Source organism: Mirounga angustirostris, unplaced genomic scaffold (genome assembly GCF_029215605.1).
Source record: "Mirounga angustirostris isolate CCGP_5_RB_7025 unplaced genomic scaffold, mMirAng1.0.hap1 SCAF_17, whole genome shotgun sequence".
In the NCBI taxonomy this organism is placed as follows: Eukaryota; Metazoa; Chordata; class Mammalia; order Carnivora; family Phocidae; genus Mirounga; species Mirounga angustirostris.
In genome coordinates this window covers 39,483,070-39,693,552 of record NW_026991725.1, presented here as the reverse complement: position 1 = coordinate 39,693,552, position 210,483 = coordinate 39,483,070, and the positions used below count along the sequence as shown (strand labels likewise).

The 210,483-nt window shown below is 52.3% G+C and overlaps 11 protein-coding genes and 1 long non-coding RNA gene across 48 annotated transcripts; 8 read left to right on the top strand and 4 right to left on the bottom strand.

Annotated features, from left to right (window-relative positions):
- Positions 1 to 18,639: 18,639 nt before the first annotated feature.
- On the top strand, positions 18,640 to 33,644 carry EXOC7 (exocyst complex component 7). 9 transcript variants are annotated; one of them, XM_045888416.3, is made up of 21 exons: positions 18,640 to 18,795; positions 18,989 to 19,054; positions 20,607 to 20,791; positions 20,985 to 21,090; positions 21,934 to 22,156; positions 23,354 to 23,521; positions 25,978 to 26,070; positions 26,988 to 27,056; positions 27,984 to 28,129; positions 28,410 to 28,562; positions 28,790 to 28,888; positions 29,228 to 29,290; positions 29,547 to 29,613; positions 30,313 to 30,351; positions 31,100 to 31,165; positions 31,458 to 31,578; positions 31,822 to 31,917; positions 32,662 to 32,725; positions 32,948 to 32,989; positions 33,099 to 33,232; positions 33,470 to 33,644. In XM_045888416.3, exons 1-21 carry the CDS (start codon positions 18,736 to 18,738, stop codon positions 33,570 to 33,572), a joined length of 2,163 nt encoding a protein of 720 aa, XP_045744372.1. In that variant the 5' UTR covers positions 18,640 to 18,735; the 3' UTR covers positions 33,573 to 33,644. The 9 variants fall into 9 exon arrangements, with proteins under 9 accessions (XP_045744372.1, XP_064439558.1, XP_045744375.1 ...); XM_064583488.1 differs by lacking the exon at positions 25,978 to 26,070; XM_045888419.3 differs by lacking the exon at positions 26,988 to 27,056.
- A 979-nt stretch (positions 33,645 to 34,623) lies between these two features.
- Positions 34,624 to 37,867, bottom strand: ZACN (zinc activated ion channel). The gene is made up of 9 exons (XM_045888006.3): positions 37,756 to 37,867; positions 37,547 to 37,671; positions 37,359 to 37,403; positions 37,108 to 37,214; positions 36,713 to 36,882; positions 35,845 to 35,969; positions 35,508 to 35,718; positions 35,255 to 35,419; positions 34,624 to 34,811 (listed from the first exon to the last, which is right to left on the bottom strand). Exons 1-9 carry the CDS (start codon positions 37,865 to 37,867, stop codon positions 34,624 to 34,626), a joined length of 1,248 nt encoding a protein of 415 aa, XP_045743962.2.
- Positions 37,868 to 38,928: 1,061 nt separating this feature from the next.
- Positions 38,929 to 41,731, bottom strand: GALR2 (galanin receptor 2). The gene is made up of 2 exons (XM_045890174.3): positions 41,228 to 41,731; positions 38,929 to 39,940 (listed from the first exon to the last, which is right to left on the bottom strand). The coding sequence occupies exons 1-2, from the start codon at positions 41,593 to 41,595 to the stop codon at positions 39,145 to 39,147; spliced, it is 1,164 nt and encodes a 387-aa protein (XP_045746130.1). The 5' UTR covers positions 41,596 to 41,731; the 3' UTR covers positions 38,929 to 39,144.
- Positions 41,732 to 46,945: 5,214 nt separating this feature from the next.
- On the top strand, positions 46,946 to 77,320 carry SRP68 (signal recognition particle 68). Of its 3 annotated transcripts, XM_064582299.1 has the most exons (16): positions 46,946 to 47,145; positions 48,687 to 48,753; positions 50,862 to 50,975; positions 53,165 to 53,360; positions 55,154 to 55,236; positions 55,732 to 55,841; positions 56,202 to 56,284; positions 58,188 to 58,328; positions 67,425 to 67,523; positions 69,581 to 69,645; positions 71,322 to 71,475; positions 72,112 to 72,206; positions 73,216 to 73,345; positions 75,074 to 75,149; positions 75,984 to 76,036; positions 76,507 to 77,320. In XM_064582299.1, exons 1-16 carry the CDS (start codon positions 46,968 to 46,970, stop codon positions 76,732 to 76,734), a joined length of 1,872 nt encoding a protein of 623 aa, XP_064438369.1. In that variant the 5' UTR covers positions 46,946 to 46,967; the 3' UTR covers positions 76,735 to 77,320. The 3 variants fall into 3 exon arrangements, with proteins under 3 accessions (XP_064438369.1, XP_064438370.1, XP_054362648.1); XM_064582300.1 differs by lacking the exons at positions 46,946 to 47,145; positions 48,687 to 48,753; positions 50,862 to 50,975 and having other exon boundaries at positions 53,222 to 53,360; positions 55,077 to 55,236; XM_054506673.2 differs by lacking the exons at positions 46,946 to 47,145; positions 48,687 to 48,753; positions 50,862 to 50,975; ... (3 more) ...; positions 56,202 to 56,284; positions 58,188 to 58,328 and adding an exon at positions 66,759 to 66,886.
- Positions 77,321 to 77,462: 142 nt separating this feature from the next.
- EVPL (envoplakin) lies at positions 77,463 to 102,845 on the top strand. 3 transcript variants are annotated; one of them, XM_064582294.1, is made up of 24 exons: positions 77,463 to 80,521; positions 82,877 to 82,953; positions 84,478 to 85,722; positions 87,966 to 88,065; positions 88,434 to 88,588; positions 88,688 to 88,814; positions 89,602 to 89,727; positions 89,934 to 89,972; positions 90,134 to 90,295; positions 90,384 to 90,491; positions 90,671 to 90,766; positions 92,450 to 92,575; positions 92,858 to 93,004; positions 93,168 to 93,322; positions 93,495 to 93,592; positions 93,877 to 94,049; positions 95,385 to 95,563; positions 95,657 to 95,795; positions 95,917 to 96,110; positions 96,469 to 96,619; positions 97,903 to 97,986; positions 98,095 to 98,205; positions 98,314 to 98,406; positions 99,162 to 102,845. In XM_064582294.1, the coding sequence occupies exons 3-24, from the start codon at positions 85,625 to 85,627 to the stop codon at positions 102,591 to 102,593; spliced, it is 6,093 nt and encodes a 2,030-aa protein (XP_064438364.1). In that variant the 5' UTR covers positions 77,463 to 80,521; positions 82,877 to 82,953; positions 84,478 to 85,624; the 3' UTR covers positions 102,594 to 102,845. The 3 variants fall into 3 exon arrangements, with proteins under 3 accessions (XP_064438364.1, XP_064438363.1, XP_064438365.1); XM_064582293.1 differs by having other exon boundaries at positions 77,463 to 82,953; XM_064582295.1 differs by lacking the exons at positions 95,657 to 95,795; positions 95,917 to 96,110 and having other exon boundaries at positions 77,463 to 85,722.
- Positions 102,846 to 103,198: 353 nt separating this feature from the next.
- On the bottom strand, positions 103,199 to 124,501 carry LOC123853748 (cyclin-dependent kinase 3). Of its 7 annotated transcripts, none has more exons than XM_054510681.2 (12): positions 124,092 to 124,470; positions 121,730 to 121,821; positions 116,221 to 116,341; positions 114,298 to 114,452; positions 107,757 to 107,847; positions 106,715 to 106,840; positions 106,357 to 106,434; positions 106,153 to 106,273; positions 105,660 to 105,830; positions 105,467 to 105,568; positions 105,010 to 105,213; positions 103,199 to 103,864 (listed from the first exon to the last, which is right to left on the bottom strand). In XM_054510681.2, the coding sequence occupies exons 3-12, from the start codon at positions 116,307 to 116,309 to the stop codon at positions 103,739 to 103,741; spliced, it is 1,263 nt and encodes a 420-aa protein (XP_054366656.1). In that variant the 5' UTR covers positions 116,310 to 116,341; positions 121,730 to 121,821; positions 124,092 to 124,470; the 3' UTR covers positions 103,199 to 103,738. The 7 variants fall into 7 exon arrangements, with proteins under 7 accessions (XP_054366656.1, XP_054366657.1, XP_045744381.1 ...); XM_054510682.2 differs by lacking the exon at positions 124,092 to 124,470 and adding an exon at positions 123,138 to 123,949; XM_045888425.3 differs by lacking the exon at positions 121,730 to 121,821 and having other exon boundaries at positions 124,201 to 124,501.
- Positions 124,502 to 124,527: 26 nt separating this feature from the next.
- On the top strand, positions 124,528 to 150,272 carry ACOX1 (acyl-CoA oxidase 1). Of its 5 annotated transcripts, none has more exons than XM_045888427.3 (14): positions 124,528 to 124,788; positions 125,067 to 125,226; positions 137,300 to 137,460; positions 139,426 to 139,533; positions 140,345 to 140,464; positions 140,611 to 140,726; positions 141,112 to 141,281; positions 142,588 to 142,750; positions 143,182 to 143,372; positions 143,835 to 144,014; positions 144,115 to 144,220; positions 144,380 to 144,523; positions 144,622 to 144,828; positions 145,641 to 150,272. In XM_045888427.3, the coding sequence occupies exons 1-14, from the start codon at positions 124,680 to 124,682 to the stop codon at positions 145,689 to 145,691; spliced, it is 1,986 nt and encodes a 661-aa protein (XP_045744383.1). In that variant the 5' UTR covers positions 124,528 to 124,679; the 3' UTR covers positions 145,692 to 150,272. The 5 variants fall into 5 exon arrangements, with proteins under 5 accessions (XP_045744383.1, XP_064438366.1, XP_045744384.1 ...); XM_064582296.1 differs by having other exon boundaries at positions 143,164 to 143,372; XM_045888428.3 differs by lacking the exon at positions 137,300 to 137,460 and adding an exon at positions 129,926 to 130,086.
- A 665-nt stretch (positions 150,273 to 150,937) lies between these two features.
- FBF1 (Fas binding factor 1) lies at positions 150,938 to 173,138 on the top strand. 14 transcript variants are annotated; one of them, XR_010408617.1, is made up of 31 exons: positions 150,938 to 151,068; positions 152,074 to 152,158; positions 152,715 to 152,742; positions 153,519 to 153,560; positions 155,471 to 155,564; positions 156,739 to 156,799; positions 157,563 to 157,613; positions 158,935 to 159,076; positions 159,520 to 159,597; positions 160,147 to 160,266; positions 160,583 to 160,721; positions 160,858 to 160,991; positions 161,589 to 161,688; positions 162,742 to 163,218; positions 164,318 to 164,416; positions 165,004 to 165,092; positions 165,263 to 165,321; positions 166,021 to 166,176; positions 166,295 to 166,395; positions 166,522 to 166,728; positions 167,443 to 167,550; positions 167,634 to 167,773; positions 167,858 to 167,976; positions 169,007 to 169,129; positions 169,216 to 169,401; positions 169,837 to 170,013; positions 170,105 to 170,242; positions 170,331 to 170,448; positions 171,160 to 171,269; positions 171,902 to 172,107; positions 172,886 to 173,138. XR_010408617.1 is itself a non-coding variant. In XM_064582992.1 (30 exons), the coding sequence occupies exons 2-30, from the start codon at positions 152,156 to 152,158 to the stop codon at positions 171,983 to 171,985; spliced, it is 3,480 nt and encodes a 1,159-aa protein (XP_064439062.1). In that variant the 5' UTR covers positions 150,938 to 151,068; positions 152,074 to 152,155; the 3' UTR covers positions 171,986 to 173,138. The 14 variants fall into 14 exon arrangements, 11 of the variants coding, with proteins under 11 accessions (XP_064439062.1, XP_064439064.1, XP_064439060.1 ...); XR_010408616.1 differs by having other exon boundaries at positions 172,858 to 173,138; XM_064582992.1 differs by having other exon boundaries at positions 162,745 to 163,218; positions 171,902 to 173,138.
- On the bottom strand, positions 168,924 to 182,763 carry LOC129046230 (uncharacterized). Its single transcript, XR_008507140.2, has 3 exons — positions 182,628 to 182,763; positions 170,337 to 170,596; positions 168,924 to 169,060 (listed from the first exon to the last, which is right to left on the bottom strand). It is a non-coding gene; the product is annotated as an uncharacterized LOC129046230 (long non-coding RNA).
- On the top strand, positions 174,819 to 180,626 carry MRPL38 (mitochondrial ribosomal protein L38). Its single transcript, XM_045888434.3, has 9 exons — positions 174,819 to 174,978; positions 175,085 to 175,264; positions 177,411 to 177,545; positions 177,624 to 177,832; positions 178,369 to 178,441; positions 178,571 to 178,616; positions 179,573 to 179,731; positions 179,979 to 180,115; positions 180,314 to 180,626. Exons 1-9 carry the CDS (start codon positions 174,912 to 174,914, stop codon positions 180,448 to 180,450), a joined length of 1,143 nt encoding a protein of 380 aa, XP_045744390.2. The 5' UTR covers positions 174,819 to 174,911; the 3' UTR covers positions 180,451 to 180,626.
- Positions 181,969 to 193,065, top strand: TRIM65 (tripartite motif containing 65). Of its 2 annotated transcripts, XM_064582998.1 has the most exons (7): positions 181,969 to 183,015; positions 184,332 to 184,427; positions 184,666 to 184,899; positions 184,986 to 185,160; positions 185,260 to 185,325; positions 185,822 to 185,892; positions 188,650 to 193,065. In XM_064582998.1, the coding sequence occupies exons 1-7, from the start codon at positions 182,086 to 182,088 to the stop codon at positions 188,761 to 188,763; spliced, it is 1,686 nt and encodes a 561-aa protein (XP_064439068.1). In that variant the 5' UTR covers positions 181,969 to 182,085; the 3' UTR covers positions 188,764 to 193,065. The 2 variants fall into 2 exon arrangements, with proteins under 2 accessions (XP_064439068.1, XP_045744389.2); XM_045888433.3 differs by lacking the exon at positions 188,650 to 193,065 and having other exon boundaries at positions 181,977 to 183,015; positions 185,822 to 188,490.
- A 1,257-nt stretch (positions 193,066 to 194,322) lies between these two features.
- On the top strand, positions 194,323 to 198,962 carry TRIM47 (tripartite motif containing 47). Its single transcript, XM_045888435.3, has 6 exons — positions 194,323 to 195,122; positions 196,208 to 196,303; positions 196,604 to 196,834; positions 197,009 to 197,210; positions 197,661 to 197,735; positions 197,997 to 198,962. The coding sequence occupies exons 1-6, from the start codon at positions 194,430 to 194,432 to the stop codon at positions 198,635 to 198,637; spliced, it is 1,938 nt and encodes a 645-aa protein (XP_045744391.2). The 5' UTR covers positions 194,323 to 194,429; the 3' UTR covers positions 198,638 to 198,962.
- The last annotated feature ends 11,521 nt before the right edge of the window (positions 198,963 to 210,483 follow it).

Below are 210,483 nucleotides of genomic sequence, written 5' to 3'. Positions count from 1 at the left end.
CCATCTTCCAGTAAGTTGCAGACCTGCCGCCTGTTAGCACTAAATACTTTAGCGCCTATTTCCGTAGAACAAGGACACTCCCCCGTAAGCCTAGCACCACCGCGGAGCGGGGACACTGACGCAGATGCGTGTGATCCCTCTAACCGCAGATCCCTGTTCAGGTTTTGCAGACTGCCGCACCCCCAGCCTCCCACGTTGTACTCAGTGGTCCGTTCTCTTTGTGGCTTTGCGCCCGGGACCCAAGCTCTCCAAGCAGGCTCCTCGTGTCCTCTGATCCCCACCTTTGAGGTGAGAAGCCCCCGAAACCACTTCATGCTTGAGTGTGGGGACAGCGCCTTCCCAAAGAGCCAGCCTTCTGTCTTCTGACATGCCACCTTTTCCGCCCTCCTCCCCTAAGGTATCCCCCAGCAGGGACTGTGATGGGGGATGGGCAGGAGCTCAGACCTTGGGAGCCCTCCACTCCCTGCCTCCGCACAACCTGTCCCACAGGACAGGCCCCCCCCCCACACGCACTCCAGTGACTCTCAGTGTCTGGAGAACCCTGGGATTCCCCGAGCCCCACTCCCTGCCGCTGACCTGAAGCAAACAGGCCAGGCCCCCTGCAGAGCTGAGGGCGGGGCTGGCTCTCCACCCCACCCCCACCCCAGCACCCACACTTGCAGCAAGGGGGTGAGCTCTGGAGGGCTGGCAGGAAGGAAGATGAGGGTTGGGGGAGAGGTGGGCAGGAGTCAGGTGCACTTCCATCCGGGGCTGAGGCCCAAAGGTAAACAGGTGTATTTGGACTCCTGGCAGGGGGCAGAGGGCTGGCCACATGGGGCAGGCCTGGGCCTGTCGGGGGTGGTGATGTGGCAGGGAGGGCTGCATTAACAATGGGGTGGCCGAGTGGCCCCAGGTCCTGCTGACACAGTCTTGTGCGATGAGGAGGAAAACACAGGTAACAACGGAGCGGAGGACCCTGGGGTAAGGGAGAGGACACTGTGAGGCCATTCATGCTGCGGGTGCCCGAACATTTGTATGGCTGCCCTGGGGGAGGAGTCACCTTCCTCCTGAGGCCCAGGTGTCTGTCTCAGTCTGTGGCTCCCAAGTCAGGTCGGACACCATAGGGTCAGAGCCACCATAGAGGTGCTGGGGCCTGGACTTGCCCTGTGTGTCAGGAGCAGGCAGGGACCAGCTGGAGGGCACTTCCCCCCAGAAGCCAACCAGCCCGAGTGGCAGGGCGGGGTGAGGCCGGTGCACATTAACCAGGGGGAGCGACAGGGCCTGAGGTCTCACTGCTGCCCCCACCTCCTCACCCGACTCCTAGCCCAGCCCATCACCCTGCCTGAGGCTGTTGAGTCCAGACCCTCTTTCCCTTTGAAGGAAGCTGAGCTCCCCCAAAAGCAAGAGCTCCAGGAAGTAGGGAGGGCAGGCTTCATGCCTACACCCTCACCCCACCCAGGCCCCCTGGGGGCCTCTGAAGGACTGCCCAGGCCCTCCCAGCCGCTGTTTGCCCAGGGAATGGAGCTGAGGCCCAGAGGCTGCCCAGTCTTCTCTGCTCCTGGCCCAGCCACCACCGCTCTGTCAGCTGCCCTGTTCCCACCCAGGCCACCCTGCCCCCCTTCATGCCTCACTCTGGGCACTGAGCCCCTGTCTTCACCCCAGAGGGCATCCCGGTTCCCTTGAACTTGCTTACGGTGAGCTCTTGCCCAGCGATGAGGGGGTCGGCAGGTGGGACGGAGTAGCACCCAGGCCCTGCCTCAGGGTGCTCACAGCCTCCATTAGACCCCGAGTCACCAGCTCCAGGGGCATCAGGCTCAGCGGCCCCAGGGCCCCATCCTGGTGCCCAGAGTTCAGCCTCTGACACCCTCAAGTCTAGACCCCTGGGGGCAGATAAACTGCGTGTCTTGCTCATCCCTACATTCACAGGATCAAAGGGAGTGGCCCGCTTCTTTTTTTTTTTTAATTTTTTTTTAAAAGATTTTATTTATTTATTTGAGAGAGAGAATGAGACAGAGAGCATGAGAGGGGGGAGGGTCAGAGGGAGAAGCAGACTCCCCACTGAGCAGGGAGCCCGATGCGGGACTCGATCCAGGGACTCCAAGATCATGACCTGAGCCGAAGGCAGCCGCTTAACAGACTGAGCCACCCAGGCGCCCAGTGGCCCGCTTCTTAAGTATTGAATGAATGAATGCACGAATGCATGAACAAGCCGATTAGGTGGGTGGATAGGAAGTAGAAAAACATCCAAGTAGCCTTGGCAAGATGCTGCCGTGGACAGTGAACACGAAGGGGCTCTCCGGTGGCGGCGGGGCGGTGGCTGGGGTTGAGAAGATTCTGGAAGCCCCCGGGGGGGGAGTGAAAACACTCCAGCCAAGGGGATCTTTGAGAAAAGCCCCAGGCCACCCTGTTCTGGAAACTGAGGTCCCTTTGCTGACCCTGTGGGTTGGACTAGGGTAATAAAAGGGGCAATGGGGTCCTGAGTGCCAAGGAGGCGGAGTGGGACGTGTAGCAGCTGTGAGCCGGGGGGTGGGGGGGGCGCGGGAGAGGGCACCCTTGCAGGAGGAAGGAGTGGAGGGAAGTAGAAGAGGCCCAGCCTTCCTCCTTCTCATCCGCCTCAACCCCTCCTCCACCAGGAGGCCTGAGAGACAGGGCTGGTGTAGACAAACTGGTGTGGCACTCAGGGCTCTTCCACATCTTTCCTTACCCCACCCAAACCCACAGTGTGGGCAAACGGGCCAGCTACGAGGTCACCCGGACGGAGCAGGGCCCAGCTCCGCTATCCCAGCTGTCCCTGTGCCCCAGGATGGGGCCGTGGGGCCGCTGAGCCTGATGCCCCTGGAGCCGGGCTCCTCGGGGTCTAATGGAGGCCAGGAGCTCTGTGAGGAGACTGCGAGCCCCCAGAGCCCAGTGTTTGGCTAAAGATTAACCCTGGCCTGCTGGGAACTGCCTGGGAGGCTGGTCCAGGAGCAGGCACTGTCCCACAAGGCCAGGCAAGGCCGGTTTCGGAGAGAGGGGCTGGGGGTGTCAGAGGTGCAAGAGGGTGGACCTCACAGAGGGCCAGGACTCAGCCCCCATCCACGTTCGTTCCCTGGGTCTCTCTAGGCTCCCTACTTCCTGTGTGGGTTTACTGGGAGGGAAGGACACTGAGGGTCTCCCAGGCCCGGAAGGGATCCTGCAGGCGGGTAGGGGGATCACCAACTAGGTCCGACAACCTCCACACAGAAAGAAAGGGGCCACGAAGAGAGAGCAATCTCCACCCTGACCCCCTCCCCAAACTTCAGCTCCTCTGGCCCTGGAAGCTTTTGTCTGAAGGAAGAGTCTGGGAGGAAATCAGATTGGGGCGCTGGGAGCGGGGGGGGGCAGGTGCAGGAGGCAGGAGTTCTGAGTTTACTCCCAGAAGCAAGATAGAGATTTCCTCAGGGCTTGAGGCATCTGTCAGGGGAGGAATTTTGTTCTCAGAGCTTTGCTCATACAGTATGGTTCCTCTTCTCAGCTGACGCTCCTGACACCCTCCTGCCTCACCCAGGAGCCTCTCGAGCGCCCCTTACCTGTGCCCTAGGCTCCTCAAACTCTCCACACCCCAAGCCTGACGGCCCACCTTCCCTGACAGCTTCCTTCCTGCGGCATTCCTCACTCAGCCACCTCACCTCTCACCGGAACTCCTGGCGTGGTCTTTTCATCCTCATATGCTCTCCATCTGGTAGCCAGTGGATCTTTCTTTTTAAATAAATTTCAGTTTTTTTTTTTTACCATAATGATATATGTACTTGTATTTAAAAAATCAGTTTTATTTATTTTTTTAAAGATTTAATTTTAAGTAATCTCTACACCCAACACGGAGCTCAGACTCACAACCCTGAGATCAAGAGCTGCATGCTCTATGGACTGAGCCAGCCAGGCACCCCTTAAAAAATCAGACTTATTATGGGGGTGCCTGGCTGGCTCAGTCAGAAGAACATGCAACTCTCGATCTCAGGGTTGTGAGTTCAAGCCCCACAGTAGGCATGGAGCCAATACTTTAAAAAGTATTTTTAGGGGCACCTGGGTGGCTCAGTCGTTAAGCATCTGCCTTCGGTTCGGGTCATGGTCCCAGGGTCCTAGGATCGAGCCCCTCATCGGGCTCCCTGCTCCGCGAGAAGCGTGCTTCTCCCTCTCCCACTCCCCCTGCTTGTGTTCCCTCTCTCGCTGTGTCTCTCTCTGTCAAATAAATAAAATCTTAAAAAAAAAAAGTATTTTTAAAGATTTGGAGATGTCAATTATATCTCAATAAAATTGAAAAAATAAAGACTTATTATGTAAAAACAACAAAATTCTCCTGTCCTTCAGGCAAATCCCCAGAAGTAACCATGACCACTTTTTTTTTTTTTAAAGATTGTATTTATTTATTTGAGAGAGAGCACGAGAGGTGGGGAGGGGCAGAGGGAGAAGCAGACTCCCTGCTAAGCAGGGAGCCCAATGTGGGACTCCATCCCAGGACGCCGGGGTCATGATCTGAGGCAGATGCTTAATCAACTGAGCCAGCCAAGCGCACCTACCGTGACCACTTTCAACTCTTTCAGTTGTTCAGATATTCCTTGACGTATTTCCAATTACTACTGCCAGCGCTGGATTTTCAGTTTATCTGCACTTCATGCTCTGGCTTCCTGCCATAGAAGATGAAGATGGAGTTGTCTCCATCCTCCTGCTGGGTGAGGTTTTTGGTTAAACAGACAGGGATCTGATGTGACCATGTCCCACATACTGCTCACTGCTGAGCTGGCAAGTGTCCTGTGAATATGTGTCCTTTTCATGTAGGACGCAGGAGGTCACACGTGCCCTGTTTCTTGTCATTTACCTGGTTTTCTGCGTACTTATGGCTAATTCCTCACAAATGTTCCAGAAGGGCTTACAAATCCTTATCAATCCTATTCTCTGCAAATACCTTTTAAAATAATCCATGAATACCCATGTTAGAAAATTGAAAAAGATACAGAAGGATCTTCAGGGAAACATGAAAAGCAAATGTCCCTTCTGTCCTGACCCCAAGTCACCCGGCTCTCCTAGGAGGCAATCACACTTATTAGTTTCCTGTGTGCCTTCCAGGGCTATTTTACACACATACAAGCATAAAATATCAATATTGAATTCCAAGTGCAACAGAGAATGTGTTATAGTCTTTTTTTTTTTAAGATTTTATTTATTTATTTGACAGAGAGAGAGAGAGAGTGAGAGCAGGAACACAAGCAGGGGAGTGGGAGAGGGAGAAGCAGGCTTTCTGCTGAGCAGGGAGCCCTATGTGGCTGGATCCCAGGACCCTGGAATCATGACTGAGCCAAAGGCAGACGCTTAATGACTGAGCCACCCAGGCGCTCCTCTCTCTCTCTTTTTTTTAAGATTTTATTTACTTATTTGGCAGAGAGAGACACAGTGAGAGGGAACACAAGCAGGGGGAGTGGGAGAGGGAGAAGCAGGCTTCCCCCGGAGCAGGGAGCCTGATGAAGGGCTTGATCCCAGGACCCTGGGATCATGACCCAAGCCGAAGGCAGACGCTTAACAACTGAGCCACCCAGGCGCCCCCCTTTTTTTTTTTGCAGGCATTCCTCCCAGAAACTGTCTCCCCACTCAGCTGTAATCAAGCTTATCCTAGGACTTCTTTGCTCCTCTCTCATGCTGGATTCTCTGTTTCTACTTCTACCCTTTGTTTGATGTATTTCCAGAAACTTCTGGAAAGGGTGCACAGGAGGTGCACTTTTTGAGGTCTTGAATGTCTAAGTGTATCTTTAGCCAATTCTCCTATCTGATCGCCAGTTGGGCTAGCTATAAAGTCACCCTCAGAAACAGGAAGCCAAGGTCATTGCTGCTGCTGGGAAATCTGCTTCCCCCCTCCCACCCTGGGATCTTATACTTTGGCATTTGATTTATTTTCCTCTTTAGGAAGTGTTTAAGGTCTCTGCTTTATCCCTGATATGCTGAAAGTTCGTGATGGTGGGCCCTTGGTGAGGGCCTTTTCTTCATTCCCTGCGATGCGCCACGCAGTGGGACCTTTTAATCTGGGACAAAGTCCAGAGTCTTTATGTGATCCTTTCTTTCCCTTCATTTTTTCTGAGATGACTGTTTTCAGATTTTAAACATTAAATTGTACTGTCCGTTCTCTCCTACTTTCTATGGCTTTATCTTTTTGTTTTACTTTCCGGGAAATTGCCTCATGCCCTTTTTTGAGTCAACCCCTACTGGCTCCTTCACCCTCCAAGCAACAACCACTAATTCCATTTCTATCGCCCTGCGTCAGTTTTGCCTATTTTAGAATTTCATATAAACGATATCAAACAGTTTGTACTTTGTGTTTGTCTTCTTTCACTCAGCATATTATTATTATTATTTTTAAAGATTGTATTTATTTGACAGAGAGAGCAAGAGAGAGCACAAGCAGGGGGAGAGGCAGAGGGAGAGGGAGAAGCAGACTCCCCCCTGAGCAGGGAGCCTGATGCGGGGCTTGATCTGAGGACCCTGGGATCATGCCCTGAGCCGAAGGCAGCCGCTTAACCACCTGAACAACCACCCAGGTGCCCGTCAGCGTATTATTTTTGAAATTTACGTTGTTGCATGCATCAGTGGTTTGTTCCTTTTTATGGCAGAGTAGTATTCCATCAGATGGCTCCCGCAGTTTGTTTATCAGTATGGGGCCTTGTGAATACAGCTGCTATGAACATTCTTGGACAAGGCTTTTGTGGTATAGCTTTTTTTTTTTAATCTCCTTTCACTTGGATGGGGCTCAGGAAGAGAAGACAAACACACATGGTCCACCTGCCTGCCATGCTTGACTGGTTTATCCTGAGTTGATTTTTTTTTTAAGATTTATTTATTTATTTTGGAGAGAAAGAGAGAGAGAGAGAGAGAGAGAGAGCATGAGCAGGAGGAGGGGCAGAGGGAAGAGGGAGAGAATCTCAAGCCGACACCCCACTGAGAATGGAGCCTGACACAAGGCTGGATCTCACAACCTTGAGATCACGACCTGAGACCTGAGCAGAAACCAAGAGTTGGATGCTTAACCGACTGGGCCACCTAGGTGCCCCTATCCTGAGTTGATTCTTAAGAGTAGACCTGGGTAGGGGTGCCTGAGTGGCAGACCTAGGCTTCAAGACTGGTCTGAGGGATCTGTAGGCCCAGAATCCTGGGGTGGGGGGTGGGGGCTGGAGGGCGAGGCTGCTCTGTTTGCCCGCTCTGTGGGAGGCTGGGGGCAGCTGGAATGGTCCTCAGTCATAGAGGCATGCGCCTTTAGTCTTAGGAGCCTTCTAGTGCCTACAGGTGAGGAAACTGAGGCACACAGAGAGGAACAGGTCTGAGGACATCAGCACAGATAAGGTTGGCTTTTCTTGGGCTAGGGGACCCAATCGGACATTTGCCACCTGTCCATTCACTGCGCCCCTAGCATGCCCCTTTATTTCAGCACTTTATTTCAGTGGGCAGTGTGCGTGCCTCTCCTGCTGGATGGGGAGCCCCAGGAGCACAGAGGCCATGCCAGGTTCTCCATATAGTGTAGCTGAATGGGTGGAGGGGGCGGGCAGGGCGCGCCCCAACTTATCAGCAGAGCTAGATCCAGCAGCCAGGGCTCTGAGCTGGGAAGACAGTGGGGAACCAGGAGAAGAGAGCCCAGGTCTGTCCTCCCTGCCCTCAGGAACTCCAGGCCTCAACTCCCGGCCGAGCCCTCCTCCTCGGCCTTATTAACAAGCCCGTGCTGCACATGTGTGGTGTCTGGGAGCTCACGTGCACCGAGAAACAGGTCCACCATTCACTGGCTTCTCTCTGCTCATTCATTCATGCACGCGCTCATTCATTCATGCACGCACTCATTCAACGGATCCAGACAGAGGGGAAGATCTTTCCATCCGTGTGGGCGACATGCACAAACAGAAGACCAAATGCTCAGAGCAAGAACAAGTGGGCCCCAAAAGTGCCTTTAGGACCCCCGAGACAGGATCATCTCATTCAGTCCCCTGCCTCAGGGCAGCTACCGTGTCAGGGAAGGAGACCTCCTGGTTTCCCACCAAAGAGGCAGGATCCATCAGTCCTCAGCATCAGGGATTGACCTGGCCCTCAGCCAGCTCCCGGTAGGAATCCCCGTGTCCCCTCCACCCTGGCTAACAGCTGCAGAGTCCCCTCTGTGCTCCACCACCTGAACCAGGCCACTTTCTCTCAGTGCTGTCTCCTGAATCCACTCCAGTTTTTGTCCAGATCAGTGCGCTGGCCTGCTCACTTGTGTCCCTGCCTCAGGCCACCCTGTAGAAGCTCCTCACCAAATACAATCCACCCTTAGGTGATTTGGTCCCCAAGGCCACCCTCCTTCCCCTCCCAACCAAACTCAGCTCTCCTCTCTGGACATCCCTTCCCAGCTTCCCAGCTGCTGTAAGGCTAGCCCCTCTTCCGGGGGTCCCTCTTCCCCACTTCAAACTCCGGGCCACACACCTGTGTCTCCCCAGGCCTCCCTGATCTGCCTGATCTCCCTGATCTGGTGGCCGTGATGCTGCTTCCCCGGCCTGTATCCCACAGGCTTGCAGTGCACCCTAAATTCCCAAATGTTTCCAAGAGGGCAATCTTCTTATCTACGAACTTAGCCAGCAGGAGGGGTCGGCCCCCTGAGGCAGGCCTTCCTCTCTTCTGCTGCCTATAGTTATGTTCTCGGTCAGCGCAGTTAATGCACAAGTAACTGAACCTGCCCTCTCAGTCCAGAAAGATCCACCCTGCTTGGAGGGAGGGCACGTGTGGGCGCACTTCCGGGCCCCTGCCCCAGGTAGAGAGAGCCCGCGGACCTTCACTCCACTGCAGTCTCTGCTCTGCAGAGCCCGTGGGTGTCCGGGGAGGCGCCGGAAATTGCTGAGTCACGTTCGGGGCACGGGGCCCCGGGGGAGCCCGGCTTTCCGGGAGCGGGGCTGCGGGAGCGCGCGGGCCCTGCGGGGATTTGGGGCTGCGAGGACGCGCCCCGGGGTGGGTGGGTGCAGGGGGCGCAGCCGCATCCGGGGTGGGGGGGGGTACAGGGAGCGGGGAGCGCGCGCAACGGGCCGCCCGGGGAAGGTAGAGGTGCAGGAGGAGGGGGGCGCGCCCGGGGGGTCGCCCAGCACCCCCGCCGAGGCCAGCCCGGCCGCCGGCGTCCTCGGTTGCCAGGAGCCGCGGGGCCGAAATGCGGCGGGTGCCGGCGGCTGACATGACCGCGCCCGCTGGCCCGGACCCCCCTCCGCGATCCCCACCCCCGCCCCCAGCGGCCGCCCTGGCCACCCTGCCCCCACCCCCATGCCCTCCCGCGCGTTCCTCATTTGCTGGCTTCGTCTCCACGTTGCTCTCTTCAGGGGCCCCCTCGCCCCCACCCCTCTCCCACCCATCCACCTGCCCTTGGCCGCTCTCTTCCTTTCCTTGCACCCCCTGGACATTCCCGCAGGGTCCAGTCCCCGGGCGCCGCGGAGAGGTCCGTGGGTGTCGGGCGCCCCCTCGCGGCCCCCTGCGCCCGGCCTCGGGCGTGGGAGGAGATCGGGCCCTCGCCCCGCAGCCCCCCTACCCGCCGGGCGCTGGGGTGCAACTCCTGGGTGGGCGGGGGTCGTGCGCCCCCCAGCGGGCCCCGCTCGCTGGGTTCTGGAAGGCTGAAGGCCGCGTCCTCAAAAAGGGACCCTGAGACTGAAGATGCCCCAGGGAGAGCAGGCTGGAGAAGGGGCAGATGTTGCTCCCAAGCAGAGAGAGAGGGAAGGCCTGTCTCTTCCATTTCTTCACGCGCTTTTCTGTGGAGCCTGCTGGGAAGTCTGTGGTCTGACATGAAGGGGAGGGAAAAGGGGTGTGAGAAAGAGTCGTGGCCGGGGCAGAAATGGGGAACTGAGTCAGGAGTAAAGGGACAGGGAGTGGACCGCTGACCCTGGAGGCTCTGGAGCCATGAGGAATCATCTGGCCTTTAGGGACTGGCCTCCCGAGCTGGCTTCCTGCCAGGCCTTAACCCTGGGATCAGAAGCCAACCCGTGCCTTCTCCAAGCCGGGCTGACTGGGAGCTAGAGTTTGAAAAGCTAAGAGGAAATTTCCCTCAAGTGTTTGTTGTCCGGATCCACACAGTGGAGAGCCTCTTGCCTGGTGGCCAGTGTCAGAGCCAGTGGCCGGTGACCAGGGCTCTCCGGTGTGTCCTGGAGGCAAAAGTTCCCCAGGCCGAGGGACAACACAGGGGCTGTGGCATGTGTAGGGCTGGCAGCAGGGGAATAGCTGGGAGCCTCTTTGACCCACTCTCCCACTTTGGGATCTAAAAGGCCCCTGGCCAAACGGGCTTCTTCAGGGTCTCGCCAGTAACCCTGGCGGTTAGGGCCTCCAGGCGTATCATCTAGCCAGGATGTGGGACTGTGGTCGTGGCCCTGGGGTGTCCAGCTGGTCCCAGGAAGGTCATTCCCGTTCCTGTGTGAGCCAGCCTGTCTCTCCCTGAGAGACAAAATGGAGGGTCTGCTTTCCAGGCCCGGGTCTGGCACCTTCTAGACACTTCTGGCCCTTCTAGACACTCGGTTTCCCCTTCCCTAAGGGCAGTGACACCACTTCTTGCTCATACACACGCAGGTGGTTGGGAGGACTCCAGGAGTAACCATTATGAAGGCTCAGCATGGTGCTAGGTACTCAGGGCACTCATACCACAGGCCTACTTCCTGGCCTGTAAATGTGGGAAATGTCACTCACATGTCTCCTTGGCCCACACCTTGCCGCTCCTGCTCCTTAACCCATCCAACGTTTGGCACTCACTCAGTCACTACCTGGTTGACTTCATCAACCTTTCTTTGATCTTATTTTTTTTTAAAGGTTTTATTTATTTACTTGAGAGAGAGAGAGAGAGCACGAGTGAGAGAGCAGAAGCAGGGGGAGCAGCAGAGGGAGAGGGAGAAGCAGACGCCCCGCTGAGCAGGGAGCCCGACGCGGGGCTCGATCCCAGGACCCTGAGATCACGACCCGAGCTGAAGGCAGACGCTCAACCGACCGAGCCACCCAGGCGCCCCTAGGACACATTTCCAAGCAATGGTAGCTGCAGACACCAAATAGTTCCCAATAGACCCCATTTACAGCCAGAAAGGCCAGTGAAGATCTGGGGTGGGCACTGCTGAACATTGCTTGAGCACCTGCTGTATGCCGGGCCCTTTATATATGCTGTGTCACCTAATTCTCACGGCGTGTTAGACAGCAGGGCCTTCCCTCAGCTGATGCAGCCCAGCTAGTGGCTGGCAGGGCGGGGAGCGGGCCAGGCCTGGCTCCCCTCACAGCCCGGCTCTCACGTCCCACTCTGTGCCATCGTAGCACCAGCTGGGATTTCAACAGGAGCTGGCTACCTCACGGAACATACTCCTTTGAGATGTGTCCAAGGCCAGACTCCCACCTGCTCCACAGACCTCTCCGAGGACCCGCTCTGGGTAAGGTGACAAGGCGGGTGGGTGGAAAGCTGGGGTGGGGGGGGCGTCTAAAGAAGGGCGGGAGAGGGTACCGATTCTTCTCAGCCACGTCTGTGCTGGTGTTTCTGTTCCTTGTGAGTATGTTGCTGTGATTCTCAGGGTAGAGAGTTTCACAGTTGCCTCAAAAGACGCCCCCCTCTTTCCCCTCGACTCCCCACTCTGAGACATGTACCCACGAGCTTAGCTCACGGCTTTGGTGCTCTCTCCGGGCTCCTGCTCCTCCCTTGTCCTCCTGCCTTGAGCCGTCATGCACTTTTCATTGGCTCCTCAGAGATTTGTCTCTGTGTCGGACCAAGGCTGGGTGCTGGGGAGGCAGCCCGTTAGAAGGCCAGCGGAGGCCTTCCTGTCACCTGCATGACACCATCAGCCCTGGAGGCTGAGTTTCCCTCTGGCTTTTGTCACTCAACTGTGAGGACCAGTTGCTTTTGCCTGCCTTTGATCTGCCCTCAGCGGGGCTCCCTGGGGCCTGGCCACTCCTCAGCTCTAGCTCTTGCCTGTGAGGCTCTTCCTGGCAGCAAATCCGCGCTCTCTGCTGGTCACTTCACAGGGTCCACCAAGAAAACTCTGGCCCAACTTTCCAGACCCCCTTTTCGAAGTCACGCTTTGCCTCCATCCCTCAAGGGGGCAAGGTCCCAGCCTCTTTGAAGACCTGAATTCAAACCAGTTTACTCAGGGGACTTTCAATATGCAATTGTGACAATGATTTTAAACTTCACCTAAAAATAAATAAATAAACAAAATGGAGAATATCTAGAAAGTTTCTTTGAGAAGACAAAAAAAGACCAAGAAGGAAATATGCAACATTACATGTATTAAACAGTAAAAGTTACGTTCCTTTAACTGGTCTCATGCTAGTACTCAAATAGGGAAAAGTAGTTCAGTGGAACAGAATATATTCCCCCAAAATAGGTTCAAATATATACGGAACTTATTTTTTATATAGGTGCCATTTCAAACTAGTGGCCGAATCATGAATTATTGAAGAAATGGTATTGGGACCATTGGCTATCCATCTGGGAAAAATTCAGATGGCTCAATGATATAAACATAAATATATATATATATATATATATATATATATATTAGAAAAAAGCAAAAATGGTTTAAGGAAAAAAAGAAAGAAAGAAAAGGAGAGCTTACCTGCGGTGAACCTTTCCATGAAAGACACAAAACCCAAAAGCTATAAAATAAAAAGTTTGGTCAATATAAATAAATAAAATTCTAGGAGAAAAAAATCAGCAGCAACAGAATTAAGCCACACATAAACGATAAAGGCGAATTTCTTTAATATACAAAGGATTTCGCAAAACTAGTATGGCCACTAACCAAAAAGATAGTCAAACTTACTTTTTTAAGTCACATGTAACTGACATGCAATGTTCTATTAGTTTCAGGTGTAGGAGGTAGTGATGGGACAATTAGGTACATTAGCTCACCTCTAGGAGTGTAGTTACCATGTGTCACCACACAAAGTTATTATATTATTAACTATCTTCTCTAAGCTGTGCTTTTTATCTCCCTGACTTATTTATTTGATAACCAGAAGTTTATATCTCTTAATTTCCTCAAACTTACTTTTTTTTTTTAAGAGAGGGAAAGAGGGGGAGGAAGGGGCAGAGGGAGGAAGGGCCAGAGGGAGAGAGAGAATCGTAAGCAGGCTCCATCCACCACGCTCAGCGCAGAGCCCAACGTGGGGCTCGATCTCATGACCCTGAGATCATGACCTGAGCCAAAATCAAGAGTCAGACGCTTAACTGACTGAGCCACCCAGGAGCCCCTCAAACTTACTTTTAATTGAAGGAAAAAATTAAACATGAGATGCCATTTAAACTTTTTTTATAAATAGTTTTTATTTTTTAGTAGAATTCTAGGTTTACAGGAAAAATTGTGCAGAAAGTGCAGAGTTCCCACATGCCTCCCCTGTCTCTTTGCAAGAGTTAGGATTTCTAGCACGATGTTGAATAGCAGTGGTGAGAGCGGACAGCCTTGCCCTCCTCCCCATCTTAGGGTGAAAGTATCTAGTTTCTCACTACTAAGTAATGATTTTAGCTATAAGTTTATTGTAGATGTTTTTATCAAGTTGAAGAAGTTACTCTTTATTGCTGGTTTTTTAGTGAAAATTGTTATCACGAATGGATGTTGGATTTTGTCAAATGCTTTTTTTTTTTGCATCTATTGATATGATAATATAGGTTTTCCTCTTTAGCTTATTGATGTGATGGATTACTTTGACTTTCAAATGTTGCATCAGCCTTTCATACTTGGGAATAAATCCTACTTGTATAATAATCCCACGGTGTATAATTCTTTTTAGACATTGTTGGATATGGTTTGATAACATTTTGAGTATTTTTACATCTGTATTCATGAGAGAGATTGGTCTGTAGTTTTTCCTTCATGTAATGTCTTTAGCTGGCTTTAGTTTTAGGGTGATGCTGACCTCATAGAATAGGTTTGGAAATATCTCCTCTGCTTCCATTTCTGAAAGGGGGTGTAGAAAATTGGTATCATTTCTGCCTTAAATCTTTGGTAGAATTCATCAGTGAAATCATCTGGACTTCGTGCTTTCTGTTTTGGAAGTTTATTAATTATTGATTAAATTTCTTTAATAGATATACTCCTACTCAGATTATTTACTCCTCTTTGTGTGAGTTTTGGTAGATTGTGTCTTTCAGTCAATTGGTCTGTTTCACCTAAGTTATCAAATTTCAAACCATAGAGTTGTTCATAATATTCCTTATTATTCTCTTAATGTCCATGGGATCAGTAATGATGACCCCTGTTTCATTTCTGATATTAGTAATTTGTGTCTTCTCTTTTTTTCTTGATGAGTCTGAGTAGAAGTTATCAATTTTATTGACCTTTTTAAAGAACCAACTCTTGATTTCCTTGATTTTCTTTGTTAATGTCCTGTTTTCAATTTCACTGATTTCTAATGCCTATTATCGCTAATATTCTGCTTATTTTGGATTTCATGTTTTTTTTTCTAATTTCCTAAGGTGGAAGCTTAGATTTACTGATTTTGGATTTTTTTTCTCTAATGTATCCATTCAATGTTATAAATTTTCCTTCAAGTACTGTTTTCACTGCATCCCACAACTTTTTTTTTTTATTAACATATAATGTATTACTTGTTTCAGGGGTACAGGTATGTGATTCATCAGTCTTAGACAATTCACAGTGCTCACCATAGCACATACCCTCCCCAATGTCCATCACCCAGCCACCCCATCCCTCCCACCCCCCTCCACTCCAGCAGCCCTCAGTTTGTTTCCTGAGATTAAGAGTCTCTTATGGTTTGTCTCCCTCTCTGGTTTTGTCCTGTTTCATTTTCCCGTCCCTTTCCCTGTCCCACAACTTTTTTTAAGGATTTTATTTATTGAGAGAGCGCGCATGCACACATGAGCCAGGGGGAGGGGCAAAGGGCAAAGGAGAGGGAGAAGCTGACTTCCCGCTGAGCAGGGAGCCCAACGTGGGGCTCAATTCCAGAACCCCAAGATCATGACCCGAGCTGAAGGCAGACGCTTAACTGACGCTTAACCGCCACACAAGTGCCCCTGCATCCCACAACTTTTGATAAATTCTTTTTTCCTTTTCATTTAGTTCAAAATTAAACCTGAGATGCCATTTCTCATCTCTCATCTCTCAGATTGGCAAAAATGTTAGATTGATAATACTTAGTGTGGGTTTAGGTGTGGGGAAAGAGGCACATTGTACATTGGTACTGGAAGTATAGACTAGTTCAGCAAATCGGATGGCAATTTGTACATCTCTATACAGATTTTAAAAGTATATGTTTTAGGGGCACCTGGGTGGCTCAGTTGGTTAACCGTCTGCCTTCAGCTCAGGTCATGATCCCAGGGTCCTGGGATTGAGCCCCACATCAGGCTCTCTGCTCAGCGGGGAGCCTGCTTCTCCCTCTCCCTCTACTGCTCCCCCTGCTTGTGCTCTCTGTCTCTCTCTCTCTCTGTCAAATAAATAAATAAAATCTTAAAAAAAAAAAAAAAGTATGTGTTTTAATTTAGGGAATGTATAGATGTCCGTCCAGGGGCGGTCTGTGCAGGATGTACCAGTCATCTATGCATAGGGGTGGAGTTTCCAATAGCAAAAACCTGGAAACAACCCAAGTGTCCATTAATGGAGGACAGCGTTTCTATATTGTATCTCTTCTATGAAACACTGTGCTAAGGAGGAGGAGATCTCTGATACTGATATTGAAAGAAGATCAAGATACTGGGGGCACCTGGGTGGCTCAGTTGGTTAAGCGTCTGCCTTCGGCTCAGGTCATGATCTCAGGGTCCTGGGATAGAGCCCTGCACCGGTCTCTCTGCTCAGCAGCGAGTTGGCTTCTCTTTCTCCCTCTGTGATCTCTCTCGCTTTCGCTCTCTCTCAAATAAATAAATAAAATCTTAAAAAAAAAATAATAATAAATAAATAAAGAGAGATGATCAAGGTATACTGTTAGGGGGACACCTGGGTGGCTCAGACGGTTAAGCGTCTGTCTTCAGCTCTGGTCATGATCCCAGGAACCGCCCCCCCCCGCCCCCCCGCATTGGACTCCTTGCGGGAAGCCTGCTTCTCCCACTGCCTGCTGCTCCCCCTGCTTGTGCTCTCTCTCTCTGATAAATAAATGAATAAAGTCTTAAGAAAAATGGTATACTGTTAGGATGCAGGCCACAGGAAAGGATGTTTACTGTGATGACATTTGTATTAAAAACAAAACAAAACAAGAGCTTATTCTGTGTAGAATGTGTTTGGATTTGTCCAAATGCATTAGGAAAGTGGTCATTCTGGTTACATCCGGGACAAAGGGGTTTGGGGCTCAGCGGGGAAGAGGGCTGAAAACCTTCTGTTTTTCACCTTCCACCCTCTTTCCAGTTTGAATTTTTTAACCTTGAATAAGAATTACATTGAAAAATAGTTTTAAAATCAAACTGCAGGAGCGCCTGTGTGGCTCAGTCGTTGGGCGTCTGCCTTCAGCTCGGGTCGTGATCCCAGGGTCCTGGGATCGAGCCCCCCATCGGGCTCCCTGCTCCGCTGGAAGCCTGCTTCTCCCTCTCCCACTCCCCCTGCTTGTGTTCCCGCTCTCGCTGTGTCTCTGTCAAATAAATAAGTAAATAAAATCTTTTTAAAAAAGATTTTATTTATTTGAGAGAGAGGAGAATACTTTGAACTTTCTTTCTGAAAGTTTACGTTTTACTAGATATGGTTGTCATAAATATAACCTGCTTTTTACAATGGATTTTCTTGAAAATCAGATTGGTGGTTTTGCGTAGCAACAAATAACACTCCTGAGCCACCCAGCATGGGGAGGTGGGGAGCAGCCTCTGGTGTATCCTCTCCCAGGCAGCTGTGTTGACTTAGCGCACCTGACCTCTCTGAGCCTGAGCTTCTTCATCTGCAGAAGGGAGACAACAGCTGTGCCTGACTTGTACGTTTATTGTGAGGATTAGACAAGAGGACGAGTAAGGATGGTGTTTGTAACAGAGATGGACAAACAGAAAGCTCTCCATACAGGATAGCTGGCTACCAAATTACACTTAGTGAAAGAGATTTGAGAAAACACACAAAAGCACACAGATATGTAGTTTATTTGCAAAAATACAATGATACTGTGCCAAGTTCAAAGTATTTGTTCATGAGCATAGGGATCCTAAGACTTATAGAACAAGATGATATCGCTGTTTTTCTTGAGCATCTACCCTGGGCTAGGTGCCGTTCAGAGAGGCAGGTGCTGAAGGGGGCTCTCTGGGCTGCTCTACCGAGTCCAGAGTCCTTTCCACCGTAGTGCTCCAGGCCCTCGTTCTGTACTGTGGCACTGAACTTTCCCCTTTACTTAGTTCTCAGGACTGCACAAGGACTGCCTCAGTGAAATCATCCCAGGTGCCCTCCCACGATGACTCTGCCTTTTTATCTCCCCCATCTCCAACAGGGCTGCACTTGGAGATTTCCTTCAATCCCACTTTCCTGGCTACCCACCAGATCTGAAATTGTCCTCATGCCCCATCAGAAGAGCTCCTCAATCTCTCTCCAAGCTCCAGGTCCCATTTCTTCCTCCTCTTGGATGTGGTGGGTCCTGCGGAGGGGGGGGGGGGGGGGGGGCGGCGGTGCTTGGGAACACTAGGACTTGGTATCCCAAAATATTCTCACCCACCAGCACATGCCTTGTTGTCTATCCCTTTCTGCCTGGATGCTGGATCCACAGAACTGAGCAAAGCCACACAGCTATTTACCTCCCCAAGGACTAGGGCCAGAGGCAGGGTTGGCAGGGAAGGGATGGAGGAAGGAGTGACATTAGGTTTTGCAGGAGCTGAGTCTTGTGGTGAAAGCTGAACATCCAGCCCCGCAGGAACCTCGATCCAGGAATGTCCCTGCTGGAGGCTCTGGGCAGAGGAGTTAGAATGTTTTGGAACTCTGGAGAAGGGGCCCTGACCGCCCTCCAAGCCTTTCTGATCTCCCCAAAGCCTCTATGAGAAATAGTTAAGGGGCTGGGCCCAATCCCTCAGACAGGTTTGACATCTTTCAGCCTTCCCCTTGCACCTTTTCCAGACGAGGTGAGCTCCCAGCAGAAGACACTTCAGCAGCAGACAAGTTCTCACCCCCAACAGATAAAACCGCAGAGCTCTCTCCAAAACAGACGCTCCAGGGTGAGGCTTGGACAGCACGCTCCAAGCAAGCCCCCCGCTCCCCCGGAATGGATGCTCCGAGGACTCCGCCAGCCCCGGGAATTTGACTGGGCTCTACACAAGCCAGATTTATGGTTACGGATGCCACCGGGGCCGTGGGCGACCCCTCTGTCCCCAGCCCTCCCCCGTTCGGGGTTTGCACACAAGGTCCGCTGCATACTTTTGCGTAATGCAGGGCCGAAAGAAGGAGCGACTACACAAGCCCCGGCTCATCAAATGGCCACACGTTCCGGGCCTACTGCGTGACACGCTCTGTGCTGTGGTCTGCGGGGAAGGCGACATCCGTGCCTGGCCATAAAATGCGAACTAGGGAAACAAACTCGTGGCCTTCCCCAGCGGCCTCTGTCAAAAAGGTCGGCCTTCACACGAAGACCGCAAGTGAGCTCCAGCCGTCCGGTCAGCGGAGCGATCCAACGCTGCTTGCGAACCTTTTCTGGCAAGTCTGGGAACCCCGCACTCGCCACACCCAAGATGGCCACCTCCCCAGGCCTGTTACTCAGTTCCGCTTGCCATTCCCAATATGGCACCACGAGCGCGCCATGGGGGCGGGGCCAAGGGCGGAAGTGGGTGTGGCAGAGACGGGAGCCGAGGGGGCCCGCAGAGTCTAGGCACCGGGCAGCGGGAGCCGCTGGGCCGAGGCGATGATTCCTCCGCAGGAGGCGTCCGCCCGGCGGCGGGAGATCGAGGACAAGCTGAAGCAGGTGAGGCTGGGGATGGGGAGCAGGAGAGGGAAGGGGCCGAGATCCGGGCCGGGGCATCTCCTCAGGGAGGAGGCAGGGCTGGGAGGGAGCTCTCCCTGCGAGGAGACAGGGTTGGGGGCGAGGCCGTGGGGCTGGGACGCGGTGTTAGTTAGCCTCCAGCTTCTTGTGATATGCTCCGCTCCGCTTCCCCCAGGAGGAGGAGACGCTGTCCTTCATCCGAGACAGCCTGGAGAAGAGCGACCAGCTCACCAAAAACATGGTGAGTAACCCCTCAGGTGGGAGGGGCAGACAGGCCTCCAGACTGGAGGAGAGCCCTTTTTACAAAAAGCCAGGGGTTCGGGCCTGGGTCATGATGGTGGTAATGTGTGGGTTTCTCCAGCAGCAGTGTGGGGTGTCTCTTACCTAGCTCCCCCGTTTTCTGCTCCTTCACATACGATGCCGCAGCCCCTGCTGGCGCAGACTTTCAGCTTTCTCTCCAAGGTCTCCATTCTTCGTTCTCTCCTTCTGCAAACATTTAGCGAGACTGATGTATGTGAGCTGGGTAGTGGTCGTGTGTCATCCTCAATTCAGGTGATGATCAGAGGGCAAGGGTGGCCTGAGATTTTGAGATTACTGAGGGCAGAGAGAACTCAGCCTTCACCTCAGAGGGCTTTAGGGGTAGAAGGAGCTTTGAAAGCAGAGCTGGGATCTGGTTCTCGCCCCTCCACTTCTTTTTTTTTTTTTTTTTTTTAAGATTTTATTTATTTATTTGAGAGAAAGAGAGTCAGAGAGAGCGGGGTGACGGGCAGAGGGAGAAGCAAGCTCCCTGCTGAGCAGGGAGCCTGATTCGGGACTCGATCCAGGGACTCCAGGATCATGGCCCGACCCAAAGGCAGATGCCCAACGAACTGAGCCACCCAGGCACCCCCTCCACTTATTTCTATGTGGCTTCTGACAGGTAACACTGAGCTTCAGTCAACTCATCTACTAAAAGAGGCAATGCCAACCTCCCAGCGTGGCTGTGAAGGTCGTAGGAGACAATGCATGGGAATGCATCTTGCATAGTAGCTGGTCTACAACAGGTGCTCAGCAAATAGGAGTTTCCTTCCTTATTTCTAGAGGAGACTGGAAAAGCTCATATTGAGTAGATACAAATTTTGGGTATGTGTTTAGGAACACAATCATAAAGTCCTCATCCTTATTAAATTATTAAATAGAGATTCACCCTTAGAGAGAGAGGTTTTGAAGTACTAGCAATGCATTTGAGGCTACTCTGTATGAAACTACTTCCTCTTCAGTCTAGGAAAGCTTCAGAGAGAAGTGAAATTGAGATTTGGCTTCAGAGGGTGGAAGGGAGTCCCTCCTGGGGTGATTATCTTAGAAGGAGTTCATTTAATGCATGGGTTGCCTCCTGCAAGGCAAACTTCATCCAGTTTATTTGGACCACCTCCTGTGTGCTCTGCACATGGTAGGTGCTGGGGATACGGTGGTGAACACGTACACCCTATCCCTTCCCTCTATTATCTAGAGAATCAGAGGAGGGGTGCCTGGGTGGCTCAGTCAGTGAAGCATCTGCCTTCGGCTCAGGTCATGATCCCAGGGTCCTGGGATCGAGTCCTGCGTTGGGCTCCCTGCTCAGCAGGGAGCCTGCTACTCCCTCTCACACTCCCCCTGCTTATGCTCTCTTTCTCTCTCTGTCAAAATAAATACAATCTTTTTTTTTATAAAAGAAAGAAAACCAGAGGAAAGGCAGCAAATGCCAAAGACCTGGTGGGTGGGTAGAAGCAGTCCTGGGACAAGACTCAGTCCTGAGACTGGGCTGTCCCCCACAGGTGTCTATCCTGTCATCCTTTGAGAGCCGCCTTATGAAGCTGGAGAACTCCATCATCCCTGTGCACAAGCAGACAGAGAATCTGCAGCGACTGCAGGAGAATGTTGAGAAGACTCTCTCCTGCCTGGACCATGTCATCAGCTACTACCATGTGGCCAGTGACACTGAGAAAATCATCAGGGAGGGGTGAGCTAGGGCCAGAGGCTCACATTGCTAATACCTCTTGGGCCAGCAACGCTAAGCTTTAGAAGAGAGGGTTTGAATATACTTGAGCCCGGAGTCCCCTGTATTAATTCTCTTCTCTTCCAAATACCATTCTCTTGGTCCTTCCTCTTCTTCTTCCATCTGCCCAGGCTGATGCAGCTCTTTTCCTTCACAGCCCCACAGGCAGGCTGGAGGAGTACCTGGGGAGCATGGCCAAGATTCAGAAGGCTGTGGAGTACTTCCAGGACAATAGCCCAGACAGCCCAGAGCTCAACAAAGTGGTGAGGGGCCAGTGGGCTACTGTGGGAGGTTTGGGAGACACCAGTCCCTGCCCTGGTCTCATGAGGGACACTGGACCGTTGACAGCCACTCCCCTCTGCTCCTCTCCCCAACCACGCAGCTTCTGCTAGTCACTTGTCTCTACTCTGTTTCTCCAGATCTGTCTATTCCGGGCTTCTCATATGAATGGAATCGTATAATATGTGACCTTTTGTGTCTGCCTTCTTTTACTTCATGTAATGTTTTGAAGGTTCGGGCACATGGTGGTGTGTGTCAGTTCTTCATTCGTGGTATGGCTGAGGAACGTTGAATTGTGTGGATGGACCACATTCGCCACTTGATGGATGCCTCACTTTTTGGCAGTTACAAATAATGTTGCTATGAACCCTCACGTATACTTTTGTGTGTGGACGGATGTTTTCTGTTCTCTTGTATGTTCTGGCTATCTGTTTCTTATTGGGTATATAATTTGCGAATGTTCTCTTTCATCCTGTGGGTTGTCCTTTCACTGTTTTGATGGTGTCATTTGTAGGACAAAAGTTTTTCATTTGACGTAGTTCCATTTATCTATTTTTTTTCTCTTGCAAACCCTTTTCTAACAAGAAGACAGGGTAATGGCCCATTGGGAAAATCATCGGCCAATATTTGTGAAGCATCTGTGTCTTGTAAAACTTTGAGTTTCACCTGTGAACATACAATTTGAGGGAACATGAGGCAAAGACATAAGCAGAGAGGGCTTCCTGGTGTTTCTTCTCTGGGTTAAAGGAAGTGAAGGCAGAGGAGGGGCCAGCTGGATGCTGAAGCAGCCGAACCCTCTCCCTTCCTTCCTCCTGTTGTCCCCGTAGAAGCTGCTGTTCGAGCGCGGAAAGGAGTCGCTGGAGTCCGAGTTCCGCAGCCTGATGACCAGGCACAGCAAGGTCGTGTCCCCTGTGCTCATCCTGGATCTGATCAGCGGTGAGGATGAGCTGGAGGTCCAGGAGGAGGTGCCGCTGGAGCACCTGCCCGAGGGAGTGCTCCAGGACGTGATCCGTATCTCCCGCTGGCTGGTGGAATATGGCCGCAACCAAGGTGAGAGGACCCAGGTGGCAGGGCCACACGGAGTGGGGTCTTCTCCCCGCTTTATTTCTTTAATCCACCTGGATTTTTTTTTTTTTTCATAAAAAGAAGTTTAATAGGAAATGATATACAAGCAATAAATCTATAGCTTATGTGACTGTGCGAACATGTCCACAGCTCCTAAGCTGCACTTTAGGCGGGCCTTGGGCTCAGCAGGAGATTTTTAGGGAGAAAAGAGAGGCCAGTGGACAGCCTCCAGACCCCTGTGCTTCGGCCCATTTTTTACACTGGGGCTCCTTGCAACACCTTGGTTGGGAACTGCTGAAGTGTAGTGTTTCCTTGCCCATTTCATTTTTGGATTCTCCAGTTTTCCAGTATTGATAGAAAGTGCTGCAGGGAGCATACTTGTGTGGATTGCTTTCCTTATATAGGGAGTTCTTTGGGTGTTTTCTCAGAGATGCAGCTATCAGGTAGAAGTGTCCAAACAGATTTGTACCTTTCTGCCATTGGAAGCTCATCTCCAGGTAGGTGGGGCCAGTCCAAAGAGCCATCAACGGTCCTATGGCTCTTTTTTCTTCATTAATTTTATTTATCTTAGCCAGGGCTGTCATGGTCCTTTTAAAAAAAATTTGCATATCATGAATGGCTAAAGATATAGTGTGTTTTCATTCACTGACATTTGTTATCTCTTTGCCTCCTATAAATTGTTCACATCCTTTGACCCCTCACCAAGGTGAATCTCGATGTTAATTTTATTTATTTATTTATTTCTAAAAAGATGTTATTTATTTATTTGAGAGAGAGAGGGTGTGCGCACGGTGGGGAGGGGCAGAGGGAGAGTCTTAAGTAGATTCCCTGCTGAGTGTGGAACCCGACGCGGGGCTTGATCTCACAGCCCATGAGATCATGACCTGAGCTGAAACCAAGAGTTGGACGCTCAAGCAACTGAGCCACCCAGGTGCTTCCTAATTTTATATTTTTTATCTAAAAGAATTTTACTTTCAAAACTTAATTAGCAGTTCTATTGGGGGATATTTTCCCTTTTAAGATGGCTTAATTTGGGACCAGGCTATGTGGGTGGCTGGGAGCCATAGCAGATGCTAGGAACTAGTTAGCAAACTGAAATAGGCTCTACCACTGCTCGGCCCGCTGCATCTAGAGGGGAAAGAGAGGCAGGGACCCAGCTGCCACCACCCCCTCTCTCCTCAGATTTCATGAATGTCTACTATCAGATTCGCTCCAGCCAGCTAGACCGCTCCATCAAGGGCCTGAAGGAACATTTCCGGAAGAGCAGTTCTTCCTCTGGGGTTCCCTACTCCCCTGCTATCCCCAACAAGAGGAAAGACACACCCACCAAGAAGCCCATCAAGAGGCCAGGTGAGCCCCCACTCATGCCCATTAAGCCCCACCCAGAAGGCTGTGTGGGACCTGCATGGCCTTTGGCCGTCCTGGGGTTAGCAGCGTCGGCCCCTTCAGAGCTTATCCTCCCAGTGGCCCCTGACTGTGGGTACAGAGGACAGAAAGCAGGTGTCTCCCCACCTAGCAAGTCCCCATCTATTGAAGCTCCATGCTCCGGGTGAAATGTCCTTGTGTGTCAGCCGCACCCTGGTAAGCCGCTGTCTCGAGCTGCCGAGAGATGCTGTCCTCAGCTGAAGGAGAGGCTAGGATGTTGCAGGGCAAGGGGCTGCCGGGAGCAGCACCTGGGAGAGAAAGCTCAAGAGCCAGGGGCTGCTTCCACCTTAGCCCACACTGCCGAGCTGTGGCTGCAGGGACGTGCCCGGTGTGGCCCATGGGACCCACCCCTCGTGACAGCAGGCTGTGTGTAGAGTGTTTCTCGCCCTTGCCCCTCAGAGAGCACCTGCTCCTGCTCAGGCCTTTAATTGGGGTTTGGAGAAAGGGCAGCATAGAGGCTCCCCTCAGTGGCCCAAGCGAGCAGAGGACTGGTGGCCCCAGCAGGAGGTGTACCGCCTTCTCCCGTCCAGTGCAGATCTCCTGGCCGTCATCTAAAAACCTGCTCCTAACAGAGACTGTGCTGAGCCAGCCTGCTGGGCTGCAGCTGCCGGCACTCGGTCGGTCCGTCCCTGTGCCTCTGTGCGTTGGGCAGGGGCCGTCTCCCTCAGTGAGGCTGTGAGGCTGCCTGCCTTGGCTTGTCTGGGCTCTCTTCTCCATCTCTTCTCTGACAGGCCCACGGCGGGGTGGGCAGACCTGGTCTGCACTGCCCCCAGAGTGTTGGCTGGCCGTGGTGGGGCTCACAGTGGGCCTAGTCTGTTCTTGGCTTATGGGCCCTGGAGGAAGACTCAGGCTGCGAGGATCCCTGTGGTTGCTGCAGAGTTTCAAGATTGTCAGCAGCCAGGGGGTCGGGACTGATGTGGAAAACGAGGGAGCCAGGCCCCTGGGACATCCGCTCCTGGCTTGGAGGAGAGGAGCAGGGAGGCCTCAGTCGGTCAGTAATTTAATACCAATCTCGGCATCTCTGTGGTCACTGGGCACATGATGGGCTTGGCGGCTGCCCGATCGGTGTCCTCGGTCTCCATCCATGCCAGCGTGCCGGCGAGGCTCCTCAAGGCCTGTGTGCGGGTCCATCTGCTGCGGGTTTGCTGTGGGGCAGGAATCTGATTTGCTCATTAGCAGGACCGCTCACTGAATGGGGAGAACACAGGGAGACAGATGCTGTGCCGGGGCCATGAACTTGGTCATTAGTAGCTGATTGTCACGTGGTCCAAACAGAAAGAAAGGAGGCACTCCAGATCTTGTCCCTTCTCCCCCAGCTTTTTTGGGGGGGGCTGCCAGAACCCAGGCAGCCTCACTGTGTTCAGAGACACGGCTGGGGGTAGGGGACACAGGAGTCTCCAGAGAAGATGGACCAGAGTTACGTGTGGGGGCCTCTTTCCCGCTCCTAGTGCATCTTATTAACAAGGCAGCTGGCCTCGTCTGTTTTAAATGCTATTGTATTTCCCACATTTTCTGCCCCGAGGTGTCTCATTCCTACAGAGGTGGCTGACCCCGGAAGCTGTAGGCACTGCGGTTTTGTTTTTGTTGATTTCACTTTTGATACTAACTGTTGTTTTTTTCCTCCATGCCGCGAGCATGCCGCCCCCCCCATCCCGCCACCATCTACCATCCTGCTTCCGTTAACCCCCAACCAAGCTTCTGAGTTTTCTCCGATTGCTTTGGGGGTTCAGGTGACTTTGGTGCACGGGGCCAGGTTGCCTCAGGGTCTCCAAGCCTTCTGTCTTGGGCACCGCTCTCCCAGGAAGCTCAGTCCTATCTCACCAACTCCCGGGCTCTGCTTTCCATCGACCTCCGTGTGTCCACGTCCCAGCACTGAGCATGCCCGGGAGCTCGGCCTCCTAGTGTTTCGGGCCGGGCCATGGGCCTCTCAGCCTCGGGTCCCCAGACTCCGCCAACCTGGCTGTGCCCTCTGGGTGTGAGAGCTTCGTCGCCGGCTCCTCCATCCTGAGCCTGGTCTATGCCGACTTAAATGCCACTCAGTAGTGTTTTTTATTTTTGGCTTCTCCTGATGGCTCTTTGCCCATCTCATCTCCTTCACCCACTGCATTTCCTAAAGAGAACTCAAATCCAGAACCATGAGGGTCAGGAGCAGAATCGGGAGCTCTGTGTGGGGCATGCCCCGTGCCTGTTCCTTCCTGCCCATCTGTAGCGCCTCCGGGGGTCCTGGAAGGGGCCTGCTGGAGAGATGGCATGTGGGCATGCTCACTGTTGGGGGGCTGGGTATGGGGCTCGGGGAGGGGGGCAGGTGGAGGCCTGCTGCTGTTTTCTCTCACTCATTTCCTAGGTCTTCTTGTCTCCTCTCTGTGTGGTTCTGGTGACAGGCACGATCCGTAAGGCTCAGAACCTTCTGAAACAATATTCCCAGCATGGTCTAGATGGGAAAAAGGGGGGCTCTAACCTCATTCCTCTGGAAGGTAATCACCCTGTGTTCTTCTCCTGTTCCCTCCTCCGCCACCATGTGTGCACTCTCGTGGCAGGGCAGAGCCTCCAAGCCCCCAGGAGGGCCACGGGAGAGTCCCTGGGAGGGGGCAGGGGTGGGGACAGCAGGTGCCTGGTGCCGCTCACTCCAGCTGGCACAGGGCAGGTGCCGTGGCCTCGGCCTGGTCCTGTCTGGCTGACGGCAGCTCTGCCCTCCCTGAGGCTTCCTACTCCCTCCCTGTCTCTGTCCTTGTCTCCTATTTGAACTCAGAGAAAGTTCTTTGTTATGGGCAGCCCTTTCACGCTCAGACCAGCAGTGGCAGGACCAAGCTGGCCTAGGCCTCCGGGCCACCCCCACCTCCCCCAGCTTTAGAAAGGGGAGTGTGTGCCACGAGGGGGATGGGCAGCCTGTAGGCCATGTCCCTCCTTGCCTCCTGTCGGAGGAAGGACAGCCCTGCCCTGGTGGACCTGACCTTCCTTTCAAAGAATAACCCTGGGGAACCAAAGGAGGCTGTCTCGTTCACTCAGCAGTGACATTTCTCTAACTGCGAGTCTCCCCAAACATGGTGAGGTGGGTAAAGCCCCTGGGGCCGAGCATGAGACCCTCCGCAGCTGCCAGAAGCTCTCCAGAGCCTTCCTTGGTCGTCCCACAGGCTTTCTCTTGGCCTCGGGCTCAGAGAACCAGCTCTCAAGGACGGTCTTGGGCACTGCAAGTCAGGCTTGAAATGGCTGTTCCCAAGGTGGTCCGTGGCAGAGGAGGGGCTCAGAGCCCTCTCCGGTGCCCCTTCCCCTGCCTACCCCCCATCTCACATCCCCTCCTGGAGATCGAGGGCTTCTTCCCTGTCCCCGAGGGGCAGCCCGCCCAGCCCCTGGATAAACGCTGCTTGTGTCTGTACGGCCGACGTCTCGCTAGGTCACGAGCATGATTTCCGAGTTAAGCACCTGTCCGAGGCCCTGAACGACAAGCACGGGCCGCTGGCTGGTGAGTACCGCAGCCCAGCCCGAGGGCAGCCACCGCTGCCTTGGCCGCCGTCCCCGGAGGGCTCTGCTCTGAGGATGAGCCAGGCCTGTTTGCCTCTCTCTCTCAAGTCTCTCTTTTGGGCACTAGGTCTCCTTGCCTCTCTCCAGATGGGAGTGTATGCCTGGCTCTCGGGGCCTGGGCCAAGGGGAGGAGCTGCCGCTACTTGGAAGGTGGCTCCCTGGAGGGCAGGGAGCCCTGACATCTGACTCCAACAACAGCTCCGAAGCTCTGACTCAGAGCCCGTTCCTTTGCATGTGGGACCAGGTTGCCTATGGGCACTCCCTGCCCCAGCCTCCGCTAGTGGGACCCGGGTCTCCTGGGGCAGCTGACCAGCAGAAGCCCTCCCTTTCTGGGACTCATCGCCCCTTCTCAAAGTTTGACCCCATGCCAGCTAGCCTCCTAGCCACAGCCCACTGCCTTCTTAGACATTCCACGTCTGGCGGGGCTGAGAACTGCCTTCAGTGGCCTGGCATTTTCTCAGATGGGTGACCATGGTGCCTGCCTCTTTGAGGTGGGCACCCACCCGTGGCTGCCCTCTTTCTAGTACAATTCAGAATCCTCAGTCCTGGGGACAGGTACATCATAGCCAGGAAGCCGATTTAGGGCTCTTCCCTCTTCATCCCTTCATCCATCTCCCCACCACCTCTAGTACCTGATGCTCTGGGACATAAACACTGTCTGGCAGAGCTGAAAATGAAGCCAGGACAAAGGCTGGATTCAGCCCTGTTTTTTCTCTTCGAAGCAGTCGGGCCTGCTGGAATGCTCTCAGCTTTCTGCCAGAACAGTCCGCCTGGGCTACAGGCCAGGAGCTGGGGAGACCCATGCCCCCCCAGCAGGGAGAGCGGCTGTCCCCAGACCAGCAGCTCAGGGGCACCACTGTCCCCCCAGGGAGAGACGACACGCTGGACGTGGAGACCGACGCCTACATTCACTGCGTCAGTGCCTTCGTCAGGCTGGCCCAGAGCGAGTACCAGCTGCTGATGGACGTCATCCCTGAGCACCATCAGAAAAAGACCTTTGACTCCCTGATCCAGGTCCTGCCCCGCCCCACCCTGCTCCTGGGCCCCAACCAGATGCCCCCGCAAAAGCTGCGGCTGCAGAAGCTGGAGTTTGGGCCAGACCTCTTGGCCTGTAGCCTTCAACTGTAGCCACTCACCATCTCCACCATGTGTGTGCGGGGGGAGTGGGGGGTGCCGTCCGCTGCTGGGGCATGCTGGCTTCCCCCAGCCCCTCCAGCGGCCCTGACCGTCCCTGGGAGGTAGGTCTCACCGCTCTGCCCCCTCTGTGAGCCGCGTCCTTGCTCTGCTCTCTCAGGACGCGCTGGACGGGCTGATGCTCGAAGGGGAGAACATCGTGTCTGCTGCCCGGAAGGCCATCATCAGGCACGACTTCTCTGCCGTGCTCACCGTCTTCCCCATTCTGCGGCACCTCAAGCAGACCAAGCCTGAGTTTGACCAGGTGCTCCAGGTATGTGGGCGGGAAGGCCCTTGGGGACACGGAGGGGGGTACCGTGCTGCCTGGCCTGGCTTCTCCGCCCTCACACGTCTGCTCCGAAGCTGGATGGAAGCAGCTTCTGCAGGGCCCTGGGTGAGAGGACTCCCTCCCGGGGTGACAGAACAGGAGGGGAGGCAGTGAGGGGCAGGGGAGCGGCTGGTAGGGAGCGGGGTCCGCTCTGCAGCCGTGCGCTTCCTCAGGGGACGGCTGCCAACACCAAGAACAAGCTGCCCAGCCTCATCACCTCCATGGAGACCGTTGGAGCCAAGGCCCTGGAGGACTTTGCCGACAACATCAAGGTACTCTCCCTCTCTCCGGGGCCACCTGCGGCCCTAGGAGCTGTGGGCAGGGCCACCAGGCACCTGCCTGGGGAGCTCCTGCGGAGGGCGGGCCGCCCAGAGGGGCTGCTAGTCTCTTGTCCGTACCCACTTGCCTCCCTTTCTTGCCCAGGGAGCTCCTGAGCCCCTAAGGGGTGACGCTCCTGCCCCATTTTCCTGTCCTGTCTCACTGGCCTGCATGCCTGAGGGGTGCCCTGGCCCCTGTCGCCAGGAGGTGGCACCAGAGCAGACCGCCTGGGGCCCGGGCTGGGGCCAAGGCCTTGGGAGCAGGTTCAGGAACCTGCGCTGTTCTTTCCACAGAATGATCCGGACAAGGAATACAACATGCCCAAGGATGGCACCGTGCATGAGCTCACAAGCAACGTAGGTGCTGCCCCAGGTCGCCTGGGGAGGGGGAGAGGGCCTGGCCTGGCCCAGAGCCGGCATGCTGGTGGCAGGATGGGGGGCAAAGGACTTAGTGTCTCCAGTAGGGCAGGAAGCTTACAACCACTCTTTTCACGGGGCAGACCCCTGGCCCTGCACCCGCCTGGAATGGTCCAAGGGGGTGCATTTGGGAGGAGATGTGACCTTGAGGTCCTGCCCTTGACCTTCTTCCTGGACCTGTTTTTTCCCCACACAGGCCATCCTCTTCCTCCAGCAGCTCCTGGACTTCCAGGAGACGGCAGGGGCCATGCTGGCCTCCCAAGGTACTCGGCACCTGCCAGTGGGGCCCCCTACCCATCCCCCACTCCTCCCACTTGTCTGGAGACATGGGGCGACTGGCCACCTCTGGGAGAGATCCCCTCCTGCCCTGTGGAGTGGGGTTTGACTGTGCCTTTCCTGACCCGACCTCCCTCCCTTCTCGCTCCTTCTACTGTCCTCGCTCTGGAGAGTGGCACTCCCTGGTTCGAAGACGCCCTGCCTGCCTCGCCCCTCCTTCCGCATTTCTCCACCTGCTCTTGTGTCCGCCCGTCCTCCCGATTAGTCTCACACAGCTGACCGTCCCGTGGGCTGGCGTCTCAGGGCCAGCCTGGTGTCTCCCCGCTGACCGCTGCCCTGGCACTGGAGCTGGGGAGGTTGGCGTGGAAGGAGGTTGGCATTTCTGAGCACCGAGACCCAACCCAACTTGTTGGGGCCCCCGGGCCCTCCCCTCCCTCCAGTTTGGGGGCGAGGGAGCGACGAGCAGCCTCTGGCCTGCAGTTCTCCAGATCCCCACTTGGCTGCATGCTCCCTCACCTTCAGGGGTCCAGCCAGGGTGTGGCCTGCCATCTGTGTTCTGGCTGTCGCGGGGAGGGGTCTGCTTGACTCGGGGGACACGGTTTCTAACCTGTGTTTGCACTTTGCGTCTTTCTCCCTTCTTTGTCTCTCCCCCTTTCCCTCTGAGTGCACTGCCTTTCACTCCGTAGTTCTTGGGGACACATACAATATTCCTTTAGACCCCCGAGGTAAGCAGCAGGGCTCTGCAGCCCCATCCTACCCCTCTGAAACCCCATGGGTGAGGTTCCTTGGGGACGGAGGCATCTGGACAGACTCAGGACCTACTGGGGAGTGGGGGTCAGGGGGGACATGGGTCTTTGGGGTGCTCCCAACTCTCTCAGCTCCCTGCAGGGCCACTTTCTGTCCCTGAGCTTATCCAGGCGGCACCCTGAGTGCACCCTCCAGGCTAGCCCAGCACCTGCCTGCCCCCTCCTTCCCCATCCACCGCCGCCGCCTGGCTGCCTGCTTGTTCAGGGGAGCCCGGTAGAGGAGGTTGTGGGAAGTAGGGGAGAAGGGGGAGAGGCCATGGGGAGCCTACTCTAAGACCCTGCTGTTCACAAATGGGATAAGTGGGCCTCGTAGTAGTAGACAGCACCCAGCATGAGTCAGGGCTGGGGGGCAGGGGGTGTCCCACTCCTGTCCCGCCAGCCTTCCTGCTGATCACAGGCCAGCTCATTAACCTTGCCACCCATCACCATAGAGGGGCTTGCCCCGGGTTCCGGGAAGAGGCTGAGGGAGTGCTCCCTGCAGCAGGCAAGGAGCCCAGCAGCCCAGCAGCCCCCACCCCCTGCCCTGAGCGCCTCTGCATCCAGTCCACCTGAGGAGGGCTCAGGGGCCCCTCCCAGGGTTTCCAGAGCTGCTCCCGGGGCTGAGGGGAGGCCACAGGGGGTTCTGGCTGCTGCCACGGCTGCAGTAACAGGCCTTCTCTCCTCCCAGAGACCAGCTCTACTGCCACCAGCTACAGCTCCGAGTTCAGCAAGCGCCTGCTGAGCACGTATATCTGTGAGTGCTGTCTAGCTGGCAGCTCCTGGCGCCCACCTCCCCTGCCTTTTCCTTTCCTCCCTTTGTGCCCTCCTGCTAGTCTTGGTCCAGTCCCGAGCCCCCTCCACGACCTTTGAAATTGTAACCTAACTTCCGGTTTAGGGGCTGAGCGGGGCTGGGCAGAGGGCTCCTGAGGCTTGTGGAGTCTGAAGTTAGGAGGGACAAGGACAAGGGTTGGAGTTGGTTCGAGGGCCATTGACTGGGTCGTTTTGGTCAGACTGCCCGTGCATGTAGCCACACCCTCCCTGTGCAGGTAAGGTCCTGGGCAACCTGCAGCTGAACCTCCTGAGCAAGTCCAAGGTGTATGAGGACCCGGCTCTGAGCGCCATCTTCCTGCACAACAACTACAACTACATCCTCAAGGCCTTGGAGAAGTGAGTGGCTCAGGTGTCTGCGTGCGCGCGGCTCCCACCTGCCCCGGTCCGCCCGCCCACCCTTCCGGGGCCGCCTGTGCCCTCTGCCTGGCCAGGCGGGGAGAGCAGCGCTTTACCCCTTGGAGTCCCAGGACCTGGGGCAGTTTAGGGCAGGCCCCAAGGGTGCTGCTGCGGAGACCAGCAACCTTTGGGCCCCAAGAGCCAGTTCGATCCTCTGCTCCCTCCCTACCCCCCCCTCCCCAGGTCTGAGCTGATCCAGCTGGTGGCCGTGACCCAGAAGACTGCTGAGCGCTCCTACCGGGAGCACATTGAGCAGCAGATCCAGACCTACCAGCGCAGGTGGGCCCCGCCACGCCCTCCCCTCACCCCCAGGCTGTATCCTTCACTCACTCCTCCTGTCTGAGCTGCAGAGTGGGGTCAGTAATGGGGAAGTGCTCCCCTGTGGACCTGGCCCTCCACTTGCTGTTTAACCACACCCACAGGGTGGAGAGGGACCACCCGCCCCTAGCACCACCTGCTCCCTGGGGGCTGCTCTGGCCAGCATTTCCAGAGGGTGCGGTGCCTAGGGTGCGGGCGAAGAAGAATGGGAAGGCTGCCTGACAGAGGTGTGGGGACGTGAGGCCAAGCGAAGAGCAAGGTTGCAAGAGTACTTGAACTTGCTGAACCTCACTCTGCCGTGCTCCCACTGCTCCTCATCCTCGTTTCTCCTTGGTTTGTGTGTCTCCCTTTGTGTATGTCTCCTGGGAGTGGTCTCCCTCCTCCTTGCTTTGTCTGTCCTCTGCTCCCTCCTTTCTTTCTCATCTGCTTCTTGGTATTTACTCTCCAGGAGATCGATGTGAAGTGTAGCTGCTAGTATTTGTTCAATTTATTGAATTCTGTTTCCTGTTCTTAATTTTAAAAGCCAGCAGCTTGAACATTTTATTTTCCCAAGGAAAAATCTCAGCTATGCTCTGCTTAGTTGTGACCCAAATCCATTGCCGACCTCCCCCTCCCCTAGTAGATCAAGAGATTTAAAAAACAAAACAAACCAGCCCCTGGGAAGCAGTCCCTCCTCTACCTTCTGCCTCTCTCCCCACCTGGCAGCTGGTTAAAGGTGACTGACTACATCGCTGAGAAGAATCTACCTGTATTCCAACCAGGAGTCAAGGTGGGTGAAAGGCCTGGTCTGGGAAGGGTGTCTAGCAGATGTGATACTTTTTGTCACATTTCTGGGGGAAAATGGACAAGCATCCCACTGGGATGAGCGAAGGATGCCTGTGGCCACAGGGCAGCAGGAGAAAGGGCTGGGCTCAGGTGTTTGGGGAGGAGCCAGTGGCCGGGCAGTTCTGCTCTGAGGAACACTTTCTCGGCCTTCTCCCACCACCCCCAGCTCAGGGACAAGGAGCGGCAGATGATCAAGGAGCGGTTCAAGGTGAGTTGGGGTCCCCTCTCCTCCACTGCTCCTTGCTGCTGTTACAGGGACATGGGCCCAGAGTCTTTGTCTTTGGGTCACTTCTTTTTCCACCTTTTTTGGCGGCCAGGGTTTCAATGATGGCCTTGAAGAATTGTGCAAGATCCAGAAGGCCTGGGCTATTCCTGACATGGAACAGAGAGACAAGATTCGCCAAGCTCAGAAGAACATTGTCAGGGAGACCTACGGGGCCTTTCTGCACAGGTGAGCACTCTGTCTCCACCTCCCCAGCCCTGTGCCCCCCACTTCCCCTGCTGGGTCTCTGCTCTGCTCTTCAAGAAAACCCAGAGGGTCGTGTACATGTGGGTGGCAGACCTGTGCCCTGGGCTCTGCTGTGGGGCCGGACCGGGACATGACTCAGGGGCACCCTGTCAGGAGTGTCTGAGGCTGAGGTGGAGCTGGGGGGCCGCCAGCCTGCCCCTGACCTCAGCACCTGGTCAGGTATGGCAGCGTACCCTTCACCAAGAACCCGGAGAAGTACATCAAGTACCGCGTGGAACAGGTGGGCGACATGATCGATCGCCTCTTTGACACGTCTGCCTGAGCCTGCTGCTGTCCCTGCCTGGTTCTGCCAGATCAGCCATATTATTGGACAGATAAATCAGTGTTAACTTGCCTCTGGGCCTGGTGAGTTTGACATCCTTTGGGACAGGGACCTTTTTCCACCCCTTCTCCCAGAGCCCAGAGCCCTGTCCCCGAGCCCTTGAGTCCTGGTCTGCATTTCTTCCTGGAGCTCCCCCAGACCCGCACTGTACCAGAATACCGGGGTTCCTTCCCACCTTAGGTCTCATGAGCCTGAGCCTGCTTGGGCCACGTAATGGGTTCCAGACAGGAAAGGACAGAGAGGAAAGACAAAGGGCTTGTGCCCTCAGCTCCCTCATGTGTACAAGAGCGGGAGGGTAAACAGCCCACCTCCGGCCCGGTTCAGAGCTGGGGGTGGAGAAAGCCCCCTCTAGCCCAGAAACGTGGGCAGGGCCCAGAGGGGCAGGCCACAGTACAGCCAGAGGGCATGGAGAAAAAGCAAGCAGGATTGACCCGCTCATGGATAGTGTGGAAAATGTATTCCCTATCACCCACGGTCCTGAAAATCGGGGGTGTTCTACCTCCCAGGCATCCCCTACATGGCTGGAGCAGGAGTGCCCTCTCCCCGCGCCCTCTGGGGTCCAGCACTCTGCAAAAGGAGTTCTGAGAAGCTCTGGCCACCCTGTGTGGCCTGACCCAGGCTTCTGTCTCCTGGGGCCCAGTGCTCCCGGGCCTGAGGCCGAGCAGCAGTAGTCGCAGAAATGGGGACCAGATGACTGGTGCACAGTGGTGGTGACAAGTTCAGGAGCACAGTGGGGGTTGGGTGCAAAGTGGCAGCCCCACCTACTTAGGACAAGAACGAATAGCTGAGCTCAGCGAAGACAGACCCTTGAGGCGCAGGCGCAAGGCACCAGGGTGATGGGTTTATTTCATGCTCTGCTTGCCTGCTATAAGAAGGGAGAACTCAGAGTGGCCTAGGATTCTCTGGGCTTAGGGAAGAGAGTCGTCCTCCCTCCTCCTCTCTGCAGAGACCCTGTCATGGCCCTCCCTCTGCAGCCCCGGGCCCGGCCCTGTCACAGCCTGGGCTGCCCGCCGTGGGGTTTGGCCTTGCCAGGGCCTGGGTCAGACTTGCATGTTGCCCACATCCAGAGTCCAATGAAGAAGAATTGGCTACACACTACCCCCACCACATACACCAGGAAGAAAATGTGGTCAGCAGCCTCAGCCCAGCTCCTTCTTGACCCCTTCACTCCGGGAGCTTCTGGTGGGGGAGGAGGCAGGCAGTGTTTCAGGGCTCACCCAGCATGTTGGCCCAGAGTGGCAGGGGGGGCGAGCCCCGGGGGCTGTGAGCCTGTATCTCTCCTTCCCTTAGATTTACAACCCGTGAATGTTGGGGTCTGGCCCACTCCAGGCCATCTTGAGCGAAGAACCACCCTTATATAGAGGCTCTGAGAGGCATAGTGTTATCTCGGGGAGTTTGAAGTCACCTGGGCCCTTAGGGAAGCTACCCTTGCTCTCTGCTCCATACCTGCGTCTTCCAAGGACAGACATGGTGGAGCCCAGGGGCAGTGGAGCCGGCCGACGGAATGCATGGAGCCCCTAACCAGCCTGGTGACCCTCAGCCCTACATGGGCAGCCCTATCAGACCTGCTCCTGGCCTTATTCCTCCCTCTACCCCGGCTCCAGGAAGGGGCCCCTGCCCACCTTCAGGATGTGGCCCTGGGTCCCCAGGATCCTGCTCCTCCCCTCTCGGGGCTGGGCTGGGGCTGCTCTCGGCGCTGAGGTTGCCCCAGGCCGGCAGCGCGGCCAGCAGCACGGTCTCCATGGTGCTGACGGACAGCAAGAGCAGCAGCCCCGTGAAGTAGTAAACTGGGGGCGGGAGGGGGTGGGGAGGTCAGGGCCAGGTCTGAGCAGAGCACCCCCCCCCCGGGGGCCAGGTGAGGGGCGCAGGACTTACTGAGCAGCGGGTTGCAGGAGGAGGAGCTGGGCAGGGCCTGCACCAGGGAAGAGTGGAAGACAAAGTAGCCCAGCAGCAGGGTCACCTTGTAGGCCATGCGTTCGGTGGCCCTGAGGGGCAGCAGCCCCCCGCACATGTCAGCCAGCAGCAGCGCCTCCCCAGGTACCAGCAGAGCTATGATGGCCTTCAGCGCTGTGTTCTGCAGGCGCAACTGGAAAGAAAGTCGGGGCTTTGTGGGGGGGTGCGTGGGGGGCTGGGCAGCTGAAAGGTGGCACCATGGCCTCTGACCACAAGTTTCACGCCCCCATCAGCCCTTGTCAGCCACGTTCCAACTCACCGTCACCTGGAAGCAGGGCACCAGCTGCTGGGGTGGGACTTGGGTCTTCAAATCCCGAACTACGTATTCCCTCTTGACACTCACGATCTCGTTCACTGCGCGGGCCCGGAACTCCAGCTCTAGCACTGGAAGGGGGGCAGGGGAGAGTGGGGAAGTAGGAAGGAGGTGCCCCTGGCCCTGACTCTCTCAGGAGTATGCGGCAGGGACAAGCCGGCATCCAGGGCTGATGGAGACTTCTGATGGTGGCTGGGGGCAGACTGGGAGGTGAATGCGCTCCGTGCACGGGCTGGGCAACACCCCATGTTCTCTCCAGCCAGGGGAAGGGCCTTCTCAGATTCAGAGGTGAATTTTCATTGTAAAACTAAATGCACTTGGCCCCACTTCTTGGAGGGGGACGTGGTCTGGATTCATCACCCAGGATATCCTCTCACACCTGCAATATTAGCCTCAGGGCGGGCAGCAGCTTTAGTATTTCCCAGGGGGGAGGGGTGTGAGGCAAGGGTGGGGGTTCTGGGGCAAGCTGGACATCACCCGTGGGTCTGTGGGGTATTTACTGGGTGGCTGCAGCAACTTTGGCCTCTAGGCTTGACAAAAGCAGCCCAGACACTGCAGTTTGGACCTGGCTGTTGAGGGCAGCTGCAGGGGGCGGGGGGGGGGGGGGAGGGCGGAGCGGCACGGAGTGGGGGATATTTAGGAGGTGCACATGAGAAGCAGGCTCTGCTCTAGGATCTCTTCAGCTCCCCTAAGCCTGGGGTGGACTGGTGTGAACAGACTGGCTGCCCCCGTGTCAGATGTCCGCTGACATGGCTCCAGAGGCTCCCCCTCCCCGACCCCACCCCCCACCCCCCAGCTCCTGTCCAGTCAGCACCAGTGTTGCTGAGAGCATAGAAGCTGAGGCTGCAGTCGCTCTGGTCCCTGGGGAAGTGGAGGAGCTCAAAGTCACAGTTGGTCTCCGTGGTGAGGGCCAGGTACAGGTCGACGTGGCCGTCGGGGTCCACTCGGGCCCGCGGGCTCTGGTCCTGCCAGTCCACCCAGAGCCTGTTGGTGGAGGAAGACAGCACAGCAGGAGGCTCGGCCGCTTCTCAGAAGGGGGAGGTGGGGGAGACCCCAGCCTAGCCCGGCTGCCCTCTCCTGCCATCCCGGTTCCAGAAGGGTGAGGGGGACACGAGGCAGTAGGATGTGCCTGTGGTCTGGCAGGGCCACCGGGGAGGGGGACAGTCACTAAGGAGGGCCTCCTGGCACAAGAACTCTCGCCTCACTTACGCCTCCTGAATAGTGAGTCCCGGAGTCCAGAGTGAGTCCCAGGGCAGTGTGACTGCATGCTGCGGGTGGACACTTGTGTTCCAGGCCAGACGAGTGTCCAGCCAGGACTGGCAACAAAAAGAAGCCACTAAGCCTACCGCTCCCATATATATGCAAGCCACTTGGCTTGGCAGTTTCACGAAGACCGGTACTTCTGAGCTGGATGAAGAGAAGTTTCTCCCATCCCCCCTTTCCCGCCCCCGGGCTCTCACCAGCTGAAGCAGCAGCATGGAGGACAGTGTGTACCGCAGGATGTCCTGAGGAAGGGGGCAGTGTGTCACCCGGGGGTGGGCGCTACGGGACAAAAGGCAGGAGCCCCCACCACTGGCTGGGGCTGTCTTGGCCCATCCCCGGCTCAGCACCTGGGCCCTATTCCCTCCGTGGCTGGAGAACACTTAACCACGTTAAATACATTGGACACAAACACCTGGACATCCACGAGCAGGGGTGCGCTCCCATTGTTCGGAATCTGGATGGTTTCCTGAACCACCTGGGGCCAGTTGAAGTCCAAGAAGGATGGCCAGGCTGAAGGATGGAGGTCAAGGTCATTTGGGTGGGTGCCCTGGGGTCCAAATCCTAAAGCCTAACGACTTTACACTCTCCACCTACCAACTGTTGGCAAGCGAAATCCACGCCCCTGGACCAAGGGCCCGGTGGTGCCGAGCCTGAGGAAGGCCAAATGGAGCAGCAGGGGCTGCAGGGCCATCATCAGGGGCTGCATGGAAGGCTGGATGGAGCAGCAGAGCCTAAACTGCAACCTCAGTTTCAGTTGCTTCTCTGGGGGACTGGGCAGTTAGAGGCAGGTGCTCTGTGCAAGGGCTCTGGGGCCTTAGAGCTGGCATCCCACCCCAGGGTTCTGCAAACACCTGAAGACAAAGCACAGGACCCAGCCCCGCCCACCCTGCACCTGTCTAGGCTTCCCTGTCCCGCTCCATTTCCACCACCTGGAAGTTGCCCCATTCAAAGACTGCCAAGCGGACCAGGTAAGCACACGTCCCCTCCCCCCCCCGCCCCAATACACACACCTTTCCCCAACTCCATCCTTCCGATCTGGGCAGATGCCATAGGCCTTCCTGTGTTTCTGCAGCGGGTGCTTGCCCGGTTAAGTACTCAAGCCCTTGCCAAAGTGCTCTGCACTCAACATCGTGAGATCCATAAGCCCTTGAGAGTTTTCCTGCATCTCTTCAAACACTGAACTGATTCCATGTAAAAAGCCTGGAAAGGGTCAAGAACTCCAGGAGTTGGGCAAACCCGGGGCAGGGTAGAGGCTAGCTCATGAGCAGAGCTGTAGCATTCCTGCTCCAATACCAGATTCTCAGCCTGCTCCAGCCCAGCGGTGCCTTAGAGCTGCTCCTGGGTGCCCTGGAGGAGGACTGGTGGGGGTGAGGGGCGCCTTTCCTAGCCCAGCAGAAATGGAGACCTGACCCCAGACAGCTGTAGTGAGGGAAGGAAACCCCAAGGCTAAAAGTGGGTGGGCACGGATTGGTCTGCAGACACTTAGAAGGGGCCCCAGAGAGCTGGGAGCGGGGAGGGACCCGCCACTCGCTGGCGCGCGAACGTTACTAGGAACACACGTGGTGTCTGCGCCTGGCCATCGACCCACTTATCGAGTGGGCTTAAACGCTCCGCCTGCCTTTGTCGCAGGGATAGGTGGCTACTGGTTTGCTGATCTATATATACCCGGTGCCTCTGGATGGCCACCTGCAGGGAACCTTGGTCGTCCTGCTCTTCCCCATCTCAGGGATTTCCAGGGGAACTTTAACTTGGCTGCCTTCGGTGTGGGCCACCCTCTTTCCCTGTGGATCAGCAAAGCACCTTGCACCCATCCACCCAGAGGCTTCAGACCACGGAACTTCCTAACCATGAGATATGCCGAGACACAGCGCGTGATTGCGCGTGAAAAGGTTTGGTATTTTATTAACAGATGAAATTCCCTCCCCGATCCCCCGACCTCTGACTCCAATCCTTTAACACCAAAAGCATACTCGCTAAGTGTCCTCAGGTCGCATTAACTGTCGGGATGCCACTGGGGGCATTTTGGTCCCGCCAGGACGGGCCGGGTACCAGGCTCAAGGCCGGGCTGCCGAGTGTCGCCAGCACAGGAGCAGAGGTCCCGGCCGCCTCGCTCACGTGCGTCACGTCGGTGGACTCGCGCTCCAGCACGCTGCTGCCGCGGGTGCCCGGCGCCGAGATGCACACGCGGCCTGAGGCTCTACGTGGGGCACGGCGTAGCAGACCCGCGCAGATCTTGCGGAAGCCCTTGCGGAAGTGCTTAGAGACCAGCGCGTAGACGATGGGGTTGACACAGGAGTTGGCGTAGGAGACCAGGTGCGAGAGGATGCGCAGCGCGTAGGTGGCGGGCGTCAGCGGGAAGCGGCCGAACCACACGCAGAGGATAAGCGCGTGGTGAGGCATCCAACAGAGGCAGAAGAGCGCAGCCACGATGATGATCATGCGCGTCACCTTGCGCTTGGCGCGCCGGGCGCTGGAGCCGGCGGCCACCGGGTCAACGGTGCGCCAGAGGTGGAGCAGGGTGCGCGCGTAGGTCAGGCCGAGCACCAGCATGGGCAGCAGGTAGCTGAAGACAAAGGTGCAGAGGTCCATGGCGCGGCGACGAGGCGCGCTCCACGCCGGGTGGCACACAGTCAGGTTGGCCAACTGCGACTGGCGGTAGTAACTCAGGTAGGGTCCGGAGAAGAGCAGCGACAGCCCCCAGATGAGCCCGATGGCAGCCAGCGCGTTGCGAGGCGTGCGCAGCTCGCGGGAGCGCAGCGGGTAGCGGATGGCCAGGTACCTGTGGGTCAGGCCAGGAAGGGAGACGGGTGAACAGGTGGATTCGCGGGGGTAGGGCCAGACCCTTACACCTCGAACCCCTCACCCTCTCTCGAGGAAGGTCCCTAGCACACGGTGGCACCGCACTCGCCGGGAGCAGCCCAGACATTCTCAGCTGCTTTGAGATGTGGGGCGGGACCGCAGCAGGAAAGGCGCGCGTGCAGGCCACTCATCTGCTCTTCCCGGGACTATGGCCACAGTCACACTCCACCCGGGAAGGCACCCCAAGGCTGAACCGGCTTTGGGGCTCCGGGAGGCTGTGATTACCCACCAGTGACGGTGCCGGAGAGGTAGGACCCAGGCGCCTTGAGGCCCTAGCAGACAGCCTAGAGACACCGGAAGGTCCCGCGAGGGAATTCCTTAGAGAAGCCGACGCTCTATGGGTCTCACCAGCGCTCTTGGACACCAAACACTCCCGGCTCAGTGGAACTGGGAGGTACATGGGGGAGGTGGCCTCATCTCGCTGCCTGTCCAGGGAAGGTCAGGAGGATGTGGGGGTAGAGGGGGCAGGGGAGATACTGGAGTCGGACCCAGATTTCCTGCCCAGGAATCATCCAGGTGTCCTTCCAAGCTCCAGCGGGGAGGATAGAGGAGACCCTCCGGCGTTCTCCTCTCTCTGGGCCTGGAGGTGGGGGGTGAGGGGCGGGGGTTGGGTCTAGGGACCCTCGGGCGTGTTCGCTTGAACTCTGGCCTGGGCCCTTGCTTAGGACCCAAATTCCGCAGTCCGGGCCGGAGTCGACTGCGCCGAGCAAACCGTGGCTTCGAGGCTAGCGAGGTGGAGGCGCCTACGTTTGACGCCAGGAGACAGACCGTTGGCTCCACGCACACGATTACTGGATGGGGAGACTCTGAACAAGTCACTTCCGAACTCAATCTCATCTGTAAATTGGGCACAGTATTCCCTCCCGTCCCAGCTTCACAGAAGCACTGAGCTCAAGCGAGAGGAAGCACGCAAAAACGCAGCGGGCTCGGAAACGCCGCGCTTCGCCAGGCGCCGGCGGCGCTGGAGAGCCGAGGTCTGTAGCGTGGAGCCGCGAGGACGCACCTAACGGAGGGACACCGCTCTCCCCTCTTCTTATTCCCCCGTCCTTCTCCACTCCAGCTTGCCTTTCACTCTCTCCCGGTCCCTTTGCCTTCTTAGTGTCCTTTTCTACTCTCCGCGCGCCCCTCCTCGAGCCTGGCGTCCCGCTCTCTTCTTCAGCCCCCACCTGGGTGCCTGACCCCCGGGGCCGCCGGCGCTCTCCCTCACCTGTCCAGGGAGACGGCGGCCAGCGTGAAGCTGCTGGCGTACATGGTGAGGAAGATGAGGAAGTGCACGGCCTTGCAGAGCAGCGAGCCGAACACCCAGCCGTCCAGGGTGTAGATGGTGGCCTGGAAGGGCACGCAGCACACGATGAAACACAGGTCGGCCACGCCCAGGTTGAGGATGAACAAATTGGTGGTGCTGACCGCCTGGCCGCCGCGCAGCAGCACGGCCAGCACCAGCGCGTTGCCCACGGTGCCCACCAAGAAGATGAGCGCGAACAGCATGGGCACGATAACGGCCTCGGGCTGCCAGCTGTCCCCGCCGCCCGCCTCACTCGCGTCCTCGGCCCCGGGGCCACCCGAGCCATTCATGGCGCCCCCCGAACCCGAGGCTGCCCGGGCTCCCGCCGCCGTCTGGGTTCTGGCGAGCGCGCAGCTCCCGCGGCTCCAGCCGCGGCAGCGCCCAGCGCGAGTCGCGGGAGCTGCGGGCGGAGCGAGTCTCGCCTGGCTGGGGCGGGAGGTGGGGGTGCGCCGGGGTCAGGGGGAGGAGCGAGCAGCCGGAGGGGTGGGGTGGGCCCCGCGGCCGGCGGCCGCGCGGGGGGCAGGGCTGTGGGGTGGCCCACCCCGGGGACAGGGGCCGCGCCTGGTGCCCGCTCCCCCGCCCGCCGGCGTCGTCGACGCGCTCCAGCACCCGGAGCTGGTCTGTGCCGCGCTGTGCGGCGAACGCGGGAGTGGTGGAGGGACCGACCCCTGGGGCCTGAGTGTGCGCCGCCGAGCCCGGAGCGCCCGCCTGGGACCACGCACACCTCTCCCGCAGCCTGGCCGGCGCGCCGGGCCTCCCGGAGCTGGCTTGGGGGGCGTCCTCGGAAGATTCCCGCGCGGCCCCTAAGGGGTGGCGGGGAGGTGACAAGGGGTGGAGGTGGACGGAGGGGCCGCGGCTTTCCTCATCTGGCGAGGTGGACGGCACTGCCGCGTGCTGCGCGCCTCTTCTGTGTGCCAGTCGCTGTCCTTGGCGTTGGGCCTCCGTTCCTTCAGTACTGTGGGATCATAGTACTTTCGGGGGGGGGGGGGGCTCTAGTGAGCATGGAATGAGATGTGTGGCCTGAAGCCAGTTAATTGAATCTCAGTGATTCAGATTCCTGTCTCCTCGCCCTAGTCCGATATCCAAAAAGGGAAAACATTAAGGAAATAGCAGAGTCCCAGGAGCATTTTCCTGCATGGCCAGGAGGGTGTCTAGGTTGCAATAAAACTTAAATAATTGTTTCTAATTTTGACAAATTAAGCATCAAGCGCCTGTAACTCGGAATCGTTGCTGTTTCTATAGAATGACCCACATCCCCGCTCCCGGTTCACTGGTTCTGAAAATCACCACCTTCTGCCACTGTAGCTTGATCTCTGCTTCACCTTTCCCTGCCCTGTTCATTGGGTCCCAGTGTGGAACATTCTTGTTCCTCTCCACTCCCCACCCCCCATCCCAGGATTTCAGCCCTGCAGCCCTACTCTTATTCCTTTGGTCAGGGAAACCTTATCCACACCCCTGCCCTGCCTGCCTGCCTATTCACCGAATAGAAAGATAACAGCAGTTCATATTTATGAGATGCTTGCCATTCATTTGTTCAGTAAGCATTCATTAAGCACCCACCCCTTTCCAGACATTGTTCTGGGTCCTTAGGATATACCAGTGAGCTCTAGAAAGATCAACGCTCTCCGTGAACTTCCCTTTAGCAGAGGAGACAGACAATAAACATAACTCAAGTAAGTAATTAACCTATTACAAATTGATAAATACTTGCAGGAAAAATATATCAGGGTAAGGGAACTGGGAGTACCGTGGTAGTGGTGATGGTGCAATTTATTTTTTTTAAGATTTTATTTATTTATTAGAGAGAGAGACAGAGAGAGCACAAGCAGGGGAAGCTGCAGGCAGAGTAGGCAGAGGGAGAAGCAGGCTCCCCGCTGAGCAGGGAGCCTGATGCAGGACTCAATCCCAGGACCCTGGGATCATGACCTGAACCGAAAGCAGACATTTAACCGACTGAGCCACCCAGGCACCCGTGATGGTGCAATTTAAAATACGGTGGCCAGAGGCACTGGGGTAGCTCAGTCGGTTGAGCATCTGACACTTGATTTCAGCTTAGGCCTTGATATAAGGGTGGTGAGTTCAAACCCACACTGGGCTCCATACTGGCCATTGAGCCTACTTTAAAATAAAATTAAATTAATAAAATAATAAATAAAATAAAATAAATAAAATAATAAAATAAAATAAATAAAATAAACAAAATAAAAAAGGGTGGCCAGGCAGATCTCATTAGGAAGGCGATATTTGAACAAAGACTTGAAGGAGATGAGGGACCTAGAGTAGAAGATATTTAGGGGAAGAGCAATCCAGAGAGAGCAGTCAGTGCAAAGATCCCAAAGCAGGAGTGTGCCTGTGTCCCTAAATAAGGAAGCTCCTATGGCTTGAGTTGATGAATAAGGAAATTGGCAGGAGAAGAGGTGACAGGCATGATATGTACAGATTTTTCCATTGCAAGGAATGTGGCTTCTAGTCTGAGTGAAATGAAGAGCCACTGCAGAGTTTTGACTAGAGGACTAACACCATCTGACTTGCTTTCTAAAAAAAAAAAAAATCTTTAGTGAAATATAATTCCCATATCATACAATTTACCCAATGAAAGGGTGCATTTGGTTTTTAATATATTCACAGAGTTATGCAGCCATCACCATAACCAATTTTATTTTATTTTTTAAATATTTTATTTATTCATTTGACACATATATAGAGAGAGAGATAGTGAGAGAGCACAAGCAGGGGGAGCTGCAGGCAGAGGGAGAAGCAGGCTCCCTGCTGAGCAGGGAGCCTGATGCAGGACTGGATCCCAGGACCCTGGGATCATGACCTGAGCCGAAGGCAGATGCTAATGACCGAGCACCCCAGGCGCCCCAGTACTTCATTGCTTTTTATGGCCAAATAATATTCCATTTTATGGTTATACCAATTCTGTTTATCCATTCATTTGTTGATGAACATTTGGGAGACTTTTTTTTTTAAGATTTTATTTACTTTTTTTTTTTTTTTTTTTTACAGATTTTATTTGTCAGAGAGCACAAGCAGGGGGAGCAGCCGGCAGAGGGAGAAACAGGCTCCCCGGGGAGCAAAGAGCTATTTTATTTTTTTTAGTTGTCTCTACACCCAACATGGGGCTTGAACCCACAGCTCCAAGATCAAGAGTCTCACACTCCACTGACTGAGCCAGCCAGGTGCCCTGAGCCTTATTTCAGATTTATTTTTAATTGTGCTAAAATACACAAAATATACAACTTACCATCTCGGACATTTTAAAGTCTACGACCCAGTAATATTAAGTATATGCAAAGGCGCCTGTGGGGCTCAGTCGGTTGAGTGTCCAACTCTTGGTTTTGGCTCAGGTCATGATCTCGGGGTCGTGGGACTGAGCCTCCTGTCCGGCTCCACACTCTGCAGGGAATCTGCTGGAGATCTTCTCTCTCTCCCTCTGCCCTCCCCCTGCTTGCACTCTCTCTCTCTATAAATAAATAAATAAATAAATAAATAAATAAATAAATAAAATAAAGTATATTCACATTGTTGTTCAACCAATCTCCAGGACTCTTTAATCCTGCAAAATTGAAACTCTGTATCCATTAAACAATAATGAATATTCCCCATTTCTCCTGCCTCCAGCTCCTGGCAACCACCATCATACTTTCTATAAATCTGACTACAGTCGATACCTCATACAAATGGAATCATACCATACTAGTCTTTTTGTGACGGGCTTACTTAATGTAGCACAATATTTTCAAGCTTCAGCCATGTTGGAGCTTGTGTCAGAATTTCCTTCCTTTTTAAGGCTTAATATTCCGGGGCGCCTGGGTGGCACAGTCGGTTAAGCAGCTGCCTTCGGCTCAGGTCATGATCCCAGGGTCCTGGGATCGAGCCCTGCGTCAGGCTCCCTGCTCAGCAGAGAGCCTGCTTCTCCCTTTCCCTCTGCCTGCCACTCTGCCTACTTGTGCTCTCTCTCTGTCAAATAAATAAATTAAAAAAAAATCTTTAAGGCTTAATATTATTCCACTGTATGGATATGCCACTTTCTGTTTATCCCTTGAGGGCCACTGGGTTGCTTCTATCTGTTGGTTACTGGGAATAATGCTTCTATGAATGTGAATGTACAAATACCTCTTGGAGACCCTGCTTTCAGTTCTTGTGGATATAAACCCAGAAATGGAATTGGCAGATCAAATCATAATTCTTCAATTTTCCAAAGAACAGTCATATTGTTTTTCACAGTGCTGCGCCATTTTACATTTGCACCAAAAGCACACCAAGGTTCCGATTTCTCCATATCCTCACCAATACATGTTATTATTTTTTTAAACAATAAAATTACTTTCTTTTTTTCTATTCTGTTCTTATTCTTTTTCTTCTCCCTCTCCCTCTGCCCCTCCCCCTACTTGTGGGCTCTCTCTCTCCCAAATAAATAAAATTTTTTAAAAAAATAGTAACCATCCAAAAAAAAAAATAGTAACCATCCAAAAATAAATAAAAAATAAATATAGTAGTCATCCTAATGGGTGTGAAAGTTCATTGTGGCTTTGATGTGCATTTCCCTAATGATTAGTGATACTGAGTAGAGACTTTCAATTGCCTCATTTCTTTTTTTTTTTTTTTTAAGATTTTATTTATTTGAGAGAGAAAGGGGGCCTGCACAGGCGTGAACACATGAGCGGGGGGGGGGGGGGGGGGGAGGGGCAGAGGGAGAGGGAGAAGCTGACTTCCTGCTGAGTGAGGACTCCATCTCTGACCCTGGCAGATCCCAGGACACTGAGATCGTGGCCTGAGCTTAAGGCAGACACTTAACCGACTGAGCCACCAGGTGCCCTTAAATTGCTTCATTTCATCTTCATAAAAACCGTCTTAATTGGTTATCCCCATTTCACAGAGAAGGGAAAGGGTTTAGAGCGAGACTAAGTTCTTCGCCCAACTTCTCCCAACCAGTAAGAGGGGAGCCAGGATTGGAGAAACAGGACTCAGACTCCAGAGCCCACGGTGCCGTATTGCAGAGGAAATCTTCAGCCTCCCTCGCCTCAGCACTTCTCCCTCCTGAACTGCTGGACTGCTCGCTCCAAAGTCCAGAGACATACGTCCCCAGCAGTCCCAGAAGTTCCTACACCGGCTCTCAGCTTGCTGGCCCCCGACCCCGCCAGCGATTCCTCTGGCCATGGCTTTCTCAGGGTGGGCCCCAGAGGACGGCGCAGAGGCGACTCCCTCACAGGTGGAGTGCTTCATGAGGGTGGCGTGGGTACCGCATCTCCCGAGTATCCAGGGAGGTAGACACCCCGAAACCCAAAGTCCTTAGCCAACCACCCCGCCCTCTGTGCTTGGGACGTGAGCCGGATCCCCCGTGCAAGGATGCAGGAGGTGGGGGGGGGGGGCATCTCCGAGTCCTGCGCCCTCGGTGGACCAGAGGAGGGGTTGCCCCGGAAAGACCTCACTAGCTCCGGTCTCCCCGCGTGAACAAGCCCTCAGCCCCGCCCGCCCCGACTCAAGAACCCGAGCCCACGCGCAGGCGCGCTCCAACAAGTGGCTCCTGGGGGCTGGCGGCGCCGTCGGCCCTGAAGTCCGCCACTATCCCGTCAGGCCGTCGGGGCAGGCCTCGCTCTCTTCCGCCTCCGTCGTCCCGCCTCCTCTATCCCGTCTGGCTCTGCGGCGCTGGGGCAAGATGGCTGCTGAGAAACAGGTTCCCGGTGGCGGCGGCGGCGGCGGCGGCGGCAGCGGCGGCGGCAGTGGCGGTAGCGGTGGTGGACGCGGTGGCGGAGGAGAGGAAAATAAGGAAAACGAACGGCCTTCAGCCGGATCGAAGGCAAACAAAGAATTCGGGGATAGCCTGAGTTTGGAGAGTATCCTAGAGTAATCAGGCCTAACTCGCAATGACTACGTGTCGATATGCAGGGCCGGGGGCGGGAGAGGCGGCGAGTCCCGGCAGGTCCCGGGCAGGAGAGGCCGAGGGTTGCAGTTTCTCTCGCCCTTCCTTTCTGGCACTCAGAGTTACAGGGTCTGTTTTTCGCTCGGTCTTTTATGGCTTCTCATTCGCTTTCCAGGCTGGGGAACGTTCTTTTCTTTCAAGCGGCACCGGGATATTGGGCAGATTCCTGCAGCTCCTCGCAGCTGCCCGTTTGGAGGGCTGGTGACGGGGGTGACACTGTGGCCACCCCAGTGAGCTGGGCTGTCTTAGCATCTTGAGTCACTGCACTGAAGAGGGGAAACTGCAGTATTGACGTTTTAGCTTAATACTTTTGTCTGACAGCTGTTGGGGAACGGATAGTAAAAATTAAAGTGTGATGCTTTGGTAGTGGAGGCAAAGATTGAGTGCTCTGAGGAAGAGCTTGTTGCCCGTTTTGAATATAAACGTAGCTTCACATCACTTGTATTGCTTTCTTAATAGCCCTGTAGGCATTTTATCTTGTTGAGAGTCTCGTTTAGTTGATCCGGTGGAATGGATCTGTAGTTTTCATCAGAGTGTATCACAGCTGAGTGCCTGAGACACTAGTTTGTGGCTTTTTGAAATGAATGACAAACGGAGAAGATGTAGGTGAATTTCTGAAATAACACATTTAGCTTGACATCTTAATGTCGTTTTCAGAGGATTGGAGTTTCACTTTTGAACTGGTGATCTAGTTCTAAATGGATATTAGAATGCCTTGATTCTTTACAAACCTTACAGCTTCTTACTCCTTTTAGTTGTTGAAATAGTGCTTTTAGCGTTCGATATCTTAAGTCTGTAGAAGAGCATTGAGGAAACTTTAAAAGAGAACTAAAATTGTAGATAAAGGTCACTGGGCTTCCTAAAGTTTGGTACAAAATCTTAAAATATTTTATGATTCTTAATATGGAGAGTTTGGTCAGAGCTTTTTTTTTGAAAGAACTAATATTTTTATGCAAGCTGTGGCCTAGTTTGGTTGGCATGTGCTAACCATAGGCTCATGCAGCATCACAGCTGTTAAGGAAAATTAGATTTGGCAGATGTAGGAAGTTACGCAAATAGAGGAGTAGTACACGTCATTTATAACCTGAATCTGCTTGAATGAGTAAAATCCTGGGTCCAGGTGTAAATCAGTGAGAACCATCCCAGTTATAATCAGTAGTTAGAATCCAGCAACTTTATTTAAGCTGTTGGATTTCAGTAATCCTCAATGGCTAATACCCTGCTTTTTTAGTTTGAAAGTAACAGTTCAGGCAATCAGTTTTTCTGCTTGCTTTGCCCTGTCCTATGACAAGACAGCTACTGAAAATGATTACGAGAGATTTCAGTAATTAGTGTACTAAGCATTTCAGAAATGTTTAACATGCTGTGGTTTGATACAAATATAGACTAATGGGAATATGTTTTGATTTATTTGGATTCTTACCATTGTAAGCTTTTCCTTAATCTTGGCTCTAGTTCTTCAGATTATTAAGGAATCCCAGCAGCAGCATGGTTTACGGCATGGAGATTTTCAGAGGTATAGGTTAGTATCATGTGTAAGATATATGGAAATTATTGTGGAATTTTCAAGCTTGGTTTGCTTTTGTTAATATCCTACTTATTTTGCTGTGTCAAAGTATACTTAGAAAGTCTGACTCTGAGCTTATATTGAGTCCTCAAAATGTACTTTTCAAATTTAAAATTTCACAGTGAATAAAAGGAGCCAACGTTTTTATCCATTTTGCCTCACAATATTGCAGATACATTGGAGGTTTCTGCTGAAAATAGCAAGCAGTTACGTTAATAATTTTTTTAAAAACTTAACCATATTGTCAGAGTCTTGGTTAAATGTGAAGTTTTCCAGTTATTTATTTATTTATTTAAAGTAAGCTGTGTGTCCATTGTGGGACTTGAACTCACAACCCCAAGATCAAAAGCCGCATACTCCACTGACTGAGCCAACCAGGCACCCCATATAAGGGGAGTTTCTATAATATCATTATAATTTATTGGTAAACTTTGTAACAGCCTTCAAGTTGGAAAACAAATTTAATATGACTCTTAAAAATAGAATAGATGCCTAATGTATAATATAGTTCAGTACTTTGGAGGCAGAAATATCCAAACTTCTAAAAATTTTTTTTAATTATTTTATTTGACACAGAGCAAGAGAGAGACAGAGCAAGCACAAGCAGGGGGAATAGCAGGCAGGGGAGAAGCAGGTTCCCGGCTGAGCAAGGATCCTGATGTGGGACTCGATCCCAGGACCCTGGGATCATGACCTCAGCCGAAGGCAGCCGCTTAACCGACTGAGCCACCCAGGCGCCCCCCAACCATTTTATATTGAAGATACAGGCTTTGGGGGGGAGGGGCAGAGGGAGAGGGAGAAGCAGATTCCCAGCTGAGCATGGAGCCCAATGTGGAGCTGGATCCCAGGAGCCCGGGATCATGACCTGAGCTGAAGGCAGCTCAACTGACTGAGCTACCCAGGTGCCCCTGGCTACGGACTTTTAAAAGTGCTACTGAACAAAACACTCTACAGATTCTAAAGGAGTGAGCCATGTCATAAATGGTCCACAACACTGGGTGACGTGAGCAAGGTGGGGAGTGGTAGAAGATAAAGTGGGAGAAATAAGCGGGGCCAGAATGGGTAGGGTCCTATAAGCCAGGGTGACTTGTTCAGGTTAATGTAGGCACGATGAAGCAATGAAAAAGTTTTAATTGGAGACTTCTAATTGGAGGGTTTTTTTTTAATTATTAAGGAAATTTTCAAAAACAGATGTAGAGATACTGTAGTGAATCTATCACTCAGTTATTACAGAGATCAGCTTTCTGCCCTTTTATCTGTTCCCTGTCTCTCTTTTTTTTTTTTAAGTTAGGCTCCATGCGGAGCATAGAGCCCAGTGTGGGGCTCGAACTCACAAGACCTAGCTGAGATCAGGAGTTGGAGAGTTAACTGCCTGAGCCACCTAGGTGCCTCTGTTCCCTCTCCTTTTTTAAAAAATGCTTTTTTATTGAAGGATTTTTTTTTTTTTTACCGTTCTATTGCAGTATAATTTATATACAGAAAAGTATACAGAAAGAGATGAATTTTTCACAATCTGTAGCCAGCAGACATTATCAGACGACATTACCAGCATCCCAGAAGTCTCCCTTTTGCTCCTTCTAATCACAAACCCTTCCTCCCAGAAGGTCACCACAGTCATGACGTCTGACACCTTAGATTAGGTTTGAAATGTGTTTCCAGTGACACCAGTCGTACCGCCCTGCAGGTTTTAGTTAACTAAATCTTTGCAAGATGATGTGTGGTGTCTGTGGTAACCATAAGTAGAACATCTCAAACCTTTGACCTTACTTTATTGTAGAATGTGCTATTGAAAGTACTGTTGGGGGCACCTGGGTGGCTCAGATGGTTAAGCGTCTGCCTTCGGCTCACGTCAGGATCCCAGAGTCCTGGGATCGAGCCCCGCATCGGGCTCCCTGCTCAGCGGGGGGCCTGCTTCTCCCCTTCCCTCTACTTCTCCCCTGCTCATATTCTCTCTTTCTCTCTCTGTATCTCTGTATCTCGAATGAATAAATTTGAAAAAACTTAAAAAAAAAAAAAAAAGAAAGTACTATTGGGTTGCCTGAATTGTTGTTTTTTTATTTCAGGGGCTACTGTTCCCGTAGACAAAGACGTCTTCGGAAAACACTCAACTTCAAGATGGGGAACAGACACAAATTTACAGGGAAAAAAATAACTGAAGATCTTCTGACTGATAACAGGTATTGACTGCTCTGTGCTAGTTGTTAAATGCTTCTCGCTAATGCGTTTATTGAACAATTGTGTGTTAGACCCTTTAATTACCTCAGGTGATTCTTCTAGGAGCTCTCTGGAATAGACATGTATACTATTCTTAAGTTATAGGATGAGGAGACTGAGGCTCAGAGAGGTTTGGTAACGTTTTCAGGAGGTGTGGCGGAGTGCTAAACGCTAAAGTCTGTGATTAGAACCTGATGGGGTATTGGGTAAGGTTCTGGAATGCAAGGTTCAGTGTATAAGTGCTTACTTAAATCCATATATCTTCAATGAAATTTGCTGTGTGTGAATTTTCCAGAAGAGTTTTATGTTTCGGTGCTGAATGCAGCCATTCTTAAATTTGCAGAAGGATCAGTCTGTCAAGCAGCATGTATTAAAGGTCTCTAGGCCAGTTCCTCAAATTTCAGCCCGTGGGCCAAATTGGTCCTTTTGCCACCTGTTTTTGTAAAGTGTTTTGTTTTGTCTTTTTTTTTTTGAGAGAGAGCGAGGCGCTCGAGCAGGGGCACAAGCACGCACAAGAGGGGGGAGGGACGGGGAGAGGGAGAAGCAGACTCCCCACTGAGCACGAAGCCCGATGGATGCCAGGTTCAAACCCAGGACCCCGGGATCATGACCTGAGCCGAAGGCAGATGCTTAACTGACTGAGCCACCCAGGTGCCCCTTGTTTTGTTTTGTTTTGTTTTGTTTAGGTAATCTCTACACCCAACATGGGGCTTGAACTCACAACCCAGAGATCAAGAGTTGCATGCTCTAGTGACTGAGCCAGCCAGGCGCCCCAGGGGGGTTTTGATAGGGAAACTGGGAAGCCTGCATTGAGGAGGCTGGACCTTGAGGGGTTTCTGAGAGGAAAGAACATTCTGTGTGAGGGGAAACAGCTTGCCTTGGTGTCTGAATGTACTTTAGGAATTACAATGCTCTGGACAGTTAGCTGCTGCTCAGGCAGCAGAGAGGCTGGGAGCTTGGTATATGGAGACACAGAGAACTAGAGCATGGAGCCCATGATGGGCTTCAGCAGGAGGTATTGGTTAAATCTGATGAGAACAGGTTAGGAAGGGTCTCTGATAATGAGATCCTTTATTTTGAAGAGACAAGATTAAGCTCACGTTTAAGGAAGATTTTTTTTTTTTAAAGATTTTATTTATTTATTTGACAGAGACAGAGACAGCGAGAGCAGGAACACAAGCAGAGGGAGTGGGAGAGGGAGAAGCAGGCTTCCTGCTGAGCCGGGAGCCCGATGTGGGACTCGATCCTAGAACCCTGGGATCATGACCTGAGCTGAAGGCAGTCGCTTAACCAACTGAGCCACCCAGGCGCCCCACGTTTAAGGAAGATTAATCAAGGCAGTAGCTTAAAAGATTTTCCAGTATCATAATAAAGTGGCTAATTTATTCAGTCTTTATTAGTAAGTGCCAGACTCTGGTGTAAGTGTGTTACATGTTATTACTACACGGGAGACTGAGGCACAGAAAGATTAGTACTTTGTCCAGTGTCACATAGTTAGTGACAGATGGTCCTGACATTCCAACCCTGACTCTAGAGCCTTTTTCTTAACCATTTCAATATGGTGCCTCTTAAGGACTTGGTTTTCAGCTGGGTTGGGATGGAGGAGGTGTTGATTCAAAGATGAGGCCAGATTGTGTGCCTGGGCTCCCCCTTTGCTAAAACTGGGGAGGAGTAAGTCTGCGTTTGCCCAGTCTGAGGTGGTAGCAGGTGTTTTTAGTGAGCTGTGTCTGGTGGGTGGTTAGAAATTTGAGGTGGAGCCTGATCGGAGATGCTGGTTGGGCGCCATGATTGATACTGGGAGAAGAGTAGTGCTTTTTCTTTTTCTTTTTTTTAATATTTTTTAAGTTTTAGAGCTTGAGTGAGAGGGGCAGTGACAGAGGGAGAAAGAATCTCAGGTAGACTCCACGCTGAACGCAGAGCCCAATGTGTGTGGGGCTCGATCTCACAAGTCTGAGATTATGACCTGAGCCAAAACCAAGAGTCAGACACTTAACCAATTGCGCCTCCCAGGCCCTGAGAAGGGTAGTTCTGAGGAGGAAAGCCAGGGAGGGTGTCGGGAGAAGTTGAGAGGCTGAAGATCGTGCCTTGGGGAATATCAAAGTCTGATGCTCTTGGCGTTCATTGTTCAGGTTGCCCGTTTTCTCTTGCTTAGGTATTTGCTTCTGGTTCTGATGGATGCTGAACGAGCCTGGAGCTATGCCATGCAGCTGAAACAGGAAGCCAACACTGAACCCCGAAAACGGTTCCACTTGTTGTCTCGCCTGCGCAAAGCCGTGAAGCACGCAGAGGAATTGGAACGCTTGTGTGAGAGCAATCGCGTGGATGCCAAGACCAAGTTAGAGGCTCAGGTTAGTGTCTTTTTTTTTTTTTTTTTTAAAAGATTTAATTTATTTGACAGAGAGAGACACAGCAAGACAGGGAACACAAGCAGGGGGAGGGGGAGAGGGAGAAGCAGGCTTCCCACTGAGCAGGGAGCCCGATGCGGGGCTCCATCCCAGGACCCTGGGATCCTAACCTGAGTCGAAGGCAGACGCTTAACGACTGAGCCACCCAGGCACCCCGGTCTTGCTTTTTCAAGGCGAAGTTGGCATCTCTTACTTTTGTTTTTGAGCTCTTGGCTTGTTTTTGTTTTCTTCCCCCCTAACTTTATGTATGTATGTATGTATGTTTATAATCTCTGCACCCAGTGTGGGCCTTGAACTCATGACCCCAAAATCAAGAGTCATATGCTCCACCAGCTGAGCCTGCCCTTGAAATGGAGATAGAAAGCTTGACTCTTAGATCTGGGAAGTTCACAAAATAATTTTTTTTTCAGGGCTCTCTGCATTTTTTTTTTTTTTAAGATTTTATTTATTTATTTTAGAGAGAGAATGAGATAGAGAGAGTATGAGAGGGGGGAGGGTCAGAGGGAGAAGCAGACTCCCTGCCGCGCAGGGAGCCCGATGTGGGACTCGATCCCGGGACTCCAGGATCATGACCTGAGCCGAAGGCAGTCGCTTAACCAACTGAGCCACCCAGGCGCCCTGCATTTTTAAATTTTATTTAAGTTCAGAAAAAAAAATGCAGTTACCATATAGTGTATTAGTTTCAGAGAAATGAGATTTTTTTTTTTTTTAAAGATTTTATTTATTTGACAGAGACACAGCAAGAGCAGGAACACAAGCAGGGGGAGTGGGAGAGGGAGAAGCAGGCTTCCCGCTGAGCAGGAAGCCCAATGTGGGGCTCAATCCCAGGACCCTGAGAGCATGACCTGAGCCGAACTCAGACGCTTAATGACTGAGCCACCCAGGCACCTCTGAAATGAATTTTTAAAAAGAGATAGATACTGCAAATTTACGTTCAGCTTCTGATACTGAATGTTATATCCTGGAAGCTAATTGTTAAGTCACATGAAGAAAACAGACTTTTTTTTTTTTTTTAATTCTAGTCAGTGAATGAATCATGGTGAATTATTTGTGTTTCACATTTTATTTTTTTTAAGATTTTTATTTATTTATTTGACAGAGAGAGACACAGCAAGAGGGAATACAAGCAGGGGGAGTGGGAGAGGGAGAAGCAGGCTTCCCGCTGAGCAGGGAGCCCGATGTGGGGCTCAATCCCAGGACCCTGGGATCATGACCTGAGCCAAAGGCAGACTCTTAACAACTGAGCTACCCAGGCTTTCTCTCTCTTTTTTAAGAAAAGATTTATTTATTTAAAGAGAGAGCAAGTGTGCCGCAGGGAGGGTCAGAGAAAGTCTTCAGCAGACTCTGCTGTCTGAGCGCAGAGCCCGATGTGGGGCTTGATCCCATGACCCTGAGATCATGACCTGAGCTGAAACCAAGAGCTGGTCGCTCAGCTGACTACACCACCCAGGCGCCCCAATAAATTTTCTCTGTTAAAATCACTCTGAATGGGGTGCCTGGGTGGTGCAGTTGGTCGAGTGACTTTTGATCTCAGTTCGGGTCTTGATCTTAGTGTTGGGTTCAAGCCCCATGTTAGGCTCCAGGCTTGAAGCCTTCTTAAAAATAAATAAATAAAATAAAATCACCCTGATGAATATCTCTGTATTCCTGATGTCAAAGCTGAAAGCAGGTGGAGGAGATTGAGCGGTGGCCTTGGCTCTTGGGTGTTGAAGCAGCTCCCTTCTTCCCCTTTCCAGGCTTACACGGCTTACCTCTCAGGAATGCTGCGTTTTGAACATCAGGAATGGAAAGCTGCGATTGAGGCTTTTAATAAATGCAAGTAAGTCCTCTGGTTCAAAAGCCATGGCCAATTTCGATTGTACATAGTCCCTTTCAAGCTGCAGATCACCTAATGATTGTTTCTACAGAAGTACAGTTACTCATTTATTTAGTTTAAGATTTATTTATGTTAGAGTGTGCATGTGGGAGAGAGCACTCGGTGGGGAGGGGCAGAGGGAGAGGGAGAATCTCGAGCAGACTCCCTGCTGAGTGCGGAGCCTGACATGGGGCTCAGTCTCACGACCCCAGGATCATGGCCTGAGCCGAAATCAAGAGTTGGACACCCGGTCGACTGAGCAAGCCCCAGTTACTTATTTTTTTTTCCTTCCCTTCCCTTTTAGGAATATTGATTGTTCTCATTCATCCTTAGAACCGTGCCAGTTCTCATAGTTGGTAGAAGTGTCTCAAAGTGCCATGTTTTGTTTTTAGCCATTGTGTTCTTTTTTATTTTCCTGGAGTAAGGCTGCTGTGAAAGCTGGTGTTTCTTTCCCCGCAGAACTATCTACGAGAAACTAGCCAGTGCTTTCACAGAAGAGCAGGCTGTGCTCTACAACCAGCGTGTGGAAGAGATCTCACCCAACATCCGCTACTGTGCATATAACATTGGTGAGCAGGGGCTGAGTGGAGCACAGACGGGTGGGCTGGTGGTGGTTCATCTCGGAGAGCCTAGAGGATTTGTTTAACTTTCGTGCTTTCCTTGTCCCTGCATCCGTCCTTGGCACGGGTTTTGGCTGATGAGAAGGGTAGAGCTGTCGACATCAGCCCAGCTTAAAGTCACAGAAGGCAGTTCCTGTGCTTTGTTTCCATCCTGCCAACTTCTGTACTCCTCAAGAGCTTTGTGAACGGACTTGAGGTTCACTGGACTATGTCTGTGCAAGAGGAAGAGCTTGGAGTTGAATCTAGTGGTTCTTGAGAGATCAGACCAGACCCTTGAGGATTGCTACTCAACAGCTCTCTCTTTCTCAGGGGACCAGTCCGCTATCAATGAACTCATGCAGATGAGATTGAGGTCTGGGGGCACTGAGGGTCTTCTGGCTGAAAAATTGGAGGTAATCTAGTCTGTACGTTTTTGTGAAGTCTTTGGTTGGAAAAAGTCTAGAAAAAGAAGTAATTCATAATCTCAGTACTCAGTGTAATTGCTATTAATATATGCATATTTATATCCATGTATTTTTAACAAACTTTTTTCATTTAATATTTTAAAGTATTCATTTTTTTATCTCATTTATTTTCTAGGCAAGTAATGTAGGAAAATAGAGAAAGTAGGAAATACAAAAGACGGGGGAAAACTAAAATCAGATGGTAAAATCAGAGGTAACCACTACTACTAAGGTGATGAATAGCTTACAGATTTTTGTATATGTAGGAAAGAAAGGTATATGTACATATATTTTTTAAGATTTTATTTAGAGCGAGAAAGAGCACAGGATGGGGGGGAGAGAGAGAGAATCCCAAGCAGACTCCCTGCTGAGTGCAGAGCCCAACACAGGGCTCAATCCCATGACCCCGAGACTACAACCCAAGCTGAAACCAAGAGTTGGATGGACGCCCAACTGACTGAACCACCCAGCTGCCCCAAAAAGGCGCACGCGCGCATATACGTATATGTTTGTTTTTAAAGACTTTATTTGTCAGAGAGAGAGAGGGAGGGCACAAGCAGGGGGAGTGGCAGCAGAGGGAGAAACAGGTTCCCTGCTGAGCAAGGAGCCTGATGTGGGACTCAATCCCAGGACCTTGGGATCATGACCTGAGCCGAAGGCAGATGCTTAACCAACTGAGCCACCCAGGGGTCCCAAGGCATATATTTTTTAAATGGGATCTCGGGGCGCCTGGGTGGCTCAGTTCTTAAGCGTCTGCCTTTGGCTCAGGTGATGATCCCAGGGTCCTGGGATCAAGCCCTGCATCCAGCTCCCTGCTCGGCGGGAAGCCTGCTTCTCTCTCTCCCACTCCCCCTGCTTGTGTTCCCTCTCTTGCTGTGTCTCTCTCTGTCGAATAAATAAATCTTAAAAAAAAAGGGATCTCAGTATACACTGTTCAGTAACGTGCTTTTTATTTTTTTAATTTTTAAAGATTTTATTTATTTTGAGAGAGAGAGAGCATGAACGGGGGGGGAGGGGTGGACGGAGAGGGAGAAGCAGAGTCCCTGCTGAGCAGGGAGCCCAATGTGGGGCTCGATCCTAGGACCCCAGGATCATGACCTAAGCCAAAGGCACATGCTTAACCAACTGAGCCACCCAGGCACCCCAGTAACGTGGTTTTTAAATATAACATCTCGAGTGGTTTTTTTTTCCACTTCAGTAAATATTCCTACACTGTCATGTTTTGATAGCCACGTAGTACTCTTTTGTACTGAAGTCTGCTTCATTTGAACACTTTACTGTTGTTGATTAAGTGATAAAGAGTGTTACCATGAATATCAGTGTTTTTGTACACATTCTTAGTTATTTCCTTAAGATACATTCCTAAGCATGGGGTTGAATATTTTGGAAGCTTTTGATTCATATTGACAAATATCTTTAAGGAAGTTTCTATTAAATTACATTTCTGTTTATAGAATATACAGGTAGTTTCTCTCCTATACCCTTACTGAACCTTAGTGTTGCTCTTTTTAATTTTTTTAAGTTTTCAAAAATTTTTTGTCATTATTATTCTTTTAAGTAGGCTCCACATCCAGCATGGGGCTTGAACTCACTACCTCCAGGCCAAGAGTCACATGATCTACTGACTGAGCCAGCCAGGCGCCCCAGTGTTGCTCTTTTTTAACTTTCTGTTACGTCCTTTTAATGTTTGAGTTTCTATAAGCTAAGATAGATGATACCATGGAGGAATTTAAATACAATTTGTATACTACTCTGTAAGGCCTAATATGTTAGTTATAGAAAGAAACAACTAACAGTTCTTTCTACCTTTCACCACCAGCAATTAAAGCTTTGACTTTTGAAAACTTTCCAGGCATTGATCACTCAGACTCGGGCCAAACAGGCAGCCACCATGAGTGAAGTGGAATGGAGAGGGAGAACGGTTCCAGTGAAGATCGACAAAGTGAGGATCTTTTTATTGGGATTGGCTGATAACGAAGCAGCCATTGCCCAGGTGAGGGGCAGCTGCCCATTCCTTCTTCCGTGTGTGTCTGAAGTTGTCCTTGCGTGTTTACAATGTAGATGGGTGTTCATTTCTCACAAAGCAAAAATTTGTCTTAATGCTATTTGAGATTTGGTCACCAAATTATTGTAAAAGTTGAACTCATAGGAGAGTTCTTGCATTGAGAGGGCAAAGATAATTGGCAGCGGCAGTCCTCGACGTGGACGTGGAAATGAGAGCGGTGAGAGGCTGGCTTAATGCGAGGGGTCCCGTCCGGCCCAGCAGGTGGTGCAGCAGCCTAACTGTTGTGTCTCTCTGACCTCTTGTCCTAGCCTTCTGTCCCTAAAGGGGCCCCTCTCATTCCTGAGCCTCTCCAGGAGAGTCTGGCTAAGCCAGAATATCTTGTTCTACATGTGGCGTTTACGCCATGTTCATGCAAAGTGGTACTGCTCGATGTTGCTTATGGACATAATTGTTACCTGTTCGTGGGTATGAACAACTGAATAAGTTCCAAGAGATGAGAGATCCTAGTGATCTTGCTTTGTACAAAGTAGACAGTGATGAAGACACTTTCTGGATCTCTTCCTCCATGGGGTAAAGAGCATCTTAAAAAAACACCCAGCTGCTGAGCAGGTCTGCAGCCTGCCCCAGGGGCGTTTCCTGCCCCTTCACAGTAAGTCATTGCACCCTGAATAATTTGTACGTGGGAGTGCTTTGTTGGTTGTGCTCATCAGTTGTTTTAAGCGTCCAGACTTTTCAGTGACTTGTTCCGAAGTAGCTACTCTGGGTTGAGGACAGCTTTCAACAGTGGGAGAACTTCTTTGTGCCTCTGTCTAGGTTGTGTATTGCTTCTCTCGTTCCTCTTCGATTTGCGTAAAGGGCAGAAGACGAGAGCAATACTAGTAAGTTGATTTGTCCTTTAAAAGACTTTCTGGAGAGCATTTCATTGGCACTGCTGTATGGTAGTGTCTCTTCTGGACTTCGATTCTCATAGCAGCTCTTGAGCTTATGTGGTTGGGTTAATTCTTTTGTTCACTGTGGTATATTCTGGAAGAGAAGAGCTGCCGTCAGTGACAATGGGGGAGGAGTTCTGGCTGTGGTCGGGGTTGGGGGGTGGCCATGGGGCAGATTAAATGGGGGGTCTCTTGAGGAATGGGCCACACGTATATTAAAGGACAAGGAAAGCTAACATTTACTAATTTTAAAAAGTATTTAGCGGGCGCCTGGGTGGCTCAGTTGGTTAAGCGACTGCCCTCGGCTCAGGTCATGATCCTGGAGTCCCGGGATCGAGTCCCGCATCGGGCTCCCTGCTCGGCGGGGAGTCTGCTTCTCCCTCTCCCACTCCCCATTTGTGTTCCCTCTCTCGCTGTGTCTTTCTCTGTCAAATAAATAAATAAAATCTTTAAAAAAAAAAAAAAGTTATTTAGCTTAAAGTTTAGAAAAGGTAAATGTTTTAAAGTCCCATTTCCCATATACCTTCATTGATGTTGCATTTGCTCATAAAAAGGACAACGCTGGATTTCCTTTTAGCATTTTTCATGTTCACAAGTGATGTTATGCATTTTTTTACTTGTAGAAATCATACTGCAATCTCATTTTGAATCCTGTTTTTCTTAGCATGTTATAACGATTTTCCATGGTCTTATGTATCAGTTCACAAAATTTAAAAATACACGGTGGTCACTTGGTCAGAGACACCACAGAGATGAGCAAAGGAGGGTAATAGTCCTCCTTAATGTCCCAGATACACTGTTTAAAGCTTTCAAGTTTTTACTTTTTTAATCTTACGGGGTGGGTGATACTCTCATTGTACAGATGGGAAAACAGGTCTGAGAGAGACCATATAACTTGAGCCATACTCATCTGATAGAAGGGAGTGCTTGCCTATGAACCATGCCCTTTTGACTCCAAAGCTCGTGTTCCTTGAACTTTTCCATGTATCAGGAAGGCTAGTAACAGGATCATTTTACTTGGCTTTGGTGAATAGCTAATGTAATCTTACTTAATATGGTACATGGTACAAAAGCAGAGTCCTGGGTCCCTGGATTAGATGGAATGAGCAGAACGTTAATTGAAGCAAATAGTCCTCTCCAATTTAGTAGATTAGTGGGGGCAGGGGAGTTTCCCATGTGGAAAGAGAAGGAATAGTGGGGTTTTATTTGAATTTATCTTTCTCCTGCTTTGTATGCATAATTAAAAAATAAAAACCCACACGGTGGAGATCTTTTGTCTTATTCATAAAATCAGCTTGAGCTATAATTAGATGAAGTAAAAGCATTTTACAACTGCACTTGAAGCTTTTGCTTTTAAAATTGAAGATCATTTCAATCGTGGTGACTAGTTGAGCTTTGTGTACATTTTTAAAAGGATTACTCTCAGATTTGAGTGTTAGCATATTTGAAGGGTTGACTTCTGGGTCTTCAGGTCACTGTTGCTCCTTTTTTTTTTTTTTTTAAGATTCATTTATTAGAGTGTGCTCTCTGGGGGAAGGGGCGGGAGGAGAAGGAGAGAGACTCTCAAGCAGACTCCCCACTGAGTGAGGAGCCCGACAATGGGGCTCAGTCTTATGACCCTGGACCCTGAGATCACGACCTGAGCTGAAACCAGGAGTTGGACGCCCAACCGAGCCACCCAGGTGCCCTGTAGCTGTTCCCTCTAAAGCAGTTCAAGATTGGCCAAAAATTTGGTAGTAATGGCAAGAAAAAAAGAGCAATGTTGGGGTACCTGGCTGTCTCAGTCGGTGGTGTGTGCAACTCTTGATCTTAGGGTCGTAAATTCAAGCCCCATGTTGGAGCCTACTTGACAAAACAGCAATGTTACTCCAACATTGAATAGATTAAAAAAAAATACAGTTGATTCTTGAACAACATAGGTTTGAACTGTGTAGGTCCACTTATAGGTGGACTTTCTTTTGATAAATATAATACAATGCTGTGAATGTATTTTCCATATGATTTTCTAAATGTTTTCTCTCCCCTAGCATATTTTAAGAATATAGTATATAACATAGATTATAATGTATAGAATCTAGGATATACCAGAGAGGAGGTGGTTGGGCGGGATGGGGAAAGGGTACACTGATGAAAAAAGTTATAAAATCATTAAAAAAAAAAAAATACTCAAGGCCCCACCCGCCAGAGATTTTGATTTAGTAAGTCTGCATTGGGGCCCAAGAATTTGCTTCTAAGTTCCCAAACGATGCTAATTCTGCTGGTCCCAGGACCATGCTTTGACTAGCTCTACGTATTTTAATTATTTATTAGATATTTGTGAAGAGATGAAAGAAAATTAAAAGGCTTTGGCAAGGGGCGCCTGGATGGCTCAGTCCTTGAGTGTCTGTCTTCGGCTCAGGTCATGATCCCAGGGTCCTTGGGGCTCCTTGCTCTGCGGGAAGCCTGCTTCTTCCTCTCCCACTCCCCCTGCTTGTGTTCCTGCTCTCACTGTCTCTCTCTCTGTAAAATGATTAGATAAAATCTTAAAAAAAAAAAAAAAAAGGCTTTGGCAAGCAGGAATGGTATATGCGTGTTTAATTGCTGTTCCATGGGCTATGGTGGAGTGTGTGAAGGCTGTAAGAAAGCAGAGGCTTAGAAGGAGCCGTACTGAGGACAGTTTCACATCTTTCAATTTGAGAGTAAAGGCTGAAGAGGGAGGAATATTTGAAGGCTATTAAATTAATTTTCAGTGTCAAATCAATCTTGTATATCTGAGGTAACCCCAGTTGGTTATGGTATATTATTGTACTTTTTATACATTGCTGGATTTCATTTGCTACTATTTAAGAATTTTGCATCTATTTACATGAGGAAGTGGCTTATAATTTCCTTAGAATGTCTTTTTTCAGGGTTTGGTATCAGGATTGTACACACCTCATAAAACAGTCGTTAAGCGTCTGCCTTTGGCTCAGGTCATGATCCCAGGGTCCTGGGATCGAGCCCCACATCGGGCTCTCTGCTCGGCCGGGAGCCTGCTTCTCCCTCTCCCACTCCCCCTGCTTGTGTTCCCTCTCTAGCTGACTCTCTCTCTCTCTGTCAAATAAATAAAATCTTTAAAAAAAAAAAAAACAAGTTTGATGATTTTCCTTCCTTATTTCTGAAAGAATTTATGTAATACCAGTATTTTTCTTTTTCAAATGTTTGTTGTAATTCACCAGTGAAACTATTGGGCTTAGAGTTTTCTTTGTTTTTAGATTTTTTTTAAAGATTTTATTTATTTATTTGAGACAGAATGAGAGAGAGAGAGAGAGCACATGAGAGGGGGGAGGGTCAGAGAGAGAAGCAGGCTCCCCGCCGAGCAGGGAGCCCGATGCGGGACTCGATCCAGGGACTCCGGGATCATGACCTGAGCCGAAGGCAGTCGCTTAACCAACTGAGCCACCCAGGCGCCCTTAGAGTTTTCTTTGTAGGAAGGGTTTATTTTTCCTTTTTTGGGATGGGATATAATTGACATAAAACATGAGTTCCACATGTACAGCATAATGATTTGATATTTATGGGAAAGTTTTTAAATTTTGTTGCTTGTTTTAAATTTAATTTGTCTTGTTTTTAAAAGGCATTTATTAATTTCGTGTACATTGTTGAATTTATTGACATAAAGTTTATATTTCCTTATCATTTCAGTGTTTGTAGGTTGTGTAGTGTTACTCCTATTAAGTGCCTAGTTAATGTGCTAATTGCAGTGAATACAGTTCTCCGGTTGTTAAAGATCATACAGTGCATTAGGGTCCCTTCTGAGTATCAGAGGTCTTTAAATAATGTGGCAGATGTGGAAGATGTAGATCAGACAAAATGTGTGTCAATCCCAGGGAATCCTGGTAAGGTTTTAACATTAAAACAGTTCAGTGCCTACTGTCCTATACGCACATATATATCAAATCTCGCCGTTAAGTAAAATAATTCAAGTACAGTATGAAATAAAGTTCAGTTAAATCCTTAGATGTCGGGTCTAGCACTGTAGCTGATTAAATATCTATTGAATTGAATCAGTCATGGGTTATTAACTAGGGAAAATGCCCTTTGGCCATTTGAGGTTAATCCCAGGAAGAACCATGTGCCCCTTGGTGCCTCTACCAGATTATTTGGCTGGATGTCACACAGGTCTTCTCCACCTTCCCCATTCTCATTGTGTGGGTTGTTCCCTGCCTTGGGGACCAAGAGCTGTGCCTTGGAGATGCAGGGCTCTTGGTTTCAATGTTTCTTTTTTTTTCTTCGTAAAGATTTACTTTTCAGTAATCTCCACACCCAACATGGGGTTTGAACCCACAACCGAGAGATCAAGAGTCGCACGTTCCACCGACTGAGCCGGCCAGGCGCCTCTTCATGTTTCTTCGCCTGGCTAGTGTTGGTATTGCCCCCCGTAGGGACTGGAATGCAAGCATTTGGTAGGCCGTTTATGCTTGCTTGTAGAGGTTTTGAGACATTTAAATACTAGAACAGCAGTTTACTGAAAAGCATAGAAGGAAGAAATAATTCAGGGAGATAAAGTGTTAGACTGAAAAGACTAGAGCAGGGAATTAATCTGCCAAAATCCAGTTGCAAAATTCTTGGTCTCCTGAGCCAGGCTTTCTGTCTTCTTGGGCTGAATAATTGTGTTACTTTATAATTTGTTTCTGTTTTGTTTTATTAATCCTTGATTGTACCTGACTTGTCACTGGTGGTTGCATTGTGAGGATGTTGTCAGCTCTTTTGGAGAGATGGCCGGTTTGATGAGTTTTATCCTTGGGTTATGGTTAATAATTTAATGTGTGGGTGAAAGGGAGACCATTTGTCCTTCTCTTAAAAAAAAAAAAAAAAAAAAAAAGCTGTTCCTAAGTGAGGTTTGTATTCTCCTTTACCAGATTTCCATGTGTTGTTTCCTGGACCTTAGTGGCCTGGGGAAGGCTTGGTTCCCATTCCCTTGGTTCTCCTGCGGGTGTGGTGGAGAATGTGGTCATACTTGCCTTGTCTGTCTCTTAGTCACACCGCCACCTTCCAGCAGTCTTTGTAGACAAGTGAAAACAACCTGGAAACTCTCTTGAATAGCAGGGGGTCTCTACCTCAGGACACACAGCAGCTGCATTCCCTCTTCAGGTCCTTGAGACACGTCTTGAGGCTTTCAGCACATCTTGGGGTGTTCCAAGTTTTATAAAAATTGATCTAGAATTTGTTTTTATTTATTAGGTCCAAGTAACACATTACTTCTGGGTTGAAGATTTCTTTGTCTCAGAGGCATGCCTGGAAAAAGGTGCAGGCAGACCATAAAGTCTCATGCAGGGAGTTTGCTGCCTGGGTTTAGGAGCCCATTCTTGTTGGTTCCATGACTGACTTGGGTCTGCATGTAGATGCTGAGGAATCCTGCCTCTGCATGTAGAGAGGTGTTTCTTGTTCGTTGTCTTTTCAGGATGATTTTAGCCTCCAAGATAGGTATGTAAATATGAGGGAAGTAGCAAAGTACAGTTCAGGCTTCCTATTTGGAGACATTTTGTTCAGCCCAGGGAGAACCCTGAGAACCTCTGCTGCAGAGGTTAGTGATCTCTGAGTCACCGTGCAGTGTGGGTGGCAGAAAACCCAAGTGACTGAAGCTCTCGCCTTCCGATGGGCTTTTTCCTGCAGGTGGTTTCAGTCTTCGGTGAAGTTCCCAGTGGAACTTAGACTTCTGTGGAAGCAGTGGAAAGTTTGCTTACGTTCAGCACCTTGATGTAGAGGTGTCCTTATTCCGAGGGAACAAGAGTAATACGTGGCAGTAAAGAGGTTTATATTTTGCATCATTTTAGTTTTTTTTGAGCTGCACTCTTCTCTACAGTAAAGCAGACAAATCCTGTGTAGCTGGTGAAATGAAGTTTACTCTTCTCTTACTTTATATGCCCATTGCCCCAAATGTCGAACTTCTTAAAATAGTGTGGGTGGCATATCTGCCAGATTGTGAGACATCAGAACTGATGCATGAGCTCATCCTGCCTGCTAACAGTGTGGCTCCGTGTGTGTGTGTGTGTGTACAGTGTGTGTGTGTGCACAGCGTGTGTGTGCGTGTGTACGTACGTGTATCGTACACACGCACACACGGCACCTGCTGCCAAGTCTTCACAGACCCGAGTCCGGTCGTTAACTGTTAACCTGGCTGCCTCCGTCCACAGGATTTGTACTTCAGAACACGGGGCCAGCAAGCAAGACTGTTATACGAAGAGTCTTGCTAACTTGAGTTGCTGCGCAACGGTGTTTTATGTGAAGTGCTTCTCTGCGCCGTTGCGTACACGAGACGCTTGAACACCTGTGGCTGTTTACGCTTAAATCACTGAGGATTTCAGGTGCTCCGTAGCCACATGTGGCTGATGACTGCTAGACTGGACAGGGCGGCTGAGGGGGTTTCCATCATCACAGAAAGTTGTTTTTTTTTTTTAAATAAAGATTTTATGTTATTTTTTTTAAAGATTTTACTTATTTATTTGAGAGAGACAACGAGTGGTGGGGAGGGGCAGAGGCAGAGGGAGAAAGAGAAGCAGACTCCCTGCTGAGCAGGGAGCCCGGTGCGGGGCTCCATTCCAGGACCTGAGCCGAAGGCAGATGCTTAACTCACTGAGCCACCCGGGCATCCCAAAGATTTTATTTTATTTTATTTTTTTAAAGATTTTATTTATTTGAGAGAGAATGAGAGACCACGAGCACGAGAGGGAAGAGGGCAGAGGGAGAAGCAGACCCCCTGCCGAGCAGGGAGCCCGATGTGGGACTCGATCCCGGGACTCCAGGATCATGACCTGAGCTGAAGGCAGTCGCTTAACCAACTAGCCACCCAGGCGCCCCAAAGATTTTATTTTTAAGTAATGTGTACATCCAGTGTGGGGCTCGAATTCACATCCTGGAGATGGAGAGTCTCCTGTTTCCCCGGATTGAGCCATCCAGGTGCCCCATCACAGAAAGTTCTGCTGGACAATGCTGTTTAGGTTTCAGTACATTAATAGTGGCTATGTTTGCCTTTAGAGATTTATAGAATGACTGTGCCCCTGATTTTTTCCTAAGTTAGTGAGCAACAGAAAAGTCAATATAAGTAGAAAAGTATGTTTGATTTATATTGGGTAATTTACAAGGAAGTTTTTCCCCCCCCCACACACTGGAAACTAGGAAAAACATAAGAGTTCTTAAGGGAAGGAAAGGTTTTTCTTTAAGCCCCTACCAACCTCTTAAAGGAGTTGGGCAGTAATGGGTTTTCTTTTGGGCTATCTTAGAGGTCAGTTGAATGTCAAGAGATCTGATTGGATGTTTCTGTGGAAAGTCAAATATAATAATGGAGTGTTGATGTTTTAATGTCACAGTGGGTCTGCCGGCAACACAAGTTCATCTCCTTTCTGCCTCTCATCCACTCCTACCAGCTCAGTCAGATTCTTTAGAATGGTAATGTGGTTTGGCAGGTACTCTGTTAATGAATCACTTTTCCCTTTTCCCAGCTGGCTAATAGAGGGGTGACGCCCTTGAACCTTGTGCAGACTGTCGTGGAGTGCTTGTCAACCTCAGCATACCCACAGGGAATATCTAAGGGCACAATTTCTGTGGTGAAAGGAGCTTCGTGTGATCCTTAGGAGAAATATTTTTGACTTGGTATTGGTTAGTAACGTTACTCACTTGGACCTAAAAGAAATCTAGGATAGGCAAGTCTTTGGGGTACGTTTGTAAGGGTAACTCTGCTGGCACACAGTAGGCCTGAGACCATTTGTTCTCGTGTGCTGTGTTTCAGGGATGTCGGGGGCAGGTCCTGAGCAGAGGCGGAAATGGCGGAGGAAAGTAGTAGAAAGTTCTAGGATAGGAAAAAATTTAAAGCATCTGTTGTTTGACAGATCGTTTCAGATCAGTTATACAGATCCTTTTTCAGTGTGCTCACTTCATATTTATACATACATGTGTATATCTATATATATATATCATTCCGTTTCCGTATGAATAATGAATAAGCCTGTTAGAAAAATCTTAGCTGGTGGAGACTAGTGACAATTGAAACGATCTCTGATTTGGGGTGTTTCTGGCTGGATGTGTGTGTTTGTGTATAAATGGGGGGGGAATCAAGGCATGGTTGTTCCCTCCTCGCATTAGAATACTGTGGCTTACTCAGAGGAGAATTTTTTTACTGCATTCTGCCCTTGTTTAGGCTGAAAGTGAAGAAACCAAGGAGCGTCTGTTTGAATCCATGCTCAGTGAGTGTCGGGACGCCATCCAGGCCGTGCGGGAAGAGCTCAAGCCCGATCAGGTAGGACTGTCAGCTGGGCCACCGGCTCTTGCTCCTGGCTGAGCTCCTTCTCAGTCTGTGTGTCTTGTTCTTGGGGTGGGGTGGGGGTGGGGTGGGCCCAGTGGTCTGAGTGCACAGACTCTTAGCCAAGGTATTTTTAGATCTAGTGATGGGCTGACAAACGACAGAAGCCTCTGAACTCCCATCAGGTTGAGAAATTTCCTCTCCATCCTGTTCTTCCTAATGGATTCATTTATTACCTGTGAAGCCTTTGGTTGCAAATTCATGGCTCCAGGTGGACTTTTCCAGTGCTCCCTTTTTCTAATGTCACTATGATTTCATTTGGGCATCTAGGCTGAAAACCTTGGGACTGTCTTTGTCTCTTTCTTCCCTATCACCAGAAATCCTACTAGCTCTCCCTTTGACTTCTCTCTCCACTTTTCCATCCCTCGCCCCTGCGCTGTTTCTGATTTTGTCCTATGCCTGGACTGCTATGGAAGTCTGATGGCTTTTCCCATCTTGGTCTGGGTTCAGTTCTCCAGGTCTTTCCTGCCAGCAGCAAACATGGGATCTTTCTAGATCCCATCTCCCAGGTCTAGAGCAGTGGGCTGCAAACTTTCATGATAATGCAACCCATAAGTAGAATTCAGCATGTACCTCTGATACATTTATTTATAAATTATATACTTTATTCAGTAGAAATGAGAAAAATAGAAGTTCTGATTTTCTTCTTATACCCCACTCTTCGGGTCGTGTGCACCCTGCTTGAGAGCCCATTGGTTTAACAAGTGCAGTTCCAACTCCATGAGCAGGGAGCCCGACGCGGGGCTCGATCCCAGGACCCTGGGATCATGACCTGAGCCAAAGGCAGATGCCTAACAACTGAGCCACCCAGGCGCCCCTGGGTGGTTGTTAATCTAAAAAAGGTTCATAGCGGGGCCCCTGGGTGGCTTAGCCATTAGGTGTCTGCCTTTGGCTCAGGTCGTCCCACTTCCGGCTCCTTGCTCAGCAGGAAGCCTGTTTCTCCCTCTCCCATTCCCCCTACTTGTGTTCCCTCTCGCTGTGTCTCTCTCTGTCAGATAAATAAATAAAATCTTAAAAAAAAAAAAAAAAGTTCATAGGACTGCATTCCTTTGCAAGGGTTTTTTTATTTTTTTTAATTTTATTTATTTTAGAGGGGGAGAGAGAGAACTCGAGCAGGGCGAGGGGCTGAGGGAGAGAGGGAAAGAATCTTAAGCAGACTCCGCGCTAAGCCTGGAGCCCGACGCAGGGCTCGATCCCACGACCCTAAGATCACGACCTGAGCCAAAGCCAAGAGTTGGACATTTAACCGACTGAACCACCCAGGCACCCCTCCTTTGGAAGTTCTAAGGGAGGAATCCATTTCTAGCATTCCAGAGAATGCATTTTCCGACTTCTAGAGGCCACCTACACTTCTTGTCTTGTGGCCCCTTCCTCCATGTTCAGAGCCAGCAGCTTAGCACCTTCACTTCTCTCTGACTTCTGCTTCAGTCCCAATACCTTCTGTCTGTCACCGGCCCTCCTGCCTCCCTCTTAGAAGGAACCTATAATTATACTGGTCCCACCTGGATAATCCAAGCTAATTAAGAGATCCTTAACTTCATCCCATCTTGAACCATGTGAGGTAACACCTTCACAAGTCCTGGAATTAGGACGTATGCATCTTTAGGAGCCATTGTTCAACCAACCACAAAAGGCTGAGCTGACAGCCTAAGGGGTTAGATCTCAGAATGTGGGTCGAAGGCACAAACCCGAAAATGGTGCCATGGGCTGTGGACTGTCTGCTGTTCATGCTTTGGGTCTGGACACGGGAGCAGTGGACAGGAAACCTGACTGGCCATTCTCTGAACTCTCCTACTTAAGTCCAGTTTTTAGATGCTGGTGACAACTGTGTGGCCTTGTTCTAGAATATGCCCAGGGGGTCTTTGATATTTCAGGACCCCTGATTTACTAGAGCCTGTGTTCCCAGGCACTTTGGAGACCACACCATGGAATGAGGTGGTCAGAGCTAAGGGCGGGATCAGCTGTTTTATCTTTTCCTTTATTGCTTTCCACAGAAACAGAGAGATTATACCCTTGAAGGGGAGTCGGGGAAGGTCTCTAATCTTCAATACCTGCATAGGTAAGGGCTATAGTTTTTTTTTACTGTTTAGCACTGTAGTAAAATATATCCTTGGAATGAAAGAGTATATATAATGTTTACGTGCATTTTATTTTCTGATTTATTATATAGCGAATAATACTAACGTACATATGCAGGTTTTATCACATAGGAGTCTATATATTGCGTTTGTATGTTATCCTATTATACATATAACTTTAAATTTTATACATTAAGAATAAGAATACAACTAGTAACTTTGAAACTCCCTTTGGCCCCACGCTGGTTATTCCTCTTTCTCTTCCGGAGGTAACTGCTTTCCTTTTGCCAGGCTCCGAAAATTACTCTCCTCTGTGTTCTGAATGTTTTCTGTCATCCCCTTTACATTTAAGTTCAGTTTCAACTCCAGTTTGATTCTCTCTGGAGTTTATTTTTGAGTGTGGTGTAAGGATCTCCTTCACCTTTTTGCGTGAGGATGATGGATTGTTCGGGTGCAGTTTATGGACTGCACCGTCCTTTCCCCACTCACCTGCGGTGCCAGCTCCGTCCGGCATGCAGCCCGTTTTCCCCTCTCATGCTCTTTTCTGATGCTCTTCTGCTCTGCTGATTTATTTTCTGTACTTGCACCAGCACAGTGAATGCCTATGACTTGAGTCTTGGTGTCTGGTGGAGCAAGCCCCCCAGCAGGTTTTTTCTCAGACACAGGTGGACTCTTTCTGTCTCTTTGCTCTTTCATATACATTTTTAAATCACCTGGTTAAGTTTAATTTTGTTTTAAAGGTGTGGATCATTCTGTTCACCCTGAAGAGGGGTGGAAGGAAGAGTGACAGTTTTGGAACTTTGTGGGGAGAAGTAAAATGACTTGGGAAAAAGTGCACTTCTCACTAGATTCTCTACCCCATGTGACCTTGAAATCTTCATTCCTTAGTTACTGCTTGTAACTTTTTTCATGAACCTGGTAATTTTCAGCCATTCCCCAACCCCTCCTTTTTTGTAAAAACACCTCCCTGTACCTTAATCTACATGAGGGAATTAGATATTATGTGAATGTCGAGCAAGAATGACCATTTAATGTCTTGTATTCAGCAGTCCTGTGAGAAAGCCGAGGCCCAGGAGGTTAAGGCACATGTTTGTAGTTAACAGCCACAGAGAGTCAGAATCAGGAGTTGATCCAACTTCCTAACCTTGAAAAGACTCTGAGAGCTTTAACAGGGCTCAGAAAACCTTCAAACTGTGATGCCCCGATGCCCCCGGATCCATCCGCGTAACCGTCCAAAGAGAGCGTCCCTTAGTATCTTCTGAGAAGAGAAGGTCATCAGATGAGTAGGAGCTCAGGATCCTTGTCATGTGGGCCAGGCAGTTAACTGATCCTTGTTCCAGGAACGGGTTTGCCATCCATGGATCATCTCAAGGACTAACAGTGACCTCTGAAGTCAGTAGCTTTGGGGTTCTTTAAGACAGAAACAGAGGATATAATTCAAACTAAAATCAGATTTGTCATAAGGTCTCATACCAGCCCCCTGCAGATCTACCACCGAATAGCAGCCAGAGTTGAGGCCCAGGTCAAATGGCCCTGCTGTGTGACGCCCTCGCCCCCACGCCCTTCCCCTAGGTCAGTCCCAACTTGTGGTCCAGTGCTCTTCTCAGAACGCCAGCTTCCCTGAGCATAACCTGAGCTGACGTGTGGTACATTCCAGCTACCTGACTTACATCAAGTTGTCGACGGCTGTCAGGCGGAATGAGAACATGGCCAAGGGGCTGCAGAAGGCGCTACAGCAGCAGCCGGAAGATGACAGCAAGCGCTCCCCGCGGCCCCAGGACCTCATCCGGCTCTATGACATCATTCTGCAGGTGACCCTCGAGGACTGGGGAAGCAGGGCCTGTCCTTCGCAGACACAGAATGACTTAGCTTTGCGTAGCGAAGGGGCTGGGACCAGCAGCAGCTGTTAGTGGCTCAGGAAGAGAGGCCTTGTTCTCAGCCATGAGCCGCGATGCTCGACGTGTTGGTGCAGAGAGGCCAGCAAGCCCTCGGGTGTTCCCTGAGCGCCTCGCCTGTGCAAGATCCTCTCCCACGTGCTGTGGGCCTTCTGAGACCTGAGGCCACACTGTCTTGGCGCACTGGGGGTTGGTCTGTAAGAATGAGAGACACATGCATACCATCCAGGCATCTATGGGAGCTGCCAAACGGAGGGCCACTCTGAAATGAAAGATCAGACCAAGAGATTCCCTCTAGTTGACTTGGTCTGAGAAGTCTCGGAAGGAGGTGAGGTGTGAATGGAGTCATAAAGGACAAACAGGCTTTCGGTAGCAGAGAGGGGGTGGTGGTGACACTAGGTGGGGCTGCTGCCAGGCCACTCCTCACAGACCTTCCCGTTATTGCTGGCCTGGGCTCTCCTTTTGCCTGTGTGTGTTTTTACAAGGTCTCCTGTCAAAAACCCAGTCTGAAGCCTGCTCTTCGTGAGTTCTCTTGTTGTATCTCTCATGCAGAATCTGGTGGAATTGCTTCAGCTTCCTGGGTTAGAGGAGGACCGAGCCTTCCAGAAAGAGATAGGCCTCAAGACACTGGTGTTTAAGGCTTATAGGTAAGGTCCCATGAGGCGGATGGAGTTCTCCTATGCTGCCCGCTGGCTCTGTAAGTCTTGGGAGCATGGACCGGACTCCAGAAGATTGGGTCGTTGGCTGTATGGTTACCTTTCCGATGGTCAGAACGGTCAGCCCAGCATGTTCAAGGGAAGCCTTTGCTAAAGGTACTGGCTGGGAGTTTCCAGTGTACCTCATTTGCTCTTTGGATAGGGTGGAGGAGGTGGGGGGGTACACGTTAAGGTCTTTTCCCTCCTCTTCCCTCCTTCCTCCTGGTGGAAAAGGAACAAGTGTAGGAAAAGGTGTTAGTTAACAGAACCAGAGTGGAATCTGAACTGAATTAGGAGAAAGCTAAGGCTCCGTTTTTTGTTTTTGTTTTTAAATGAATCGTGTTATTTGTAACTTGAAGGTGGGCTGTGTGGAGCAGGAGAGGGGTGAGGACAGAATGGCAAAATAGAGCCGGGTGTGTAATTGCCCACCCCACCCCCCATCCCCCCGGCCGTCACACCCCAGCACTCTCTTACTCTCTGGCATGCCACATCTTCGCTCTTGTTAGCCCTCTTCCTGGCCCGTGTTCTGTCAGGGACCAGCAGCCCTCAGGCTCTTTTGACCCCAGTGGAATAGTTTGCATTAGCAAGAGGATTCTTGGGTTTGGTTTTTGAAAAAGAGGTGAGCAAGGATGAGCGAGCTGGCTGGATGTGTGGGTGGTGGGTGGGACTCATATTTGGGCAGCATTCCTCCTCGGGGCCTGTCCCGGCTTCCACCATGTGCCTTTGGGAGCCGCAGAGTCAGACAGTAAGTAGAAGACGGTGGGTCTGTTACAGTGTGGGACGTGCACAGCGCAGGGAAGAGTGGAGGGTAGCCTGGCAAGCCGGGGCATGGAGAATGTCGGGGTCTTCCCTGCACTGATCCTGAGGTTAAGAAGCCTGTTTCCAAATCTAAAATTGAGCCTAAACTTCAAGGAAAGCCTTGATCTTCTAGAATATTCTGGTTCTTTCCTTTCCCCGCCAGGTGTTTTTTCATTGCTCAGTCCTATGTGTTGGTGAAGAAGTGGAGCGAAGCCCTTGTCCTGTATGACCGAGTCCTGAAGTACGCAAACGAAGTAAATTCTGACGCCAGGGCCTTCAGGAACAGCTTAAAGGTGTGGCACTGCTCCTTGCCCCCACGCCCAGGGAAGCTATGCAGTGAGACGACCTCAGGCCCATCCTCCCTGGCCAGCTGCGGGTGTGGTGCGGCCCTGAGCGCTTCCAGGCCTGAGATGGACTCGGGTACTAAGAAGGAAAGCCATTCCTCTGGTTAAAATAAACTTGAAGTACTGTTCTCAGATTTGGCTACATGTTACAGTCACCTGGAAAGATTTTTAAAAGATGGCTGTCTGAGTCCCATCCCCCCAGATTCCCAGATTCTGGTTCTGATCCCTGTAGGGTCTGGGGTGCGCATTGGGATTTTGTAAAGCCCCTCACTGATTGTGATATGCAGCCGAGTTGAGAGCCAGTGATGAAGCCTTTCCCCACAAAGCGTGCCTGCACCAGCAGCAGCATTTGGAACTTGTTAGAAACGCAGACTCCCAGGCCCTGCTCCAGGCCTACTGAGTCAAAATCTGCCTTTTAGCAACCCCCCCAGGCAATCTGGGTATACCTCAAAGCTTACCTGCTGATGGAAAGTACTTGGTGGTTTGGTTCGTTTTGCTGCTTGTTGAATGACAGCTGGCTTTTTAAGCTGTGGACTGCTGTAATGATGTGGGGATCGAAGCACCAACTGGCCCAGGGAACCCAGGCGCGTTTGTTTACTAGTGGAGACCGTTCGGGAAGGCCAGCCGGGGTTGCCCTGGGCAGGCTGGCGCGGGAGCCACTGCTCTGTGGGCGTTCACCTGTTCCCTCAGAACAGCACTGGGTTCCGGGATAACATACACACCAGGCTTCTGCCTTCAGAGCCACACAGACTTGCCTGCGGGAAGGAGGAGGTCCTCGAGGGAAGGTGGGGATGGGAAGGAGGAGGTCCTCGAGGGAAGGTGGGGATGGGAAGGAGTCGGTGAGGGGGTATGTGACCAGCATGGTGGCAGCGTAATGATGGGGTGACCTTGGCCCCGGGATGTAGAGGCGGACTGTGTGGACGATTATCCCAGGAGGCAGGAAGAGGCGTTTACAAATCCCTGTCTGACCTAAGTCTGAGAATAGAGGCGGGAGGGGTTCAGATCTTTTCGGATTTTGCCAGGTGGGAGACTGCAGCCTGCCACGGGGCCCCTTTGTGCTTCAGTCTCCTCCTCTAAAGTGGAGTACAGATGAATTCAGGATTATTACGAAAATGGAATTAGCAATTGTGTGAACTGCTCAGAAGGCACCTGGCCCATCATGCATGTAGCATGTGATATGCTTATTCATAATATTATCCTTGCTACTGTCTCCAGGCATTATTACTTAAGCTAAGGCATCACTTTTTCTGTCTGAAACAAGTTAGTGCCTTTTTTTTTTTTTTAAGATTTTATTTATTTGATAGAGCGAGTGAGAGAGAGAGGAGCAGGAGGAGGGGCAGAGGGAGAAGCGGGTCCCCGCTGAGCAGGGAGCCCGATCTGAACCGAAGGCAGACGCCTAACTGAGCCACCCAGGTGCCCATTTTGTTTTTTTAAGTAGGCTCCACGCCCACTGTGGGGCTTGACCTCACGACCCTGAGATTAAGAGTCACATGCTCTATCATCGGAGCTAGCAGGCTAGCGTTTTTTGTTTTGTTTTGTTTTTTAAATACAGTAAACTGTTTATAAAGTCTAAAATCCTGTGGAAATAGTGGTGGGATCACTTAGCTCAGCTTAGTTTGGCACACTTGTCTGGCCCGGCTCTGGCTCATGAGTACATGTTTTTCTGAATCATTACAGGACCTGCCCGACGTGCAAGAGCTCATCACGCAAGTGAGGTCAGAGAAGTGTTCTCTGCAGGCAGCCGCCATCCTTGGTGAGCCACTTGCCTCTTCTTGTGACATGTTCCCAAATTTCCTTTGCTGGTATACCTCCCCTCTCCTGCCCCCTACCCTCCTGTTCTAGTTAATCTGTAAGATTTTTTTTTTTTTCTGCCATTATTTCTGCCACATGAAGGCATCAAACTGTGTGGAAGAATTTACTTACTTTTTTTTAAGATTTTATTTATTTATTTGACAGAGACACAGCGAGAGAGGGAACAAGCAGGGGGAGTAGAAGAGGGAGAAGCAGGCTCCCCACAGAGCAGGGAGCCCGATGCGGGGCCCAATCCCAGGACCCTGGGACCATGACCCGAGCCGAAGGCAGACGCTTAACAACGGAGCCACCCAGGCGCCCCTACTTATTTATTTTTTAAGATTTTATTTATTTGAGGGAGAGCAAGAGAGTGAGCACAAGCAGGGAGAGGGGTAGAGAGAGAAGCAGGCTCCCCACTGAGCAGGGAGCCCCATGTGGGGCTCGATCCTGGGACTCCAGGATCATGATCTGAGCAGAAAGCAGATGCTTGACCCAGTGAGCCCCCTGGGCGCTCCTGTGTGGAAGAATTTAGAGAACCAGTTCCGAGGTTCCTCCTCCCTAATAGTATTTTTCGTACAACCGTCGGGGCTCCACTGGCCTGACAATGTTGCTTCTGGGGTTTATCGTCTGTTTGTCGGCGCTGCTTAGACCTCGGCCCAGGAAGGAAAGGGCTATAACTTCCCCACGTGTTGCTGCCTTTGCTCTTGGGATTTAGAACCCATACATGTGATAGGTGTCATTTGTGACTATATCGTGTTAAGTTCCTGTTCTTACTGAATCCCTGTGCAACTTTCAGATGCAAGTGACTCCCACCAAACGGAGACTTCCTCCCAAGTCAAGGACAACAAGGTATGTCTGGGATGCAGCTTTTGAGGAATAAAGAGTAGAATTCATAACTCACTAGAAATGTGTGCTCAGTTGTAGAACAGACAACGCTTCATCTCTAAGCAAACCCCCTGTTTGCCTCCCTTCTGCTCAGAGACGTCACAGCTGCTTGTATAAGGTTTGCTCATGTCAGCTAGCTGGCCCCAGATAAGGAGCTTAGGAACTTGGGCTGTGAGGCGCGGCTGGCTAGGAGCTTGGCCTGGGACGCCCAGTACGCCTGTGCCCCTGGCCTGGCCCATGCCGCTCTCCACCTCTCTAGGTTTCGGTGACTTTCAGCTATGAGGTGGGGACGTGATGACACCCTTGTAGGAGATTGGTGGGGATCAAGCGAGGAAGCCCATGTAGGCTCTGAACTGGGTGCTCAGCACATAGTGCGTGTTCCACGGGTGGTCAGTGATTAACTCCTGGGTTCCTCCCTTTGGTTTGACTCCCAGCCTCTGGTCGAACGGTTTGAGACATTCTGCCTGGACCCCTCCCTCGTCACCAAGCAAGCCAACCTCGTGCACTTCCCGCCGGGATTCCAGCCCATCCCTTGCAAGCCTTTGTTCTTTGACCTGGCCCTCAACCATGTGGCTTTCCCACCTCTTGAGGACAAGTTGGAGCAGAAGACCAAGAGTGGCCTCACTGGATACATCAAGGGCATCTTTGGATTCAGGAGCTAACCAGGCTCTTCTTGGGGGCAAGGGGAGATTCTCACTCTTCATCTGTGTTGTGAGAAAACCCCAGCAAGTTCCATGATATTAAATCCAGGTCTGCATTGGCCCCGGGCAGGAGTGTAACGTCCTCAGCCCTGCGTCCCTATGTCTTGTGTGTTTGTGCACTTGCCGTTCTTAACCGGTGTGCTAGAAGGGGGACCCTGCCGTCTTCTGGTGGATGTGTGCGGGATCCCTCTGTCCGCACCTCCTGGGGGAAGGGCCGCTGCCATCTGGCCCCGTGGCCTGTGGGAGCCGTGCTCGGGTGGGTCCACGCCAGGCATGGATGGGAGCTCGGAACTTTCTGTCGTGTTTCTTCAGTACCGCGGATTTGCAGTGGACTCCTCCTCGCCGTGAGCACCCCGAGTCCCGTGAAGAGTCTGTGGCCAGGGACTGCTGGCAGCGCCGCCCCACAGCTACGGTCAGCCTTACGCCCTGTCACCTCCAAGTGGGAGTGAAGTTTCAGAACAAGCAAAGAGCTCTATTTTTAGAAGAAATGTGTTACACTCAGAAATGATGAAAACAAATCTTATATTAAAAAGGCAAAGATGCTGGAGACTGTGCCCATTTTTTTACATGCTCTCACTCACATCTGGTCCCAGCGCCCTCCTAGGGACCTTGTTGCTCCATCCTGTCCTGTCGGGTGTCCCCTGACATCTGGCAGCTTGGGTGTGTCTCAGGCCAGTTAAGGGAGTATTAGAGGCACTTTCTAAATCTGAAATTTTTAGATGCCATAGATTATATTTAAATCAATTTCCTTTTTTTTAAAGTAAGCTCTACGCCTAATGTGGGGCTCACACTCATGACCCCGAGATCAAGAGTCACGTGCTCTACAGACTGAGCCAGCCAGGTGCCCCCAATTTCCTTTTTTTGTTTTTAAGATTTTATTCATTTGAGAGAGCACACAAGCACGGGGAGAGGAAAAAGCAGACTTCCTGCTGAGCAGGGAGCCCGATGAGGGGCTCGATCCCAGGACCTGGAGATCTTGACCTGAGCCAAAAGCAGATGCTTAACCATCTGAGCCACCCAGGCGCCCCTCCCCAGATTTCGTTTTTAAGTTTTTCCTTTAGTGACCCTTTTTCTATCATAGCATCAATAATAGAAGTCCCAAAAGCAGTGAAAGAAAGCGAGCAATAAAAGTGATTTAGACATGAGATGTATCTGAAACCTCTGAATCCCTTTGGAGGTGGAAACTCACTTGCCCCGTAGGAAAGCGAAGCCACAGAGGGAAATGTTGGCTTCAGTGTGGCGTAAACCTGGAGCTGATTAGAGCAGCTTGAAGGGAAGCCTGGGTGGTTAAAGACCTGAGAACATTATTTCAAGCTGGACCCACTGTGGGCACGGACATGCCTCTTGTTTTCCCAGGGAACTGCAGAGGGGGGAGTTGCCAGAAGTTAGAAGACAGGAAGACAAATCAGACTTCTTCGTTAGAATTGAATGTTGTCAAGGACTCCAGATGCTCAGATTGTGATCTCTCCTCCCCCCAGGATTTGCTTTGGGTCAAAGAGCCTTAGGAAGCTGATTTTGTTTTTATTTTATTTATTTATTTTTAAAGGTTTTTTATTTATTTGAGAGAGAGAGAGGGAGAAGCAGACTCTCCACTGAGCAGGGACCCGACTTGGGGCTCGATCCCAGGACTCTAGGATCATGACCTGAGCCAAAGGCAGACGTTTAACCGACTGAGCCACCCAGGCGCCCCCTGATTTTGTTTCTAAATAGAAAGTTTTAACATCTGTGCCATACAAGTCAGTGGTTATCCTCCCTCCCTCTGAAGATACAGCACAGATGACCTGAGCATGAGGTCCTGGAATTTGGTCCCGAAGGCTTAAGACTGTGTCCCTGATGGGCTGAGGGAGCCCTGGGGGTCTTTATCCTTTTCCTTGCCCTCTTCCTGGCTCCCCAGCTTGGCAACAGCAGGCTGTGGACTAGGTTCTGCGCTTCCCTTGCCCCATTCTCTGTGCCCACCGGCTGCAGCCACAGCTGGGTCAGGCCCCCAGCGGCAGGCCCCCATGCAGGCAGCCCTCTAGCCTGTCTGAGCCGGTGGCTCCTTCTGCCCTCATATGTCTTGCTCATGGCCCTTCCTACCCCTCCTCTTTTAGAGTGCCGGCATCAGTGGGGAGGTGGAATCCAGAGTCAGTCATTCTGATTGACCTTTCCTAAGCTTTTCCTTTCTGTGGCCACACTAGAAATTCCCTTCCTCCTGGTGTCCCTGGGAGCTGCTGTGCATGGTAGTGGCTGTGGTCAGCCAGTGAGGCTGTTAACAAGGCATGTTTAGTATTAAGAGCATGTGTTTACACAAGAAGACAGCCCTGGCAGGGCCAAGGTCTCTGGTTAGCTTGCACATCCCTTCACATAGGATCCCTGGACATTAAACAGGCTGTCATGGGAGACTGCGCCAAAAGCAGGACCCCATCATGTCCTCAGGCCAGGGAGCAGTGCTCACGACCATGGGTTCAGAGTCGAGCCCTGGGCCGCTCCTCGGGCCAGCACGTTTTGCTGGGTAGATGGACAGAACAAAGTGCCAGTAGCCACACAGTGGAACAAGAGTGCGGTCTTGAGGTGTAAGTGATGGATGCGGGTACTCACTTTGCTTCACGTGCTCATTCCTGCAGTTGGGGCTCCCATCCCTCCCCGGGATGAGCTACGCTTGCTCAGCAGGCTTGGACCCTACAAGAGGCTTCTGTCTCCCCAATCCAGGGAGGAGGAGAAGCTTACTTCGGGCTCTGCCTTACAGCTGCCGTGCTAAGGGCTTTTATTTTCCTGTCTGTTGAGTGGTGGTGGTCTTGACTTGCAGAAACATGAGTGGTGAAAATTACCAGGAGATAATGCTGAACATCAGATTGAAAGACATAATGTGGCCAAGTTTGTGGCCTCTAACCCTGTTGGTTCTGTTTGGAAAAACGGAGCGTTGAGGCAGCTGGGGCCAGAGGGGCTCTGACCACTCCATTTCCTGGGTGTTTTCTCCTTTCCATGTGCGTTGTTTCGAGGTACTGTCTCTGGTTTTACTTTACGCTGAGAATTCTTGGATTCCCCTGTTGGAAATGAAACACTGACAGGCTTCGTTCCATCTCCTTCCTCTGGTGGCAGCCTGAGCTTTTCACTGGCCGGGAGGTGACGGCCTGTGGTGGTCGCGCGCCCTGCCCCTGCCACGGCTGGAGACCATCCCGATCTCTCCTCCCACTGAGGTGATGGCCTCACCCCCTCGTTGGGGGATGCTTGACCCTGGGGACTGCCGAGGTAGGGGCTGCACGGATTTTGCACACTTGGCATCATTAATCCCCAAAGCTAGCCAATCATGGAATTCTAAACACGTTGCTGTGCAGCCTTCACAAGCTTGGACCCTTCAGAGGTCTAGGAAAACACCCAAAGATAGCAAAAATATGTGTTGGGTCTAATTTTATTTCTAAGACAGTTGTTGCTACAGAAGAGACGGAAACCAGGTTTAGCTGTAAAATTTATCGATGTTCCGAAGCAGAGAGAGAGATTGGATGCTGCCTGCATCCTGACAGCAGCGGCTGGAAGAATCGAGCCTGTCGGTCCGCTGGCTGTGAGAGGCGGGGCGCGGGCGGGGCTGCGCGAGGGGCGAGCACGGCCCCCCACCCCCGCCGCAGGCCGGCTCTGCGGTGTTCACCGTGTTACTAGCCAGTATAGGGTGGATGAAGTGTGATCTCAGATGACGAATACGGATGGAGTACTCATGAGAACCTTTTGTCTGAACTTTCCGAGCTCTTACGGGACTGTGAGCTCAGCATCTAAGGTTTGGTTTTTATTTTTGTTTTGGGGCAGGATTGTGACAGCCCATCGGTCCGATGAGCTGCTCCCTGCTGGTGCTAAGACCCGCAGGAAATGCCGAGCAGGCGGGGCCCTGCCTTCCCCTTGGCCGTGCCCTCTGTGGGGATTTTCACAGTGTTGGAAGGGGGAGCCTGGCTTCACGGTAGTCCCCATTTTCGGCAGATGGTTTCTTCACGTCCACTAACTGCAGCATGTGTCCTCATGCTCAGTCTGTGGACTGAGGAGTCACTGGACTCCTCACACTTGGAAAAGAACCACAGCCCTTCTATTCGGCTGAGCTTTTCCCAGGGGTCTTCTGGCAAGAGGCAGGGCAGGTACGACAGGCAGGTGACCGGTCCCCGAAAGCTGTGATGTCCGTTAGCTCTGGCTTGTCTGTGGAATGGAGAGGGCGTGGGGGTCCTCACCCAGAAAAGGGGCATCTGCTTCTCTGTGAGAAGGAAAATGTGCAAAGGGTTTACTTAGTACCTAAGAGGCACCTGACTGACAAATAGGAATTTCCCTCCCTTCACTGCCCCCCCTCCCCGCCTCTGGGTCGGTGCTGGCATTAGAACACGTGCTTCTCCGCCCAGTGCCGCCTGTGGCGGGCGCGACATCCTGGCTGGGACCTGGGGCCTCGCGGGGGCAGCTCCTGCCTGGCCAGGACTGAACTAGGGAAGTCTCTCTTCCAGCCGTAGCCCCACAGTGAGCAGCTCTCCCCGGGGACAGGGGGACAGCGGGAGCCCAGTGTCCAGGAGGCGGGGCTGCTGTGCGGGGAGTTGGTGGGGCCCGTTCCGCTGACACCCAGCGCCCTCCCTTCCCTCAGCGCGCCCCCACCGCCTTTCTCTGCCGCCCTCCCCAGGCCAGGCCCTGCAGGGTCTAAACAGCATCACCAGGACAACAAGCCGAGTCCACTGAGCTGCCCACGTGCTTCCAATTTCCTGGCTGTAAAGACTGATTAGGAAGCGTTGCTCCTCAGCCACGAAGACTGTTATTAGTTCTTTGGGTTTTTTTTGTTTTTTTAAAGATTTTATTTATTTATTTGAGAGAGAGAATGAGAGAGAGAGCACATGAGAGGGGGGAGGATCAGAGGGAGAAGCAGACCCCCTGCTAAGCAAGGAGTCTGATATGGGACTCGATCCCGGGACTCCAGGATCATGACCTGAGCCGAAGGCAGTCGCTTAACCAATTGAGCCACCCAGGTGCCCAGTTCTTTGTTTTATAAGCCTTTTCCTTCCTCAGACCGGTGACCGGGGCTCAGTGCAGGTCAGCCCCTGCCGCTTCTGTACGACCCGGGTGACTCCCTCCCGCGGCTGAGCTCGCGAGTGCCGCGATGGCCTGGCCGCCGCCCGCAGACCTGAACTTCACAGGAGGGCCCAGAGCCCTTGGGCGACCGGGAGACCGGAAGGCCCAGCAGCTCCTGAGGCTGTGTGGTGGCCCAGAGACGCGGCTGTCCCGGCTCTGGTCCCGCAGCGGGACTGGGCCAGCCGCTGTGCCCCAAGGCTAGGGAAAGGGAGTCACTCCTAGAGGGGAACAGCCTTGACCTTGTCCTCTCAGGCAGACTTGGGACTTGAGGACTCCTGAGGTCACCCCGTAATCCTCTGTCTTACCGTCTAGTGTGGGGGACCCTGATCTCCTGACAGTAGGGTGGGTTGGTTGGTTGGTTGGTTTGAATTGCTTCCTCTATACTCTCCCTGTAAAAGCCCCAAAAGGAATAACCAGCTCCTTTTCCTGCCTTTTGTGCTCTAGATAGGCAAGCCGTGGTAGCTTAAGCCCTGGTGTGCTATGCAAGCTGCCACCCTTCGCCTAGCTGCACACGTGCATGGCGGCCTTGGGGCCGGCAGCTCGGCGGCTTTCAGTCCCGATCACTCGCCTGCTCTGGCCCCCCACCCCATGAGCTGTGAGTGGCCCGCATCGGCCTGGCTACCAGCTCCAGGCTAGGGGGTGTGAGAAGCTGCTACTTGGAGTCCTAGCTGGCATGGTGCCGGCGGGGGACCCTGGACCAGTGGCCTCAACCTCCCACTCCACAGAGGAGGAAGCCAGTGTCGGGCGAGGGGAGGCCCCAGGGGCAGGACAGGGAGCCAGGCCTGGGCTTCCTGCCTGGTTCAAAAGGAGGAGATGTGGCAGGGCGAGGCCTGGGAAGGATGAAAGTTGCTGCACGCTGTCCAGCTTCTAGGCCAGGGCTGTTTGGTGCAGTTGTCCAGTTAACCCTTGAAAAGCATGGGTCCACTTATATGGGGCTTGCTTTTTTTTTTTTTTTTTATAAATTTTTTGTAAATACAGTCCAATGCTGTAAATATATTTTTTCTTCCTTACGATTTTCTTAATGACATCTTTTCTCTAGCTTTCTTCATTGTGGGAATACAGTTTATAATACGTATCGCACACAGAAGATGTATTGAGCAACCATTTCTGTTACTGGTAAGGCTTCTGGTCAACAGTAGGCTGTTAGTAGTTAAGTTTGGGGAGAGTCAAAAGTTATACAGAGATTTTCAACTGCATGGGGAGGTCGGCGCCCCAACCCCCACATTGTTCAAGGGTCAACTTAGTGTGAGCCACAAATGCAAGCCCAAGCCACATGTGTAATTTTAAGTTTTCGAGTAGCCACATTTTAAAAAAAGTAAAAAGCAGATGAAATTGATTTTTAAAAGTATATTTCATTTAACACAGTGTATCCAAAATATTGTGGCTTTAATCAAGATAAAAAAAAAATCACTGATGAGGTATTTCACATCTTTTTTTCCACACTGAGTCTTTGAGTTCCAACGACTGAAATCTTGTGGCTGCCGTGTGGGACCGTGCAGGTCTCCACGGAGGCTCTGTCCCATCCTGGCCACCTAAATGACCCTTGTCTTTCTCACATATTTCTTTGTCCCTCTCCCTTCTCCTGTGCTTTGGTCTTGGGGGTCAGAGTCACTGCCATGTGACTAGGAGCATCTCCCAGACGAGGCTGTTCCTGCCGGCTGCATGTCAGCCCCTATCTGGGGCACTGGGGCCTGATTTGATTCGGCATTAGACAGTCACGCCAGGAATTCAACTCTTGTTTTTCTTGCCATGAATCAGTTAGCCCTAATCTCGGGCGTGTGAGAGCCTCCTGTGCCGCTTATTTATTTCCAGGAGAGCCTCTGCAGACAGGAGACAGAGCTCAACCGTTCCAAATCTCAGTCTGGTTGCCTTTTGCCTCCTGCCATCAGCAGCCGGGGTCTGCATCCCTCTACCCTGTCCAGCTTCGAGGGGGTGGGGGGGCTCCCCTTGCTGCTCCTCTCCCGGGGCTGGAGTCTAGACATCTTTTTCCCCTGGGCCCCCTACCTCCAATGACCACCACCTCCCAGGAAGGAGCCCTGAGTTCTCAGGGAGGCAGGCCAGGGGGCTGAGGGCTGCAGTCTCCTGCCTCCCGTCTTGGCTCTCCTGGGCTCGTCCAATCTCAAAGATAAGGAAGTGAGCTCTGTGGTTGGAGATGAGAGGCTGGCGCATTCAGGGCTGGCTCCTGGATCCTGCAGTCATTTAAACAATGGCCCCTTTCTGAGGACAGTTGATTGCAGGCCTGCTAGTAGTGGTTCAAAGAAAATTGTCACCCAGCAATAACATGGAGGAGAGGCTGGGGTGGGGGTGCATGGCCTCTAGGCCTGGCCTTCCATCTCTGGCTCCAGCTCACACTCAACCGGGAGCGGAGCTTTGGATACCCTCAGCTTCCTTGTTGCTACTTGTCAAGGCCCCCTGGTGCCCTCCTCACCCCCGCTGTCCCCCTAGCCCCTCCCCTGCCAGGATGGGTGACTCCTGTGTCCCCTTTCCAGGACCAGGTTCAGTGGCTTGTCCATGAGACGCAGCCAAAAGGGACTCCAACCTCTTCTGTCCCACTTGGGCATGTGACCAGTCTCAGTTGTCCCCCTGTCCTCTCTAGTTGGAGGGATCCATCTCTACGTCTTCTCTGTTTTCTGCCCTCAGCTAGGCTTTACCAGAATGTCCCCCATGCCCCGAAGCAAGCATGGCCGCATCCCTCCTCTTTGCTACTCGTCCAGCCCGCCCTCCACCAACGCTGTCATGGTTCCAGGGAGTGGCGCTCTGGCTGTAGAAGGATTCTTCGACTTGGGCAGTGAAAGGAGGGCCTGCAAATAGGGGAGCACCGCAGGAGAAGGCAGCTAGCAAGATGGCCTGCCTGGCACTCGATGCAAGGAAGAGGCCAATAAACTGGCACCATGTCCACCCCATCTGACTCCAGAAAAGCCACGAGGGGCCCCTTCTGGGGGACCGAGTGAGGAGAGGCCGGCAGCAAAACCCAAGTACAGTGGGTTCCCAGGGGGCTCAGCCAGACCCTAGGCTCAGCAGCACCTGGAGGCTAATGCTGGGGGTCCTGGGGCAAGGGGCGCAGGGGGCATCCCAGCCCCTCCGGAGCTGGTCTGAGACTCTTCGGAGGATCCCAGAGCCACAGACAGGATGACACTGAGCCAGCCAGGAAGGTCAGGCAGTGGGACTGTGGGGTTGTCGTCTGGGGAGGCGACTGGGTGGTGGCCGCTTTTAAAATGTACCTTGTGCCAGTTGTCTGGGGTGAATGCCCCCTGTGGCTGCCCCATAGTGGTGATGGGGAGCAGCGCCCCCTCTGCCGGGGGTGGGGTGAGAGCTGTGGGTGGGGGCATGCCTGATCGCCTGATGGCCAGGTGCCCTGTGCTGCCTGAGCTCTGAGGCCGGGCCTCTGTCCATCTGCAGCCCTGTCCCTCCGGGGCCCGGCTCTTTTCCCGTCTGGGTGTGATCTCTGCCGGTTCCCTCTGGGTGTGTGGGTGTAACAAGTCCGAACCTTCTCTGGGAGTCGGGCAGGCTCGGGCGCCCCGCCCTCTGGGCTGTGCCCTTTCCTCCCCGAACTGGTTGTGCAGGAGCAGCCGAGTGTGGGCAGTGTGGGTGCGTGGGTGGCAGCCCGGCCCACGCTCGCTCGCTGCCTCAGCTGCGGGGAGGGGCCTCCCAGAAACCGCCTTCCCGGTGCCCGGCCACCCCACCTCACCAGAGCCCAGCCAAGCAGCCAGCAAGGACACACGCCTGCTGCCCGCCACCTGCCTGCACCGGCCGAGCCCAGCCTGCTCCGGCACCTGCCTTTACGACCATGTTCAAGGGTCTGAGCAAAGGCTCCCACGGGAAGGGGTCCCCCAAGGGCTCCCCGGCCAAGGGCTCTCCCAAGGGCTCCCCCAGCAAGCACAGCCGGTGAGTGGGGCCTGGGGCAGCAGGCTGGGGCGGGAGGGGGTGGTGCCAGGCCCAGGTGCCCTAGCCTCCTGGAGATGGCAGCCTGGCATTCAGGACCAGCCCAGTGCTGGCATTTAGTGTCCCCAGGCCAAAAGTCTGGGGGTGGTGGTGGGGTGGACTCTCTCCCAAGCCCAAACGGGGGCCTGGGGCTCCCACATTGTCCAGGGGGCCTGAGGGCCGCAGGCAGGGGTGCTCTGCTGGATGCACACTGCGTGGGGAGGGGCCGGGGGGCCGGGAGACCAGAGTGCTTGGCTCCGTGTCTGTGGCTCTGCCCTCAAAGCTCTGCTTGGGCTGGGCTCACCCTTGGAACCTGGGCCCAGGGTGGGCAGAAGGACTGAGGCCAAGAGGTGGAGGTGGGGTGCCTGGTGCAGGGGGGCGGGGCTGTGCTGCGGTGCCTAAGCTGCAGCTTTCCTCACAAGGCTCTCCCCTCGGGCCTTGAGTTTTGTTACAGTGTCGGGGTGATTCTTGCACCACGTGGGTATGAGGAGAGGGTGCTGTGGGGAAAGGGGAGGGCCCGCGGGCCAGGACATCGCCAGAGCCTCCCTCTGCTCCCCCCGCTCCCCGCCGGACGCAGCCTGGCTCTCGGCAGCCACATGGGCCGCAGACAGACTTGGCTGCTTCCCTCCGTTTCTTCCCTCACCCGCCCCTGCGGGGCGGAGGTGGCAGATGGGAGCAGAGATGAAGGGCTCATTACCCTGATAGGGATCGGACCGGGGCGATGACGCGGAGGCTGGGATTCTGGGCGGACAGGAAGGACAGCAGTTAAGACTCTCACTGTCGTCCCTGGCGCTCCTGGGCCGTGCCCAGGGTGGAGTGTGCCACCCCCGGTGGGAGCAGCCCTCCTAGGAGGCCAGGCCTGAGGACAGGTCGCCCAGGGGTCAGGGGTCAGGACCCACAGCTCCCTGTCCCCAGGTAGGCTCCTAGCCTGGGGCAGCTGGGGGCTCTGTCCACACAGCCAGGTCGGCTCTGGCTGCCGTCCCCCAAACTGGGTTCACTGGTCCCCTGCTGTGCAGTCCATTCAACATATATTTATTGAGCACCTACTGTGTGCCAGGACTGTTGTGGGCACTGAGGTGCCGCCTGACACAGAACCAACAGGTCCTTGCCTTCATGGTGCTTACATCCTAGTGGAATAAACACCAGCACGTATGGCTGCTTCAGAATGCGCTCATTCTCCTAACACAGTAGCACTGTGATGTAGATATTATTAAAGCCCCACTTTACAAGTGAGGGCACAGAGAGTTTAAGTAACTTGCCCAGGGCCACACAGCAGTAGTGCTAGAGAATGATCAGACCCAGGCTGTTTGGCCACAGAGTTCTTTCAGACTGGGTCTTCACTGGCACTGCCCCTCTGCCGGGGCAGGGACGTGGGGGCGGGGTGGGCTCATCCTTCAACCCCTAGTTCAAGGCGCAGCTCAGTGAAGCCTTCCCTTCCCCAGGACTGTAACTTCATAGGGTGCTGTGCTTTTGAACCTTGGACCACTCTACTTTTATTAGGTCTGCTTGGGCCTCTAGGCCCCAGAGAGTGAGCTCAAGCACACAGCAGGCGCCCCATGGAAAGGACCTTGGGGGGCCAGATCAGGCGCATACTCTGCTCCTTGCTGTGTGACCTGGAGCATGTCAGGTCCTAATCTGGTCTTAATCCTCAAATCTGGGCACTGTCAGCGTGCCCCAACAGTCTCTTGGCCTCCCCCGCCCCAGGGCTGTGCAGCTCCTCCAAATGGTTGTTAGCCTGGGCATAGGCAAAGCCTGGGGTGGTGAGGGGGAGACAGGGCTGGGTGGGAGGAGGTTGGGGTGGGGGACAGCCGGTCCAACTGGCCCTCCCCAAAGCCCAGCCGTGCTGAGCCATGATTCACTCCCAAGGAAGTGGCAGGGAGCTGGGTGAGGTTGGGAGCTCACTGCCAGGACAGTTATGTTGGCTTGCTGCATGGTGCCAGGCACACCAGAGACCCCCACTTTCTGAACCCCCAGGTGAGGACAGTGCTCCCCCTGAAGGTTGAGCTGGCTGCCGATCCCCGAGGCCACCCAGCTGGCCCGTCCACCCTCTGCCCACCCCCAGGTCCTAGACGCCTCCCTCCCGGGCAGTGAGCCCAGCTGGAGGACAGGACAGGGCAGAGGAAGACAAGGGACCCCACGCAGGTGGGACAGAGGGGTCTTTTCCAACCATGCTGGCTCTGTCTTCCCCACCCCCCACCGCACCCCAGGGCTGCCACCCAGGAGTTGGCCCTGCTCATCTCCCGCATGCAAGCCAATGCTGACCAGGTGGAGAGGCACATCCTGGAGACCCAGAAGAGACTGCAGCAGGTAAGGCCTCAGCGGCAAGCGGCGGGGAGCAGGGGGGGTGGGGCTTGGGAGGCTCCCTAAAGCCCCAGAGTGCCCACCAGGGACGGCTAAAGTGGGACAGACAACCCTTGTCACTCACCGGTCTTTCCCCAGACACAGTGGGAGAGAGGGTTCAGCTCTCCTTTTCTGTTGGACTCCCAACCTGGTGGGTCAGAGGGGCTTGGGGCGGGGGCGGGTCTCCCCTGTGTCCCTGCACCTGCCCCACAGATGCCCTGGGCTGGGCCCTCTGCCAGCGTGGACACCAAGGTTGGCCGTGCAGCCTGGGGAACTCAGGGTGGGCTCAGGCGGCAATGAGGGGCCGCCGCAGGGATGTCGTCCCCCACCTACAGGACCAGCTGCACAGTGAGCAGAGCCAGGCCCTGCAGCACCAGCAGGAGGTGGGCCGCAGCCTGAAGGAGGCCGAGGTGCTGCTGAAGGACCTCTTCCTGGATGTGGACAAGGCCCGGCGGCTCCAGCACCCGCAGGCCAAGGAGATTGAGAAGGAGTACGTGGGGTGGCAGCCAGGGCCAGGGCTCCAGGACGGAGGCGCGGGGGTTCCAGGGGAGCCCCAGGCCCAGCCCTGACCCGCTGGCCTCCTTGGCAGCATCAAGCAGCTGCACGAGCGGGTGACCCAGGAGTGTGCCCAGTACCGTGTCCTGTATGAGAAGATAGTGCTGCCGCCGGACGTGGGGCCCAGGGTCGACTGGACGCGTGTGCTGGAGCAGAAACAGGTCAGGGCTGTCCTCCATGTCGGAGCCACCTCCAGGAGCTCAAAATCACACCTGGCACAATCAGAGAGCAAAACTGGGCTGTGTGCCATCCGGGGCCTGTTGGTGCACTTGCACCTGGGGAGGGTCTGGGACGGGAGAGAGAAGGGGACACAGTGCAGTCAGGGAAGGCTTCCTGAAGGAAGCGGCATATGAAGAGGCCTCAGAGAGGTGGGAGGGCTTAGTTAGGCTGGGGTGAAATGCTGAGGAGAGGACATTGCAGAAAGAAGAAATAGAGGCTCCAGCCTGGGGTGTGGTGGGAAGTGCGGTTTTCTGGGCAGGCAGGCAAAGCCAGGGCCCCCTGAACATCGGGTGAGGAACTGTGCTTTGATGCCACAACAGAAGGTGCCGTGATGACAGTGAAGGGACAGTTGGGGGGAGGGCATGAGCAGAGGAGGGTGTCACAGGGTCCCAGAGCCAGCGAGAGGTTTCTAGGCAGGAGGTGCCGAGGCCAGGGAGGTAAGGAGGCAGGGAAGAGTAGGAGGATGTTTTAGAGGCTGAGCCCTGCGTTCTGGGGACCAGTAGGAGTCAGGGGCTGCAGTCATGAAGATGCTCAGGCCTCGGCCTGGGCCACTGGAGAATAGTTGTCCCCCAGGGTGAGCTGGCTGCCGATCCCCGAGGCCACCCAGCTGACCCGTCCACCCTCTGCCCAAACGACCAGTTCCACTCCTCCATATGGGGACTCGGGGAGGACGAGGGAGGGCCGCCGCCCCAGCCCTGCGGCTGTGCTGAGCGGCCAGCTCTCCTGCAGAAGCAGGTCTGCGAGGGCCGGTTCGGGCCGGGCATGCCAGAGCTGGAGGAACAGGTCGCCGAGCACAACATCCTGCAGAAGGAGATCGAGGCCTACGGGCAGCAGCTCCGGAACCTCATCGGGCCGGTGGGTGACGTACCTCCAGGCCTGGCCCTCCAGCCCTACCCCCACTGTCTCCCATCTGAGCCTGTGTGGCCCAGCAGGCCCTCTGGGGCAAGGGATGCGGGTGGGGGCACAGTCGGCCCAGGGTGTGGGCGGCCATCTCCCCTGCACCCCGCCTCTCACTGAGCCTGCTTTGTCCCCCACCCCCGCCCCCCCATTGGTCGAGGCAGGACGCAGACACCATCAGGAGCCAGTACCGGGACCTCCTGGTGAGCAAGGGAAGGGCTGGGCTGGGGGGCTGGGCTGGGAGTGGGGCAGGGCCCAGCTGCCTGCACCCTTGGTGTGGGGGGGGGGGGGGGCAGCATTTCTGGGGCAGGCTGACGTGGCCCCCTGCTACTCCTCCTCCCGCTCCATGTCTCGCCGAGCACAGAAGGCGGCCTCGTGGCGCGGGCAGAGCCTGGGCAGCCTGTACACGCACCTGCAGGGCTGCACGCGCCAGCTAAGTGCCCTGGCCCAGCAGCAGCAGAGCATCCTGCAGCAGGACTGGAGCGACCTCCTGGCGGACCCCGAGGGCGTGCGGCGGGAGTACGAGGTGGGTGGGGGAGACTGGGCTTGGGAGGAGGGACAGGGGCATCCTCAGCCTGTCCCCTCCTTGCCCATGCTCCCGACTCTGCCCCCAGCACTTCAAGCAGCACGAGCTGCTGAGCCAGGAGCAGAGCGTGAACCAGTTGGAGGATGATGGGGAGCACATGATGGAGCTGGGGCACCCGGCTGTGGGGCCCATCCAGGTGCGAAGGACAGATCCCGCCCATTGTTGCAGGGACACCTGCTCCCTCAGCTGGTGGAGGTGGGGAGGGGGGCTTCCCAGGGAGGCTGGGGAGAGGGAGACCCGGCCCAGGTCTGGGCAGCAGATGGGGGCACAGGTCTGGGCGAGCATGGCCCAAGGGCTCGGTGCTGCTGTCCGCAGACCCACCAGGAGGCCCTGAAGATGGAGTGGCAGAACTTCCTAAATCTCTGCATCTGCCAGGAGAGCCAGCTGCAGCACGTGGAGGCCTACCGCCGGGTGAGCCTGGGGGCGGGGGCGCAGGGCCAGGCAGGGGAGACCCCCCGGGCCGGGCCATCGAGGGGCCTGGAGAACGCCACAGGATGCGTTCACATGGAGGGAGACAGGGTGCCTCCTAAAAATGGCAGAGCTGTGTCGTTGTGAATAGGTCCCCGAGGGAAAATGATGTCATGTGAGCGTTCGCCACAGGGTGATATAGCTCCCAGGGAGGGTTGGTTCTTAAGGGGGAAAAAAAACCCTTCCTCTTTTTAAGCATTAATCACCAGTATACATCCCTGAAGGATATGTGGCATATCTGTAGTATTACAATTTTATAGAGATGGTAGCAAGATTAAGGAAAAGACGTCCAAAACTCTCCTTAGAAGGGATGATAATGAAAAGAGGGTTGAGAAAAACGGACAAAACACACAACAGGAACTTTTTTTTGGTAATTTCTATCCAAAATGTTTCATATGCTTTGAGAGGGACAAAATCCAAAGAGTTTTATTCTTCCTTTTTAAAAAAATATTTTCGGGGCACCTGGGTGGCTCAGTTGGTTAAGCGACTGCCTTCGGCTCAGGTCATGATCCCGGAGTCCTGGGATCGAGTCCCGCATTGGGCTCCCTGCTCAGCTGGGGGTCTGCTTCTCCCTCTGACCCTATCCCCTCTCATGCTGTTTCTCTCTCTCTCTCTCAAATAAATAAATAAATAAAATCTTTAAAAAAAAATTTTTTTTCGGGGTGCCAGGTGGCTCAGTCGTTAAGCGTCTGCCTTCGGCTCAGGTCGTGATCCCAGGGTCCTGGGATTGAGCCCCGCATCGGGGTCCGTGCTCTGCAGGGAGCCTGCTTCTCCCTCTGCCACTCCCCCTGCTTGTGTTCCCTCTCTCACTGTGTCTCTGTCAAATAAATAAATAAAATCTTTAAAAATATATATATATATTTTCCTACGTCACCACCCTACCATTATCACGCCTGTGGACAGGAATTCCGTAGCATCACGGAGCTGCGCGATGTTTATTTTTTTTTTTTATGTTATGTTAATCTCCATACACTACATCATTAGTTTTTGATGTAGTGTTCCATGATTCATTGTTGGCATATAACACCCAGTGCTCCATGCAGAACGTGCCCTCTTTAATACCCATCACCAGGCTAACCTATCCTCCCACACCCCTCCCCTCTAGAACCCTCAGTTTGTTTTTCAGAGTCCATCATCTCTCATGGTTTGTCTCCCCCTCCGATTTCCCCCCCTTCATTCTTCCCCTCCTGCTATCTTCTTTTTTTTTCCTGGCTGGGATCGGGGGTGGGTGCCTAGGTGTCGGGATCTGAAGCAGATCTGAGGCAAATAATACATTATATGTGGGATGTTTCTTTAGAGCGTGCTCCCAGCTTCCACTCCAGCCCCGACGCCCTGGCACCCACCCCCGATCCCAGCCAGGACGACTGCAGGTGCTGGAGTGAGCCCGAGAGCCCCGCCTCCACCTGGGCGGGAAGGACAGAAGCCAAGCTGTTTTATAACACTAAACACTAAAACAAGCTCAGTGGGCCCAAAATGCACCATTTGCAGAGCACTCCAGCGGAAAAGGCCCCACGGCCTGGAGAGCCGACAGTGCCAGGGCCTGTGACAATTTGCGTTTAGCTGGCTTGCAGGGTTGGTGGGCAGTGGGCTGCCACGGGCGCTGCCCCTGACTGCCCACGACCTCAGTTCCAGGAAGAGGCCGACTCGGTCAGCCAAACCCTGGCAAAGCTGAACTCCAGCCTGGACGCCCAGTACAGCCCAGCCTCAGGGGCGCCCCCTGGTGCCCCCACAGAGCTGCTGCAGCAGCTGGAGGTGAGCGCGCCCCCCGGGCCCCCCCACCCCAGGCCACCTGCATCCTACTCCGGGGATTGGGGCTGGCCCCTGTGTCTGGGCCTCACCCTTCCCAGGGGCTTAGTCCTGCCCTGAGCAGCCCCTCCAGCCCAACCAGCAGATTTCAGAATCCTGGGCCTCCTGGAGGGGCTTCTTTTACTTTCCTGACTTAGAGACCCTGTCTCCATGTAGACCAGACCCCTGGCTCTCATGGGGGGAGGGGAGGTGTGGGGCAGGCGTCAAGGGCAGCCTGGGACCCCACAGGCAGAGAAGAAGCAGCTGGCTGTCGCTGAGAAGACCATTAGGGACCTGCAGTGGCGTAGCCAACAGGTGGCCCCTCTGCAGCAGCGCAGGAACCCGCCCCAGCAGCCCCTGCATGTGGACAGCATCTGCGACTGGGACTCAGGAGAAGTATGGGCTCGGCCCGCACATCCCCACCCTGCCCCAGCCCTACCCCTCTCCAAGCCCTGCCCCGCCTCTGGCCCGTCCCTGCCCCTACCCCATCTGGGCCTTCATTCCTTCCCTATTCCCTGCCCTGAGCCTCCACGACACCCCCCGCACCCCCGTCCCCCAGGTGCAGCTGCAGCGGGGTGAGCGGTATTTGCTGTTGGACAACACTGACCAGCACACCTGGGTCGTTCAAGGCCCAGGTGGGGAGACCAAACGTGCGCCAGCCGCCTGCTTCTGCATCCCAGCTCCGGACCCTGAAGCCGTGGCCATGGCCTCCAAGTGGGTCTGCCGGGGGATCCTCAGGGGCAGGAGGCAGGCTGTGGGCCCAGACCAGGTCCTGTGGTGTTTGAGGCCATGGCCTGGCCTTCTCCTGGACCCATGACTCCTGGGGTGGGTGCGGGGTTTGGAGAGAGAGGAGAGACATCCTTGTCTGATCTCCTCCTCGTTCTAGGCTGGCCTCGGAGCTGCAGGGCCTGAAGCAGAAATTGGGCACAGTCCAGAGCCACCTGACGGCCAGTGCTGAGCGGCCCTTAAAGACTGGCCAGCAGGGTACTGAGGGTTGGCCGGGGACTTGGGGGGTTTGTTGGCCACCATTGGGGGGGTTGCGATGGGCAGGGGGTGGCTCTGGATTAGGGACTTCTGCTAGGGGATTCCATCTCTTGGGTCGGCAAGCACCGAGCTTTGTCTCTCCCCTGGTTAGGCCCTGCCCGCCGTCCCCCTCCCTTCCTATCCCACACAGGATGCTCTGGGGGCCCCCAGGGAAGAGCTGCTCCTCAGGCAGATGGGCAGATGGGAGGTAGGCCCTGGACCCTCACGGCACCCTATGCCCCCAGCTCCCACTGGCTCAGCCCCAGGAGACCCACAGGCCCAGAAGCTCCTGACACAGATGACTCGGCTGGATGGAGACCTGAAGCAGATAGAGAAGCAGGTGCTGGCCTGGGCCCGGGCCCCGCTGAGCCGCACGACACCACTGGAGGACCTGGAGGGCCGCATCCAAAGCCACAAGGTGGGTGGGTGAGCGAGGACAGCAGGGATAAGAAACGGGCCTGCGCATGAACTAAGGATGAAGCAAGTGTGGGAGCAGCCGCAAGGACCCAAGGCAGAGGAAGGGAGTGGACAGTCTGGGACTCAAGCAAGCTGCTTCCCATCCTGGCTCCTCCCCTGACCAGCTCTGTGATCTTGGGAAGTCACTTAACCTCTCATCACTGAAAACAGACACAATAATACCCAACTCGTCTGGATGAAGTCTACTAAGGCCCGGGAAGGTTCTAGAGGGGCAGGGCCCAGAATAAGAGCCCTGTATGCCACACTGGGGAGGCGTTCTGACCAGGGTCCCGAGAGCAGCAAGGAAGCCTGAGCGTCTTCGGGGTGATTTCTCCTGGAGGCAGGTGGGGGCGCCTCCCTGGCCAGGTTGCAGTATGTGAACACCATCACAAAGAACTCATCCTCCGTCCCTCCCCACACCTGGGGGGGTGCAGTTTGGGTTATGTCCTTCCCAACCAGTTTCTAGTCAAATGTATCCTTTGGGTTTGGTTTTTAAATGTCTTGAGTCATGTCCTTACACATCATCGTGCAGCTTGTTGTCTGCTCCATCTTGTCCCGTAGGGATGAGGACATAGCGTTTCCCGGGTCAGGGGCCCGGGGCGGGATGAGTGGGAGCTGTTGCAGGTTGGGTCTGCTCTGAGCCGGTGTGCTGGGCGTTTCTGAGGAAGTGTCATGGGGAGAAGAGCAGGGGGAGGAGGCAGGGGCAGGAGGAGGACGAGGGCTATAATGCCACCTCAGGGGACACCACCTCCACCCGGAGGCTCTGCGGCCGACAGGAGGCTGGGCCATACAGCCATGTGGGCAGGTCACTGGTTAGGACGGCACGGGGACCTGGCAGCCCCCAGTGCATCCTTGAGTCTTGAAGTCACCGCTTTTCCGACATCAGGCTGGGGCCACAGGAAGCCCAGTGAGACCGGAGGCAGGCAGTGCGCCGTCCATAGTCCAGCACCGACGGCTTGCAGGACGGATGAGGGAATGAGGAGGAGCAGAATAACCCCACGTGGACAGAGCTAGGGCTCTGCCACCCGACCTGGGGCGATGGGGCAGGGAACTGACGTTTTGTGCAGGGCACAGAGACACAGGGTCACGCTGCCTCCTCCCATCGTTCTTCAGAGGAGGAGACTGGGGCTCAGCCAGGCTGCCCAGGGTCCTCCACATGCGGACTCTCGGGGCCAGGACTGTCCCCGGTCTCTAGCCTGTGCCCAGGCTCATACCCACCACACACTGAGGCCAGGTGGGCAGGGTCTGGTTGACCTGGCAGGAAGGAGACCTCTGACCCTGCCCCTCCCTACCCCAGGGGACAGCCCAGCAGCTGCAGGTCCTAGGAGCAGAGAAGGAGGCGGCCCAGCAGGAGTGTGAGGCGTTTCTGTCCACCCGGCCTGGGGGCCCCACTGCCCTGCACCTGCCCCTGGCTCTCAACAGTGTCAAGAACAAGTACAGCGACGTGCTGGTTCTCTGCAACCTCTACGGGGAGAAGTGAGTGCTCTGGGGACTGGGGAAGGGGGCAGCTGGGTGGCATCGCTGGGGTGTGGCTGAGGGAGGGCCTGACCTTGGGCCGCCTCGAGACAGAGCCCGAGCTGCCCTGGGCCTGGAGCGCCAGATCCAGGACACGGACAGGGTCATCCGAGGCTTCGAGTCCGCCGTGGCGCAGGAGGCCCCCATCCCCGCTGGCCCGGGGGCGCTGCAGGACAGGGTCAGCGAGCTGCAGGTGAGGGGCCGGGCGGCCTCCTGGTGGGAGGGGGCATGGCACCACGCATTCACGGGCGGGTGGGTCTCATGGTGACTCGTGGAACCATGAGGGTGCATGGCGCCGTGTCCCCTCCTCCCAGCGCCTGCGGAAGGAGCTGCTGGAACAGCAGGCCTGTGTGCTGGGGCTGCTTCGGGAGCTGAAGGCCACCGAGCATGCGTGCAGCACCCTGCAGAACAACTTGCAGGAGTTCTGCCAAGACCTGCCTCGCCAGCAGCGCCAGGCGCGGGCCCTCACCGACCGCTACCATGCTGTGGGGGACCAGCTGGACCTACGGTGAGTGGCTGGGCCACTGGGGCTTGAGGCACGCCCCCACGTGCCCAGCAGCTAAGCCGTGTGACCTCAGACTGGTGACTTGGCCTCTCTGAGGCTAGTTTCCTCGCCTCTAAAACGGGATGATAACAGTAGCCGTCTCCCAGGGTGAGCCTACCTACCTCCCTGGCCGAGACGGTCTGGCCCATCCCTGAATGCCCAGCTCCAGCACAGGGCCAGAGTGAGGGGGATCAGCCTGGTGGGTCACTCGGGCCTTCTGACTCGTCCCGGGGAGGGAGGCACTCACCAGCCTCCTCCGTGCACCCCTCACCTGCCGCAGAGGGCAGAGCTCACCTCTGCTCCGGGCCTGCTCCTCCCGCAGGGAGAAGATGTTGCAAGATGTCGGCCTCACCTACCAGCAGTTCAAGAACTGTACGGACAACTTGAGCTTCTGGCTGGAGCACCTGCCCCGCAACCAGGTGCGGCCCAGCGATGGGCCCAGCCAGATCGCCTACAAGCTGCAGGTGCAGAAGGTGAGGAGCTGGGGCTGCAGGTGACCTGGGGACAGGTCAGGCCCTTGACCTCCCCACGGGTACAGCTGCCTGGGCACATGTGGCCCCTTAGTGGCCAGTGTTCTAAGAGACCTCAAAGCTCAGAACTCAGGCCTTCTGGAGGACCATCAACCACCCCCCCACACCCTCAATGCTCCACCTGGCCCACAGAAACAGCAAGGCCGTCTCCATCTGGGGGTTCCAACTCCTACCGCATCCTTTTCCTCATCCTTGCCAATCCCTGGCTATGCACTGGCAATGAACCAGAGGCTGCGGGTACAGCCTGCTCTCAGGCACCCCACAGTCTGGTGCCTCGCAGGCCATGACGCTGGTAACTGGTCTGGTGGAGAGCCCACAGCAGGACACGTGGCAGCAGGACAAGTGGTCTGGAAGGCAAGGGCCTGGGGCTGCAGGAGGATGACAGTGTCTAGGGTGAGAGTAAGGGAGTAATGCCAGGAAGGTGGCTTGGGACAGACATTCTTAGAGCTGCCTGCAGATTAGAATCATCCAGGGGGCTTTTAAAACATCCCTGTAGAGGCGCCTGGGTGACTCAGTCAGTTGGGCATCTGCCTTCAGCTCAGGTCATGATCCCGGGTCCTGGGATCGAGCCTGCATGGGGCTCCCTGCTCAGTGGAGAGCCAACTTCTCCCTCCGCCTCTGCCCCTTCCCCTGCTTGTGCTCTCTCTCAAATAAATAAGATCTTTTTTAAAAAATTAAAAAAAAAAAAAAAGAAAACCAGCATCCCTGTACCAGAACCCCACTCCAGACTGATTAAATTGGAATTGCTGGGACCAGAACATCAGTACTCTTTTTTAAAGTTCCCACAAGTGAATAAAGGGGCAGCCAGGCTTAAGAACAGTTGGGACAGAGCAGTGGTTCTCAGGGGGTGGTCCCTGGACCAGCAGCCCCAGCATCAGGGAGACACTTAGACGTGCAAATTCTCAGGCCCCAACCCGGATCTGCCCAGAGGCTCTGGGGGTGGGGCCTCAAATCTGTTTTAAGGAGCTCTCTAGATGGTTGTGAAGCACAGCACTGGGTGAGAACCTCCCTGCTAGAACAGGAGTCTGAGGGTCACTAGGCAGAAGGAAGGGACTGTGCCAAAGAGAGGAAGGAAGATTTCCTGGAGAGAATCCTGCCTGGAAAGGCAGTTTCCCAGGCGACCTCCCGCCCCTGTGGGGTGCTGGTGGCGCCCCAAGGCCCCTGCGGGGGAGACTGGGTGAGTGGCATTTGCTGACCTCCCCTGACTCTCACTTCCTTCCTGGCAGAGGCTGCAGCAGGAGGTCCAGGGCCGAGAGCAGGACAGGGCCATGGTGTCCCGCCTCTCCCAGGACCTGCAGGCAGCTCTCCAGGTGAGCACTTTCCCTCCTCTCCCCTCCCTCCTTCTGCCAGTCCCCTGCTCTCCCAGCCCCAGAGGTCCCCACTGACCGAGAGCCTGTTGTCCTTCCCTCCCTGCTCAGGACTACGAGCTGCAGGCGGCCACCTACCACTGCTCCCTGGAGACCACCCAGGCAGGCTCAGCCCCCAAGAGACCCCGCGTGGCTCCCCTGCAGGAGAGCATCCAGGCGCAGGTGAGATGGGACAGACCCGGCGGGGCTCGGCATCCCCCAGCACCAGCTCTGCAGGTGCCACGCCGGAGCTGACCCTGCCGTCGCTCTGCCTCCCTTCGGCCTCTCTAGGAGAAGAGGCTGACAAAGGCCTACACCGAGCTCACAGCTGCACACCAGTGGCAGCTGCACCAGCTGGAATTTGCCAGAAGGATGCTGGAGAAGGTGTGGCGACAACACCATTCTGTCCCTGTGCCAGGCGGCCTGGGCTGCTCCTTGACCCGAACCCTCTTCCCTTCCTCCTCGCCCTGCAGCCTGCGGCCCCAGGGCAGGCTCCACGGCCCGAGGGGGGCAGCTCCTCGCCTCCCACTCCACCCCCTCACCCCCCCAGCAGCTCTTCCAGGCTGGTATCCATCTCAGAGTCAGGCCCCGGAGACATCATTCAGGGCAGGCACAGCTTCACCACTGGGCGGTCTGCTGGTGGGGACAGGAGAAAATCCCCATGTCTTCAGCCCTCAGACCAGCCACAACGGGCGAGAGGCCACCCAGATCTCCATGCCTGGGGCGCCAGGAGACAGAAGCCCTCTATGACGCTTGGTGTCCGGCTGAGGGACTTGCCAGCTTTCTCCTACCCAGAGGAGTACCCCAGAGGAGCGTGGGCCCATATCCGGGAGCCTGGATGGAAGGGGAGGGGGAGGGAGAAAGGTTTGGAAAGGAGACCTGTCCTGTTTGCACGTTCTAGTGCAAACCCCGCCTGAACGCTGCCTTGCATCCTAACATCGTGGGGCTGAGGGGTCCTCTCAAAATCCTGCATCCAAGCACCTCAGGTCTGTAGCTCCCACTCCTGGGACCTACCAGAAGTCTCAGGAAGCAGGGAGGGGTCTCTGATCTCAGGGTGGGGTGGGGCTGGTGGAAATGGGGCTCATCCCTTTCCTCGCCCTCTGCTCCAGTACTCTTCCCTTCTTCCTCTCCCTCTGCAGAAGGAGCTCAGTGAGGATATCCAGGTGACCCATGACACATGGCAGGGGTCTGAGGGCCCGGCCAGAGCAGGGAGGGAGTCCGAGGCCCTGAAGTCCCAGCTGGAGGAGGAGAGGAAGCGGGTCGCACAGGTGCAACAGGAGCTGGAGGAGCACAGGAACCAGCTGCTGCAGCTGAGGACACAGCGGCCCTTGGAGAGGCTGGAAGAGAAGGAAGTGGTGGAGTTCTACCGGGACCCCCAGCTGGAGAGCAGCCTGTCCAAGGTGAAGTCCCAGGTGGAGGATGAAGGCAAGAAGCGGGCCGGCCTGCAGGCAGACCTGGAGGCGGTGGCCCAGAAGGTCGTCCAGCTGGAGAGCAAGAGGAGGGCCATGCAGCCTCACCTGCTGACCAAGGAGGTCACCCAGATCGAGAGGGACCCCGGCCTGAGGAGCGAGGCGGCCCAGCTCAGCGGCGAGATCCAGCATCTGCGGGGGGAGAACGCCACCGCCTCGGCCCGGCTAGAGGTGCTAAAGAAGGAGCTGCTGGCCCTGGAGCAGAAGGCGCCGAACGTGAAGGAGAAGGTCGTGGTGAAAGAAGTGGTCAAGGTGGAGAAGGACCTGGAAATGCTGAAGGCAGCCCAGGCCCTGAGGCGGCAGTTGGAGGAGGACACGGGGCGGAGGAAGGCGGCGGCCGAGGCTGTGGCCAAGCTGCAGTCTCGCATTGAAGACCTAGAGCGCGCGATCAGCGCCGTGGAGCCCAAGGTGATCGTGAAGGAGGTGAAGAAGGTGGAGCAGGACCCAGGCCTTCTCGAAGAGGCGTCCAGGCTGAGGAGCCTCCTGGCAGAGGCCAGGAGCAAGAACGTGACACTGACATGGGAGCTGGAGGACCTGCGTGGCAAGTACAGCGTGGTGGAGAAGCAGAAGCCCAAGGTAGAGCTCCAGGAGCGTGTCCACGAGACCTTCCAGGTGGCTCCCGAGACGCAGCAGGAGATGACGCGGCTCCGGGCCCAGCTGCAGGAGACGGCCAGCAAGAGGAGCCGCGTGGAGCAGGAGGTGGAGGGGCTGCTGCCCGACCTGGCTGCCCTCCGGGCCCAGAAGCCAGCAGTGGAGTACAAGGAGGTGACGCAGGAGGTGGTGAAGCACGAGAGGAGCCCCGAGGTGCTGCGGGAGATCGACCGCCTGAAGGCCCAGCTCAACGAGCTGGTCAACGGCAGCGGGCGGGCCCAGCAGCAGCTCATCCGGCTGCGGGGGGAGCGCGATGAGTGGAAGCGGGAGCGGTCCAAGGTGGAGACCAAGACGGTGAACAAGGAGGTGGTGCGCCACGCGAAGGACCCGGTCCTGGAGAAGGAGGCCGAGCGGCTGCGCCAGGAGGTGCGAGAAGCCGCCCAGAAGAGGCGGGCCGCCGAGGACGTGGTCCACGAGCTGCAGAACAGGTACCTGCTGCTGGAGAGGAGGCGGCCCGAGGAGAAGGTGGTGGTGCAGGAGGTGGTGGTCACTCAGAAGGACCCGAAGCTCCGCGAGGACCACAGCCGGCTGAGCCGGAGCCTGGACGAGGAGGCGGGCCGCCGGCGGCAGCTGGAGCGGGAGGTGCAGCAGCTCCGGGCCGGCGTGCAGGAGCAGGAGAGCCTGCTTAGCTTCCAGGAGGACCGGAGCAAAAAGCTGGCCGTGGAGAGGGAGCTGCGGCAGCTGACCTTGAGGATCCAGGAGCTCGAGAAGCGGCCTCCCGTGGTGCAAGAGAAGATCATCATGGAGGAGGTGGTCAAGCTGGAGAAGGACCCGGCTCTGGAGAAGTCCACGGAAGCCCTGCGGCAGGACCTGGACCAGGAGAAGACCCAGGTAACAGAGTTGCATCGGGAGTGCAAGAACCTGCAGGTCCAGATCGATGTCCTCCAGACCACCAAGTCGCAAGAGAAGACCATCTACAAGGAAGTGATCAGGGTGGAGAAGGACCGGGTGCTGGAGGGCGAGCGGTCCCGGGCGTGGGAGGTGCTTAACAGGGAGCGCTCGGCCCGGCAGAGCCGGGAGGAGGAGGTGCGTCACCTCCGGGAGCGGCTGGACAGGGCCGAGGCGCTGGGGAGGACCTGGGCCCGGGAGGAGGCTGAGCTCCAGAGGGCCCGGGACCAGGCGGACCAGGAGCGCAGGCAGCTGCAGCAGGAGCTGCGGGAGCTGGGGAGGCAGAAGCAACGGAAAGTGCTGCAGCTGCAAGAGGAGGCGCAGCTGCTCACCCAGAAGACAGAGAGCGAGCGGCAGAAGGCCGCTCAGCAGGGCCAGGAGCTCTCGCAGCTCGAGGCGGCCATCCTCCGCGAGAAGGACCAGATCTACGAGAAGGAGAGGACCCTCCGGGACCTCCACGCCAAGGTGAGCAGGGAGGAGCTCAACCAGGAGACCCAGACGCGAGAGACCAACCTTTCCACCAAGATCTCCATCCTCGAACCTGAGACAGGGAAGGACATGTCCCCGTACGAGGCCTACAAGAGGGGCATCATCGATCGAGGCCAGTACCTCCAGCTCCAGGAGCTCGAGTGCGACTGGGAGGAGGTCACCACCTCGGGCCCCTGTGGCGAGGAGTCTGTGCTCCTGGACCGCAAGAGCGGGAAGCAGTACTCCATCGAGGCCGCCCTGCGCTGCCGGCGCATCTCCAAGGAGGAGTACCATCTCTACAAGGACGGCCACCTCCCCATCTCCGAGTTCGCGCTGCTCGTGGCCGGGGAGACCAAGCCCTGCTCCTCGCTCTCCATTGGCTCCATCATCTCCAAGTCCCCGCTCGCCTCCCCAGCCCCCCAGGGCCCCGGCTGCTTCTCTCCCAGCGTCTCCTTCGGGCTCAGCGATGACAGCTTCCCCATTGCTGGCATCTACGACACAACCACAGACAACAAATGCACCATCAAGACGGCCGTGGCCAAGAACATGCTGGACCCCATCACGGGGCAGAAGCTGCTGGAGGCCCAGGCGGCCACAGGGGGCATCGTGGACCTCCTCAGCCGGGAGCGCTACTCCGTGCACAAGGCTGTGGAGAGGGGGCTGATCGAGAACACTTCGACGCAGAGGCTGCTCAACGCCCAGAAGGCCTTCACTGGCATTGAGGATCCCGTCACCAAGAAGAGGCTGTCGGTGGGCGAGGCCATCCAGAAGGGCTGGATGCCGCAGGAGAGCGTGCTCCCCCACATGCAGGTGCAGCACCTGACCGGGGGGCTCATCCACCCCAAGAGGACCGGCCGCATCCCTGTCCCTCAGGCCGTGCTCTCCGGAATGATCAGCGAAGAGCTGGCCCAGCTCCTGCAGGATGAGTCCAGCTACGAGAAGGATCTGACAGACCCCATCTCCAAGGAACGGATGAGCTACAAGGAGGCCATGGGGCGCTGCCGGAGAGACCCCCTGAGCGGCCTGCTCCTGCTCCCGGCCGCGCTGGAGGGGTACCGCTGCTGCCGCCCTGGCTCCCCCCGGGTGCTGCGCTGACGCGGCCAAGCGGTCATGGGGAGCGCGTGTGGGGGGCGGGCGGACGGCAGGCACCCTCACCCCCAGAGCAGCCTAATCCGAGGGGCGGGTCTTCCCTCTGTCTGATCGCGGTGCTATTACTCCAAAGTTTGCGATGGTGGACCCCCTCCCCTAACTCTGCTGCCCAGTCCTTCCCCCGACCCCGAGATCAGCACATCTGTTTTTCCTCCCCGCTCCCCCACCCGGTGCTTCCAATAAACGAATTCTCCCAGCGTCTAGTTTGAGTTTGGGAACACAGAATTGATTTGTCTGAGCCCTGAGCACAAGGGGCAGCGTGGCTGGGGGTCCTTCCCAGGTGGGAAGTGGACACGCCCGACCGGCCCTGCCGAGGGAACAGGTGCTTCCAGGGGCTTCGGCTCCCTTGACTCTGGGAGGGGTGTGTTGGCAGGTCACGGAAAGATCATGAACAGCCCCTCCCCACCACCTCTGTTCTGGGTCTCTCGGTTTGGGCCAGGAACTGTCTCCAGCCCTCTGTCCACCTCCCCCTTGTCAGCAAGTCCCTGGTAACCCCTTGAGGAGAAAAACACTGGCAAACTCAGGAATACATCACTTTTATTTCCTGTTCTTAAAACCAGGGGTGAACGAACATAAGCATTTCCTAAGTACGAGGCAACAACTCAGAACCACCACACACACCCTCACCCACCCTGGGATCAGGAAAATGTCCTCTCTCTCCCTTGCCCCCGCTTCCTGTTTAACTTGGACTCTTCGCCGGAATGCAACTCTTCCCCAAAAAACATTTTAAAGCCATAAAGACCAGCAGGGGGCACCCTTTCCGGAGGGGGGGTGTCTGGCTCCGCCTTGCGGCCAGGTGGGGCCGGCTTCGAGCTCTCCCCGGCGACTTGTTCCAGAGCAGGGGATGCAGTCTCTAACATACCCCCTTCCAACCCTGGAGCATGGAGCTTCCATGCCCCCATCTCGAAACGGCATCGTCAAACCCAACCAACAACACGAGAACTTGCTAACGTGGGGGCAGAACTAACCCAAACTCAGCCCCCTTGGCTGCTGAGGCCAGATTCCTCAGAGCTTTGCTCTCTCCCAGATACGCTCTCTTTCTTGGGAAGTGGGTGGGGAGGCTGGAGAGAGGCTGGGAAGCCCCGGCCTTCTCAGCGGCAGAACCGCTCCAGCACGCACTGGTGGGGGGCCGGGGAGGTCTCCGTGGACGAGAAGTATGGATGCACAAGGGCAGCCTTGGCTGAGATCCGCCGGCTGGGGTCGTACTGCAAGAGTTGCTGTGGAGGAAGGAGGAGGAAAGAGACTGAGCCTTGGTGTGGCCAGGCCCGAAGAGGAGTTACCCTCCAGGCCCCAGGGGGCGGGCCCCAAGCTCCGGAGCATCTGTCTTCAAACCAGAACCGTGTGTAACCACTATCTCCCGGCTCTCGGGCCAGTTCTGGCCGCTCCTGGAATCTGGGGACAAAGAACTAGTTCTAGGCCGGCCTGGGAAGTCATCCCCATCTCCTGCAGCCTAGAGGCTGAGTCCGTCTGTCCTCTTCCTACCTGAGGTTCCCAGGCCTCTGCCTACTTCTGGCTGAGACAGACGTCTCTCCGTGCATCAGGAAGGAGAGGGCCAAACCTGTCTCGGGAGCCTACTTGAGGGTGGGGCAGGAACTCAGAGTCCCTAAGCCCCAGCTAGGCTGTGGGAGGACCCTTTGCCCGGGAGTAGCCAGGATGGAGAGCTAAGAGCCTTGGCTGGAGGCACACGCCATCCTGCTGGCCTTGGGTTGGTAGACATTCACGGGTGTCTGGGAAGATGAAAATACTGCCCTGCCTTCTTCTGGCCCAACACCAGATTAGAGACAGATGTGGCTCCGAGTCTTTGTGGGCAATGGGTGGCCTGTCTGAGGCCTTCTGGGCAGTCTGGCCTGGGCCAGCCCAACGGGTCAGGATGGTGCAACCAGAGAGGTGAGCTCAGACTATGGCAGGGGCCCAGACAGCAGGGAACAGCCTCATGTGAAGAGCAACTGTTGTGGAGGGAGGCATGCTCCCTGCCTGCGAAAGCTTACAGAAAAACGGTAAGTGGGGCACCTGGGTGACTCAGTTAAGCGTCTGCCTTCGGCTCAGGCCATGATCCCAGGGTCCTGGGATCGAGCCTTGTGTCGGGCTCCCTGCTCTTCGTCACAGCATAAAAACAGAGCTAACCAGAAGAAAGTAGTTTTAAAAGGAAACATGAATGCTGGACTTAACAGGGGAGGGGCCTCCAGGTTGAATGATCAGGATGCACAGGGACAGAGACAAACTAGTTGTGTTCAGGGGTCAGAAAAGAGACCAGCTGGACTTAGGAGGAGCTAGGGTGACACAAGGGGCTGGCTGACGAGGAGGCACTTCCGGTGGCCGCGGCAGCACGTCTTGCCCTCTGCTGCCTCCCACCTGTACCTACCATGAGCAGGTCCTTGCCCTCTGGTTCCAGACTGGGCACGATCTCCTCCAGCCCCTTCCTGGTCCACTTGGGGAAACTGCCCTTATAGTCAGGCAGCTGGGTGACCCCTGGCCACGTGGCTTCACTGGGTGTCCCCAGGGTCCGAAAGATTCGGAAGAGCTGGTCAATCTCAGAGTCGCCAGGAAACAGGGCCCTGCGGGTCACCTGAAATGAGGAAGAGGAGGTGTGGGATCCACGCCCTTGTCCTCCAGAATCCAATCCCAGATAAGCTATCCTTCCCAGGGCTGTGCTAAGAATCCCGGCCTTTTCTGGAATAAGGTTCGCTTCCTTAGTCCCGTAGCCCATCCCAAACACCCCCGAATCCACCTCCAACAGGAGAATCAGAGTCCCACTTGCACCCCAGCAGGACCCTGCCCGCGGCCCTGGCCTCCGTGGCCATGTTTGTCCCTCCCTCTACCATCTCGGCAAAGATGCAACCAATGCTCCAGACATCCACAGCTGTGGAATAGAACTTGCTGCCCAAGAGGATCTCAGGGGCACGATACCAGAGTGTCACCACCTGCGGGGGCAAGAAAACCGTCATTCCGGGTGGCTGAGTGCTCAGGGCCTAGCCCTTTAGCGGTCTCCTCCTCCCCTTTGTGCTGCAGTACCTCGTGGGTGTAGGTGCGTAGGGGCACCCCAAAGGCTCGAGCCAGCCCGAAGTCAGCCAGCTTGATGGCACCCAACTCGTTGATGAGCAGATTCTGGGGCTTCAGGTCGCGGTGGATGACCCGATGAGAGTGGCAGAAATTCACCCCCTGCAGCAGCTGGTAGAGGTAGCTCTGCCGAGGCGAAGCGCAAGAAGGAGCTGGTTGAGCGGAAGCCGCGCTGGCCGAGCGGGGCCTTCCCGTCCTTCCCCGTCCTTCCTTCCCCGTCCTTCCCATCCTTCCTCGTCCTTCCCCGTCCTTCCTTCCCCGTCCTTCCCTGCCTTCCCTGTCCTTCCTTCCCCGCCTTCCCCGTCCTTCCCCGTCCTTCCTTCCCCGTCCTTCCCATCCTTCCCCATCCTTCCCCGTCCTTCCTTCCCCGTCCTTCCCCGTCCTTCCCATCCTTCCTCATCCTTCCCCGTCCTTCCTTCCCCATCCTTCCCCGTCCTTCCCGCGCTACCTTGACCAGGCTCAGGGGCAGCTCGGAGGCTGCGGCCGAGTCCATGTACTTCTTCAGGTCCTGGCTGAGGAACTCAAACACCAGGTAAAGCTTCCTCTCACTATGCACCACGTCCAGCAGCCTGGCCGGGGGGACACCAGTCAGCACGCGGCTCCCAGCGGGACCGCGACAGGCCCCGCTTCCCCACGTCCTTCCCCAGCTCACCTGACGATGTTGGGGTGCTTAAGCTCTTTGAGCAGGGAGATCTCCCTGATGGCCGTGCTTGGGACTCCCTCGGTTTCCCTGCAGGGCAGGAGCGGACAGCAGTGGCGGCGGCGACCCGGGAGGGGTGCGTCTGCCCCGGGGCAGGCACCCGTGAGGTCCGTGTTCCTAAGAACGGCCTGGCCCCCCAGAGACGGGGCACTGTGCTCCCCAGCCCCTCCTGACACCACCCAGGGCCCTGGGCAAAGCGTGGCCGGAATGCGGACGGGAGGGCCGCCCGGGCGCCCGCCCTCAGACGTGGAGGTGAGGGGCAGGGGCCGCCCCCGGGGCGGGGGGTCTCGGGGGCTGCGGCGGCACTCACAGATCCAGCCTGATCTTCTTGAGGGCCACGAGCTGCCCTGTCTCCTTGTTCTTGGCCTTATACACCACCCCATAGGTGCCCTCTCCGATCTTCTCCACCTTCTGGAACACATCCATAGCCGCAGAGCTGCCCAGGAAACAGAGGGCGCCTGGGGCATTCACCGCCACACCCAGCACCCCCGCCGCCCCTCCGGCCCCCACAGAACACCCTGCTCAGCCGCCCCCCGGGCCCAGGCCCGCCTCTGCGCCCCCCCAGCCCCAGGAGCCCGCCCGGCCCAGGCAGGAAGGTGCCCCAGCTACGGGGCGCAGGAGGGCCCAAACTTCTCAGCAGAGCCCCTGCCTCGGCCCAGGCTCTGGGGGGTGAAGGCTACCCGGAAGGGCAGCCTGGGGGGCTGGAGTCAGCCCCAGGGCAGAAGTCAGGGGTTGGGAAGGGTTTCTGGGGCCACCCTCCTGCCCTAGGCCGCACGGCCAGGATGAGGGGCTGGGCCCCAACTGTCTGGGACGCTCGGCCTCCTCTGAGGGCAGAACTTCGGTGGGGGCGGCCCCCCTGCATCCTGAGCCCACCACCCCGGCCCTGGGGGCCCCTAACACCCCTCCCACAAACCCCAGCCCAGAATTCACCAGAAACCCTGCGCTCCTAGGGCCTCACTGCCGGCAGGCTGCCTGCTCCGCGGCTCCCCCTCCTGGCCCCCTCCGGCGCTGCACCACGTGCACACAACGCAAGGTCTCCCCCACTGGGGCCTTTATTCATGAGGACCTTCCAGAACCCTCCATATTCCCCCTCGAGGCTCAGGTCCCAGCACCCCACAGCTCAGCCTCCAGCAGGCTCCTAGCGGGGGGGGGGGGGAGGTGTCCAGAACAATCCAAATTAGCAACCCCTCCGCTTCGGTCCAGCTCCAGAAAAAGGCTGTCACTCTGGGGAAGGTCCTGCATCTTCTCTGCTCAGGCATCTCCAGTGGGCTTGGCCTCAGGAGCAGGCTGGGGGGGGACGGTTGCCAGGAACTGCCATTTGCTCCTGGCCGTTGTCCCTCTCTTGCTGGTACCTCCTCTGCTCCCGGACGGCTTGTTCCAACAAGGGGAGATTCATTCCTTCCACACAGGTCAGCACCCGGGCCTTCACCACGGAGCCTCCATCTGAAAGACACAAGCACGAGGCACTAGCAGTGACTGACCCCGTGTCAGCAACACACCCCACGGACGCATTCCAGCTGTTTCCCCCGGACTCACTCTCAGGATGAGTTTGAAGGATGGCATTCGGACACTGGTAACCTTTCTCTACTTGGGCTTCAGAACGGTGGGCCTGCCGCACACTATCCCCACACGTGTCTGGAGCTTAGGGGAGAGCCTGAAAATCCCACTTCTCCATGGAGGAAGGGCCAGATAGATGTCCCCTCTAACGTCCGTCTTTTGTCATCTTAATTCCCGCCACCTTCCCTGCCCCAAGTGCCCAGGGTTGAGGAGGGGTCGCAATCACCATCCCAGTTCTCCATTTGTACTAAGGGAAGGGCCTCCTTAGCATACTGGGCCCCACTGACATTGAAAATTGGGGCAAAGAGAACCCCATAATTAGTAAATCCAAGGGGGGAGTTTGGCCTTGTAGAGGTAAGTCATCCCACCCTGGACAAGGGGCTGGGAGGTGCTTCTAACACACTGCTGTGTTGACCTGATGGAAAGATCTGTCAACGTGCAGGTGACCTCAAGAAGGAGAGACATCTGGGCCTGCCCTAACAGGTTTTTTTTTTAAGTAGGCTCCATGTGAGTTGAGAGAACAACCCCGAGATCAAGTAGTCAGATGCTCGACCAACTGAGCCATCCAGGAGCCCCGTTTTTTAAATTTTTTTCATCCATGTTCTTTATGCTCTCTGGTCACGTCAACAAACATAATCAGTGTTCTAGGACATCCTGTTTCCTTTGATGCGGTTTTGAGATACAGCCTCTCTGGTTAGATAGGTCATGCCTTGCCTTCCTCCTAGTCTAGACCACTTTCTTTCTTCTCTTCCTTGTTTCTTTCCTTCCTTTCTTTTCCTTCCTTCCTTCCTTTTCTTCCTACCACCCTCCCTCCCTCCTACTCTCTCTCTCTTTCTTTTTTTAAGTAGGCTCTACACCCAATGTGGGGCTTGACCCTGGCATGGGGCTCAATTTCATGACCTGAGCCGAAACCAAGAGGCAGATGCTTAACTGACTAAGCCACCCAGGCACCCTGCACAGAACTTTCCTTACATGATGCCTATCAGCTCTTTCCTCCCATCAGCCTGGGGAAACCCGCCCTCCTAGATTTATATTGAGGAACATGTTGTTTCTCCCTGTGAATGAAAAATATTATTAAACATGGAAGTGACCTTAAGAAATATGATTATCACAAGGGACAAACTGGGCAATTCTTTTTTTTTTTTAAAAGATTTTATTTATTTATTTGAGAGAGAGAATGAGATAGAGAGAGCATGAGAGGGGGGAGGGTCAGAGGGAGAAGCAGACTCCCTGCCGAGCAGGGAGCCCGATGCGGGACTCGATCCCGGGACTCCAGGATCATGACCTGAGCCGAAGGCAGTCGCTTAACCAACTGAGCCAACCAGGTGCCCAAACTGGGCAATTCTGTCAGTCCATCTGCAGGGAGGTCCTTGTAACTGGGATACAAGAACAGCGTTTGAAGAAATAACTGCAGGGAGGGGAGAAGAGAGTCTACAGACAAGATGGCTAGAGAGTCCTTTAGGGGAATTTTTTTCAAGCTTAACGAATTCAGAGCAACAGAGGGACTGAATGCCAAGGGCAGTGGGAATGCGGTGGGTGGAGGCATGGGTAGGAGAGAGGGAAGGGGTGATGGAAAGAACAGACCTTTTAGGATGTCTGTCCGAGCAGGGAAGGAGGGTCATAGCGAGGTAGGGATACAGAGCAGAAAATGATGACACTTATTATTTTAATATAGAAGAAGCTTGAGTGATTTATACGCTGAGAGGGAAGAGGCAGTGCTAACAGGTTAAGGACTCAGTTGAGAGGGCAAAGTCCCCATGGGAGGACAGCCATGAGTCACGCTGCAGGGAAGATGGGCCCTTCCTCCTCCCAGACGGGAAGAAAGGGGACACTGGCGCGTGTGGACACGGGTAATTTTAGGAGGGGCTCTTGCTGCGGCCTCTGTTGGACCTGGGACTTAGGAGGTGAGGCAGTCTACCGAAAGGGGCGAGGAGGTGATGAAGTAGGGGTCTCCTGTGACAGGCGAGTGACGCATGGTGGGAGGGGGTGGACCGGGATGCGCATAAGGCCCTAGTGCAGGCAGTGGTGATGGAAGGCAAGGGCCGGAAACTTCCACCAGGAAAGGGGTTGCCATGGCAGCGAGGCCAGGCTGGAACAGAGGAAAGTGAACAGGAGAGAAGGCAGGAGAAAAAGGAGCCCGAAGTGCACAGGTCCTGCGGGGCTGAAGAGCAGGGAGGTACCAGGAATCAGGGCTGCAGTCCCAGGTGGCAGAGGCGTGGCCGTGGCTGTGGGAGGCAGAAGTGGGACAGAACCGGTTGGCCGCAGAGAAGAACAAAGGTGTGAACGGCAAACCCGAGCAGCTAGCAGGCTGCTGGCCCCACCTCTGGGCCCTGCGGCGTGTGTGACCGGGAAGGCTGACCAGGCTCTACATGGGGATGGGAGGGGAGCTGTGGTCCTGGGAAAGAGCCAGGTTTCAGGCAGACGAGGGCGTAAAAAGCCTTTCAGGGAGGAGCGAAGGTTCCAGAAGACACAACAGGAAGGCTTGTAAGGGCAGGGACCAGCGAGAAGAAAACCAGACGGGTAGGATTTATGGCGAGGGCTCAAGGGCAGCCTCGCGCTGTAGGCAAGGTCACCTACAGCCTGGGAATTCTCCTAGGAACTCCTAGGAAAGGCTGGGTCCCAACACCCCCACCCTGGGAGGGAGCCCTCAGGCTCTTGCTTGGTACTCCAAGAACCTGTCAGAGCCAGTGGGTTTCTGGCAGGCATTTCTTCACCTTTTTGGTCTCCTCGGCTCGCTGTGTGCACAAATTTCGGGAAGGTGACTTTATTTTTCTTTTTAAGTTTTACTTATTTAATCTCTACACCCAACGTGGGGCTCAAATGCACGACCCCGAGATCAAGAATCACGTGCTCTTACGACTGAGCCGGCCAGGTGTCCCAGAAAGGTGACTTTAGGAGGCCTCTTGTCTGTCCTTAGAGTTGCTAACCTTGCCACCTGACAGATCCGTGTCTAGTTGATGCTTGTGCCCCCCTGGACTTAGGACCTGACCGGGACCAGACACACAGAGGTTTGGAAGCAGCCAGGCAGGAACGTTGCAGACCAGGGATCAGCAGCCACCTCCACACTCAGCCCACACTCTGGCCCTTCCTCCTCATGGCTCTTTACTTCCGTGTGTCAGTTTCAAAGGATGAGCACGTCTTACTGAGAAATTAGAAATTTAGGGGGAAGTTTTTTCTTAAGAAAAAAAAAACCACACAGATTGTGATGAAAATAATGCGAAGCAGTCAAGTAGCCAGAGCCCAGGGAGAATGCTGCCTGACCCGAGGCTTGATCATTCGGGTTCAGGTTTGGGGGGCGGGGGCAAGGACACTTGAGAGTGTTGCTTGCTGCCTGTGCCTTCCAGGTGCATCGGGGCTGATCCATCTGCTTCTACAGAGGGGCCTTTGGGGGAGGCCCAGGTGTTGGCTGATCCCTGCTGTACGGCGTTCCTGCCGTGCTTTTGTGGACCTTTCGTGGACCGATGGGAGCAGCCAGTGGTAATGATCCTTGCCTGGATTCATTATTTTATCAGGACTTTTAAAGAAGTGCCTTTCGGGCGCCTGGGTGGCTCAGTTGGTTAAGCGACTGCCTTCGGCTCAGGTCATGATCCTGGAGTCCCGGGATCGAGTCCCGCATCGGGCTCCCTGCTCGGCGGGGAGTCTGCTTCTCCCTCTGACCCTCCCCCCTCTCATGTGCTCTCTCTCATTCTCTCTCTCAAATAAATAAATAAAATCTTTAAAAAAAAAAAAAAGATGAACTTTTATTAAATCAAAGATAAAAGTAAGCACCATCTAATAACATTTTTTCTAGCACATTTCATCCAGAGTTAAAAACCACCATGACTTTTAGGAAGGAAGTTGGTGTTATAAGGTAAGAAATAAATGTTTGCATCCTTCAATAGAGCAATTCTACTTTTAGGAAACTATCCTGAAGAAATAATCTGAAAATGGGGTGCCTGGGTGGCTCAGTCGTTAAGCATCTGCCTTCAGCTCAGGTCATGATTGCAGGGTCCTGGGATCGAGCCCCACATCGGGCTCCCTGCTCCGTGGGAAGCCTGCTTCTCCCTCTCCCACTCCCCCTGCTTGTGTTCCCTCTCTCGCTATGTCTCTCTCTGTCAAATAAATAAATAAAATCTTAAAAAAAAAAAAATCAGAAAATGGACAAAGACAGTGCATGAGGATATTAACTGTAGCATTTTTAATATATATCGAGGTATACAGGTTTTTTTTATTTTTTATTTTTATTTTTTTAAATCTTGATCTCGACCTGAGATCAAGACCTGAGTTGAGATCAAGAGTCAGACACTTAACCAACTGAGCCACCCAGGTGCCCCAAAAGATACAATTTTTTTTTTAAGGTTTTATTTATTTGACAGAGAGAGACACAGCGAGAGAGGGAACACAAGCAGGGGGAGTGGGAGAGGGAAAGGGAGAAGCAGGCTTCCTGCTGAGCAGGGAGCCCAGTGAGGGACTCGATCCCAGGACCCTGAGACCATAACCTGAGCCGAAGGCAGACGCTTAACAACTGAGCCACCCAGGCGCCCCAAAAGATACATTTTTTAAAACGTTTTTCCCCCTCTGGCTATAAAAGCAATATATCTTCACTGTAAAATGCTAACACAAATACAAAAAAATTCCACAGTCCCACCACCCAGAAATAACTGCTATTAACATTTTGGTGAATAATCTTTCAAACTTCTATGTATATAAAAAAAAGTATATTAGGTATGCCTGGCTAGCTCAGTCCACAGAGCATGTGACTCTTCATCTTGGGGTTTTAAGCTCAAGCCACACTTTGGGTGTAGAGATTACTTAAAAATAAAATCTTTAAAAAAAAATGGGATCATACGATACATATTGTATTGTAAACTGCTTTTTCTTAGTAAGATATTGTGAACATCAGGGCACCTGGGTGGCTCAGCTGGTTGAGCATCCGACTCTTGATTCGGCTCAGGTCATGATGTCAGAGTCATGGGATTGAGCCCTGCACTGGGCTCTGCGCTAGGCATGGAGACTGGTTGGGATTCTCCTCTCCTTCTGCCTCTCCCTGCTTCCCCTCTCCCTGCTTTACCCCTGGTCACGCTCTCACGCGCTCTCTCTCAAAAAAAAAAAGAAAATATTGTGCACATCTCTTCATGTCAACTGATAAAAATTTACAGCACCATTTTTAATGGCTGCACAATATCCTACTAACTGAATATACCATAATTCCTTTAACCAGTAAGTGCACAGTATATTTATAAGAGCAAAAAATGGAAACAATATAAATGTGCAATGGTCTTGTGAATTAATACACATCTAATCTATAAAATAGTATATAGCCATAAAACACTACATCTACAAAAATTTTAAAAACATGGGGAAATGTTTATGATACAATATGAAGTCTAAATAACCAGATACAACATTACATATGATATCAACCATGTAAAGGAAGACGACACAGGGATAGCCAGCAGAGAGAGGCAAAGAATTCATTCAAGTACCTAGGTTTTAAAAAGCAACCTTCAACTCTTTTTTTTAAGATCTTATTCATCTATTTGAGATAGACAGTGAGAGAGAGAGAGCACAAGTGGGGTGGGGGGAGCAGTGGGAGAGGGAGAAGAAGACTCCCCGCTGAGCAGGGAGCCCGATGCAGGAACTTGATCTCAGGACCCCGGGATCATGACCTGAGCCGAAGGCAGACGCTTCACCGACTGAGCCACCCAGGCGCCCTGCAACCTTCAACTCTTGATGCCGGAGAGATTCTGCCAGGTTGATGGGATTCCTTTCCTTCTATTTCTCTTACCCTGACTTCCTGGCCTGTTATTCCAGCCCCATCCTCGCCTTGCCTTAGTTTTCTAATCTATGGAACAGCAACAATAAGACTCAGTTTAAAGACCTGGTGGGCAGGGGAGGGGGGAGTGGGGATGGGTTAGCCCGGTGATGGGTATTGAGGAGGGCACGTACTGCAGGGAGCGAAAACAATGAATCGTGGATCACCACATCAAAAACCAATGATGTATTGTATGGTGACTAACATAACGTAATAAAATTTAAAAAAATAAAAAAATAAAAAATAAAAAATAAAGACCTGGTGGGCAAATTCAAAAAGATGGAAGCAAACCGTGTAGTACCAGGCCTGGCATGTGGTGGGCCTTCAGAAATTAGTGATTTCTCTCTTCTCTCACTTCCCTAGAGCAGGTCCACTGAGCCGATCATGTGTGTTTCCCATGAGTCCTTGAACTTGTGGGCTGATTTGGAAGGGAAGCTAGTCCTGTGGGAGACTCCTGTTGGGTCAGAAGCCAGGCCCAGTCCTAACCGAAGACTGCCCCACCAGGACCCGGTGTGAAAAGGGAATGTGAAGCATTGGCTTACCCTGGTGCTCCAGCTCTCCGAGGACAAGGTACAGGGAGTCCTTCTGGGCTTGGAACGGCTCCACCAACTTGGTGCAGACCAGAATCTGGTGCTCATCAGATCCATGCTGAGCTCTCAGCGTCACTCGGGATTGGGTCATATCATAGAGGCACAGCCTGCAGGTCAGGGAAAGTGTGATCATTTTTGTCCAGAAAGAGAACAAACACAAAAAGCTCAAAAGGTTCTGGGAGGCCAATATACCCATGGGCCTCTGATCAGAGAAATAAAAATGGCAGCAACAAGTCAGAAAAATTGTTTCCAGTCTACATTATAAAGATATAAATTACATGCATTACAAGGCACCTGTTTATTTTTTATTTTTTTTTAAAGATTTTATTTATTTATTTGACAGAGAGACAGCTAGAGAGGGAACACAAGCAGGGGGAGTGAGAGAGGGAACACAAGCAGGGGGAGTGGGAGAGGGAGAAGCAGACCTCCTGCCGGAGGGAGAGAGGGAACACACACACTCGCTGTGCTCCCACTCCCTGTTTGTGTTCCCTCTCTCGCTCTCTCTGTCAAATAAATAAAATCTTTAAAAAAAATGATTTTATTTATTTACTTGAGAGAGAGAGCATGAGCAGGGGGAGTGGCAGAGGCAGAGGGAGAAGCAGACTCCCTGCCGAGCAGGGAGCCCAACGCGGGGCTCGATCCTAGGACCCTGGGACCATGACCTGAGCCAAATGGCAGACGCTTAACTGACTGAACCACCCAGGTGCCCTCGTTGTGGTTTTAATTTGCATTTCCCTGTGACTAATGATGTTGAGCATCTTTTCATGTGCTTATTATCCATTTGTGTATATATATATATCTTTTTGGCATATGCAAAATTGTTTACTTTCTGTATGACCGCTAAGTGTTATGTATATCCTCTCTTGTGAAGTGTCTATTCAAGTCTTTGCCCTCCTCCTTTTTAACATTCTGTAACATATGCTTTTCCCCTCTGGTTCTACTTAGGTATAACTGAAATATAATAAACTATACATATTTAAGGTACACACTTTGACATTTGACATTTTATACACTTGAGCAACTGTCTGCACAATCAATAATGAACACATCGTTTCATCACCCTGAAAAGTTCCCTCTTGCATTTTCATATTCCTCCAACACACCACAGCCAGGCAATCCTTGCAGGCAACTGGCCTGCTCTTTTTTCACTATAGATTTTTTTTGCATTTTCTAAACTTTTACATAAATGGAACCATACAACATCTAATTTTTTTTGGCCTGGTTTCTTTCTTTTTTTTTTAACGATTTTATTTTTTTTAAGTAATCTCTACACCCAACACGCAGCTTGAACTCACAACCCTGAGATCGAGAGTCACATGTTCTACTGACTGAGCCACCCAGGTGCCCCATCAACAGTCTTTTTAAATTCAGCCACTCTAGTGGGCATATAGGAGTACCTCGTTGTAGTTTTAATTTGCATTTCCCTAATGATACTATACATATGTGGTGTGAACACACACCCATCCACATATTCATGGACATCCATACACGAGCGTGTCTAAATGAATCACCAAAAGGTTAGCAACGGCTGTCCAGAGAGAGGGATTATGGGTGATTTTCACTTGCTTTCTTTACACTTTTATGGATTGTCTACTTTTTTCCAGTGGAAATATATTAATGTCTTAGCACTTAAAAAATAAGTTGAAAAGGGACGCCCGGGTGGCTCAGTCAGGGGTGCGTGCGACTCTTGATCTTGGGGTCATGAGTTTAAGCCCCATGTTGGGTGTAGAAATTACTTGAATAAATAAAACTTCAAAAATTAAAAAAAAAAACTAAACAAACTTATAATAACACCATTTTAATTGTTTTTTTCTGGCGGGGGGTTGTGGGAGGCACTGAAACATCCCCCCACCCTATGAAAAAAACCATTCTCACCTGCCGAATGTTCTCAGTGTGCCCCCGTTGGGAACTTGGCCAGCACTGACTTCCCAGGGGAAGTAATAGATCCCAGGTTTGGGCAGCATCTCAAATAGCTGGGCGGGATTTCTGAAGATTCCTGACAAGCCAAGCAGACCACAAGACTGAGATTAGCAGATACCCAAGACCAGCAACACCCGAAAGGCTAGTTCCAGTGGCACTTTAGTATTTAAAGATATTTAAGACTGGGAATTTAATATTTAAGAGTGGTAGTTTAATATTTAAAAATTTTTTTGATCAGTTATGCATTCACTAATTTATTTATTTATTTATTTGACAGAGAGAGACACAGCGAGAGAGGGAAGACAAGCAGGGGGAGTGGGAGAGGAAGAAGCTGAGCAAGGAGCCCGATGTGGGGCTTGATCCCAGGATCCTGGGATCACAACCCGAGCCGAAGGCAGACCCCCAACGACTGAGCCACCCAGGCGCCCCATTCACTAATTTAAAAAAGCAAAATGATATAACCTGGGAGATGCAGTCTGTTGGGTGTGGGAATCTCGGGTTTCGGCTTGGGTCATGATCTCGGGGGGTGAGATCAAGCCCCGTGTCAGGTTCCTCGCTCTGCACGGAGTCTGCTTGAAACCTCTCTCTCTCTCCCTCTGCCCCAAGAGCAACCCCCATGCATATGCACGCTTTCTCTCTCAAATAAATAAGCAAATCTTAAAAAAAAAAAAAACAAAACTACGTGGAGAACTGTTGTCCCACTCCAATCCCTCTGCAATCCAGTCCCACCCTGATCCCCCCGAAGAGGGTTCTATAAAAGGACAGACAGTATCTCACCATCTCTGTCACAACTATTCAATGTCGCCGTAATAGTATGAAGACAGTCACAGACAATACACAGAGAAACGAGTGAGACTTGCTCCTTAAGCTTTATTTACAAAAACATGCAATGAGCTGGATCTGATCTGTGTTGAAGTTTGCCAACCCTGGCCCTTAAAGAAAATCATTTTTATTTATTTCTTATGTAACCTTCCAGGGTTTCATTATGCAAACAATAACAAAGATATTTATTTCCCCTCTATACTCTAAATTTTTTTTTTTTTAAGATTTTATTTATTTGAGAGAGAGCGAGCACGAGCAGGGGTGGGGGAGGGACAGATGGAGAGAATCTCAAGGAGACTCCACACCCATCACACAGCGTGCAGCCAGACTCGGGGCTCAGTCTCATGACCCTGAAATCATGACCTGAGCCAAAATCAAGAGTAGGATGTTTAACCGACTGAGCCACCAGGTGCCTAACCCCTTCCCTCTATACTATATATGCTGTTCTGTATTTTGATTTTTTTCACCTAATGTATTTTTTTAAGATTTTATTTACTTAGAGAGAGAGAAAGAGAGCGAGAGCACAAGCAGGGGGAGTGGCAGAGAGAGAAGCAGGCTCCCTGCTGAGCAAGGAGCCCGATGTGGGACTCGATCCAGGACTTGGGATCATGACCTGAGCTGAAGGCAGACGCTTAACCAACTGAGCCACCCAGATGTCCCAATATATTTTGACATTCTTTCATAATTGTACATAAAGTGAGTTTTCCTTTTTTTTTTAGTAGGCTCCACACCCATCGCAGAGCTCAGAGGGGGCCTGAACCAATGACCCTGAGATCAAGACTGGAGCTGAGATCAAGAGTTGGACGCCCAACTGACGGAGCCACCCAGATGCCCCTACAGGTTTGTTTTTTTAAATATAAATCTAAAACTATTCTAAAATAAAAAGGTTATTAAAAAAAAAAATGAAGACCCCGGGGTGCCAGGGTGGCCCCCTTCCGTTTGGGTTTCTCTGATGTTTTTCTCATGGTTAGACTAGGGTTATGAGTTTTGTTAGTAATTTTAAAAAGAGAAAACATTGGTTTAATAAGTCATGTGATAATAATGCAAAGGACACTTGGCAGGCTTTTTAAGATGAGGCATCGTATGCACTCATATGGCAGGATCGCCAAGATAGACCATCAGGGAAAAAGGTAAGGAGCAGGCATGTACATAAAATATGTACATCTGTGTATGTGTGAAAGAACACTCCAGAACATGAGGATCCATGTGTAGAAAATGTTAGGGAAGTGGGGATTCAGGAATAATTATTCAGTGACAAAGGAACCCTGGGGGCGCCTGGGTGGCTCAGATGGTTAAGCGTCTGCCTTCGGCTCAGGTCATGGTCCCAGGGTTCTGGAATCGAGTCCCGCATCGGGCTCCCTGCTAGGCGGGGAGCCTGCTTCTCCCTCTGCCTCTGCCTCTCTCTCTCTCTCTGACTTTCATGAATAAATAAAATAAAACATTTAAAAAAAAAAAAAGGAACCCTGAAGGTGATAGGCTTCAACTGTTTAACAGGCTAAAACCAAGGGAGACAGAAACACAGGAAATGTCAATGAAATCATCCCAAGTAAGATCCTTGCAGAAGCCAGATGATACAGCTTTAGCACAGAAGCTTAATATTAGGGGAGCCCGGGTGGCTCAGCTGGTTAAGTGTCTGACTTGATCTCAGCCCAGGTCTTGATCTCAGGATCATGAGTTCAAGCCCCAGGTTGGGATCTGCACTGGGCATAGAGCCTACTTAATTAAAAAAAAAAAAAAAAGGTAAAAGAAACTTAATGTTACCTAGAACCTTGCATAACAGGTGTTAGTACCCTCTAACGAGGTCATCAGGCACTGTCACTGGTCAATGTTCAAGGATCATTTCAAGTCAGAACAACAGCACAGGGCAAATGGCCAAGGCCTAGTCCTATTGCCCTAAGTGCAGATGTTCTATATCCCTGCGACCAGGGAGCGGAGCCATTCCTGGACCCAGAAATGAGAGAGCCCCCAAATCATCTTTGGCATGAGAGAGAAGCAAAAAACAAAACAAAGCAAAACCAAAAATCAGCCAAGAGAAGAAAAAAAATGTATTGGTTCCTGTTTTGGGATAATGGGGACAATCCTGTCCCATCTAGCAAAAAGGTAAAAACTTAGACTCTTTTTTTATTTTTAAAATTTTATTTATTTATTTGACAGAGAGAGAGATAGCGAGAGCAGGAACACAAGCAGGGGGAGTGGGAGAGCGAGAAGCAGGCTTCCTGCCGAGCAGGGAGCCCGATGTGGGACTCGATCCCAGGACCCTGGGATCATGACCTGAGCCGAAGGTAGACGCTTAACGACTGAGCCACCCAGGCACCCTAGACTCTTTTTGTAAAAAGTAATTTTTCTAGGGGTACCTGGGTGGCTTAGTCGGTTAAGCATCCGACTCAGCTTCTGCTCCGGTCATGTGTGATCTCAGGGTCCCAGGCTTGAGCCCTGCATTTGGCTCTGTGCTCAGTGGTGAGTCTACTTGAGGATTCTCTCCCTCTACCCCTCCCCCCACCCCCTCCCCATCTAAAATAAATAAATCTTTTTTTAAATTTTTTTTTTTAAGGTTTTTATTTATTCAACAGAGAGACAGAGAGCACAAGTAGGCCGAGCGGCAGGCAGAGGGAGAGGGAGAAGCAGGCTCCCCGCCGAGCAGGGAGCCCGACGTGGGGCTCGATCCCAGCACCCTGGGATCATGACCCGAGCTGAAGGCAGCCGCTTAACCGACTGAGCCACCCTGGTGCCCCTAAAATAAATAAATCTTAAAATTTTTCTACTCTCAAGTACCACATATACTATAAACTAAGCTATAAATAACTATGTCATTGAATTTATTTTTATTTTTTATTTTATTCATACAGTAGAATTGACTCTTTGTGGAGGGGTATATGCTTTGGCAAATTTCAACCTCATTGATTTTTTTTCAAGTTTACTTATTTAAGTAATCTCTATGCCCAACACAGGGTTCAAACCCACAACCCTGAGATCAAGAGTAGCATGCTCTTCTGACTGAACCAGCCAGGCGCCCCATCATTGATTATTCATTCATCCATTTCTTTATGTTTAAAGATTTTATTTATTATTTATTTATTATTTATTTGAGAGAGAAAGCGTGCGGGAGTGGGGTGAGGGGCAGAGGGAGAGGGAGAAGCAGACTCCCCGCTGAGCAGGGAGCCTGATTAAGGGTTCAATCCCAGGACCCTGAGATCATGACCTAAGCCAAAGGCAGACACCTGACTGACTGAGCCACCCAGGTACCCCAGTTTTTAATTTTATTTATTTTTTAAAGATTTATTTATTTTTGGGGGGGTGAAGGGCAGAGGGAGAGAATCATCAAGCAGACTCCCCGCTGAGTGCAGAGCCCTATGCAGGGCTCAATCCCACAACCCATTAGATTACGACCTGAGCTGAAACCAAGAGCCAGATGCCCATCCAACTGAGCCACCCAGGCGCCCCACCCCTGATTTTTTTTTTTTCCAAGCAAAAGTTGCTATGTGTTTATTAAGACATTTCTGTTAATTTCCTTAAGCGCAGCTGGCTCAGTAAATCATTATCCATATACCATCAGACATGCAAGAAAGTTTCTGAGAAGCTGTATCAAGGCTGGCTTTTCTTATGGCTTAGCCAGGTTTCCGTCTGAGTAATAATCTGTACTGTAGCGCTTTGCCCTTTCCATTCCCCAAGGCAAAACAACCACTGCTGGGAGAAAAATCCACAGTATGAACAAGAGAAATAGGCTTCTTTTTTTAACGACTGGGAAATTTGAAAAATACCGTACAGGAAGGATGGGAAGGATGGTGACCCGATTTGACTGCTTCTTTCATTTTTTCCCGAAGCAATTGGTAAGATATCTATGGTAGGACTGAAGGTCAGAAAAGTAATACCTGTAAGTAAGTTCATGATAGCTTTTATCAGCTTTGGGTTTCTTTCTTGGAGATAAGAATCTTCATTGTAGGGGCACCTGGGTGGCTCAGTCATTAAGCATCTGCCTTCAGCTCGGGTCATGATCCAGCTCAGGTCATGATCCCAGGGTCCTGAGATTGAGCCCCGCACTGGGCTCCCTGCTCAGCGGGGAGTCTGCCTCTCCCTGTGCCCCCCACCCACCCCTCATGCGTGCTCTCACTCTTGCTCTCAAAAATTAATAAATAAAATCTTTTTAAAAAATTCATATTGAGGGGCGCCTGGGTGGCTCAGTTGGTTAAGCGACTGCCTTCGGCTCAGGTCATGATCCTGGAGTCCCGGGATCGAGTCCTGCATCGGGCTCCCTGCTCAGCGGGGAGTCTGCTTCTCCCTCTGACCCTCCTCCCTCTCGTGCTCTCTCTCATTCTCTCTCTCGCAAAAAAAAAAAAAAAAATTCATATTGAATTTTTGCACTTCACTCCCTCCACAGTCCAAGCTTTCATTAGCTTTGAAACTGGTCTGTTTCCACTATTTTCCTTCTATTGCTCACTCTTTTCAGAACAACCACAGTGATATTTTAAAATGGAAACTATGCCACAGGGAGTACTTTCTGCCAGAACCTCAAGTCTGAATCTAACAATGCCTCTAGATACAACCAACAGCTTACAGAAAATACAGAAACCGAGGAACAAATCAAAGACATCACAGAGATGGTAAAATCCAGATTGTGGGAAATTCAATGCGAAAAATGACCTACCTTTTTCTTCTGTTTCTTTCTTTTTTTTTAAGGTCACACTGGGTGTGACCCTGAGATCAAGACCTAAGCCACGCAGGTGCCACTTGACCTAGCTTTTTCAACAAATAAGTTGAAGAAAAAAATTGTACAGTGGAAACCTATACATTAAAAGAGACTTAAGATTCTTATCAACCAACTGCAATGTGCAGAATTTGTTTGGACCCTGATTTGAACTAACTAACTGTAGAGTTTTTTATGAAACATTTGAATATCGATTGTAATGACCACAAGACATTTTTGTTAATATTTCCAATTGTGATAATGGGATTGGGATTGTGTTAAAAATAGTTTAAAGATACATACTAAAAGTCTTTATGGATATGATATCCGATTTGCTTTAAGTTAACATGGAGGGGAATTGGGTGAAGGTACAGTGGATAATTATTGTACCTGGGTGAAAAGTAGATGTTTATTGTATTATTCCTTCTATCTTTGTACATGTTTGAACAGTTCCACAATTAATATTTAAAAATGTAAATCAGGTCACAAAACCCCACTGAAAATCAATTAAAGGCTTCCTATTATAAATTCCTATTAAAAATTAAAGTCTTTGTGTTGGCCCACAGTGCCACATGGGGTCTGCGCCTGGCCTACCTCTCGGCTCTGACGTTTGCCATCACACTTCCTCTAGCTCACGCTCACCCTCAGGACCTGCATACTTGCTCTTCCTCAGACTTGAGCAGTCTTCCCCAGACCTTCACATAACTGGTTCTCTTTCCCTATTTAGGTCTCAGTTCATCCTCCGACTCCTCAGCAAGGCCTTCCCTGTTCACCCTATCTAAATTAGCATTCTCCACCACCCCCAGTCCCTCTATCCCCTTAGCTTGATTTATTTTCTTCATTGTAGTTTACTAAGTAGTAGAATTTCAGAGTGTGATTTGTTTACTTCTTTAATGCCTCTGTCTCCCACTAGATTATCAGCTCCATGAGGGCATTATTCCTCACAGTATCCCCTTGTGCCTAAAACCATGTCTGGGCATTATGAAATAGTTATTGAATAGAATGTATTCATGAAGATCATCTACCCCTACACTCAACCTGGACACAGAGAACCCAAACCACATCTTACTGCCTACATTAACAGAACTTTGTGGTCCTATGCCTTCATTAGCATTTTTTTTTTTTTTAACTCTTCTTGACTGTCCAGCCCAGGCAAATGGTTTAACCATTAACAGCCAGTTTGCCTTCTGAGGTTATCTGAATTCCCTTGCCTTGATGTTTCCACCAATTTTCTACTGTTGTACAGGGGTTCTTACCCAGTCCTGAAATGAAAGACACGCCTTAGACTAAACTTCCAACTCTCAATAAATTCTGGCCTTACCTTCTCCTAGACACTGCCAAAGGTTTGCCAAGTAGTGTTTGTCCTTACCTGAGTAAGCAATCCCCTCACCTTCGTCTTATGATGTTGTGTTGTGGTATCTGGGGAGGGGGCTTTTGACAAGAGGACTACAATCCAAACACAGCAGCCAAACTAAGTATTTTAACGCCGGGGAGCATTAAAAACATAATCAGTAACAGTGCCTTGCCCTGATATACTGAGTTTGGGGCAAAAGGAAAAATCAGTAATAATGATCTTGTCTTTATTAATCTTGATTAGTGCTCCCTTAAATTACATCGGAGGTGAATGCCTCATTTACCTTACCGTATTCCCGGTACTGTTACTAAAAACTGATGCAATAAAAAACAGAGTATGAAGTGCACAGTTTTAAAAAATCTGTGGATTTTTTACGTGGATTCATATGTTGTTTGAAGTTATAAGGGTATGTTAGGGAGAGAGAAAGGAGATGGTGTAGTGTGCCCTATCTTCATTAATAGTATTAAGTCAAAAGGTAACTAAAGCAAGAGCTAGCATGTATTTTATGTAATCAGAATTAAAAACACAACTGGTTAAAAGTGGCTGCCTCTGAGGATGGGGAGCTCTTGCTTTTTATTACAAATTCTCCGATACTAGGTTTCCTAAACATGGACATCTATTACTTTGACGACGACGGTGGTGATAACTGTGAAAGCAAAAAAAGTCTGGATTCCAAGACTTCTAAACGGCCAGCCCGGCCCCATTCTGGTCCACACCCACCCCATTAATGGGGAGGAGGGCCCGCAACCCCACACCCGGCTCCCCGAAGCCAATGCTTCTGGCAGCAAGGATGCCATTATCTGAACAAAAGATTACAAACAAAAGGAGGCCTCTTCCCCGGCGACTTCCGTCCTCCTCCTTTTTTCCTCCAATTTGGGAGGGTCTGGGGAAACCCTGCGACAACCCTCCCCAGCAGCGCCGCGCGGCCCAGAAGCTCAAACCACGCCACCCCCGGCCCCCACCAACGACCTTCAGCCCTCGGGAGGCCTCCGCAGGCGGACCCGGAAGCGGCGGGACCGACGCGTCCCACGGCGCAGGCGCAGTCCTCCTCAGCCGCGTTGTCCCGCCCCTTCCCTACCTCCTCGCCAACCTGTCGGGGCGTCGCGGCGGCCGCGGTTCCCTCTTTCCGCCTCGCGCGATCGCGTGACGAGGGAGGGGCGGGTTACCAGGAGCGCCCGGCTTTCCTCCCTCCCCGCCCCCGGGGCAATTTCTTGGCGGTCTTCCGGGGCTGCCTCCCCGGGGGGGCCGCTCTAGGACGCCCCCGGACGAGAGCGGAGGACGCGCCCGCCCCGCAGCCGCGTACGGCCGTGACCACGCCCGCGCCGGCGCCGCTCCGCCTCCGCCGCGGTCGCTAGCGCGCCCACCGGCCGCGGGGAAGGGGAAGGGGCGGGCCGGGGCGGGCCGGGGCGAGCGGGGGCGGGGCCTCGCGCCGTCTTGGGGCTGCTCTCAGGGTCCGACCCGCGCTGGAGCTGCGGACGCCCGTCGCCGCCGCTGCCGCTGCCGCTGCCGCCGCCGCCGTTTCGACCCGGGCCGCCACCGCCGCTGCGTGTCGCCACCATGAACCAAGACCTTCGCAGGGAGCGGGCAGCCGCCAGCTTCAACCCGGAGCTGCTCACTCACGTCCTGGACGGCAGCCCCGAGAACACCCGGCGCCGCCGAGAGATCGGTGAGGGCGGCGGGGCCGGGCCTCCCTCCTTCCCCGAGCGCGGCTCTGGACTCGCTCGATGAGGCGTCGCGGGGGCGCTGTGGAGCCTGGGCCGCAGCGCCTGGCTCAGCTTTGGGGAAGCCGGGACCCCCAGTCCCAGGGCCGGCCTGTGGAGGGGTGAGGGGTGAGGGGTGTCGTCCCTCCCGAGCCCGCGCTCCGGAAACCCGCTGGGATTCAAGGAGGTGTCACGGAGCCCTGACTTTCCGTCTTCCTCTTGATGCCCTCTCGCTCCCTTGCAGAGAACCTGATCCTGAATGACCCAGACTTCCAGCACGAGGACTTGAATTTCCTCACTCGCAGCCAGCGTTACGAGGTGGCTGTTAGGAAGAGTGCCAACATGGTGAAGAAGATGAGGGAGTTTGGCATCGCGGACCCAGAGGAAATCATGTGGTTTAAAAAGTAGGTATGCCTTAGCCTGGATTAAGCGCCCAGGCCCAAACCTTAATTTAAACGCGCAGCCCACGGGGCGCCTGGGTGGCTCAGTTGGTTAAGCGACCGCCTTCGGCTCAGGTCATGATCCTGGAGTCCCGGGATCGAGTCCCGCATCGGGCTCCCTGCTCGGCGGGGGGTCTGCTTCTCCCTCTGACCCTCCCCCCTCTCGTGTGCTCTCTCTCTCTCATTCTGTCTCAAATAAATAAATAAAATCTTAAAAAAAAAAAAGAAATATTAATATTTGGTTAGTGCCAGGTAGGGTCTGAGGGGGATTGGGGCAGAAGAGGGAATAAAAAACAAGAGGGACATGAGATGCCTTGGTGGCTCAATTGGTGAAGCATCTGCCTTCCGCTCGGGTCATGATCCCGGAGTCCCTGGATCGAGTCCCGCGTCGGGTTCCCTGCTCAGCGGGGGGTCTGCTTCTCCCTCTGCCCTCCTCCCTCTCGTGCTCTCTGTCTCTCATTCTCTCTCTCAAATAAATAAATAAAAATAAGATCTTTAAAAAATAAATAAATAAATAAACGCGCAGCCCGTGGTGTCCTTTTTCACCGTGCTCGGCGTTGGAAGACTCAGACTGCTTATTTTCACCCCACTTTCCAGTGAGGTGTGTGAAAACTAGTGTTTACTTTTGTATTGAAGTCTTTTAAAGGGATGACGTTTGTAGAATGCTGAGCATGAATGGAGAGGCTGCAGTTTTCATTCTCAGGAATCTGTACCTACTAACTCCTTTGGCCCAGACATCTCAGTGTAGAGTGATTTAAATTGCAAAATGCCTTTGCTCTTTGTAACAAGGAGGTTTGTTAAATTGAGAGGCTGAATTCGATTTTTGGTTGCAAGACCAAACAATATTTTGGAGCAATAACATTGTATTTCCTTTTTTTTTTTAAGATTTTATTTATTTATTTGACAGAGAGACACACACAGCGAGAGAGGGAACACAAGCAGGGGGAGTGGGAGAGGGAGAAGCAGGCTTCCCGCTGAGCAGGGAGCCTGATGCGGGGCTCGATCCCAGGACCCTGGGATCATGACTTGAGCCAAAGGCAGACGTTTGACAACTGAGCCACCCAGGTGCCCCACAGATTATATTTCCATATGAGAGTGTAGATCTTGAGTTTAAACTGATGGACAATGGACAATGTGGGGTAGATGAAAACCATGAGTCAAACTTCAGAGTGAATAGAAGATATTTTAAGAACCTAGCATTCTTGAATCTGGTGGCAGCGTTATTTAAATGGATCTCCAGCATATGAGGCCTCCTAAAATCAGGCCTTGGTACTAGTGCTGGAAAGAGTCTGTACTTTTTCTTTTTCCAGACCATCTGTTTTTTTGTTTTGTTTTGTTTCTTAATTAGAAATAAAAGTAAGCACTTTTTTTTTTTTTGCCTTTATCTGAATGAACACTCTAATTACATGATCTGAGTACAAGATTTCTTTGGCCTGTATGCTCTCTTACACTTCTCATTCATTTCTGGGCACTTCCTTTTTTGGGGGTTTCAACATTTTAGAAGAATTCCATTATTTTCATCAATAAAGATTAAATGATACGAATGGTGTGTATTCAAGAGCCAAGAAAAAGGGAACATGTAAAGTTACAAGTTCTGCATTTATGTAGTGATGGAAATTTCTCCTTTATTCTACTGCCTCTAAAACGTTTGGTATCTAATTTTTTCAGTCTGACCTGGTTACTATTGTTGAGGATGAAATAATTTATTCTGGTCCTTAGGACTGTCCTGAGAATGCCTTTCCCTTTTAGTCATAAAATTATGACTTACTTATTTTTAGTAGCCCAAATCAAAGTATTTACCAACTTCCAAGTGTTCTTTTTTACTTTTGAAATTTGTAACTCAAAGCTGTGGGGATATTGAGGTAGAGTACCTCCTAGAAGATTATGTTTCTGAATCACCTGAGTTGGGTTTTAGGTAAACTTCAAAAATGGAAGATTTTATCCTTTTTTAAACAACCCAGAAAGAAGAGGTTTGTTTTGTTTTACTTTTAAGTAGTTGATGCAGTATGTTTCAGAATTGATTAGATTTCATAATCAGTGGTGGTTCATGGAGTGTAAGCAGAGTTGAGTGAAGTCGCAATGAAATAGAGCAAATTCCTTTATGTGGGTTAAAGAGCAGAGGACATGAGCCAGTTGTTTTGCCTGTCATTTTTTATGATACAAACCTTGCTGTTTGGGGAATATAGAGTACCAAGGTTTTTTGTTTTGTTTTGTTTTTTAAAGATTTTACATATTTATTTGACACAGAGAGAGAGAGAGAGCACATAGGGGGAGCAGCAGGCAGAGGGAGAGGGAGAAGCAGGCTTCATGCAGGGCTTGATCCCAGGACCCTGGGATCATGACCTGAGCCAAAGGCAGCCGCTTAATGACTGAGCCACCTGGGTGCCCCTAGAGTACAAAGTTTAACACACCTTTGACATCCTTCCAGTATCCCTAGGATAGGACAGGAAGATCAATTTATGTGAGAGAGAGAAGGGGATTGAAAATTAGTCTTGGCAGTTACTGAATGCCATTGAATCCAAGCCCACCTCAGTGGTAGCTCACACCTGAGTTTCATGTACCACTAAGAAAAAGTGCTGCCAGTTAACTATGACCTCCCGTTATTTGAGAGATGCACCTGATTTCTTAAATGCTAAGTTGGGGGGGGGTAATGCCAGACAGATGAAATATAGTAATATTTCTCTTTCAGGGGATTTTGAGCATTTACTGGTTTCTTTACAATTATTTCTCCTATCTCAAAATTCATATATGGGACTGTCTTGAAGTCGATGGAATATTAGTAAGATACTTTGAGATTTCTCAACTTGAGCAAAGAACTGTTTCCTCCAGGCCTTGGCAAAAAAAACCCTTGCTGTTTGGGGAATGTAAAAGTTGTTTTCCTAATCTCCTCTTCTGTAATTTTTGTCTTTTAACTCTCCTGTTTACTATGAAAAGAAAACTGTGAAGTGTTCTTAAGAGTAATTTAAAATTCTAATGAGGATCAGCCATGGTTTTTGTTACATTCCTTCGGTTTTTAAAGCTGATTCCTTGAAAAGCATCTTCAGGAGGGATTAAACATAATTTAAAAACAAGGACTGAGATTTTGTGCATGAGTTGATTTTCAAACTCTCAAATTCTCAAATTCTTTTGAACTCGAAAGAATCTCAGTATGTTTATTAACATAAACATTCGACAGTCTTTGTGTCACCTATTTTTCCCTCTGAGTTTCCTAGAATTATATTGTGTCATGATCATTATTTCAAATAACCCCATAGCCTCCTCACTTCCCTTCCGGGGAATAGGAGTGTCTTATGTTGCCACCATTTTTGGTACCTAAACTACTACTTCTCTTCCTCAGAAACTCTTGTAAGTTCGTTTCCTATTTTAGTAAAATATAATTGTTAGGGAATGCTGTGGGGCTCTTGCCTTTGAGAGAATGATATCCACATTTATCTTCCTCATCAGGCCTTTGACTCCCACTTTGGTGAGGCGGGGCGTCACTTCTCTACCGTCCAGCAGCAGTAAACTCCTGTTGATCCAAGTTACTTGGAAGCTAACTTCTTCTGTTCATACCCCTCCTTTTTCTTGTTGCTCCCTCCATTCAGTTTAAATTGATATTCGATATTGGTGTAAAAATTATGGAACCTCTGGGTTAAAAAGGCATTTTTTTATGTTCCTTGGATGCAGGCATTCCTTAGATGGTTCAGTCTGCCCCAAGCACCCCTGAAAAGTGATCTTCGAACCTAAAGGTGGTAGGATTGGTTTTAGGACCTCCCCAAAAGTGAATTGGCAGCCTTTCCCCTTTCTTTTAATTCAGGCTGTGCTCACTGGACAGACCAAGATAAACTGGTGACACTGCTTCCTCCTCATTCCTTGAGGAGTCATGAAGACCAGTTAGGTGATACTTACTTTGTACTTTGAGCTCTTTATATATATAGATAGAACAAAATAGACACCCCTAAGATCTTTAACAGTGTAGCCAGGGCTGACTAGTGTATGTGATTTGTATTTTGACTATTTCACAGATTGTGTTTTATGAGAAAATAGTTGAAGACAGAATTTCAGTGTGATTGGAATTCCCTTAAACTGGAGTGAATATCAAGACCATCAGAGATAAATGTTTAACATTCTCACATTTCTACTTCCCCACCTGTAAACTCTGAAGACCTTTAGAGATCTGTGGTTTGGCCCTGAAATATGTATTTACTATCCTGGATGTTTGCTTTGGTTATTTAGGGAAAAATTAAACTATTCTTTAGAAGCTTTTGTTAGCAGCTCTACAAATAAATGTTCTATGGAGTTCCTTTTGATTTTCAAAACAAGTAAAACTTGAAAATAAAGCAAACACACACTCCAAAGAATCCAATAAAACCAACAGATGACACCAACAAAAACAAAAAAACAAAAGGGATTTTTAGGCTAAAACTTGGGTAGAATTTGCTTCCTGGATGAAGTGTAGAATTAAAGAATTCTGGCCCTGAAATGACTTGGGCAGGGAGGGAGTAGATAACACTGGAATTGATCTTTTAGGTGGGAAAATGGTAAATTTTACATTTAATTTCTTAAGAAAAGGGTTGAAATTTTCCCAGCCTCAATCCTGAGGGCCATGGTTGTCTGGCAAGAATGGGTGGTAGAATGCAGTTTCTAGAGTAAGGCTGAGATCGTTTTCTTTTCTCTCCTGTAGAGTGCATTTGGTCAATTTTGTGGAACCTGTGGGCCTCAATTTCTCCATGTTTATTCCTACCTTGCTGAATCAGGGCACCACTGCTCAGCAAGAGAAATGGCTGCTTTCATCCAAAGGACTCCAGATAATTGGCACCTACGCCCAGACGGAAATGGGCCACGGTTAGTCCACATTTGAGGGTCAGTGGGTAACCCATCTCAGGACTTAAACTGATAAATGACTCCTGATGTTTGGTTTTTCCTGCTGCTACACTTTAATTTGTCTTTCAGTTGTTAAGCCTTAAATAAAATTCAGCTTCTCATTTTCTCATAGGTCATTTCCCCATAAACTGGTCCAAGATTCTAGCCTGAAACATCCTTCATTGTTACTTCTAAAAGCCTTTTTACCCTTGCTGCATATATCCCATTTTAATGGCTGTTGAGCATTTTGGAAAGATGGGATTGAAAATGTAGCAGAATTAAGCGTTGGTGTCTAATTATAAAAAGAGACTTTGTTGGAAATTCGTGAGAGTGTTAATGCCTTAGCAATATCTGGAAGTTGCCTCTATGCTTTAACGAAGCTAAAGATGGGGATTTTAAAGGGGGGGGGGCAGAGGGTTAGAGCATTTAAGTGTCTTACTCTTTCTTTGCCCACTAGCAGGCTTATAAGGCAGTTTGGAGAAAAGTTCATGATTCTCTTCATTTGATTATAGCAGTCTTTTTTTTTTTAATTTAAAGATTTTATTTATTCATTTGAGACAGCGAGATACAGAAAGAGAGAACTTGAGCAGGGGGAGAGGCAGAGGGAGAAGCAGCCTCCCTGCTGAGCTAGGAGCCAGACGTGGGGCTCGATCCCAGGACACTACTAGGATCATGACCTGAGCCGAAGGCAGACACTTAACCATCTGAGCCACCCAGGTGCCCCAGAGCAGTCTTTTTATTATACTTTTTTTCTTTACATATTTTTGGACTTCGTATTGCCAGTCATTCTTGGTTCAGTGGCTCAGTCGGTTAAGTGACCGACTGAGGTCTTGGTCTCAGGATCATGAGTTCGAGCCCCATGTTGGGTTCCATGCTGGGCGTGGTGTCTACTTAAAAAAAAAATTGTTTATAAATGGCCAGCTCCTTTCAAAAAGTTTTGTGTTTGGTCTTAATGTGAAGGAAGTTTGTTTTCATAGACAAGGCCATTGGGAGGTTTGGGGGTTTTGAATTTGAGCTGCCCAGTCTCATTCCCTAATTTATCATAAGGCTTCCATTATGTAAATAAGGAGAAGAGGAAGAGATGCAAATAGCATGAAAACTTCATTTTTGTGTTTGATTTGGTGCTTTTTGATTGGTGAAATGGTTTAAGGAAATATTCTTTATCACAATCCCCATGAGAACTGCAGATTCTGGTTGTGATGTTATCTTACAAACACCCTGCCAAAACACCCAAGACTTTTGCTTCAGGATGGCCAATACTGAAATAAGCAGACTGAAGAAAAGTTTTCCTAAGGGAAGGAATATAACACTCATAGAGGTCTTCCTGTCTGGGGGAGGGAGGGAGAGAGAGAGTGTATGAGTGTGTGTGTGTGTGTGTGTAATCTTAAATAGCTTTGTGGTACAGAACCCTTCTTTTGTTTAAGTATGCATCATTGTGAAATTTATTTGACCTATAGTCAGTGCTATTCATAGGAGGCATAAAGATGTAAATTATTCTGAGGCTAAATGGGTTTGATTGTATGTCTCACTGGTCTCACCCTTCTGCTTCTATAAAGTATGTTGTAAATGTATATTTGCCCTAAATTTTGAAAGAGAAGTAGCGAGGACTTGAAGTTTTGGTCTGAGGAGCACAGAAATTGGACTGAGGTCCTATGTTGGTCTGGGTGAGTTTGCTTTTTTTATTAGTTTTCTTTCCCTTATTGCTTCTCTTTTTCGGATATTTTCTTGTATTTGAACCAACTTTGTCTTAATCTCTATATTTTAGAGAACGGAGTTGTGAGATTAGGTCTTTTTTCTCGCTGGAATCTCGTCCATTCACATTGCTGTTTGTTGTGCTTCGTCCACTGCTGTTCTTTTCTGGGGGCACCAGTCAGTTTGTTGGTTAATTTGCACCCTGTGACAGTATAGCCTTGTGTAAAATAGTAAGTCCTTCAACGTCAAAGAGACTGGAAATAGAGCGACTTGTGCAGATGGAGGTTTGATGGTTCAATCCAGAGACTTCAGAATGTTGACTGGCCAACAGTGATTATCTCAAGTGTCACAGAATTGGCTATAACTTTGAGTTTGGGATTCTTTCAGCTCTAGGTAGGTGCTGAGAAGTGAGGAGACAACAGCATTGCTCAGGCTCCTTCCAGGATCCTGAAGGGTCTTAAAATTCAGTCCCCTGCACGAAGTCTCCGTCATCTCTTTTCTCTCTTCCCTCCTCTAAATACTCACCTGTGTGTAGAGGCACACGAAATCCGACACACACTTGGTCTGTGGGTCTGTGAGCCTTATTCAAGGGCAGAAGTCCGGGCTGAGGGGCGCACCCTCTCCCAGGGGTTCTGGTGTCGAAGGGACTGTCTGTGGAACGTGGTCCAGCAATAATCCTCTTGACCATACCTTTCTCCGGGTCCCAAAGCAGGTAGTGTGCTTGGTCTTCACAGATACTTGGTCACTTCAAGTTCTGGCCACTTTATAGCAATTCTCCTTCTTTGTTTTCTGCTGTTGTTAATCAGGAAAATAGAGCTTAGACAATACAGTTACCGTCCTTGAAGATCGGTGCAGTATGTCAGCACCTTCCCATCACCAGTACTCAAATATGAACTAAAGCACCTCTCTTCCTTTGAAACTTGAGAAATAGATAAATAGTAAACAGGACTGTGTAAGTCACTAGTCTTTCTCCCTGTATTTTCACTACTGTCTCCTGTCCTCTTTCTTCCGAGTGAGTCTCTTTCCTGTTGGACTTCCCATGAGACTTGCTCCCTAGGTTTTGGGGCTATTCGAATTCCCCACCATGATTGTTAATAACAATATAAACTTCTTTACAAAAACTATGACCTTTAGGGTTATGCCTTCAGAATATCTTTCTCAGAAGTAAATTACTGCATTGAAAGGAGTGAACATTTTATAGCTATCGCATAGTTTAAGACTTCTTGAAACACCGAACAAGTTTATAGTATATTTAGCAAATTATTAGTGTACCGTGTTTCCATAAGCCCCATCAATGGGGTTACTTTAATTTTTTTTTTGCTACTTTAATATATATCTAAGAGTTAAAGTTTTAATTTTCCAAAGCCAGTGAGCCTGGATGTTTTGGCTTACTGTCTGTATTTCCTGTGTATAAACCGGGTTTTTCTCCTTTGCGTATTGATTAAGTAGAATCTGTACATTGATCTTATAAATATGTTGTGTCCTTTGAGTATTTTTTTTTAAAGATTTTATTTATTTATTTGAGAGAGAGAATGAGAGACAGAGAGCACGAGAGGGAAGAGGGTCAGAGGGAGAAGCAGACTCCCTGCTGAGCAGGGAGCCCGATGTGGGACTCGATCCCGGGAGTCCAGGATCATGACCTGAGCCGAAGGCAGTCGCTTAACCAACTGAGCCACCCAGGCGCCCCTTCGAGTATTTTTTGTATTGCCTTCTGTTTTGTTAAATGCTTTGGCTTTATGTATTGAATGCATCCTTCTCTGAGTAGGTGTAAATTTTTTTCCCCCATATCTTGGATAATTATTCCTTTATTTTCTTCCAGTTTTTTTGTTTGTTTGATTTATGTTTAATGCTTTGACTTGTATATGGTATAGAATGATGAATGAATCCCACCATTTGTATGTTTATTAACTAGTATTTTTCCCCCTTTCTTTCCAGTTCTTAGAGTTTTATTGTTTCAATTTATTTCTGGAACCTTAAAAATATATTGATTAGTACCTTTGGTTTTCTCCTAATATCATAAACATTGGTTCATTGTTGCTTTGTAAGATATTTAAAAATCTGATAGGATAAGCCTGCTGTTGTTATATTTTAAGACCTACATATTTGGTGTTCTTGTATACTTACTCTTCTAGGCAAATTCCGATCTTAATTTGTCAAATTCTAAATTATATTCAGCAGGAATTTCAAATCCGTGTTACATTAAATCCTTGTATTTCTTGGGAAGTACTATCTTTATTATGATAAAGGACTGACTTCTCAACCAGGAATTAGCAATTTCTTGACTGTTATGTATAACTTCTTCTATTCATCCTATTAGGTATTGATATTTTTCCTAATTAAATCTTTACTCTCCTGAACTAAGTTACATAACAAATTTTAAATATTTTGTAGTGTTTCTAAATTGCTTTTCTCTTTACTGAGGTTTCTGCTTTAAGCATCCTAATGGATAAGAATGCAGTTGATTTTTTTTCTTCCTTAGAGCCTACAGATTTTCTAAATTCATTCATTATTGATGGTATTTTGTTGTTGATTTCCTAGGATTATAATCATGCTGTCCCCGGATATGCTATTTTAAGTCCTTCCTTTCTTATGTATTATTAATCTAATCATTTTGTCCTCAGCGTTGGCTGACAGCCCCGTGTCATGTAGAGGGAGAGACTGGGAAAGCCTTTTGGTGTTATGGGTTTAAAAGAATTGACTGTAGCACTTCACCAAAGTAAAATGTTGGTGCTTTGTAATTTTAAAATAAATGATTTTAAAATAACATATAATCTTTATCATGCATACATAACCAACTTTTTGCAACAAATACTTGATTTAAGTCAAAAAAACTATCAGGTCACTTTCTCCTTATAACACGTCTAAATTTCATCCACTTGTGAATATAATCCTTACCCTTGTCATAAGAGACCTTTTTCTCCTAAAAACTTTCTTCAGTCTCAAAGGGTTTCTGATTACAGTAGTTTATCTCTGCCCCACTCACTGTGTTTTGTGGTAACGCTGACATTTGTCATTCCGTTATCCAGCACACTGATGCAGACCCCTCCTGTGAGTCTGGTGGGCTGCTTCAGAGTGGCCCGTCCTCCCCAGGAATCGCTCTGGGTTCTAGCAATGCAAAGTCGTCTTCCAGCGCTAACAGTGGACCTTCCCAGGCCACGGGGTTCAGTCCTGGATCCACCAGTTTGCTCCTGGCAGGTCCCAGGTGTACGTTGATTTTTCTTCCTAGGCACCATTCTTTTATTTTATTTTATTTTTTTTTTTTTAAAGATTTTATTTATTTATTTGACAGTGAGAGAGGGAACTCAAACAGGGGGAGTGGGGGAGGGAGAAGCAGGCTTCCCGCAGAGCAGGGAGCCCGATGCGGGGCTCAATCGCAGGACTCTGGGACCATGACCTGAGCTGAAGGCAGACGCTTAACGACTGAGCCACCCAGGCACCCCGGCACCATTCTTTTAAAACCTAGAGGCAGTGGCATTCCTGTTTGTGAGGGAAAGCACTCTCTCATCACACAAATGTGTTTATCTGGAGGATTTCCACTGTTTCTTTAACTTTTTATTTTATTTTATTTTATTTATTTATTTTTTTAAAAATGTTTTATTTATTTATTCACGAGAGGCAGAGGGAGAAGCAGGCTCCCCGCCTAGCAGGGAGCCCGATGCGGGACTCGATCCCAGGACCCTGGGATCATGACGTGAGCCCAAGGCAATCGCTTAACCATCTGAGCCACCCAGGTGCCCTCTTTAACTTTTTATTTTGAAATGATTATAAATTCATAGGAAGTTGCAGAAATAGCACAGAGAGATTCCATGGACCTGTCACTCAGTTTCCACCAGTGCTAACGTGTTACGGGAGATTTCCCTTTGCCACTTCCAAGGAGAGCTGCTCTGGTTTGGGCAGCTTTCCTTGGTCTCTCTGGTGTCCTCATTGTTGTGCTCAGTCCTGGTTGCACTTGCACGAGAATTTCCCTAACCAGAAGATGTGATTGGGTGGTAGGATTCTTGTCCTCGTTCTGCCATTATCTTCTTGATCTAAAAGCACTTAACTCACCTCAGCCTAATTTCTTTATAAAATGAGCACGTGGGTCACACATTCTTTGATTTTTCTGTGATTGGGTAACAGAAAGCACAACCACGCAACTGGAAGACATAGCTGATCAGCCCTCGCCCGAGCAGTGCGCCCTGGTTATTTTCCACCTTACTTTCTGGACAAACGGAGAGGTTTTTTGGTGTTTTTTTTTAATACTTTATTTATTTATTTGGCAGAGAGAGACACAGCGAGAGAGGGAACACAAGTAGGGAGAGTGGGAGAGGGAGAAGCAGGCTTCTCGCGGAGCAGGGAGCCCGATGGAGGGCTCAATCTCAGGACCCTGGGACCATGACCTGAGCCGAAGGCAGACGCTTAACGACTGAGCCACCCAGGTGCCCCCAAACTGAGAGGTTTTAAAACTGAAAGGTTGCACAGGCTAATTTCTAAGATAATTAAAGAGAATAATAAGAGCAATTTAGAGTCGATTAAGTTAGAGCTAGAAGTTCAATGGGAGGCCAGTGATGTGGAAGGATAACAAAGGCATATCAATCTATTTTCTATTAGAAAGAAATTCACACAGAAGTCTAAGGCATCTGCAAATTTTAAGTTGAAAAGAATGACTTTAGAAAGTGGATTCAGGGGCACCTGTCTGGCTCAGTCATAAATAAATAAATAAATAAATGGATTCAGAATTAAAAAACTTAAGATGTTTATTATCATTAGTGATAATTCCCAAATAATTTGTTTGTTATGCATGAATATGTTATTTGTAATTATTATTAATGGTCTCTAATAGAAGTTGCATGTCTTTTATTTCTGATACTAATCACTGGGTAAAGAGCATTGTCAATTTTTGTATTAAATTGTTTCAGTAGGGCATGGCTGGTAACCAGATTAAAAAAAAAAAAAGAACCAGATTTATGTAGGGAATGTGGATCTATGCTGGATGTTTTATGAACAAACACGAAGGATTCCAGCCTAGAAGCATTACTGAAATTGCTTTTAGGAAAGCCTGTCGGCTGGGGCATCATTTTGTCCATCTGAGAGAACAAAGTTCTCCTGTCTCACATTCTCATCAGAGTAAATACTTGTACAACTTAAATTCTCCATCCTGTACAGCCTCTTCAAATTTTTTATTTCCTTTGATTTAATTGTAAGGCTGGACTCCTCTGCCCAACTCGCATGTTTATGCTGCACAGGCTTTGGAATCGGTAGCCAATCCTCACCAAGACTGATTATTTAAGAGCTGAGTAGCGTAAGAACAAACTTCTTGCCAACTTAAGAAAAATGAAATTTGCCAAGAGTTGATTAAAGTAATACAGAAAGAGACAGTGCTCCCACCCACGATAATGTCCACCCAACTAACTTCATACTTACAGGTTTTTTTTCTCCTTCCCCTTACTCTGTTCACATTTGCTGATTCTCTCACACCTGATGACTCTTCTCTCAAATGTCCATCCTTGGTGTTTCTTCGAAGTTTTGTGCACCGAGGGCGGCCTGAGCCTCTGGATCTCCACTTGGGCATGTTCTTGCCTACTTTACTTCACCAGGCAACCGCGGAGCAGCAGGAACGCTTCTTCATGCCCGCCTGGAACTTGGAGATCATTGGCACTTATGCCCAGACAGAGATGGGCCATGGTACGGTGCATTCAGTCTACCTTCTGGGTTGGGCGGGGCTCTGCAGGCTTAGCGTATGTGGAGAGCCCACTGTATGTTAGCAAGGGCATATCCGCGTACCGTGGTCTTTCTGCAGAAGCCAGGTTTTTTTATATATACAGGTCTTGGCATAGACGTGGCTTTGGTCAGTGGAAATTAAAGGTTATGTTGTCACAGAGATATGCTGATTATTCTTTTTCATGGTTCCCTTTCAGTGAGTCAAGAATTACAAGTTAGGATTTATTTACTGAGTGGCTTTTCAAGTTCACTGGAGTTGTGTAGAATTTGTGTGCATGTAACATCTGAACCCATCTTTCTTTCTTCAATACGATGATTCCCTTTCCTACGGATACCTTAATGGACTTGCACAAATTCCAGAAGAAACACAGATCAGTAGTACAGGTGTTCTCTGACTTGCTTGAGGGAAATGAGTGGCTTGTAGAACCATAATTCAGTCAAGGTCTGAAGGTAGCTTGGCCAAAGATTAAGAAAAAAAGAAGAAAAAAAAAAGCTGTTTTGGAGGGAGTGGCTGTCCCTGTTAATCTGGTCTGTATTGGTGTCTCTGTTTGCTATTCATTTCCTTCTGTCTTCTCTTTTCCTATTTCAAGGTTTCAGAACTGATCTAATGTAATGTATATTTGCCATGTGCTCTCATTTCTGTGCAACTTTATCTTAATTTTATAGCTAATTTGGCTCTTGGTACTAAATTGTATTTTAGAGGATTTTTACAAGACCCAGAGTGGAGTATTGTTTGGTTCCATTGTGCATTTGCAAACATTCTGTCATTATCTCTTCTGTTACTCTGTTACTTCTTTTCCTGTAAAAACTTCTTTGCTGAAAGTGGCTGGTTCCTTGATTCTCACATGTACTTGAGAAGGTTGTGGATCACACATGAAGTGGCCATTTCTGTTCCTCAACTTGGAGGTTTCTAAATGTTTCAAAGTTTAAGTGTTTAATGAGGTCTGGAATTAGCTAAGCAGTTTGGAAAAAGGTTCTCGGCATTGGCTTCTGGATAGTATATTAGAGGGAGTGTCACTTAGAATATTTTTCTGTTAACTGTTTTCCAAGAATTTTGGCACATTTGTATTAGGATTTAAAGCGTGAATCTTTGTCCATCTCCAGTAAACATGACACTGGGAACTCTTCTAGTCACAGTAATGAACCAGCCAGGGTCGAAGTTAAGGCCTGGCGTTGGAAATCGCAGCGTGCACTCAGACCTTATTACTGGACCTTTAGAAATCAAAAAAAAAAGGTCACTGTTCCAGGTCTTTTTCCCCATAGTGTATATCTTTTTGAAGTCTGGTTTTCCATTCTAGAAGTCACTCTGAAGTAAGTCTTTAATTTATAAGAACTTTGGCTGAAGTCTCTTTCTGTCACCTCTTATCTTAATCTTTGTAAATAGAGAAGCCCAGAATGTTGAACTGGTGTGTAGACACCATACATGAGTTGAAATTGGCACATTTAAACTTAGAGATGTTATTTTAAAAGAGCAGTTAACTTCCCTGTTAGGTTCCTATCCTATGATCTTGTGAAAATACGATTCTAAACTGCCTTTATATTTTCTTTTGGTTGATCTAAATAGAGGTGCATTAATTAAAAAGTATAGAAATAGAACATGCTTGACATTTATATTTTCACCTTGATAGGAACTGCCTGGTTTGAATATAGGAAATTATGGGGCGCTTGGCTCAGTCGGTAGAGCACGTGACTCTTGATCACGGGGTCATGAGTTCGAGCCCAATATTGGGTTTACTTTAAAAAAAAAAAAGTATAGGGAAGTATCTGTATCAGTTATTAACTATTTGTAGCTCATCTACAAATATCTTGTTTTTGTTAGATTTTGTTGTTCTCTGAGATACTAGAGCTGAAAAGACGGGGCAGGAGATTTTACCCTGTGCCTATTTGTTCCCATATTTTATCCAAGGTGAATGTAACTTATTTCCTTAGGAACTCATCTCCGAGGCTTGGAAACCACAGCCACTTACGATCCTGAAACTCAGGAGTTCATTCTCAACAGCCCTACTGTGACCTCCATCAAGTGGTGGCCTGGTGGACGTATGTGAATTTTTTAGCATTTGTTGGATGTTTTGACGAGTTATTACAAGATGGTGTTTAGGATGTAGAGCTTCTATGGGAATATCATTTTGAAATGTAGGAAACGCTCTGAAGGCTCTTCTCGGCTGTTGATAGTCTCCTGTAGTGCTTGTTGTAGACCTGTCCTCCATTTACAAGGCACAGAAGGGACAGCTGTCTCACTCTGAACTTTGCATTTGAATATTCCCATCATTAGCGCAGTTTCCTTAGTCACCATGTAAAGCAGCTTAGTCTTCCCTGTGTGGTTATAAGTTATAAGTAATTTAAATGTAAACAGCTGCGTGTGGCTAGTGGCCACTGTTTTAGAAAGCACTTCATTAAGGGAGAAAAAGGAAATAAATTAATGTTTTTATGGTTATCCTAAAAAAAAATTTTATGTAAATGAATGAGAAATAAGTAGAAAAGAAAGTAAAGTCTTTCTGATTAATTTTTTTTTAGTGAAGTCTTTCCTAAAATGAAGGATTACTATCAAATCAACAAACTGTACACCTTAAACTTAGAAATATTGTAGGTCCATAATATCTCAATAAAATGTGTATAAAAGCTTTTATATATATAGAATGAAGGATTGCTTTGCCAAAATTCAATAAATTTTAATGACTATCAGCTTAAGTGAATTTCTTTCTGAAAACTGGGTGTGGTACTGTTGTAAGCCTCTTGGGTACACTTTATCGATGGAGGCTGGTATTTAACATACAGTTTTTCCCCATCTTTTATTTCTGTCCTTTGAAAGTGTAAGAAGGTTTGCTCACTTCTCTCTCCTGTTCTCCAGTTGGGAAGACTTCAAATCATGCAATAGTTCTTGCCCAACTCATCACTGAGGGGAAATGCTACGGATTACATGCCTTCATCGTACCTATTCGTGAAATTGGGACCCATAAGCCTTTGCCAGGTTAGAATTGTTTGTCTGCTGTTGAGATGAAAAACTAAACCGATCACTTTCTTCTGCAAAAAGCATAGCACACAATGAAAGAGGCCAGGGCAAGCCGGGAATTGCAGAGCACAAGCACCTTGTGACTTTCCTTTCATCTGTGGTAGGTATTACCGTGGGAGATATCGGCCCCAAATTTGGCTATGATGAGATGGATAATGGCTACCTGAAGATGGACAATTATCGTATTCCCAGAGAAAACATGCTGATGAAGTATGCCCAGGTATCTTTGGAGGAGCAGAGGTGTCAAACATGGGGGTTTCAGCAGCTGTTGATAACCACGGGGTTGCAAGGGTGTGTTTTTTTGGAAGGTAATAACCTATTTTTACTTCTGATGCTTCTTTTATTAACGACACTGAAATCAAGAGCAGTTGGCAGGTATAAAGAACATATTCTAGTTTGCTAAACCAGTGGGTCTCAAACTTTAGCATGTGTTAGAATCACCTGGAGGGCTGTATAAAGTAGATCAGGGTGGGGATGAGGTTTTGTATTTCAAGCAAACTCCCCGGAGATGCTGCCATTCTGGGGACCACCCTTTGAGAATCATGAGCACAGACTGCCACTTGGGTTTAACAGAATGAAGCATCAGTCCCATGTTCTTTGTCCAGGTGAAGCCTGATGGCACGTACGTGAAACCTGTGAGTAACAAGCTGACCTACGGGACCATGGTGTTTGTCAGGTCCTTCCTTGTAGGAGAAGCCGCTCGGTCTCTGTCCAAGGCTTGCACCATTGCCATCCGGTACAGCGCTGTGAGGCACCAGTCCGAAATCAAGCCAGGGTAAGGGAGGCATCTGAGATTGCTAAAGACCTACCTTTGACCCCATTCAAATATCAAAATTCCCAAATGTGATCTCGAGAATATGCATTGGCCTTGCAAAATCAGCTAAGGTGGCAGTATGCTGGGTCTGCTCCTTAAAAACTAGACTTCCTTTTTTTAAGTAGAAAGATGAGGATAGCCACCTTACTATTTTTAACCTAAGAAAAACAGTAATATTACTTGAGCTCTATAAATGAAATGTTTAGGGGCACCTGGGTGCCTCAGTTGGTTAAGTGTCTGCCTTCGGCTCAGGTCATGATCCCAGGACGCTGGGATCGAGCCCTGAGTTGGACTCTCTGCTCAGCGGGGATCCTGCCTCTCCCTTTCCGCCTGCTAGTGTGCTCTCTCTCTCTCAAATAAATAAATATCTTTAAAAAAAAAAAAATAAATGCAATTTTAGAACACTAAAGGCAGTTTGAAAATCCTAATTGCTCCTAACAGCTATGAATTGGGTATGTTGGGAATGGCATGAATGGGACTCCCTGCTGTGTTCATAGCCGTAGGTTAGTCTTACTGCCTTTCACTTGAGTGTGACTCCCTGATGACCTTTTTAACTCCTGTAGAAAGAATAAAGAAATCGGTAAGAGCTGACCTTCTTAGATGTCATATGGTTAACTCTGTGCATTGGGCCTTCTCCAAAATTATGGTTAAAATAGTTTTTTCAGGGCGCCTGGGTGGCTCAGTTGGTTAAGCGACTGCCTTCAGCTCAGGTCATGATCCCAGGGTCCTGGGATCGAGTCCCGCATCGGGCTCCCTGCTCTGCGGGGAGCCTGCTTCTCCCTCTCCCACTCCCCCTGCTTGTGTTCCCTCTCTCGCTGTGTCTCTCTCTGTCAGATAAATAAATAAAATCTTTAAAAAAAAAAAAATAGTTTTTTCAGCCATCTAGTGTGTTAGACTTCTTTATCATTGCTTTCCTTCTATGAAGTTAACCTTGATTTTTGTATGTTGCTATGAGATAGTTTCCTTAGTTATACTGCGAAGACTAAGATAGATATGAACTTCACAGCTAGAAAATACTCTCCGCCTAGGCGGTTCAACAAGGTGGTTGAGAACATGGTTTTCTGTAGCCAAACAGCCTAGATTTCAATTAAGTGAGGATCTACCACATATTTGCTGTGTGACCTTAGGCAGGTTCTTAACCTCTTTTTTCCCCTTGGTGAAATGGGGAGAGTGCTAGCTTTTCAGTATGTCGAAGTATTTAGACCAGAATCTGGTGCAAAATAAGTTCTATGTAAGTGTTTACTTTTGTTTCTTCTCTATCCTTTAGTGAACCAGAACCACAGATTTTGGATTTTCAGACCCAGCAGTATAAACTCTTCCCACTCCTGGCCACTGCCTATGCCTTCCAGTTTGTAGGTGCGTACATGAAGGAGACCTACCATCGAATTAATGAGGACATTGGCCAAGGGGATCTGAGTGAACTGCCTGAGGTATGTGTTTCCTCATTCACTTGTGGGCACCCTTGCCTGTTGGATAATGTCCAGAGAAAACTAAATGTTGGGATTTCTTGAGAAGAATCCATGTGTTCTCAAAAGATACAGCCATTATTTTAATTGAAAGTGAATCAGATATGAAGATATGTGGGTTTTGTTTTTTAAGTTTCAGAAGTACTACACTGTGTTGGTTGTTTATTAATCAAAGGAACATAAGTGGTGACTTTTTTGCCAAGTGGAGCACTGTGGAAGGGAGTGTGGGAACAATATGAATTCAGGCCGCCGAGATGACCGTGCTTCAGTTTGCACGCATGGCAAGTGATGTGGCGAGTGACTGGCACTGTTAGGGGAGGAAGAGAGGGCTTCTTGCCGGGAGGCTCAGACCGTCGGCGCCAGCCGCGCCCTGACAGCCCGTGCATCCCCTCCAGCTCCACGCCCTCACTGCCGGCCTGAAGGCTTTCACCTCCTGGACAACTAATGCTGCTCTCGAAGCCTGTCGGATGGCGTGTGGCGGACACGGCTATTCTCACTGCAGTGGCCTTCCAAATATCTATGTCACTTTCACCCCCACCTGCACCTTTGAGGGAGAGAACACAGTCATGATGCTGCAGACGGCTAGGTGAGAATCTGATTTGTATTGTTAAAACGTTTGAGGGGCGTCTGGGTGGTCAGTCCGTCAAGCATCCAGCTCTTGGTTTTGGCCCAGGTTGTGATCTCAGGGTCCTGGGATCGAGCCCGGCGTCAGGCTCCGCACCCAGTGCAGAGTCTGCTTGGGATTCTCTCTCCCCTCTCCCTCTGCCCCTTTCCCCCACCCGCACGCTCTCTCCCTCTCTCAAAAAAAAAAAAAAAAAAAGAATGTTTGAGTCCTTTTCATCAGTTCCTGTTCCCGTGTTTGCTCTTCACGGTACATTTGTTCCTGAGAGATGGTGGTTTTGCCTTCCATCCCGACCCACTGGTTTTATCTTGTGGTCGGCCGAGCGAGTACAAAACACCTATCACGTTGCTTAAAGTCACTGCAAGAGTTCATCTCTGTTTCACGAGAAGCATAGTTACTGAGAGCATGTGCACTGGTGATTTTTAGGTTCCTGATGAAAAGTTACGACCAAGTGCACGCAGGGAAGTTGGTGTGCGGCATCGTGTCCTACTTGAATGGCCTGCCCACTCAGCGCATCCAGCCGCAGCAGGTAGCAGTGTGGCCAGCTGTGGTGGACATCGACAGCCCCGACAGCCTAACGGAAGCATACAAACTTCGTGCGGCCAGGTGAGTCCCCCCCTCAGGAGCTGGGGGGCTTCTGGGGGCTGGGGCCTGAGTACTGCCCGGCATTTCCTGCAAGCTCCGGTTTTCTTTCACTTCTTAACAGATTGGTGGAAGTTGCTGCAAAAAACCTTCAAAATGAAGTGATTCACAGAAAAAGCAAGGAGGTAGCATGGAACCTAACTTCCGTTGACCTTGTTCGAGCAAGCGAGGTCAGTGATAGTTCTCCCTCTCTCTCTCTCTCCTCTTCTCTCTCTCCCTCTCCATCCTTCACACTGTCCCAACCCATTTTCTTAGTGCAGAAACCCTTGTTGGTGTGCGGTGAATTTTTTTCAAAGGTTCTCTCACTCTGGTGTTTTCTTTTTATCTAGGCACATTGCCACTATGTGGTAGTTAAGCTCTTTTCAGAAAAACTCCTCAAAATTGAAGATAAATCTGTCCACGCTGTCTTAAGGAATTTGTGTCTCTTGTATTGTCTGTATGGAATCAGTCAGAAGGCAGGGGATTTTCTTCAGGTGAGTATTTTCTGAATTTAAGCCGTGTGTGTGCACATATATATGAATGTCTGTCTGTATACGTGTATATATGTGTTTGCTTGTTTTATCTCTTCTAGGGAGGTATCATGACAGAGTCTCAGATTACCCAAGTAAATCAGCGCATAAAGGAGTTGCTGATTGCAATTCGCCCAGATGCTGTTGCTTTGGTGGATGCGTTTGATTTTCAAGATGTGACACTCGGCTCTGTGCTTGGCCGTTATGATGGGAATGTGTATGAGAATTTGTTTGAGTGGGCCAAGAAATCCCCACTGAACAAATCAGAGGTACAAAAAAACAATGTCTTTTCACCTTTTGAAATTCTTCATTACATTTTTTTTTTTTTTTAAGAGTTTATTTATTTATTCATGAGAGACAGAGAGAGGGAGAGAGAGGCAGAGGGAGAAGCAGGCTCCCAAGGAGCAGAGAGCCCAACGTGGGGCTCGATCCCAGGACCCTGGGATCATGACCCGAGCCGAAGGCAGACGCTTAACGACTGAGCCACCCAGACACCCCTCCTCTGTGAAAGTTTTGGAAGCTCCTGTGGCCTCTACGGACAGTCACTTTGAGTAACAGATTCAGAAGGAAACTGGGTTGTTCCCACAGTACACAGGTCTTTCATCTCCTTGAGTGTTTAGTAACTATTGGACATGTTCAAACATATACAAAAATAGAATACTGTAATACACCCCTGTGTATCCTTTGTCACACCTCAGTGACTAATCTCCTGGCCATTGTGTTTCACCTGAAAACCCTCCCTCTGCCCCGAGCGGTGCACCCCCACCCCCTGTCTCCCCTGGGGATTATGGTGATACAAATCCAAGATATTAGATAACTTTATCCATGGATATTTCAGTATGTGTCTCTTAAAAGATAAGGACTTTTTGAAAACATGACCACAGTGCCATTCCACCCCCAAATAGGAATCATGTCATGAACTACCCAGTGTCCAAATTCCTCAATTAACTGTTTGTTTTTTTTCCCGTCAGTGTTTTGGATCACGATCCAAATAAGGCCCAGATACCTTCTCAGTTAAAAGTGTGCTATTTGATGCTGCAGGCCCCTCATCAGTAATTCTTTCTCTCTCCCTTCCCTGCAGGTCCATGCGTCTTACTTCAAGTACCTGAAACCACTGCAGTCCAAGCTCTGAAGGGTCGTGGGGACAAGTGCAATTCGCTCCAGAATGAGCTGGACTCGACATCCCTTACACTTGTCACACAAAGCTGCTTGGGATCTTGACCAAACTCAGAGAGCTATAGAGCAAATGATAAATTGAGCCCTTTCCTCTTTTTATAAATGAAGAAAAAAATGAACAGATTTCAGAGATTAAATGAAAAAAACGGATGTGTTTTAAGTGCCATTAACACTGCACGAGGCCTGTTGGGCATCAGAAAGAGCTTTAAGAGATGCAGCATGACTTCGATCTGTGGTGCTGCTGACCCCAGTAGGCCATGACCTCGGATAATTCGTAGAATGTAACTACTAAGTAGTTAGTTATTTTCACCTCTTAATTGCTCATCACTGGATCTGTAAGTGTTTTTAAGCAAAGGTATTTTTTAAGTGGGGTCAAGCCCTTCCCACCTTTTTGCTAAATGTTCTTCTGCTCCTGCCATGGGCCCTGGCCAAGAAACAGGACTGAAGAGAAGGGATTCGGGGAAAGAAACAAATCAGGAAACTTAGCGTGAGTGAAATGTGTGCCTGACACATTGACATGACTTCCGCCCGCTTGCCCCTCTTTGCCGACCTGTTGTTACCACCTAACTACTCGCGGCAGCATCTTCCCGGCACAAGGGGAACGCCAGCGCAGGGCTAGCAAAGGATCACAGTCCCGTGTCGTTAGGAATTAATCTTCCATTCGAGGGATCCCTAAATCATCGGTGTGGTAGCACAGCAACTCACTTTGTCCCAAAACTTCCTGGGAAGGGGCAAAATGCAAAATCATCTCTGCATTTGACACTTGGCAACTGATGGCACCTCCATCAGTGGTGATTCATCTCCCTCCCCCTTGCCCTGTCCTGGAAGAGATGCTGAGAAACAAGAAGGGGTCACAGTTCCTTTGTAGTAGAATGCATACAGGGAGAGCTCTCTTAGTTGCAGTTACTGTGACTGTGGTGTCCCTACCAACTGGTTTTTCTGGAACAATCCAGATTTTCTATGTTCTGCCATTTGTCATAAGCCGTTACAGTGCTTGGAGCTCACAGTGTCTGGCCGTACAAAGGTAGAAGCATCACTCAGGCTACCTCTTCTGCCCAGGAGTACCACAGAAAACTCCTTTGACAAACCATGTCTTCTGGTTTTTGGATATAAGTCATTGAATCAATATAATCATCGAAACTATGGCTAAAGGATAAATGCAAGTTCCATAGAATCACTTTCCTATTGTACACTGGCTTTATTTTCAGTTTTTTTCTAGGAGCTTGATCTGAATTGTGACATTGTCCTTTGAGCTGAAATCTAATTTACAAAATCATTCTACATTTAAAGGTTAAACATGTACTTCCTAATGAAGGTTTTTCGTAAAATCGATGTAAAACAGCATCACTTGATTTTTTTTTTTTCTAAGATTTTATTTATTTATTTGACAGAGAGAGACCGTGAGGGGGGAACACAAGTCGGGGGAGTGCGAGAGGGAGAAACAGGCTTCCCGCTGAGCAGGGAGCCCAGTGTCGAGCTCGATCCCAGGACCCTGGGATCATGACCTGAGCCGAAGGCAGACGCTTAACAATTGAGTCACCCAGGTGCCCCATGATTTTTTTTTAATAACCTGTTAACTGTATCTGTGACATCTGTCTCATGAAACCAGTTGTTCTAGAATCAGTCTTGAGAACGTAGTATAATTCAGGCGAAATGTCATCCCTACCTTGGGACCCAACATAAAATCTATCCCAGTGAAACCAGTTATATGAGACTTTTCATTGCCAGCAGAAATCCTTCCACCAAGAGAGCTGACTGGGAATTGTTTTAAGATTGAAGTAACAAGCACTGTGTTAATTTCTTTGGGATATATCTTGACAATAGTTCAGATTCTTGGAAATAACAGTAAATCGCTTAATATTTTTTTTTTTTTTTTAAAGATTTTATTTATTTATTTGAGAGAGAGAGAATGAGAGAGAGCACATGAGAGGGGGGAGGGTCCGAGGGAGAAGCAGGCTCCCCGCCGAGCAGGGAGCCCGATGCGGGACTCGATCCCGGGACTCCAGGATCATGACCTGAGCCGAAGGCAGTCGCTTAACCAACTGAGCCACCCAGGCGCCCAGTAAATCGCTTAATATTGACCTGTTAAATGTAGAATTGCTTCAAAACTAGTGGTTAAATACCTTATTCGCAGATGAACATCTGTAGTTGGGATCTGAATGTGTTTGAATTAACACCCACCTAATCCCGCTGCATAGATCTGGGATCTCTCTAGGCAGGTTTGAGCAAGTTGTAGACACTACAGAGCCACCTTCAGTCCAGCACCTTGAGTATTATTTAAAAGCGAAATCTGATATTTGATACTGTTTTTATTAACATTGGGATTTTTGTCTTGTACTTTATTCACCATAACCTAAGAATATAGTAAAACCTCCCTAATTTGTACTATCACGAGGAAAAGAGAATGCCACATAATTAAAAAGTCTAAGCTACGAAGAATTTTAAGGTCCAGGTTTATGACGTTATCAGGTGCAGGTAACACTAAAATAAAGCACGCCCTCCCCAGTGGAGGAATGCATGTTTGTCGGCAGCGGCAGATCCAGTTTGCACTCCCAAAGAAGCCAGGTCTATGCTACAGATAAGTTTGGTTCTTTTGTGAGCCATTTTCACCAAAAGTACAAAGATAAATTTAAACCTACTCTTCTCTAAAATGATAAATGCTAAGAGAATGAGATTTTTCTATTAGATACTGATAGAAGCCTTTTTTTTTTTTTTAAGTACTATGAACAAGGAACTCAAAATTGGAATTTTGAGGCTTAATAGGATTTTGCTATTGGAGGAAGGTTGATTCTTCCTGAAGTGTTTGGAGCTCTACTTTGTGTTCTACTAGATATATACAGAGGAGTATTTCAGTGGACATCAGTGATTTCAAAGCACGGTTGGTTCCAAAGCCTTTGGGGCCTCTTTCATGTTCTTGGCTTAAGGACATAACAGTGCTAAGTATCAGCTTATCTTCAGAACATTGACCTAATTGCAACATTAACTATATTCATATGCTTTCCAAGAACTCCTGCCTGTCATTTCAGATTTCATATACCTGGAGGCATTTTACAGATCCGAAACATGCTAGGTCTTAATTATTGGGTTTTCTTCAGCGCAGGGCTTTGGCTGGAGAAACATGACATTCACATTCATGAGGAACGAAAATTGTTTCGATGGCTTGGCTCACAAGCCCTCCTGCCTTTTCTGAGCCTTTTCCATCCGTCTTACTAGGAAGAGATGAGGTGCAGGTGTGCACACCTGCTAACCTTTATAAATGTGGTAGGTTGCCCAGGGTCTTAGGTTGCCTTCAAGCAGTGCCAGGAAAGGTTCTTCTACCTGAGACCAAGAGTCTTTTGTTGATTCTCCTTACTCAGATAAAGATTTTGATTATTTTCATGAAATAATGCAGAGGTCATTTCAGCTAAGTATTTACTACTACATTCTTGGAGGAACTGACCAAGTCACACTGTAAATGACTGAAATTATTTTTTATTTTAAAATACCAATAGACTTTCGCTTTTAGCTGTACACACTAAATTCTCACTACCTATTCCTGTGCTCCATGATGGTAAACACAGAAACTTGAGGAATCTTTTTTTTTTTAAGTGAGGACAAGAAACATGAGGAATCTTTAGAGTTACCAGGTGTTAGCTGTTGCAGACCTGCAAATTCCTAGATTCCAAGGGTTTTTTGTTTCGTTTTTATTTTGCTTTAAATTTAGTTGGGCCACTGGGGCAACTAAGGATCTGCCTTTGGCTCAGGTCATGATCCTGGACTCCTGGGATCAACCCCGCTCGTGCTCTCGCTCAAATGAGTAAATTAAAAAAAAAATAATAAATACATTTGGGGCGCCTGGGTGGCTCAGTCGTTAAGCGTCTGCCTTCAGCTCAGGTCCTGGTCCCGGCGTCCTGGGATAGAGCCCCGCATCGGGCTCCCTGCTCGGTGGGAAGCCTGCTTCTCCCTCTCCCACTCCCCCTGCTTGTGTTCCCTCTATCACTGTGTCTCTCTGTCAAATAAATAAATAAAATCTTAAATAATAATAAATACATTTAATTGGGCCATTGATTATCTTAGGAAGATCACGAAAAATTGGGGAGTGATTCTGAGAATTCTGAACCAAAATAGGTTGTTTTGCCACAATACTGTTGACTACTTCATAGTTTAGGTAGCAAACATATAACCTTCCACATAATATTCAGACTGCTGAGATAAACACCATTTTATTTCCAATTGCTGTAGATTCAAGGAAATTACTTGTATTCTTCAGAGTGTATAATTCCTTGCTACCTTTTCCCCTTTTACTGTTCGGGTTTGCGTTTGGTTCCTACCTGACAAGATGCGTTTAGCATGTACTGTTACCCATCCCTGGCTGGACCTGTCAGTGCAGGCGCGAGTACCGAGGAGGTGCACGGGTCCAGAACTTCTGAACCATGATTGGACAGCTGTGACCCGCCAGCCCTGCTTGGAGTGGGCTGCGGGTAAGCCAAACCATCACCCCCTTTTTCCTTTGTAAATTTGAAAAAAATCCTTAATAAAACCTGTGGTTAACACAAAATGTGTTACGTGCCTTTATTGGGTGGCAGTACTGCATTCTGTTCTGACTCCACAGCTTTGATTTTCTTTCTTTTTTAAAGATTATTTGAGAGAGTTAAAGCGCACAAGCAGGGGGGAGGGGTAGAGGGAGAAGCTGACCCCTTAGCAGATACTTAGCGGAGCAGGGAGCCCACCATATGGAACTTGATCTGAGGACCCTGGGACCATGACCTGAACCAAAGGCAGATGCTTGACTGACTGAGCCACCCAGGTGTCCGCAGCTTTGATTTTCACAATTGAAACGGTCACAGCCATTTCCCTAAGGTTCGGGGTGTGGGACACATACATAATTGTTCATGGTTTCGCACATCAATTTTAAAATCTTAGTACATTTCTCGTGCCCCCCCACCCGGCCACAAGCCAGCCCCCAGAAGAAGTCCTGGAACCCAGGTGCCGGCAGTTCCCGGGGAGGGCGAGAGGAAGAAGCCGAGCTGCCTTGGAGCCCGCCCCCCTCCTTCCCAAGTGGCCTGGCGCCAGCTCCTAGCAACGCGCCGGGCCGCGAACAGAAGCTAACGGCCGCGGCGGGGCGCTCTGGGAAATGTAGTTTATCTCGGCGTCCCCTGTTCCCTTGACCCTGTCAATGACCGGACTGAGGACTACAACTCCCAGGGTGCCTCGCGCTTCGCCTTTCACTCGAACTCCGGCCGATTGAGAGATTGGCATCCGCGGGACTCCGGAGCGGGAGGCCGGAACGAGTTGGGGTCGAATGGGGACCGGACGAGCGGCTATGGCTAGCGGCTGCGCCTCCGCGGGGAATGGCGCGTAACCCGGGAGATTTCGGGGGCTGGGAGGAGAGTAGGCCGCGCTCGGGGTTGAGCTGGGATGGGCGCATGGAGGGGGTGACGCAGGGAGGGGCGCGGAGTCTGCGGATCTACGGGGTGACCCGGAAGGGCCCTTGCTAAGGATTTTAAATGCCTGGCACGGAGTTGGTTGAGCAGGTGCGATGACGCGATGGTACTCTGTGGCACTTTCGGCCTTTGCAAACTTCTCAGAGATTCCCCCGGTCTGGGAGGCTAGGACGGAATCCCTGGGAGATGGCAGAAGCTCTCCGGTGTGATGGGAGACAAAACGTGTTTGGACTTGCAGGTCGTGAAAATTGCCATTATAAAGAAAGAGAAACAAACATTCAGAGTGGCCCCTATAAGTAATCCCAGATGAATTTTGCATTCTGTTAACAGGACCTGCAACACCAGACAAATAGAGATGACCCTCTCTGACTCCTTTCTTCCAAGGCAGGGACTGTCTGCCTTGGTAATGCTCAGGAGGCGTAAGGAGAGAGTGACAATCTGAGTCAAACACTTCGCTGTTAATGGATTAAGTCGGATTTACAGTTACCGTGAAGGGAAAAATTTCCACCATCGGTGAAAATAGTTTCAAGGAGTAAAACCAGCGCAAACATCCACTCTTCGTGCTGAATGCACAAATGTAGTCATGGGTGTTGCCTGGGGATGCATATTGGCCATAGTACCAGACACCCACCTCCTTTCTGAGATGGGTACCTACCATCTCCTGCATCCGCTTTCAGGATAAGAGATGAGGACCACTGCACTTTGTGTGAGCAATCTCCAGGCCTCAGCTCATTAAGTCACCGAGGGCACTTTGCTTCTCATCTAAGTACCTCTCCCTATAGGGAATTTTTAATTTATGGAACTAGATTTTAACCTCTTGAATGGATAAAGTGAGAGAAGCCTTGATGGGCCTTGGACCCAAGCACTGTTAAAGCTACATCATTTTTAATCAACCACTTGAATTTTCTTCACTAGGGAGGATGAGCCTGATGTGGGCAGAATTCAAATGACCTGGACAGCGCTGTGAGCAAGCTAAAGCCCCTCACAGAGCCTTAAGATGGTAGGCAGAATGCAGACTCTCACCACTGCTTCCACCCCCAAGATCTTGACTGCCTGGAGAACTTTAGGGGCTGGGTGACAAGGACTAGGATATGGTCCCCAGAGAAGAATGATGGGAGGTAGAATTGATACCAAACTTATTAAAAGATGAGCAAGCCTTCTGAGCCTCTGAATGGCCAGCCGGAAGCATTTTTAAGTGTCCCTTGCTGGTGTTGAGAAGTCAGGGACACATGAGGGGAAAACCTTCCCAGTCGTGTTACATCCTGCCTGGGAGGGTTTGCAGGTGGCATCTGGAAATCAGGGAAAAGGAGACTTCTGCCCACCGGATGGCACTCACAGTGGTGTCCATTGCTGGTTAGTGGGGGCTGTTTCCGTGCTCTGAATGAGTCTATTCTCAGAAACTCTGGGAAAGCATAAAGAGCTCTGTCTCTAAATGCCATTGGTGCTCCTTTTCCTCTGGTGACTTGGCAGAAGGCACAACAATTTATTCTGTATTCTCAGTTTCAGCCATGTTCACTGTTTGATTTTGTTAATGTGGTTTGTTTTTCCAATGTTAGGCACCGAAAACCAAAAAGGGATTGAAAGGTAAGTGGAAAAATGGAATATCACCCTTAAGGCAAAAATAATTCCCCACCTTTCATCCAAAAATAACATAGACGTGTCTGTATCTAAATGTTCTTGATGTGAGTCTTGCTGGTTTCCCCCATAATTGCACAGGAAGCTTTGGTCTTCATAGGGGACTCCCTGTGCTGCCTGTTGGCCCTCAGAGTAATCCAGAAATAGACAGGGGTGGGGCTTGGGGAAAAAGTCCTTCTTGTCGGGATCTGTATTGAGAAGTATGTGGTTGGCGTTAAGGGCGGTAAAGGCACTTCAGCTGGGTGCAAAAACTAATTCAGTACTTGTACTTTGGGTTCCCCCCATGTGCCCCAGCTAGGGGAGGGGGAGGTCTCAGATGGAAGGGCACGAGGAAGCTGTTGGCATGAAAGAAGCTTGTGTGTGCCTAGAAATCTTGGACTCTTTTCCCAAAGAAGCACACGAGGCTTTATTCAGAGTCTGGAAAACTGGCTTGTTGGCCAGTGTGTCCTGTAGAATGCGGGCGCTCCTGAAAATCCTCACCATCATCCTTTGAGAAAGTTATTTTCAATTTCTACCCTGGGGTCCTTCAACAAGGCATTGCGATCTGTTGCCAGAGAGTTAGGAAACGTCTCGTGGCCATTGAAGAGAGAGCTGGGCCCGGTCCCAGTATCTGAGCACTCTAGTGGTGAGGAGTCTGGAATTGGGATGAGGTCTCAAGACATGAGGCTTGTTAATGACATTCTTTCCTTCTGAAGTCTTGACAGTTCCTTTTCTGTTTGTTCTAGGCTCCATTGATGATGTCCTTGGTGACCTCTTGGGGGATGAGAGTAAGTGCCCCTTCTGCAGAATCCCCTGATTTAGGCTTGTTCTTTTTTTTTTTTTTTTAAGATTTATTTATTTGAGAGAGTAGGTCAGGTAGCAGTGGGAGAGACAGAGAGAGAATCCCAAGCAGAACCCCATTGAGTGCAGAGCCTGATGCAGGGCTTGATCTTATGACCCCGAAATCATGACCTGAACGGAAATCAAGAGTCAGACTCTTCACCAACTGAGCCATCCAGGCCAATCCCCCTTTTTTTTTTTGATTGAAATCTTATTCACAGAAAATACACTCTTTTCAAGTTTATAATTCACTGGCTTTTAGTATGTTCACAGAGTTACATAATTATCACCACAATCTAATTCCAGAACCCTTCCATCACTTTATAAACAAACTCCATGCCCATTAGCAGTCCCTCCTATTCTCCCTTCCCCCCAGCCCTAGACAACCACTTATTCACTTTTTTCCCTGTGGGTTTGCCTGTTCTAGACATGTTGTATAAAATGTCGTCACATCATACTTGGCTTTTGCATCTGGCTTTTTTCACTCACCACGGTGTTCTCGAGGTTCACCCACACTGAGCCATTCCTGTCTTCATTCCTTCCTACCGCTGGACAGTATTCCAGTGTGTGGATGGACATGTTTTGCTGATCCACTCATCACAGGTGGTGGACACCTGGGTGGTTTCCACATTTGGCCCAGGCTGTTATGAATGATGCTCTTAGGAACATTCAGGTACACGTTTTTGTGTGGCCATGTTTTCAGTTCTTTTGGGGTGTATACCGAGGAATGGAATTACTTATATGGTAACCCTGTGTTTAACTTTTTGAGGCACCACCAGACTATTGTCCACAGCAGCACCATTTTGTATTCCTGCCAGCAGCGTTCGAGGGTTCTGGTTTCTCCACATCCCTGCGAACACTTGCTAATTTTCTGTCTTTTTGATTATGCCCATCTTGGCGCGTATAATACAGTTGCATCTCGTTGTGGGTTTTTTTAAATCTTTTAAAATTTAAATTCAACTAATTAACATATAGAGTATTATTCGTTTCAGAGGTAGAGTTCAGTGACTCATCAGTCTTACGTAACACCCAGTGCTCCTCCATCACATGCCCTCCTTAATGCCCGTCACCCTGTTACCCCATCCCCCACCCCCTGCCCTCTCATGGTGGCTTTAATGTGCATTTCCCTAGTGACTGTGGACATTGAACATCTTTTTCATGGGTTTATTGGCCATTTGTGTATCTTCTTTGGAGAAAGGTCTATTCAGATCCTTTTATTTATTTATTTATTTTTTAATTTTTATTTATTTATTTTTTTTTTTAAGATTTTATTTATTTGACAGTGAGAGATACAGCGAGAGAGGGAGCACAAGCAGGGGGAGTGGGAGAGGGAGAAGCAGGCTTCCCGCTGAGCAGGAAGCCCGATGCGGGGCTCGATCCCAGGACCCTGGGATCATGACCTGAGCCGAAGGCAGACGCTTAACGACTGAGCCACCCAGGCGCCCCCAGATCCTTTTTTTTAAATTGGGTTGTCTTTTTACTATTGAGTTGTAGGAGTTTCTTATATATTCTGGATATCGTGTGTGTCCCCCTCTGCTGTAATGAGGAGCGGGGCTTCTGGGGTGTGGGGAGCTCCCTGGGGGCAACCAGGCTGAGGCTCCCCCGACCTGGCACAGAAGAACCCATGGAGCCCAAGCCTTGTGTTCAGCTGAGAGCTCTGGGTGATGGAAGTGCATCATTCTTCCTACGCTTGATGGGGTGCGGTAGGGTTGGGCTCTTCATTGGGCCCCAGTTGGCATTTAGGGTGAACTTCCTGGGAGAAGGTTTTCCTGGAAGAGCTTGGTGGGGAACTTCCAGTCCTCTCCATCTGACTCCAGTTCACTAGCCAAATGGCATCATTTCTGTTCTCTTTTTCCAGTGACGCTACCTGAGGAGCCTGTTAAACTAGCTTCACGTGCCCGAGACGCCACAGGTGCTGCCCAGGTGCTCCCTTCTTCCCAGGCTCGAACGAAGTAAGAGCAGGACTGGCTTGGGTGACTGTCACCCCTTCAGTCCAAATGCTGTTGCCTCCTCACCGCCCCATTTTCCACCTGCTGTGTCCCCACTTCTGCTGTCAGTTACTCCTCCCTTCCCCCCGCTCCTGGCCCGTGAGGAACCTGAGGAGTGGAGAGCGAACTGACCAGGGTCAGAAGTCCTGGCTGCCAGTCCTGCATATGCTACTTACTGTGTGATCTTGGGTGACTCCTGAACCTCTCTGAGCCTCAGTGTGCTCATCCCCAGAATAAGAGAATTGGCCTAGGTCAGTGGCTGTCAGGTCGTTCTTCCAAAGTGTTCCTGACCATTGAGAGATAGGAGGGAGTTTTGTGAGCTCTCCGCCCTCCACCTTCATCCTAGCCAACGCAGTTCTGTTTTTCTCTCTCTCTCTCTTTTTTTAAAGATTTTATTTATTTGGGGCGCCTGGGTGGCTCAGTCGTTAAGCGTCTGCCTTCAGCTCAGGTCATGATCCCAGGGTTCTGGGATCAAGCCCCACATCGGGCTCCCTGCTCCGCGGGAAGCCTGCTTCTCCCTCTCCCACTCCCCCTGCTTGTGTTCCCTCTCTCGCTGTCTCTCTGTCAGATAAATAAATCTTAAAAAAAAAAAAAAAGATTTTATTTATTTATTTGTCAGAGAGAGAGCACAAGCAGGGGGAGTGGCAGGCAGAGGGAGAAGCAGGCTCCCCACTGAGCAAGGAGCCCGAGGCGGGACTCGATCCCAGGGTCCCCGGATCCTGACCTAGGCTGCAGGCAGACGCTTAACCGACTGAGCCACCCAAGAGTCTCTCTGTTGTTCTCTCTTATCTGTTGTTTTTAAAAGTTGTTTTTCCATTTTGTGGCTATTTTTCTTTTTTTGAAGTACAGTTGATATCCAGTGTTAAAATAGTCTCAAGCGTACTGCATGGCAATGGGACAGGTCGAGTTATGCTGTGCTTACCACAAGTGTTTAATAGATTGTTTTTAAAGGGCCTCTACTGCTTTAAAAAAATGGAAAATCTCTGCATTACGGGGACTGTGAAATTCCTTTAAGCAACTCTGTCCCATTCTCCTGGAGAAGTCTTCCAGGTTCACCGGGGCTCTGGGCCACCTTCCTTTCTCGGAATCAATTAGTGCCCTGGGGATGCAAGTGGGTGCTGATTGCGCCTCTTCGCAGGTCCCTCCTGGAAGACTATGCCTTCAGCACCACGGCAGGCATCCCGGGACCTGATGCTGAGGTGAGCCTGGTCCACCCTCTCTACTTATCCCCAGAAGCAGTGGAATGGAGGTGGTGGCTGGGAGGTTGCTCACACAAGGGTTCAGGAGTTTCTGCAAAGCCAGTGTGTTCTTTTTTTTTTTTTTTTTAAGATTTTATTTATTTATTTGACAGAGACACAGCGAGAGAAGGAACACAAGCAGGGGCAGAGGGAGAGGGAGAAGCAGGCCCCGCACCAAGCAGGCAGCCCGATGTGGGACTCGATCCCAGGACCCCGGGATCATGACCTGAGCCGAAGGCAGGCACTTAACGACTGAGCCACCCAGGCGCCCCTAGCCATTGTTCTTAAAATAATACCCAAGGGCTACCAAATGGACCCAAAAGTGAACTCAACAAGCTTTTCCTTCCTGCTAGTGAGATGAGCTAGAAAGTAGAGCTCCCAGCAGGTGTTGGAGTCTTGGATGTTGCCCCTTGTAACTTTCCAGTAAGAAGCTTCCCGGCTGTCCGGTTACATAGTTGGGAAATGGCATAGTGATGGCCTGTCGTGGAAGGGTTCTTTCCACTGAGCGGGGACAGAAAGTGGCAGCGCTTTCTAGATCTCCACACCTGGGGAGGTTTGACTTCTGAGGACACTTCAGTCTCAGGGGAGGGCAGGACTTCCTGCTGGTGCCCTATTGGCCGGGCTCTGCCCCTGCTGGGCCGTCTGCCCTCACAGAAGCAAGGTAACGAGCCAGAGCTTTATTGGGCCTCAGCTAACATGTGTCCTTGCCCTCCTGTGGACTTAGGTGTCCGACGTCTCAGATGCAGACCCACAGATTTTGCTCCAGGCAATGAAGGTACCTACTGGCTTGCATGGTTCTGGGAGCAGGGGTAGGCATAGGAATGTTCTGTGCCAAGTCTTCCTTCTCCCTCCCATTTTTCTCTTTACAATTTGTGTTCCTGAGCTCTTCCTAGTCAAGAGAGGAGCTCATCCATGAGCTGCTGCCCTTTGTGTCCTCTGGATAGAAATCCAGTCTCCTGGTGTCTAGAGATTCATCCACCGGGAGACACAGTCATGCACCAAGCCCCTAGTGCGGTGGGGCTGGCTCCCACCCAAAGACACCACCCCCATTGAGGGGAAAGAAGGAGAGACTCTCCTCTAAGGCTGCTTCTTAACTGTTCTCTGTGTTTCTCTCTACATCCCCTGCCAAGGCCCCTTCAGCCCAGCTGTGCTCTCATTGAATCAAGCCCCAAGCTAAGCTTAGCAATGGAATTTTAAGACATAAATTCTGTACAGTTTACAAGATAATCCCCCGGGGCTTAGGTGGCCTGGCCTTAGGTCACCTTGGCTTCCCCGCCCTTCTGTCCGGCAGCACCCTCCTGCCTGATGTCCTGCCTCTTGTCCTCCTTGTTAACCCATGGTCCCAGGCCAAGGCCAAGCGCTTGCTTTCAGCCTTGCGGGGGAAGGGAGGGCTAAAGAATTGGAGTCTGTTCCCTTCTTGGCTCCATATTCAGCCTCTTAACCTCATCTTGAAATCACTCTTCCCCAGGGCCCACCCCTGGCACCCCTGGCTACAGCCCTCTAGTCCTCTGACTCAGCAGCTGGTGGTGACATCGAGTCTCACTCCAGAATCCCCAGCTTGCTCTGCGTCCCCGTGGTCCAGTTTTCTTTCCCAACTCCTCTATTTCCTGCATAGTCTCCCCTTTTCCCTGTGTTCCTCACACCTCTGCCCCTGGGGTGCCAAGCGTCCTCCCAGATACAAGTCCTCATCCCCTTACGAGTGTTAGCATTTGGTGAGTCTGTACGGGGGGCGGGGGTGGTGGGAGGCCCTGACTGCCTTCCTCTGCTGGCTGGGTGCCTGGCCCCTTCTCACAGCCCGGCGGCAGTCCCTCTGGGAGTCTTCAATCCCGGGGTCCTGCTGTTTTGTTCCCACCGTAAAGAGAGCCTCACCATTTACTAAGCCTGTGGCAAACAGGTGCTAGTAGGTGGTATGGAGGTGCCGCCCTAGACCTGGCCTCTCGCCTGTTCTGTAAGCCGAGGTCAGTTCCCCAAACTAGGCCCCCACTTGTCCCCATGGAATATGGAGGCCATATCACCAGGCTTCTCGGAGCACAGGGGCGTTCAGCACCCCTAGCTGAGCACCAGTGAGCATTCCTCCCTCCCTCCCGCTTTTCCAGGATCTGGACGACATGGATGCTGATCTCTTAGGTCTGAAGAGGTCTAATCTGACCTCTAGCAAAAGAGCTGCCAAGGGTCCTGGGGAAGAAGAGCTGCCTAGTCATCCCAAACCTGCCAGCATATTGACAGCCGGTGAGAAAGGTGAGTAGAAAGAGTTTCTTGAATCTAGGGACACTGTAGGGAAGGGAAGATACTCGGAAGGCAGCTCTCATTCCTGTGGGTTTTCTCTGTTTGTGGTTGGGGAGGGGACAGTTTCCTCCCTCCCTAGTGTGGTTCCAGGCCCTCTAAGTTCAACATGGCAGCTCCCAGAGAAACCGTTTGAGTTAAATTGGGGAATTTGGTGGGAGCCTGTGTACCTCCCAAGTCCATGACTGTTTGGAGTGACATGTGACCACGTTTCCCTGGCAGAAGCGTCTGTGAGAACCGGGGAGGTGTCAACCCATCCCACCGCTGTCTCCAGGCCATGAGCCCTCAGCCTCCCCCGGAGAAGGGCACGCCAGCCCAGGGTCCCCATTATGGTGTGGCAGGAACTTGGCTGGGAGCGGCCAAGGCCTATGACCTTGCCTTCTGTTTGCTTCTTACAGGGGACACCGTTCCTGCCAAGAAGCCCCCTCCCTCTCCCAGCAGCCTTGGGCATCAATACAGAAAGTTTTCCTTCGAAGGTACCACAGGCCCCACAGTCACGCTTCTGAGAGTGGTGGAGCCTGGCTGATGCTCACGTGCTTGCCCGGGGTCAGGTCGCTGCGTGTGTCCAGAGGGGGAGCAGACTCCTGGGGCCACCGGTTCAGCTCCTCAGGAATTCAGGGAGGGACTGATGGTATTGTGTGTGGGAGGAGATTTGGATCACTTCTTTGCAAGACTTTGAAGCAAGCCAGACATCAACCTGAAGTGAAGGTTTTATAAAGCATAAGAATTCCCCTTCCTTTTCCAAATGCACAAATGTTTTACTTCACTTCTGCTGCCTGGGGGATGCTTCCAGAAGGCTGCGCAGGCAGCAGAGCCCTGGGGGTGCACAGACAGGCCCAGGGCGGCCCCCCGGTTCCCTGTCTCCTTGCCAAGGCTGATGTGTGTCCTGGGTGTTGAGTGGCCTATTCATGTATTAGAGCAGCTAGAAATCGCCCGTCGAGTGATGGCTCCCTCACCGTAGTGCAGGGCTGGTTTTCCTGAACAAACGGTGCAGTCTGACCTGTGCTTTCCCTTCTGGCCGTGAGATTTGGAAGACCCATTGGCGGGACTTCTCTCCGACGATGAGGAAGGAATCACCAAGAAGCCCCCTGGGACCGAGAGTAAAATGGCTTCCGAAAAGAGCCCAGCCCCAGTCAGAAATCAAGGTAGGGAGGGTGGGCTTGTTGCTTGTCCGGGGCAGATGCAGGTTGCACAACCAGAGACTCCGCCGGGCCGGGACCACATGGCTAAGGTCCTGGACCAAGAGCTTATTGGTGTCTCTGAATAGGGAGGTGGGATGCGTGAGCTGGGGCGGGGCGGGGGAGTCAGTCCTATGCGCAGACCAGACTTGTGCGCTGCCTGCAGCCACACCCAGAGATCCGGGTCACGGAGAAGCACCCCCTTTGACCCCTTCAGACACCACAGTTGAGGGCACGGTGGGCCGTGGGCACTGTGTCCTGTGCCCTGTGTTCTGTCCTCTAGGTCCAGCTATTCCACTAACTCCTGGGGACACCCCGGTCCGAAAGAAAGAAGAAGTGCTATTTGATGAGGAGGACGATGTCGTGGCCACCCTGGGGTTTGCAGACAGCCCCACAGCAGAAAGGAGGCAGACGGGCGACCAGTAAGGGTCCTTAGGAGCGGAGAAACCCTACCCACACAGCTACCTCTGGCGCCGGGAAAAGCTAGAGGGTGGGCACATGCAGGCCCCCAGGCGCCCCCCCACGTTCACAGGCACCTGTGTGTGTTCCATCCCGCAGGGAAGGGCCCCGTCCTGCTCGCTCCAGGCTGGATGAGCTGCTGGGTCGGGGCACTGCCACCAAGCTCCTGGCCCGCCCGGGCACTGGGGAGCACAGGGAATTCAAGCTGGACAAGAAGTACCAGAGGCCCCAGGGTGAGGAAGCTTGCAGGGCAGGGGAGGCGAGGTGGAGGGCTCCCAGACCACGCTGTTACCACAACCCACAATGAGAAATAAGCCTACATCACAAACACACATTATCATAACTGAGACAAAAGCATCGCGGAATGATAATTACCACATTCAGTATTCTGTTGTCTTTTTATTTATACATTATCTGATTTACAAATACATTGGTTGTGACTCGTGAAATTGGTTTCTTGACCTGCTGATAGGTAGCAGCTCACAGTTTGCAAAAGCTCACTCTAGACCAATGTTTCTCAAAGTGTCGGCCCATGGGCCAGCTGTTGAGAATCACTCATGGCACGCGCAGCTCAGCGGGCCTCATCTAAAGGACGTCTGGGGCAGGACCCTGCCAGTGCCTTTTTCACAGCTCCCAGGTGATGCCTGGCGTGTGGGATCCTGAGACCTCGAGCTCACACCCAGTACCGCACCCCTGCCAACCCCACGGCAGCTTCACCTCTACTTACTTGCTGACACGTCAGGCTACCAGTTCAGTTTTTTTAAACAGAGTTCTGCAGCCACAAAATGTCTAATTCCCTTGCTAGAGATCACAGGCTTCTTCATTTACAGACAAGGAAGATTCCTGGGGTGATGAGGACTTCACCTTTGGGGCCTATCAGCCCACCATGGGCTCTTGTGAGGGCCGCCAATCCCACCGGCAGTCGGTCAGGTAAGCAGGGCCTGCAGAGAGCATGGCCTTGGGGCAGGTGCCCACCAGGAAGGAGGAGGTGCCCCATGCTCCCCCATCCCGCTGACAGTCTTGTTGGGGAAGCATGGCGTACAAGGCCCAGGGGTGGCTGTCTGCAGGTGCTGAAGGAAGAGGGGGGTTGCCCAGTCCTGCGCATCCAGGCCCATTTCCTTCCAGCCTCCTTGGAAGGAGGAGGAGGAGGTGGTCCCAACACCGCCCGGGACCCATAAAGCCATAAACAGCTGAGGGATGTTCAGTCCCAGGGCAGTGAGACCGTGACCCTTCAGTGGCTTCTCATGCCCTGCTCCCCAGGAGCGGCCCTGGGGTCCACCGTGACGCTGCCGTGGACTCATCCCTGTGTGTGGCGAAACATTAAGTTAGTGGGTAGAATTTTCTGAATTTGGGGTTTTCCTCCCAGTATACATTTTCAATTTTATGTTTGGAAATAATTTCAAACTGACATAAAAGTTGTAAGGATGGTACAAAGAGCTCCCTCCTGCACTTCGCCCAGAATCCACAGTTGTTGATACTATGCCACGTTGGCTTTGTCAGCCTGTTTCTATCTAAATAACCTGCACACGCATTGACATTTCTCCCAGTCCCAGTACGTTCTTAGACCTCAGAACATTCTGCCAGGGGCCAGTAATGCTTCTAGGCAGTGGCCAGATAAACGAACAGGTGACATTATTGATAGAAAACCTAAAACCACTTGATCCAACTGATCTTTCTCTGGACGTGCGTGCCCGTGGTTGTCGTTTGGTGCTGTTTGCTATGCATGGAATTGTCCCCTGTTCAAGATGTCTGTGTTCGGTGGTGTTCTCCCAGCGGTGCTCAGCCGGCCGCTGCTCTGCCGCCCGAGCTGGGTGGGCACTGTGCTCACTGGGTGTCGGGCTGGCTGTGCGGAGCTCCGGGCGCCTCTCACTCCTTAGCGTGGGCCTCAGAGTCACCCCCGAGCAGCAGAGGGGAAGGCTGGCTGGGGGGCTCTTAGGATGGACTCCTTGCCCTGCCTTAGACCCCCTCCTCTCTGTCTTGAAGTAGGTTCTTAACAGAAGGTAGCACAGACACCAAGGGAGAACCAGGCTCCAAACAGAGCACCCCAGCGGCCTCCAGCCCCACTCACCCCAGGAAGGGAGGAGCTGACTGGTTGGGCCTCAAGGACGACGACCTGCTCCCTCCCTCTCCCACCAGAGAGGCTCAGAGGGGAGGCTCAGCACTCTCCACTCCTTCCGTGCTCCCTCCCAGGAGCCAGCACTCTGACTCAGGCCGGTGCTCTGCCCCAGCTGGACTGCCTTCCTCCTCTTTGGGGCCAAAGCCACCAACGGAGAGTGCAGGTTTCCCTGCCAAAGCCAGCCAGCCTTCCCAGCTGGGAGTGTCTAAGGACAAAGAGGAAGAGGATTGGCTGAGCCATGCCTTATCTCGGAAGAAGTCCCAAGGTCTGGCCAGAGAGGAGCACACAGAGGCCTCTAAGGGCCAGAACCGGGTGGGGGCAGGAGGCAGTCCCCCTTCCAGCAGGTATGGGCTTGGGCTGCTATCTAAGGGAGGGAGGGCCGGGCAGGGTTGTGGGGGGCCAACCTTGCCCATCCTGGTTCCTCAGTCAGGAGTGCCGGCCTGCACCACCTCTTAGCTGTGCCTCTCTACCTCTCTGGACACTACAGAGAGAAGGTCTGGCTCCCCATCCTTGCCCAGGTGCAGACATGAGGGGATCGGGAGGCTGTTGACACACCCTGACTGTCATGTGGACAAGGGCTGATTTGATCAGGCAGGGACAGAGGGTACCCTCATGTGACAAAGGCATAGTCATCCCGGTGCCTCTGAGCAAGGGCCCTGCCCGTAGTGCCCTTGAGGTCCAAAAGACCCAGTGTCCAAATTATTGGTGCCTCTGCTGGCCTGCGCTAAAGGACATGACATATGCCCATGCTTTGGGGGAGTGTCAGAGAAGACAGTGACTAAGGGGCAACTCCTAGGGAAAGTCACCGCGTGGCATTCCTGTGGGGCAGGACAGCGAGGGACCTCTGAGGGCAAGACTGGGATCGTCCAGAGGAAGTGGCAAGATGCCGTGTGGCCAGAGGGAGGAAGAAGTGAAGTAGGCAATTGTGCAACAGGCCAGGGACATAACCCAGCCCCAGGGTTGGTGTGAACGAGGAGGGTAGCTTTGACCTACCTCTGAAACCAAGGAGAAAGCTTCCCTTTGGCCCTGAGAGCCAGCCAAGGTGGGTGGGAACCACAGACAGGAGAAGAGAGGAGCCCAAAGGGAGCTGGACCTGGCCAGAGAGTGAGCAGAGCCCCAGTCTAACTCAGCAAAGCTATGTGGGCCAGAACAAGGCCTTGAACTTGAACTTAACTCTGGTGTCTATAACGTGTGGATTGTTTTTCCTTGGACTGTCAGCAGATGGTCGGTCCCCGTCCACTGTGCCCTAGTGGGCCCTGGGGCCAAGAAGGGGTACTGGAAGGCTAAGGGCTCAGACTTGGGAGGAGAATTCCCAAGATGGGACGATGGGAACAGGAGGGGTGCTGAGGGGACGATTGGCCAACAGCTTCATGCTCAGGCCTTGTCCATATCCAGCCTAACTGGAACCTTCTGCCACCTTTGCTGTAACACTTACTTCCTCAGCCAACCTGTTCCCAGCACTCAAGGGTTCAAGCAAGCAGCCGCTGGAGGGCCCTCAGGAACAGCGACACAGAAGCCACCGACCAGACCTGCCACCTCGGGGTATGTCCACAGGGGGCTGAGGGGGGTGAGAGGCTGGGTTGGGCCTGCGTGGGCCTCCTTCCTTAGAGATGATGGGCAGCCAAGCGGGGCTCTGACTTGGTCGGTTTGGCATGCGGTATGTGCTACCTTGTATCGGGCCCACCGACTAAGGGGACCTGAAGCCGGGCCTGGTCTCCTTTACCCAACCAAGACCTCACTCTTTTTTTTTTTTTTTTTTTTTTTTAAGATTTTATTTATTTATTTGAGAGAGAGAGAATGAGAGAGAGCAAGCACATGAGAGGGGGAAGGGTCAGAGGGAGAAGCAGACTCCCTGCCGAGCAGGGAGCCCGATGCGGGACTCGATCCTGGGACTCCAGGATCATGACCTGAGCCGAAGGCAGTCGCTTAACCAACTGAGCCACCCAGGTGCCCCAAGACCTCACTCTTAGTAAACTGCCAGCTACCAGGCCTTTCCAGTCAACTCTCTGAACCTTTTTTCCTTCACTGCCCACGCCAACCCTCTTCTGGTCTCCCTGTGTTCTTCTACACAGTAGGCTGTTCACTTTGCCACCACTGACCCCCCCCCCCAACAATCTCTATGTCCTTAGGTCCCCTGTGACTTGGAACCAGGCTGCCTTGACCCTCCCTGCAGGTGACCCAAAGAGGGGAACAGCCCTTGGAGACCTCTCCAGCATTGGTTTGTTTTCTGCTTTGTTTGGTGCTTTACCTATGGGTGTGGAAGAGGCACTTTGAGCTTCCTTTGGGGTCCGGGAAGACAAGTAGAGCTGGACTCCCAAACACACACGGACACACGAGACCTCAGGCCTTTGCGGGCCTCTTGCTCATTTCTCTGCTGTTGATTTTCAGAGCCCGCAGCTTGTGTCCCGAGCTCCCAGGAACCCCCAGGGCCTTCTGTGCCTGCCCAGGTAGGCAGGGCGGACAGACGACAGCCTGCGGGGAATCGTGTGTGGGGAGATCTGACGGCACTCCCCCCAGCGCTTCCCTCAGCCTCTAGCCTCGCCAGTCGCAGGCAGAGTTAGTTGGCTGCTACTTTGCCGACTCCAGGAGGAAGGTAGAGGTGGCATCCGTGGGGGGGCAGCCAGGAACACTCCAGTCAGGAAGCAGGGCTGCACGTGTCCCGTTGTTCCATCTAGAAAGCCGCCTCCATAGCTGCCATGCTCCCGCTGCCGCTGCCCCTGTTTCCCAGGTGTGGGAGGCAGTCACCTCTGAGCCCGGCAGTGAGGAGACCCCAGAGACCTATCCGCAGGAACCCAGAAGCACCTTTGGAGATGGTGGGTGGTGGGCAACCTGCAGGAAGTAGAGAGGCGCTCGACATCTGGACTCGGGGTCGGGCAAAGGAAGCTTTTGTCACAGCTGAGACACTGCTAGGGCTCAGCTGCTTGTCTAGGAATCTGGAACACCTGCTGGGGAGGATGTCATGCTGAGGGAGGCGGGGAGGGACAATGACCGCACCACTCTAAGGCCTCGGCCTTGGCCTCCGGGTGCCATGTCTCTGTCCCCATCTGCGGCCACAGATGAGGCGCAGGGCCTGGGAGGGCCAGAGGTAGCTGAGCTCAGCTGAATCCCTGTCCCCTACCTGGACCATCTCCCACCGTCTCCTACAGTCCCTGCTCCTCAAGTCCCTGGCGCAGAGCCTGCTGCCGGGCACAGAATACCAGAGGCAGCTTCTGGCCGCCCAAGTGCATCTGCAGAGCGGCACGGCCGAGCTCCAGGCCGACCTTCTGCAGAGCCAGGCCCGGCTGGCAGAGCTGGAGGCCCAGGTGAAGGACAGAGGGGCCCTGGGCTGGGGGGGCGAGGCTGTGACAAGAGGGTCTCCCTCTGAGGGCTGGAACCAGTCGGCCCCGGGAGCCCACCTCCCCACCCTCCCGCCATCTCCAGGTGCGGAAGCTGGAGCTGGAGCGGACCCAGCACCAGCTCTTGCTAGAGAGCTTGGAGCAGCGGCACCAGGCCGACCTGGAGCTCATCGAGAGCGCCCACAGGTACCCAAGCTCCTCCCGCCCGGGCTTCCCAAGCCTCAGGGCTGGCCCTAGCCGATGTGCTCGGAGGGGCTCTTTGGGTATCTGCCCTCACCCTCTGAGCACCACGGCTTGGTGTTTTGTTGGCAGAAGCCGTGTCAAGGTGCTAGAAACATCGTACCAGCAACGGGAGGAGCGGCTGCGGAGGGAGCACGAGGAGCTGTCGGCCCGGTATCTGTCGTACTGCCGAGAAGCCGAGCAGGCCCGCGCCGAGCTCACAGCCCAGCACCAGCAGCGCTTGGCGGCTGCCATGCAAGAGAAGGACCATGAGATGGAGCGGCTCCGGGAACTGCAGCGGTGAGGGCGAGGCCTGGGGGACAGGCAGGGCCTGGCCATCTTCGAGGATGGCCAGAGGAAGTCCATTCCCTGGAGTCGCCAAGCCATGGCTCAGCAGCTGAGGCTTGACCCCTTCCCTTCCATGTGAGGACCAAGGCCAGGCACACTGACCCATTACCGCCTTTGAGTGGAGGCCCCAGCACTCCCCCAGCAGTGGGGTAGAGGTCCCTGCAGGACCTAAGGGGTCCTGGCAGTGGCAGGCAACCCAAGCACCTAGCTCAGCATAGGTCAGGCCCCTCGCCTGCTGGCGCTCTTGAGTCTGGTGACTAGATGGACCCTGGATGAGGTTTACACTCTTGTGCCCGGTGTGTCCATCCGGTTGCCTTTCTAGATGAGAACAAAACTAAGAAAAGCTACATAAAGGAGCCGGTCGATGTGGGCAGAGCAGGCATTTCAACACTTCTCAGATTGGCCAGACAAGAAAAGGCTACCCACACACCTATCTTTTCTCCTGTGTGTGTCCTTTGCTAAGTAATGGAAGGAGTCTCCCTGTTAGAGTCGTTGTGGCATCGAGGCCCGAAGACACATAAGGATGAGGAGCCAAGGTAGCGGAGGCAGTGCCTGGAGGAGAAGAGGAAGACGAGGACAAAGAGGAAAGATGCAGGGGAGCTGAATGGCAAGCCCTCTGGTGCAGCTTGGCATGCATGCTCACTGCGCTGCCCTCGCTCCCCTCAGGGCCTCCATCCTGGAGATGCGCCAGGACCACGAGGAGCAGCTGCAGCGGGTGAAGCTGCTGAAGGACCGAGAGATCGACGCGGTCACCAGCGCCACCTCCCACACACGGTATGGGCGCCATCTGGGCCCTGCCTGCCCGAGGGGCAGGGCTGGGGCCCGGGGCCAGGCTGACCCAGTCCCCCCGGCCCCAGGTCCCTGAATAGCATCATCGAGCAGATGGAGAAGTTCTCCAGCAGCCTGCATGAGCTGTCCTCCCGCGTGGAGGCCTCGCACCTCACCACCGCCCAGGAGCGGGAGCTGGGGCTCCGGCAGCGCGACCAGCAGCTCAGAGGTACCGGGTGGGCCGTGGGTACCCCCCTGCACCCCGATCCCGCTGGGACAGAGGGCGGGTACTGAGCACCCCGTGGCCCGCCAGTGCTGCAGGAGAGGCTGGGCCAGCAGCAGCGGGACATGGAAGAGGAGAGAAGCCGGCTCCAGGAGGTCATCGGGAAGATGGAGGCACGCCTGAACGAGCAGAGCCGGCTGCTGGAGCAGGTGGGCCGCCCTCCCGCCGGCAGGGCCTGTCTCCCCAGCACCCCAGGGATGCAGCCAGTGCTCCCCTTTCTGCCCTTCCTGCCCACCTTGCTCAGATCTGTCACGTTCATCCGTCTACTGAAGCCTGTGCCTCCTGAGCTCTAAGAGATGCATTTTTGAACCCCTTCGTATCTTTTGTATTGAAGAACAAGCTTGATTCTCTAAAAAATGATACCTTTCCTTTCCTTTGTGCTAGTTTATAACATGATACGTTATACTGAAAAAATCAAAATACAGTACAGTTTCTTCTGTACAGTTAGCAGTACAGAAGAAAATTAGAATTACCCACTGGCCAGAGGTAGCCACTGAGGATGTTCTGTATCTTCCGTAGACTTATCAACATTAGATGTAGGTGTGTTTGTATCATGAACCATATGTATTCAGGTCTTCTTGTAAATTTCTTTTTTTTTTTTTTTATTTATTTGAGAGAGAGAGAGAGTGAGAGAGAGAGCGCAAGAGGGGGTAGGGTCAGAGGGAGAAGCAGACTCCCCGCCGAGCAGGGAGCCCGACGTGGGACTCGATCCCAGGACCCTGGGACCATGACCTGAGCCGAAGGCAGTCGCTTAACCAACTGAGCCATCCAGGCACCCTTCTTGTAAATTTCTTAAGCCCCTGCCTGAGGCAGGCATGGTCAAGTTGTTAAGCTCGTGCTAGTGTGGCCCCTGGTCCCCTGGCGTACGCTGTGTCACACCTGCCCCGGCCACCTGCCTGTGAGACAGGCACGCAGAGTGCAGCAGCTTGCATCTCAGGGAGTGGGGCCGCCTCTCGGTGGTAGCTCCTGAGCCTCTAGGCCTTGGTGCAGTTCATCCCGGAGCCTGGGCCCTGGCAGCCCTGCTTGGCACTTCCTTCTGTACCTCTCTGGAGGTGTTTGTGGCATAGTGTGGGAGAGGCGGGGCGGTTGCACAGCTCCCTGGGGCGCAGTCAGGCCTGACGGGGGGCGGAGGGGGCGGGCAGGGTGTCCAGGGAACGCATGTCCTCACCTGGCCCCCAGGAGCGATGGCGGGTGAATGCCGAGCAGTCCAGGGCTGAGTCCACGCAGCGCGGTCTAGAAGAGCAGAGGAAAGTCATGGTCCAGCAGATCACCATGGAACGGGAGGAGCTGGAGAAGGCCAAGGTGATTGCAGCCACACCATGTACAGCTGTGACCCCTGCCATAAGCCTCAGGATGCTCAGCCTGTGCCCTGGCCCCTCTTGTCCCAGAGCGCCTTGCTGGAGGAGCAGAAGTCCGTCATGCGCAAGTGTGGGGAGGAGCGGCGGCGCCTCGCAGCCGAGTGGGCCGAGTTCTATGCGCAGCAGAAGCTGAGTAAGGAGCGGGCTGAGCGTGAGGCAGAGAGGGCGCTGCAGGTGGACACCCAGCGGGAGGGCACCCTCATCAGCCTGGCCAAGGTAGGGCCCAGAGCCTCCAGGGCAGCCCTGGAGCTCAGCAGCCCTGCCCTTTCCTTCCCCGGCCCTCACTGCTCCTCCCTCGGGTTGTAGTCCCTTAGCAAAGAGCCTAGAGATAACAAGAATGTAGAAATGAAAACAATCATATAATAACTTCCTTTAATTGGCCTAGGTGCTTTATATACATTCTCTCATTTAATTGTCATCACGTTTCCCTGACTTAGATATTCTAGAAATGAGGAAGCTGGGGTTCAGAGGAGTTGAGTCCCGGGGTGAGGGGCAGCCCCGATTCTTGGCCCCAGGCCTCTCTGACCCGTCCTTGGACCCCTTGCCACACTGCCTCCCCCAGAGTCAGGGTGGGTCGGAGCCTGGGAAACCGAGGGGGAGGGGGAGTTCGCTCCGGAGGGGAGAATGCACCCAAGGCCTTGCCGTCTCCAGGGGCAAGCCGAGCTGAAGATCAGGGCCAGTGAGCTCCGAGCCAAGGAGGATCAGCTGGCGGCCGAGAGGGAGGCCCTGGAGCGGGAGCGGCAGGAGCTGCGGCTGGAGAAGGAGAGGGTCAGCGCTGCTGCCCTGCGCACCAGGCTCCGTGCCGAGGAGGTGGAGAGCAGGAGCCAGGTGCCGGGCTGCTGGGCTCGGGGCGGGGTGGGCCTGGCCGGGCACCCACCCAGCCAGCCCCGCTGACTGCAGGGAGCCCCGCTGACCGCAGGTAGCCTCGGAGAAGTTGGAGGAGGGGCAGCGGGCGCTGCGCGAGGCCCGGCAGGTGCAGCAGGAGCAGCAGGCACGGCTACAGCGGGTACAGCGGCAGCAGGAGCAGCTGCGGCAGCAGGAGCAGCTCATGCACCAGGCAAGGCCCCTCCCGGCCGGCCGCCCCCGCGCCCCCCTCCAATCTCCCGCCCTCGCAGCCACGTCCTTCTCTCTGGGGTCGGGGACAGGAGCACCTGAGTCTGGCCCAACAGAGGCTGCTGCTGGACCACATCCGACAGGACCTGCCCTCCAGCCCCGTGGTGCTGCTCCCCAGGGCCCAGGGCCCGGCAGCCTCCTGCCTGGGTGGTGAGTAGCTTTCCAAGGATGGGCCGTGGGCTGGGCCGGCCGGCTGGGGGGCGGTGCCCGAGCGGCTTCCCTCACTGGAGTCAGGGGCCCGTTAACATCCGCTTGCTGGTCCCTTGTTACGCGAGTCACGCATGTTCGTCAGGGAAGGCTAAGTAAGAGAGAAGAGAGGGGAAAGCTGCTTTGTAAAAAGTTAATCTCGACCTCACTCTCTAGAGAAAACCACTTTTAACATTTTGGTGCATAGCGTTCTACACTGTATGTTTTCAAAATAAAAAATTGAGATCATCTCAGTTGTTTCCAACCTTGATTTCTTTCATTCAGAAACATGTATATGGAACATGTCTTGCTATCAGTAATTAAACATTTAACTGTAATTCTTAATCAGCATCATTGTCCATTGTGTCCCATGTTTTTACTGATTCCATACTGAGTGGTTTTTTGTCACTAAGATAAACACCCCAGTGGAAATGTTTGTATATACATCTCTATACCTTTGCCTGATTATTTCCCGTGAATAAAATCCTAGAATTGGACTTGCCAGGGAATATCCCGTGAGCATTTTCAAAGGCTTTTGAGAGTCGGTGGAAGCGCCCAGAAGGTTGGCGCGGTTGCTGCGGCCCACAGTGGTGAGAGGGCCGCAGGGACCCAGCTGTAGCTGTCCTGCTGTCCCACCCTCGCCGCAGCCCCTGACTTCCTCCTCGGCCTTTTCAGCCACCGTGGCTCCTGCCGCCACCGCGCCCCGGTGCAGCCGGCCCCCCGCCGGCCTGGGCCCCTCGCACCTCCACGCCAAGCTGGTGCTGCTGAGGCACACGGCGGAGCAGGTGAGCGTCCCGAGCGGAAGGCAGCCCCAGCTGAGCCGCCCACTCGCCCTGGGCCCAGGGCTCCTCTGTCCACACTGGTGGGAGGCAGGAAGGAGCACCCTGGCCCCAGGGAGGGCTGAGTCCCCCCACCCCACCATAATAGTGCGGATTGCCCACTGAGCATCTCTGAGACCCGTCCCCCAGGCCTGGTTCTGTGGGATGCAGCTTGCATCCACCTTGGTTGAACCTCACAGTAATCCTGTGATCAGAATGATAGGAGCTATCACTTCCAGAGCATTCCCTGCATGCCAGGCTCCGTGCTAAAAGCTGTATGTGCGGTACGAGCCTCTACCCCCACTCCCCCAGTCCTGCAGGCAGGTAATGTTATTATCCCCAGTTTATAGACAGGTTTACAGAGGTGAAGTCATGCGCTGACAAAGGGCCTCACCATGACTGAGACCTGCGCTGTCTCACTTCCGTGCCCCCACCGCCCCCGCCGCATCCCAGAGCCAGGGAGTAAGTGGAGAGAGGGCCCCTGAGTGAGGCCTGGCTCCACCTTGCTCTCAGTCCTGCGAACCAGTGGCCCTGTTCACAGAAGTGGGTACAGGAGGGAGCCACGCAGTGGGGACTGCTCACCCAGCCCTGCCTTTCAGGACCGTGACTTCTTGGAGAATGAACAGTTCTTCCTGGAGACCCTGAAGAAAGCCTCCTACAATATGACATCCCATTCAGCCTGAAGGGCGCCACTGGCTCCTCAGCGGAGGCCTCCAACCCTGGAAGTCTCTCCCATCGCACCCCTGGCTGCCGGCTCCGAGGAGGGAGTACCCAGGGCCTGATTACAGCTCCTCCTGGGGACAGGGTGCGAGCACGTGCTCTCTGCACACTCCAGCCTCTAGGGCTCGAGGAGCAGTGGCCTCTGGGGAGATGTGATGCCGAAGGTGTCTCAGCCCCACGACCCTGCCAGCCACAGCTTCGGTTCTCCTCCCCCAGACTTCCAGCTCAGATCCAAGGGCTCACTGGGCTCTGTGAACCCCTCCCTTCCTCAGCAGGCAGATGGTTGGGGGATATTTTCACCTGGGCCTCTTCTGAGGCGGGGGAGTCTTCTAGAGAGACGCCACGGACAGCCTCCTGCCCTCTCTGTCCGAGAGGCCTACAGGGACAGCACGGGCTCTCCTCCCTAACTGGGACACAGAGTCAGAGCACATGTTTTGAAGCGCCTTCTATCCTCTTGACCGAGGAGGCGGGCGGTGTTGTGGGGCACAGAGGGGGCAGGAGGGCGCCGTGCCCAGCCAGGTTTTACCTCGCAGCCTTGTGCTCTCAGGTTGGCTGGCAGAAAGTTCCTGCCTCATTCCCAGCTGCCTGAATCACTGACCAGCCCTCACGAATACTGGCCTGTCGCTTCTTGTAATTAGGGCTTCCCAGAGGCAGAGCTGGGCGTGACAGTGGGGTGTGGTGAGGGACCAGTAGAGAGGCCTCTCTGTCCTGTTCACCTGCTACGAAGCCACAGCAGGTGGGAGCAAAGACTGGAGAGTGAAGGCCGCTGCCACAGCTGGGAGGGTAGAGAACACTGGGGACCCCCACAGGGCCTTACCCAGGCTGCCGCCCCCAGGAGGGCGCCTTTGCACTTCTCCCTGCAGGGGCGCCAGGAGAGGGGCGGCAGCTTGGCAGTTGTCCCAGCAAACCCGAGGACAGATGGACTCCACTAACATAACCACGGCCAACTCCTGAAGCGGCTTTCCTCAGCCAGCGACTGGTTACCTTCCACTGGAGGACAAAGGGCAGAGGAGGACGAGGCTGAGGGGGTACCAGAACAGTTTTCAGAAGGATCTTCATTTACCAGCTATTTCCGGCCTTTATCTTGGACCCATTAAATTGCTATATTCTTAACGATTCGATTGTTAGAATTTGCCTTGACTCCTGAGAGTTTATACTTATCTCTTAGACGTGTTCCCTCTGTAGCACTGTTACGTGCTATAAAGCTGGCTGGCGCTGGGACCTTCCTGAATCTGTACATTCACTGGCTGCCTCACGACCGGGAGAAGAGTGTGATGATCAGCCCTACCTCACACATGAAGGGACAGAGGCTCAGGGAGATTAAATCGTCTGCCCAAGGTGACAGCAAATAGTAGAGCCTTCTCGGGCTGATTCGAAAGCCGCAGGGTCTCAGCCACCTCATTCCACTGCCTCCTTCTAGAAGAGCATGCTGCACACAGGGCTGTGGAGAGGCACGAGATCTCCAAGCTGCTGCTCGGGGTGGTGCCTGCACTGAGGAGGGAAGCATCAGTGTCCCATTAGAAACCTCATGAAGCTTGGAACTCGGTCCTTCTCTCCACAGACACCTAAACGAGTTGCCGCCTGTGTGAAGAGCCACGGGGCTGTAAGCACGGGCACAGCCTGGGAGAGCTGCCATTGACTTAGTCCCCTGGCAGACAGGATCACCCAGCAGGGAGACCCGCAAGGGCGAGCTTGGGCTTCAAGACAAAGAGAAATGAGTGTAGAATTAGGAAGCAGGTCTGTGTGGCCTCATTTATTTTCAGGGCAGTGGGTATGCCCTCACTGTTTTAAACGGTGAGACTATATTTGCACTTTCGAAAGCACATCGTGGCTGTGGAGTGAACACACTGGAGGGGGCGGGTCAGAAGGCTGCTTGCAGGGTGCAGGGGAGACTGAGGACAGCACTGCCGGGGATGGCAGTGAGGGGTCATGGACCTGATGCCTGGCACAGAGGGTCAGGAAGGGAGAAGTGTCGAAGAGGACCCCCAGGTTTCTGGCTTGGGCAACTGGGTGGTGTCACTCGATGAAACAGACAAGTAGAGACGCTCCACCGCCCTTGGCTTGTAATGATGCTTTACTCAGTACCTATAACTGCTCCATATCACTGCTCCTGGCATTAAGGTGTGGCAGGGAGCTCAGTTCTCCCCTTCCATCAACTTGTACCCCAGGCCACAGACAGCAGAGGGCGACCCAGCTGTGTATCTGCTGGTGCTTTTCCCTTCAAAAGTATCAACAACGTTTCAAGGTCTTAACCCAGATGCTTAATTCAGTTTGCTGTAGAGAGAGGTGTTGGAGTTAAGTGACAACGAAGAAAGACGCGGGGGGCGGGGGGCGGGGAGGAGGCGGCATTACTTCCACTTCAAGAGTCATCCGTGTTTGTTACTTGTTTCCAGTTGATACATGGAATCCGTGCTTGCCTTTCAGTTAAATCCCAAGTGAGCCCGTTCTTGGAGCGCTCCAGGACCGTGAGAGAACAAGTGTTTCCCGAAAGTAAGGGCTACCGTTGAAATCCCAGCCACCGGGGGTCAAGGGCCTGCACGCCGCTCGCCTCTGGCCCCGAGGCCCTCGGTGTCCTCCGCGGAGGGGCAGGCTGTGGGGTATGCCGCCTCCTGGTGGCCGGCCGCGGCCAGGGGCCCGGACCGCCCGCAGCTCCGCCCCGCCGGCCACCGGGCACTTCCGAAGCTCGCCGCCCTCGCCCGACGGGAGGTAGCAGCTCCGCCTCCCGGGAAGGAGGGAGCTGGAGCCCGGGCGGGGGCGGGGCCCGCAGGGCGCGAGCCCGGGGGCGGGGCCGGGCGGAGAGGGGCCTCCGCGGGACGCTCAGGCGCTGCTCCGGCCACCTCTGCGGGGTCCTTGGCGGCGGCGGCACGCGGGCCGCCGTCCTGGGGAAAGATGGCGGCGCCCTGGTGGCGGGCCGCGCTTTACGGAAGTCGCGGGTGGCGGGGCTTCAGCGCCTCGGGTGAGGGGTCTGAGGTGGGGGGCTCTTGGAGGTCCCTGTAGAGCCCGGGCCCCGGGGCTCGAGCCAGCGTCCGGCCCTGGCCTCACCTCCCGCTGTCTACCCGCAGCCGCCCTGAACCGCCGGACCGCCCCTCTGGGGCCGATGCCCAACGAGGACATCGATGTGAGCAACCTGGAGCAGCTGGAGAAATACCGCAGCTTCGACCGCTACCGGCGCCGGGCGGAGCAGGAGGCGCGGAACCCGCACTGGTGGCGGACCTATCGGGAGCACTTCGGGGAGGAGTCAGGTGCAGGGCGACCGGGGGGCGGGGGGGCCGCCGGCGTCCTCCCCGAGCACTGGCGGAGGGGGCCTGCCAGCGCCCACGTGCGCCCTGTGGGCCATTTAGTCCCACCAGGATTTTTCACACCTTTTGGTTCTTTTATTTGGAAGATTCCCTTCTCCCGCTGTTAGAGTTCCACCTTATACTTCGAAAATCCTTTCCAGGTTTCTCCTCCCCACCCCCCCATTCCGTGTTAGAACGTCCCTCTGTGCTCCTAAAATACTGTGTGAAGCCCCGGCCACACCCTGTCCTGACTTTGTTTTCACTGGTCCTCTCCCCGTATTGGGATCCCTAGGGACAGGGATCTTTTTTTTTTTTTTTTTAAAGATTTTATTTATTATTTGACAGAGAGAGAATGAGAGAGAGCGCGCGCATGAGAGGGGTTAGGGTCAGAGGGAGACGCAGACTCCCCGCCGAGCAGGGAGCCCGATGTGGGACTCGATCTCGGGACTCCAGGATCATGACCTGAGCCGAAGGCAGTCGCTTAACCAACTGAGCCACCCAGGCACCCAAGGACAGGGACCTTGCCTGTCTTGACCATTTGATCCTTCTACCCGCATAGTGCTTGGCACAAAGGTGTGCAGTTCTTTCCTGAATGAAATTGAAAGCTCTGGGCAAAGTGACTCGGGGATCCTGCCCTTGAGCAACCTACTTCCCGAGTACATCTTTATGTGGAAAGCATTTAGGGAGGCAGTTTTATGATGGTTGAGGACACAGGGATGGAATCCACAGTCTGATCTAAACCCAACTTCTTAGGAGTTGATGCTGACAGGCCAGGTCCAGGGACCTAGAGAAGGATCCCTGATGCACGCAGGATAAGACTCAAACTCCAGCCAGCAGAAGGTAAAAGCAGAGTTTCTGGAAGGTATAGAAAGAGTGCAGGTACGGACAGTGTGTTTGGGAGATTCAGAAAGGAAAGGAGGGAGTCTCCTCTTTGCTTGGGGCCTGGGGGTTTTTACTGAGGATTGTGGTCTGGTGCACATGTCCTCTCAGGCATCCAGGAACCAGTTAGAACAAAGATAAGGGCCCAAGTCTTATTCCGTGGAGCCATGGAGCCAGGGGGTCTTGGCGTTGAGATGTCTAGAGCTGGTTGTCTGGAATACACATACTGTGGCTTCCTGCAGTCATTCTCACCTGGTCCTTCCTTAGATGTTATCTATTCGAAAGAAATCATTAATTCCTTGTTCCTTACAAAAGGCATCCATAAAGTGGGGGTGTGGGTCCTAGCAAAAATAGAAGTAGAAAGGGGTGTGTGGCTGGCTCAGTTGGTAGAACATGCACCTCTTGATCTCAGGGTTGTGAGTTCAAGCCCCATGTTGGGCACAGAGTTTACTTAAAAAAGAAAAAGCAGGAAAAGGAGCAAAAAGCATATTTTTATGGAGTCCTTCAGTTTCCCTATCTCAGTGACTTGCCTGAGCTTCAGTTTCCTCAGTGTAAAATAAAATAATTGTGTCTGTCACAAAATTGTTGTATTAAAGGTTTTTTTAGACAAATCCATCTTTGACGAGGGTTCAGTGCATCTTATTGTTACTGTCTAATGTAAGTGGAAGAAGTATCGTATCGAAAGTCTCCTTGGGCCTTGTTACTCAGAGTGTGTTCTGAGACTCGCAGCACAGGCATTACCTAGGAGCTTGTTAGGAATGCAGAATCTCAGGCCCCCCGCTAACCTGTTGATTCAGAATCTGAATTTTAACAAATTTCCCAGGTGACTTGTATGGTGAGTCCATTAAAGTATAAGAAATGCTTCTTTAAGTCTTTATAGCTTCAGCTAATTCTACCAAGGACTCAGGTGAATGTCCACGGCCAGGTGTGAATAGGCTTGAAGGTCATTCCAACCATAATTAAGATGATTATCTACTCACCTGTATTACCCACGACCTAGACAGTGTGACCTGGTTTAGGGATCAGAAAATGCAATCTCAAGTCGAATCCAATTTGCTTAGCAGTTGGACCCTGTTCGGGTCTGGGAAGCGGACTGCACCATGTGATTTAGTTTTGTGAATTAAAGGGTAAGCTTTACCAGCAGAACTTGGGCAAGTGAGAGGACTAGGTAGGGACTGGCAGCTTCACTGAAACTTGTTCCCACTTTCTCCAACATATCTTCCCTCCCCAGATCCCAAAGACAAAATTGACATCGGGCTGCCCCCACCCAAGGTCTGCCGGACCCAACAGCTGCTGGAGCGGAAACAGGTCCTCCGGGAGCTGCGTGCCAACCCAGAGGAGGAGCGAGCTGCCCGCCTCCGCACAGGTAAGCCTTCCCAGGGGAGGGGGCCCCACCGTGTCCCTGCCCCCACTCTGCATCCTGACCGGCATCTTTCCTTACCAGCACGCATCCCGCTGGAGGCTGTGCGGGCTGAGTGGGAGAAGACCTGTGGCCCCTACCACAAGCAGCGTCTGGCTGAATACTGTGGCCTCTATCGAGACCTGTTCCGTGGCGCCACCTTTGTGCCCCGAGTCCCCCTGCACGTGGCCTATGCTGTGGGTGAAGATGACTTGGTGCCTGTGTACCTCGGCAATGAGGTCACGCCAACGGAGGTAACTGCTCACTCGTGCCCTTCTCCCACTGAGTGTACAGACTCGTCCCACCCCGGGACCACGGACAGCTCCTTTGTGAAAGCACTGACAGAGGTGGTTTTTATGGCAGTGAAGGGCATAAGCTTGGTACCTATGTAGGCTGGTTTGGGGTTTTGTTCTTCTCCGACTTCCCCTTTTGGTTTCCTGGTAAACAACACCATGGTGATTACAAAGGAAGGAATATAAGATGAAAGGAAGAGCTCCATCTTGGCATACTCCTGCCACTAGCCCGCTGTCCTCAGAGCCTTCCTAGCCCCTGTCCATTGATGTAAGGGCCACCTTGTGGTTCAGATAGCTGGCTAGGCAACTCTGCAGGGTTCCTTCTATAAGCTTCTCTTCGCTGACTTGCACCTCGAAGGACCGTCAAGGGCGTTTGGATCAGAGTGGGCTCTCCCTTCTCCAGAGCTCCCTCAGATTCCTCCCCTCCAGAAGGTCTGTTTACAGCAGCTTGTCTGTCCCTGATGGGGGTGACACCTTCCCTGTTGTCTCCCCACCAGGCTGCCCAGGCCCCAGAGGTGACCTATGAGGCAGACAAGGGCTCCATGTGGACACTGCTGCTCACCAACTTGGGTCGGTATCTGGGGCTCACCAGGCCTCTTGCCTCCCTCACCTCCCAGGAGCCAGGGTTCTGGGGAGTTAGGGGCGGGGCCGGGGGGGGGCAGCAGGGCCCGGCAGTTAGTGGGGTCTGTTTGTGTGCAGATGGACACCTGCTGGAGCCAGATGCTGAATATGTCCACTGGCTGGTGTGAGTACCTGGGCTGGGGGAAGGGGTCAGAGGCATGTGAGGAGGCCCTGGTATCCTGGAAAGAGCTGTAGCTGGATTTCGGTCCTGGCTCCACCGTGGCTTAACTGTGGAACTTTGGATTAACCTCCCACCCAGGTGGCAGCCCCTCACCCCTGCTTCCTGATGCTGTCAAGAACCCTGTGATCCACTGGCTGAAGACAGGTCTGGAAGAAAAAGCAGGCAGTAGGCTTTGGCTGTTCCCACAGGCCTCTTGTTCCCCTGAACTCATTTCCTCATCTGTAAAACTAGGGTGGTACCACCCCATGCCTTAGCCACCCTGAGGGGCTCTGTGACAATCAGATGGGAAAAGGACGGTGAGAGGCCTCTGGCAGCTGTGACTGCCCAAGCTGGGCTACTTTTTGCTCAGTGGCCTTTGGCCCTGGCGTCAGGGTGGCAGAGGTCAGGCGGTTGATCCCAGCTTTGACACTTATAGGTAATTGGGGCCAGTGACTGGGAGGATGGTTTCTATCATTTTTAGTCAAATGCAGTTACCAGTCTGTGTAACAGGATCCTCTGGGTAGTTCTATGTGGGGCAGGTACAGTGGCCATCCTGGTGTCGGGATGGGGAGACGCTCCCTGACAAACCCCAGAGCCTTCAGGAAACAGAGATGCAGCCCAGAGGTGGTGTGGTTCTCTAGCCGGCCCCACCGGCTCCCCGCGGCCTAGTAAACAGGCTGCTGGACCTCACTCTCTCCCTGACCATCTCTAGCCTCTGAGCCCCTCCTGTTCCCTTCACAAGTTTGCAGTCTGTCTGAGGGTTCACAGAGCATTGCCTCCTACTTGACTGTTGGATGAAGATCATTTCAGGGTGTGTCCTCCCAGGGAGTGACATCAGTCTCTAGGGAATATGCAGATTGGAATGCTCCTGCTGCCGCCTTCCTTGAGTGATAACTCATGGATGCTTTTTCTCCCGCCAGAACCAACATTCCAGGCAACAGCGTGGCTGAAGGACAGGAGACTTGTCCCTACCTGCCCCCCTTCCCTGCCCGAGGCTCCGGCTTCCACCGCTTTGCCTTCCTGCTCTTCAAGCAGGATAAGCCAACTGACTTCTCTGGGGACACCCGGCCCTCACCCTGGTAATCTGCAGCACCCCTCCCACCCCCCCATCCACATTCCCTCTCCCCTCTCAGGCCACCTTCCCCGGAATGGTCTGTCATGCTTGGTTCTTCTGTCTCTTAACTTAGGCTTGAGATGGGCAGAAGGGTAGTTGTGCTAGGCAGATCCTAAGGGGCTTCTCAGGATTGCCTGTGGGGCTGGCTGGAGGAGGGGTGTGGGGCTCTGATGCCCATTCCCTGCTCTTAAATGCTCCCTATCTTCTTATAGCTACCAGCTTGCCCAGCGGACCTTCCACACTTTTGATTTCTACAAGAAGCACCAAGAAGCCATGACACCAGCTGGCCTGGCCTTTTTCCAGTGCCGCTGGGATGATTCGGTCACCCACATCTTCCACCAGCTTCTGGGTAAGGCCAGAGTGGGCTGGGGGCAGGGCAGGGGCGGCTGGCCTGAGCTCACAGACCTCTCCTGACCTGCCAGGGAGAAGTGCCACTGGGAGGCATGCCACTGCTTGGGTGGGCTGGCTGGGCAGTCGCAGGCTAACAGACGAGGGAAAGGGGCTCGGTCCAACATCAGTCCACGCCCATACCCCCCTCTTCCTGCAGACATGCGGGAGCCCGTGTTTGAGTTTGTGAGGCCACCCTCTTACCACCCCAAGCAGAAGCGCTTCCCCCACCGGCAGCCCCTGCGCTACCTGGACCGGTACAGGGACAGTCACGAACCCACCTATGGCATCTACTAAGTGGCCAGAGTGCGACCCACCTCAGAAAGTGGACTGGGCTGGGCTGTGGGCTTCTAGGCCCTGCTTGAGGCAGCCCCTCTGTGGCCCTCCCAACCCAGGGTTTGGGAATGAAAAGAGCTCTCCCCAAGGGTGGTGGCCCGGGTGGAACATGTGAATAAAGATGATTTTTGCTGTAACTGGTCTGGGTCTGTGTTCTGGGAACGCTCCAGCCCCATGATGGATCTATAATCCTTCATGGATGGAAAGAGAACCGCCTCCCGCCTCGGGAGGTGACCCCCTCAACTCTGCCTCTGAAGGGTGTCAGGCCCTGAGATCAAGTGGCTGGAGGCGGGTCCAGAAGAAAGGCCGTGGGGCTTGGCTGCTCCCACAGATCTCTTGAAAGAGCTTTGCCAGCCCTGAGGATTGGCCCCTTGCTGGATATTCACAGCATGGTTGGTGGCAGGCTCCTGGCAACAGGCTGGGATGCTCTCAATGAGAAGCAGGTCTGAGACCTCTGGCCACACCCTGCTTGGGGCCCAGAAAGCCCCTGTACCTTGCTGGATGGTTAGAATATTCTTTCTCCTCGGGCGCCTGGGTGGCTCAGTTGGTTAAGTGACTGCCTTCAGCTCAGGTCATGATCCTGGAGTCCCAGGATCGAGTCCCACATCGGGCTCCCTGCTCAGCAGGGAGCCTGCTTCTCCCTCTGACCCTCCCCCCTCTCATGTGCTCTCTGTCTCTCTCATTCTGTCTCAAATAAATAAATAAAATCTTAAAAAAAAAAAAAAAAAAAGAATATTCTTTCTCCTCTAAGTAGCCAGTCAAGAGGAGACCTTCCTTTCCTAGGAAGAGGAGCTTCCTGTATTACAACGCAGAAGACGGAATGCTGCATTGCTTTGAGGGTACCCCGCCTCAAAATTAGGCCAGGTTGGTTAGAAAAATAAGGAGAATTAACCCTCCATCAACTCACTCTGGCCCAGCACACTGCCCCACAGCAGGTGGGTTAGAGTCAGGATCCCTCTCCTCTGCTAATATATAAAAAGTGAGGCTCCAGGGGCGCCTGGGTGGCTCAGCTGGGCATCTGAAGGGCATCTGCCTTCGGCTCAGGTCATGATCCCGGGGGCCTGGTATCAAGCCCTGCGTTGGGCTCCCTCTCCCTCTGACACTCCCCTGCCCCTTGTGTGCTCTCTCTGTCTCTCTGCTCTCTTTCAAATAAATAAAATCTTAAAAAAAAAAAAAAGTGAGGTTCCAGAAGAGCTCCCAACTGCAAAGAAGGAACTTCCCAGCAGGGGGCCCACACGGAGAGTGGATTCCAAGAGCAGTTGAACCTTACTTTGGGTTTCCACTAAAGGGGGGGTATGAAAAAAACATTTGATTGGTCTCTGTGTTGGTGACCAGAAATTTCCACCTCACTGTTTACTTTAAAAGCACCAAAATTTGGCGTAGCTTAGAGAAAGGAGACACCCCAATGTGGCAAATGCCTGAAACAGCTCAAGGAAAAGGGCAGCGGAGCACCTCCTGGCAGGAAAGCCTAGAAGGAGCACGAGCTGTGTGCCCAGAGCTGTGTGCCCATTGCTCTTACTGACCGGCGCAACCTCGTGCCGTCTTATTTAATCGCCAAAACTGCTGGGAAGTAGCTGCTGTTGTCCAGGTTTACAGATGAGGGGTCCGTGGGGGCCTTCAGCCAGGAAGAGGCCCCGAGGCCCAACGGGGTTCCCAAAGGTTCTGGTCCCTGGAGGTGGCGGCCGCTCCCCTACACAGGAGCCGCTTAACGAGGGTTTGGGGAAAGGGGATGGAGCTCCCAGAGTGGGACCACCGAGAGCTGGACCCCAACTCCCATCCTGGGGCGGCATGAGGCAGCGAGGGTGGCTCGGAGCCTGGACAGAGGGGAGAAAGTGGGCGCGGCGAGGGCCCAGGTACCCGAGGTGGGGGAGGCAACAGCCGCTCTGCTCCAGCTCCAGGGGCCCTCGATCCTCCCCGCCCCCGTCGCGCCTCGCGACTCCGGCCCGCTTTCGGAGGCCCCGCCTCGCCGGCCGCCGCGCCCCGCCTCCGCGCCGCGCCCCGCTCCTCCCCGCCCGCCGTCCCCGGAGGCCCCGCTCCCGAGCCGCGCACCGCCCGCCCGCCTTCGGGAGGCACCGCCCCCCGCGCGCCGCCGCCGCCGCCACCGCCATGGCCGCGCCGCCGCTGGAGGACGAGCTGACCTGCTCCATTTGCCTGGGGCTCTATCTGGAGCCGGTGACGCTGGTCTGCGGCCACAACTTCTGCGGGGCCTGCATCCGGGACTGGGGGGACCGCCGCGACAAGGCGTGCCCCGAGTGCCGGAAGCCCTTCCCCGACGGCGCCGAGCTGCGCCGCAACGTGGCGCTCAGCGCAGTGCTCAAGGCGATGCGCGCCGGGCCCGCCCCGGCCGCCGGCCCCGACCCTGCCCGGGCCCCTGGCTCCGCCCCGGGCGCGCGCTGCCCCCGACACGGGCGGCCGCTCGACCTCTTCTGTCGCACCGAGGGTCGCTGCATATGCAGCGCGTGCACCGTGAACGAGTGTCGCCTCCACGAGCGGGCGCTGCTGGACGCCGAGCGTCGGGAGCGCGAGGTGACACCGGGGTGCCCTGCCCTGTCTCTCTCGGCGCCCGGACTGGGGCGGGCAGCTTAAGCAGGAGGAGGCTTTGGGGATGTTTGTGCGTATTCCCCGAATAAAAGGAGAAAACAGGTGCTTGGAATAGGGATTTTGGAGCTGGTGACAGGCCCAGGGTGAGACCCCAGGACTGAGTGGCTGAAATGGAGTGAAGGAAAGGGCTCTGGGGTGAGGATGTCAAGGAGCCGAGAGCCAGTGTTGGAGGATACCCCGTTGCTTGCGAAGTCACAGAGAATGAGGATGAGATGTTACTGCTGAGGCTCTGAGCATGAAAGTGGGTAACCCCGGCCAGCAGGTGACAGCAATAAGGAGGGAGAGAGTGGCAGATGGCACGTGCACGCCAGAGGAGCCTGTGTTTTGCTAGAGCGAGGTGAAGTGATGTGGGGTGTGAGAGGACAGATGCGCATCCCTGGGGGACAGTCAGGTAGAACCAAGAGAGAGTGACCCCTCCCCCCTTCCTGCCTGTGGCACATTGTACAACGCTGGAGGCCGTGGGGCCTGGACAGAGACATTGGGCTTAGGAAGATCTATCTGATGGCTTTGGCCAGAGTATCAATTTCTCTGTCCTGTTTTCTCATCTGCGAAGTGGGGATTATGATGGCCCTTGCCTCATGAAGTGTGGCCTGGAGGAGCAGAAGCAAAACAGGCTCTTGACCAGAGGCTGGGAATGATGCTTTGTCCCGCTCCCATAAAAACACGACATTCTAACCCTCAAGGGTACCGGAAGAGTCACAAAGAGGGGTGCCCTCTTCTCCCCCATGCCCAGGGCTGGGGCTGAGGACTGGCCGGGCATTTGGAAGAACCCAGCCTGCACATGTATCACACTACCCACTAATCAAATAGCTTTGGTGCTCTGACTTGTCACCCCTTCCCTGCAAGGCTCCCGAAGCCAGAAGTGTCACTCACGCCATTTATTGACCAGAGGTAGTGCGGGGTGGGTTTTCAGCCCAAAGACAGTGGGGGCTCTGCTCCAGGTTGCTCAGCCTGCAAGAGGAACTGGAAGTCAGGTTTAAAGCCCAAGGCCTCTGCTCGCCTGTGTACCTCCCCGCTCCAGTTGGAAACGGGCTTTGTCTGGGTCTCCCTGGGACTCTGACCCAGTTCACCTGGGGCTCAGACCAAGGCCGGTGTTCTGAGTGCCGGTCAACTGGTCAGCCTTGCCTGGGGTGGCACGAGGAGGGGGTGCCCCACATCTGCAGCTGTTTGTTGATCGAGGTGAGGACTTCACAGCCATCCCTGGTCCCCTCTTGTCGCTTGTTCCCTGGTGGGCACCACAGGCCCAGCTGAGAGCCATGTTGGAGGTCAGCCAGCAGCAGGCCACCCAGGCCGAGAGGCAGCTGAAGGAACTGCAGCAGCAGAGAAGCCAGATCCAGGTACAAGGCCTATCTGTGCGTCCTCATGCTGTGTCCTTTAGGCAGCTACCAGTTACTCCCTGGGACACTGGGTAGTAGATGTGAGCTACCTTGAAAATGCCCCCGGACCCAGGGAGGGAGGGACTGAGCAGGGTGGGGGGAAATGTTCCAGGGACCCTGGCTACCCGCATCCCCCACCCCTCAGCCCAGTGGGCAGCTTTGGCCCTGGCCACCCTAGGCCACTGCTTCGCCCATGCAGAGCTCGGCCTGCAGCCTGGCCTCCGTGATCTCTGGCAAGTTCAGCTGCCTGCTGCAGGCCCTAGAGATGCGACGGGCCTTGACACTGAAGGACATCAAGGTGGCCGAGACCCAGGCGCTAGCACAAGCCCAGGATGGAGAAGAGCGACTACAGGGCCACCTGGAGGCCCTGGCTAGTTATGACCGCGGGGTCCGGGACCTCCTGGAGCTGCTGGATGACCGGACCTTCCTCCAGGTACCAGACCTCAGGGCAGCAGGTTGGGGGGACCAGCGTCCCTGCACCTGGCGCACAGGCTCACTGCAACTGTCCCTGGGGCTCAGGAGTCACAGCTCCTGGTGCCCCCGGGGCCTCTTGGGCCTCTGACTCCTCCGCAGTGGGACGAAGATCAGCAGCTGGCCGGCCTGAAGGAGTCACTGAGCCGGCTGTGTGACCTCCTCCTGGATGAGGGGGGCCACCCCAGAGCACCAGCTGAGGCTGCTGATTTGGGCCCCGTGGGTAAGGTTGGCCCCATGGTGGGTGGGAAAGGGGGATCAGGACTCTGCCCCCCACGAGCTCCCCTCCTCATCACTGCCCTAACACTTCTTTGCCTCCTAGAGGCCCCGGGCCCCCTGGCACCAGTCCCGAGTCCGGTTTGTCCACTGAGGAGGAAACTCTGGCAGAGTAAGGAGACCAGCAAGCGTGTGTGTGCACGTGCACGTGTGCATTGTGCGTTCGTGTGTGCGTGTGTCGGTGGGTGTGTGTGTACCTGTTGGCGGGGGGCACATGCTGCGACTGCCCCGCCCGGGATGTCTGCTCCATGCCCGTCCCCCCCGCTGCACACCTGTCGTAGGATGCCAGCCTCTCACACGTGGGGCCAGTAGAGCACGTAAGGAGATGCTGGGCCTGCAAACCCGGGCTCAGCTGTGAGTCTTCCACTCGTTACCAAGTCAGGTTACCTTGGGGAGCCTCAGTTTCTTCCTCTTTGAAATGAGGTGAATGGAAGGTTCCACTCGCAGGCCGCCTGCTGTGGTGACGTCACCACTTGCTGGTCGCCTGACGGATGCGTGGCTTTGCACTGGTGGAGCTCCAGGTGCCATCTGTCCCCCTGGGGACAGGACTGTGGACGTGCACAGGAGCCTGCCCGCTCACCTTCCGTCCGTCCGTCTGTCCCTGACAGATTATCGCAATCTGACCTTCGATCCGGACAGCGCCAATCGCCACCTCTACCTGTCTCGTCAGGACCAGCAGGTAAAGCACCGTCACAAGCCCCGGGACCTGGCCGGGCCAAGCAGCTTCGAGCTCTGGCAGGTGCGCTGTGCCCAGAGCTTCCAGAACGGGCGACACTACTGGGAGGTGCACGCATCTAACCACTCGGTGACCCTGGGCGTCGCCTATCCGGACCTGACGCGGCACAGGCAGGGGCCCCACACAGACAACATCGGGCGTGGGCCAAGCTCCTGGGGGCTCTGTGTTCAGGAGGACAGGGCGCAGGCTTGGCACAACGGGGAGGCCCAGCTCCTCCCAGGGGTGTCGGGGCAGCTCCTGGGCGTGGACTTGGACCTGGCCTCTGGCTGCCTCACCTTCTACAGCCTGGAGCCCAAGGCCCAGCCCCTGCATACCTTCCATGCCATCTTCACCCAGCCCCTCTACCCTGTCTTCTGGCTCCTGGAGGGTAGGACCCTGACCCTGTGCCATCGGCCTGAGGCCAAGCTCACTCCGGAGCTCCAGGAAGAGGCCTCAGAGCCCAGCTGAGGAAGGCACAGGATGGAGCTCTAGGCCAGGGACAGCTGCCACCGTGCCTGTGCACCCTAAAGCTGCCCAGCCCCTAGCTTGGGGACCTGAGGCCACAGCTATAAGGGGACCAGCTTTGGGCCAGAAGATCGACTCAGAACTAGGCTGGGCCACTTGGAAAGAGATTGGGAGGGAGCCCCGAAACCGGAGTTCACTCTTCCAGCATCACTGAAGGGCACGGGGACTAGGAAGGGACTAAACCGGGAGGACCCTGCCTGAGCAGAGCCCGCTTCTAGGCGCTGCCTGTGCATCCGAGGTTGATGCCGCCCCGTGGGCTCCTGGTCCTGCAGGAGAGCGTGTGCGGTTCGGGCCTCGCCACACAGTGTGGCAAATACACACTCTGCTGTCACGGGCCTCCCGTGAAGGTGACGGAGATCAGAGGAATTGGGGGGGGTTGGGGGTGCCACAAAACACAATTCCTAGAGAAAAGTGATTTTTACCTCCTTCCTCCCTCTTTTTTTTTTTTCTTAACATTTTGGTGTATCTTAGTTTCTTTTGTACATACTTGTGGTTGCATTTTAAAAACACTTATGTTTTTTACATTTTTAAATTTAGCATAACCATTTTTCACGGTATTAATATTTTCCCCTGAATGATTACCATATAAACGGTCTCTCTAATGACTACCAGAATTTATTTCCCTAATACAGGTGTCCTCTGCCTTCCAAAAGTTCAAGTTCTGCCACTTCGCTTTCATAAAAGACCTACATTAGCATGGTTTCGGATTTCTTTTGGTGAGTGCAGACAGGTGCTAATGGAGGTCTTTTGTAAAGCAAAGTGGCAGAACCTCAACTTTTGAAAGCCAGGGGTACTCTCTGCTTATGAAAGATTTCATAAGGACGCTCTGCTTTTGGATACTGCAGGGGAACCCGTATCCAACTTTGAAATTATTTGAGGCTGTAAAAATTTCACCCCGATGCGTATTTTTGAGCAGGAAGCTTTGACCATATCCATGGCTATGTATGTAGGCTGAATTCCCAGTGGACTTGCTCAACAGAAAAATAGTAAGGGGCACCTGGGTGGCGCAGTCAGTTGAGCGTTTCTTGGTTTCTGCTCAGGTGGTGATCTCAGGGTCGTGATGCCAGGGTCTGCTTAAGACTTTTTCTCCCTGGGGCGCCTGGATGGCTCAGATGGTTGAGTGTCTGCCTTCGGCTCAGGTCATGATCCCGGGGTCCTGGGATCCAGCCCCGCATCAGGCTCCTGGCTCAGCGGGGAGCCTGCTTCTCCCTCTCCCTCTGCCTCTCCCCCTGCTCATGCTCTCTCTCTCTTTGTATTTCTGTGTCTCAAATGAATAAATAAAAAAAAAAAAACTTTCAAAAGACTCTTTCTCCCTCGCCCTGCCCCTCCCCCTTAAATAAACAAAATCTTAAAAAATAATAATAATGAGCACTTAAAGATTTTATTATTTTTTTTTAAGATTTTATTTATTTATTTGACAGAGAGAGACACAGCATAAGAGGGAACACAAGCAGGGGGAGTGGGAGAGGGAGAAGCAGGCTTCCCGCTGAGCAGGGAGCCCAATGCGGGGCTCGATCCCAACACCCTGGGATCATGACCTGAGCTGAAGGCAGACCCTTAATGACTGAGCCACCCAGGCACCCCATATTGGCTCTTAATTGTGACAAATGCACCATAATCATGTAAGCTGTTAACAAAAGGGGAATTAGGAGTGAGGTATCTGGGAACTCTGAGTTATCTTTGCAACTTTTTTGTATGTTTCCAACTATTCTAAAATTAAAAGTTCATTAAAAAATATAGAATAATTGAGCCAATTCTTCCTTACCCTCCAAGCCTCCTGCTGACGAGAGTATAAAGAGGAAGGAATAAAAGGGTCAGGAGGGTTCCATCCAGAAGTGGGGCTTAACCTTTCTCATCACCAGGGCCCCTCTCGATGCCAGGTGCAGCCCTTTCCAAAGTAATGCTTTTAATTGTACAAAACAAAATGCATAGGATTTCATGGAAACCGATTGCATTGAAATACAGGTACAAAATAATTAAAAAAATAAATTTGTGATATCTGTGTTTCTTTAACACAATAAATAACAATATCTGACAGAGGCCTAGTAATGTATTTTTGAAATAGTGATAAACGTAAGTGACATTTCAGGTTCCGTGTCACCACATAATGTGATATGGAACTATCTGTAATTTCTATTGGTGACAAGTCACAGAATTGCTAACTCCGCTGTGGTGTATTCTCTCCATTTGTTATAGAAAGAAATGCAAAATTTCAGTTTAGAGAAGAGTGAAACTACAGAGGATTTTCTCACCAAGACCCCCAGCTTAAGAATGTCTAATTTAGGAAGATGTTATGCAGAGCCTCCTTGAGTCTTTCCTGGAAGGAGAGAAGAAAACGAAGATCTATGAAATATTAAATGAGGGGTGCAATCCGGGGGGAACTCACGGGAAGAAGGGGCAGATCATAGAGGGCCTTGTGGAGGAAGTAGCATCTGAGCTGGGCTGTCATGGGTTGCTAGGACGAAGGCGTGCAGAAACCAGTGCAGGAAAAGCTCTTCCAGCAGAGGAGTAGCGGAACCAGGCTGGGTGTGCCCAGTTTGGCAGGAAGGCGAGTAATGAGTTCCATACGTTGGTTTCCACTGGGATCGCTACTTGATCATGACTATCTCTTGTTTGCCAAGACCCAGGAACAGTTCGGAGGCTCGGGCATCAGCACCACCCTGCTCCAAGGCCTGGCAGCCAGGCTGCAGGGGCTTGCTGAGACCACAGACACGCCTGGTTTTGCAGGGGTGAGGGGTGCCACTTGGGTTGGGACATGTTCATGGATAAGCGCCAGCCGGCCTTCTGCTTCCCAGATCAGAGCCTGCTCAGGAAGATCGGCTTCCCTAGGAAAGCATAGAGTTGTGATTTTCAAGATGGTGGTGTTTTAATACTTCATTTCCATTATTGTAGCTTTAAGGCTGTCCGACAGAGTAATTCTTTTTTGAAATGAATTGGCTCTTAAGGGGAAAAGGTAACTGGCACTTTTGAGGTCTGTAGGAGCATGTTCATGCCTGCATCTCACTCTGCCCTTGCAAGAACTATGTCATGAAGGATGAGAAATGGAATTCTGACAGGTTACGTATCTTGCCAGAGGTCACACAACTCTTCCAGTGGAGGAGGTAGAATTTAAACCCAGAAAGTGCAACCTGAAAATAATCCTAAACCTCATATATGAACCTATCTACAGGGCTGCAGTACTGCTTGAAAGGAAAAGAAAAAGGTCAAACTGAAGCAAAACCAAGCAAAAGCCATCCAGCAAATGGGACTAATGAGCAAGCCATTCCCAGCCTCGCTTGCATCTATGAAATTGAAATGGGACCCAAGCCATGTCCCATGGTAGCACTGAATGGTTTTGATGTACATTTTTTAAAGTTTATTTATTTATTTTTTAGTGATCTCTACACCCAACGTGGGGATCAAACTCATGACCCCAAGATTAAGAGTCGCATGCTCTTCCAACTGAGCCAGCCAGGCACCCCGTTTTGATGTACTTTACAATTTTTGATTTGTATTCATTTCAAAATAATAGAATTTAAAAAGTAATTAAATTTTTTTAATTTAAATTCAATTAATTAACATAGAGTGAGTGTATTACTAGTTTCAGAGGTAGAGTTCAGTGATTCATCAGTTGTATATAACACCCAGTGCTCATTACATCACGGGCCCTCCTTAATGCCCATCACCCAGTTACCCCATCCCCCACCAGCAACCCTCAGTTTGTTTCCTATGATTAAGAGTCTCTTATGGTTTGTCTCCCTCTCTGATTTCATCTTGTTCTATGTTTCCCTCCCTTCCCCTATGTTCCTCTGTTTTGTTTATTAAATTCCACATGAGTGAAATCATATTAATTCTCTGATTGAAATATTTCACTTAGCATAATACCCTCTAGTTCCACCTACGTCATTGCAAATGGCAAGATTTCATTTTTTTGATGGCCGAGTAATATTTCATTGTGTGTGTGTGTGTGTGTGTGTATCTCACAGCTTCTTTATCCATTCATCTATCGATGGACATCTGGGCTCTTTCCATAGTTTGGCTATTGTGGACATTGCTGCCATAAACACTGGGATGCAGGTACATCACTACATTTGTATCTTTGGGGTAAATACCTAGTAGTGCAATTGCTGGGTTGTAGGGTAGCTCTATTTTCAACTTTTTGAGGAACCTCCATACTGTTTTCCAGAGTGGCTGCACCAGCTTGCATTCCCACCAACAGTGTAGGAGGGCTCCCCTTTCTCCTTATCCTCACCAACATCCGTTGTTTCCTGACTTGTTAATTTGCCCATTCTGACTGGTGTGAGGTGGTATCTCATTGTGGTTTTGATTTGTATTTCCCTGATAGTGATGTTGAGCATTTTTTCATGTGTCTGTTGACCATTTGAATGTCTTCTTTGGAGAAATGTCTGTTCGTGTCTTGTGCCCATTTCTTTCTTTCTTTTTTTTTTTTTTTAAAGATTTTATTTATTTATTTGACAGAGAGAGACACAGTGAGAGAGGGAACACAAGCAGGGGGAGTGGGAGAGAGAGAAGCAGGCTTCCTGCCGAGCAGGGAGCCCGATGCGGGGCTCGATCCCAGGACCCTGGGATCATGACCTGAGCCGAAGGCAGATGCTTAACGACTGAGCCACCCAGGCGCCCCTTGTGCCCATTTCTTGATTGGATGATTTGTTCTTTGGGTGTTGAGTTTGATGCGTTCTTTATAGATTTTGGATAGTAGCCCTTTATCTGATAAGGCATTTGCAAATATCTTCTCCCATTCTGTGGGTTGTCTTTTGGTTTTGTTGACTGTTTCCTTTGCTTTCAAAATTTGTCCTGATGAAGTCCCAATAGTTCATTGTTGCCTTTGTTTCCCTTGCCTTCGGTGATGTTTCTAAGAAGAAGTTGCTGTGGCTGAGGTCGAAGAGGGTGCTACCTGTGTTCTCCTCTAGGATTCTGACAGGATTCTCCTGTCTCACATTTAGGTCTTTCATCCATTTTGAGTCTATTTTTGTGTACGGTGAAGGAAATGGTCCAGTTTCATTCTTCTGCATGTGACTGCCCAATTTTCCCAACACCATTTGTTGAAGAGACTTGTCTTTTTCCCATTGGATATTCTTTCCTGCTTTGTCAAAGATTAGTTGACCATAGAATTGAGGGTCCATTTTCTGGATTTTCTATTCTGTTCCACTGATCTATGTGTCTGTTTTTGTGCCAGTACCAGGCTGTCTTGATGATGACAGCTTTGTAATATAGCTTGAAGTCCAGAATTGTGATGCCACCAGGTTTGGTTTTCTTTGTTGACATTCCTGCGGCTATTCAGGGTCTTTTTTGGTTCCATACAAATTTTAGGATTATTTATTTCAGCTCTGTGAAAAATGTTGATGGTATTTTGATAGGGATTGCATTGAACATATAGATTGCTCTAGATAGCATAGACGTTTTAACAATATTTGTTCTTCCAATCCATAGAGCATGGAACGTTTTTCCATTTCTTCGTGTCTTCCTCACTTTCTTTCATGAGTGTTCTATAGCTTTCAGAGTACATATGCTTTGCCTCTTTGGTTAGGTTTATTCCTAGTGACTCCTTAATTTCTCTTTTTTCTGTCTCATTGTTAGTGTATAGAAATGCAACTGATTTCTGTGCATTGATTTTATCTCCTGCCACGTTGCTGAATTCTTGTATGAGTTCTAGCAATTTTGGGGTGGAGTCTTTTGGGTTTTTCACATAGAGTATCATGTCATCTGTGAAGAGTGGGAGTTTGACTTCTTCTTTGCTGATTCGGATGCCTTTTATTTCTTTTTGTTGCCTGATTGCTTAGGCTAGGACTTCTAGTACTATGTTAAACAACAGTGGTGAGAGTGGACATCCCTGCCTAAGGTGATCCTGACCTTAGGGGAAAAGCTCTGCTTGAGAATGATATTCGCTGTGGGCTTTTTGCATATGGCTTTTATGATATTGAGGTATGTTCCCTCTAACCCTACACTGTGAAGAATTTTAATCAAGAAAGGATGCGTGTACTTTGTCAAATGCTTTTTCTGCATCTATTGAAAGGATCATATGGTTCTTGTCCTTTCATTTATTAATGTAGTGTATCACAATGATTGATTTGTGGATGTTGAACCACCCTTGCAGCCCAGGAATAAATCCCACTTGGTCGTGGTGAATAATCTTTTTTAATGTACTGTTGGATCCTATTGGCTAGTATCTTGGTGAGAATTTTTGGATCCATGTTCATCAGGGATATTGGTCTGTAATTCTCCTTTTTGGTGGGGTTTGGGATCAAGGTCTGGTTTTGTCTCGTTTGGGGATCCAGGTAATGCTGGCCTCACAGAAAGAGTCTGGAAGTTTTCCTTCCATTTATATTTCTTGAAACAACTTCAGAAGAATAGGTATTACTTCTTCTTTAAATGTTTGGTAAAATTCCCCTGGGCAGCCGTCTGGCTCTTGTTTGTTGGAAGATTTTTTATTACTGCTTCAATTTCCTTGCTGGTTAAGGGTCTGTTCAGGTTTTTAATTTCTTCCTGTTTCAGTTTTGGTAGTTTAGTTTCTAGGAATATACCCATTTCTTCCTGATTGCCTAATTTGTTGGCATATAGTTGCTTATTTTTTTTTTATTTAAGATTTTATTTATTTATCTGACAGAGAGAAACACAGTGAGAGAGGGAACACAAGCAGGGGGAGTGGGAGAGGGAGAAGCAAGCTTCCCACCGAGCAGGGAACCCGATGCGGGGCTCGATCCCAGGACCCTGGGATCCTGACCTGAGCCGAAGGCAGACGCTTAACGACTGACCACCCAGGTGCCCCTTTTTAATTCTTTTTTAAAAAGATTTTATTTATTGTGGCACCTGGGTGGCTCAGTCATTAAGCGTCTGCCTTCCGCTCGGGTCATGATCCCAGGAACCTGGGATCGAGCCCCGCGTCTGGCTCCCTGCTCAGCGGGAAGCCTGCTTCTCCCTCTCCCACTCCCCCTGCTTGTGTTCCCTCTCTGGCTGTCTCTCTCTATCAAATAAATAAATAAAATCTAAAAAAAAAAAAAGATTTTATTTATTTATTTGAGAGAGAACACGCTAGAGAGCGAGCGAGCCAGCGACCGCGCACAAGCACGAGCAGAGGGGAGGGGCAGAGGGAGAGGGAGAAGCCGACTCCGGCCTGGCGGGAGGGGGCGGGGAGGGAGCCCTATTCGGGGGCTCGATCCCAAAACCCTGGGATCATGACCTGAGGCGAAGGCAGACGATTTACCGACTGAGCCACCCACCCAGGCGCCCCGCCATTTTATAGTTTTTAAGCAACATTATTAAGTGCAAGTCTGAATGAGCCTTAAATGCCTCCATTTGGGGAACCCACAACCCTAGCCCCAGGTACACCGCAAGTACCTGGGATGGGGGTGGGAGTCCGTGGAGGGGAACTGAATTCCCTCAGACAAGGCACTTGGAGGGTGACATCAACTTCCCATTTCAGGGTTAGAAAAGTCCAAGTTCCCCACAAGGGGTAAATAGAGTCGCTAAGGGGCAAAAACATGCGCACATCAGCGGTTAATTTTCTCTGCAGTCAGCAGCTCGGAAACTTTGCTAACAAGTGCCTCGGAGAGGTCTGGAGCGCGGAGGGGCTGGCGTGGCCCGGTGCGAACGGGTTGAGATGGGTGTGGAGTCCGGGGCCTGGCTGTGGGGGGAGTGGAGGGGAGTGGAGGGGTGAACTCCTTCCCAGCTTCCTTCCAGTGTGCCCCCCCTCGCACTCTCTGCCCTCCGCCCTCCCCTTGGACCAGGAGGGACGGTCGTCCAGGAGCCCCAAGGGTCACACGGGGCCGAAGACCGGCCGCGCAGCCTGGGCCGGCGCCGGCTATACCCGGACCCGCAGGCGGGTGTGCGGCGCTTGGGGGGCAGGGGGCAGTCCGAGCCGCGGACGGAAGGGGGCTGGATCCTTGGCCTCGGTCCCGGGGGCGGCGCCGCAGCGCGAGCGGGCCGGGTCCCTCCCAGGGCGGGAGCAGAACAGGCGGTGCCCGGGCGGCCGCGGAGCTATGGACGGCAGCGGGCCCTTCAGCTGCCCCATCTGCCTGGAGCCGCTCCGGGAGCCGGTGACGCTGCCCTGCGGCCACAACTTCTGCCTGGCCTGCCTGAGCGCGCTGTGGCCGCACCGCGGCGCGGGTGGCACCGGCGGGCCCGGAGGCGCGGCCCGCTGCCCGCTGTGCCAGGAGCCCTTCCCCGACGGCCTGCAGCTCCGCAAGAACCACACGCTGTCCGAGCTGCTGCAGCTCCGCCAGGGCTCGGGCTCCGCGCCCGGGCCCGGCCCGGGCCCGGCCCCAGCGCCGGCCCCGGAGCCCACGCCGCCCAGCGCCCAGCCCAGCGCGCCGCCCAGCGCCCCCGAGCCTTCGGCGCCCTGCGCTCCCGAGCCCTGGCCGGGCGGCGAAGAGCCGGTGCGCTGCGACGCGTGCCCCGAGGGCGCTGCCCTGCCTGCCGCGCTCTTCTGCCTCTCCTGCCTCGCCTCCTTCTGCCCCGCGCACTTGGGCCCGCATGAGCGCAGCCCCGCGCTGCGCGGACACCGCCTAGTGCCGCCGCTGCGCCGGCTGGAGGAGAGCCTGTGCCCGCGCCACCTGCGGCCGCTCGAGCGCTACTGCCGAGCGGAGCGCGCGTGCCTGTGCGAGGCCTGCGCCGCCCAGGAGCACCGGGGCCACGAGCTCGTGCCGCTGGAGCAGGAGCGCGCGCTCCAGGAGGTGGGCGCGGGCACCGGGGGCGCGCGGGGCGGGTGGGGGCCGCGCGCGGCCTCCGAGGGCCAGGGATCCCCGCCCCCACCCCTCTTCCTGGTAGGGTCCTAATGTCCTGCTCTAACCTGAGGCTCCTTGCTGTCCTTTCCAATACTGACAATGTCCTCCATCCCCTCGCTGTGGGACGTTCTGCTCGAGATGGGAATGGGGGTTGGAGGGGCCCAGAGAGAACGCGGAAAGGACTGGAAGGGCGGACAGGGGGCCTGAAGCCGGGGTCCGGGCCGATGGGGGTCTAAGGCAAGGGGGAGCAGAGTCAGGCCCGCGGGCTCCCAGGCCGGCTGATCCTGACAGCGCGGCTGTTGGGCCAGGCTGGGTTCTTCCCGGTTCCCGCTCAGATGGGGCCTGGGCTGAGGCATCTGGTTGAGATGGGTGTGGCAGGCGACAGGAGTGTGGCAGAGGGTGGACCGAGCATACAGACCGCTCTTGTCCAGCTGTTCCGGGGGCCCGTGGTGGGAGCATGTGCTCGCAGTCCGTCAGCTACCTCCGCCCCCAGTTTCCTCTGGCCTCCAGCCCGGTCTTGATGCCTCTGGCCTTGGGATTTTCCGTCTCTCCTGCCTGGAGCAGTGACTCACAAGACCCAGGGGACTTGCCCGGAATCCCCACTTTTCAGGCCTGGACTGGGGACACAGACTCTTTGGGGATGGGGGACAGACAGCTGAATGCCCTCTGAGCAGCACCTACCCCACTCTCTCTGCCTGTACCTCACTGAACGAAGCTCTCCAGTGAGTGTGAGCGACATTGAGGAGCATCGATGCGCCTGTACTTGCCCACTGGTCAGAGAGGGGAGGCCGACGACCCACAGCCAGTCAGCCTCCCCCCCGCCCCCCTGCCCCAGGCATTTGGTATGGCACCCGCCTGGGCTTGAGGCACCCCGGCATATTATGGGACATCATGGCCACTCCCAGTCCCACCTACGCACAGATACCACCCCCCACCCCGGTCATCCCTCTTCTCCCCCTTGCTGAGGCCTGGTAGCCCAGTGTAGGACGGTGGCCTCTGCCGGGCCCCATGCTAGTTAACGGTGTCACCCGCAGGCGGAGCAGTCCAAAGTCCTGAGTGCCGTGGAGGAGCGCATGGACGAGCTGGGCGCTGGCATTGCACGGTCCCGGTGCACAGTGGCCCTCATCAAGGTCGGACCCCATGCTAACCCCATCCCCGGGCCGTCCTGCAGCAGGCTCCCGGCCATGGGAGCTTGGAGCATGCTCTGGTGCACTCCAAAGAAGCCTGTGCTTCGGGCACCGCCTGCCCCGCCCCCCCGCCCCCCCGGGGGGCATGAGCGGCTCCCCTGACCTGGCATGGGTCCAGGACCCCTCGGCCTGGTCCCTCTGTGCCCGCAAGAGGGCAGGGTGGGAAGGTGGGGTCTCGAAAGAATGGGGCCAGCATAACGCTGTTCTGGCCCTCACCCTTGTCCCCTGCGTCGTCCCGTGCAGAGCGCAGCCTTGGCGGAGCGGGAGAGGGTGAGCCGGCTCTTCGCCGAGGCTGCAGCCATCCTGCAGGGCTTCCAGACAGAGGTGCTGGGCTTCATCGAGGAGGGGGAGGCCACCATGCTGGGCCGCTCCCAGGGTGACCTGCGGCGGCAGGAGGAACAGCGCAGTAGGCTAAGCCGGGCCCGCCACAACCTCGGGCAGGTCCCTGAGTCCGACTCCGTCAGCTTCCTGCAGGTAGGCGCTGCTCTTAGGGCCAGAGAGGGTGCAGAGGGGGGACAGGCCAGGAATGGAGAGAGAGGGCAGCGGATGCCTGGCTCCCAGGGCTGTGCCATCCTCCCGGCAGCGCTGTCTCCCCCAGCCCGAGGAGCTGGAGCCAGCAAGGCCTTAAAAGTCATTTATCTGGCACAGGGGTTGCTGGCACTGAGGCTGGCCCTGGAGGAGGGGTGCGGCCCTGGGACCGGTCCCCCGAGGGAGCTCAGCTTCACCAAGTCCTCCCAAGCTGTGCGGGCTGTGAGAGAGGCGCTGACTGAGGCCTGTGCCAGCCAAGGGGAGCGGCTGCGGGGGCCAGGCGGCGAGGAGGAGGAGGACCTGCGGAAGTTGGGCACGGAAGGTGGGTGCCCCCCCAAGTGACTCACCCTTCCTTCCCCAGTCTCCCCACATGGGCCCCCAGGCCTGGTACCCGTTCAGGAGCGGAGGATGGAAACTGCGGGCCTGGCGCAGGGTGGGACCCAACTCCTACCAGTGACGGGAGCCACCACTCAGTAATGACCCGTCCAGCCCCTTCGGCCACAACCTAGGGCATCAAGGGGGCTTCCCCTGCCCTGCCCCCTAGCTTCAGAGGGGCTGAGCCGGGAGGAGGTGGATCAGGGGCAGAACCCAAGGACCAGGCTTGCGTGTGAAGACAGGGTACCATATATGGGTGTATGCCTGTCTCCGGGTACAGGCTGGGAGGAAGGAGGAGGAGAGGGATTTCCGTCACAGGTTCAGAGGAGGAGCACCTTGCACCGCTGCCCAGCCATGGGCCGCTGGAGAGCACCCCTCCCCGCTGTCTCTTCTGCAGCCGATGCTGAGTCCCAAGACCCCGATAGCACCAACAACCTCGAGAGTGAGGCTCCCAGGGATTACTTCCTCAAGTGTAAGTGGCTACCTAGGCTCTCCCCTCTGGGCCCTCCCAAGGCTGCTGGGCTGAACCCTACACAAAGGCTTGGATTCCCATCCCCCCGTCATCCTTAGGGTGAACTGGGTCACCTCACGGGGTGCTCTCCAGTCGGGCTGAGTCGTGCCGGTCGCTAAGGAGGGGAGAGGCTGCGTTTGGGGCGGTGGGCCCCTCGGGGAGGGGCTGTCCCACCTACGCCTGGCCCTGAGCCCCCTGTCTCTTTCCCATCCACGGGAGCAGTTGCCTACATCGTAGACCTGGACAGCGACACGGCAGACAAGTACTTGCAGCTGTTTGGGACCAAAGGTGTAAAGAGGGTACTGTGTCCCATCAACTACCCCGAGTCACCCACCCGCTTCACCCACTGCGAGCAGGTGCTAGGCGAGGGCGCCCTGGACCGGGGCACCTACTACTGGGAGGTGGAGATCATCGAGGGCTGGGTCAGCGTGGGGGTCATGGCTGAAGACTTCTCGCCGCAAGAGCCCTATGACCGGGGCCGGCTGGGCCGCAACGCCCACTCCTGCTGCCTGCAGTGGAACGGACGGAGCTTCTCCATCTGGTTCCACGGGCTCGAGGCGCCCCTGCCCCACCCCTTCTCGCCCACCGTCGGGATCTGCCTAGAGTATGCCAACCGAGCCCTGGCCTTCTATGCCGTGCGGGATGGCAAGATGAGCCTTCTTCGGAGGTTGAAGGCCTCCCGGGCCCGCCGAAGCAGCACCCTGGCCTCTTCCATCGAACCCTTCCAGAGCCGCCTGGACAGCCATTTTGCGGGACTCTTCACTCGAAGGCTCAAGCCTGCCTTCTTCCTGGAGAGTGTGGATGCCCATCTGCAGATCGGGCCCCTCAAGAAGTCCTGCATATCCGTGCTGAAGAGGAGGTGATGCCGGAGGGCATCTCAGCTCTTGGGAAGCTTGCTTCTCTGCGCCCCCATCTTGCCCCACGGAAGGCGCCTTGGAGTCCCCCACCTCCCCAGGCTTCTCATTCCTGGAGGCCTCCACCTTCCATATACTTGGCCTTCCGCCTCTCGAGGAGGAGGCTCCCAGTCCCCTTCAAGTGCCCCTCAGACCCTGTCCCCCTGCAGGCCTTGTTTCTGGGAGAGAAAGCCAGAGCTGGGGCAGATCCAGGCTACCCCAGCCTCTCTTTTTCCAGGTTCCTGGGACAGTGCCTGGCACGTAGTAGGTGCTGAATAAATATTTGTTGAATGAATGACTCCTTTTTCTATCCTTCTCCCCACCCACCAAGAATTCTCACCTTTGGAGAGCTGGCCTTGAAAGGCAGGAGGTCCCAGGATTCCTGGCGGGGGGTGGGGGGGTGGGGAGGTGGGGGGAGCCCTGGCCCAGCCCTTTGGGGCAGCCCTACTCCCTGGTTCTGGGCCGGGGCAGCTGGAGGTGGCTTCTCCCAAGGGGGCCAGCCCCCCGGCATTCCGGCTGCCTGAGCGTTTGCCTCATAGCCTGTTCCTCTGAGCTATTTTCATCCCTGATGGCACAGCCCGATTTTGAACCTGCCTTCTGGTGTTTGTGCCCAGGGCTAAATGCAGACCACACACCCCCCCAGAGTGGGACACCACTCCTGGGTGTGGGCAAGAAAGTTCGAGAGCTCAAGCTTCTTTCACATACACACCTCAGTCGGGGAGGGTTGTGGCCGAGAGGGCCCCAGGGTGTGGCTGGAGGCGAGAATAGCTCCAAGAAAGGGGTCTGTGTCCTCCTCTGGAGCCCGCCTCACTGTCTCCACACCCAGCCTTGCAGCTGGGACGGGGCTCCGCGCTGGGGAGACCCGGGCCCTGCACCCTAGCAGAGCCTTTGCTTCTCTCCCAGGAAGGCCCGGTGTCCCCTACTGCCCCAGGGCCCGCAGCCTGGCCCGGGGTGCCCACTGTGTTCAGCTTGCCCCCGGAGGCTACACAGCGAGTGTGTTTCCAGGCCAGTCCTGATCCCTGGGTTCTCTGTGGCCCAGGTGCCCCCTAGGGAGGGTCCAGGCCTGGAGGACAGGGACAGACAGAGGCCTCTCAGGCGCTAGCCCAAGGTCAGACGGGACCATGGGTGAGTTAGGCAGCCAGACAGCAAGGTCATACAAGTCTGGCCCTGCCTCGGCTGCTAAAAATAGCCCCTCAGAGCTCTGCTTTTGCCCCAGCAGCCAGGATGTTGTTTTTCCGGGTGGGGCCTCCTTGCTCCTGGAGCTTTATGTTTTCCAAACGGTTTCCTTGGCAGCCAGGGCCCCCAGATCACCAGAATGGGGATGGCTGCTCCTGTCACCATCACACACATGAGCAGATGGGGGCTTGCTAGAGTCCCCTCACCTGCAGAAGCCTCCCACCTTTCACAGAGCCCCTCCCACCGCCACATCCTCCGCTCCGTCTCAGTTCACCCTCCCCCAGCTAGGCACTTCCCTCGGGTCCCTGACTTTGCAGGGCCCTGGCATGTCATGGAACGTGAGCTAGACAGAGGGGGCCCCTGGTTGGAATTCGGGCCTGCCTAGCCAAGCCTGCAGCCACAGCAGTCCCTGCTACTTGCAGAGTGATGCCCAGCTTCCAGAGCTCATGGAACCTTGTGCATCGTCACACCAAATCCCAGCGTCTGTCGCTTTACAGCTCAGAGCAGGAGACGGGCTCATCTGGGCTGCACAGCTAGCAAGCGGCTGTCTGGGCCGGGCTCCAGCTTTCAGCGTTATCCCCGGTCTGGAGTGTTCTCGGCAGCCCTGCACTTCCTCGGCGACTCTGGGATAATGCTAGAGCGGGAGGGGCGGCGTGTGTGAGAGATACTCCAAGAAGATCCCAAGCTCCAAGGAGGTACACTGAGGCAGGGCGGGCTGGCAGAGCAGGAGGAGCAAGCCGGGGGGGCCAGCCCCTCACTGCCCCTGCTGACAGAACAGTTGGTATGGGCTTCATCCAGACTGCCTGCAGAAAGAGAAAGTGCTTAAAAGAAAAACATGTTAGAAAGCCACCCATCTAGTCTAAACCTTCTACCGCTATCATTTCCAGATGAAGAAACTGAGGCATGGGACCACGCAGGAGCTGCCCAAGGCCACCCAGTCCGGGACACCAGCTCCACGTTCCATGGCTTAGGTACGTCCTGTGCTTAGAAATCTACACACACACACACACACACACACACCCTGCTTCCCAGCAGTGTCCTTTGTGTAAGAAGTGCCCTCCACCGCACCCCAGTTCCCACGGCCACCAGAGCCCTTGGCAGAGCCTGTGGTCTCCAAGCTCCTACCAGAGCCAACCCCCCACCCCCGAGCCCCTGCTGGTCACACAAAATGGTGGAGAGCAGAGAGTGTGAAGGGTCTTCTGAGGCTGTGTTTGGTATTAGCTGAATCTGGCTCCTGTGGGCCAGGCGGGGAGCCAACTTCCACTTCGGCTTTGTTTCTGTGGGAAAATGAGCTCCAGAGTCCCAAACAGCGGACTGAGTAGTGGCCTTAATCACTGCTCTGTCTTAGCAGCCACCGTCCTGTATCCTCATGTGTTTGCATTTGCCCCCCACACACACTCCAGGAGGAAAGTGGCTGAGCATCCTCTCCCCTCCCTTCTCGTCCCCTCCCCCGTCCCCTCCCAAGGACAGGCCTTCCTTCACACTCCCCGCCTCCCAGGCTCAGGGTGAGGCTGGACCCAGACTGTGGCCAAGCCGGGAGGGGCGGGGCGGGGCGGGGCTGAGGCCTGCAGATCCCCGCTGGGCTGGTGCTAGGGGTTCTGCAGGGGGGAAAGTGGCATCTAGCTGCCGGGTCTGCGTCCCATTCAGCCCCACACATGACACACGAATTCCCATTGGTGCTACCATGCAAAGCGTGCCACGTAGATCACTCCCTTGTTCCACAGTCACATCTTCCAGAAGATGCATAGGAACTGCAGGAGCCCCTTAGGAGGTCCTCATGGGCTTCACCCAGGGTGGAACCCTCAACCTCCTTCCCCAGGGCCCTCAGAGATCCATGCACAGAGCACTGAGGCAGGCAGGAAATAAGCTTTGGTATCCTGTGTACTTTATCTTTAAAAGACATTCAAACTTTGAATTTTACTCCATTAAGAGCTCCCATTTTGCTTTAATGTAAAAAGCAACACTTTTCTGCCCCAGCAGTGGAGAATTTTCGGGTGTGAGTTTTGGAACCAGAAAGTTTTGGCTAAAAATTCCCCTTCCGCCATTTCCTGACCATAGGCTTTGGGCAGGTTGTGAGCCCTTCCACGCCTGGGTTTCCTCACTGGTGAAACAGGATAAGAGTGGAACCGCATAGCATTGTTTTGAAGATTGAAAGAGATAATGTAGGCGACGTGGTTGGCACAAGTCCTGGCACAGATTGAGCTTTCTTTTTTTTTTTTTTTAAGATTTTATTTATTTATTTGACAGAGAGAGAGCCAGACACAAAGAGAGCACAGCAGGGGGAGCAGCAGAGGAAGAGGGAGAAGCAGGCTCCCCAGTGATCAGGGAGCCCGATGCAGGGCTCGATCCCGGGACCCCAGGATCATGACCTGAGCCGAAGGCAGACGCTTCACAGCCTGAGCCACCCAGGCGCCCCCAGAGTGAGCTTTCAATAAGTGTTGTTGTTGTTATTATTCCCCAGAATAATTGAGTAAGATCAATACTCTTGGAGGATTTGTCCATCCTTGGGGCATCCCCAGATCTGTTCTTCAGGAGCTGAGATGAGCCCAGACCTTCGTCTGCCAGGACACTACGTTACGTCCCACTCACTAAGATTGGAAACTTTCACTCACTCATTTAACAATATTTATTCAGTGTGGGGCACTGTGCTTAGTGCTACAGGCAGGAGTGACCTAAACAGGGATGCCCTGCCCTCATGGGACCTCACAAAGGGCTACACAATAATTGTTGCACAAGGGCCACAACCCCTCCTTCGGGAGATACCCAAAGGCACTGAACACAGAAACTTGACCAGATACTTCCACACCCATGTTCCTCATAGTCATTCACAGTAGCCAGATGGCAGAAGCAACTCAAATGTCCATCGATGGACGAACGGATAAACAAAATGTGGTATTTACATATAATAGAATATTATTCAGCCTCAGAAAGGAATACTGAGGACACCTGCTACCACATGGATGGACCTCGAAGACATTACACTAAGTGACATAAGCCAAATGCAGAAGGACAAATCTCGTGTGATTCTATTTATATGAGGTTCCTACACTAGGCAAATTCAGAGACAGAAAGTAGGATGGTCCCTACCAGCAGCTGGGGGAAGAAGGGGGTGGGGAGTTAGCGTTTAGTGGGGACGGAGTTTCGGTTTGGGACGATGACAAAGATCTGGAGATGGATGGTGATGAGGGCCACAGGACAATGTACTTAATGCCACCAAACTGTGCCCTTGAACAGATTAAAACAGGGGCGTCTGGGTGGCTCAGTCAGTTAAGCATCTGCCCTCAGCTCAGGTCATGATCCCAGAGTCCTGGGATGGAGCCCCGAGTCAGTATGGCTCCCTGCTCAGTGGGGAGCCTGCTTCTCCCTCCCCCTCTGCCCCTCTCCCTGCTCATACTCTCTCTCTCTCTCTCAAATAAATAAATAAAGATTAAAACAGTAAATTTCTTTTAAGTAAACCTTACCCCCAATGTGGGGCTCAAACTCATGACCCCGAGAGCAAGAGTCGCATGCTCTCCCGACAGCCAGCCAGTCGCCCCAAAACAGTACATTTTATGTGATGTGTATCTTACCGCTGGGCGGGGGGGGAGGTTCAGAACATGTCTCCCGTGTGAGAGAGACTTGAAAGACAACAGATGCAGGAAGGGCGTTCTGGCCTCCCCTTTTCTTCCTGAAAAGAGGAGATAAAACTCCCACGTGAAAGATGGCCTTCCTATACCAGGAGGAAAAAAACATTCTTATCACCAGAGAGGGGATGTTGAGGCCTAGAGACATCTATACAAATCAGCCTTGTTAAAACAACTTCCTTGAGCCTTCTCCAGGATTACTCTTCTTTGTGCAGCCTCGTGTATAAGCACTTAGGCCTAAGTTTTGGGGTCTTCTCTTTCCCGCGAAGGCTCCTGGGAACATACAAAAATAAAATCTGTCTGCTTTTCTCCTCTTAATCTGTCTGATGTCGACTTAATTCTCAGGTCCCACTAGAGACCCCAAGAAGGTAGAGGAAAAGTTTTGCCTCCCCACCACCACAATAAAACAAAACAAAACCCACGTTTCCCAGATATGGAAAAAAAGAAAAGGACGGTGGCCTCGAGAAAGGACCCTACTAGGGTCGGGGAGGGGCTAATCCTAGGGGTGACCTCCTGCACAACAGAGAGCTGAGGCCTGCTGACCAAGGACAAACAGGGCAGGGGTGGGCAGGGCCTGGCCAGAACACTCCCACCCCCCCAGCCTCCCACCCCCACCACCCCCAGGGCGGGAGTGCAATGAGGGTAGGGAACAGCATGAGGTGGACAAGCAAGGTCTGGCTTAGCAGAGCCTGGTCAGGATTCTGGACTTTTCCTGGGAGCAGGGTGTCACATGGGGAAACAGTACAATCAGATTTGAAAGTCTAAAATCCCTCTGTAATTTAGGTGAGAAGTGGGTTTAAGGAGAGAGAAGTGGACAAGAAGGACGAAGGATGCCCCACCTTGCGTCTTTCCAGGAAGGAGAGGAGTCCTCCCCAACCTCTGGGAAGGAGCATCCAGAATAGCAGGGAGGGGCCCACATCCAGGACAGCCTCTCTGGGCTCTCTTCTCCCTGAGGCCCCTCCATCAGAGGGGTGGCTCCTCAGCGCTGGGGTGGGGACACCTTCAGAGGTGACACCCTTGTCTCTCTGGCTTTCTGGGGTTTTGGAGGCACAGAAGTGGAAACAGACAGCAGGAGGTTTGCGCAAACACTCCTGCAGCAGGAATTGCTCACAACAGGCCATGCAGCTGCCTCTGGGGACATTGAATTTGACAGAGCCGGGAGGTCTGGACTGGGAACGTGGGGTGGGGCTCATCTCCATAGCAACCAGAAATCACCCCAGATGTGCCCTGGCTCTGCCTCCTGATGGAGGAGCAAGGAACAGGCGTCACTGAAAGAGCCAGTCAAAATGACCTGCCCCGACATCACTCACGTCCACATCACCGACGCCTCACGCGGCATCTGCGACCCCAGCAAAACAGCCCACCCAACCAGCAGCAGATGGCCCAAAAGTGAGGGTCACCAGGAGTTTTCTTTCTCTCACTGGCTTAGTGGAAAGAGGACAACTGGGTGAGTGAAAAAAACTGGTGTATCGAGCGTGAATTGGTTCCGTAATACTCAGGTATGAGAAATGTCGGAATTTTTCCTAAATGAAATAAAATGTGATTATGAGCTGCCCTTTGCCAAGAGGTTAAGGTATTCAACCTCAGGCATGTTTGGAAGGGTGGTGGTCCTTCTCCTTGGTAGAACAATCGTCTGGGGTTTACACGGTGCCACCAGCCAGGAGAGCTTCTCTGGGGGTTGGGCATTTTCTTTCCACAGGGGCAGCTGCTGAGATACCCATTGTCGGGGCCCAAGTGGTCCTTGTACAGCGAGCCTTCTCTCCCCTGCGCCAAGCGAGGTTTGGGGATCGCGCCATGCTGTCATCTTTCTGCTCCAACCCACTGTCGCCGTCCACTAGAGCTGTCCTAACAAAGGACGACAAAGTAGAAACTATTGTCTCAGAGTTCTGAAAAACAGAGTTGGAAATCAAGGTCTTGGCAGATTTAGTTCTTTCTGAGGCTGTGAGGGAGAATCTGTACCAGGCCCCTAGCTTCTGGCAGTTGCTGACAATATTTGGCAATCCTTGGCTTGTAGATCTCTGCCTTCATCTTCCCATGGCCTTCTCCCTGTGTGCCTGACTGTGTCCAAATTTTCCCTTTTTATAAGGACACCAGTCATATTGGATTAGGGCCCCCCTAATGACCTCATCTTTAATGACATCAGCAACAAGACTTCTTCCATTTAAGGTCACGTTCTGAGGTACTAGGGGTTAGGATGTCAACATATGAATTTGAGGAGGACACAATTCAACCAATAACACTCACCCTCTACATCTGGCTTCCCGATGCTGGGGTCCCCCTGGGCCACCGCCGGCGGCTCCCTGCAAGGCTCGGCCACCAGGGGGCACTAGAGAGCTTGCAGGGCTGGAGGAGGGGAAGGAGCCCGGGCTCCCTAGCTGCTCAGGGCTCCCCACCATCACAGGAAGTCTTCTTCACTGGTGGTGGCAGCTTTATACGCTTCGGGGATACTTCACCTTTTCCTTTACCAGAGCTTTATTTTATTTTATTTTATTTTATTTTATTTTATTTTATTTTATTTTATTTTATTTTTTTAAAGATTTTATTTATTCGGGCGCCTGGGTGGCTCAGTTGGCTAAGCGACTGCCTTCAGCTCAGGTCATGATCCCGGGGTCCTGGGATCGAGTCCCGCATCAGGCTCCCTGCTCTGCGGGGAGCCTGCTTCTCCCTCTCCCGCTCCCCCTGCTTGTGTTCCCTCTCTCGCTGTGTCTCTCTCTGTCAAATAAATAAATAAAATCTTTAAAAAAAAAAAAGATTTTATTTGACAGAGAGAGCACAAGCAGAGGGAGAGAGAGGGAGAAGCAGGCTCTCTGCTGAGCAAGGAGTCCGATGCGGGACTCGATCCCAGGACCCTGGGATCATGACCCGGGCCGAAGGCAGCCGCTTAACTGACTGAGCCACCCAGGTGTCCCACCAGAGCTTTATTTGAATTCTTTACAGTAAATTTTCCCTGGTCCAATAGCAGCTGTGGTTTCTGCCTCCTGAATGGACACTTTCACACAACCCAAACCACAGTTCTTGGCGTTCAGCCCCTCTACTCCCAACAGCCACACCCCACCTCTTGGGATGGCCGGATGGGAGCAGAGCAGGGGGCCTACCACTAGAGAATCCCCCAAACTCTGCTTCTGTCCCTGGGCTCTGGGAAGCACCCCTTCCCCTCTCTAGATCCAGCCACACACACACACCCCCATCCAGCCCTACAGCCCCACCTGCACACTGTGGGCCTTTCTGTCTTTGAAGGATGTGGCCACTTCTGTGCTCAGCCAGGACTGAGAACATCTGCTGGAGAACCCATAAGCCCGCCCTGGGAACAAGAAGGCTCGCTTGCCCTCTTGGCTAAGAGATGGGAAGACGCCTCTCGGCCTTTGAGTCGGCTACCACGTAAAGAGTGAAGAAAGAACGTAATATCCACACAACCGCTTTGCCACACAAAGAGGCCGAGACTTACCTAAAGCACACTGACACAACCCTTTAGCATACTGATTTGGGAACCCTACATGTGAGACAGTATCAGCTTTAGGAGCCGGGTGGATGTAGGTCCCCATGGTGGGGGTGGGGGTGGGGGTGGGGGTGCTAGTCTCAACTCCAAACTTCCCTTCCCTTCTCTCCCCGCCGCATCCCACCCACCCCCACACTCAGCCTTTCTTCTGGAACAGGGGTTTTCAAGCGGAAGATTGCAAAATCAATTTAGTGCATAACAATGAGCAATTTTTCAAATTACAAAATAAAGTAGAAAATTGCAGAGTACATCAAAATCTAAAACAAAAATGGTCTCAAAGCTGGTCTAGGGAAAATCTTTTATTTTTTGCTTCTAGCTGATGTAATTCTGTCTCCTTTTAGGAAAAAAAAATAGCATGCATGATAAAATGCTTAAGCAATGTTTAGATGAATTTTAATAGCGTTAAGATTTGTTCTGGGAAATTAGTTACCCACTCACCCACCCAGCTGTCTTCCATCAGGAGCCCGGTGACCAAACAATGGCTGACAGTTCTTTTTCTCTAAAACGTCCCCTTCAAGAGGGGATCTGTGAATTGGTGCACCAGGGGCCTTTTTCTTGGCTTGCAAGGTTGCAATAATACTTTAACATGTGCTAACTAATGCAACAGAAAAGTATTCTTCAGCAGCATAAAGTGAGGGTAGGTATTGATTCAGGAAAGTTGTACTCAAGCCCCGTGGGCCAGCCACCAGCGGACACAGCCTGCAGGCCTGCCCTGAGCCCCCAGCCGTGAGGAGGAGGGAAGCAGTTCTTGTCAGGTTTGGATTCTGAGGAGCGCCCACGGAAAATGCGGATCAGTTCTGGAGCGGTTGTCGTTTCTGAGAAGGAATCAGAAGCAGCGGGGACTGCCTAGGGATGGGGGACTGTCACTAGGTGAGCGGCTTAGCAGTGGGGCACCCCCACTAATCGCTGGGAATTGCAAAGCCTGTCTAGGGGTACCACTGATAAGAAAGCAGCAGTCGCTGAGAGGGGGCTGTCATGCTGTCTTAAAACTGCCACATGTCCTTGGGAGGGAAGCATGTTTTCTGCTAGCTTTGCTGTAGGCTCTGGGTCTAGCCTGACTGACTATTGGGCTGTTGTTTTCTATTTCAGTCTGAGTTGATTTTTACTCTTTCAGTCCCAAACAGGTCTTTCCTTTTCCTTTTTTTTTTTTTTTTTAAAGATTTTATTTATTTGAGAGAAGGAGTGCACAATCAGGGGGAGAGGGAGAGGGAGAAGCGGGCTCCCAGACTCGATCCCAGGACCCCCAGGATCACGACCTGAGCCAAAGGCAGACACTTAACCTACGTGGCCCCCCATGCGCCCCAGGTCTTTCCTTTTTCGGTTGCACTTATAAATACAGATCTGTGTGTACCCAGTCTTGATATAAAATGTATTTCTTACTGTGGGTCAAGGTTAATAAAAAGCCACCATCTGGTAAACTGCTTCCTAATCTTTTCAATGTTGTGGCACACATCGAAAGTGATTCTTTGTTCAGTACAAACGGTATTTGTTCTGCTCACCGGGGCAAATACATAATGCTTCCTGGGGCTTCAGAGGTGACTGGGCGCTGGCTGTCCTGGGTGAAAGCAGCAGTATGTCAGGCCCATTCGGGCTCCTGCTTAGCACACCACTCAAGAAGCTTCCCTCTGGAGAATAGGAACTATTATAGTTCAGCGAAAAGTGATCATTTCTGGAAACACAAAGAGCCTATGTGGACTCCAAGGCAGGAGAGGTCTGAGGTCTGAGCCCTGGGCCCAGATGGGGCACTTTGCCGCTGACTTGGTTCAGTAATGAACTGCCCTTGAGCCCCTCAGCGTGGGTCCTGGAAACCACTGGCCCCCTTCACAGCTGGGAGTGACTCTAACAATGTGTTCACATGGTCATATATTTTAATTTTGTTATTATTATTTTTTAAGATTTTCTTTTCTTTTTTTTTTTTAAAGATTTTATTTTTAAGTAATCTCCACACCCAACGTGGGGCTCAAACTCACAACCCCAAGACCAAGAGTTGCGTGCTCTACTGACTAAGCCAGCCAGGTTTCCCACAGTCATATGTTTTTATTAAACTTGCAAAAATTGGACATTGAAGCTGGAACGAACTGAGCCTGCTAGCTCTTCTCCATTCTGACTTCCTTTTCAACACATTTCCTCTCCTGTCAGGAGGCCTAAGTGTGGCCACAGCTGTGTATACTGTGTATTCATGATTGTGTATTTTAGTTCTGAACAAAGCCTCCAAAAGCGGCAATAGCCTCTGCCACCGATGATGGAGTTGTGCAAAGGGGTGGGGGTGGGACTGGACTGTTTCCCCACCTTCCCTTTTATGGTCCTCAAAGCAATCATTCTTACATAACCTTTACTGGGTGGATTTTCGCTTTCTTTTTGAAATGTGTTAATAATATCTAGAATGTGCACAGTAAACAATTAAACAGTACAAGGAAGTATACAATAGACGGAGCCACCAGCGCACCCCAATTCCCAGGCCCATGCCTCAATGGGATAATGCCAAAAACAATGTCTGGTGGCTCTTTCCAGAAATGTTATATCTAGATCTAGATCCTAATTTTAATACAAGCGAAAGTTTTTTGTTTTTTGTTTTTTTGCAGAAGCATATTCATACACCTGTTTGTACTTAACAGACTGGTACTCTTTCTGTATCTGCACATAGAATTTGCCTTCATTTTTTTTTTTTTAAACAGTGGCATAGACTTCATGTGCCAAAATTAATTTAACTACTGGGGCAGATTTTATCATGTGCATTCATTGCACTTGTCCTGCAAGGTCCCACTTGCTTGTGCTTAAGACTTCATAGAAGGCTGTTACATGTCTCAATCTTTCTGGGTTTTGATTCTTCACCTAGGAAATCTCTCTCAAGAGATAAGTCAAGCAGGTGAGTCCCCATGTTGGCCATCCCGTGTCAGGGAATCAGCTGTCTGCTTAAACTCAAACTCTGATCCCTTAAGATTAATGATGCACCAGCCTCACCACGTGGGGAGTGACACCCCTCCTCACCCCCTCAAAGATCCACCTCGGAGATGGTGTTAGTTGATACAATAACTACAGCTGCCCAGGGGCGCCGCCCAGTGCTGGGTCCCAAGCTGAAATGAGTCAGCTCTATTTTGTGAGCCATATGACGGGGCCGCGGGTCTCGCCTTGTGCCTAGTTCCATTCAATTACTGCGAGTCTTGTTTAAAGCTTCCAGCTGCAGGGCGGGCCGGACTGAAAGCCAGAACGTTCTAGAGGGAGCAGCGCCACCGCGAGGCCAGCTGCGGTGGAGACGGCCGGAAGGTGGGGGCGCTCCCGACCGGACAGTGGGTTTGGTGGAGGCGTCAGGTCGGGGCACCGGGTTCCCCTCCGCACACGGACATTCTCACCCCCAACCTCGGAGGGTCTGGGTCTGAGTTCATGACACGGACATAAGTTTTTCCTGACTCCGCTCTGCCAGCCCGCCAGCCCATCAGCCCGCCACGTCCTGGAACCGGGCCTTGCACTCATCTACAAGGCTACAGTGACTACCGAATCCGGGGCAAAGTCATAGACTCAGG

What these genes read in the sequence shown, in the direction of transcription:
- TRIM65 (XM_045888433.3), top strand. Translation starts at nt 182,086, where the DNA reads ATGAGGGGTCCGTGGGGGCCTTCAGCCAGGAAGAGGCCCCGAGGCCCA. An exon ending in AGCAGAGAAGCCAGATCCAG is followed by an intron (nt 184,428 to 184,665) that starts GTACAAGGCCTA and finishes TCGCCCATGCAG; the next exon opens with AGCTCGGCCTGCAGCCTGGC. An exon ending in ATGACCGGACCTTCCTCCAG is followed by an intron (nt 184,900 to 184,985) that starts GTACCAGACCTC and finishes CCTGGGGCTCAG; the next exon opens with GAGTCACAGCTCCTGGTGCC.
- EVPL (XM_064582294.1), top strand. Translation starts at nt 85,625, where the DNA reads ATGTTCAAGGGTCTGAGCAAAGGCTCCCACGGGAAGGGGTCCCCCAAG. An exon ending in GCGACTGGGACTCAGGAGAA is followed by an intron (nt 93,005 to 93,167) that starts GTATGGGCTCGG and finishes CCCGTCCCCCAG; the next exon opens with GTGCAGCTGCAGCGGGGTGA. An exon ending in GGGGACCAGCTGGACCTACG is followed by an intron (nt 96,111 to 96,468) that starts GTGAGTGGCTGG and finishes CTCCTCCCGCAG; the next exon opens with GGAGAAGATGTTGCAAGATG.
- FBF1 (XM_064582990.1), top strand. An exon ending in AACCAAAAAGGGATTGAAAG is followed by an intron (nt 152,743 to 153,518) that starts GTAAGTGGAAAA and finishes TGTTTGTTCTAG; the next exon opens with GCTCCATTGATGATGTCCTT. An exon ending in TCCCGGGACCTGATGCTGAG is followed by an intron (nt 156,800 to 157,562) that starts GTGAGCCTGGTC and finishes CTGTGGACTTAG; the next exon opens with GTGTCCGACGTCTCAGATGC.
- SRP68 (XM_064582299.1), top strand. Translation starts at nt 46,968, where the DNA reads ATGGCTGCTGAGAAACAGGTTCCCGGTGGCGGCGGCGGCGGCGGCGGC. An exon ending in GATCTTCTGACTGATAACAG is followed by an intron (nt 50,976 to 53,164) that starts GTATTGACTGCT and finishes TCTCTTGCTTAG; the next exon opens with GTATTTGCTTCTGGTTCTGA. An exon ending in CCCAAGTCAAGGACAACAAG is followed by an intron (nt 76,037 to 76,506) that starts GTATGTCTGGGA and finishes TTTGACTCCCAG; the next exon opens with CCTCTGGTCGAACGGTTTGA.
- EXOC7 (XM_045888416.3), top strand. Translation starts at nt 18,736, where the DNA reads ATGATTCCTCCGCAGGAGGCGTCCGCCCGGCGGCGGGAGATCGAGGAC. An exon ending in CAAGCACGGGCCGCTGGCTG is followed by an intron (nt 27,057 to 27,983) that starts GTGAGTACCGCA and finishes CTGTCCCCCCAG; the next exon opens with GGAGAGACGACACGCTGGAC. An exon ending in ATCCTCAAGGCCTTGGAGAA is followed by an intron (nt 31,579 to 31,821) that starts GTGAGTGGCTCA and finishes CCCCCTCCCCAG; the next exon opens with GTCTGAGCTGATCCAGCTGG.
- ACOX1 (XM_064582296.1), top strand. Translation starts at nt 124,680, where the DNA reads ATGAACCAAGACCTTCGCAGGGAGCGGGCAGCCGCCAGCTTCAACCCG. An exon ending in GACCCATAAGCCTTTGCCAG is followed by an intron (nt 140,465 to 140,610) that starts GTTAGAATTGTT and finishes CATCTGTGGTAG; the next exon opens with GTATTACCGTGGGAGATATC. An exon ending in AGGCAGGGGATTTTCTTCAG is followed by an intron (nt 144,524 to 144,621) that starts GTGAGTATTTTC and finishes TATCTCTTCTAG; the next exon opens with GGAGGTATCATGACAGAGTC.
- TRIM47 (XM_045888435.3), top strand. Translation starts at nt 194,430, where the DNA reads ATGGACGGCAGCGGGCCCTTCAGCTGCCCCATCTGCCTGGAGCCGCTC. An exon ending in ACTCCGTCAGCTTCCTGCAG is followed by an intron (nt 196,835 to 197,008) that starts GTAGGCGCTGCT and finishes TATCTGGCACAG; the next exon opens with GGGTTGCTGGCACTGAGGCT. An exon ending in CAGGGATTACTTCCTCAAGT is followed by an intron (nt 197,736 to 197,996) that starts GTAAGTGGCTAC and finishes CCACGGGAGCAG; the next exon opens with TTGCCTACATCGTAGACCTG.
- MRPL38 (XM_045888434.3), top strand. Translation starts at nt 174,912, where the DNA reads ATGGCGGCGCCCTGGTGGCGGGCCGCGCTTTACGGAAGTCGCGGGTGG. An exon ending in ATGAGGTCACGCCAACGGAG is followed by an intron (nt 177,833 to 178,368) that starts GTAACTGCTCAC and finishes TCTCCCCACCAG; the next exon opens with GCTGCCCAGGCCCCAGAGGT. An exon ending in CATCTTCCACCAGCTTCTGG is followed by an intron (nt 180,116 to 180,313) that starts GTAAGGCCAGAG and finishes CTCTTCCTGCAG; the next exon opens with ACATGCGGGAGCCCGTGTTT.
- LOC123853748 (XM_045888425.3), bottom strand. Translation starts at nt 116,309, where the DNA reads ATGCTGCCCAAACCTGGGATCTATTACTTCCCCTGGGAAGTCAGTGCT. An exon ending in TGCCCCTGAGCCTGGTCAAG is followed by an intron (nt 105,831 to 106,152) that starts GTAGCGCGGGAA and finishes TCGCCTCGGCAG; the next exon opens with AGCTACCTCTACCAGCTGCT. An exon ending in AGGGCAAGGACCTGCTCATG is followed by an intron (nt 103,865 to 105,009) that starts GTAGGTACAGGT and finishes CTTCCTCCACAG; the next exon opens with CAACTCTTGCAGTACGACCC.
- ZACN (XM_045888006.3), bottom strand. Translation starts at nt 37,867, where the DNA reads ATGCAGCCCCTGATGATGGCCCTGCAGCCCCTGCTGCTCCATTTGGCC. An exon ending in TGTCCAATGTATTTAACGTG is followed by an intron (nt 37,404 to 37,546) that starts GTTAAGTGTTCT and finishes CCCCTTCCTCAG; the next exon opens with GACATCCTGCGGTACACACT. An exon ending in CCCAGGGCCACATCCTGAAG is followed by an intron (nt 34,812 to 35,254) that starts GTGGGCAGGGGC and finishes CTCCCCCACCAG; the next exon opens with AAGCTCCCGGAGTGAAGGGG.
- GALR2 (XM_045890174.3), bottom strand. Translation starts at nt 41,595, where the DNA reads ATGAATGGCTCGGGTGGCCCCGGGGCCGAGGACGCGAGTGAGGCGGGC. An exon ending in GCCGCCGTCTCCCTGGACAG is followed by an intron (nt 39,941 to 41,227) that starts GTGAGGGAGAGC and finishes CCTGACCCACAG; the next exon opens with GTACCTGGCCATCCGCTACC.